At 46.9% G+C, this 288,358-nt stretch overlaps 1 long non-coding RNA gene across 3 annotated transcripts; it reads left to right on the top strand.

The window, feature by feature from the left end:
• Window positions 1-188,452: 188,452 nt before the first annotated feature.
• On the top strand, window positions 188,453-194,593 carry LOC123069828 (uncharacterized). 3 transcript variants are annotated; one of them, XR_006433022.1, is made up of 7 exons: window positions 188,453-188,951; window positions 189,063-189,115; window positions 189,915-189,986; window positions 190,160-190,216; window positions 190,522-190,794; window positions 191,137-191,233; window positions 193,241-193,369. It is a non-coding gene; the product is annotated as an uncharacterized lncRNA (long non-coding RNA). The 3 variants fall into 3 exon arrangements; XR_006433023.1 differs by lacking the exon at window positions 193,241-193,369 and adding an exon at window positions 194,521-194,593 and having other exon boundaries at window positions 188,454-188,951; XR_006433021.1 differs by lacking the exon at window positions 193,241-193,369 and having other exon boundaries at window positions 188,455-188,951; window positions 191,137-191,417.
• Window positions 194,594-288,358: the final 93,765 nt, after the last annotated feature.

Below are 288,358 nucleotides of genomic sequence, written 5' to 3'. Positions count from 1 at the left end.
ATCGAAGAATATGCTTCACAGCCTTATGGTGTGATTCCTTCGGTGTATCTTGAAATCGGGCACACATGCAAACACTAAGCATTATATCTGGCCTAGATGCACATAAGTACAATAACGAGCCAATCATGGAGCGGTATACCTTGTGATCAAAGTCAATACCATTTTCATCAGTGCATAAATGGCCATTTGTGGGCATAGGAATTTTGACGCCTTTGCAGTCTTGCATGCCGAATTTCCTCAGAACTTCCTTGAGGTATTTCTCCTGAGATATGAATATACCATTGTGCCGTTGACGAATTTGAAGACCTAAAAAGAATTTCAACTCTCCCATCATAGACATTTGATATTCTTCACTCATCATATAGGCAAATTCATCACTATAACGTTGGTCAGCACAGCCAAAGATAATATCATCAAAGTATATTTGGCACACAAACAGTTCACCATCATAAGATTTAGTATAGAGAGTAGGGTCGAGTGAACCGGGTTTGAAGCCATTCTTCATGAAGAATTCCTTCAAAGTGTCATACCACGCCCGAGGGGCCTGCTTGAGGCCATACAGGGCCTTGTTGAGTCTGAAGACTTTGTCAGGATTCTTTGGATCTTCAAAACCTGGGGGTTGAGCAACATATACTTCTTCCTCAAGCTTACCATTGAGGAATGCACTTTTCACATCCATTTGTTGTAAGATAATATTATGATGGTTAGCATAAGCAAGTAATATGCGAATAGTCTCAAGTCTAGCAACAGGTGAAAAAGTTTCATCAAAATCAATTACTTCAACCTGTGTGTAGCCTTAAGCTACAAGTCGTGCCTTATTCCTCACCACAAGGCCATTTTCATATTGCTTGTTGCGGTAGATCCACTTTGTGTCGATGATATTATGCTTGCGAGGATCTGGACGTTTGACCAGTTCCTACATTGTTGTGCTCGAACTGATGTAATTCTTCTTGCATGGCCTGAATCCACTCAGGCTCCAGAAATGCTTCATATACCTTAGTGGGCTCTGTAATAGAGACAAAAGCATAGTGCCCACAAAAGTTAGATAAATGTGAAGCTTTTGAGCATGTGAGAGGACCTGGCGCTCGAATGTCATCGATGATCTTTTCAACTTGCACTTCTTTTGCAATGCGAGGATGAGCTGGTTGTCGTTGAGGAATTTGATCAGCATTTTCTTCAGCACCATTTTCTTCAACATTTTCATCAGGTGCACCAGCTCGATTTTCTTCACGTTCTGGAATGAATTCTTCAAAAGATTCTTCGGTAGGGATAACATCCTCAGTAGCCTTGAACTTGATAAAATCCTCAGGTTCTGGTTCGTCTATCACAGAAGGTAGGTGCTCTCTTTGCGAGCCATTAGTTTCATCGAACCGCACATCTACAGTTTCAACAACCTTGTGAAGAACATTGTTGAAGACTCTGTAGGTGTGCGAGTCCTTTCCGTAACCAAGCATAAAACCTTCATGTGCTTTCGGTGCAAATTTAGCAATTGTGATGAGGATCTCTAATCCAACATTTTGCACCGAAGACTTTGAAATAACTCACATTGGGTTTCTTGTCAGTGAGGAGTTCATAGGCAGTCTTCTTGAAGAATTTGTGAAGATATACCCGATTGATGATGTGGCACGCAGTATCAATTGCATCAATCCAAAAACGACAAGGCATTTTGTATTCATCAAGCATAGTGTGAGCCATTTCAGCGAGGGTTCTGTTCTTGCGCTCCACGACGCCATTCTGCTGAGGAGTATAAGGAGCATATAACTCAAGAGTAATACCAAGTTCATCAAGATAGCCATCAAGACCAGAATTCTTGAACTCAGTCCCATTGTCAGTTCTGATGTGCTTGATCTTCACACCAAAGTTGGTTGAAGCCCTCGAGGAAAATCGTTTGAAGATTTCCTGCACTTCATGTTTGTAAGTGACAATGTGTACCCATGTGTAACGAGAATAGTCATCAACAATAACAAAGCCATATAGAGATGCATCATTCGAAACAGCAGAATAATGATTAGGACCAAAGAGATCCATGCGAAGCAATTCAAATAGACGAGTAGTGGTCATGATAGTCTTCGCTGGATGCTTGGCCTTTGTCATCTTTCCAGCTTCACAAGCTCCGCATAAGTGTTCCTCGAGGAATTTGACATTCTCAATGCCAATGACATGCTTCTTCTTCGCAAGCGTGTTCAGATTCCTCATGCCAGTGTGACCAAGTCGTCGATGCCATAGCCAGCCTTCTGAAGCTTTTGCAAGTAAGCACACGGCTGGTTGTGGTCCTGTAGAGAAATCAACAATATACAGATCTCCTCTCCTAAAGCCTTTGAAGACTTTGGAATGGTCAGCTTCCATGATCATAACACAATGATATCTTCCAAAGACAACAACCATATCGAGATCACAAAGCATTGAGACAGACATGAGGTTGTATCCTAAGGACTCGACAAGCATGACTTTGTCCATGTGTCGATCCTTTGAGATCGCAACCTTACCTAGACCCAATACCTGAATTTTGCCTTTGTCAGCGAAGATGATGTGCTTCAGATGTGACGGTGTTAAGGGAGCATCCATCAATAGACTCTTGTCACCCGTCATGTGATTTGTACATCCACTATTTAGACCCACTCGTTGGCTTTGGGCTGATCATCCTGCAGATGAATTAGTGCAACTTACGATCTCATATACTTCATCAGTGAAGAATATGATATCATGTTCATCAGATGAATTTCATCAAACAGTAAAACAGATATTTCAGTATGAGGACGTGTGAAATGAAAGTTCATTTCATCATGATTCGCCTGCGTCCTTTCAGGCATTTTTGTCAGGCCTCTAGCAAATTCTTCAGACGTTTAAAGCACGTCTGGAGACCTGACCCTGCATAAAGGATTAGTTCTTTTTCTTCACCACCCACATCTGAAGGGGTGGCAAAGAGTTCATCACTCTGCGAGCACCATATGAGAAAGGTGGCATAGAGGCCAATCCATTTCGTTTCACATAAGAGGGTTTAGGGTAAGCATATGAATAAGCAGAGAAATTCTTTGAGGACTTATGAACATAATGATTTGAAGAATAATGCGCATATTCATAGCCCTTAGCTCTACCCTGCGAAACAGAGGGGTTAGCACGATGATGATCATATGAGGACTTTGACCCGTTTGAGGAATTTGATCCATGTGAAGAATTAGGTCCATATGAAGAATTTGATCCGGGGTTCCTGTTCTTCACAGATGGTGTCATGAGGACATTCACCTGAAGACTTTCAACATAACTTTTGGGAACCCAGATTTTCTTCATAGGGGAACCGTTCCTGCAGTTAGTGCCAACATATCTAGCAAATACTTCACCATTCTGATTTTTGAACAGTTTATAGTTGGAGTCAAATGACTCATCAAAAGAATGAGAAGATTCACATGTAAAGCCAGATAAGTTAGATGGATCAACTGGAGGTCCCTTTGCAGCAACCCATGAGGTTTTGGGGTACTGCTCAGGCTTCCAATATGTTCCATCAGCATTGAGTTTCCTCTCAAAGGCAATACCCTCTTTCCTAGGGTTTCTGTTGAGGATCTGCTTTTTGAGCACATCACAAAGAATCTGATGCCCTTTGAGGCTTCTGTACATGCCTGTCGTGTACAATTCCTTCAGCCCTACATCGTTAGTGATACTAGCAATGTCCTCAGTGAGGAATTAGTGATAGCAGAGGCAGGTGAAGAATTTGTAACAGTTGAAGCATTTGAACATTCAGGTGAAGAATTAGCAGATTCACGTTCAATGCACTTTAAGCATGGAGGAACAAATTCTTCTTGAGTAGCACTGATTTGTTGAGCAAGTAATGAATCGCGATCCTTCTGAAGATCTTCATAACTCACTCTTAGCTTCTCAAGATCTTGCTTTCTTTGAAGAAGTTCAAGAGAAAGTTTCTCGTGATCAGATAAGAGAGCGTTATGATGACCTTGAAGATCGTCAAACTTGGAACGGAGTCCCTGAAGACTTTCAGCCAAGGCTTTTGACTGATCCATTTCTTCACCCAACATATCATCGCTCTTATTTCGCATGTAATGAACTTTTTCCAAAGCTCTTTGTTGTTTAGTGGCAAGGGAAGCAAGTTTATCATAGCTAGGTCCAAATTCATCGTCAGATTCATCATCACTGGACCCGAATAGGTAGCATTCGTTTACCTTAGCACTTTTTGCCATAAGGCAGGGGTTGGACGATGATGATTCTGGTTCGAATGTCATCTCTTTGAGAGATTCCTTGTAATCATCAAGCCAAGGATCATGACGATTTAGATGTCCATCATAGACCTCAGAGAGATGGTCCAAGATTAGCTTCGCGTGATTGAGATGCATGACGTTCCTGAATTGATTTCGAGACAGACTTGTGCAGATGACATCCTTCGCTGTGTGGTCGAGGAGAGCGTACTTGCGAATGTCATCAACTTCAGCCATCTTGCATAAATCGGTAAGACCGATCTCGGTGACGGTCCATAGTTTGCTGTCCATAGCCATGAGTCGCTTCTTCATCATGGCCTTCCACAGAGGATACTCATGACCGTCAAAGATGGGGCAGGAAACGTTCCTCAATCCTACAGTCAACATAACTAGAACTCCAGGTGGTTAAACCAAAATCACAAATAACAAGGGAGTACCTTGCTCTGATACCAATTGAAAGTGCGTTATATCGACTAGAGGGGGGGTGAATAGGCGATTTTTATAAATTCTTCACTAAGGAATTTGCCGGTGAGGAAATTCCTTAGCGAAGAACTACTAGCAGCGGAATAAGTACTCAGAAGTAAGCATACCAGGATACAGACATAGTCATCATGATGAAATGAAGACAAGCACAGAGTACAGAAAGCGTAAACACAGGATAATACAAGATGAAGACAAAAGAGTGAAGAAATTGAACTGAGGAAATTGAGAAAGTCTTCAGTCAAAGTCTTCAAACACAGATATGAACAATCACTCAACACAGTAATGAGGAAATGAAAGAGTTGAGGAAATAGAACCAGTAAGGTTGGTGAAGACAATGATTTGTTAGACCAGTTCCAACTGCTGTCTCAGTTGTACGTCTGGTTGGAGCGGCTGAGTATTTAAACTCGAGGACACACAGTCCCGGACACCCAGTCGCTGAGCACGCAGCTCAGGACACCATGTCCTCACCGTATTATCCTTGTACTAAGGTCACATAGACCTCGTCCAATCACTCGTGGTAAGTCTTCAGGCGACTTCCAAACCTTCACAGACTCGGTCACTCGGCGATCCACAATTCCTCTTGGATGCTCTAGACCATGACGGTTAACCGTCTGGAAGAAGCACAGTCTTCAAAGGTAACAAGCATCGGATCCACGCAGGATCAATCTCTTCAGTGATGCTCAATCACTTTGGGTTTTTAGGTGTTTGGGTTTGGGGTTTTTCCTCACTCGATGATTTTTGCTCAAAGTCCTCGGAGGATGGCTTGCTCTCAAATGACAAGTGTCAGTTTCTCTCGGATCAGCCAACCAACTAGTGATTGTAGGGGGGCGGCTATTTATAGCCTAGGGAGCAGCCCGACATGATAAGACATAAATGCCCTTGTCTGATATGACCGTTAGGTGGATAAGATATTTTGGGACACCTGGCGCGTAGCACAGCAACGGTCGGAAATTTGACTATCAAATTCCTTAGGGCTATCATGATCCTCACTGTGTAGGCAATCCGCACTGGCGAATTACGAACTCCTCAGTCAGAACAAATTCCTCAGCGACCAGAAGAACTTTGTCTCTGTCACTGAAGAAATTGACAGAACTGTATGAGATATCCAAAGGCTTCACTCGAAGGGTTTGGTAGGTGTAGGATTTTGAGTTGAGCATCACTTGGAAATTTTTCCTTAGTATTTCCTCGACCCCCTTTAACAGTACGGTGTTTCCTATGACTCAAGAAAGAGAAAAACAAAACTATGAAAACAAAAGTCTTCAAGCTTCATATTCCTCACATGAATATCAAGTCTTCACGGTAACACCAATTTCTTCTCTTTCAAAGTCTTCATGAAAGTCTTCAGAAATACCAAAATCTTCAGTCGAAGATATTCATTTTTAGGGGTCGACTTTCCCTGTAAATATCAAACTCCTCATAGACATATAGACCTGTGTACACTCACAAACACATTAGTCCCTTAACCTATAAGTCTTCAATACACCAAAATCACTAAGGGGCACTAGATGCACTTACACCAATATTCTGCCAGCATTCTAAGAGAAGAAACAAGCAGACACATAACAGGTTTAGCATGTACTAGTATATGAAACTCATTTCGGTGAACCAGTTCATTAGTAAGGTGAACATGATTAAACTACCAAGTCTTCTATTGCCAAGTACTAGTACATAATAAAAGCATCAAACAAACATATATCTATGTCCTATGGTCACTACATTGTCTTGCCAAATCAAAATAGAGACACGGTTCAAATCATATCAGTTCAAGACAAAGCAGCAGTGAAAGAACACAAAGCGTGGGAAACTACACGACACAACAAGATTTCAGATGGGTACCTCGGGTCTACATGTACAACAACACAATTGGCTCTGTTGTGATGCTAGTAATTTGCATGATATGAGAAGTCAACTGTATACACAATTAAAATTCAAATCAACAAAGCTATTGATAAGAGCAAACCTGTTAAAGAAACATGCATGAACATACCTGCTATGCCATTGGATATTCGATTGGATCCTTCAATTTAAAAATAAGTTTGTATGAGTAAATACAGTGATACAAGAGCAAAGCAGTATGCACGATAGCAATCATAGTTAAAAAAAGGCGCGCCTAAGAGAGCGCTTAAGCGCGCCTAGCCTCTAGGCATTGGCAAAACGCATTGCGCATAACTACGCTTAATATGTGCATAACTGCGCATAAGCATGCGCTTTGGTCAGTAAAGCACAAGGAGGTGGCAAAACGCACAATTAACGCCTAGTGCTTTTTTGAACTATGATAGCAATGCAATCTTAAATTAGAACAGTTGTTCTTCAGGTTTAGGCACTTGTTCTACATTAATAGAGTACAGTAAGACGCAAAAATATAGTACATAAAAATAGAAAATGAGCTCATAGACCTTACCACATTCTTGGTTTGGGACCAGTATAGAACAAGGCGTTCTCAGTCATCGTCTAGTAAATGTGTCTCAGGAGAACGTAAGGGAATTTGATGAATTTCTTTATCGGTGAAGTACATTTTCTTCAGGTAATTCCGATACTGCCACCAAGCATTCTTGAAGACAGCAGAGGTATTAGCACAGGTTACCTCATCCCGAGTTTCCAAATTGGTCCTTCTATATAGAGAAAAATGGGAAAAAAATTGTATTATAACCATCATGGAGGTAGGATGTATGGGACGAAGCAAAGTGATTGCCATGAATAACATTACTTACACATCACTCTTGGACAAACACCTGCAACTGGCATTTTCCTTCATCTGCGGTATAATATTTCCAAGATGGGAAGATACGCACATACGATTTAACAACATCGAATGCGATAGATGCTAAACTACGACTAGCTCGTTGTGCTTCCTCCACAGGAATAGGCATACTAACTGGTGGAGTTGGGGTTCGCCATGGTAGTACTGGCCCTTTGGGCACTGGAGCTACCTTACTAACTGCTCTTCTTTGGGAGCTCTGTGGTGGGGATGGTGTTGTGTCAATAGGAACTCGGTTACTATATGCTGGGGTTGGGGTTAGATTGGAGGAAGCTGGTTCTCAGTCCATCGCAATAGGGGTACAATCTGCGAGAGTTTGGGTAATGTGTGGTACGGTTGGCTCTTGTGCATGTACAACCGGGGTGCTATCTCCACCAAGAGGTAGCACTATTTTATTTGAAGACTATGTTTTTAGTCCGCTGGATACTGGCATCACCCGCTCCAATTCAAATGGCTAATAAACATGAAACATAGTTGAATGTACAAACATTATATGAGAGACAGATACAATAGATAGTGTGGAAAAAAGAGGGCATGAAATAGTTGACATGTATATTGTGTAACTAAAATGGATAGCATGACATAATTTCACATATATGATGTCTATCTAAACTGGATATCATAGCATAACATAATTCAACGATATGATGAATAACTAAATAGGATCGCATGACATAATTCACCTACATGTTATCTAAGTAATCGGGATTGCATCATTTAATTCACATATGTGATTTATATGCTAAACAGAGGGCATTCGATATGATGTCTGGACTAAGAAAAATGGTGTTGAATATTGTGTATATGATGTCTAAACTATGCAATGGAAGACACCATATGCATGATATGAGCAGTATAACTATGCCAAGTTAGAGCATACACCTCGGTGGGGGAATAGGACTAGTCATCTGTATCTGAATCCATCTCTGAGGAGCTATCGGGACCCAACAAGAGATCTGCTTCGACGGGTAGCACTGTCTGCTCTGAAGGCCTTGTTTTCACTCCAGATTTTTCCATCTCCCACCCAAATGGCTGATTCATGGGAACAGTAGTTTAATGTACAAACATTGTCGACAAATGGAAATGTAATGAAGAAAAGGATGGGCAAGATATAATTCAAATATATGATGTCTGGTGAAACAGGATGGCATTGCACATTTCACATATATTATGGCTGGCTAAAAGACATGAGACTACATAATTCCCATATATGATATAGAAACTAAATAGGTGGCATTACAGAACATGTCTAAACTAAGCAGATGACATATATGATGTCAAAAGTAGGCACTGCAAGGCAACATATGCATGATATGACTAACATCATCATGCCAAGGTAGAGCAAACACCTTGGGGGGTAAATAGGAGTGGTCAGCAGTGTCTGAATCCGCCTCAGAACAAATATCTTCCTTTGGATTACAATCTGGAGAAGGGTGGGGAGGGTTTGCCATTGAACCCACCATGGAGCAATGTCTGCACGAGATTGTATTGCCACACAAAACTCTTCTCTTTTTCTCTACATGTTTAGCATGACTGTGTATAATATCTGACATGCATACAAAAAATATATGGTGAGATTATGTAAGAAGAGCATGCAGAAATTTAGAGTGATGGTAACAACTAGTGGATGGATCCAAAAATAATGATTGCAGATTGATGATTGCTTTAATTTAATAAAAAGACAGATGATGATTGCTTTACTATTTGTTTCCCACCCAAGATGAAGAACATAGACATACCCTAGGTGAACCAGATATTAGACAGACATACTATTCATTGCTGCCTCGATATGTGCCCCACAACTAATTTAGAACTCAAGTTTGAACATTAATTTGGACCTGACTTGGAGTCCAAGAGGTGAACAGGAAGATAAAGTAGTAGGTAATTTTAAGCAATGCATAACATAAGCAAAAATAAAAGAGTGCGACCTCTCTTGTGGACCCGTGTACTCCTCAGGTTCATCTGCTGAGTCGATGATGTTGATGTTGTTGTGGTGGGTGCTGGCAGCAGGGAAGGAGATCTGAGGCGGCAAAAGACGGTCAGGAGTCGTGATGTCTACTTTGGTGGATGCTTCTGTCGATGGAGCAACTCAGGTGAGGTGGACGACGTCGCGGCAGGAGTAGGACAAACCACACAAAGTTCCCTTCGACACCTACCTGTAACTGAAGTAATTCTATAAAGGCTCATTTGGCTTGCATGATTCTAAAAAGGCAGGGATAGGAAAACTACCGCAATAGGATAGGAATGCACATGGTAAACACAGCATTTGTAAACGGATTTTTGTCAACTTGGGTGTTTGGTTTACCGGAATTGGGAGAGCAGAGGAATGCAAAGAAACAATGCCAAAATAAAGTGAAACCATATGAAAGCGTGTATAGATAGAATGTTATTCTACCACTAATGCACTTGTTCTTGTTTTCATGCATAGGATTTTGAAAAGTAGGTCCAGGTGGATGTTTTGCTTCATTCCTTTCAACAAAATGCATGAATAATTGAATAGTAGAGTGCCATTGGAAAAATTCCCTATTGCTATGTTTTCCCGTTAAACAAAAGTAGCCCTAATGGATCGACACGAATATATAGTAATAAGTGATGCAACAAGTGTACAACCTCTTTGCCGTAGCCGTGTCGACCTCAACATCATTGGGTTGGTCGCTGAAGTAGTTGAGGCAGAGGTGGCTGTCGGAGGTGTGGAGCAAGATCTGACGAATCTATAGACGTCGTCCAGGGCACTGCTCTATTGTGATGGATCATTCTGTCGTTGGAACAGCTCCGGTGAGCCGTAAGACGTCAAGGCTGAAGCAGCACAAGACAAACATCATCAATCTCAAATGGGATTCTAATAGCATCTCCAATAAATGATGTAAAATATATGTAAAATTTACATCACCAAAAACCACCTGACTACAATAGATGAGGTAAAAACTGTTGACTCTGAACTTAACTGTCAAAACTGAAATTTACTGTGGAATCTGAATGTTACTATCTAAATTGAACGCAATGGTAGCAGAGAGGCACTTGACATGTAGTTTAGGGAGGGCCTGCAGTTCATCTTCAACATGCACCCCCCTGAGCCGCAAGCCACCACCGGCCGAACCGCCGGCCCCAGCGCCACCTCGCCGCCCCGAAACAACTCCCCACCGCCGGTCCGCCATCGCCCCGCCGCCCCGGCTAGCCCTCTAGGCCCCCCGCCGCCTACCCTGAACCCTAAGATAGATAGTGGGGTACCTCTCCGGCGAGCCCCCGTCCCCGCTGCGGGTGGTTCTTCCTTAACTCCAACGAGCCCCCCCCCCCACCCCCTTAAAATCGACTAACCCAAAAGTCGATTCAGTCGACTGAAGTGTAGCTAAATCAGAGCAGAGCAGCAACACGAGCAAGGGGGAGAGTAGCAGCAGTAGCGCGAGCGAGCAAGCGAGAGACGGAGCAGCAGCAGCTGGGCGAGCGAGCGATCGAGCGAGAGCCAGAGCAGCAGCAGCAGCGCGAGCGAGCGAGCGAGGTCCGGAGCAGCAGCAGCAGATCCAGCTGGTATGGATGCCGCCGTCGAAGGGGCCTCGCACTGAGGGAGAGCCGCCGTGGAGATGTCGCCCGCGGCGCCAGCTTCAAGGTAGCCACTCCATGGTGGTGTGAGATGGAGCACCGTCGGCGCCGGGAGGTCTAGTTAAGGAGAAGGTGCGGTGCAATGAGTGTACAACCTCTTTGGTGGCGCCGAGTAGGCCTCGACTTCGTTCGAGGAGTCGGTGAGGATGATGCGGTTCCGGTGGAGTAGGTTAAGGCGGTGCTATGGGCACGGATCAGCCGTGATAGACGAGGCGATCGTCGGAGCAACTCCTTGGAGGTGGAGGACAGGGTGGCTGAACCGGCGGGACGACGAGATGGATGACGGATCCTCATCCGGGGAGGTGGATGAGGGACATCGAGCTATTGCGGTGGACGACATCGTCGAGGAAGAGGCTCCGGCTGGGCAGCGGTGAGGTGGAGGACGGAGGTGGGTGGGGTTTCGCGGCTGGAGCAGAGAGGTTATGGCGTCCTGGGATTTCGAATGGTGAAAAGGGGGCGATGGGTGGGGGTGAACCATGACTTAGGGATGCGCTTCTCCAAAATGTAGGGTGTGTTACAAAAGTACCCGCCCACTGATTTGAACTAGTGTCCCTTTCGGGTCAGGGTTAGAAGGGGGATTTCGCGTGTCGGGATTTGGCAGCTGGAGGGAGTTTTCGCGCGCGTTGTAGTTTCGGGATAGCAAGGCACGGGTTGTAATTTTCGGGATATAACAAGGCGCGGGTTGAATTTTAGGGACAAGCCTAACGTGTAATATTGTACTTGTACGTACCAAATCAATTCGCACTTCCCTCAACCAAAAAGAAAACGGAAAAAATAAAACTATTCACACCACACAAAGAGAGAGTCTTGCCCCATTTTACTATACAAATGCTATTCAAAGCTACTCCCTCCTTCCATCTATAGAGGGCCTAATGCATTTTTTGATGCTAACTTTGACCAAATATTAGAGCAATAATATATGACATGCAACTTACACAAAGCACACTATTAAATTCATGTGTGAAAGAGCTTTCAATGATATAATTTTCACATTGTGCATGTCATGTACTATTAATCTTGTCAATAGTCAAAGGCGTTCTTAAAAAACGCATTACGCCGTATATAGATGGAAGGAGGGAGTATGAAACCATGTTATGTCCAATTAAATTTGTTTCCTTGCTGTATAAGGCATGTAACCTACTCATACCAACATTTTAGTGCATTCCAAATGTCTATACTACCACTGCAAATTCGAACTGAATTTGAATTTGTTTCTCTATTTCAATAAGAATCTACAATCATGATTGTTGCCAACTTCAACCATCATTCGTGTATTACATTAATAACACACCACATGATTACTATAGAGATAGATATGAACTATGTGTACTACATGAACTCGAATTCTATTTTTTGAATACACTTGATGTTGATTCCAAATAATAGTACATTTGATGTACTAAGTATATATTCATAATCTAAACCATGTTCCATATGTACACGTGTTTATCACACAAAGTGTAGTGCCCCACCCCCTACATTATGACAAGTATTTAGACCTGAGCTGCAAAAGCTACACATTACCCCAAATTATAATCAATGTTCTACATTATGATATCTTCTTCAATTATCGGTATCCGCTTTTTTATAAAGGATTATGATCTTTGTTCGTCTTTTACACCTTCACGATCCTTTTCTATTTGTAGCTAGCTAGTGCTAACTTTCTATCGTGCATGCACACACCCGCCCCCCTCTCACCCACCCTAAGCGTCCCCTCCATTGCGCATGTTCGTTATTTCTCTTTAGGTCTGATGTCTAGTACACAACCTTCTTCTTGTAGGCATTGTTGGGCCTCCAAGTGCAGAGGTTTGTAGGACAGTAGCAAATTTCACTCAAGTGGATGACCTAAGGTTTATCAATCCGTGGGAGGCGTAGGATGAAGAGGGTCTCTCTCAAGAAACCCTGCAACCAAATAACAGAGTCTCTTGTGTCCCCAACACACCCAATACAATGGTAAATTGTATCGGTGCACTAGTTCTGCGAAGAGATGGTGATACAAGTGCAATATGGATGGTAGATATAGGTTTTTGTAATCTGAAAATATAAAAATAGCAAGGTAACTAATGATAAAAGTGAGCGTAAACGGTATGACAATGCTAGGAAACATGGCCTAGGGTTCATACTTTCACTAGTGCCAGTTCTCTCAACAATAATAACATAATTGGATCATATAACTATCCCTCAACATGCAACAAAGAGTCACTCCAAAGTCACTAATAGCGGAGAACAAACGAAGAGATTATTGTAGGGTACGAAACCACCTCAAAGTTATCCTATCTGATCGATCTATTCAAGAGTCCATAGTAAAATAACAGAAAGCTATTCTTTCCGTTCGATCTATCATAGAGTTCGTACTAGAATAACACCTTAAGACACAAATCAACCAAAACCCTAATGTCACCTAGCTACTCCAATGTCACCTCAAGTATCCGTGGGTATGATTATACGATATGCATCACACAATCTCAGATTCATCTATTCAACCAACACAAAGAACTTCAAAGAGTGCCCCAAAATTTCTATCGGGGAGTCAAGACGAAAACGTGTGCCAACCCCTATGCATAAGTTCACAAGGTCACTGAACCTGCAAGTTGATCACCAAAACATACATCAAGTAGATCACGTGATATCCCATTGTCACCACAGATAAGCACATGCAAGACATACATCAAGTGTTCTCAAATCCTCAAAAGACTCAATCCGATAAGATAACTTCAAAGGGAAAACTCAATCCATTACAAGAGAGTAGAGGGGGAGAAACATCATAAGATCCAACTATAATAGCAAAGCTCACGATACATCCAGATCGTGCCATATCAAGAACACGAGAGAGAGAGAGAGAGAGAGAGAGAGAGAGCGAGAGAGAGAGAGAGAGATCAAACACATAGCTGTTGGTACATACCCTCAGCTCCGAGGGTGAACTACCCCCTCCTCGTCATGGAGAGCACCGGGATGATGAAGATGGCCACCGGGGTGGGATCCCCCCTCCGACAGGGTGCCGGAGCGGGGCCCCGATTGGTTTCTGGTGGCTACAGAGGCTTGCGGCGGTGGAGCTCTCGATCTAGGTTATTTTCTGGAGGTTTTTGTATTTATAGGAATTTTTGGCATAGGTCTCACGTCAGGGGTGTCTCTGAGTCATCCACGAGATAGGGGCCCATGCCGAGGGGGATACGGCGCGCCCCGACCCTCGTGGACAGCTCGGGATTCTTCTGGCCCAACTCTTTTACTTCTGGGGCTTCTTTTGGTCCATAAAAAATCATCAAAAATTGGCACGTCAATTGGACTCCATTTGGTATTCCTTTTCTGTAAAACTCAAAAACAAGGAAAAAACAGAAACTGGCACTAGGCTCTAGGTTAATAGGTTGGTCCCGAAAATCATATAAAACAGCATATAAATGCATATAAAACATCTAAGATGGATAATATAATAGCATGGAACAATAAAAAATTATAGATACGTTGGAGACGTATCAAGCATCCCCAAGCTTAATTCCTGCTCGTCGTCGAGTAGGTAAATGATAAAAACAGAATTTTTGATGTGGAATGCTACCTAACATAATTATCAATGTAATTTTCTTTAGTGCGTCATGAATGTTCGGATCTGATAGATTCAAGAAAAAAGTTTAATATTGACTTAAAAATAATAATACTTCAAGCATACTAACAAAGTAATTATGTCTTCTCAAAATAACATTACCAAAGAAAGTTATCCCTACAAAATCATATAGTCTGGCTATGCTCTATCTTCATCACAAAAAATATTTAAATCATGCACAACCCCGGTTTTGGCCTAGCAATTGTTTCATACTTTAGTATTCTCAAACTTTTTCAACTTTCATACAATAGATGAGCGTGAGCCATGGACATAGCACTATAGGTGGAATAGAATATGGTGGTTGTGTAGAAGACAAAAAGGAGGAAGATAGTCTCACATCAACTAGGCGTATCAACGGGCTATGGAGATGCCGATCAATAGATACCAATGTGAGTGAGTAGGGATTGACATGCAACAGATGCACTAGAGCTATAAGTGTATGAAAGCTCAAAAGGAAACGAAGTGGGTGTGCATCCAACTCGCTTGCTCACGAAGACCTAGGGAAATTTGAGGAAGCCCATCATTGGCATATACAAGCCAAGTTCTATAATGAAAAATTCCCACTAGTATATGAAAGTGACAACATAGGAGACTCTCTATCATGAAGATCATGGTGCTACTTTGAAGCACAAGTGTGCTAAAGGATAGTAGCATTGCCCCTTCTCTATTTTTCTTTTTTTTGTTTTGGTCTTTTCTCTTTTTTATGGCCTCTTTTTTTCTCTTTTTTTCGTTTGGAGTCTCATCCCGACTTGTGGGGGAATCATAGTCTCCATCATCCTTTCCTCACTGGGACAATGCTCTAATAATGAACATCATCACACTTTTATTTACTTACAACTCAAAAATTACAACTCAATACTTAGAACAAAATATGACTCTATGTGAATGCCTCCGGCGGTGTACTAGGATGTGCAATGAATCAAGAGTGACATGTATGAAAGAATTATGAAAGGTGGCTTTGCCACAAATACAAGGTCAACTACATGATCATGCAAGGCAATATGACAATGATAAAACGTGTCATAATAAATGGAACGGTGGAAAGTTGCATGGCAATATATCTTGGAATGGCTATGGAAATGCCATAATAGGTAGGTATGGTGGCTGTTTTGAGTAAGGTATATGGTGGGTTTATGGTACCGGCGAGAGTTGTGCGGCACAAGAGAGGCTAGCAATGGTGGAAGGGTGAGAGTGCGTATAATCCATGGACTCAACATTAGTCATAAAGAACTCACATACTTATTGCAAAAATCTACAAGTCATCAAAACAATGTACTACACGCATGCTCCTAGGGGAAGCTCGGTAGGAGTTAACCATCGCGCGGTACCGACCTCCACCCATAAGGAAGACAATCAATAAATAAATAATGCTCCAACTTCATCACATAACGGTTCACCATACGTGCATGCTACGGGAATCACAAACTTTACCACAAGTATCTCTCAAATTCACAACTACTCACTAGCATGACTCTAATATCACCATCTTCATATCTCAAAACAATCATAAGGAATCAAACTTCTCTTAGTATTCAATGCACTTTATATGAAAGTTTTTATTATACCCAACTTGGATACCCATCATATTAGGATTAAGTTTATAACCAAAGGAAATTACCATTGTGACACCCGGATAACCAAGCTACAGTAATCCCACGTTAATGTTGCCACGTCACCACGGTTACTGTTGTTAATCTCGCGTTAGTTCAAAACCGATTCTAATTCAAATCCAAAAGCAAGCGAACAATAAAAGTTTTCAAATATTAAAACTAAAATGTTCGGAGTGAACCAAATATTGTATAGGTAATTATGGTGGAGAAGCCACACCTTTATAAAATGTTTAAATACTATAAGATGAATAAAACAACAGCAAAAGCAATTATTTAAATACCTCTTGTAATAAATAAAATGTCAAACTAATTTATTTGAGGACTAGACTTCTTGTGACTATGGACTAAGTTGAAATACTAATTTAGATACTAAGTGTATATTTTACTAAAACTAAAATAATAGGAAACAAAACTAAAACAGAAAAGGTAAAGTAAATAAAAAGTAAAAAACAAAACAAAACAAAATAGAAGAAAGAGAACCCCCCCCCCCCCCCCTGGGCCAACCGGCCCAACAAGCCCAATCCACCCCCAGCCCAACTCTCCCCGTCTCCTTCCCTGTTCATCACAAATGCCGTGGACGCAGGCGCCTCGTCCATTGCTTCGATTGCCAGATGTCGGCCATCCCACGATCCTCCCCGAGGATAAGAGCATCCCCCCTCGAAACCCTAGCGTCATTCCCCCCTTTCCCCTATGCCACTTTCTTCCACCTTGCCTGCAGTCGAACCACGTCGCCATGGTCGAACTCATCCTCGTGGCCACTGCCCTCCCGCCGCCTGAGACTACGCCGAGAGCACCGCCTCTATCGTCTTCGTCGACTACATGGACGCATTCGAGCTCCGGACCCCTGCCTCGCGCGGATCGACGCCCTCGGCCATCGTGGATCGCTGCTGCCATCCATCTGCTCCAAGCCTTCCCCGAGCCCACTTAGCACCTCTACAGGATCATTGTGAGCCCCTCTGTCGATCCCTCGCCTTTCCCCGTCATTTTCGTCACCGCAAGTTGTCACCCCACTGCCATGCTCGGAGCTCCGCGTCCGCGAACCCCTGGCCACGTCCCAGCCTCGCCTGGCCGCCTGTGCGCACCTCGTCCGCCCGTGCCCCTAGTCATGCCTTGGCCGCACGCCCCTTGCGTCGCCCAAGCTTTGGCCGCCTACCGTGCCTCTGGTCGCATCGCCGCCCACTGCCGCTGCTGCCTTCTCCTTTCCGCTGCTCTGCTACTCTGCTTCTGGCGCCGCTTTTGCTCCTCCACCACTGCTCTGTACTGTTGCCGCTGCTTGCTGTAATGCTGCTGCTACAGTAACATTCAGTTACTGTAGTAGTTGCTAGCTTTTCTAAAACTGCAATGGTTAGCCCCCTAAACGGCCTCAAAACAGGAACTAAACAAAGCTCAACATAGCTAAAATAAATATGTGCGGTTAGTACACTTGTCAAGGTTGAATTCTTTCCATTGGACCAAATCCAAAAGTTGCCTGGATTAATTCCTATGAAAATGACAAAAGTCTATGTTCTGTTAACTAGCAGAACTAAAAAACAGATATACTGCCATAGCAACTTTGGAGCTAAAAATAAACAAGTTACAGGGATCTAACAATTTGTCTATGAAAGTTGCTCAGAACGACGAGACAAATCTGAATACGCAGCCCATTCGTCTGCCACGCGTCCCTAGCATAATGAACTTGCAACACTTCACATCCGGTTCATCTGTCCGAACACGCGAAACACCGGGGATACTTTCCCGGATGTTTCCCCCTTTCGTCGGTATCACCTACTACCGTGTTAGGGCACACCTAACACCGCTCATTGTCATGTCTTGCTTCGTCATGCTTATGTTTGCATTATATTTATTGTTTCTTCCCCCTCTTCTCTCCGGTAGACTACGAGACCGACGCTGCTGCTGCCCCGTTCGACTACGGAGTTGACGACCCCCTCCTTCTTGCCAGAGCAACCAGGCAAGCCCCCCCCCCTTGATCACCAGATATCGCCTATTCTCCTCTATACTACTTGCATTAGAGTAGTGTAGCATGTTACTGCTTTCCATTAATCCTATTCTATTGCATAGCATGTCATTGTTGCTACAGTCATTGATACCATACCCGCAATCCTAAATGCTTAGTATAGGATGCTAGTTTATCATCATTGGCCCTACATTCTTGTCAGTCTGCCTTGCTATACTATTGGGCCGTGATCACTCGGGAGGTGATCACGGGTATATACTATACATATATACATACTATAGCTGGTGACTAAAGTCGGGTCGGCTCGAGGAGTACCCGCGAGTGATTCACGGATTGGGGGCTGAAAGGACCTTTGTCCCGACGGCCCTCTGTGTGGATCTTTGTGGCGGAGCGACAGGGCGGGTTGAGACCACCTGGGAGACAGGTGGGCCTGGCCCTGGTCGGCGTCCACGGTTATTTCATAATAACACGCTTAACGAGATCTTGGTATTTGATCTGAGTCTGGCCACTGGCCTATACGCACTAACCAACTACGCGGGAAAGATATGGGCACTCGACGTCGTGGTATCAGCCGAAGCCTTCGTGACATCAGCGACTGAGCGGCGTGCGCCAGATTGGACCGCGTAACGTGACTTCCTTTGTAATGGAGTTTGCTAGGTATGCTTCCGGCCGCCCTCGCAACGTGCAGGTGTGCAATGGGCGATGGGCCCAGATCCCTGCGTGTATAGGATTTAGACCGGCGTGCTGACCTCTCTGTTGTGCCTAGGTGGGGCTGGGACGTGTTGATCTTCCGAGGCCGAGCATGACCCAGGAAAGCGTGTCCGGTCAAATGGGATCGAGCGTGTTGGGTTATGTGGTGCACCCTTGCAGGGAAGTTTATCTATTCGAATAGCCGTGTCCCTCGGTAAAAGGACGACCCGGAGTTGTACCTTGACCTTATGACAACTAGAACCGGATACTTAATAAAACACACCCACACAAGTTCCACAGACAACACGGTGATCGCTTTTCCACAGGGCGACGAGGGGAGGATCGCCGGGTAGGATTATGCTATGCGATGCTACTTGGAGGACTTCAATCTACTCTCTTCTACATGCTGCAAGACGGAGGCTACCAGAAGCGTAGTCTTCCACAGGATTAGCTATCCCCCTCTTATTCTGGCATTCTATAGTTCAGTCCACCGATATGGCCCTTTACACATATACCCATGCATATGTAGTGTAGCTCCTTGCTTGTGAGTACTTTGGATGAGTACTCACGATTGCTTTCTCCCCCTTTTTCCCCTTTCCCTTCTACCTGGTTGTCGCAACCAGACGTTGGAGCCCAGGAGCCAGACGCCACCGTCGACGACGACTACTACACTGGAGGTGCCTACTACTACGTGCAGGCTGCTGACGACGACCAGGAGTAGTTAGGAGGATCCCAGGCAGGAGGCCTGCGCCTCTTTCGATCTATATCCCAGGTTGTGCTAGCCTTCTTAAGGAAAACTTGTTTACTTATGTCTGTACTCAGATATTGTTGCTTCCGCTAACTCGTCTATGATCGAGCACTTGTATTCGAGCCCTCGAGGCCCCTGGCTTGTATTATGATGCCTGTATGACTTATTTATGTTTTAGAGTTGTGTTGTGATATCTTCCCGTGAGTCCCTGATCTTGATCGTACACGTTTGCATGCATGATTAGTGTACGATTGAATCGGGGGCATCACTAGTTGGTATCCGAGCCGACTGCCTGTAGGAATCCCCCTTTCCAACCCTTTGGCCGAAGTTGAGTCTAGTCGATGAAAATCGTTTTACTAACTTGGCTGTGCGGCCCATGGGCCCACGTCGCCAATTGGGTGGTGTTAGGATCTTTTATTCCTCATCTATACTCCGGGATTCTGATCTCTCTCCTATTCGGGTTAAATGATTTTACCAACGCTAACTCTAGGTTCTCGTAATTACTTCCTCCCGGAGAGCCCCTCACTCCAGATGATTGCTTGGTGCACCGAAGGATTCCAAAGATACTCTTCGATGTTCTCTCAAGACTTTATGCTCACCGCTTGTTGCTATTCCCTACCATGGTTATATTATTATGGATAACTACATGCACTTTTCCTTTCAATTCCGTTGATCTTGCTATTACAAGATACCCTGAAATTCTCTTTATTGTTCCGAGAATACTTTCTGCCTACTGCCTTGCAGTTCTTGCCACATGAATACCCCCTACGGATAATTCCTCGCACTTACCGAGTATCTGCTCAACCCCACTGATCAAGTGTTTTGCAAAAGACTTCGAAATACCATTCGATCTTTCAAAAATCCTGAGCAGCGTATTGCTCTTGAAATTAGTGAGTTGCTTCTATAATCCAATGCCATCGCATTGTTTCTTCCTCTACTTGAGTACCAATACAACATCAGCTCCGTTGTGGATCGCCCGATCCATTGTTGGATTTCATCCGACATCGTCCTTCATATTCAATAACCTTATGAGCCTTTCCACGGGTATATATTGCCTTTGGTAAATTATATCCTCTACTTGGCCAACCATGCTCTGCTTTCGATCTCGTGCATTTACTTTTGAAACTTGTGGTATATGTTTCTAAGATGCCCCGATGGGTAGAACACATACCTTCCTTAATTTGTGTGAACCCAAAAGTCTTCATGGGTCGTAACCTTCTTGTGTTCCGCCAGTTAAACTTTCAAACTCTAAACATTCTTAACCGAGAGCAGTAAATGAGAAGTTGTGCATTGGAGAAGTGGGAGTCGACCTTGAACCTTTGTGTTCATGCCAATGGATACGATGTAGATCCTATCATGGAAGCTTCTTGCAATGATAACTATTTCCTTGAAAATATCATTTGGATCTGTGAATTGATCCTTTGGAATCGTGGTTCCGTCCATAATTTCTTCCTTTCATTCCATTTCTCAGACAAGTAAAAGCGCTTGTCTTCTATAGATCAATACACCCCACTTCAACCTTTAGTTTGATATGCCTTCGAGTATTATCTCCCTGGTATCTCGAGGATATCATGCCATTGCACTACATCTTATGATTTGTGCCACAGTAATACCTTTCCCTATCATAGTCACTCCATAAGTTTTGGGTTGTCGTCAACCGAGAACACCGAATAGTGAATCGAGTCTGCACTACTATTCGACAACTCATAGTAATCTTCATTGCTTACGAGTTTAATACTCCATCATGTCATTCCTAGCATTATCGGCTACATCATTATCGTGCTAAATTTAACTGTGCTATCTGGTTCTTCCCGGAGCACAAATTTGGACGGTGAGCTAATCTTACGTCGATCTTCCTCGTCATATCATTTCTCCTTGAACAACAAACTTGATTTCGAGTTTGTGTCGTACCCATGGTTCCAATAACCTTTCGCTTCATCATTCCTTCAACTTGATGTCATCGCCGATCGATTACATCTTCATGAGATCTCTCGACAAATGTGTCGTGATCATCAACAGCATTCCGAGCTCTTCTAGGATATCAATTGAATTCATGATGATAAATACCATCCTTGCCCTTGATGATTTGTTTTATCACCGACCACTTTATTGCTTTCCATTCAACACAAACTTGTCCATGTTTTGTGTTATACCTTGAGACCCTTGCTATCCAGCATTTGTTCTCGTTTACCTTGGAGTATTACCATCTTTTATATTAAAGATGTTGTGAGAATTTCACCACCTCTTAAGAATTCTTGATACATGTGATCCTTCTTACCATATCTATTCATTCCTTGGTCCCCGTGTTGTTTCTAACCGGAGAACCGACATTTGAACTGTGATGTGCGACTTCAAAACTTCTAGCAACCCTATTGCTTTGAAGTTAATGGTCGATATTTCATTCTTAGACCATTGGTTATTGGATCATCATTCTAACATTGATCGTACTACCTAATCCCATGTTTCGGGTGCACTTTTCAGCCATATTATGTATGTTTTCCTCGAGCATACATCATTATATCATTTGATCCGACAAATGTTATCTCCTTTTTCACATAACTATGGAAATCCACCTTTTGGAAATCTCGAGGATTGTCGCAGACTCCATCAGCTACCCCCTCACCCTTTTCCTTGGTTTAATGATGAACCCTTGTTTCAGAACTCGCTTCCATAATTCATTTCCCCAGAATCTTACAATGTCATCTCATCAATTTGTGTTGCACCTTTCCTTATCAGGCATCCCGAGTCTGAGGTACCCTAACACCGATCAGATCTGAATCTCGGTCAAATATGATGGTTGGAACATTTTTCCAACAGTTATAACACTAGTGTTTTATGACCCGGTAAGGTGATGTCATGCCTAGCCCACCTGGCTGGAGGACCCGCTATTATGGTTTCCTTTTTAACAAGGTTAACCATTCTTCCATGAGCAAATTGTAAGACTTATTCTATAAGTTGTTCCCGATGAATCCTTTGTCTATCCAAGTCCGACCTTTGCTTGAAGACCATGTCAATGCTATCTCGAAGCATGTCCATGGTACTCCGATTTTCAACAAAAACATTTGAAGCCCAATGCTAAATGTTTCTTGCTCGATTATCCAAACACCGCTGTATGGATAATGTCATGAAAATTCTCTCCCCTACCTAAAGAGTTTTCTACATTATGTCCTCTCATGGATATCATGCTCTTCTTGTCCTTGGGAAGGATATACCCTTGATATATGTATTTAAACACATTTTCCTTTCCATTGTTCTGTTTAATCTGATAATTGTATTTTCCTTCCCATTGGTTGGTTTAACGTTTCTTGTGATCTTTATGATCTAAGCAATAATATTCTCCTACTTATGTAAACACCTCAGTGTACAACTCTATTAGTAAGACCGTGTTACTATTGTTGATGACATTCTGGTAACCATCGATGGACGAGAACTTTGCCTATTGGTCCGCCTCGTCCTAACGAGCAGGAAAATGGTTCTCTTTGTCCCTCGCCCTTGGTACCGATGTTATTGCCGACATAATCGACAGGCTACCCTCTGACATGCCTTGCTTGCATGATCACGCAAGATGTCTCCGCCCTTCCTACTTTTAACCCACATGGTGGGCCCATAACCCACAGTTCCACATGATCGAAACCTGACTCTCCTATACCCCCCTGTTTCCAAACTTACTCCTCGCGCTTGACTTCGTATCTAATTCACATGCCACCTTCCTAGTGCTCTATTCTGGTATCAAACTCAATACTTACTCTCGCTGCTCTGAACCCCTTTCTCACTCTGGTTCAGACTTTGAGCAACTATCTATCCGCTTGGAACCTCTTATTGTACCTTCGTACCTTACTCTCGTTGTATTTTAAATGTTCAACTCGAGAGATAATCTTATGCTCATTCATGGGTTAACCCCAGATTGTTTCCCTCATAAGCATTATGTTGTAGCCGAGCTATCCCTTACCTATTCGTAAGTACGTTGGAGTTCCTGAAGAAAATGATGACTTCATCATGATGACCTGAAGCAGAGAAATGAAGACATCAATGTAATGGATTGACCTCTTCGAGAAGAGCAACCAAGACCGAGAAGATCTGTTAGATTTTCCGTAACCCAATCCCTTCCCCCCCTTACTCCCCTCTTAAATCTCGGGACGACATTTCTTGTAGTGGAGGAGAATTGTGACGCCCGGATAATCAAGCTACAGTAATCCCACGTTAATGTTGTCACGTCACCACGGTTACTGTTGTTAATCTCGCGTTAGTTCAGAACCGATTCTAATTCAAATCCAAAATCAAGCGAACAATAAAAGTTTTCAAATATTAAAACTAAAATGTTCGGAGTGAACCAAATATTGTATAGGTAATTATGGTGGAGAAGCCACACCTTTATAAAATGTTTAAATACTATAAGATGAATAAAACAACAGCAAAAGCAATTATTTAAATACCTCTTGTAATAAATAAAATGTCAAACTAATTTATTTGAGGACTAGACTTCTTGTGACTATGGACTAAGTTGAAATACTAATTTAGATACCAAGTGTATATTTTACTAAAACTAAAATAATAGGAAACAAAACTAAAACAGAAAAGGTAAAGTAAATAAAAAGTAAAAACAAAACAAAACAAAACAGAAGAAAGAGAACCCCCCCCCCTAGGCCAACCGGCCCAACAAGCCCAATCCACCCCCAGCCCAACTCTCCATGTCTCCTTCCCTGTTCATCACAAACGCCGTGGACGCAGGCGCCTCATCCATGGCTTCGATTTCCAGGTGCTGGCCATCCCGCGACCCTCCCCGAGGATAAGAGCATCCCCCCTCGAAACCATAGCGTCATTCCCCCCTTTCCCCTACGCCACTTTCTTCCACCTCGCCTGCAGTCGAACCACGTCGCCATGGTCGACCTCATCCTTGTGGCCACTGCCCTCCCGCCGCCTGAGACTGCGCCAAGAGCACCACCTGTGTCGTCTTCGTCGACTACGTGGATGCATTCAAGCTCCGGACCCCTGCCTGATCGACGCCCTCGGCCCCCGTGGATCGTTGTTGCCATCCATCTGCTCCAAGCCTTCCCCGAGCCCACTTAGCACCTCTACAGGATTGTTGTGAGCCCCTCTGTCGATCCCTCTCCTTTCCCCGTCATTTTCTTCACCGCAAGTCGTCACCCCACTGCCATGCTCGGAGCTCCGCGTCCGCGAACCCCTGGCCACGTCCCAGCCTCGCCTAGCCGCCTGTGCGCGCCTCGTCCGCCCGCGCCCCCTGGTCATGCCTTGGCTGCGCGCCCCCTGCTTCGCCCAAGCTTTGGCCGCTCGCCGTGCCTCCGGTCGCATCACCGCCCACTGCCGCTGCTGCTTCTACTAGTGCAGCGCTGCTATAGTAACATTCAGTTACTGTAGCATTTGCTAGCTTTTCTAAAACTGCAATGGTTAGCCCCCTAAACGGCCTCAAAACAGGAACTAAGCAAAGCTCAACATAGCTAAAATAAATATGTGCGGTTAGTACACTTGTCAAGGTTCAATTCTTTCCAATGGACCAAATCCAAAAGTTGCCTGGATTAATTCCTATGAAAATGACAAAAGTCTATGTTCTGTTAACTGGCAGAACTAAAAAACAGATATACTTCCATAGCAACTTTGGAGCTGAAAATGAACAAGTTACAGGGATCTAACAATGATGCAATTGCTACCATCTTGTAGACCAAATGAAAGTGATCAATATTGTTATAAGGCACCAATTCATAGGATGAATAGAACACTAGTTATAGCCTCTAGAAAACAGCTAAATGATGTTTAAAACTGAGGACTTAGCAAAATTTCAGTAATTCTAGAAAATGAATTAAAACTTTAAAAATTAATAAAAAATAATCCATAGCTCGGATGAAAATAATTTGTATATGAAAGTTGCTCAGAACGACGAGACGAATCTGAATACGCAGCCCATTCGTCCGCCACGCGTCCCTAGCATAATGAACTTGAAACATTTCACATCCGGTTCATCTGTCCGAACTCGCGAAACACCGGGGATACTTTCCCGGATGTTTCCCCCTTTCATCGGTATCACCTACTACCGCGTTAGGGCACACCTAACACCGCTCATTGTCATGTCTTGCTTCGTCATGCTTATGTTTGCATTATATTTATTGTTTCTTCCCCCTCTTCTCTCTGGTAGACTACGAGACCGACGCTGCTGCTGCCCCGTTCGACTACGGAGTTGACGACCCCCTCCTTCTTGCCAGAGCAACCAGGCAAGCCCCCCCCCTTGATCACCAGATATCGCCTATTCTCCTCTATACTACTTGCATTAGAGTAGTGTAGCATGTTACTGCTTTCCGTTAATCCTATTCTGTTGCATAGCCTGTCATTATTGCTACAGTCATTGATACCATACCCGCAATCCTAAATGCTTAGTATAGGATGCTAGTTTATCATCATTGGCCCTACATTCTTGTCAGTCTGCCTTGCTATACTATTGGGCCGTGATCACTCGGGACGTGATCACGGGCATATACTATACATATATACATACTATAGATGGTGACTAAAGTCGGGTCGGCTCGAGGAGTACCCGCGAGTGATTCACGGATTGGGGGCTGAAAGGACCTTTGTCCCGACGGCCCTCTGTGTGGATCTTTGTGGCAGAGCGACAGGGCGGGTTGAGACCACCTGGGAGACAGGTGGGCCTGGACCTGGTCGGCGTCCGCGGTTATTTCATAATAACACGCTTAACGAGATCTTGGTATTTGATCCGAGTCTGGCCACTGGCCTATATGCACTAACCAACTACGCGGGAAAGATATGGGCACTCGACGTCGTGGTATCAGCCGAAGCCTTTGTGACATCAGCGACTAAGCGGCGCGCGCCAGATTGGACCGCGTAACATGACTTCCTTTGTAATGGAGGTTGCTAGGTCTGCTTCCGGCCGCCCTCGCAACGTGCAGGTGTGCAATGGGCGATGGGCCCAGACCCCAGCGCGTATAGGATTTAGACCGGCGTGCTGACCTCTCTATTGTGCCTAGGTGGGGCTGCGACGTGTTGATCTTCCGAGGCCGGGCATGACCCAGGAAAGTGTGTCCGGCCAAATGGGATCGAGCGCGTTGGGTTATGTGGTGCACCCCTACAGGGAAGTTTGTCTATTCGAATAGCCGTGTCCCTCGGTAAAAGGATGACCCAGAGTTGTACCTTGACCTTATGACAACTAGAACCGGATACTTAATAAAACACACCCAGACAAGTTCCACAGACAACCCGGTGATCGCTTTTCCACAGGACGACGAGGGGAGGATCGTCGGGTAGGATTATGCTATGCGATGCTACTTGGAGGACTTCAATCTACTCTCTTCTACATGCTGCAAGACGGAGGCTGCCAGAAGCGTAGTCTTCGACAGGATTAGCTATCCCCCTCTTATTCTGGCATTCTGCAGTTCAGTCCACCGATATGGCCCTTTACACATATACCCATGCATATGTAGTGTAGCTCCTTGCTTGCGAGTACTTTGGATGAGTACTCACGGTTGCTTTCTCCCCCTTTCTCCCCCTTTCCCTTCTACCTGGTTACCGCAACCAGACGTTGGAGCCCAGGAGCCAGACGCCACCGTCGATGATGACTACTACACTGGAGGTGCCTACTACTACGTGCAGGCTGCTGACGACGACCAGGAGTAGTTAGGAGGATCCCAGTCAGGAGGCCTGCGCCTCTTTCGATTTGTATCCCAGTTTGTGCTAGCCTTCTTAAGGCAAACTTGTTTACTTATGTCTGTACTCAGATATTGTTGCTTCCGCTGACTTGTCTATGATCGAGCACTTGTATTCGAGCCCTCGAGGCCCCTGGCTTATATTATGATGCTTGTATGACTTATTTATGTTTTAGAGTTGTGTTGCGATATCTTCCCGTGAGTCCCTGATCTTGATCGTACACGTTTGCGTGCATCATTAGTGTACGATTGAATCGGGGGCGTCACAACCATGTTGTTTAAGACTCTCAAAATAATATAAGTGAAGCATGAGAGTTCATATATTTCTTCAAAATAAAATCACCACCGTGCTCTAAAAAGATATAAGTGAAGCACTAGAGCAAATGACAAACTACTCCAAAAGATATAAGTGAAGATCAATGAGTAGTCGAATAATTATGCAACTATGTGAAGACTCTATAACATTTAATAATTTCTGATCTTGGGATATTATTCAAGAATCAAGCAAAACAAAATAAAACAAAATGACGCTCCAAGCAAAACACATATCATGTGGTGAAAAAAAATGTAGCTCCAAGTAATGTTACCGATGAATGAAGACGAAAGAGGGGATGCCATCCGGGGCATCCCCAAGCTTAGGCTCATGTTTGTCCTCGAATATTACCTTTGGGTGCCTTGGGCATCCCCAAGCTTAGGCTCTTGCCACTCCTTATTCCATAGTCCCTCGAATCTTTACCCAAAACTTGAAAACTTCACAACACAAAACTCAACAGAAAACCCGTAAGCTCCGTTAGTATAAGAAAATAAACCACCACTTAGGTACTGTTGTGAACTCATTCTAAATTCATATTGGTGTAATATCTACTGTATTACAACTTCTCTATGGTTCATACCCTCCGATACTACTCATAGATTCATCAAAATAAGCAAACAACACATAGAAAATAGAATCTATCAAAAACAGAATAGTCTGTAGTAATCTGTAGCTCTCAAAAACTTCTGTAACTCAAACAATTGTACAAAATTAGGAAAACCTGAGACATTTGTGTACCAATCCATAGCAAAAAGAACAAGATCAAAAGAATGTTTCTGTGAATTATAAAAACTAATTTATTGGGTGCAAAAGTTTCTGATTTTCTGCAGGATCAGCACAACTATCACCGTAAGCTAACCTAAAGGTCTTACTTGGCACTTTATTGAAACAAAAGCTATAAAACATGATTACTACAGTATCATAATCATGTGAACACACAAAAACAGTAAAGGTAAATATTGGGTTGTCTCCCGACAAGCGCTTTTCTTTAATGCCTTTTAGCTAGGCATGATGATTTCAATGATGCTCGCATAAAAGATAAGAATTGAAACATAGCGAGAGCATCATGAAGAATATGACTAGCACATTTAAGTCTAACCCACTTCCTATGCATAGGGATTTTGTTAGAAAACAACTTATGGGAACAATAATCAACTAGCATAGGAAGGCAAAACAAGCATAACTTCAAGATTTTCAACACATAGAGAGGAAACTTGATATTATTGCAATTCCTACAAGCATATATTCCTCCCTCATAATAATTTTCAGTAGTTCCATGAATGAATTCAACAATATAACCATCACATAAAGCATTCTTTTCATGATCTACAAGCATAGAAATTTTATTACTCTCCACATAAGCAAAATTCTTCTCATTCGGAATAGTGGGAGTATCATAAGAGACTCGAATACTATAAATTGTTTCCACATTAAAAGAGTAATGCTCAGAAAAAGGGTAATCATAATCATGACAAGTTTTATAAATATAATCATCACTACTTTTTATAGCATAAGTGTTATCACAATAATCATCATAAATAGGAGGCATGCTATCATCATAATAAATTTGCTCATCAAAACTTGGGAGGCTAAAAATATCATCTCCATTAAACATAGGATCCCCAAGCCTGGGACAACATTAGTTGCAGCAAATAAATTCTCAAACATGTCATTCTCATCAAACATAGCATCCCCAAGCTTGGGTCTTTTCATATCATAAGCATAATCACTCTCATCATTAATAGTATGGATAGCACCAATAGTATAGCGATTATCATCATCACAATGAGTAATAGCAGCAACATCATTTGGGAGGGGTACCTTTTTACCTTTGCTTCTATGTCTTTCCTTTTTCTTCTTCGCATCATGTGTGGGGTTAACCCTCTTTTTGGAGCTCCTTATTAATGAGATTGGTTGGATATAAGGCTCCTCCTCGTTACATGATTCATCATAATAAAGAATAGGAGGATATTGGGAAATCTCTCCCCTTTCATTAGTATTCTCTTCATCTTCTATTGTTTTCTTGATTTTATGTAATTGGCAATGTAAGGATTTTCAATGCAATTCACCGCACATTACATATAAATTTTCTCTGGATCAAAATCAAGAACTTTATCAAGGACAAACTCTGGAAGATTCGTAGTTAAACGTTTCATTTCTTCATAACCCATAAGCAAACTAAGTTCATTATGATGTGCAAGGGAAATCAAGTCATCACAACTTTTGGACACGATTTGATCATGAAACAATTTACATTGGGTATTTAAATGATCACGTTCATTGCAAAGTTCACAAGGATGGCAAAGAAATTTTAAATTTTCAGCACAAACTTCTAGCCTCTCTTGCAACCATTTAGTTTCTAAATACTTATGCCTCTTGCAAAATCTATCTTCCCTATTTGGTGTGTGATACGTCTCCAACGTATCTATAATTTTTGATTGTTACATGCTATTATATTACCCGTTTTGGATGTTTATGGGCTTTACTTTACACTTTTATATCATGTTTGGGACTAACCTACTAACCGGAGGCCCAGCCCGTATTGCTTTTTTTTTCCTATTTCAGTGTTTTGAAGAAAAGGAATATCAAACGGAGTCCAAATGGAATGAAACCTTCGGGAGAGATCTTTTTGGAACAAACGTGATCCAAAGGACTTGGAGTGCAAGTCAAGAAACAATCGAGGAGGCCACGAGGGTGGAGGGCGCGCCCCCACTCTATTGGGCGCGCCCCCTATCTCGTGGGCCCCTCGGGCCTCCACCGACCTACTTCTTCCTCCTATATATACCCATATACCCCGAGAACATCAGAGGCGACCACGAAAAACTATTTCCACTACCGTAACCTTCTGTATCCGCGAGATCCCATCTTGGAGCCTTCGCCGGCGCTCCGCCGGAGGGGGAATCAAACATGGAGGGCCTCTACATCAACACCATAGCATCTCCAATGAGTTGTGAGTGGTTTACCACAAACCTTTGGGTCCATAGTTATTAGCAGATGGCTTCTTCTCTCTCTTTGAATCTCAATACCATGTTCTCCTTGATCTTCTTGGAGATCTATTCAATGTAACTCTTTTTGCGGTGGATTTGTCAAGATCCGATGAATTGTGGGTTTAAGATCAAGTTTATCTATGAGAAATATTTGAATCTCCTATGAATTCTTTTATGTGTGATTAAGTTATCTTTGCAACTCTATTCGAATTATCAGTTTGGTTTGGCCTACTAGATTTATCTTTCTTGCAATGGGAGAAGCGCTTAGCTTTGGGTTCAATCTTGTGGTCTCCTTTCCAAGTGACAGCAGGGGCAGCAAGGCACATATTGTATTTTTCCATCGAGGATAAAAATATGGGGTTTATATCATATTGCATGAGTTTATCCCTCTACATCATGTCAACTTTCTTAATGTGTTACTCTGTTCTTTATGAACTTAATACTCTAGATGCATGTTGGATAGCGGTCGATGTGTGGAGTAATAGTAGTAGATGCAGGCAGGAGTCGGTCTACTTGTCACGGACGTGATGCCTATATACATGATCATGCCTAGATAATCTCATAATTATTCTCTTTTCTATCAATTGCTCGACAGTAATTTGTTCACCCACCGTAATGCTTATGCTATCTTGAGAGAAGCCACTAGTGAAACCTATGGCCGCCGGGTCTATCTTTTATCATATAAGCTTTCAATCTACTTTTACTTGCATCTTTACTTTTCCAATCTATATTATAAAATACCAAAAATATATTTATCTTATCATATTATCTCTATCAGATCTCACTTTCGCAAGTGGCCGTGAACGGATTGACAACCCCTTTATTGCGTTGGTTGCGAGTTCTTGTTTGTTTGTGTAGGTGCATGGGACTTTTGAGGAGCCTCCTACTGGATTGATACCTTGGTTCTCAAAAACTGAGGGAAATACTTACGCTACTATTGCTGCATCACCCTTTCCTCTTCAAGGAAGACCAACGCAAGCTCAAGACGTAGCAAGAAGGATTTCTGGCGTCGTTGCCGGGGAGGTCTTCGCTCAAGTCAAGACATACCAAGTACCCATCACAAACTCATCTCCCTCGCTTTTACATTATTTGTCATTTGCCTCTCGTTTTCCTCTCCCCCACCTGACCCTTGCCGTTTTATTCGCCCTCTCTTTCCCAATCTCCTCTCTCTTTCATCTGCCTTTTTGATTGCTTGGTGTGTTGGATTAATTGTCGCGATGGCACAAGATAATACCAAATTGTGTGATTTCTCCAATACGAATAATAATGATTTCCTTAGCACTCCGATTGCTCCTCTTAATGATGTTGAGTCTTGTGAAATCAATATTGCTTTGTTGAATCTTGTTATGAAAGATCAATTCTCCGGCCTTCCTATTGAAGATGTCCCTACCCATCTAAACAACTTTGTTGATTTGTGTGAGATGCAAAAGAAGTATGATATGGATAATGATATTGTTAAATTGAAGTTATTTCCGTTTTCACTTAGAGATCGTGCTAAAGTTTGGTTTTCGTCTTTGCCTAAGAATAGTATTGATTCATGGAACAAGTGCAAAGATGCTTTTATCTCTAAGTATTTTTTCTCCCGCTAAGATCATCACTCTTAGGAACAATATTATGAATTTTAACAACAGATCATGAGCATGTTATCCAATCTTGGGAAAGGATGAAATTGATGATTCGCAATTTCCCTACTCATGGTTTGAATTTATGGATGATCATACAAAATAATTTATGCCTGATTGTATTTTGCTTCTAGAAACCTTTTAGATTCGGCCGCGGGAGGCACGTTTATGGAAATCACCTTAGGAGAAGCTACAAAACTCCTTGATAATATTATGGCTAATTATTCTCAATGGCACACCAAAAGATCAACTAGTAAAAAAGTGCATGCTATAGAAGAAATTAATGTTTTCAGTGGAACGATGAATGAACTTATGAAATTGTTTGCTACTAAGAGTGCTCCTATTGATCCCAATGATATACCTTTGTCTACTTTGATTGAGAATAATAATGAATCTATGGATGTGATTTTGTTGGTAGGAATAACTTTGGAAACAATGCTTATAGAGGAAACTTTAATCCTAGACCATTCCCTAGTAATTCCTCTAATAATTATGGAAATTCCTACAATAATTCTTATGGTAATTTTAATAAGACGCCCTCTGATTTTGAGAATAGTTTTAAAGAATTTATGATCTCTCAAAAGAATTTTAATGCCTTGCTCGAAGAAAAATTGCTCAAAGTTGATGATTTGGCTAGGAACGTTGACAGACTCTCGCTTGATGTCGATTCTTTGAAACTTAGATCTACTCCTCCTAAGCATGATATAAATGAGTCTCTCAAAGCTATGAGAATTTCCATTGATGAGTGCAAAGAAAGAACCGCTAGATTGCGTGCTAAGAAAGATTGCTTTATAAAGGCGTGTTCTTCTAGTTTCCATGAAAGTAATGATGAAGATCTTAAAGTTATTGATGTGTCCCCTATTATATCTTTGTTTTGCAATATGAATCTTAATAATGATGGGACTGGAGAAGAGTCAACTTTAGTTAAAAGTCGTCCCAATGATTCGGAGTTTTTAGATCTTGATGCTAAATTTGGTAAAAGTGGGATTGGAGAGGTCAAGACTTTAAATAGCATTGAACCCACTATCTTGGATTTCAAGGAATGTAATTATGATAATTGTTCTTTAGAAGATTGTATTTCCTTGTTGCAATCCGTTGTGAATTCTCCACATGCTTATAGTCAAAATAAAGCTTTTACCAAACATATTGTTGTGCCTTGATGCAATCTTTTGATGAAAATTTTAATTTGGAAGTTTCTATACCTAGAAAACTTTATGATGAGTGGGAACCTACTATAAAGATTAAAATTAAAGATCATGAGTGTTATGCTTTATGTGATTTGGGTGCTAGTGTTTCCACGATTCCGAAAACTTTATGTGATATTCTAGGTTTCCATGATCTTGATGATTTCTCTTTAATTTTGCACCTTGCGGATTCCACCATTAAAAAGCCATTGGGAAGGATCAATGATGTTCTCATTGTTGCAAATAGGAATTTGGTGCCCGTAGATTTTATCGTTCTTGATATAGATTGCAGTCTTTCTTGTGCTATTATTCTTGGTAGACCTTTCCTTAGAATGATTGGTGCGATTATTGATATGAAGGAAGGGAATATTAGATTACAATTTCCATTAAGGAAACGCATGGAGCACTTTCCAAGAAAGAAAGTTAAATTACCTTATGAATCTATCATGCGAGCTACTTATGAATTGAGTGCCAAAGATGACACTACTTAGATCTATCCTTGCTTTTATGCCTAGTTAGGGGCCTTAAACGATAGCGCTAGTTGGGAGGCAACCCAATTTTATTTGTGTTTTTTGTTTTTGTTTCTGTTTAGTTATAAATTCTGCATCTACCTTCTGTTTAGATGTGTTTTCATGTTTTATTTAGTGTTTGTGACAAGTAGAACCTATAGGATAACCTATGGTGATAGTTAATTTGATTCTGCTGAAAAACAAAAACTTTGCACGCATGAAAATAATTTTAGTATTTCACAAAAACGTGCTTTTGCATTGATTCTTTTTGATATATATCAATAGGAAAATTTCCCAGGACTTCCTATTTTGGCAGGATTTTTAGAGTTCCAGAAGTATTCGAGAGTTACAGATTGCTACAGATTGTTCTATTTTTGACAGGTTCTGTTTTTCGTGTGTTGTTTTCTTATTTTGATGCATCCATGGCTAGTATGTAAGGATATGAATCATAGAAAAGTTGAAATACAGTAGGTTTAACACCAATATAAATAAAGAATGAGTTCATTACAGTACCTTATGTGGTGGTTTTTCTTTCTTTCACTAATGGAGCTTATGAGATTTCCTGTTGAGTTTTGTGTTGTGAAGTTTTCAAGTTTTGGGTAAAGATTTGATGGACTATGGAATAAGGAGTGGCAAGAGCATAAGCTTGGGGATGCCCATGGCACCGCAAGATATTCAAGAATAGCCAAAAGCCTAAGCTTGGGGATGCCCCGGAAGGCATCCCCTCTTCGTCTTCGTTTATCGGTAACTTTACTTGGGGCTATATTTTTATTCGCCACATGATATGTGTTTTTCTTGGAGCGTCTTGTATGATATTAGTCTTTGCTTTTTAGTTTTCCACAATCATCCTTTCTGTACACACCTTTTGGGAGAAGCCCACTTGATTATATTTATTAGAATACTCCATGTGCTTCACTTATATCTTTTGAGCTAGATAGTATTTGCTCTAGTACTTCACTTATATCTTTTAGAACACGGCGGTGGCTTAATTTTGAAGAAATTTTTGATCTCTCATGCTTCACTTATATTATTTTGAGAGCCTTTTAGAACAGCATGGTATTTGCTATGGTTATAAATTTGGTCCTAGAATGATGGAGCATCCAAGTTTGGTATAATAAAAACTATCATAGAAAGTGCATTAAGCACTAGGATCAATTTGATGATTGATAATTGTTTTGAGATATAAATGTGGTAATGTTAGAGTCATGCTAGTGGGTAATTATGAAATTGAGAAATACTTGTGTTGAAGTTGGCAAGTCCCGTAGCATGCACGTATGATAAAAGTTGTGTGACAAATTTGTTGCATGAGGTGCTCTTTTGATTGTCTTCCTTATGAGTGGCAGTCGGGGATGAGCAATGGTCTTTTCCTACCAATCTATCCCTCTAGGGGCATGCGTAGTAGTACTTTGCTTCGAGGGCGAAGTAGACTTTTTCTATAAGTATATGAGTTCTTTATGACTAATGTGAGTCCATCGATATACGCACACTCACCCTTCCACTTTGCTAGCCTCTATTGTGCCACGCAACTTTCGCCGGTATCATGCATCCATTATTTACCTTCCTCAAAACAGCCACCATACCTACCTATTATGGCATTTTCATAGCCATTCCGAGATATATTGACATGAAACTTTCCACTGTTCCGTTATTATGACACGCTCCATCATTGTCATATTTCTCTTTGAATGATCATGTAGTTGACATCGTATTTGTGGCAAGGCCACCCTCATAATTTTCATACATGTCACTCTTGATTCATTGCATATCCCGGTATACCACCGTTTATTATGACACGCTCCATCATTGTCATATTGCCTTGCATGATCATGTAGTTGACCTTGTATTTGTGGCAAAGCCACCTTTCATAATTCTTTCATACATGTCACTCTTGATTCATTGCACATCCCAGTACACCGCCGGAGGCATTCACATAGAGTCATATTTTGTTCTAAGTGTTGAGTTGTAATTCTTGAGTTATAAATTAATAAAAGTGTGATGATCTTCATTATTAGAGCATTGTCCCAAGTGAGGAAAGGATGATGAAGACTATGATTCCCCCACAAGTCGGGATGAGACTTCGGACTTTAAAAAAAAGAGGCCAAAGAGCCCACTAAATAAAAAGAGGAAAGGCCAAATAAAAAAAGGAGAGAGGCCAAATAAAAAATAAAAATAAAAAATGAGAGAAAAAGAGAGAAGGGACAATGCTACTATCTCTTTTCCACACTTGTGCTTCGAAATAGCACCATGATCTTCATGATAGAGAGTCTCTTGTGTTGTCACTTTCATATACTAGTGGGAACTTTTCATTATAGAACTTGGCTTGTATATTCCAGTGATGGGCTTCCTCAAAATGCCCTAGGTCTTCGTGAGCAAGCCAGTTGGATGCACACCCACTTAGTTTCTTTTGTTGAGCTTTCATACATTTATAGCTCTAATGCATCCGTTGCATGGCAATCCCTACTCACTCACATTGATATCTATCGATGGGCATCTCCATAGCCCGTTGATACGCCTAGTTGATGTGAGACTATCTTCTCCCTTTTTGTCCTCACAACCACCACCATATATCACCATGGTGATATGTCCATGGCTTGCGCTGATGTATTGCGTAAGAGTTGAAAACCTGAAGCGCGTTAAAAAGTATGAACCAATTGCTCGGCTCGTCATCGGGGTTGTGCATGATGGGAGTATTTTGTGTAATGAAAATGAACCATGGCCAAACTATATGATTTTGTAGGGACAAGCTTTCTTTGGCTATGCTATTTTGATAGGACCTGATTATTTGTTAGTATGCTTCGAATATTACTATTGTTATGTTTTACAAGCTTTTATCTTCAATCATTTGGATCTGAACAATCATGCCACAATTAAGAAAATTACATTGAGAATTATGGTAGGTAGAATTCCACATCAAAAATTCTGTTTTTATCATTTACCTACTCGAGGACGAGCAGGAATTAAGCTTGGGGATGCTTGATATGTCTCCAATGTATCTATAATTTTTGATTGTTCCATGCTATTATATTACCCGTTTTGGATGTTTACGGGCTTTACTTTACACTTTTATATCATTTTTGGGACTAACCTACTAACCGGAGGCCCAGCCCATATTGCTGTTATTTTTTGCCTATTTCAGTGTTTCGAAGAAAAGGAATATCAAACGGAGTCCAAACGGGATGAAACCTTTGGGAGCGATCTTTTTGGAACAAACGTGATCCAGAGGACTTGGAGTGCAAGTCAAGAAACAATCGAGGATGCCACGAGGGTGGAGGGCGCCCCCCCTACTGGTTGCACCCCCTATCTCGTGGGCCCCTCGGGCGTCCACCAACCTACTTCTTCCTCCTATATATACCCACGTACCCAAAGAAAATCAGAGCCGACCACGAAAAACTATTTCCACCACTGTAACCTTCTGTATCTGCGAGATCCCATCTTGGAACCCTCGCCGGCGCTCCTCCGGAGGGGGAATCAACCACGGAGGGCCTCTACATCAACACCATAGCCTCTCCAATGAGTTGTGAGTAGTTTACCACAGACCTTGGGGTCCGTAGTATTAGCTAGATGACTTCTTCTCTCTCTTTGAATCTCAATACCATCTTCCCCTTGATCTTCCTGGAGATCTATTCGATGTAACTCTTTTTGCGGTGTGTTTGTCGAGATCCGATGAATTGCAGGTTTATGATCAAGTTTATCTATGAGAAATATTTGAATCTCCTCTGAATTCTTTTATGTGTGATTAAGTTATCTTTGCAAGTCTCTTTGAATTATAAGTTTGGTTTGGCCTACTAGATTGATCTTTCTTGCAATGGGAGAAGTGCTTAGCTTTAGGTTCAATCTTGAGGTGTCCTTTCCAAGTGACAGCAGGGGCAGCAAGGCACGTATTGTATTGTTGCCATCGAGGATTAAAAGATGGGGTTTATATCATATTGCATGAGTTTATCCCTCTACATCATGTCATCTTTCTTAATGCGTTACTCTGTTCTTTATGAACTTAATACTCTAGATGCATGCTGGATAGCGGTCGATGTGTGGAGTAATAGTAGTAGATGCAGGCATGAGTCGGTCTACTTTTCACGGACGTGATGCCTATATACATGATCATGCCTAGATAATCTCATAATTATTCTCTTTTCTATCAATTGCTCAACAGTAATTTGTTCACCCACCGTAATGCTTATGCTATCTTGAGAGAAGCCACTAGTGAAACCTATGGCCCCCGGGTCTATCTTTTATCATATATGCTTTCAATCTACTTTTTTTTGCATCTTTACTTTTCCAATATATATTATAAAATACCAAAAATATATTTATCTTATCATATTATCTCTATCAGATCTCACTTTCGCAAGTGGCCGTGAAGGGATTGACAACCCCTTTATTGCGTTGGTTGCGTGTTCTAGTTTGTTTCTTTAGGTGTGTGGGACTTTTGAGGAGCCTCCTACTGGATTCATACCTTGGTTCTCAAAAACTGAGGGAAATACTTATGCTACTATTGCTGCATGACCCTTTCCTCTTCAAGGAAAACCAATGCAAGCTCAAGACGTAGCAGTGTGCACTTGCAAATTCTATGCACTCCACAAAAGTTGACATGCTTATAAGAGACATTTTCATCATGATTGTGCAATCATCATTAGTACTATGGATATTCAAAGAGTTCATACTAACAACATTGCAATCATGCTCATCATTCAAAGATTTAGTGCCAAACATTCTAATGCATTCTTCCTTTAACACTTTGGCACAATTATCGGAGTCCTTATTTTCATGAAAGATATTAAAAAGATGAAGCATATGAGGCACCCTCAATTCCATTTTTTCGTAGTTTTCTTTTATAAACTAAATTCGTGATAAAACAAGAAACTAAAAGATTTGATTGCAAGATCTAAAGATATACCTTCAAGCACTCACCTCCCAGGCAACAGCGCCAGAAAAGAGCTTGATGTCTACTACACAACCTTATTCTTGTAGACGTTGTTGGGCCTCCAAGTGCAGAGGTTTGTAGGACATTAGCAAATTTCCCTCAAGTGGATGACCTAAGGTTTATCAATCCGTGGGAGGCATAGGATGAAGATGATCTCTCTCAAGCAACCCTGCAACCAAATAACAAAGAGTCTCTTGTGTCCCCAACACACCCAATACAATGGTAAATTGTATAGGTGCACCAGTTCGGCAAAGAGATGGTGATAGAAGTGCAATATGGATGGTAGATATAGGTTTTTGTAATATGAAAATATAAAAATAGCAAGGTAACTAATGATAGAAGTGAGCGTAAATGGTATTACAATGCTAGGAAACAAGGCCTAGGGTTCATACTTTCACTAGTGCAAGCTCTCTTAACAATAATAACATAATTGGATCATATAACTATCCCTCAACATGCAACAAAGAGTCACTCCAAAGTCACTAATAGCGGAGAACAAACGAAGAGATTATTGTAGGGTACGAAACCACCTCAAACTTATCCTTTCTGATCGATCTGTTCAAGAGTCCGTAGTAAAATAACACGAAGCTATTCTTTCCGTTCGATCTATCATAGAGTTTGTACTAGAATAACACCTTAAGACACAAATCAACCAAAACCCTAATGTCACCTAGATATTCCAATGTCACCTCAAGTATCCGTGGGTATGATTATACGATATGCATCACAATCTCGGATTTATCTGTTCAACCAACACAAAGAACTTCAAAGAGTGCCCCAAAATTTCTACCAAAGAGTCAAGATGAAAACGTGTGCCAACCCCTATGCATAAGTTCACAAGGTCGCTGAACCCGCAAGTTAATCACCACAACATACATCAAGTAGATCACGTGATATCCCATTGTCACCACAGATAAGCACATGCAAGACATACATCAGGTGTTCTCAAATCCTTAAAGACTCAATCCGATAAGATAACATCAAAGGGAAAACTCAATCCATTCCAAGAGAGTAGAGGGGGAGAAACATCATAAGATCCAACTATAATAGCAAAGCTCACGATACATCAAGATCATGCCATATCAAGAACACGGGAGAGAGAGAGAGAGAGAGATCAAACACATAGCTACTGGTACATACTGATACGTCTCCAACATATCTATTTTTTCAAACACTTTTGCCCTTGTTTTGGACTCTAACTTGCATGATTTGAATGAAACTAACCCGGACTGACGCTACTCTCAGCAGAACTGCCATGGTGTTGTTTATTGTGCAGAAAACAAAAGTTCTCAGAATGACCTGAAAATTCACGGAGATAACTTTTGGAAAATATAAAAAATACTGGCAAAAGAATCAAGGCCAGGGGGCCCACACCCTGTCTCGTGGGCCCCCTGCTGCTCCACCGACCTCAACTCTAACTCATATATTCTATTTCACGGAGAAAAAAATTAGAGAGAAAGTTTCATCGTGTTTTACGATACGGAGCCACCGCCAAGCCCTAATCTCTCTCGGGACGGCTGATCTGGAGTCTGTTCGGGGCTCCGGAGAGGGGGATTCATCGCCATCATCATCATCAACCATCCTCCATCACCAATTTCATGATGCTCACCACCGTGCGTGAGTAATTCCATCGTAGGCTTGCTGGATGGTGATGGGTTGGATGAGATTTACCATGTAATCGAGTTAGTTTTGTTAGGGTTTGATCCCTAGTATCCACTATGTTCTGAGATTGATGTTGCTATGACTTTGCTATGCTTAATACTTGTCACTAGGGCCCGAGTGCCATGATTTCAGATCTCAACCTATTATGTTTTCATGAATATATGTGAGTTCTTGATCCTATCTTGCAGGTCTATAGTCACCTATTATGTGTTATGATCCGACAACCCCGAAGTGACAATAATCGGGATACTTCTCGGTGATGACCGTAGTTTGAGGAGTTCATGTATTCACTATGTGTTAATGCTTTGGTCTGGTGCTCTATTAAAAGGAGGCCTTAATATCCCTTAGTTTCCAGTAGTACCCCTCTGCCATGGGAGGGTAGGACAAAAGATGTCATGCAAGTTCTTTTCCAAAAGCACGTATGACTATATTAGAAATACATGCCTACATTACATTGATGAACTGGAGCTAGTTCTGTGTCACCCTATGTTATAGCTATTACATGAGGAATCGCATCCAACATAATTATCCATCACTGATCCAATGCCTACGAGGTTTTCACATATTGTGCTTTGCTTATTTACTTTTCCGTTGCTACTGTTACAATCACTACAAAACTGCTATCGTTACTTTTGCCACTGTTACCATTACTATCATAGCACTTTGCTACTAAATACTTTGCTGCAGATACTAAGTTATCCAGGTGTGGTTGAATTGACAACTCAACTGCTAATACTTGAGAATATTATTTGGCTCCCCTTATGTCAAATCAATAAATTTGGGTTGAACACTCTACCCTCGAAAACTGTTGCGATCCCCTATACTTGTGGGTTATCAAGACTAATTTCTTGCGCCGTTGCCGGGGAGCATAGCTCTATTCTTTGAGTCACTTGGGATTTATATTTGTTGATCACTATGAAGAACTTGAAAGACGCAAGAACTAAGATTTTTCCCTCAACTACGAGGGGAGATAAGGAACTGCCATCTAGCTCTGCACTAGATTCTACTTCTGTTATGAGTAAGCTTGTGACACCTAAACCTGTTACTGCTATGAATTCTGATATGTCGCATGTTATTGATGATGCCACTACTACTATGCATGATACTTATGATGAAACTACTTCTATGCTTGATACTACTGTGCCATTAGGTGAATATCTTGATGAACAACTTGCTACGGTTAGAGAGAATGAAATTATTGAAGATGAAACTATTGATGATAGTGATGATGAAGGTTCTCCCCCTAATTATGCCTGTTGTTCCCGAGGGTTGTGTTATAGATGAAGAAACTGCTAGAGATCTTTTTGCTTGCAATGATAGATCTGATCTTAAGAAGTTACTAGCTAAACTTAAACAGAAAACTCTGAATGCTAGAATTGATTATGACCCTGCTTTTGCTACTTCACCTATTTTTGTTACTGATAAGGATTATGAATTCTCTGTTGATCCTGAGACAATTACTTTGGTTGAATCTGATCCTGTTTATGCCTATGAATCTGAAACTGTTGTGGCACATCTTACCAAGTTAAATGATATAGCCACCCTGTTTCCTAATGATGAGAAGTCTCGTTATTATTATATCCTTAAGATATTTCCGTTCTCATAAAGGGTGATGCTAAAACTTGGTTTATTTCTCTTGATCCTAGTTGTGTGCATAGTCCCCAGGATATGATTTATTACTTCTCTGCTAAATATTTCCCTGCTCATAAGAAACATGCTGCCTTGAGGTAAATATATAATTTTGTGCAAATCGAAGAAGAGAGTCTCCCACAAGTTTGGGGGAGTCTTCTTCGATATAATGCTTTGCTTGATCATCCTCTTAAGAAAAATGAAATACTTGATATCTTTTATAATGGACTAACCGATGCTTCCAAGGACCATTTGTATAGTTGTGCTGGTTGTGTTTTCAGGGAAAGAACAATCGACCAAGCTGAATTGCTATTGAATAATATGTTGACTAATGAAAATAATTGGACTCTTCCTAAGCCAACTGAGCCAATTCCTGAGCCAACTGAGCCAACTCCTGAACCTATTCCTAAACCAACTTCGAAGAAGAGGGGTGTTCTATTTCTCAGTCCCGAAGATATGCAAGAGGCAAAGAAATCTATGAAAGAAAAAGGTATTAAAGCTGAAGATGTTAAGAATTTACCTCCTATTGAAGAAATACATGGTCTTAATTTACCGCCTGTCAAAGAAACACACTGTCTTGATAACCCGACACAGGTAGTAAAGGTAAATTCTCTCTATAGATATGATAAAGTTGAAATCCCGTCTACCAAATTTCATAGCCTATGTTTAGATGAATTTGATGACTTTATGGCTATACAAGAAAGTTTTAATGCTTATGTTGGTAGAGAATTGAAGAATAATGCTTTCGAGATTGGACGCTTGAGTGACTATATGGCTATAGTTAAAGGTGAACTTAAACTCATTAGCAAATATGCTTCTAATGTTACCACTCAAGCAGAGCAAGTACTTAAAGCTCAAGGTGATTTGCTTGATGAATTAAATAATAAACATGACTTTGCTGTTAGAGTGGCTACTAGAACTGGTAGAATGACTCAGGAACCTTTGTATCCTAAAGGCCAGCCTAAGAGAATTGAGCAGAATTTTTAGAGAAATAATTTAGATGCACCTAGTCCTTCTAAAAAGAAGAAAAAGAAAAACGATAGGACTTTGCATGCTTCTAGTGAACCTATTGTAGACACACCTGAGAATCCCAATGATATTTCTATTTCTGATGCTGAAACACAATCAGGTGATGAACATGAACCTAGTGATAATGTTAATGATAATGTTCATGGTGATGCTCAACCTAGCAATAATATTGATGTAGAGATTGAACCTGCTGTTGATCTTGATAACCCACAATCAAGGAATCAACGTTATGATTAGAGAGATTTTGTTGCTAGGAAGCACGGTAAAGAAAGAGAACCATGGGTTCAGAAACCCATGCCTTTTCCTCCTAAACCATCCAAGACAAAGGATGATGAGGATTTTGAGCCCTTTGCTGAAATTATTAGGCCTATTTTCTTACGTATGCGCTTAACTGATATGCTTCAATTAAATCTTTATGCTAAATATATGAAGGATATCATTACAAATAAAAGAAAGATACCGGAAGCTGAAATTTCCACCATGCTTGCTAATTATACTTTTAAGGGTGGTATACCAAAGAAACTTGGAGATCCAGGGGTACCAACTGTACCATGCTCCATTAAAAGAAATTATGTTAAAACTACTTTATGTGATCCTGGAGCCAGTGTTAGTGTTATGCCTCTCTCTTTATATCGTAGTCTTGAATTGAATAAGTTGACACCTACTGAAATATCTTTGCAAATGGCTGATAAATCAACTGCCATATCTGTCGGTATTTGTGAGGATGTGCCTGTTGTGGTTGCAAATGTCACTATCTTAATGGACTTTGTTATTCTTGATATTCCCGAGGATGATAGTATGTCGATTATCCTTGGTAGACCCTTTTTGAATACTGCGGCAGCTGTTATTGATTGCAACAAAGGCAATGCCACTTTTCATGTTAATGGTAATGAGCATACGATACACTTTCCGAGGAAACAACCTCAAGTTCATAGCATCAATTCTATTGGAAAAGTTGCAACTATTATTATTGGAGGTTTTGAATTTCCTCTTCCTACTGTCAAGAAAAAGTATGATATTCTTATTGTTGGGGATGTTCATATCCCCGTTGAGGTAACCTAGTGTTATTTGAAATTTCTCTGGTTCCGTGTTATTCAGATTGAGTTTGTTAACAAGACTTGATCAACCTTGTAAGTGGATTCATTTTGATGATCATGATATGGATGAAACTAGAAGGCACAACCTTCTGTACCCTCTTTTTACTTTCTATTATTTAGAATAAATAAAGAAAATAGTATTATCTATCTGTTTTCTGAATTATCCGTGCAATAAAAAATGTCCCGAAAATAAAAGTGCTTCAAATGCCCTACAAATTTAGTATGATTTTTTATGGAATATTTGAGGATTTTAGGCACTGAGAACACAAGAGGGGGTGCAAGCACCTGGCCAAGAGGGTGGGGGGCATGCCCACACCACCTGGGCGCGCCCCCCTGTCTCGTTGGCCAACGGTGGCCCCCCTCCACTTATTCCTGCACCCACACACTCCATCTTCCTCCCAAAAAAATCCCCACCCAGCTCAAGCACGAGTTCTAGCTCATTTTGCTGCGATTTTCAATCTCCTTGCTCAAAGCTCCATTCACAAAACTGCTTTGGGAGATTGTTGCTTGGTATGTGACTCCTCCATTGGTCCAATTAGTTTTTATTCTAGTGCTTTATTCATTGCAAATTTTTGCTACATAGGTGACCCTGTTCTTGAGCTTGCATGTCAAATTTATGAGGTCCCAAGTAATTCTAATGCATGATATAGGCTCTAGGCACTTGTGGGAGTAGTTTCTACCAATCTTATTTAGTTTGATTCACTTTTATTTTGAAATTACTAAAAATTTCAGAAATTTTCAGAAAATGATAAGGAGATTATTGAGGGGCTCTTCTAGTCAAATCTCCAAGTATAAACAAGCTAAGGAGAAAGAAAAGGCCAAGTATAATCTTCCTCGCGTAGCGGAAGTAAGGCCTTGTGAGTGGCCATGTGATAATTTCTTGAGAGCAGCCGGGATTTATGAAGACTTTAATTCTTTGGCTGAAAATGCGGGCCTCACAAACTTCCTCCATGACCGGATCGATCAGTATCTCTTACTCACCAATACTTTCGTGCCAAACTTTTATTATTATCCTAAGAATTCACCTCCTTCAGTATCTTTTCATTTATATGATGAGACTAAGGAAATGTTATTACATAATTTTTGCGCGGTTTGTAGAATACCCTTTGAGGACAGCTTAGATGAACCACATCGTAAAGATGTGGATGCTTTTGTTAACACTATTACTGTAGGGGATTCGAAAAAGGGTTCTAATGCGAGAATCACTAGCATACATTTTCCTGTTTTATGCTACTTTGCCATATTTGCTAGTCGATGCTTAATTGGTCGTGGAAATATTGGAAACTTCAGTGTTCCTGATATTATTATTCTGTTCATTGCCTTGTTTGGTGACAACACTTTCAGTATGGGTGTTGTTATTGCTAAACGATTAAGCCTGAACCGTACAAAGGTCCCCATCTTTGGAGGTATCTATGCTGCACGCCTTGCTGAACATTTTGAGATACCTATTAAGCATTATGAGAAAGAGGAGACACTGCTGCCTCTTTCCTTTTTAGATTACAGGAGCATGGTAGCGCATGAGTTTATTGTTCACAACGAAGATAATATGCTTCTGTATAACCTGAGATTTAATAAGAAACACAATGAGATTATTACCCTGCATGCGCCTTTGTTGTTTTATTTAACTACAGACAATTACCTTGTCTTGTTGGAAGCGGTGTACGCTCATCGAGGCCAGACATCTGCTCGAGAGCCTGAGCCGGAACCTCCACTAGACCCTTATCGTCCATCGCCTTATCAGTGGGATCCGGAGGAGATCGCTAGCCAGTGGTATCCTGATGACACTCCTCAGTACACCGGGGAGAGTAGCCACGATCCTTGGCATTAGACCAACTAATGCCAAAAGCCTAAGCTTGGGGGAGTACGTATTTCTCACTGACTTTACTTTCATGTTCACACACAATTCTAGTTGTCGGTGCTCATACTCTTTCATTGTACTATCCATGCTAGTTTAATTTATTTTTTTAGCTTTCTTCTTGTGTGTGTGATTAACCTTAAGAAAACCAAAAAAAATAGTTAGTTTAATTTCCATGCTTGTAGTAGTAATTAAAAAGAAAACCCAAAAATATTTCTCGTTCTTCTTTTACTTGTTGGGAGCTTTCCCGTGTAAATAGTTTTGTTTTATTTTCTTTCCTTTGGGGGTCAAGAGTAGAAGACCATATTGAAAATGTTTAGCAGCTCTCATATGCATGATTGCTGATTTAATTTAGATCCCATATTACTTTATCTTCTCTCTTGAATTGAATGCTTGCAGATTCCAGCTTGGTCTAAGGCACGTGCACTATTATTATTATACACACCGTTCGGTCGTGCAAGTGAAAGGCAATAATGACGATATATGATGGACTGATTGAGATAAGAGAAGCTGGTATGAACTCGACCTCTTTTGTTTTTGTAAATATGATCAGTTCATCGTTCCTGATTCAGCCTATTATGAGTAAACATGTTTGCAATGACATTTAGAGATTATAGTTGCTTATGCCATGCTTAATTAGCTAGGAGCTTATAATGGTTTACCTTGCGTGCCAACATGTTATTAAAATGATTGTGATGTGGTATGATGGGATGGTATCCTCTTTTTAAAGATTCGAGTACTTGACTTGGCACATGTTCACGCATGTAGTTGAAACAAAATCAACATAGCCTTCATGATATTTATATTCATGGTAGATTATATCCTACTCATGCTTGCACTCGGTGTTGATTAATTTTAATGCATGTTCATGACTGTTGTCGCTCTCTCAGTTGGTTGCTTCCCAGTCTTTTGCTAGCCTTCACCTGTACTAAGCGGGAATACTACTTGTGCATCCAAACTCCATAAACCCCAAAGTTATTCCATATGAGTCCACCATACCTTCCTATATGCGGTATTTACCTACCGTTCCAAGTAAATTTGTATGTGCCAAACTCCAAACCTTCAAATGAAATTATGTTTTGTATACTCGAGTAGCTCATGTTTCAACTAGGGCTGTCTGTATCTTCCATGCTAGGTGGGTTGTTCTTAAGGGGAGTGGACTCCGCTCCTCATTCACGAGAAAATGGCTGGTAACCGGGATGCCCAGTCCCATGATCAAAAAGATCAAATCAAATCAAAATAATTAAAACAAAACTTCCCCTGGACTATTGTTGGTATGGACGGTACCCCGTTGTTTCGGATGGCCATGGAGTGTGCTTGTCGGTGGTGGGGGAGTATAAACTTTTACCATTCTGTTTGGGAACCGCCTATAATGTGTGTCGCATGGAAGATATCGCCATCTCATAGTTTTTGCATTGACAGTGAAAGTATACCGCTCAAAATGTTATTCATCTCTATTTTAAAAGCGAGCTCTGGCACCTCTACAAATCCCTGCTTCCCTCTGCGAAGGGCCTATCTATTTACTTTTAAGTTGAGTCATCACGCTCTTATTAAAAAGCACCCGCTGGAGAGCATGCTATCAATTTGCATGCATTACTATTAGTTTATATTGGGTATGACTTGACTGGATCTCTTTTACCGTGAATTACAATGTTTAGTCAGTCCTTGATCTTTAGAGGTGCTCTACATTTATTTTTTGCGGTCTCAGAAAGGGCTAGCGAGATACCATCTTGTTATATCATATTATGATTGTTTTGAGAAAGTGTTGTCATCCGAGATTTATTATTATTGCTCGCTAGTTGATTATGCCATTGATATGAGTACACGTGAGACCTAGGTGTTATTGTGAATATGGTTAGTTCATAATATCGGCTGAAAACTTGAATGCTGGCTTTACATATTTGCAACAACAAGAGGAAACAGAGTTTGTAAAAGTTTTTCCTTATCACTTTCAGTTTATCAACTGAATTGCTTGAGGACAAGCAAAGGTTTAAGCTTGGGGGAGTTGATACGTCTCCAATGTATCTATTTTTCCAAACACTTTTGCCCTTGTTTTGGGCTCTAACTTGCATGATTTGAATGAAACTAACCCGGACTGATGTTGTTTTAGTAGAACTGCCATGGTGTTGTTTATTATGCAGAAAAAGTTCTCGGAATGACCTGAAAATCCACGGAGATAACTTTTGGAAAACATAAAAAATACTAGCGAAAGAATCAAGGCCAAGGGCCCACACCCTGTCTCGTGGCCCCCCTGCTGCTCCACCGGCCTCAACTACAATTCTATATAATCCGTTTCACGGAGAAAAAAATCAGAGAGAAAGTTTCATTGCGTTTTACAATACGGAGCCGCCGCCAAGCCCTAATCTCTCTCGGGAGGGCTGATCTGGAGTCCGTTCGGGGCTCCGGAGAGGGGGATTCGTCGTCGTCGTCATCATCCACCATCCTCCATCACCAATTTCATGATGCTCACCGTCGTGCGTGAGTAATTCCATCGTAGGCTTGTTGGACGGTGATGGGTTGGATGAGATTTACCATGTAATCAAGTTAGTTTTGTTAGGGTTTGATCCCTAGTATCCACTATGTTCTGAGATTGATGTTGCTATGACTTTGCTATGCTTAATGCTTGTCACTAGGGCCCGAGTGCCATGATTTCAGATCTCAACCTATTATGTTTTAATGAATATATGTGAGTTCTTGATCCTATCTTGCAAGTCTATAGTCACCTATTATGTGTTATGATCCGACAACCCCGAAGTGACAATAATCGGGATACTTCTCGGTGATGACCGTAGTTTGAGGAGTTCATGTATTCACTATGTCTTAATGCTTTGGTCTGGTACTCTATTAAAAGGAGGCCTTAATATCCCTTAGTTTCCAGTAGGACCCCGCTGCCACGGGAGGGTAGGACAAAAGATGTCATGCAAGTTCTTTTCCATAAGCACGTATGACTATATTCGGAATACATGCCTACATTACATTGATGAACTCGAGCTAGTTCTGTGTCACCCTATGTCATAGCTTTTACATGAGGAATCGCATCCGACATAATTATCCATCACTGGTCCAATGCCTACGAGCTTTTCACATATTGTGCTTTGCTTATTTACTTTTCCGTTGCTACTGTTACAATCACTACAAAACTGCTATCGTTACTTTTGCCACTGTTACCATTACTATGATACCACTTTGCTACTAAATACATTGCTGCAGATACTAAGTTATCCAGGTGTGGTTGAATTGACAACTCAACTGCTAATACTTGAGAATATTCTTTTGCTCCCCTTGTGTCGAATCAATAAATTTGGGTTGAATACTCTACCCTCGAAAACTATTGCGATCCCCTATACTTGTGGGTTATCACATACCCTCATCCCCGAGGGTGAACTACTCCCTCCTCATCATGGAGAGCGTCGGGATGATGAAGATGGCCACCGGTGAGGAATCCCCCCTCTGGCAGGGTGCCGGAACAGGGTCCCGATTGGTTTTTGGTGGCTATAGAGGCTTGCGGCGGCGGAACTCCCGATCTAGGTTATTTTCTGGAGGTTTCTGTATTTATATGAATTTTTGGCATAGGTCTCACGTCAGGGGGGTCTCCGATTCGTCCACGAGATAGGGGCCCATGCCCAGGGGATAGGGCGCCCCCCATCCTTGTGGACAGCTCGGGACTCTTCTGGCCCAACTCTTTTACTTCGGGGGCTTCTTTTGGTCCATAAAAAATAATCAAAAATTGGCGCGCCAATTGGACTCTGTTTGGTATTCCTTTTCATTAAAACTCAAAAACAAGGAAAAAATAGAAACTGGCACTGGGCTCTAGGTTAATAGGTTAGTCCCAAAAATCACATAAAACAACATATAAATGCATATAAAACATCTAAGATGGATAATATAATAGCATGGAACAATCAAAAATTATAGATACGTTGGAGACGTATCAAGTTCGTCCACCCACGGTGTGTGTAGGCCCCGGCTTCTTCTTTCCGGCACACACCGGTCGATATACCTCTCTAGCCAAGTGTGCCTACCACAAATACATATATACTTCCCCTCTTCTCTTCTCACCGTCCATGCCCCCTATGTCCAATACGGTTCTACGCAGGTGCACACTCCCGCCCCTCTTTTCATTGATCTCATACTCACACTCTCCTCCCCCTCGACATGGTAGGCCTCTTGCACCACCTCCTAGCCGCACCCCTCTCCCCCTGTCTGTCTCTCCGAACCTTATTTGCTTCTAGCACATGCAGGCATGTATACGTACTGATCTCCCTACATATAGCCAGGTTGACTATAATTCGTTTTCCCCACGCACCGATACACTTACCTCGCTAGTTATGTCTCTTCCTTTCCCGGACACACGACGATTGATCTTCCTATGTACTTACGTATGCTTACCACAACCATATCGTCTCCCCTCATCATCCTTGCATAGACAGACAGACATCCCCCGCCCTCTCTTATCGATATTGCACTCATACCCTCCATTTGTCTAGCAGGCCTCTCCCACCATTTGTGAGACGCTAGTCCACCACCAACCTTCCAACGCTCTACCTTTGTCTTTCTCCCAACCTTATTCCTCTGCTACACATATCCATGGATGTCGATCGATCTCCCTCGATACATAGCTAGGTCTCTCTCCTTCCCCACACATATACTAGTCGATCGGTCTCTTCCCCCTGCCCCCCCCCCTTACACACACACCAATAGTCGAACGTTGTAGGTAGGTATCCATGCCACGGAGAAAAACTTCACCTCTGCCCTCTCAAATTCTAGTAGGCCAGCCACCTTGTATCTTTGACATGGGCAAACACAAATTCGATGGAACTCTCTATCGATCGTGGAGCCACACACTTCATCCCTGTTTTCAATTCTATCAATATCTCATGTCCATGACTCCGTTTCACACACATTACATATGTTACTTTTTTGTGTTTGAGATATCATCAACACATTGCCTCTGTTTTGCACAAACCATATCTCTCTCACACCCACCCACATATGTACCTGCACCTAAAGAAGAGGTGCACGTAGGACGCACGTACTCACGTCTCGTTCCCAGCCACACCCGCGCGGGTACACGGTGGAGTTCATTTCTGTACGAAAAGGCAGCCCACGTGATAATCTGACGCGTGTAGCGGTTGTTTAGTCGAAGGAGGGTCGGGTACCACGCTTAGACGGAACAAAGTTCGACATGACGCATTAGTATAAAATAAAGTAATATATTCCTCAATCGCACATACAAAATATAAAATGATTGCCGTGGGGAAAATGGAAAATTGGGTTTGTCTCTTGTCACACCATCTCACACAAGGCGACAGTGGCCTCTCTCTCTCAGCGTTGGTCAGTGATCCAGCCGCATCCCGTCCATCGGTGGAAAGGGAGGATGTGCATCGTCTCTCTGTTCGATGGCTTTGAGGCAGCACGTCCCGATCTACGGTACCCACCGTGCTCTATGACCAAGCTCTGGTGCGGTAGGGCCTTCGCCACTTGCTCGCTGCCGCAGTATGGGCAGATCTTGGCCGCCGGTGCCCTCCTAGTAACTTCCCGACGACCCTCAGGTACATCTTCCTCTGGCCTTTCTCCACTGCCCATCTTCCCACGTTGATGCATGTGGATCTTCTTTAGTTGTTTGCTTAAATCATTGTCGGCCGGCGTACTTTCCATCTTGCAATCTCATCCTCAAACCATTTTTGATAAACCACCATGTGCTATATTTCCCTTATTACATGGAATATGCTTCTTTTTTGTCGGTGTATGTGTCCTCAACTCGTGTTATTCGGCAATAATTGTTTCCTTTCTACCTCCTTTTGCAAACAGGGCTATGCATTTTCACCTCGTTGCTATTGCGACCTTTTGGTGAACTGCACAACTCACTTTTTTCTTAATAGTGTTTTGTGCAGTTCCGCCAAAATGTCACACGGGCAACGTTTTTACATTTCTATGGGACTGCAGAAAGGGAGAATGCGTTTGCTATCCTCCTCATCCAACTCCGTGCCTAATCTTCTCCAACAAGAAGTTAGTCCTAAAGAGAGATCGTAGAGGTGATCGACTTCTATTTGTGTGTGTTATGTTTCTTCGTCTAGTTCCACTATTATTGTAATCACACTGACTGGATATCTTTGCAAAGAGGGATGATCCGCTCAATTTTAGTGAGCTGCACAAACTGATCTGATCGTGGTGTCCTCCATACACCTCTTTTTTGGCTATAGAGCTGGGTGAAACTAGCTTCCAAGCAATGAACATTGTCCCAAGGAAATGGAGCCATGCCTACGAACAACATCGATCAATTATATATTTTTCTTTATTTGTGCACCTTCTCACAACTTTGTCTTCAGTTGTGATGTGAATATTGGCGCTGATTTGCGAACCATTGAGATGCATTAGCCATGGTAGCCATGGTAGTTTCATTTGTATTTTATGGAATGTTGTAACGAGATAATCTTGAGCCAAGACACATGAATCCTAAGTTGAAACCTTTTTTTCCTGTAGGAACCAAAGTTGAAACCTTCATAGCATCACAGTACAATTTCATTAAAATTATGCGTATATATAAACAAACCCTGAAGGATTGATAGCAATGCCAGAAACAATTCAACTTCGTTTCACCGACATGTTGGACATCCTTCATCCGGCTCCACCTGCCATGAAGCAATATTGTGTGCACAACACAACTGGAGGGAAAGATTCACCCCGGTCTTTGTGCCGCGGTAGTAATGACTAGTGAGCAGTCAAATCACAGAGCCCCACCTTCGCCATAGTAAGTTGCCTGGACGAAACAACCATCATTTCTCTGTTCCTTGAATCCGATGGTACTCCCATTTTCCCACAGTAATAAGTTGCTTGGGCGAATCAACCATCACTTCACCTTTCCCATAGTAAGTACTAGTACCTCCTTTTTTTTACTCTAGAAACAACCACACGCGAATATTGGACGGTAGCAGCACAACAACTGAATCAAAAATTCTATAGTATAAGAATAACTTTGAATGTAATCCATTGATTCACTCTATCCAATGGTCATAGTTGGAAAATCCAAACAAAACCAAGCATTGGATCAACTCTTTTAGCACTCAGATTGTTGCCGCCAGCTCAACCGCCTGCCCACCTAGCCCACCTATATATCCGCTCATGTGTGATGACCACAGGAGCTATCCATTCAGATTGTATGTTAAAAAAATAAATGTCAATAACTAATGCGGCACCTCGGGCCAACGCGGCCAGATCGCATTTTGCACGAGAAATTGCACACCATGTTACGTTGACATGTGGTCTCGTTCCAACATGTTAGTGAGACGACGGCGAGTCCTGTTCTACTAGTATTTCCGAACATACGTGTAGGCCGGGGCGCCTCTTCGTGTACCGTGGCAAACTGGCAACCGTCCATCGACTCTTCGCCTTTCCCTCTCGATTTGGAACTGTTATCGCATGCTCTTTGTCGGTGTCAAAACCGGCGGATCTCGGGTAGGGGGTCCCGAACTGTGCGTCTAGGCGGATGGTAACAGGAGACAAGGGACACGATATTTTTACCCAGGTTCGGGCCCTCTCGATGGAGGTAAAACCCTACTCCTACTTGATTAATATTGATGATATGGGTAGTACAAGAGTAGATCTACCACGAGATCAGAGAGGCTAAACCCTAGAAGCTAGCCCATGGTATGATTGTTGTTCGTCCTACGGACTAAAACCCTCCGGTTTATATACGCACCAAAGAGGGTTAGGGTTACACAGAGTCAGTTACCATGGTAGGAGATCTACATATCCGTATCGCCAAGCTTGCCTTCCACGCTAAGGAAAGTCCCATCCGGACACGGGACGAAGTCTTCAATCTTGTATCTTCATAGTCCAGGAGTCCGGCCAAAGGTGATAGTTCTGCTATCCGGACACCCCCTAATCCGGGACTCCCTCACTCTTCCTCCCTCCTCCATTTGCCTTCACCCTTCCTTCTTCCATTGTTCGATCGTCTTCTCCATGGAGTGAACAGGCTGGAAACGACCCTGTTATTCTTGCCCCGATCTGAAAGATGACGTGGTGGAGGAACTCATTGATCGTTGCGTAGATTGTCTTCGGCATTGCAAGGCGGGTTCTTCTCCAAATCCTGTGCACCTGTTGGATAGCGTCCAGCTTCTCGTAAATATTGCGCTCCTTGGCTTCCACGCCCAATAATGGTCATCTTCCACGTGTCGAACGAATGCGAAAATCTAGGGTATTTTTACATTTACCCCCCTAGCTGCGCAAATGAGCTGCCTATAAAGGAGACGAGGATCTAGATCCAAATCACACCATCCTCCCTTCACGAGCATTCATCGGAGCGCATCTGACAGAAATCCATTCCATCATGGACAGTCGACGCGGCTCCTCCTCTCGCCTTCCCAGCCCTTAGCCTGGAGATTGGGAGAGATGCTCCGTCCCACACAGCGAGCTAGTGACGCTCCAAACCAAGGGATTTCTTCCCCCAACTTTCATGGTTCCGGTTCGAGCCGGACTCGCCACCTATAAGGGAGGAAAGCAAGCGGAGAGCGTCCCTAGTCCCTCCAAAGGAGAGTAGGTATGCCTTGTCCCTTATTTGATAAGAGGGCTCGGATTTCCAATTGATCCGTTTCTCCGGGGGCTCCTGGAGTTCTACGGCCTCCAATTGCACAACCTTATGCCTGCCTCCATCTTGCATATTGCGGGCTTCGTGGCCCTTTGCAAGCTGTTTTTGGGCATCGAGGCTCATTTTGCATTGTGGAAGAAGTTGTTCTGCCTTGTGCCCCATTATCAAGAGGGGTCAATATATCAAGTGGGCGGAGCCGAACTATGGCGCATCGCCGGAACCGTATATCTATCCGGAACCCCAAAGAAGGTGTCCGAAGACTGGCCTTCGGAATGGTTTTATATAGAAGATGTCCCCCTGCCGGACCCTGTTCGGATCGGCCTCCCTGAGTTCAATAACGCTCCTTTGAAGAAACGCCTAAGCTGGCGTCCACGGAGCCCTCAGAAGGAAAATGACAAGGACGTCCTTTAGCTGATGAGCCGAATTAGGTTGTTAGCTCATTCCGGACTGACCATGATTGGGGTCATGGCCACATGCATTATGCGGGGGGTGCAGCTGCTCCAGTATAGTGGCCACCCCATGTGGGATTTCAACGGGGAGGATGATGCCACCCGCCACGGCCGTAAGGGGCCGGGATCGGTCGTCGATCTGATGAAGATCCTATCCGTATTGTACAAGGGAGAAGAGGAGGAATTTCTCTGCGTCAATCCACAGGACGGATTTTCTATGTACAATCCTCCAAGCTGGGTAAGCGGATATTTATTTTTGCCTATCCGATCCATACTCCCATGGTCAAGTATCTCATTTTGTGATTTCGGCGCAGGAACTGCGCCGGGCCGTGAAGGATATAAACAACCTGCCTCCACAACCCGAGGATCCGGAACTGTTCCTCGATCCAACCTCCCAAGAGGATCCGGACATATCGGTGGAGCTGATCGATGGGGTATTTCACCAACTGAGCATCGATAATGCCTTGGTCGCCATTACGGCCGATTACCCTAGAATACTTCCAGCCTCGCAGGTAACTGAGTCTGAAGTCCCAATACTTTGAAAATGACCCATCCGTGCTTGTTTTTGATCACCGTATACCAATGGTGTTTCGCAGGGGAAGTCCTTGAGGCGGAAGGCCGAGCCTACGACGGCTAGTCAACAAGGGACAGCAAGGCCCAACAGGCTGAAAAAAAGTGCAGTCCAGATTGAAATGCCAGTGCAACGGTATGGCGTGTCATCTTACTCCCAGGTTTTATTCCCGGGAGGCATACTAACGCTCGTGCTTTTTCAGGAAGAAGAGCGCTCGCCGGACTGTATCCGGAGAGGTTGCCAATCAATCCTCCGCTCGCCAGGCTCCAAAGTGAGGTCCAGAAGCAGAGGCGAACACGAGGTGTGCGTCGGATGCTCCTCCGACAGAGGATGCCGACAGGTTATCTACCACCAATTCCAAGGTGGAGAGTGCCATGAATCACAGGCGTCGCCAGACAGTTCTTCGTGACGCATGTTTCTCCCCAGAGGCATTGGATGCCTTCAATTCGGGAGATGCGCACCTCCGTGCCGCTCAAAATGGTCTAGCCAGAGCCACGGAGCAGTATGTAAAAGACATATGGGTGAGAAAATTTGACAGTTATATATGCCAGTAGTCCCCGAGACTTGAAATAGTTAGAATAACTGATTTAAGGATCATTTATTGTGCAGGATCTTACAGAAAAGAATACCCAACTGTCCTAGGAGCAGGAGGAGTGCAAGGCCCAACTTGAGGCTGCACTAGCCACAACGGGGGAAGCCAAAGAGACCCCCTCTGGTAATATATGCTTCAAAAGATATGTAATTTGTGAAGTGCGGCGTGTGTATAAGTCTGACAATAATATTGCAGATGGCGCCGGGATAGATCCGGACAAGCAACAGCTCATGCGCCAGTTAAAGGCCGGCGAGAATGTGCTTACAAGGGTGAGGCAAGAGAAAAATAATCTCCAAGATGCCAACACCCAGCTGGGTGAGGAACTAAAGGATGTTCGTGCCCAGCTGTCTGACTCCGTTAAGGAGAATCGGCGGCTTCGACGCGCCATTTTTAGTAAGTGCTTGAACGAACTTTGAAAAATAGTTCGGCGAGGAAGTCGACTAACAGAGGTATGTCTGTAGGTATGCTCACAGGCCGTCCTATAGAGGAAATGCCCGGTTCTACGAGTGACCTTCTTCCCAAGCTCTTGTCACTGCACGAACAAGTTCGGCAGGTGATGAAAGGCGTCGCCCAGGCCTTGTGGCCATCTGTCTCCCTGCCCGAAGGCCTTGGAGAGCTTGCAGAGAGGCTTCAGGGAGCGCGGCGGCGCTTCCGATTATGGAAGATATCGGCCTGCCGTCAAGGCACCGGGGAGGCCTGGGCCATGGTGAAGACGCGGTACACGAAGGCTGACCCAAACCACATGGCCGAGGTCGGGCCTGTGGGGCCCGATGGGAAGGAGATCCCTGTGAGCTTAGTGTACGGCCAAGTAGAGTTGGCCGCAAAGTATTCCCAGCAGGACTGTAAACTAGACAGCCTATTAGATGGCATTGAAGAGGAATACAATTAGTCGAATTGACTATGTAATATAAGATGACATGTAAAATGCCTTCTAGCCACATTGTAGATCGTTTGTCAAAGCGGACCTTTTCGCTTCAACCTCGGGACCCAATAGTCCGGAGTGTGTCCGAATACCGTCGCGGTTATATAAGAACCGGGGCATGCGTGGAGACCAGGCGTAGGGGTCATTAGTGCTTTATCAAACAAGTGCCCAACTAGTTATGTTATATTACATGGTTAGTAAGAAACATCTTCCAAGGAGAATAGTTCCGTTAGGGGTTCCTTTCCCTGGGAGGCATGCCCCAAAGTGCATGTCCGGACTGCGAAAAATGCAGAAAAACATGTGGGGCAGATAAATAAATAGGTAAGAAATCGTCTTTTAGTTCACCGACCGAATATTCCCTTAAGAACGCTAGCTTTCGGCTTCACCCAGTCTGAGGTACACATCCGGCTAACCCGGCAGTAACAATCGCAGAGGTGCTCCCTTTACCACCTAGCCGAACAATCGGGATTGTAGGGGTAAGCATAGGAGCCAGGCAACCCAGCTGGCCAAAACTTAAGTCATATCGATGCATATAATGGTGAATAAAAGGTACATGCGGAAGTGTGACACATGTGTTGGGCATGAAGCCCGTATAAACAAGCTTCTGTTAAAGAAGCCCCCAGGTATAATGAACGCGGATAGCACGTCATGTGTGTGCGAACAAAGCACGAATGAGCCTTCAAAGGCTGTAAGAGAAAAGGGGGGGAGAAGGGGAGAAATATAAGACAACTACTGTATAAAATATAGACGGAGGAAGGAGACGAACTCAGAATCCGACGCTAGGCGTAGAATCTTCGGAGACGGGCTGCATTCCCTGGGTTCGGCTCGAGTCGGTTATCTGATGCATTTCGCAAACGGTACGCTCCGCCGGTCAGGACTTGGTCGATGATGAAGGGACCTTCCCATTTGGGCTTGAGTTTGTCCTTTTTCCTGTCCGGCAGGCGTAGAACTAACTCGCCAACATTGTAAGTTTTGGCCCGTACTTGTCTGCTTTGATATCTTCGATCCTGCTGTTGATAGAATGCGGAATGGGCTTTTGCCACGTCACGCTCCTCCTCCAAGGCGTACAAACTGTCCTGCCAATCAAGCTCGGCTTCTCTTTCTTCGTACATGTGAACACGAGGTGAGTCATGAATTACGCAGGGAAAAACTGCCTCTGCACCGTATACCATAAAGAATGGTGTGAATCTGGTAGTGTGATTCGGCGTGGTCCGCAGCCCCCAAACTACGGAGTCGAGCTCCTCTACCCAGTGCGTGTTAGATTCCTTGAGGGACCGCACTAGTCTGGGCTTGATGCCGCTCATGATTAGACCATTTGCTCGCTCGACTTGACCGTTAGTTTGAGGGTGATAGACTGAAGCATAGTCGAGCTTGATGCCCATGTTTTTGAACCAGAGTTTGACCTCGTTGGCCGTGAAGTTCGTGACGTTATCAGTGATGATGTTGTGGGGGACGCTGTAACGGTGTACGACCCTTGATATGAAGTCTATCACTGGTCCGGATTCGGTCGTCTTAACAGGTTTGGCCTCTATCCATTTGGTGAATTTATCCACCATGACCAGTAGGTATTTTTGCTTGTGGGTTCCTCCTTTAAGGGTTCCAACCATGTCAAGCCCCCAGACCACGAAGGGCCATGTGATGGGTATAGTTTTGAGGGCGGTGGATGGCATGTGGCTTTGATTAGCGAAGAGCTGGCAACTGACGCATCGTTGGACTAAGTCCTGAGCGTCTGCCCGGGCCGTCGGCCAATAGAATCCTGTACGGAAGGCCTTGCCTACAAGGGCACGGGCTGCGGCGTGGTGCCCGCCGAGTCCGGCATGAATTTCGTCCAGAAGATTCCGCCCTCCCTCTATGGAGATACACCTTTGAAGGACTCCTGTTGTGCTTTTCTTATAAAGCTCTCCCTCATGGACCTTGTAGGCTTTAGATCGCCGTACTATGCAGCAGGCCTCATTTTGGTCCTCGGGAAGTTCCTGCCTGGTTAGGTAGGCTAGGAATGGTTCCATCCACGGGGCGATGACTGCCATTATTACGTGGGCTGAGGGTGTTACTTCGTTGGCAGAACCACCAATTGTGTCAGAATGTTCGGTGTCGGGCAGTGCAGTTGGGTCCGGGTTGTTATTTCCGGACTCCCCCTCCCATAGTACGGATGGCTTAAATAGCCTCTCTAGGAAGATGTTGGGAGGGACGGCATCGCGCTTTGTGCCAATGTGTGCCAATGCATCTGCTGCCTGGTTGTTATCCCGGGCTATATGGTGAAATTCGAGCCCCTCGAACCGAGCTGACATTTTTAGGACGACGTTGCGATAGGCTACCATTTTGGATCCTTGGCACCGAAGTCTCCCTTTATTTGGGATATCGCGAGGTTCGAATCCCCGCGCACCTCTAGGCGTTGAATGCCCATGGAGACTGCCATCCGTAGACCATGTAGAAGGGCCTCGTATTCGGCTACGTTGTTGGAGTCCGTATACATTATCTGGAGTACATATTGAACTGTATCTCCGGTTGGGGACGTCAGAACGACGCCAGCCCCCAGACGAGCCAACAATTTGGACCCGTCGAAGTGCATGATCCAGTTGGAATATGCGCCGTACTATTTAGGGAGTTCGGCTTCAGTCCATTCGGCGACGAAGTCAGCCAAAACTTGCGACTTAATAGCTCGCCGTGGCTTATAGGTTATGTCGAACGGGAGGAGCTCAATGGCCCATTTGGCAATCAGGCCCGTCGCGTCGCGGTTGTTTATAATGTCGTTAAGAGGTACTTCAGAGGCTACTGTTATCGAACACTCTTGAAAGTAGTGCCGCAGCTTCCGGGATGCCATAAACACCGCATACGCTATCTTTTGATAATGCGGGTACCGTGACTTGCATGGAGTTAGGACAGTGGACACGTGGTAAATTGGTTTTTGAAGGGGGAACTTGTGTCCGTCCGTTTCTCGTTCGACAACGAGTACCGCGCTTACAACTTGATGAGTTGCCGCGATATATAATAGCATTGGTTCGCCCATATTGGGCGTGGCCAAGACCGGGTTTGTTGCCAATATGGCTTTTATTTCTTCGAGTCTGGCCGTGGCGGCATCCGTCCACTCAAAGTGTTCGGTTCATCGGAGGAGGCAATAAAGGGGTAATGCCTTTTCTCCAAAACGGGAGATAAAGTGGCTTAGAGCCGCCACGCATCCAGTCAATTTTTGTATTTGTTTGAGGTCCTTTGGGATATCCAATTGTGACAGAGCTCGGATCTTGGCTGGGTTTGCTTCAATTCCTCTGCCGGATACAATGAAGCCCAAGAGCTTTCCGGCTGGTATGCCGAAAACGCATTTTTCCGGGTTGAGCTTGATGTCATATGTTCGGAGATTATCGAATGTGAGCCTCAAGTCGTCTACTAGAGTTTCGACATGCTTGGTTTTAACGACCACATCGTCTACATATGCCTCTACTATTTTGCTGATCTGGTTTACCAGACATGTCTGAATCATGCGCTGATATGTTGCGCTGGCGTTTTTGAGCCCGAAGGGCATTGTGTTGAAGCAGAATGGGCCGTATGGGGTGATGAATGCCGTTGCGGCTTGGTCGGGCTCTGCCATCTTAATTTAGTGGTAGCCGGAGTATGCGTCGAGGAAGCACAATGAATCATGTCCTGCGGTAGTGTCGATAATTTGATCAATGCGGGGGAGGGGGAAGGGATCCTTTGGGCAAGCCTTGTTAAGGTCCTTGAAATCGACGCATAGGCGCCAGGATTTGTCCTTCTTTGGTACCATCACCAGGTTTGCTAGCCAGTCCGGATGTTTTATATCTCTGATGAATCCGGCCTCCAATAGTTTGGCTAGCTCCTCTTCCATGGCATGTCTCTTGGGTTTGGAGAAACGCCGAAGAGCTTGTTTGACTGGCTTGAATCCTTTTAGGATGTTTAGGCTGTGCTCGGACAGCCGGCGTGGGATTGGGATTCCTGGCATGTCTGAAGGGTGCCAGGCAAAAATGTCCCAATTTTCGTGTAGGAATTCTCGTAGTGCGGCGTCTAGATCAGGGTTTAATTGTGCCCCGATGGAGGCCGTTTTTGTAGGGTCCGTTGGATGGACTTGGAATTTGACTATTTCGTCCGCCGGTTTAAAGGAGGTGGACTTGGATCTCTTATCGAGTATCACATCATCCCTGTTCACCGTGGAGCGCAGCGCAGTGAGTTCTTGGGCCGCTAGGGCTTTGGATAGTGCCTCAACGGCCAGTGTGGCTGTCTTGTTTTCGGCGCGGAGTGCTATGTCCGGGTCACTAGCAAGAGTGATGATTCCGTTGGGCCCGGGCATTTTGAGCTTCATGTACCCGTAATGGGGTATAGCTTGAAAAATTGTGAATGCCTCTCGCCCTAATAGAGCGTGATATCCGCTGCTGAATGGGGCCACTTGGAACGTGACCTCCTCGGACCTGTAATTATCCGGCGTGCCGAACACCACATCCAGTGTGATTTTTCCTGTACAGCATGCTTCCCGACTGGGGATTATTCCTCTAAAGGTTGTGCTGCTTCGCTCAATGCGGCTCCAGTCTATTTCCATTTTTCGGAGGGTTTCCTCGTAAATGAGGTTCAATCCGCTGCCACCGTCCATGAGTACCTTGGTAAGGCGAAAGCCGTCCACTATTGGACTGAGGACCAATGCGGCTGGTGCTCAGGCTATTCAGAATTTAGGTTCGTCACTAGTATTAAAGGTAATAGCCGTGTCACTCCATGGGTTTATTGTTGCTACTTGGTAGACTTTGGCAAGGCTGCGGAGTGTTCGTTTCCGCATATTATTTGATGCGAAAGTCTCAAAGACTGTTAATACCGTACTGGTATCCCTGGGCTGGTGCTCTGGAATTAGAAGCTCTTCGCCAGTTTTGGCCACCTGCCATAGTATCCAACATGCTCTAAGGCTATGAGTTGGAGTGGCGCCCTCTGTACTATGATTTTTGCAGGGTCCATTGAGCCATCCCTCCAGTACGGTTCCATGCCCTATAGAGGGTTTTTGCTTTTTGGTATTTAACCCAGGTGCCTAGCGATGATGCACCCTTTTATTTCGGACTAGGGTTGTATTCAGGGCCGGATTGTCCCAAAAATTAATTTCGGTTTTCCAGGCGCTTTCCATCGCATAGTACTTTCATACTATGGACGCCAAGTCAGCGAAGCGTGTAATTTCACGATGACTTACGGCGTTGAGGATTCACTTGTCCGTGTAATTATTGCAGAAGAATGAAATTGCGTCCTCCTCGCGGCAATCCTTTATCCTGTTGATGACCAGGAGGAATCTGGCCCAGTAACGGTGTACTGTTTTGCGGGCTCTTGTCGGATTTGGGATAGATTGCTTATGTTTGGGTGGGCAGGTGGAATTAAATTCAGAACCCCATCCAATCTAAGACTTAGGGGCCAAGAAGTTTCCGAACTTGGAAGCTTGGGTTCTTGGATGTTGTCCAATGAATCTAGCCCGCTGCCTGACTTTAGGTTCAGGGATTGAGTGACGTCCTCCCCTCCGCGGGAATCCGGCATGGAGGGGTCAGGAATCCGGACATAACTAGTCCTTAAAATAGAGGAAGGGTCGCCGTATTGTTCCTCAACCACAGCAACGTGGTGGGTAACCTGGGGAGAGTTGATCTCTCTCACATCGGGTTTAGGCCCAATCTGATCGTAGTCTCTAGCGACTCCTAGGGTGGCGATGCGATCCAAGAGCTCGTTTAAGGAAGAGAGCTCCATCGGATCTAACTGATCGGCGGGTTCCGAGTTAACGTGAAGATTGCTTTCGATGACCCGAGAAGTCATCGTCGGAGCGGTGGCCGAACAGGCGGTCATAAGAAAACCGCCTAGCTGGAGAGTTTGGCCGATGGCCAAAGCTCCTTTAGCGAAAGTGCCATCTTTAAAGATGGGATGAGGCATCCTTCCTGATGGCGATGGCACAGAGGAACTCTCAATGAAAGCACCAATGTCGGTGTCAAAACCGGCGGATCTCGGGTAGGGGGTCCCGAACTGTGCGTCTAGGCGGATGGTAACAGAAGACAAGGGACACGATGTTTTTACCCAGGTTCGGGCCCTCTCGATGGAGGTAAAACCCTACTCCCGCTTGATTAATATTGATGATATGGGTAGTACAAGAGTAGATCTACCACGAGATCAGAGAGGCTAAACCCTAGAAGCTAGCCTATGGTATGATTGTTGTTCGTCCTACGGACTAAAACCCTCCGGTTCATATAGGCACCAAAGAGGGTTAGGGTTACAAAGAGTCGGTTACCATGGTAGGAGATCTACATATTCGTATTGCCAAGCTTGCCTTCCACGCCAAGGAAAGTCCCATCCGGACATGGGACGAAGTCTTGAATCTTGTATCTTCATAGTCCAGGAGTCCGGCCAAAGGTGATAGTTCGGCTATCCGGACACCCCCTAATAGTGGACTCCCTCACTCTTCCTCCCTCCTCCATTTGCCGTCACCCTTCCTTCTTCCATTATTCGATCGTCTTCTCCACTGAGGGAACAGGCTGGAAACGACCCTGTTATTCTTGCCCCGATCTGAAAGATGACGTGGTGGAGGAACTCATTGATCGGTGCGACGTCATCACGTCGGCTAGCATGGCAGGTTCGTTCAAGACCATTCTCGACTCAACTAATAACATCATTACAAGGAACCGAAGGGTCCAGGAGCAGTTTGATCTCCCCTCTCTTATTCGCCATGACCCTGATGACTGGCGCGGAGACGACGTAGGCCTCGCCTTGTGCAAGTTGATGACGCTTGATAATGATATGTATGATGTTAAGATGCCATCGCTTGAGGGCAAGGATTGGGCAGGCGCAAATGGAGATTGGGTTGTTTATATTGGGTACAACTGCGAGTGGGGACTTGTGAATGTGTACACTAGTCACCAGGTTCCACTTCGAAAAATCTCAGCAGACTGCCCAGAGGTTGAGCACAGAGGTATTCTACGCACGTTCAAATACGATCATGGTGACTGTCTGCTATGGAAGATAGCAATTTGTCAAGTTCCCAACCGCTCTTGGAATTACAAGAACTATGAAGTTGTTGCTATCTTCGACAAGCTTGTTGCCGTCCTTCGTGGTTCGACTCGATGGACATTGCTCAAAAATCAGTTTCTATACATGGATGTGTACTATGATGCAATTCAATGAGGGTCTTGTGTTTGCTTCCACCACTCATGGCACTGTTTTTGCATGGGATCCTCGTAGTTTCGGTACGTTTGTCTTCCACCGTAATTATAATTCTTTCATCCACATGCTTGCAGGTTAGCAAGTTTCCCTTCACTAATTAACCTTCTTCTTGTGTTTGCAAGGTCCTGTGAACATTCCACCACCTATACTTGAAAAATTTTATAACCAAGGGGGAGATGTCGATGGTGATGATCACGAGCATGAGGACGAGAAGAACCTATATACTCAGTGGCACCTGGCAACTAATTCCGATGGATCACCTCTTCTTGTTTGTATACAACGCACTGAGTTTGTTACTACTAAGGGAGCATGTGTTGTCTCCCATGGTCGCACTCTCCGGACCTATTCCAACACTTCTTGCATGATATTCGGGATGGATACTAGTGTGCTAGCACCAACACCTTCTCCCTGGTACAGTATTGATAGTCTTGGAGAAAACTCGCGCTTCCTTGGACAAAACTATCCGATGAGGGTGACAGGAGATCCAACTACTGTTGACACAATGTTACTACCATTTATGAGAAGCAACTATATCTATACCTTGGACATTTGGGTGGTTCCCTACCCTAGTACTAATATAGTAGGCCGCTTCAGCCTAGATGATTAGTCATGCATTGGTCTCGAGATTGACAATAGATGGCCCGTCCCAGAGAATCACTTGTGGTTCAAAGTAGGCATTTCCAACGCCGAGGATTGGTTGATTTGAAGTTCATTTCATTACTTGTTATTTGTTGTGTTATGATAACTTTAGTATTTATAATGTATCCTCGTTGTCGTTGTGGGTTAATGACCTGTTGTATGTAACAAAATGATATGCCTGTGATAAAATTACTAAATTTATGAATAGCTTTCGAGTCGTTTCTCTGAGTGAGTGCTACGACGAGGCAAAAAAATATTTTCTGAATACATAATTGTACACGCATTGCAACAGGTTATCGGATGAGGCCAATCAAAAATAGTAGTACACTATTTGTACTAGCTTCACATGCTTCGCGCATCGGGCGGGTGTTTTTACTGTAGCTGCGAATCCCATCATCCTATGTCTCGGATGAGTCCAGTAGAAATTGCATTATCTCTACGTCTACGTATACGTAATACAACAAGTTTTAAACTTGAGACTAGCCACCCACCCTCACAAAGAACACTTTTTAACCTAGCACATACTCCAGGAAATTTGGCCACAGTGTGAGGTGGGCCATATGTTAATGTGTTCACTGAACATAACCAGCACCTCGAATCCTCGATACTACTACTATAAGTAGTAGGAGTAGTAGGGTGGCATGGGCCAGAACAAGCATTCATGTCCAGGAGTAAGGCACACACCACTAACATGACTTCCATCTGACACCATATTTCATGGAGACCATGCTACAGCAATCTCTTCAACCTCGTCATTTCTCTAACTCAGCCATCGCGTGGCGGGCGAGGTGGGGGTTTGCCGATAGTCAGTTTTGTCAACTGCGGTCCCACTTGTAAGGCCAACTCCGACACACGACCCCAAATGGACCTCCGTTTTGCCCGGATTCTGTCCGTTTGGGTAGGGCAATGGGGTCATGTCCGGGCCATTTCTCGGATGAAGTGTCCGTGCACCGAACGCGCGGACGCATCCAGGTCGCGTACATTTTTCTTTGCAAACACATATCTTTTTTTCATCATTGATTTTTTGGTACATGGAAATACATCACCAAAATTTGACTAGAAAAGCAAGACCAAAGAAAACAAGAACCACAAGAATACATTTTAGAAGATATCCAACTTCCATAACTGCTCCTGTAAGTTGGATTAGTGCCTTCTCGATGCATTCATTGTTGATCTGCGGAGGCTCGATCTTGAGTGCTTCTTTCTTCTTCGAGTGTAAAGAATTAGACGTTGCTTCCTCGCATCTAGTCTCATGTATAGCCTCTATTCTATCAACAAGTGCACTAGTCTCATCTCTAGCCTCTATGCTAGCTAAAAGTGCTAGAACATCTACTAAATTGCACTCTATCAATAGATCGATGTACTCTTCTTCCCAATACCAAAACTTGCATCCATTCTACACAATAAAATTTTAAGTTAGCACAACTAGTCTAATCCGAGAGCACAACCGAAGATTTGGTCGGGTTCTTCGTCCATTTGCCGACACGTGGGACATCCAGCATCCAGGTCGTGTCATGCAAGAAAATAGAGTGGTAGTTGAAGCCACGTGATGTGCATCTTGGGTTAAACTATAAATAGAATCTTACTACTCTTGAGTAACTCCAAAAGCGGCCACCGAGGATCTTTATTGGATTTGTTTTTCATCACCAACACGTCGAGGTGAAAGATGTGCAGGTTCAGTGGGTCCTCTTGCGTTTTCACTGACATGTGGGACCGCATATGAGCAAACAGATGATGGGCTCCGTGCATCTGCTAGCTGGCTGAGAAGAGAGATAGAGCAGGGCTGAGCACAGACTCCAGGAAATTTGTTCTATGTAACCAACACCTCGATATTCGTGAGTGTTTGTTTCTAGAATTAAAAAAAGGAGGTACCCCTACTTATGTTACTCCCACTAGCCTAGCCTAAGGTTAGTAGGTGACCTTGTGCTTGGCTCTTCACCTCTTCCAGAATTCGATGGTTCTACAGTAGTACTTCTGGCAATCTGACACCAAATGAACTACTGCACGTCCACCGCTTGTAAGAAAAAGTTTCTCCTCGTGCTGCGAGCTACCGCGCACGCATTGGTGAGGGAGACGGTGTAATCAAGCTTCTCTTCATTCTGCGAGTTGACGGGACACATCAAAGTTATTTAGTACGTACTCTCTCCAAAAAAGGGCTGACCATGTCATGGCTACCATCCCGTGCTCCGTCGTTGAGTACGTGCAGTATTCACGTGCCATCGAGGAGAAAAAATATTGCGTAGTAGGTGCCATCGAAGTGCCCGACTCACTTACGCACAACTTAAGTGATAATCTCCATTTCTTGCATGACACATGCACCTTGATGCTAGATGTCTCGCGTGTTGGGAAAAGGATGAACAAAGCTCATGTAAAAGAAAAGAGTTGAAGAACATAGATTCCCGACGACCGAGAAGGAGCAAGGAACCTCGCGGTGGAGAGTCTGCAAGGAACCTTGCGTGTTTTCCCCTATTTTTGCCGCCTGCCCACCTATAAACAAATAAAAGAACATGAACTCTTCGCTAACCACTAGAAACGATACATCAGGATGCTAAGTTGAAGATGTTTTATAGTTTATATTGATAACCACGCAACAAGTCATACATGTACAGGACGCATGCAGCAACGCATGTACACACGCCAACACACTAACTCCATCCGATCCAACTCATGCAGATACGCGCACAGCATGGAGCACACAACGCACGTACACAACACATGCATGCACACACACTCGGCCGCAGAATGCACGTGAATAACACATGCATGCACACACACTCGACTGCATGGAGGCATGCTCCATCTGCGACGACGTCTGGTTCGTCGTGCTACGGTGAAGCTCGCACACTACAGCGCCTACACATCTCTTGCAGCACCTCTTTGCCGTCGTTGCTCAACCACTAGTTGGAGACGAAGACGACCATACCCTCGGCCTTAGATCTAGCACCAACGGAAAAACACGCACGCTACACGCACATGAGCACGTATGGAGTGCCCACGATGTGGTGCATCCCCAGTCGCCTCTACTCCTTCTGTGCACGTTGTCTATCAGGGCGGCTTGCATGCCTAATGATGTTGTGGGTGAGATCTTCTAGGACTCAAATGATGACGAGGAAAATTATGAGACACAAGGTGACGTGCACCGTCAAGGTCCACGGTCAAGGGGGTGCTAAGTGCTAAGTGCTTAGATGTGCTTAGATGAGGTGCTAAGTGCACTTAATGTCTTAGTAACTCAAGTATTCAATGCATAGGTGCTTAGTTTATTGTTGCTAAGCTTGCTTCATTTAATTAGCTATAGACTCAAAACTGTCTTTCCACTGTTTCTTCCTGCGATCACCAAACTAGTCTCTCTCTTCCTAATTAACTTGCCACATCATATTTTATGCCTACGTGGCAGGCTTAGCAGCTATACATGGTGGAGCACTGGGAGAGGCCAAGGCTGGTCATAGTGGGGAGTAACTTATACTATAACATATTACTATGTTACTCTAAACATCTCTATAAACCAGAAAGGAGGGAGTAGTAACATAGACTAGTGTCATATGCAGAGTATGGGAGCACATGATATTTCCCCGTCCGGACCGGTCCCATGTTGTCTTCTCACCTTCTTGGCCCAACAAATACCCCTCCCCCCTCCGCTCGCGCTTCCCACCTGGCACCAGTTGAGCCAGCCGCTCCACATTGATGGAAAGTTAGGACGACCCGACCTCTCACTACTTCCGCCTTTGAAGCGGCGCACCGACCGAGGGCACCACCCACTACATGCCTGGCATGTTAGACTACACAGTGGAGAGTAACTTTTGAGCAAGTACTACAATTAGATGACATAAGCGGGCTATAAGGATTTAAATATAGTATTTGTGCTTAGTAGAAGGAGAAAGGAGAGGAGAGAGAAGAGAAGCGGATTGTAAACTTGCAGCCGGTTGTAGCAGGAGCCCCAACATACTTTGTGAGACAAAAGGTGGGGCCATTATTAACGATATAGTATTTATACTAAAGGGACTAACGGACCCCTTAATTACTCTATTTTTTTGAGACAAACCTAGGTGGGGCTATTATTGACTTGGACGTGGGGTTTGGGGGCCAAAGGCCTACTATTACACTTGGTCTTACTCGCACGACCGACCTGACATGCTCTACCCTAGTCACCGCTGTATCATATGGTTTCGCACCGTTCCAGATCTTAGCGCCGCCACACAATTCTTCTCTAGCCCTCCTTCCAGCGTGCACCGCGAGAAGGGACAACAGTCCTCCGAACCCCGCCTTTTGTGATCATGTACGGGAGAGGGGCGATCAGGTTTTTGGGGATCATACTCTTGTGACTGCTGCCAGCGACGACTTCCCCAACGACAACCTTCTTCCCCGACCTCGGTAACCTCTTCATCAACGACATGAGTGACAACATCAACCACAGCAGTTCTGCTCCCGCTATACAGTATGCGATTCTTTCCTCCTGGTTTAGTCCGCATCATTACTTTGATGTTTGCAATTGTCGTCATGATCTATTTACTGCTGATTTGGATTAAATCTTATAGTAAATTGCTCATATATTCAACAATCCAATCCAAAAACCTGATTATAGGCAATTTACTCCGAGTTGTTTTGCTGCGCTTTTGAAGCCGCCTACTTTTAAGGGGGTGCAATATAAAAGGTGGCGCACAAGAGCAGTATATTGGTTTCAAATCATGTACTACTATGATGCCACTAAGGGTAAGCCTAAGGGCGATCTTAATCCTACACAGCAGGAAGCTTTTGAGAACATGGATACCCTCTTCAAAGCCGCCCTGCTGAGTGTTCTTGACGATTCCATTGTGGATTCATATATGTCGTTTGATAGCGGCAAAGACATGTGGGATGCGCTCGAGGCCACGTTTGGGCCCTCGGACGCTGGCAACGAGTTGTACGTCATGGAACAATTCTGTGACTACAAGATGACTGATGAGCGCTCTGTTGTTCAGCAGACTCATGAGATACAATCACTCTATATGGAACTTGAGTACTTTAAGTGTGTGTTGCCGAACAAATTTGTTGCTGGGACCATCATTGTCAAGCTTCCACCTTCGTGAAACGATTTTGCTACTTCCTTGAAAAACAAGAGACATGAGTTTTCTGTTTTGGATCTCATTAGCTCTCTTGATTTTGAGGAGAAGGCGAGAGCAAAAGACACACATGCTCGGGTCGCTAAGGGAGCTTCTAGTGCCCACATGGTACACGAGAAGAACTTTCAGCCCAACCAGCCCGAAAACAACAAGAACAAATCTCAGGGGAAAGGCAAGTTTGATGCAAAGAACAAGCCGTCACATTCTACCAACTTCAAGAAGAATTATCATATTGGGAAGGGATACAAACCTCAATTTTGGTAGCACTACACAAAATTTATATGACTGCATCTACCTGCTGTCAGCCAACCTCATGGTGCTCCAGGTAATCCTACATTCATAACTAGGTACAATGACAACTGCAAGATGAAATTACCTTATTCGTACGTTGACTTGCTGAATGCAGCGCCGAACGATCATGTCATGTGTGGAGGAGCAAACAAGCAGTGCAGCCGAAGCTGGAAATCAACCAAGGACTTATGAAATTAAATATAATCTTCCTCAGGAAGGTCAGTATCCCCTTCGTCCAGATGATCGTGTTTTGTCATGCCGAGCTATTGATATGTGCTATTGTTTTGCAACACCGTTTAAGTATAGCTACTGTTTTCCTATCTTTTCATATTCAGGACAATGAAGATGATTTCAGGGGAACTACACAATACGGACTCATGTTGAGTCATCTCTATTGCCTCATGTGTTTGTTGCAAATGTGTCAGCATGAATTGCAAGATGAGGCAGCTAGCTAGCTGTGGAGTTGCCAACATGCTCAACGTGCTCGCAACATTGAGAAGAAACAAGCATGCCCAGGAAATTAATACGTGCGCAGGTAGGCCCTTTGCTCAGAGAAGCATCGACCAATTTTCTTTATTTCCACACCTTCTCACAGCTTTGTATTGGTTATAGTATGGTGTATCATTGAGATGCACAAACATGCTGAAATTTTGTTCTTCTGAACGTTAGTATGCATACCGTATCGTGTGAAGCTTAGTTTAATGTGAGTGTCTGCATCTAGTACCGCATCCTCTAATTTGGTGGATGCCAAGTTGAAAAAGGTTATAGATGAGTAGCCATAAGCTGGAGGCGTCTCTTTCTTTCTTTTGAATGGGCAATAAGCTGTAGAGTGTCTCAGTCTACCTCTAGCACAAGGCCCTCCAATAGGAAAACGGGCAGCCGACTGGGCCGATACAAAAGCCTATCCATCTTAAAGCCAATTTGTTTTTGTTTTTTGCAAGGAGAAGCCCATATTTCTTGAAGAGGGAGCGATCCCAGAAAAACCCTCCTTCCTCCTCGCTTCCACACAAATTCGCTCAAAAAAGTAAAAAAAAAAGAAGATGCACACTGATCCGCTAAAAAAAGGAAAAAAAGAAGATGCACACAGAGAAAATAAATATCCTTAATTTACTCCATAACCACTCTATTAAATAGGCCTAGTAACAAACCAGGCACATGCAGTGGCCGGCGGGCACATGCATCCTGCATGCATGGCCAGTCAGCCAAGTCCATGCGCCAGCTCCAATGCAGCAACGCAAAAGAAGAGAGCGGTTCTTGGGAAAAAGCGAGTAGTTAGTGCAGGAGGCCTTATAAACATGAACAGCTCGCTCTCCCGCTTCCGTCTCCCCCCAATTCCCCCCGCTCCCCAATCTTCCTCACTCGTCCAGAAAACCCCCGCTCACCTTCTTCCTCACTCGTACAGAAAACACATGCTCCTCTTCTTCTACTCCTGCAGAAATCTCCAGCCCTCCCTCTTCCCCACTCGCACTACCACCAGGCTCGTCTCTGGCTACTCTGCTCAAACCCGTGAGCTAGGCATGACGCCCACAAGGAAAATGCAGTCGGTTTGCCCCAGCGCCAAGAAGATGAGGCTCTCGCCAGCGGCGACGCCGGTTGTAGATCTCGCACCCGATAGCGCGGGGAGAAGTGGCGAGCCACCCCACCCCCCACCCGGATCTGAGGAACCGGTAGAATCTCCGGTGGACCGCATCAGCGATCTCCTGGACGTCATCCTTGAGGAGATCATCTCGCTTCTCCCCACCAAGGATTGCTGCCGCACACAGGTCCTTTCAACTCGGTGGCGCCCTCTATGGCGCACCACGCACCTCAATCTCGACTATCGTCAGATATCTGTCCTTCCTGAATTTGATCTCCTCAGAGCCATCGTCTCTTCTCACCAGCAGGGCCCCGTCCAATGCCTCTACATCCCAACACACTACCTGCTGTCCATACCCGGCACAATGGACGCTAGGCTGACATCCCTGAATTCGGAAAACTACGGCAGTTTGAGTTGTACCATTACCACAAAAGTTTCATACCACGAACACACCAAGAATTCGTGCAAACACCCGCTGTCCATATCACAGTTTTCCTCCTATCTCCACACCGCCACCTTCGGCCGGTGCCATCTACCAGACGATCTGGTACAAATGCTTCGACTCCGAGTTCTAAAAAAACTTTCGCTTGTGGTGGTTTATCTGTCGGAGGCCTCACTGCACAACATCATCCACTCCAGTTGCCCTGCCTTGGAGCGCTTGCTGATTTTTTTGGGAATAGAAATCCGTATCAGTTATCTCCAAATAAAGTCCCCTCACCTTAAAAGCATTGGAATTTGTTTTGAAGGACAACAGCTCATCATCAAAGATGCCCCTTCACTTAAAAGGTTGCTCCTTGATAATTGTTATACACTTTCACAAATAACTGTCATCTCTGCGCCCAAACTAGAGACCTTGGGTGTAATTCGTGACCCGTTTAATGATCACAAGGACTTGGTGTTTGGCTCCTCACTTTTTCAGGTATCGTATATTATCATCTACACATTTGTAATCATAAAGCTGCATTTCTCATTTGTGTGCATAAGTTTTATATCATCTTGGAGTACACTTTGGGTACTAATATTATGTTATATGCTCAATGAAGAGTTCCTCCATTGGTAGCCTATCAATGCTACTGGATTCTGTCAAGATCATATATGTCAGAATGTTTAATTTTGATCTAGACATAATTATTGGCTTGATGCGATGCTTTCGATCTCTGGAGAATTTATATATAGAGGTGATGATTTCATGCACATTGAAAGCCTGTATATATTGTACTAGAATTATCTATTCAGGTGTCGTTCTTTTGACATATTCTTTTTTCATATGTTAACTGTTTTCAATCTTCATGTCTACTTAGGCTGAACCACATGGAGCAAAACATATAACCAATCGGTGGCGTAATAAGAATTAGGATTTTCTCCGTTCTCATGACATTCGTTTGAGGACAATAACGATAGAACGATATGCATTCAACCAGGCAAACAGAAGCTTTGTCACATTCTTCCTGTTGAATGCGAGGTTACTATTGTCCATGAGGCTTAATTTTTACTGCAAGAGATTTCTCACAGATGGACATGTTGAACAGCAAAAAAAGAAGTTTTAGGTGGACAAATGGGCTTCTAAACATGCTCGGCTTTTATTTACAACAAGTTGTAGTCATCCTGAACTAAATTTTTTTGCACAGGATGTTGATTTTATGGATCAGATCGATCCATTTGTTTGTGACTGCAAAAAAGAGTGGTTGGGTTATATGTTACTGTCATGTTCAATCTGCGTTTTGTCTAAAAATTTGATGAACAATTAATCCTTGGGGTTTTGGTACCATTTGTATGCTTGAGTTGCATGTTGTTGCCCTCGTACTCCCCTCCACCTGCCACTACACTGCCGCATCTTCCATAGCTGCTGTTCATTCCCGTTCGAGGCCTCGCCGTCATTCTCCGTCTGGCATTGTCAACATGGTCAACAACCAAGAGGAATCAGGAGATGACTGTACGTGGAGAGGCTGACAGTAGGGACCCACCAGGGTCATTGCATTTCGCAAGCAGGTGCCTCGTTATTACAAGCCAGAAAAATACTTCCTCCTAATTGTTTGACAACTAGGTCCCACGCCATTGTCAATGTAGTCAATAAAGGAGAAAATTACACAATGAGCGGATAACACCAGGGACCCAGCAGCTTGCCCAATTGTTTTTTTAGTTTCAGAGACGGAGCTCAACTGCGCACTGTGAGGGGTTTGTGGCCCGTCTAGCCCACGCTTACGCTTTTATTAAGCACATGACGAGCCCAGTTGATACATTTTTTCTTTCTGAAAATGGCTAGCCTAGTTCTTTTTTTGGAGAATACCAAAGCTGAGGCCTACTTGCTTTTCTCAGCCCTGCTTGGCTGCAAATCATTCAAGACGAGGAGGGATGTAAGTAGTAAGAAATGGGCTTCCCCAGAAAATGGGCTATAAGTTTTAAGAAATCGGCTGTAAATTTTTAAACCAAAGCCAACCGGCAATTGCATTAAAATACCATTTTTCAGTATTTCTCTACTCTCTACTCTTATAAAAACCACAGCCAACTGGCAATTACATTAAAATATGATATTTTCTCCCACAAGATAAACTACTCATACAAATGCATCCTCATGTTCCGTGCAACGAAGGGTCATCTTGCTAGTTAAGATTCTAAATTTCATTCATTTTTTTATGGAGAATTGTTTTCTGAATTTTATTTTGATATAATTTTTTGAAAATTATTTTTAACGTGAATTGAAATTTCGTGATTAAAAGAGTTCAGACCCCACCAAAATATGCAAAATTTCGTTGAATTTTTCAGAAGTGCCCATAATATATGGTCTGTAATGCTAATAAAAAGAATATGTGCTTCAAATATCCTTAAGAATTAGAAAATGGGCTGTAAATTATTGAAAATAATGGCTAATGGGCTGTATGCTGTTTTCCATAGATTTGGAGGCTGACTTCTGGGCCTACTAGGTTGACGATGACGCTGTCCTAATTTTTTTTGACGCGTATGCAAGGCTTTGTCAACTTAGTCAACACACAGCAGTGACTGTTGGATGTCCATCCAACGGCCGCCGTGCTTCTTCAATCTCTGATCTTCCTGCTCCAGCCGCCCAAACCAGCGCCGGCGGGACTGCCTGCTCCCTCCTCCCGTGGCTGGCTGTGCTGCCGCCAGGCCATCCCTCTAACCACCCACACATCCTGTTATTTTCCGGCGACGTCAGCCTCACCCCGCAGCCGACCAGTCAGCGCTCGTACTCCCCTCAGCGTGGGCATCCGCTGCGGTGGCTTCGCCGGCTCCGGGTGGTTCCCTTCCTGGGCCTCGCCCTCGTCCACCGCGTTTGTGCTCTCGGCGCGGCGAGGTCAACATGGTCAACAAACAACAGCCATCGGAAGAGGCTGACAGTAGGGGCCCACACAGGGAAATGCCTCCTTATTACGCGCAAAATAATGATTCCTCCACCTGATAGCTGGGACCCACCGGAAGGGCCTCTGTATTTCGCGAAAAAAACGTTCCCCCCGCTGTCAGCTCGGACCCACCGGAAGTGCCTCCTTATTACGCACAAAAAAATGAATACTCCCCCTGCTAGCTGGGACTCACCTTGGTGGGAGGCTGACTTGTGGGCCTACTAAGTTGAAGGGGATGGAGGGCTTTGTCAACTTAGTCAATATGAACGATTCTAGCTCCAGTGACCGTACGATGTCCATCCAACGGCCGTAGTGCTTCTTCAACCTCTGGTCTTCGTGCTCTAGCCGCCCAAAGCAGCGCCGGTCGTGCGCATGCTCCTGCCTCCCGTGGCCGGCTGTGCTGCCGCGGAGGCCTCACCGCCCCTACTATTCCCACCGCTGGCCAGGCCCTGCAGCGACGGCAGCCTCACACCGCAGCCGAACCAGTGAACCTTCGTACTCCTCTCCGCGCGGGCTTCCACTGCCGCGTCTTCCCCGGCTCCGCGTCGTCCCCTTCCTAGGCCTCGCCGTCGTCCACCGCCTGGTGCTCTCGGCGCGGCGTGGTCAATGTGGTCGAGGAAACTTCCATCGGAAGAGTACTGCGTGGAGAGGCTGACAGCTGGGTCCACGCGGCCGCAAGGAAGTGCCTCCTTATTACGCGCAAAATAATTATTCCTCCACCTGACAGCGGGGACCCACCGGACGGGCCACCGTATTTCGAAAAAAACGTTTCCCCCTGACTGCTGGGACCCACCAGCTACATCTTCGCACGCAAGGAAGTGCGTCCGGGCAAAAAAAAACGATTCGCCCCCTGACTGCTGGGACCCACCAGCTACATCTTCGCACGCAAGGAAGTGCCTGACAGTCGGGACCACCTGGTCGAAGTGTACGTAGCGTTTGTCATTCTGGTCGCGAACGTGTATACATACTGGTCGATGTAGAGGCGCGCACATGTCATAGTAGAGGCGCACGTGTCGTAGTAGAGGCACGCACGTAGCATGTACACGTACGTACAGGCCAGGGTGCAAGAAAGTAAATACGGCCACGTACGTACATACGGGCGGGGTCTCGAACGCCTACTCGCGCATACGTAGGCCAGGGCTCGTGTACATGGCTGGGTCGGAACGGAGAAACTGCGTCGTCGTCGTGTTCATGGGGAGCCAACGGCTGGGTCGGAACGGAATGCGTCGTCGTGTTCATCGGGAGGGCTTGGACGGAACAGCCGATGGAAACGAGGCCTGGCGTACCGCACAACGAGGAAACAGCCTTGTGTTCGACCGGCCACGTTCGAAATGGGATCCTGTTCATCGGGAGGGGTCTGGCGTACCGCAAAACGGAGGAAACGGACTTGTGTTGGACCTCCTACGGTCGAAACGGGGTCCTGTTGATCGGGAGGGGTGTGGCATACCGCAAAACGGAGGAAACAGACTTGTGTTGGAGCGCTACAGTCGAAACGGGGGTCCTGTTCATCGGGAGGGGTGTGGCGTACCGCAAAACGGGACTCCACGGGATACTGTTCAGCTCCACCGTCGACCTCCTCCAGCCTCCACGGGCTACTATTCATCCACCGTCGACCTCCTCCAGCCTCCACCTGCGATTGTTCATCCACGGGCTCCTGTTCATCCAGCCTCCACCGCGCGCTACTACACCGGCTACTGTTCAACCAGCCCTCTCAACGGGCTCTGTTCATCCATCCCTCCAAGGTCTACTGTTCATCCAGCTCTCCACGGGGTCATCCTGTTCACCCAGCCCTCCACGGGGTCCTGTTCATCCAGCCCCAACTGTCTCGATCGATCAGGGTCCTATTCATCCAGAGGCAACAACACGGGGTCCTGTTCACCCACCCCTATCGGGAACTATTCATCCAAACACCCCCAGCAGTGCTAATTGTTCATCCAACCCCCCCCCCCCAGCAAACGCTCACTGTTCATCCAGAGGCAGCATCGATCCGCTTCAGTTAGCAGCAGTAGCGAAGGAATCACTCGGGTTTAGTAACATAGCTAGTGCAATCGCTCGGGTTCAGTTAGAGCCCAACGCCTTGCACACACGCGTGTACGTGTATGAGAGAAATTTTCCTCGCCCTCGCTTCTACCACGGTTGCACTTTGCCCCCGACCACCCACCGTAACAGGGAACTCCCCAAAATTTTCCTCGCCCTCGCTTCTACCACGGTTTTGTCCATCATGGATGGCCCAAAAATGTCATGCAGCTACGTCTCCGGCCCGCCCAGGATGAAAAACCCATTTTCTGTCATGATTTTTTGTCATAGAAGTAGGATCCCACCACATCTATGATGATACCGGGTTTTGTCACAATTATCGTCATAGAAGTGTCATAAGTATGACAGAAAAAAAAATTCTTTCGGCCCAAAATGTCACGGATGTGTCTTTTTTTTGTAGTGAAATGTATCATCGATTCGCTTGTTAGTGGGTCTTCAACAATCCCTCAACGGTGTTTTCTCTTCAGTGGGCCCTAACCCATAGGTTTATTCCCATGTTCTTACCTGACTCTTCTAATTATTCCGAAGCTATTCCCAATTCTTTTCAAAGTGTGACGTAAGAATGGATTCCACCAGTCACATGCCTTCTCCAAGATCGCTTTCAAATTCTTTCAACTTTGGTTTAACCCTTCCTCTTTCTCTTCCTTCTCCAAGATGTTCTATTAGTGGAGGAGAGTTGTAACGCCTCAACACCGATGCGCCAGATGTCTTCCAGTTATTTGCCTTCATTGCCATGTCATTTGCTTGCGTGTTGCACTTTGCCATGTCATCATCTGCGTTTCATCTGCATGTTTTTCAAAACTTGCATCCGTTCGGGTCCTCCTAGTTCTCTCTGTTGTCTGTTCTGAGCCCTTACACACTCGCACGCGCCCACGGCACCTCTGAAATATTATTTTATAAGTGGCAAAAAAATGTTCTCGGAATGTGGTGAAAGTTGGCGTGCGGTCTTATTATAGTGTAGGTAGAGCGCCTGTCAAGTATCTTCGCATTCGGAACTCGTTTGATAGCCCAACAGTTAAACATGTAGCGGTACCGTTGGCGGTACATTCATCAAACGTTTCGGTCTCCGAAACAGTCGTTGAGCCTATCTTCTCTTCTCTCATCTCAGTCCAACCACTCTACACAGCCCACCTAGGCCCAACATACCCCCCTCGTGTCCGGAGCCGTTGGATCGTGATCCGAGGGTCCCGAAACCCCCTCAAACACCCTAACCCTAGCCTTTTTCCCTATATATACACCCCTCCCTTCCAAAATGGGAAACCCTAGCCTTCCCCTACCCCTAGACCCCCTCTTCCTCGAGGTCCCCATAGCCACGAGCCACCTCCTCTTTGTTTTTCGGCGCCGTCCACCCCTTCGTTGCCACTTGGCAGCCCACCATTGGCTAGCCGTCCCGCTCCAAATCTACCTCTGCCACGTGTCCCCCTACTCCTCCCAGCCACCGAGGCCCGCCGCTACCCGTATCGGGAGCCGCCCTGGGACAATCTAGGCCCAGAGGGAGCCCGCGCGCCGCCGCCTTCCTGCGCCCGCACCCCTGGCTCGCCTGTGCCAACCCGACGGTCCCCGACCCCATCGCATAGCGCCCGCGCCGCCCGATGCCCCACCGCTGAGCCATCCGAGCGCCGCCCCGCCTCGTCATTGCCACCGCCAATGACCAGCCAGGGCAGCGCCCCCGCCAGGAGCTCCGTCGCGCCATCCCATAGCCACCGCCGGTGTCGCTCCGCCCGTCGTCAGTGGCCCTCGCCGTCGCCGGGAATGGAACCCCCAGGGCCGGATCCGGCCAGATCCGCCCCCCTCACCTGCCTCCCCTTCGCCGGAGGGCCACCCCACCGCCGTCGCGGGTGCGTGTCGCGCCGGGTGCCGGCGCCACTCACTAGTTCATCGGGAGGAGCCCGATCTGGTTGCCCCCATGTTGACCCGCCCATGTGGGCCCGCGCGTCAGCCGCCCTGGACCGCCCCGACCCAGCCGAGCCAGTGGACTGGCCGGTTCATTCGAACCGGTCCAGACTGCATGGAACCCACCTGGACCGCCCGAGGTTGTTTTTTTCCCTTCCAAGTCCCTGAAAATTCATATCATCTATGCACTTTGTGATGATGATAACCTTGTGCATGTTTACCCTATGAGGACGTATGATATATCAAAATGTTCATCTCCGAGTGCTCTTCATGGTGGTCTAGTTTGCATTCATGTTACTGTTCATATTGATGCCTCAATATTCATTGCAAAACTGCTAAGTGATATAAACTGCTGGAATCTGCTGATTGTTAACATCATGTATGCATCTTGTGGGTGCTATAACTTTGTCCCTGTTGATCCTATGATGATGATCTTGACATGCACATCTTCTTCTCTTCATGTTCTACATGTTAGTGTGCTTTCAGTTTATGCTAGGGTGCATCTATGTATCTTACTCCCTATTGCAAAAGTGCACTTTGTTGTTAACTGCTGAAAACTGTTATAAATTGCCTATTTGTCATTTTTATATCTTTTTTTGTGATTTTCTTTTGATCATGATGTCTACATGTTTTAGGAGTATAATCATGCCATATTTACAGGGGTGCAATCCATGTATTTTGATATGCCCTGTAGTGAGTGCATCAAGCTCGTGAAGTGGGCTACTTGCTGTTAATGTTCTGTCAAGTCTGAATCTGTTATATCATGTTGCTATGTTTACTTGATGGTACCAATTAATCCATGCATAATATGGAGATGCTTAGTTAACATGTTTTGTTTTCCTTGTTATGTTCTATCGTGCCATCCCTTTGTATGCCCTATATATGTTATGTAGCATATTTTGTCATTGCCATGAACATGCCTATATGTTGTTCCACATTTCTGTTAACTTCATGATGCTATGTTGTGAGCTTGATATGAGTTAATCTATGTCTCTTTTGGAGATTCTCCAATTACATGTTTTGAAGTATGCTATGATTACTCTGTTAACATGCCATGTTTGATAAAAAAATTTATCATATGACTCTGTTACATGCTTGTAAACATGCTATCATAATGTTGCTATTTTGCACTTGCTGAAACTGTTTCAACATTCAATCTTGTCATGTTGGTTCCCACTAATCCATGAGCCATATGTATAATATGCCCTAATGTTATTTACTCTTTGTTATATTTAATTTGATTCCATGCCCTTGGTTTCTATGTTTACTTGATGTAGCTTGTCTCTTTCTTGCTCTCAACTTGCCATCATATTAAGTTTGCTCATGTATATGTCCTTGTGTTATAAAGTTGCATATTGCTTTGATCATATTGGTTCCATATTGATGCCTATGAACCTGAACCTTAATAGTATTTGAACCATGTTATATGTACATGAAGTGCATGTCAAGTTTGTACTCATATGATTCCTGTAGCATGTTGTTTTGATGTTTGCAAAGTGCCTACTTGCTGTTTTGGGCAGATTGTTGTTATATCTTGTTTGGAGTGTATGTGTTGCACCATTGCTCCGTTTTGAGCATGCTCTATGTGAAACTTGCTTGATTTTGCATGAAGTTTCATCTTATCACGTGGCATCCATGTTTTTAGAGTGTTTGCTTGATGTTTGAATGCATTTTGCATCAATGCCATTTTTAGCTTGTTTTGCTCATATCTTCTAGGTCGTAGCTCCAAATCAAATGAACTCTATATGTAACTTGACTAGAATTTCGTGTAGATCATCATGGTGTATTTTAACTTGATGTTTAACTACTTGAATATAATGTTTATTCAGATCTGGACCAATTTCGAAATTTGCATATGGGGACTTACCGAAATTGTTATATGTTGTTTCCGGCCTCATTAAACTTGCTTTGATGTGTTGTTCTTATGTGCATCATATATTGCCATGAGTAGCATCACATAGTATTTTCATGATCATGCTTGGTTGTGCATGATGTCATGTTTATGTGTTGTGTGTTTACCATGTTGCTTGCTTCTTTCCGGTTGTGCTCCTTCTCGATAGTTCCTGTTTTGTTGCGATTGTGAGGATTCGATCGTCTACGCTTGGTTCGTATTCGCCTGTTTGTCTTCTCCATGGACTCGTTCTTCTTCCTAGCAAGACAGGCAAGATGACCGTTACCCTGGATCTCACTACTATTATTGCTATGCTAGTTGTCTTGATGCTATCGCTATGTCACGCATCCTACCACTTGTTTACCAAACCTCCCAAATTGCCATGTCAGCCTCTAACCTTTTTTATCTTCCTAGCAAACCATTGTTTTGCTAGGCTACTGCTTTTGCTCAGCCCCTCTTATAGCATTGTTAGTTGCAGGTGCAGTTGAAGATTGCTCCATGTTGGAACATGATTATGTTGGGATGTCACAATATCTCTTATTCTAATTAATGCATCTATATATACTTGGTAAAGGTTGGAAGGCTCGGCCTTATGGATGGTGGTTTGTTCCACTCTTGCAGCCTTAGTTTCCATCATACCGGTGTTATGTTCCTTGATTTTGCATTCCTCACGCGGTCGAGTGTATGGGAACCCCTTGACAGTTCGCTTTGAATAAAACTCCTCCAGCAAGGCCCAACATTGGTTTTACCATTTGCATAATAACAACTAAAACTTAAATAGGGGGTTTTCTCTGGACCCCTAGTATTTTTAATCAACCCCCGGGCCAGTGCTCCTCTGAGTGTTGGTCCAAACTAGAGCACTGTGCGGGGCCTCCCCGGGGCAACCTGGGTTATTTTGGCACTTGTACGCATAGCTCATCCGTGGTGCCCTGAGAACAAGATACGTGCGGCTCCTATAGGGATTTGTCGGCACACTGGGAGGTCTTACTGGTCTTGTTTTACCATTGCCTAAATGTCTTGTAACCGGGATTCTGAGTCTGATCGGGTCTTTCCAGGAGAAGGAATATCCTTTGTTGATCGTGAGAGCTTGTGATGGGCTAAGTTGGGACACCCCTGCAGGGTTTAAACTTTTGAGAGTCGTGCCCGTGGTTATGTGGCAGATGGGAATTTGTTAGTATCCGGTTGTAGAGAACTTGAAACTTGACTTAAATAAAACGCATCAACCGCATGTGTAGCCGTGATGGTCTCTTCTCGGCGGAGTCCGGGAAGTGAACACGGCTTGGGTTATGTTTGGACGTAAGTAGTTTCAGGATCACTTCTTGATCATTACTAGTTTGCGACCATTTGCGTAGCTTCTCATCTTATTCTTGTATTCATAAGTTAGCCACCATATCATACTTAGTCGCTGCTGCAACCTCACCACTTATCCATTCCATACCCTTTTAAGCTTTGCTATTCTTGATACCCATGGTAATGGGATGGATGAGTCCTCATGGCTCACAGATTACTACAACAACAGTTGCAGGTGCAGGTAATGCGATGATCATGACGCGAGAGTGATGTTTACTTGTTTCGGAGTTCTTCTTCTGCTTCTTCTTCACTCAAGGGATAGGTTCCTGGTCAGCAGCCTGGGCTAGCAGGGTGGATGTCGTTTGAGTTTCTGTTTGTGTTTCATCCGTAGTCAGATGTTGCTCTTGGGTATGATTTTGTTCTATTCATGCGGCATTGTATGCCTTTTTATGTATCCCCAACTATTATGTAATGGTATGATGTAATGATATCCACCTTGCAAGAGCGTCTCCAATATGCGCTTCTATCCTTGGTGGGACCTTCGAATTCCTTTAGGATAGGGTCGCATATTGGGCGTGACAAATGGCCACTCCCATGGGGGTGCCAGTTTGTGAGGCCTCTGCTGATCCACTCAGAGGACCAGATCTCCCTCCTGAAAGGCCCGTCCTCTGACGTGTGTGTCATGGTAGTGGCGCAGGTCTTGTTGGTATAATGTCGACCTTATGAGCGCCAACTCACGCTCCTCCTCCAAGAGGTTGAGGCGGTCTTGTCTTGCTTCTTCAGCTTCGTCTTTCGAGTAAAGATCCACTCGGCGGGAGTTATGAAGTACATCACTCGGCAAGACTGCTTCTGAGCAGTACACCAGGAAGAATGGGGTGTGATTGGTGGACCAGTTCAAGGTCGTCCGCAAGCCCCAAAGGACTGATGGAAGCTCGATGACCCAAGCTCCTACCGCGTCTTCAGATCATGCATAAGGCGAGGTTTCAATCCTTGGAGTATCAATCCATTCACTCACTTTGTCTGTCCATTGGGCTGCAGGTGCGCCACAGAGGCATAATCGACCCGAGTGCCTTGAGAATAACAGAACTCGCGGGATTCATCCGAGTCGAAGTTAGACCCGTTGTCGGTGATGATGTTGTGGGGGACTCCGAATCTAAAGACTATTTCCTTGATGAACCGAATGGCGGTTGGCAAGTCTAGCTTCTTTATAGTCTTCACTTCAATCCACTTGGTGAACTTGTCGACTGCCACCAACAGGTGCGTGAAACCACTCTCCCCGGTTCAGAGAGGGCCAACTATGTCGAGTCCCCAGATGGCAAACAACCAAGTGAGGGGGATTGTCTTCAAAGCGGACGCCGGCTTGTGCGACTGGTTCACGTAGATTTGGCACTCGACCCATTGATCTACTATGTCTCAATCGACCTTATTAGCACGGGGCCAACAGAGCCCAGCCCTGAACGCCTTGGCCACCAATGTCCGAGAGGACGTGTGGTGCCCACAAGTTCCCGAATGAATCTCTTGTAGGATCGGTTACCCTTCTTCAGGTGATATGCAGCGCTGAGCTCTAGTGGCGCTTTTCTTATAGAGCTTTTCTACAATGACGGTGAAGGCTTTAGATTGATGGATGATATGAACAGCCTCAGCCTCATCCTCTGGAAGTTCTTTCCTAAGCAAGTAAGCTAGAAATGGTTCACTCCACTCGGGAGTGATCACAAGGATTTCCTGGACTAGATCGATCACTGCAGGAATGTCCAGCTCAGTCGTATCTGATGGACCGACTGGTCGCAGGGGCTCCCCAACAAAATTGTCTTCTTTGATCATGGGCGAGTGTAGGTGTTCTAGGAACACATTCTTAGGTAGCACCTTCTGAGTGGAACCTATCTTGGCCAGATCATCAATTGCTTGGTTCTTGAGTCGTGATAGAGGATGGAGCTCCAGTCCCTCAAAGTGCTTCTCTAGCGTTTTGGCGGCATTGCAATAGCCTGTCATTACTGGAGTACAGATATCAGATTCCTTCATGACTTGGTTTACCACTAGGTCTGAGTCACGGTAGACAATCAGTCAACAAATCCCAGACAAAATGCCATCCGTAGCCCATACAAGAGAGCTTCACACTCGGCTTCATTGTTAGAGGTCGAAGTGAATCTGAAGCACATAGCTGATCCAGTCGCCTTTGGGAGACACCAAGACCACTCCAGCTCTAGAGCCGTGGAGCATCTTGGAGCCATCGAAGAACATCTCTAGTGCTCAGAGAGACTCGGGACAAGCTGCTCCTATTCCATCCACTCGATAAGGAAATATAGTAGGGCTTGCGACTTGATGGCTTTCTTAGCTTCAAACTTGATATCCAATAGAAGGAGCTCGATGGCTCACTTCGCCACTCGGCCTGTAGCATCTTTGTTGCTCATAATCTCAGATAAAGGGGCATCACTTATCACTAGGATCGAGTGCTCTTGGAAGTAATATGCCACCTCTTCCTTTAAGCCAAATAGATCACGTACACTAACTTTTGGTAATGTGGGTACCTTTGCTAGGAAGGGTCAAAACTTCGGAGATGTAGTAGACTGGTCGCTGGAGCTTGAAGGCCTTGCCTTGTTCTTCCCACTCCATAGCGAGCACAGTGCTAACAACTTGCCTCGTGGTCATGATGGATAAGAGCAAGGGAGCTTTGCTACTCAAAGCAGCTAGCATCGGCTGGGTGGAAAGCAGGGCATTGAGTTCTTGGAATGCAGCCTGCGCTTCGAGAGTCCACTTGAACCTGTCAGACTTCTACATCAATCGGTAAAGCAGCCGGGCTTTTTCAATGAGTCTTGAGATGAACCTACTCAGGGCTGCCAGAAAGCCCGTGAGGTGTTGTACGTTATAGAGACGCTCTGGTTGTTTCATTTGGACAATAGCTCCGATCTTCTTGGGGTTTGCATCAACCACATGTTCAAAAACGAGGAAACTGAGTAACTTGCTGAAAGGGACCACGAAGGTACACTTAGTCGGATTGAGTATTATTCCAAAAAGGTGCAAGTTCGCGAAGGTCTCGGTGAGGTTGGTCAGGAGGTCAGAACCTTTCCTAGACTTGAACATGATGCGTCCATATAGGCCTCCACATTCTGACTGATCTACGTTTGAAAGCACTTCTGAATCATTCGCTGGAATGTAGCCCCATCGTTTTTCAATCCAAGTGGCATAGTGATATAGCATAAACACCTGAATGGGGTGAGGAAAGTTGTTTTTATTTCATCGGAACCATACATTCGGATCTGGTGGTACCCGGAGTCTACTATCTGATTTATGCGAGGGAGAGGGCAATGATCCTTGGGGTAGGCCTGATTGATGTGCATAAAGTTGATGCACATTTTGAGAGAGTTGTTCTTCTTCGACATAATGACGATGTTGGCGAGCCAGTCGGAGTGGTACACCTCTCGAATAAACTCGGCGGCTAAGAGCCGCGCGATCTCCTCGCCAATCGCCTTGCTCTTCTCTGTGGAAGATCATCGAAGGTGCTCTTTGACAGGCTTCATCTTTGGGTTGACACGGAGTCTATGCTCAGCCAGTCCCCTAGGTACACCCGGCATGTCAGAAGGCTTCCATGCGAAGATGTCCCGGTTCTCATGAAGGAACTGGATGAGCACGCCTTCCTATGTGCTATTAAGGGTGGTGGAGATGTTGGTTGGGGTGGCATTCGGATCCTCTGGGTGAATGTTCACTGGTTTTGTCCCTCCGGCCGATTGGAAAGCAGATTCCATAGTCAGCTTCTGCGACTTCAGCAAGTCACTTGAATCCACCGCTTTCTTGTGCTCATCCAATTCGTCCATCGCCATTTACTCATCAGCGATCTAGGAGCCCTTCTGGAGATACTCTTCGGCTAACTTTCGATGCATGTGATAGTGATCACACCACTCTGCCCTGGCATCTTTAGTTTAAGATACTCGTAACACAGATGGGCCATGAAATGGGTGTAGACTGGCCTACCCAAGATGGCGTGGTAAGCACTCCAGGAGTCCACCACTTCAAAAGTTAGCCTCTCCTTTATGAAGTTCCACTTTTCACTGAATATGACATCAAGGGCAATTTTCCTGATTGACATAGCCTTCTTCCCGGGGATTACCCCATGGAACTGCATGTTGCTCTTGCTGAGTCGGGACATCGGGATGCCCATCGCTTCTAGAGTGTCAGCGTAAATGATGTTGAGCCCGCTGCTGTCGTCCATTAGGACTTTGTGTAGTCGGACCCCTCCAACGGCTGGGTCAACCACCAAAGCCTGCCGCCCGGGTCAGTATATGGGTTGGGTGCTCCGACTATCATAGGTCACACGCGTGTTGGCCCAGTAGAGGTATTTAGTGATAGCCGGAACCGCCATGTTGACCTCCCGGTTTATAACCTTGAGGTGACTCTTGCTTTTGACGTCGACAAAGATCATCAAAACTTTTTCGAGGTTGGAGTACCTGGAAGCACCCTTGCCTCTATCGACGTCGTCATCTTCAACCTTGTCCCTAGAGGAATCATGCCGCATCTCTTTCCCTCCTCATCTCTCTTCGTATGGATCTGGCAGGGTTGATCAAGGATGCCATTCTTCGGGGTGACTTGCTTCTTCCCTTTTCAGTATTTCTTCTGCTTCTGGGAGCCTTTTCTTTTGCCTTGGCCGGCCAGGCTGCAGCCTCAGCACTCCCACCTGCCTCAGCTTTCCGCTTGTGCTTCTTGCCCTTGTTGTTGTTCGACTGATGAGTGTCGCTCGCTCGGCTCCTGCCGCTTCTCAGTGAATCTTCCTCTTCACCGTTGGCATACCGATTGGCTATCACCATAGCCCGACTGAGAGTCGGGTCTTAGTTCGGCCACTTGATGTTCAGCTCTTGGTACCTGACTCCAGCCTTGAAGGCGCAGATCGCCTAGTGCTCGATGACATTCTCCACCGTGTTGTGCAGGGTGGTGGCCCATTGAATGTACTCTCTCAGAGTCTTGTTTTGTTTGTGCACACAATTTTAAAAATCATCCAAACCACCCGGTCGCTTGTAATTTCCCTCAAAGGTCTTAACGAACACTCTCGCTAAATCATCCTACCTGTATGTGCTACCTGGCAGGAGCTCTGTGACCTAGGCCAGGTGTAATGACCTAAGACCGACGCTCTAGACGCCTTCCATTTATTTACTTTGTCGACGTGTGTTTTATTTATTTGTTGCATTTCATCATGGCATCAAGAGCATTGCATCCACATGTTTTTCATAAAACTTGCATCTGCTCGTAGTTGCCACTTCTTCCTTGTCTCTGTTGAACTTCTCTCATATCAACCAACCCGCTCTCTTCTCTCTCTTCTCTAAACCCATTAACCCCCCCCCCCTTGCCTCCATGGCCTTTTGTCAAACCCCTCGTGCGCGTCCGAAAATTGTACCGAACCTGAGCTGAGTAGTAGTGACCAATGAATCCGGATCAATCCTAAAATACCTCAAACATCTTCGGTTCTTTGTTTAGACTAGCCGGAGTCATCTGATCTAAATCGAAGAGCTCCCAAACCCTCTCATTTCCCTATATATATATAGGCTACCACATTCCAAATGGGGACAAACCCTAGATCCTAGCCCTCTTGTCTCGTCGCCCCTGCCACTGTCTTCTCCCACCTCGGGATCATCCCGATCCATATCCACCCGCTCCAACCACTAGCCGCCACCGACTCTCCCTCGTTTTACCCAAAGAGCCAACCACTTCACCTGTAGACACGTCCCTCCTCGAGCCCGAGGCCATGCCTCCTCTGCTGGATCTCCACCGTCGTCACCCGTCCGGCGCATCCCGACGACCCACAGGACCAGGACCTCGTCGCGCCTTGTTCCTCCTCACCTCCCCTGCATCTCCTTTTGTGTTTGGTCTCTCTGCTCATCTTCCTCGTGTTCTTCATAGGAACAACCATGGAGCAGCCCCGCGCCCGAGTGTGCCTGCTCGCTGCCTTCTCGTCCCTACCAGATCCTCCCCAGCCGGCGCTCTATCCAGTTTGGGATCGAGGGCAAAACCTCGCTGCGCCCGAGGGAAGGAGCTCCTTGTTGGAATTTGCACTACAACAAAATACACTTCTGTGATGATACATGTTTGTCACAGTAGGTCACGTTTTCTGTCATGCATGTACATCCATGACCATTTTATGATAGTATCAAGATAGTCATACCTGTGCTGTCATAGAAGTGTTCCATGACATTACCAAAATTATCATCATGGAACTGTCCACTTCCATGACGATAAACCGCACGTCATAGAAGTGCTTTCGTCAAGGGTGGCCGACATGTGGCATCCACCGTAACGGAACGCCGTTAAGCTATTGGGTCCGGTTTTGGATCCGATAACCCGTTAATATCCCGGACCAATGGGGATTTTCCACGTGTAAAATCATCATCGGCTGGAGGAAACACGTGTCAGCTCCGCGTTGGCACAGGTGTCACTCATCCAATGGGCGAGATGCGCCTATGATATGTTGACACGTGGACCGGCCCAAAAGTTGCCCATAAAGTTTAAATTGGCCGCCCAAACTAAAGGGCCACTAGATTTTCTGGTCCATAATGGGTCGGCCCAGCTAAAGGCCCATGAGATTTTGCGGACCATAATGGGCCGACCCAACTAAAGGCCCACAAGATTTTGCAAGCCATAATGGGCCGGCCCAGCTAAGGGCCCACGAGATTTTGCGGACCATAATGGGCCGGCCCAGCTAAAGGCCCATAAGATTTTGCCGACCATAATGGGATGGCCCAGCTAAAGGCCCATGAGATTTCACCGACCATAATGGGCCGGCCCAGCTGAAGGCCCACAAGATTTTGAGGACACTAGTAGGCCGGCCCATTAACAGGCTGCCATGTTTTGGGCCAAATGTCGGCCCATATTTGATCCGGTCCATTAACAGCCTGCCACGTTCCGGGCCTAATAAAGGCCCATATGAGATCCGGCCCATTAAAATCCTACCACTTACTAGGCCAAATTACGACCCAGATCAGGTCCGGCCCTTTAAGAGGCTTTGGGCTAAATTATGGCCCATATCAGATTCGTCCCGTCAACTGGACGCTATGCTTTTGGGCCCACTTGCTAAATGCCCATTTAATGATTCGGCATGATATTAGTTTAGGCCTATTTAACATTTTGGCACTCTATTTATTACGGCCTATTAAAAACCCGTCATATAGTTGGGCCTAACTACGGTCCGGTTTGCATCCGGCCTGCTCACAGCCGATAATCTGATTGGGACAAATAAGTACCGAGAAATTTTTGGCCTGTTAAAAGCCTGTGATTTGATTGGCACAATAATCGGCCAGGGTCTATTTCTGCCTGCTAGCCGCCGTGAGCTGTTAGGCACGTTTCAGGCCCAACCTACTTTTCAGCCTCCTAAAAGCCCATTGAGTTTTCTTGTGAAAATAGGGCCGGTGGTTTACTCGGCCTATTAAAGGCCCGAATCTACTAGTGGGCAAGTTTACATTTAGGCATGTTAATGGACCAAGATGACGGGGCCCATGATGCAGATCATACATAGTGATTTGCATGACGGCACGATTATGTATCGTAATTTTACGGTTCGGTCGGTTTACTGCGAAGACAGGATATATATACAGTAAAATAATTGCAGCATCGTGAATAATAAAAAACCTCGACTATACAATAAAGAAATTTACAACATATTACATCTACTGGGCATCAAAGTTTGCCACTATGATAATAAAGCACAAGTAGATAGCAGATTACATACACTGGGCATCAAAGATCGCCACCAGTGCAAATAAACACGCTGACAAAATAATATACAAAACCGACAGCACTTCAATAAAGTTCAAGAAAGGTTAGCCCTGCTCGGGAGCTGCAGCGCAAGCAGCCGAGCAAGCTGATGAGACTGCGCTTGTTTGACACTTATATCCTCCTCACTCTGAAAGATAAACAAGCAGACAGATGACAGGTTTTGCACATATAAGTATCAGTGCTGACAATTCATTACATTTCTTACTGACAAATAAAGTGACACAGTTTAAAACATCATTAACACAATATGGTATTGTTCAGGTCAAGACATGGCAGGAAATGACATTGTGAAGGAGTTGGCAGCTTCACGACACCACTGGATTACAGATCAAGAACTCATAAGTATCAATGGTTAGTGTGCTATCAATTTACCCCGTTTCAAATTGGCAAATAAAGAGATGGTTTAAATAATAGTAGAATGATATGACATTGTTCATAGTTAAGACATTGCAGAATATGACATTGTGCTGTAGTGGGTAGGTTCACCACACCACTGGATTACGGATCAAGAACAGAAGCATACATGCAGTGCAAAAGAAGATCACTTGCTCTGTATAGTTTAATTACATGGTATGAAGAAGGAACTTGGTTGTACAACTAAAAAGTTAAATTGAGAAGGACAAACTTTTGTTTATGAACTACATAATAAACTTTAAACATGTAATTTTATGCAAACACCAAAAATAAACAGCTGTTGCAGTCATGCCTAACCAAATATACACAACAAAGTTTGAACACTTGAGAAGGACAAACTTACATTATTGGTGAATATAGGCTCTATAAAGCCCTTGTCCATGCTGATGGGGGGGGTGCAATTCAAGAAGTTTACCACAGAATCTTCTTCATAAGCATTGCCTTTATTCTACATTTTGTTAAGAGTAAATATAGATGTGATATTATAAGAAAAAATGGAGAATATTTAAGATAAGATGAAGAGTGATGCTACATAAAAAAGTAGCTATAAATGTAAGTATAGCGATACAGGCAAAAGGTACAGCCAAGAGGAATGCAGAGCTAAACTTCTTCAATACCATCGGTGTTATCCAACCTTATGGTAAGAGTAAATAGAAACCTGATGTGTAGAAAATGGAGGCCAAAGGAATATAAGGTGCAGAGTGATGGTACATGAACAACTAGTTGTCAATATAAGTACACTGATAAAGGACATCATGTACTTACAAGAACAATCCAGAGCTAAAAAATTTCATTGGCATTGGATATATTCTACACTAATGTAACCATTCATACAGATCAGGTAATTTGGAGCGAACAATTGATAAGCAAGCTATCATGCATACTGCCGTCACATAATGAACCAGGTATGTATGCAAGTCTAGTGATACATGACAATAGGTACTAACAAGAGCAAAGCAGCGGGCAGCATATTTGCGACATCCTGTCGTTCTTTTAAACCGGCATTCTTCTTCGAGCAGATTTCCTGCAAAAAAGATCCGTAAGGCACATGCAGAAAAGTAGAAGTTCAAATTGTCATGTGATATCGTAGACAGTACCTCATCCTGGGAATGAGACCAGTGCAGAACAAGGTTTTTCCAATCAATGTCTTCTAAATTTAGCACAGGAGACTTCACCGGAAATTCATTTATAGACTTGCCATCAAAGTGTGATTTCCTCAAGTAACACCGATACTGCTGCAATGCTTCTTTGAAAAGCGCAAGCAAGCTTTGCTCGTCATGACTATCCAGATTGACCCTCACCTACTGACAACAATGTAATGTAAATCATTGATGTGTTCAATCAGAAGATAAACAGGAAAATAATCACCATGAATAATAGCACTTACATGTAAGTGGGACAGGAAGATGTGAAAATGGTGTTTGTCTTCACTATAATCTTCCCATGATGGGAATATATGCGTGTAGTCCCTGACAACATTGAAAGCATTGTCCTTTAAACTTGGAATAACTGGAATGGGGTTCCAATATGCAGGAATTGGTCGTCTTTGTAGTTGGGATAGGTCTTTGGCCGATGGACTTGCTATACTTTTTGTTGGAGTCAGATTTTTCTGTGGTAAGGCTGGTGCTATGGCAACTGAAATCGGCATACCTTTTGTTGGAGTGCAGGTCCTGTGTGGTGGGGCGAGTGGTGTGTCTAGTGAAGTATGGGTACAGTCTGCTGGAGTCGGTCCTATGTTTTGTATCATTGGTTGTACAGCCAATATAAGTGGGGTGCTGTCGAATTTCTCCGGCACAACCACGTTTTTCAAGGAGTTTGCTGGTGCTCCTTCAGGTTTGGCAATCACCCTCTTCCTTTTTGATGTATGACGCACAAGAACAGCATTTGAGTGGAAAAACATGGTATGATGACAGATGGAATATGTATTGATAATGGATGGGCATGGAATCTCGACATATATGATGAGTAAACTAAGCAGACGGTGGTGCAACAAATTAGAAGAAATGCAAGACAACATATGCAAGATACGCGCAATCAATAAAACCTTGCCAAATTAGAACAGGCACCTTGATGGGTGAACAACACAGGCCATCTTCCTTTGACTTCTCGAGGTTAGAATATTCATTAGGATCATATTCTTAACAAGAATCTACAGGTGGGGAGCGTATGAGTTTCATTGCATCCAGAATGGCACTCAATGCCTTGGTGCCAATTTTGTAAGTCATTGAAGTGTTCCACAATATTCTTCTGATGATCGGATTGTGATATTCACTATAATTATGTATAATATCTGAGAACCATGAAAACATAAATAGTAGTGAGATTATCTTTGTAATGCAGAGGATATTCTAATATAGGGGCACCCCTGTAAACACTTGTGTGCTATCACTGGATTCTGATGAGAGAGCTCATGTGTGTTGTAGGTGCGTGCATTAATATAATCCGGCACAAGTACACAATAAAATAGGCTGCAGAAGTAAGGATAGTTGGCAGATGGTAGGTTCATAATATAATGTATAGAGAGTTTATTTCCAAACCATGATAACAAGAGCACACAGCAACTAGGCAGATCATAGTGTACATAAAAGTGGTACACCATAACCACGATATATAAATCGGGAAAGTGGAACTGGCTTGAAAATACGGTGTTGTATTGCCACCAAGGTAGTCAGAGTCGGGATTCGGAGTCGGATCTATTTTCATTAGACAGAATCGAGTCATAGTATCGATTCGTGGTATCGAGGATTCTACTAGATTTTCTCAAATAAGATATTTTGTGTCCACGCCGAAAATTTATATGGGTTCTATAGAATTCTAATAATAAATATAGAGAAAAAACGTACACATCAATGCTAGTTGTATTCCACTTCTTTTCATGGCTATCCTACAATCTAGCTTGCATGTATGGAACACATATGAGAGGGAAATATATAGAACCTTTAAATCTTCCGTGCATGAAATTTACTTAGGAGGTTTTCTAAGAGTTCATGAATAGTTGATCACTTGTATAGCTAATCCGAAGTGTTGAACCTTGACGGATCTTCCTCTCCTTCTCCGATTGATCTTTACGCATCCTCCTTCTACAAGGTTGATCCTCATTTTGACCTAGGGTTTCTGAGAGCCAAATAAAGATGTCAGCGACTGAGCGTTTGGGCTTGGGAGGGGAATAAAGGGCCATGAGCATGTGAAAAAGGGTCCGAATGATGGCATAGTATTCTTCTACAACTAAACAAATGGCTTAGATAATTTAGTAGAATCGGGCATAGTCCATTGCATAGTCGGGATTCCACAGTTTTGTACTGGATTCTATCATTTGGATCGTGCTCAACATGGACTCTACCTGATCCGGATTCATAGTGGGACTTGGATCGACATGCTTTCGTAGGGTCATGAAGTCGTAGGATTCTAGCAGTCGAGTCGGGATTCTGACTACCTTGATTGCCGATAGTAATTGAAAGCCTATTGATCACGTATAGGCCAGCTCTATCAGTTGTTGACTGTAGATGTCCCTGCTCCCCTTCCTGACAAGGAACATACTATACGTACTAAATACAAAATAACAAAAGAGGAACATGTTAAAGAACAGAACAGGAAGCATATTCTTGAGGTTCCGCTTCATTGCATACAATGTTGGTTGCCCACTCATGATGAATCACAGCGCCCAAAGAAATGCAATTCCATCCTGTCTCTCTATATGTGGCAATTTGGAAGAAGAGTCATTAGGATCATATTCTGAACAAGAGTCAACAGGTGGGGAGTGTATGAGTTTCATTGCATCTAGAATGGCACTCAATGCCTTGGTGCCAATTTTATAAGTCATTGCAATGTTTCGCTTCAAGAGTGGACTGCTGCTAGTGCGACACAAAGCAGCTACACAGATCATAGTGTAGATATAATGGGAAAACATTAAGCATCAGAGTAAAATCAGCAAAGTGGAACTTTCTTGAATATATGTGCTAGTATTGTCGGTACGGCTAGAAAGGCTTTGGATACCAACTCTCTTCAACTGAAGGTGCGGTACTGTTAATATCAGTGTAACTTTCAAAGGCGACACAGCTCCCCGCATTTCCTTGCTATTATTATAGGATTAAAGTGGGCAGGCCACTACAAATCCTATTCCTATGTTTACAAAATCCTACGAATCAAAGCGGCCCAAAGTGTCCATCACAACCGACTATATAGACCTCTATACTGCAAATGTCCCTGCTCATCTTCACTACAAGGAACATACTGTACTACTATCATACTCCCTCCATTCCAAAATATAAATCTTGGTAGAGATTTCCACTATGGATCACATAGAGATGTATCCAGATACATTTTAGAGTGCAGATTCACTAATTTTGCTCCATATGTAGTCCATGGTGGAATCTATACAAAGACATGTGTTTAGGAATGGAGAGAGTACTTATTAAAGAAGAATGGAAGAGGAACATGCTAAAGAAGAGCAAGCAGATTTTGGATAATAAAATGTTCTTTGCGCAGTGCCCACACATGATGAACCAGAGCGCATTAAGAATGCAACTCCCTGCTGTCACTCGACCATTTCAGGCGGTTGGATGAAGATCCTACATCTCCTAACCCCTCTTCTTCCTTGTTTCTGATTCTTCCCATACAGAACATCGCACGGGCCACCGGTCGGACCACCGGCCCCCACCACCTGTGTTCCTCCGCCACCCCCTCCCCCCACCCCCGCCCCCACCCGCGTTGAGTTTTCTTTGTTCGGCGAGGCCCCACCAACGCCCCCCCAAACCACCGTCCCCACCCGAGCCCCTTCCTTCGCACCGGCGAACTCCGGTGAGCTCTAAAAAATTGACTGACCCAATTTTGAAATTTGTCTACTGTGATTTAACTAGTGTGGAATATAAAAGGGGAAAACCATAAGCATTGGGAGTATAGTGTTGAGCGTGCCATGGCGGATCTGAAGGTGCAAACCGGACAAAGGCAACTTCGCAACCAATGTTTGCTTTCAACTAGCAAGTAAGTGATGGACAAGAAATCAGAGTAAAGCAGTGGCGATCTATTTTCTTGCTGTGATAAGTAAGTTGAGCAGATACGAAAGAGTACCGCCTCTGGTGCGGCCTCGTGTATGCATCTGCTGAGAATTTGACGGTGCTGCGGTAGCAATGGCTGTCGGCAGCATGGAAGTAGATCAAGGAGGGTAGACGGTGGCGGCGGGGCACGGTGGACGAGACGGTCGTAGGAGCGGTGCCGGCAAGGTGGACGACGGTGGGGATGAAGCGAGAGGACGGGATGCAAGGATCACGGTCCGAAGATGTGTATGAGAGAGCTCGATCTCTTGTAATGGACGGCGGCAGCGGGGTATCAGCTCCGGCATGGTGGAGGAGGATGGCGGTGGATGGGGTGGCGGACGGAGGAGGCTGGGGTGGAGAGGGTGTTTTGGTGCCCACGGAGTACGAATGGGGAAATGGAGGTAGAGAGGAAGGGGAGAACCATGTATTCAGGGAGTGCTTGTCTCAAATGCGAGGAATTTACAAACTTAGGCCCCGTTTCCAATTTCCTACATCACAGTAATATTAGTCGGTTGGGGATAGGACGGTAATCTCGCATACACCGAATATTTGCCGATGAGAGTTTGTTTTTGGCTCCATCGTGTATGAATCGGGGAGGGAGTCCATTTCGGCCGAGGAGACACTGCGTTTTGGCTCCCACCGTGTATGAATCCGGGTGAGAGGCGGTTATGTCATGTTTGAGTGAAATTACAAACCTACCCCTATCGAAACCTATAGAAATTGAGCAGATAGGCTTTACATGGCAGGGATAGGCAGTAGTAATCTCCATCTCGCGGATTTTGGTTTCGGGCGGTTACTGCAACTTTCCCCGCTTCGTTCAAATTTTGCAGAGTGCACATTTACCGTGCCAACTCAATTCGAATCCCGTTTGTATTCTTTTTTTTCTGGCAGAATCCATTGTGATCGGAATAAAATTCTATATACATCATTTTTTATATATACTTTCAAAAGCACAACACCCTTTATACATAAATATGGTTTACAAATGGCATGATCTCAGATTCATAAGGTTGTATCCATCAATTTGGATTTTCAAATATTTGAAACCACTTTATGTTGAAATCCAATGTATGCATTCCTCTCTAACTATCTCCAATTAATATGTGTTTTATGCGGGTTTTTTTACTTCTCAAACATATAGTGTAATCCCGTTTAGACATTAATTCTATCTCCCAGGGTCTCATATTTCTCCATCGTTCTCTTGTATGTCGCTCACACACACTCTCTCTCCCTAGATATATCTTGAGTTCCCTCATATGTCTCTCTAGCTATCACTCTCGTTGTGAAATATCTTTCTCTCTCGCAGACACAAAACTCCGTCTCTCGGGATCTCATTTCTCTCTGATATTTTTTTGTATGTGACTCACATGCACCCTCTCTCTATCTCTCTCACACCCACACACATAACTCAGCCTTCTGGTCCACTCGACTCCTACCTCTATTGCACACTAGCTAGCATCTTTATCTTTCTATTTATCTGTTTCTCGATCAGCCTTCTTTCTCGCCCTCACTCTTGCTTCCTATCACGCACACTACATATGTTTCTCTCTACATGCAGTCAAGTGCCCTCTTTTTATCTTTCTCTCACACACACATAACTTCACCCTCTGAACCACTCGGAGGTCATCTCCAACACTCAAACTAGCGGATGTCCCTCTAGCTAGCATCACATCTCTGTATCTATCTGTAGTTTCTCCGTCAACATTTTTTTCTTGCATCCAGTCTTGCTTCCTATCCCCCACACTATATATGTCTTTCCATACATGCATTTATAGGTTGATCTCTTTTGAACAATCGTTCTGTCTCACTCCCTCTGCTCGCCATAGATGCATGCTCCAGCCCACGCCACTATCTCTTAAAGACAAAAACACATGCTCAATTGTCGGGCCTTCTTCCCTGCACTCTCACATGCATGCATATTGTCATACCGATCCGTCTCTCCCATGTCGTTGATCTTATGACTTATGTCTTCTTTCTTTTATCTCAATCATGCGCGCATGCACACACACACGTCCCATGTATACATGTATACCTCTCGCACATGTCTCCATACGTAGTTAATTACCCTCAACCCTAACGCCACATCGAATCGTTCTCTTCTTGTGTGCACATAACTTCTGCCTGGATGGGTAAAACACAGACTCACACTTAACAATTTCCTTCTAGCTACCCCCCCCTCTCACTCTTCCCCTATATCCCCGAAACCAATAAGACCATCCCTTGGTTTAATTCCCGCCTAAATGCACCATCGATATATAGTAGTCTTCTTCGGTGTCTCTCGAACAAACACGTTCTCTCGCACCCAATCATTGGTTGCCTCTGCCATACACATCACCTCTCTATGATGAAGCCACACACACTTAAATTACATCTGCCACCAAGGACCCCGCGACACACACACACACAAACACACACACACATGCACCCACCCACCAACACACACACGCACCCCCCCCCACAGACACACACACAAGGACTCCATCACACACACACAAACACTAAGACTCCATCACACACACACACACACTAAGACTCCAAAACACACACACACACACACTAAGACTCCTTCTCTCTCTCTCTCTCTCACACACACACACACACACACACGCCGTGCACCCACCCACCCACCCCCACCCCCCCCACACACACTAAGACTCCATCTCACACACACATGCTTTAGGCGGAGCATTTGTTCCTACCACCCTTCATCCAACCTTACCCGTATGATAAAAAATCACCTTAACTTACTTGTATAACATGGACAAATTCCACTTTACTTTAGTAGTTAGAAAACTTATCATATCTAGCCTTATAAAAAACTGAGTTGGCGATGATGGTGTGCCTGCCATCCTCTAATATAGACCGTCCGATCTATATCTAACGGATAGAAGGCAAACTATGATAATTTTACAAAAGATACCCGCAACTCTCTCCACATTCTTATCTCCCACAACCTCATTGTTGAGCAATTAAAAAAGGAAGTCTCTGGAACAATCTAGCATGGTGGCCGCTGCCGCCTGCCAGAGTCGTCCATCCCCATGCCTCCGCCAAGTCATACCACCAGTCACCACCACGCTCCACTCCTCCTCACATTATCTCTCATCTTTCATTTTTTTTTGATGACATTCTCGAGATACCGGTTTTCCGATAAAATTCTCGAGATATCATTAGTTTTTACACATGGGATTACTCCTGCATGGGTCAATCACAACAGGTGTTTTGTAAAAAAATGCATATTGATGTTCCGTGCAATGCGCGATCATCTTGCTTGTAATTATATAACACAAATCACAAGCAGGAAGTGACATTTGTTTTACACAACCACGTTAACATGGCCACGTAAATCACTGGCTAAAGTATTATACCATTATACTTATATCCCGATGCAAAAGGTTGCGTACATGTTCGAAGAGTAGAGTTACACACACGCACTCTGTCTCTCAGAATCTCACACACACACCAGTTATGTGACGCCCACTTAAGAAGACACATATGTTACAATTTGTGCACCCGCAAGTACACGTGATGCTGCGCATTTATTTAAGCTGGACAGCGAACCCAAACAGTAGCTGCATTGATTCCCCTCCCGCCGCCTCTTCTCTGGTCGCCGTCGCCCGGTAGCCATGGCCAGGCCAAAGGTAACAACATACGCCATACTCCCGCCGGAGCGGTGCTTTAATCTGGAAATTTTAGTGGTCATGCATGCATCTTTTTTGTGCTAGCACTCCTATATAAGGGTCGACCGGTCGCTTCCCACAGACGTGCGCGGGCGGTGGAAAAGGAAGGAGAAGGGAAGCGGGCTATGGAGTAACGTTTTTTACCACAATTTCTTAGGAAACTAAGTGCAATAATTGAGTAGTTTTGCAAACTACCAGTACTACACCTAAAACGGTTCAAAACCAATACTCCCTTGCCAGCGCGCTCTTCCCGCGTGAAACAGTTAGCATTGCCCTGGAGCGTCAGTGCCACATTAATGCCCGGCCAGAGCGAAGGCGGCCTCTCACTTGCGCTGGCTTTGAAGCAGCGCGACGACCGACAAAGCGCCGCTTCTTGGTGCACGTGACTGCTCCGCGTCGAGGTTGGCCATAGGCCCTGTTTGGATCCATGGGGTTAGAGTTAGTTTGAGCTAGTTGGGGCTCAAATAGCCCTAAATTATCCAAGCATGAGGGTTAAATTGGAGCAAGTTGCACCGAACCCACCAAAAAAACTATCCCACCCAAGAGGTGCTAACTGGAGATAGTTCTCATTGGGCCCACTAAAAAATTACTTTTCTCTCTCCATCAAGTGCATTTATTGTCAATCTAACCCTGTCACCCAAACACCTCTTTGGCTACAGTCAGTTCAGGGTTAGTCATGAGTTAGCCTAACCTCTAGCTAAGTTAGAGCATCCAAACAGGAGCAGTATAGGACATGCAAGTTGCTCAAAGCATACAGTCAAATTCGTACGTGAAATGATCTTTTTTTTCGCAAGCAAAACGTGAAAGGATCTTCGAATGATATAATTTTCAAATTATATAAAATCTTATCAATAGTCAAAGGCATCCTCGAAGAATACATTAGGCCTTATATAAAATGTTATCAATAGTCAAAACTAAGTGTTCTAAACGATTTCAAAACGAGAAACTGGACCCACTCATGGCAGGGCACGCCTGTCTCGTTTTGTTCATTTGTCAAAGCGCTTCCTCTTCTTGGCATAACAATAGAGTATAGTACTATTTTTGTTAGAATGCTCTTGGCATGTTGCTAACGTGCGATGAGTTAACCAACCTCAATAGACGGCAAAAAAGCCAGCCTGCCGCACTTTGAGAGAGACGATGAAAGTGCAACTATCCCTGGATGGTTTTGGTAATGATTAACAACATATAGCTCATTGAACTAATGATATTTCAAGATAAATATTTCAGGAATTCAATGATTGGCATGGCATGGACTAGGAATGTGGACCCCTCAAAATGCTAAGGACAAAGGATTGGCTCAAGATCTAAAGTTCAAGACTCTACATTTTTCTATTTCAGTGATCCAAGATCACATTGAGTCCATAGGAAAGCCAATACTATTAAAAGGGGATGAGGTGTTGCTTAATGGCTTGCTTGCTCAAAGTGCTTAGTGATATGCTCCAAAGCCCTCAACCACTTTCTCATATCCACAGATGTCCCAAACCAAAAGTCAAACTCGGCCCAACCGATTTGATCCATCCGGCGCCACCGAGTTCACATGACATAGCCACTTCCAGAAACCCTAGTCAGTTTGGTCTAGCCGATAGGGATCTAGGTCTCACCGAGATGGGATTGCAAACTCTCTGTTTCCCTTTGTAATGTTTCGGTCTAACCCAGATGAGCAATCGGTCCCACCGAGTCTACAATGCAAACTCCCTGTTTCCTATTTGTAACGCTTCGGTCCCATAGAGACGAGCGAATCGGTCCCACCGAGTTTGCCTGACCAACTCCCTGGTTTGCTTATTACCAAAGTCGGTCCAACCGAGTTTGTGTAATCGGTCAAACCGAGATTACGTTATGCCCTAACCCTAATGATATCGGTCCCACCTAGTTGACGTGTCAGTCCCACCAAAATGCCTAACGGTCACATTATGAACTAAGTAGGTCCGACCAAGTTTTCTGATTCACTCCCACCGAGTTTGGTGAATTGTGTGTAACTGTTAGATTTTGTGTGGTGGCTATATATATACTCCTCCACCCTCTCCTCATTCGTGAGGGAAGCCATTAGAACGTGCCTACACTTCCAGCATTCATTTTCGGAGAGAGAACCACCTACTCAAGTGTTGAGGCCAAGATATTCCAATACAACCATATGAATCTTGATCTCTAGCCTTCCCCAAGTTGCTTTCCACTCAAATCATCTTTCCACCAAATCCAATCCTATGAGAGAGAGTTGAGTGTTGGGAAGACTATCATTTGAAACACAAGAGCAAGGAATTCATCAACAACACATGATCTATTACCTTTTGGAGAGTGGTGTCTCCTAGATTGGTTAGCTGTCACTTGGGAACCTCCGTCAAGATTGTGGAGTTGAACCAAGGAGTTTGTAAGGGCAAGGAGATCGCCTACTTCATGAAGATCTACCCAAGTGAGGCAAGTCCTTCGTGGGCGATGGCCATGGTGGCATAGACAAGGTTGCTTCTTCGTGGACCCTTCGTGGGTGGAGCCTTCCGTGGACTCGCGCAACCGTTACCCTTCATGGGTTGAAGTCTCCCAACGTGGATGTACGATAGCACCACCTATCGGAACCACACCAAAAACATTCATGCCTCCAATTGCGTTTGCACCCTCCAATCCCATCCCTTTACTTTCTTGCAAGTTGCATGCTTTACTTTCTGCTGCTCATGTACTCTTTGCATCCTTGCTTGAATTGTATTTAGATTGCTTGACTTGTGCTAAGTTGCTAAAATCTGCCAAAAACTAAAATTGGGAAAAGGTTAAGTTTTTATTTGGTCAAGTAGTCTAATCACCCCCCTCTAGACATACTTTCGATCCTACAATTGGTATGAGATCTTTGGTCTCCATTTGCCTTGATTTTCATAGATTTTGGTGATCATATAGCCTTGGTTTCACAACCTAGGAGAGTATGGCGTCTAGCCAGGGAAATTACCACCGTAGAGGTCCTTACTTTGATGGTACTAATTTTGCTAGTTGAAAGCATAAGATGAAAATGCATATTCTTGGACATAACCCCGCCGTTTGGGCTATTGTGTGTATTGTCTTGCAAGGTGAATTCTTCAATGGGAGAGAACCAAAGCGTGATGCTACCACGGAAGTGTTGAAGATGCTGCAATACAACGCTCAAGCTTGTGATGTCCTCTTCAACGGATTGTGCCCTGAAGAATTCAACAAAATCAGCCGCCTTGAGAATACAAAGGAAATTTGGGATACTTTGATTGATATGTATGAAGGTACCAACTCCGTGAAGGAATCCAAATTGGATGTGATTCAAAGTCAACTTGACAAGTTCAAAATGAAGGATGGTGAAGGTGTCGCTGAAATGTACTCTAGGCTTGCTCTCATCACAAATGAGATTGCCGACTTAGGAAGTGAAGAGATGACCGATAAATTCATCATCAAGAATGTCCTAAGAGCCTTGGATGGAAAATATGATACCGCGTGCACATTGATCCAAATGATGCCCAACTACAAAGATCTCAAGCCAATGGAAGTCATTGGAAGAATTGTTGCTCATGAGATGTCACTCAAGGATAAGGAAGAGCTTCACAACAAGTCAAGTGGTGCTTACAAAGCCTCATGTGATGCTCCTACATCATCAAGTGAGAAACAAACCTTCAATGAGGAATTGAGCCTAACTGTGAAAAACTTCAACAAGTTCTACAAGAGTAGAAGCAAGGAAAGAAGTTCCAAGTCAAGGTCCTACAATGAAAAAAGATCTGCGAGTCATGAACGAAATTCCTACAATTGTGGAAGGCCGGGACACTACTCCAATGAGTGTACGGCTCCCTACAAAAGAGGAGAAGATTCACCTAAAAGAAGAAGTAGAAGAGAAGAATCACCACCAAGAGAGAGGGGGAGTAGAGATGATCGTTATGAACGAACAACCTCCCAGATAAGCAAGGATTCGAAAAGGAAAGACAAATCATCAAAGAGCTACACAAAGTGAAGACATCAAGATCATGTTGGTGAATGGGTATCCGGCTCCGACTCCGACCATCACTCCGATAGAAGTTATCACTCCGACTCGGAATATACTCAAGATGAAGGTGTTGCTGGTCTAGCACTTGTGTCAACCAACTCCTACGACATATTTGACTCACCAAACGAGGGAATTGGAAGATGCTTCATAGCTAAAGGCCCAAAGGTATCACATCCCGAGTATGTTGATTTCAATAGTGATGAAGATGACTTGTTAGGTGATGATGATTTACTTGTTGACAACTCTAGTGATGAATACTATGATGAAACATCAATTAATCATGCTAATCAAGATAAAACGAATGACAATGATAAGGAGAAGATTGAGTGTCTAACTAAAGAGCTAAACACTCTTAATCTAGCTCATGAAACTACCTTGGAAGATCATCGAGAACCTTTAAAGACTCATGAGAAGTTACGCTTTGAAAAGCTCAACCTTGAGCAAGAGCATGAGTTTTTAAAGGCAATCAATGATGATCTTCGCAAGAAAAGTTCTTCTTACATTGCCAAGCATTTACTCTTATCTACTTACATGCCTCAAGTAAAATCTAGCAACAAGAGTAAGAAAGATTCTTCTTCTAGTAGTAACAATAATCATGCTAAATCCAATGTTGTCACTTCTAGTAGTTCTCTTGATTCCACTAATGATTCTCTTAGCCAAGTTACACTTGAGCAATAAAATAGCTTATTGAAGGGAATTATAGAGAAAGGTGTTTACAAGAGCCTTGCCGGAAGTAAGCAATTTGAGGAAATTGTACGCAAGCAAGGAAGGCACCGGAAGAATCAAGGTGTTGGTTTTGAACGAAAGTTCAATGCCAATGGAGTTGAGTGGGAAGAAGATCAATACCCCAAGATGAAGTTTGTTCCTCAACAAGAGAAGTATGATCCTACTTCTTTCCAAGGGACACAAGCTCAAGATGACCTTCCACCACAAGACCACAAGCAAAAAGACAAGGGACAAGGTAACTTAATGCTTTCATGGACATAATATTGTGTGTGCATCACTCTATGTCTATGGATATCCTTGTTTGTTCCTTGTGGGACTAACCAGTGTACGTATTGGAAGTGCAAATCACTCCAATGGATAGCTCCAAAATATCTACATCAACTTTGAGCATCCACATCTTCAACACCTACATGAAGTCATCATCGACAAAACCCAAGGTTAGTTCATCCCTCTTAGGGGGGATATCACATCTAGGGGGAGCTTTACTCTAAGAATTGAGCTAAAGAAACTCTAATGGTGTGAACACAACAATACTTTATGTAAAACTGGTAACCCCACTTGTGCTTAAGTAATGAGTATGACCTATGATCAAATGTTCTCATTTGACTCCTAAGTCAATATACTCATATATAGATGACCTAGTCACTGCGAATTGCTTGATAGATGCTAAAATGATTGTGCATTCTTTGCCACATATTTCATTTTCCATTTTATTGTGTGAGCATGTTGGTTGCATATTTTACTCATTCGAGGACATCCACTTGTTGTTTTGACTATTTGAATGTTTTTATTTTTCCAAGTGGATGGACAAGAATGCCTAAGAACCTTCTCTAGCTATGTATGATTTTATCATCTCAAAATCTATTCATGCTACATCAGAAAGTTTGATCAAGTCAGATTCAAACCACTCTGTGTGAGGAGCAATCGGAGTCCCTGATTGGTCATAGACTAAAACTTCCAAAACTTCTTTGTGCGTTTCGGTCTGACCGATTCATCCATTTTGGTCACACCGAGTTCACTAAGTCAATCTAGGTTTTCAATCTCGGTGCAACCGATTTGAACACTTCGGTCACACTGAGTTGCAGCAATCGCTTGCGATTCTGCAATCTCGGTGCCACCAAGTTGTTCCACTCGGTCACACTGATAGGGTCGGGATATAAATACCCACAGGCGAGATTTTGGAAAATACTTCAAAACACCTCAGCCCACGCATCTCCTGCTCTGCCTCCTCGTGTCCCCGGATCGCCTCCTTGCCGCCAGCGACCTCCCGCCACTGGTTTCTGCCGCCGTCGACGGAATCTGCTCCGCCGTCGCCGCGGTAGCGAACACCCGCCGAACTAGGGTACGTGTTCAACCCCTTGATCTGTCCTTTTAACTCTGATTCCTAGCACGAGGACAATGCCATGATTCTCGCTACGAATGAGATCGATCTATCCAGCTAAATCTTCCATAGTCCTAGTTTGATTCGAAAATTTTAGTGTTAGCTCTCCGCGGAACTCATCTCGGACCGATCGAATCGTAGAAATTGGACCCACCGATTCGGCTTAGGCCATTGCACATGCGCTTTTCGGTCTGATCGAAAACTGCAAATCGTTGTGACCGAGATCAAAATTCTATGAAACCCCAGCAATCTTGATGCCACCAAAATGTGACTCGGTCTGACCAAGTTCACTAGTTTAGGATCCAAGTGTTGCTTCAGAGTTTGTCAATTCGGTAGCTCCGACATCATTTCTGTAGAGAACTAAAACTAAGTTTTTGACTCATTTGTTTTGCAAAACCTCTGTACTTTGTGATGGTCATCTACTCTACCTCATCCATAATCTATTCACAGGGTTTGCTGTCAGTGGCTTGCCAAGATGTCTGACCAGAGTGACAGCCAAAACAGATCTAAACAGCAAGAGCAGTTAAGTGAGGGCACTAGTCCCTCAAGCAGCTATGATGAGGGCAGCAGGAGCACACCTAGTAACTTGCCCAAGGCAGCCACTAGAGCAAGGAAGAATGGAACTTCAGATTCTAAAGATGAAGACTATATTGCAGCTGAGGATGTGGCCATCTCAAAAATGAAAGAGGTGAAGAAGGAGTTTGGCAATGTTGCATCCACAAAGCCAAGCGTGAACAAGAAGGCACCAGCTAGGAGAATTCCAACCTCCAAGCCAAGAAAGGCTGCCATAGGACAAACTATGATGTTCAAAATTGAATCTGATGAAGGAGAGGCAGCTGGTGATGACCAGAAGAAGAAGAGGGGAAGAACCACTACTGCTAAATTTGTTGGAAAATCAACTATGGTGAGAGACCCATCTTCTGATGAAGAGGAAGAGGATGCTGCTCGAGCACCTATGGCACAAAAGCTAATGGAGATGCAATTAAGTCAAGGGCTGCTCCTAAGCCCAAATCTGCTCCCAAAGCTGCTGCTCCATCCACAAAGTCTACACCCAAGAGGAGCACCAGAAACATCCTTGCTGAGGAGAAGAACAAGGCCCCAGTGCCTGAAGCTGTAGAAGAAGAAGCTGAAGCTCAACTACTAAGGAAGCTCAAGTCAAAGATCCCAGACCACAGTGACACACATCTAGTGGCAGAGGACATGAGCATCAGGAAAGATGCAGGTCTGAGACTTTGGAGGAAAAGTGACCCATATGCTGTGAGAAGGAGAACTGCTATGGATTACAGGTTCCACACTAAGGAACAACAAGACTTTTATGAGACCATTCTGCTTGAGAAGAGGCCAATAGTCTAAGATATGAGATGGGTTGACCGGACATACATCAGAGAGAATGAAGATCACTTCCCAGGTGTCTATGATAGCTTCAAGGCTTGTGGAGTGGACAAGTTTGTTGGACAGAAGCTCACTAAGTGGAATGATGAACTGATCATGCAATTCTACTCCACTGCTCACTTCTATCCTGATGGTAGGATTGGCTGGATGTCAAAAGGTACTAGGTACCAATCCACTATTGATAAATGGGCCAGATTGATAAATGCCCCAACAGCTCATGAGAATGACTTGGATGTGTATGCCAAGAAGAAGAAAGATCACAACTCAATGGCAAGTATGTACAAGGAAATTCCTGATGATGCCAAGTTGGGCTCAGTGAAGTTTCTGTTGTCTGGTTTGCCTACAATCAACACCATCCCGAGGCATACTCTTTTGTCCAAGTCCGGAGATCACAGAATGATAAGAGGATACTCCATCAACTTGCTGCACATTTTTGATGTCCCTCAGAAGTTCAAGGTGATGAGTCTGATTGTGGAAACAATCAAGAGGATAGCTGCAGATCAGAAGAGGTCTTGTGGGTATGCTCCATAGATTCAGGTGCTCATCAACTCGAAGATGGGCACATGCTCTTATTTGTTGGAAAAGGAGCACTTACATCTCAAGCCAGATTTTGAGGATAACACTGTAGTCATAGATGAGAAAGATCCTTCATCGGTGCAAGCACGCGATAAGAGAGAGAACACAAGGGCAGAGAAAGATGCAAAGATGCCAAGTGCTGAAGAGGCATCTCAGGTGTTCCTGAAGAACAAACATGATCAACTTGGATATCTGATCCAATCCACCTTGAGGATTGAGAAGGGCTTGGCCACCCTGACTCAAAATTAGGAGAGTTTGGAGAGAATCATTGAGCAGAAGTTCTATGATCTTGATGTCAAAGTAACTGAGATTCAGTCAGGAGTAGAGAAGCTCCAGGAGAAAGCAGAGGAGAAGAAGGGAAAGACAACAACAGATGTCTTTCAGCGGGTGCATGTGCCAAGAGGTCAGAGGTCTGATGCAGTGCCTGTTCCTGATACTAGAGCAACTACTTCTGCACCAGCAGCCATAGCTTCAGTGCCACCTCCAGCAGCCACTCCACCAACTCTAGCTACATCAACAGAAGCCTTCGTCCTGGGAGTCATCACTACACCACCTCATGGAGACCAAGCCTGAGAGACGCATAGCACTATGTATATTTGAACTTTTTGGTAACTTGTTGCCAAAGGGGGAGAAATATGTATAGATCATAGTCTTCGAGAGAGAGTGTGTTGCTTTTTGTCTCTCTTTGCACTTTATTTGGTTCAACTTTAATGTGTGTGCTTGATACTTTATGTCCTTTTGTGAGATACTTGGATGATCATGTGTTTGATCATATGCTACTTTAATATGTGCTTGAATGATATTATCCCTTATATCCATTTATGATCATTTACTTTGCTTGGTGATAAGTGCATGTTTTCAATTGTTATCATTTTGAGCTCTCCACCAAGATGTATGTGACATGGAAGAGTGACCCATGATCCTAACAGATTGTGCATTTGCAGTCCAAAGCAAATTTTAAATAATGCACAAATTTAGGGGGACCTCTTGCTTATAACATACCTCTCAAAGCGACGATGTATTTCATTCTAATTATCAGTCAAAGTTTTGATCTATATGTTGTCATCAATTACAAAAAGGAGGAGATTGAAAGTGCAACTATCCCTGGGTGGTTCTGGTAATGATTAACAACATATAGCTCATTGAACTAACGATATTTCAAGATAAATATTTCAGGAAAATTCAATGATTGGCATGGCATGGACTAGGAATGTGGACCCCTCAAAATGCTAAGGACAAAGGATTGGCTCAAGCTCTACAGTTCAAGACTCTACAGTTTTCTATTTCAGTGATCCAAGATCACATTGAGTCCATAGGAAAGCCAATACTATTAAAAGGGGATGAGGTGTTGCTTAATGGCTTGCTTGCTCAAAGTGCTTAGTGATATGCTCCGAAGCCCTCAACCACTTTCTCATATCCACATATGTCCCAAACCAAAAGTCAAACTTGGCCCCACCGATTTGATCCATCCGGCGCCACCGAGTACACATGACATAGCCACTGCCACAAACCCTAGTCACTTCGGTCTAGCCGATAGGGATCTCTGTCTCACCGAGATGGTATTGCAAACTCTCAGTTTCCCTTTGTAACGTTTTGGTCTAACCGAGATGAGCGATCGGTCCCACCGAGTCTGCAATGCAAACTCCCTGTTTCCTTTTCGTAACGCTTCGGTCCCATCGAGATGAGCGAATTGGAGCCATCGAATTTGCCGGACCAACTCCCTGGTTTGCTTATTACCAAAGTCGGTCCAACCGAGTTTGTGTAATTGGTAAAACCGAGATTACGTTATGCCCTAACCTAATGATATCGGTCCCACAGAGTTGACGTGTCGGTCCCACCGAAATGCCTAACGGTCGCATTATGAACTAAATTGGTCCGACCGAGTTTTGTGATTCGGTCCCACTGAGTTTGGTGAATTATGTGTAACAGTTAGATTTTGTGTGGAGGCTATATATACCCCTCTACCCTCTCCCCGTTCGTGAGGCTATATATACCCCTCTACCCCTCTACCCACTGAGTTTGGTGAATTATGTGTAACAGTTTGGTGAATTATGCCTACACTTCTAGCATTCATTTTCTAATAGAGAAGCACCTACTCATGTGTTGAGGCCAAGATATTCCAATCCAACCATATGAATCTTGATCTCTAGCCTTCCCCAAGTTGTTTTCCACTCAAATCATCTTTCCACCAAATCCAATCCTATGAGAGAGAGTTGAGTGTTGGGGAGACTGTCATTTGAAGCACAAGAGCAAGGAGTACATCAACAACACACCATCTATTACCTTTTGGAGAGTGGTGTCTCCTAGATTGGTTAGGTGTCACTTGGGAGCCTCTGACAAGATTGTGGAGTGAACCAAGGAGTTTGTAAGGGCAAGGAGATCGCCTACTTCGTGAAGATCTACCCTAGTGAGGCAAGCCCTTCGTGGGAGATGGCCATGGTGGGATAGACAAATTTGCTTCTTCATGGACCCTTCGTGGGTGGAGCCCTCCATGGACTCGCGCAACCGTTATCCTTTGTGGGTTGAAGTCTCCATCAATGTGGATATACGATAGCACCACATATCAGAACCAGGCCAAAAACATCTGTGTCTCCAATTGAGTTTGCACACTGCAAGCCCATCCCTTTACTTTCTTGCAAGTTGCATGCTTTACTTTCCGCTGCTCATACACTCTTTGCATGCTTGCTTGAATTGTATTTAGATTGCTTGACTTGTGCTAAGTTGCAAAAATCTGCCAAGAACTAAAATTGGGAAAAGGTTAAATTTTTATTTGGTCAAGTAGTCTAATGACCCCCCCCCTCTAGACATACTTTCGATCCTATAGACGAGGAGCGAGAAGCGATACGGGCTGCTGGATTACTAGAGCTGGGTGTCACACGGAAGCCATGAAATATGGTGATAGCGTGGGTTAGCCATGTACTAGTATGATGTAACTACACTGGGCTGCCGTGTTTCGTACTCTTCCAGTCCACTGTGGAGATGATTGGTTGATTTTATATCGCTGAATAATATAAAATATTATGAGTGCAGACGCTCCACCACAAGGTTCCTTGCTCCTTCTCGGTCGCCGGGAATCTATGTTCTTCCACTCTTTTTTTACGTGAGCTTTGTTCATCCTTTTGCCTACATCAAGCTGCAGGTGTCATGCAAGGATCGTTCCATCTATATGAACAACACATGGGACTGGAACTACGAGACGGACATGTACCCAGGAGTGGACATACGAACCTGAGTAATGTAGCCCAGTAAGTGAAGTCGAAAGGCACAACATGCGTGGCATATAGGCATTTGTCTCTTACTACGTACCACTAAATGTTGTACGTGCAACGCACGCTAATGTTATGGAGTACGTGCCTAAGTACTCTACTATTACTATATTGATTGGAGGCATATATTAGCTTTTATATTTGTTTACGTGTATGCCCTGAGACCTTCCAACTAGACGTGTCTTTCTCTCCGGGTCACACTTTTTATCGTTCATACCACTAGTACTACTACGTGTGCTCTCCAACCCAGAAGTGGAAGAAGTGGAGACGCTCTACCACGCTGTTCTTTTTTTTTTGCCCTGGGCTCTACCACGATGTCCATGTCCCACTCCTTTCACTGACGTGTGGGACATCTAGCACGTGATGTGTTTGGCACTCTTCGTCGTTAGAGTTGAAACGCTAGCATTCAGCAGAAATAAAAAAGAAATATAAATCAGCAGTGATACTATACCACGCGGTTTCCTTGCTCCTCGATATCGGAAAGAATACTTCCGTTCACCAACATGTGGGACGTCGACCATCCTGGTCCACTTGCCATGCACGCAGAACTCCAAGGGAGAGTCACCCCAGTCGTCGCACCACAGTAATATTAACTAATGAGCCATCAAATCACAGGCCCAACCTTTCCCACTTTGAAATTGCTCGGACGAAGGAACCATCATGACTTCGTTGAATTCCGCTTCTTGAACAAAACTACTGTACAAGCAGTATTGCTAGCTACAGTAGTTACTCAAACAGAGGCCTCCTTTCATTCATAGGATAGGAATTTTAGAGGAATATGAAAATCATAGGAAGTGAGATGACATGCATCTCAATTCCTATAGAGAAAGAGATGCCGTGCATAGGATAGGAATTTTTCCATTGAGTCTAGGCTAATGTACTTGTAGTTTGCTCTAAAAACTACAGTAGTAACTAGTAGTACTGGTACATGCTCGTACTCAGACACACACACATACACACACACACTAACTACTAGTACTACTACTTCTCACATGCTAGCCAGACGATGTCGTTCTCCTTCCCGGCTTTGTCAGCGACACCCCACCATGCTTGGATCTCCGCCGACCTCTCCACTGCAGCGCGTGCGTCCTCTTATTTCTTGTGACAGCGGGCCTCTCTTTTCTTGAGTACTTTCTGACTTTTCTGCTCCATCTGTGCGGCTTTGGCCGCCTCTTGCTCTACCACCCATTCGGCCTTGGCAGCTTCAAATTCTGCCCAGATAGGTGTGAGGTCGTGAGCGGTGATGAACTCGGAACGGCGGGATGCCATCGCTTCCCTACCATTTTGTGTGCGGTCATGGGCGGCGAGTAACTCGGCGCGGCGGGATTCCATCGCTTCCTTACCGGCTAGTGTGCGGTGTGGTGGCATGAACGACGCTTGGTGAGAGCTCTAGGGTGGAGTGGCCGGACAACTTTATAGTCCATTGGTTTGTCAAGAGCTCAAGGACATAAGACAATGGAAATTTGGATTCCCCTTCAATCTTGGCAATTTATTACCGAGTTAAATGCATTGGCAATCATCAAACTTGTATACGAGATATGGTGATTATACGGTCACTAGCTTAGCGTATAGATCCGTATTTGTCTGGTTGACCAGTCAAACAATCCGCATGCGCCTCATCAGCTCGTGTTCTTTATCTATCTATGCGGGCCTACCTGTTAGTGGAGAAAGAAATAAAAAACCAAAATTATGCGGCTGTGGGGAATCAAACCACAGACTCGTCGCTGCAACGCACACTCGTCAGCCAAATGAAAATGAAATACTTTGCATCAGGCACTCACGCTCACATTGTCAAACCATGCTAATGCATGCACATCGCCCTCTCAATAAAAGTCCTGCTCATGGCACAACACAAATAGCGAGCCCATCACGTGCGCGCCCCGGCGGTGCCTAACATTACTGCTTAGATGTTTGATGGAGGCCTACGCGAACGCCGAGCATGTATTCACCTGGCTCAACACCAACGGTCATACTCGAGAGCGCCTTGCTCATGTATATCGTCCATCACAACGACAATCTATAAAAGAACCTAGCAATAGAGGGTACTATAGTACGGAGTATGTACTATCGTGAGTGACCGATCATAGTGCCACTTCACACGAGTGTGTGTCTGATCGATTCGTCCATTATTTGTAAGTTATGCATGGTTGTGTGGTGTCTAATGGTGGTCGTCGAAGGCTAGGTGGCAACAAGAGCGGTTGCATGGACGCCTAGTTGTTAATACGTGCCGCATATGCTTCAAAGGCTCGTCATCCATGAGTTCACATTTTACCACCACGCCAGCGTCTGACCTCCCTGGCATATCGAAACCCCTTCCATCGCTAGCGCGCGCTTCCCACCTAAAACGGTCACCGTCTCTCCAGAACGTTAGTGTCGTATTCATCGGACTTAACTGCAGGTGTAGTTGGTGTGTCACTGAAAAGCTGGCCAGATGTCCGTTGGGCCCACATGTCAGTAACACAATGCACCTGCAGTTAAGTCTCTGAAGCAGTGTCTGCATTCACGCCCGATGAACCTACTCCGGCGCCAGCCGTCCATCTTTCTGTCGCGGCTCATTGCCATTCACCGGCTATATTAACTTGAGCCCCAGCTCCCAGCCATAGCCAAAGACCCACACTCATTCTCCTTCGGTCCCTTCCGTCTATCGGCACCACTCCAACCATGGCCTCCTCGGGCTCCAAAGCTCTCTTGAACGTACTGTCGCAGGAGCAGCGGAAGGACATCGGTGGCTGCACTCCGGGCCTGCTCCAAAGCTCTCTTCGATGTACTGTCGCAGGAGCAAACAAAGGAGCTCGCCGGCACCCCCCCCCCCCCGGCTGCCATCCGCCGCCACGACCACGAAGCCAGCACGCGTGCGCGAGCGCAGCCGGCAGCGAGGAAGAGTAGTACATGGTAGGTCGCCGCCGCTCTAGTCCCAGGAAGGCCACCGCTACTCCACTCAGTCGACACCAAGCTTGGTGGAGTAAACATCGGCAGCCGATTAGCCGCTTGACGTCGATGTGGAGGCAGAAATCTTCAGAACCTTGTGCTCCGGAGGAGGAGGTTATCAAGGTGGATGTTGAGGAGGCAAAGACAGTGCTCGGCTTTCTCGGGTTCATGGCCGGACATGGTGGTCGGGCGCCGGTGATCGTTTAGATTAGGTTTACAGTAGGGTTACTATGGTTTGTGCAAAATATGTAATGAATTTTGTCCAGTTTGCAGCAAAAGTTTTCGAAATGTAATGAATTTCATCTGGTTAATTTGAAATTTTCTTTGTTTGCGTGAATTTCGTCCGGTTATTTCGTATAGTTGTCGAAAGGTATGCGGGCAGCATCGGATGGCATCCATCAGTGTCCTCGGACAGATGCCGGTGTAAATTTGTGGGCCAGCGCTGGCCCTAACTATCATGCTATAATCGCTAATAGTGCTCCATTATTTGGCAGGGAACATTTATCCCTCGATCAAAATTAGATTCGCCATGTTTCGCACTCCTCCCACGTAAGAGTGTAGAGTGTAAATTCTTGCTTACATAAAAATGGAGCAAGTGGATGGCACTGTAGCACGCCATATCACTCAAACTAGTCCTCCTAACACGCGGGAAAGCACCGCCCTCGTCATTTTGTTCTGCATTTCTATCGAACGATCGCACGGAAATGTTAGCTTTGCAAGTTCTAAAGGAAAGGCGGCACACTTACGACTCGTACGCGTCGCACCCCTGACAGTCCGGCTCGCACGCCGCTCACCAGAGGGGACACTCATTGACTTGCAATTTCACTAACATGTGGGACTGCAATTGAATAAACCGTCGATAGCCGAAATCTAATCGCTCGGTGGGCGTCGGCTGAGAAGAGAGAGACGGGGGAGGGAGAAGAGATCGCCCGCCCGCCGTGCATGGACTCCAAGAAATATATCGTGATAATGTGAGGTGGGCCATGCGGGAGTCCGAACCGCTTCCAAGCCCACTTCTGACCGCCCTAGCCCACCAGAGCCCCCCAACCTCCACGTGCGTGCTCCCCCCTCAGACGCCAGCTGCCCACCGCATGCATGCATAGCAAGTAGTACCAGTAAAATACTGGGCTATAAGCCCGCTTATGTGGAGGAGAGAGAGGCATTGACAAAGTCAAGGAGTGGGCTCTGCAAGAGCCCGTGTCTACACGTGCTCCTAGGTATAAAAAACTAATTCTAAAAAAAGAGGCATAAAAAAACAATTGTGTCTAAAAAAAGAAAGGTAAAAAACATTTGAGAGGAAAAAGATAGAGAGAAAGTGAGAAAAAGTTGTAACCTTATAGCCAACCTTATAGTCAACAGTATGGTCGTATTACGTGAGGAAGGAGGGAGTGGTGCACACGCCAAGTTCACTGGGCTTCCGTGTTTCACACTCCTCCGTCATAACAGTGGAGACAATAACTTTCATCAAAAATAAACAATGAATACTCGTTGCTCATCCTCTATATCGGAAAGAATACTTCCATTCGCCGACATGTGGGACGTTGACCATCCTGGTCCACCTACCATGCACAAAATTATCCTGGGCGTATCGCAGGCCCAACCTTTCCCACTGTAAGTTGGTCGGACGAAGGAACCATCATGACTTCGTTGAATCCCTCTTCTTCAAGAAAACTTACTGTACCCGCAATACTGCTACCACACGTGAAGACTGGACAGCACTGTACCACGCCATATCACTGAAACCCACTAGGCCAAAGTAGCCCGCCTAGGTCATCTATTTTGGAATGGAGGGAGTATGTTTCTGTATAGCTACGATTTTGTGTTGTATGTCTTTGTACTTTTGCTACAATTTTCCTACCCTATGAACCAAATGAGGCCTGAATGTATCCGTGTTGACTAAGCCTACAATTTTAGGAGCTTGGGCTATTGGCTGTTCAACGACGGATAAGTATAAGCGTACCACGAGCTCATCAGCCCCAACGTTTCTCTTTGGTTAGTGTTTTGCAAGTACTATAACTCGCACAGTAGCTAGCCTACTAACACCAAGAATCATCAAACAAGCCTTGCTGATATGATAAACAGTTCAAACATACATCTAAGCATGCCATATATTACATCAAAGCTGGTGAGGATACATCTGTTTCCATAACTCGAAAAGGGTTCGCATGATTCACTATCAAACAAAAGTAGCAAGTACAGCCCACACAAGACAGTGCACTAGCCCTAAGATGGTTTGATAACACGCATCGTTTTGGTAATTAAACACAGGGAAATGCAAACTACCCTGAAGGATTAGCGGGACCAACTATTTCTTGTCATCGATCTGTCGGGCAATGACCACAGCACGGACAGCGGCATGGGAATCGATCTCTAGGGCGATGTCCACAGGACTGACCGCGACATCGGAATCGATCTCTGGGGTGATGTCCACAGGATGGACAGCGGCATCGGAATCGATCTCTGGGGCGATGCCAACAGGATGGACCGTGACATCAAAAACGATCTCTTGGGCATTGTCCACAGGATGGGCCGCGACATTGGAATCATCAAGGACATCCAGCGACACCTGCATAATGCTAACATATTAGCAAGCACATTGCAAATAATCAAAAACCACAACTATGGTAAGGCATTATTTTTTACCTTATGCAGCTCACCGGGGGATCCCATCCCTCCTGGAGCCATCTACTCGTCCTTGATGGGGTCCATCACCTTGCCAGGGGAATACTCGTTCTCAACGGCGACTATCTCCTCAAACTCGGCCTTGAGCCTCGCATAGGTGGCCATTAGAGTTTCTGGGGTAGGCATGGTAGGGCCCTTGCTGTTCTTCCAACTTTCTTTGAGGAGTTCATCTGCCACCATCGTCAACTCTTTGGCCAGTGCTTGTTTTTTGGAGTTCTTCGTCTCCACGGGTTGGCCCGCCAACATGGTCAACTCGTTGGTCGGTGCTCGCTTCCTGGAGACCGCTGTCTCTAGTGGGTTGTCCGCTGGCAACTCTTTGCCTAGTGCACCAGGATCCATCAATGAACTGACAAACAAAAAGCAATCGAAAGGAAACCACAATCACAATGAAAATGGGAAAAGAATTGAAAGCACAAGTGCTCCCTGGGTGATTTTGGTAATTAATGTCAACATATCTCTTGTTGGACTAACACTTTTAACTAGTATGTTTCAGAAAAGTTCAACAATGGAGTGGCATGAACTAGAGGATGTGGAACCCCTTCAAGATGCTAAGGACAAAGGATTGGCTCAAGCTCCAAGATCAAGACTCTACATTTTCTATTTTAGTGATCCAAGATCACATTGAGTCTATAGGAAAAGCCAATACTATCAAGAGGGGATGAGGTGTTGCTTAATGGCTTGCTTGCTCAAAGTGCTTAGTGATATGCTCCAAAGCCCTCAACTACTTTCCCACATCCACATATGTCCTAAACCAAAAGTCTAACTCGAACCTACTGATTCTTTCTATCCGGCGCCACCGAGTTCAGATGTCTTAGCCTCTGCCACAAACCCTAGGCAAATCGATCTCACCGGTAGGGATCTCGGTCTCACCAAGATGGGATTGTAATCTCTCCGTGTATGTCCATTACCAAAATCGGTCTCACCGAGTTTGAGTAATCGGTACTACTGAGATTACAATGCAAACTCTCTAGTTAGCTTATTACCAGAATTGGTCCAACCGAGTTTGAGTAATCGGTCCAACCGAGTTTGCCTGACCAACTCTCTGGTTAGCTTGTTACCAAAATCGGTCCCACCGAGTTTGTGTAATCGGTCTCACCGAGATTACGTTATGCCCTAACCCTAACCATATCGGTCCTACCGAATTGCATGTCGGTCCCACCGAAAATCCTAACGGTCACTAGATTTGCTGAATCGGTCCGACCGAGTTTACTAATTCGGTCCCATAGAGTTTGGCAAATTGTGTGTAACGGTTAGAGTTTGTGTGGAGGCTATATATACCCCTCCACCTCCTCTTCATTCGTGGAGAGAGCCATCAGAATGAACCTACACTTCCAACTTGCTATTTCTGAGAGAGAACCACCTACTCATGTGTTGAGGCCAAGATATTCCATTCCTACCATATGAATCTTGATCTCTAGCCTTCCCCAAGTTGCTTTCCACTCAAATCTTCTTTCCACCAAATCCAAATCCTGTGAGAGAGAGTTGAGTGTTGGGGAGACTATCATTTGAAGCACAAGAGCAAGGAGTTCATCATCAACACACCATTTGTTACTTCTTGGAGAGTGGTGTTTCCTAGATTGGCTAGGTGTCACTTGGGAGCCTCCAACAAGATTGTGGAGTTGAACCAAGGAGTTTGTAAGGGCAAGGAGATCGCCTACTTCGTGAAGATCTACCGCTAGTGAGGCAAGTCCTTCGTGGGCGACGGCCATGGTGGGATAGACAAGGTTGCTTCTTCGTGGACCCTTCATGGGTGGAGCCCTCCGTGGACTCGCGCAACCGTTACCCTTCGTGGGTTGAAGTCTCCATCAACGTGGATGTACGATAGCACCACCTATCGGAACCACGACAAAAACATCCGTGTCTCCAATTGCGTTTGAATCCTCCAAACCCTTCCCTTTACATTCTTGCAAGTTGCATGCTTTACTTTCCGCTGCTCATATACTCTTTGCATGCTTGCTTGATATGTATTGTGAGTGTTAAACTTGTGCCTAAACTCCACTCCAACTTAAAGAAGTTAAAAACTGCAACTTTTGGTACTTAGTGTCTAATCACCCCCCCCTCTAGACACCTCTTCTCGATCCTTTCAATTGGTATCAGAGCTTTGGTCTCCATTGCTTTGGTTTAAACACCATTGGAGGAAGATGGATGAGTCTACAATTGGGAGTCTTAGACATAGAGTGCCTATACTTGATGGAGAGTACTTTCATGAGTGGAAAAATGAGATGCTTGTGATTTTCAATCAATATCATTTGAACAAGTACATTGCTAGCCCTTGTGCACCTCATGTTGATCCTATGCATCCTACTCTTGATGAGTCAATTGACATGATTCGCAATCTTAGAACTGTTGAACTTATCACTAGAGGCTTGCCTAGAAACTTGATTGGATGTTTGCCTACTCTTAAGTGTGCCTACACCATATGGAAATTTCTTGAGGAACACTTTCCAAATTATTCCTTGAAAAATCTAGATGAAATTCTCCATAAGTCTATTGCCTTGAGTAAGATGAATTCCAGTGATCCTATGTTTGGTGATTGTCTATTTGAGCTTACAAACCTTATGCGTGCCAAAGGAGATGTTGGAATTATTAGTGATATTATTTCCGAAGCTATAAAATTCATAAACAAGATCATTGTCAAACTCACTCTAACGAATCACCCTCTCTAGGATTTGATCCACCACATGACGATGTTGAACATGGATACTATGATGAGGATGATGATAGTGACTTCGATCTTGATGATGCAATGAGACACTTTGGTCTTATGGCAAATCTTCGGGGATATATGGCAGGAGGAAAGGAATGGGTTCTTGATAGTGGATGTACCGATCACATGACCGGAGATAAAGACATGTTTCGTGAGCTTGCTGAAAACGATGGTCCTCGAAAGTATGTCACTTTCGGTGACAACTCAAAGGGTAAGGTGGTTGGCCTCGGTAAGGTGGCCATATCACATGATAGCTCCATACAAAATGTCATGCTCGTTGAATCTCTTGGCTACAACTTACTTTCAGTATCTAGACTTGCTGATTTCGGTTTCAATGTCCTATTTACTGAAGTAGATTGCCAAGTGTTTCGTAGAGATAATCATAAAATGGTCTTTACCGGTGTACGTAGAGGTGATCTATACATTGTTGATTTCACTAAAAAGGCTCAACCTAGAACTTGCTTTATTGCTAAATCCTCTAAAGGTTGGTTATGGCATAGACGATTAGCTCATGTTGGCATGCGAAACCTTGACAAGCTTATTAAAGGAAATCATAGCCTTGGTGTTAACGATGTCATATTTGATAAGGATAGACTTTGCAGCGCTTGTCAAGCAGGTAAACAGGTTGGAGGAAGGCATCCCGTGAAGAACATCATGACCACAAGGAGGCCACTCGAGCTACTTCACATGGATCTTTTTGGTCCCAACGCCTACAAAAGTCTCGGTGGAAATTCTTTTGGTCTAGTTATAGTTGATGATTTTTCAAGATTTACGTGGGTGTTCTTTCTCGATGATAAATCGCAGGTCCAAAAGATCTTCAAAAACTTTGCTAGGAAGGCCCAAAATCAATTTGAAGTGAAGATCAAGAAGGTTCGCAGCGACAACGGAACGGAGTTCAAGAACGCAAATGTGGACACCTTTCTTGACGAAGAAGGGATTTCACATGAGTTCTCGGCTACGTACACACCTCAACAAAATGGAGTTGTTGAGAGGAAGAACCGGACGCTCATCGAAATGGCAAGAACGATGCTTGATGAGTACAAGACGCCGAAGCACTTTTGGGCGGAAGCGGTTGAGACAGCTTGTCATGCAACAAATCGCTTGTATCTTCACAAGCTACTCGGCAAGACGGCATACGAGCTCCTCACCGGTAACAAACCCCAAGTTGGATACTTTCGAGTATTCGGCTCAAAGTGCTACATTCTTGATAAGCATCGTCGTTCTAAATTTGCTCCTAAGTCTCATGAAGGTTTCCTACTTGGTTATGGCTCAAACTCTCACACATACCGTGTCTACAACAATTTCACCCGAAAGGTTGAAGAAACGGTAGATGTGAAGTTTGATGAATCTAACGGCTCGCAAGTAGAGCAATTGCCAATTGATGTAGGAGACAAAGATCCCTCGGAAGCAATCCAAGACTTGTCTATTGGCAAGATTCGTCCAACGGAGGTGAAGGAGAGTACCTCGTCCGTCCAAGTGGAAGCTTCTACCTCACGACAAGGTGAACCAAGAGTTGATACGGAAGCTTCCACAAGTGGGACACACCAAGATGAAGAAAACGAGGAAGTGCACCAAGACGAATGTCAATGACCTCCTTCTCCACCATGACAAGAGAACGACAACGCCAACAATGAAGAAGGCCAAGAAGAAGAACAAGATGAATAAGATGTTCAACCAAGACCCAAGCAAAAGCTTTCACGAGTTTGAGCAAGAATTGCTAAAGATCATCCCGTCGAGCAAATTTACAATGATATCCAAACCGGGAGAATCACTCGCTCTAAAACTCGTTTAGCTAACTTTTGTGAACACTATTTATTCATCTCTACCATTGAACCTATGAAGGTTGAAGAAGCATTGGAAGATCCGGATTGGATAAACGCCATGCATGAAGAGCTACACAACTTTGAGAGAAATCAAGTTTGGACATTGGTTGAGAAGCCCGACAACAACCACAACATCATCGGTACCAAATGGGTGTTTCGCAACACGCAAGATGAAGATGGACAAGTAGTTCGCAACAAAGCATGTCTCATCGCCCAAGGCTACACACAAGTCGAAGGTATGGACTATGGTGAGACTTATGCTCTCGTTGCTAGACTTGAATCCATTCGCATCTTACTTGCCTATGCTAATCACCATGATATCACCTTGTACCAAATGGACATTAAAAGTTCTTTTCTAAATGGTGAAATAGAGGAGGAAGTTTATGTTAAGCAACCTCTCGGCTTTGTTAATCCTAAGAAACCTGATTATGTTTACAAACTGCACAAAGCTCTTTTTGGTCTTAAACAAGCTCCTAGAGCATGGTATAAATGCTTGACCAAGTTCCTTATTGAAAAAGGCTTTGAAATTGGGAAAATAGATTCTACTCTTTTTACTAAAAGGGTCAATGGAGAACTATTTGTATGCCAAATCTATGTTGATGATATTATATTTGGTTCTACTAACCCTCATTTTAGTGAAAAGTTTGAGATGTCTATGATGAGTGAACTCAGATTCTTTGTTGGTTTGCAAATCAAGCAAACTAAGGAAGGTACCTTTGTCTCTCAAACGAAGTCCACCAAGGACTTATTCAAGAAGTTCAATATGCAAGAATGCAAAGGTATGACTACACCCATGCCTACTGGTGGACATCTTGATTTGATCAAAGATGGTGAACCGGTTGATCAAAAGGTTTATCGCTCCATGATTAGTTCATTGTTATATCTATGTGCTTCACGTCCCGATATCATGCTAAGTGTGTGCATGTGTGCATGATATCAAGCTGCTCCTAAAGAATGTCATCTTAAGGCCGTGAAAAGGATAGTGAGATACTTAATCCATACACCAATTTTTGGCATTTGGTATCCTAAGAGGGCCTCTTTCGATCTTGTTGGCTACTCCGACTTGGACTATGCCGGTGACAAGGTTGATAGAAAGTCCACTTCGGGTACTTGTCAATTTCTTGGTAGATCTCTTGTGTCTTGGTCTTCCAAGAAACAAAACTCGGTATCCTTATCCACCGCCGAAGCGGAATACATTGCCGCTGGTTCATGTTGTGCTCAATTACTTTGGATGACCCAAACTCTTAAAGATTATGGGATATATGTGAAACATGTTCCATTACTTTGTGACAATGAGAGTGCTATCAAGATTGCTCATAATCCCGTGCAACACTCTCGAACTAAGCATATTGAAGTTCGTCATCATTTCATTCAAGATCATGTTGCTAAGGGTGACATTAATCTTAAGCATGTTCGCACCGAAAAGCAATTAGCGGATATATTCACTAAACCACTTGATGAGAAAGTGTTTTGCAGGTTAAGAGGTGAATTGAACATCATTGATGCTTCAAACTTGGAGTAGGAACTCCATTGGATACATGCAAGACATGAGCTTATGACTAATCCTTGATATTTCTCTTATGATGATAATCTTATGTCTTGGATATATTTGCATCTTGCATGTTATCTAACCCATGTAGGTACTTGGATGAATCTAATTCCATGAGATTGTAACCTACTCACATCTTGAGCAATCTCTACATCACCAAGTCTCTACACAATGGTGGTTGAAGACAAGGAAGCACGGAACCATTCAAACATATCCTTTGACAAATTCTATGTTAAGCTTCATGATTGTCATTTTGGATACACAAGTGCTCTTCCTTGCAAAAACTAACCCATGTAGGTAGATGAACTCAAATTCCAAGTGGTGCTCCCAACTCTTGATGAGCTACATCAACCTTGAGCAACCCACACAAGTTCAACTACATGATCACGATCAACACCACCACCCAAGGTATGTTATTCCATCTTAGAGAAGCTTTACTCCAAGTCATGAGTCAAAGCAACTTGACAAGATGTGAATACATCAAGATGCTTAAACGAAAAATGGTAACCCCATTTTGAGCTTAAATGATGAGTATGACCTATGATCAAGTGATCTCACTTGACTCCTAAGTCAATATACTCTAACATGGGTGACCTTGTCGCCGAATAATTCTAGATGAAGTTTTCTTGCGTTATTTTTGTGCTCTTGCATTTGTCTCATGCATATTTGTTTCCCCTTTCAAAAAAAACTTCGTCTATATTTCTTTTCTTTTCTATTTGTTCAGCATTCCCTGCATCCAATTCATTGCAAATCTTTTAGTTAATTCCTTGCAAATCCTTGTGAGATTTTACTTGTCTAGTGAGCTGAGGTGACAAGTGTTTTCTCTGCGATGAACTTGGTCTCACCGGTTTGATGATTTCGGTCCAACCGAATCCTTTGGGTGCAACTGAAGCATACCACTCGGTGCCACCGATTTCACTACAGGAAAAACATTTTGCCATTTATTCCTGCATTACTCTTGATCCAACTCCACTCAATGAATCTTGTCCTCTACAAGCATCACATTTTTATCAGTGATTTGTGTTGTGACTCAAGGACCAACCCATTCACGACAAATTCCAGAAGACCTTTCTTGGAAATTGATGTCAAAGGGGGAGAGAGAGATCACATCAAAGCTTAATCACTCCAACAGGGGGAGAGAATACTCAATAAGAGAGTAATCTTCAAGGATCCTAGATGCTCGTTGTTCAAGAGGAGAGACGCCACATGTCTTCTTGGGGGGGGGGAATACATGTTCATATGTGCCTATTTGCCTTAGCTCTGTTCATTTGCTTCTTTGAGCTCTGATTTTGCATTTTGCTCTGATTTTCTGTTCCCTATCTTCTCCGAGTATCCCATGCTAGATTTAGGGGGAGCAAGACATCTAAGGGAAATAAATTCTTTAAATTCATTGCACATCTTTACCTTTGGGGACATGTCTATATTCAGTGTAGTACTTAGTACTCACTCTCTACATGTCATCCCAGTCTTGGTACTCTTGTGATTTCTTTTGTTTGCCCTGGCTAGTAAGTGTATCTGTGTTATCTAACCTTATTTTCACAGGTTCATTCCATCCTAAGCCAACTCAAGACCACAAGGTAAGTATATGCATCACAATCATGCGTGTGAGGAATTCTTGCTGATGTACATACTGTTTGCAAGAAGGACTCATGAGCATGAAGGTACATTTCTCATATTCATATCATTTGCTCTGATGCATATAGCCAAGATACATGTAACACATTGCCTACTCTGTCATGGTTATACTCTCACATGCCTCTATATTCCATATTCACATGATTACATACATGTAGGGGAAGCCTATGCTTGTTACATGTCTTTCCAAAGCTTTACTTGCTATTCTATATATCTTTATCTAAAGCTTTGATGTATGTTGTCATCAATTACCAAAAAGGGGGAGATTGAAAGCACAAGTGCTCCCTAGGTGATTTTGGTAATTAATGTCAGCATATCTCTTGTTGGACTAACACTTTTACCTAGTATGTTTCAGACAAGTTCAACAATGGAGTGGCATGGACTAGAGGATGTGGAACCCCTTCAAGATGATAAGGACAAAGGATTGGCTCAAGATCCAATATCAAGACTCTACATTTTCTATTTTAGTGATCGAAGATCACATTGAGTCTATTGGAAAAGCCAATACTATCAAGAGGGGATGAGGTGTTGCTTAATGGCTTGCTTGCTCAAAGTGCTTAGTGATATGCTGCAAAGCCCTCAACTACTTTCCCACATCCACATATGTCCTAAACCAACAGTCTAACTCGACCCTACCGATTCTTTCTATCCGGCGCCACCGAGATCAGATGTCTTAGCCACTGCCACAAACCCTAGGCAAATCGGTCTCACCGGTAGGGATCTCGGTCTCACCGAGATGGGATTGTAATCTCTCTGTGTATGTCCATTACCAAAATCGGTCTCACCGAGTTTGAGTAATCGGTACTACCGAGATTACAATGCAAACTCTCTGGTTCACTTATTACCAGAATCAGTCCCACCGAGTTTGAGTAATCGGTCCAACCGAGTTTGCCTGACCAAATCTCTAGTTAGCTTGTTACCAAAATCGGTCCCACCGAGTTTGTGTAATCGGTCTCACCGAGATTACGTTATGCCCTAACCCTAACCATATCGGTCCTACCGAGTTGCATGTCGGTCCCACCAAAAATCCTAACAGTCACTAGATTTGCTGAATCGGTCCGACTAAGTTTACCAATTCGGTCCCACCGAGTTTGGCAAGTTGTGTGTAACGGTTAGATTTTGTGTGGAGTCTATATATACCCCTCCACCTCCTCTTCATTCGTGGAGAGAGCCATCAGAACGAACCTACACTTGCAACTTGCTATTTCTGAGAGAGAACCACCTACTCATGTGTTGAGGCCAAGATATTCCATTCCTACCATATGAATCTTGATCTCTAGCCTTCTCAAAGTTGCTTTCCACTCAAATCTTATTTCCACCAAATCCAAATCCTGTGAGAGAGAGTTGACTGTTGGGGAGACTACCATTTGAAGCACAAGAGAAAGGAGTTCATCATCAACACACCATTTGTTACTTCTTGGAGAGTGGTGTCTCCTAGATTGGCTAGGTGTCACTTGGGAGCCTCCCACAAGATTGTGGAGTTGAAGCAAGGAGTTTGTAAGGGCAAGGAGATCGCCTACTTCGTGAAGCTCTACCGCTAGTGAGGCAAGTCCTTCATGGGCAACGGCCATGGTGGGATAGACAAGGTTGCTTCTTCGTGGACCCTTCGTGGGTGGAGCCCTCCATGGACTAGCGCAACTGTTACCCTTCGTGGGTTGAAGTCTCCATAAACGTGGATGTACGATAGCACCACCTATCGGAACCACGACAAAAACATCCGTGTCTCCAATTGCGCTTGAATCCTCCGCACCCCTCCCTTTACATTCTTGCTAGTTGCATGCTTTACTTTCCGCTGCTCATATACTCTTTGCATGCTTTCATGATATGTGTTGTGAGTATTAAATTTGTGCCTAAACTCCACTCCAACTTAAAGAAATTAAAAACTGCTACTTTTGGTACTTAGTGTCTAATCACCCCCCCCTCTAGACACCTCTTCTCGATCCTTTCAAGAATATTCTGTGAGAATCGGTCGGTGCTTTGCAAAAAGAAGGTTCTTCGAATGAAAATATAGCAATATAATGTGATTCGCCCACATTTCCTTAGTGGGTACAGAAGAAAAATGGCAGAAGTGAGTACCCTGGAGTGAGGTTTTCTTCAAGAAAGAGGAGAAAGGGCTTCAACGAGCGCTCCAATGAAATGATGGTTTCTTCATCCAGTCCAACTTCGAGGCCACTTTACCACTGCCGGCAAAGGTGTGGGTTTTGTGATACGACGGGTCATGACGGCCACACCGGGGTGACCGGTGAGTCTCGACTGTAGCACCTCGTTGTGATTTGGTGGATGGCACGCAGGCCCGGATGCTTTGATATCCCACATGTAGATAGAGTGGCTAGTCATATAGGAGTGCTCGATATTGTGCACCGCGACCAAGGCGGAGAGGAAAACGAGAGAACTACGTAATTAATACATCAGTTTAATTAGGGTAGTTCTGTAAAGTACGAGATACATTCCTCCAATCAGAAAATGCCTTGGTTGATGAAATTTAAGATTTGAGCCCTATAAATCGGAAGGGAAGGAGTACTACACGCGGTGTAGTCTAGTCACTTGTTAAAATCTCTAGAAAGGCAAATACTCCTTTCCGGTTTATAGGGCTATACTAGCAAGTACTAGTACTACAATAGTGGGCTCAAATAGCAATTTTGTCTCATGCAAGATCCTTGCTATATGCGTGCTCCAAGGCACCGCACCACGCCCCACCCCTACACAAAGACTGCCACGCGAGCATTCGCAACTGCCACGTTTGGGTTGCGCTTGGCTCTTCGCCTCTTTGAGAAGACGAACAATGATGTTACTACTACTTCTACAGTATTGAATCCACTACTGCATGACCATCCGCCTCGTGCGGGAGGGATAGTGTGTAGTGAAAGCTTAGTCCTGCCAGCCACCACACTCATGCAGGAGGGAGGGACGCAACTTCATTGACTTACTCCTCCTGACTTTGCATCTATGGCAGGCGGGCCCAACAGGTGGGCTGCCCACCTGTCATGCAGCCAAAGGCAGGTGCAGTTAAGGCACCGGAGCTCAGTCCACGAGGGAGAGGGTGTTGTAGTAATCAAACTTCTCGGTCTTGTATGAGTTTACGTGACACATCAAAGCACTGCACTCGATATATTTCAATAATTTGCGTTTATCGATGCATTAATTATGCAACACATCATAGCACTACACTCGATATAAGTCTTTTTAGACATTTCAAATGGACTACAACATAAGGATGTATGTAGACATATTTTAGGGTGTAGATTCACTCATTTTGCTTCGTATGTAGTCACTTGTTGCAATATCTAAAAAGACTTATATTTGGAAATGGAGGGAGTACAATGCATGCATGCATGCCATGACTTTCCTTTTGATACTTGCATGTGTTGATTTGATGCACGTTGCCAAATTTTGACTATAAATTTAACTAACCAAATGTTCATGCATGTCACAAAAAATTACGGGGCTGTTTGGATTATGACTATGTTTGTCTTATGTTGCCACATTATTTTTCTCACACTTGCCACACTTGCCTAACTTGAGTTGCTCAAATTGTTAGACACACTTTGGCTTTCCTAAGGGAATCTTGCCACACTTTTTTTGTCTATGACATGTGGGGTTCACTGCTAATAAAAAAATTCTTGTCTTAGGTGTTGCTAATAAAAAGACTTGTATTTAGGAACAGAGGGAGTAGAAAATATAAATAATAATGCATGTTGGGCTTGTTCACAATTTTTACGAGGGGGTGGTTGTTCATTTAATGGAGGGACTTATACCAGACTTGAACGATATAAAGTGCGACCTGGCACACCGTAACACCACTTGGAATAAGCATGTAGCTATCTCAAAAAACAATCAACAACTAAAAAAACGATTGTTTTGATGGGGTGAAAAAGGAAAACTACCCCACTACATATATATAGGTCGGAGCCTCCGCGCTTGCTTGCTAGGGTTGCTCTATTCACACACTCTCATCCCCTCCAGATCTAAACAAGATAGCGGTGGTAACACTATCTTTCTCCCTTCAAAAAATACTGTCTTTCTATCCTCACCGCTGGTTACAGATCTGGACGTATCCCCCTCCGCCGGTGAAGGGGAGGAGGGGCAGTGTTTAGGCTGTTGTCGATAGCGAGGGAGGAGACCCACTGCCGGCCGCACCGTTATCTCTGGCCGAGCACCGGCGCGGGAGGTCCTCCGATCCCTTCGTCGTTGCCCTAGTGTGGGCAGATCCGGCCTCCCGCCGCCCACCTATCCACATCCCGATGACCTTCAGGTATATCTTCCTTCGAAACCTCCTTAGCTCTACTTCCCTAGCTCGCTACGTTGTTGCATGTGCATCATTTTCCACCTATTTTTTTCTTTTATTGTTATAGGTAAAGCTACTTCATGGAGTCGAATCTTGTACGTGGTTCAAACAAGAAATAAAGTGGGGGTGGGGGAATTTAGTATGTACATCGGACTTGGTACAAAACGGGAAGGAAAGGGGGTGAAAGTAGTATAGACTAGTCATCCAACCAGTATCTTGGTCGAAAAGGGAAATATAGGGGTAACGCTGTACACAGTGGTATGGCTAGGACTAGATTTTCTATCCACACATAGGAGTAGGTGGCTAGAGTGAACAAAAATGGGACCAACCCAGATATGTTTCTTGGATGTTTGTTTCTCGGGGCAACAAACAATGAATCACCACTTTATGCCCCTATTTAGGTACATGCTGCTGGAATGCTGGTGCACCCACTGTCCCATGCCCTTATATAAAATATTTAGCTGTTCTTAGGGGATGTTTGGTTTGTGACTAACTTTGCCAAAGATTGTCACACCTAAGGTTAGGCAAGTTTGACCAACTTAGGCAAGTGTTTGGTTCCAGCCACACCTTTGGCAAGTCCCATTTGGGTCCCACATGGCATACACACAAAAAGTGTGGCAAGATTCCCTTAGGCTTGCCAACTTGTGGCTTTTATTTTGATGAACTAACCTTAGGCAAGCTTGGCAAAAATGTGTGGCAAAGTATGGCAATGCTAGGCCTAGAACCAAACAGCCCCTTAATCTAATGCCCCTGGTAAAATGAAGACATGGCACTGTTATAAGCCATGACAAGTTTAGCCAAATATTTTTGCTTGTAATTGTTTGAAACTCTGATTGTTTCCTCTGTAGCTTTTTCTGCAAATAGGGATATCCGTTTCACCTGGTTGCTGTTGTGACCTTTCGGTGCACTGCACAAAACACTTCTTAAAAGAAGTGACTTTTGTGTTGTTTAACTGGAATGTCAGAATGGAACAGTTGGTTCATTTCGGTGGAACTGAACAAAGGGAGATCTGTGTTCCAATCATCATCATCCGTATTGGCACCATAACCTTCCTTTAGGTAAGAACGATATTTAATGCATGTGTTCATCTCTATTTTGCGACTGACATGAGAAAATAATGCTATTTTTTACTAGTACACTTGTACTCCCTCACTGACAAAACCAATTCTAAAATAGAAGGCCAATCATGTACTTGGTTTTACCAACTGGTGAGGAGAAAGAGAAACAGAGGATGAAGAGGAAGAAGAAGAAGAATAAATAGTGCCAAGGTGATCTTGTTGAAGCTAGAGGCCTGAGTCGAGGCCATTCAAGGGCTCCGGCAATGACTACCTTACATGTGAGACGATCCTCCAGGGAGCCATTCCACTTCTGCTGTCTCACTTAATTAATTAGGAGTACTTAAGTACCACTAATTTATTGTTGCCTAATTTTCCTAGTGGAGTTAAACAAATCTTTAGTAGCACCATATGCTGAATCATGTACGTGTGTATGTTTGTCTATGGAGGTGAATCATGTGGTGGAGCAGGGAGGGAATATTATTAGTGTCATGACATAATAGTGCTATTGTTTTGCATGTCAATTTATGGCCATTGGTTCAATGAGGGAATGTTTTGTGTATTTTCCATCAAGAATTTGATGCTACTATCAGAGTAATATGCTAATGTCTTTCTATCCTTTCTCACTAAGCTAATGAAGATTTTATCTTGTTCCTACTTGTGCAAACAGGGATCATGTTGTGCCAATCACACATTTTAGTGGAACTAGACAAGACAATACAATGAACTGTATCCCAGCCAGTGCTTTAACTCTGCTGGAAGTTCTTGATAATCTTTCGATATAATCTCAGCACTGGTAAACAAGAGTGATTTCAACCATACATTTGAAGTGCACAAAAATATATACTATTGATTGATTCCAGTGAGTGCTTTATCATCTCTTATGGGACTACATGAATAAGCTTTTTTCCTCAGGTTGGTACGGGCCTAAGGCCTTGATCCATATTATTTTGTTGTCATCTCTATTTGTATCGTGCTACTGTCATGAGAAACTCCTTTATCTTTGCATGTTAAAGTTTTGCAACCTATGATACATGGAAATGCTTTGAGTGTTGAGATAATTGGCACTGATTAAATAAACTAATACCTCTCTTTAAGCAAGACTACTACGTTGATAACTTTACCCATTAAGATAATGAGGGTGCTTCTATTTGTTAGTGTATGTTTCATCAACTGGTCCCACTATTAGAGTAATCTCACTCTCTTAATATATGTGCCAATAGGGATGCTCGATTTTGGTGGAACTGCACAAAAACTTTGGGTGCTTCATTGCCTCGATAGCTTCCGTCCTTTCCTGCCAGTCACTAATCTGGGCCTGCTTTCTTCCTTTGCTGTCAGTCGCTTCGCTTATCTCGACTTCCAGTCAAAGGAAATAGTAATTGATATGCTACCTCACACAGGTTGGTACTGGTCTTTATCCTGATTATTGTGCTTGTCATGTATTGGTAATTTGGTATTGTTCTACTATTTGCCGATTTTATAAAGGAGTAACTTGGAGCCTGAACTCGCAGGCAAATCATTACATTGGGTGATTTCAGTAGAACTGCACAAAAAGATCAGATGGACAGATATTTATGATGTTGTTATGTACTCCAAAGTTCACTCAAACAAGCATCGATGTTGACAAGAAGTGCCTATATTCATTCGAGTATCAACCGGTGTTCCATTTGTCAAACTCCAATTATTAGGAGAGTGAACGCCAAAAATATTGCTTGGCGCATAGCCTAGAAAAACACAGTCCAGTCTTTGGTCCCAACTTGTGCCTTTCGGTTATCGGCAGATATGGTAGCGAACTGTATGGCATGGAGTCTAAAGATTCCAGACAAGTTGATTTATGCGTATATTCATCTGGCACTTAATCAGTCTGCACGCCAGGGATGCTCCATTTCAGTTGAACTGCACAAAAAAATTGGCTGGTTCATTTTCTCAACCGCCTCCTTTCTTGTCTGCAATGTAGAATTTTGGCGAGCTACAGGACCAAGATGAGCCAGTAAACTAGTTGGATGAAAGTAGTGGACAAGTTTCTCAAACCTCCCTCGGCACGAGGTCACAATTTGAGGATAAACCTATAAACAAAGTTCAGATTGTCTGTGCTGCCTCTTATGTACTCGAAAGTTTACTCGTACAAGCATTAATTTTAGCAAGAAGTACCTCCGACTGAACACCATTTACCAGTCTGTACCCTAGGTAATTAAAGTTCATCCATGGATCATATTGGTTGTGATCTCAATCATTTGGATGCATAAACATACTGAACATGTGTAAATCTGAATCTTGTTGTGAATTATCTATGAATATTGTCGTGTGATCTATCAATCATTTGGATGAATAGACATGCTGAACTTGTGTATATATGAATCTTTTGAGTTGTTGATTGTGAATGTCGGCTATGAATATGAACATGTCCCGTGAACCTGAGTTTGATACGAATGTTTACCTTTTCTGTTGTACTTGTGTGTGAACTTGTTAGTATGCCTACTTTGGGATATGTGACGTGTGGGTGTCAACGGCACACCTTCTTCCCGAGAAGAATTGCACCTGCTTTGTTAGGGTAGCAATGGCGCATCAACTCTTTTTAATCTTTTTGCTCTGTCTTCCCCCCTCCCCCGCTCAACCCCTGCCATAATGTTTTTGGCCTCAAAACAAACATAGTATTGCGTTGTTTTTAGGGCTTAATGAAAAATCGAGTGTTGGTTTCTGTAGGTTGGCCCGCCCAGCAAATGGACTACTGGTCCACCACTGACTGGTAGGCTAAAAATACAAGTTGTATGGTGCAGAGGCAAGTAAAAAAATGCCACCGAGAGCCATCCACTAAAGAAAAAAATTGTTCCTGATGTGCTCCTTCAGTCGTGCCGCCGGCCCCCTCTTTAATCCAGTTTGCCCGGGGATCTAGCTGGTATCATTTTTTTCCAGTGGGCGAACAAGTATCATCTAGGCCTAGGTTTTATATTTTAACATGCGTAGCCCACGACATACAGAGACAGTTGTTTCAACTTATTTTTTGAGGTCCATACCAGCCTATGGGCTTTTTCTTAAAGATCGGCAGCCCAATGTATTTTTTTAATAAAACGCAAGGAAAATTCAGCGGATGCAGCAAGCGTTCGCGCGATGACAGGAAAGCTAAGTCATGCATAAATTCTGAGTAATCCCATTTTATATAAGGTTATCCTCCTCGGAGATCTTTCCTTTGTATAAGAAACCTGCACGTAGTGGGGCCCTTCCATTATTGGCAACGCCCTTGGTCTGTTTCGAGTCCGCTTGACAGTTCGAGCAGCCGCGCTGAGAACGGCAAGGTGGTTCGCACGGCACCAAGCACACCCTGTCGGCCGCTAAAGGATCCGTCCTTCAAAGCCCTGCGGTTTGTGTTCACGTGCCGGCAAGCCTTCCCAATTTGTGTAGGGTGGATATACAAGGAGGGATTGAATAGGGAAATAACATGCATCGATTTAAAACACTGCAGAGTTATATTACATCAATTGTTGTTGCGGTTCTAACTAAAGATATAAATTGTCTTGGTCGTGAACCTGCAGCAGCAATAAGAAATGGGGTGCCTAATCCCGGCGCTGGCCCTCTACCCTTTGAATTCCGCCAACGCAGCTGATGATGGGCTCGATGCGCTCCTCGAGCACCATGAGGTCTGCGTCCCCTAGCAAGCTATCCAGCGCGGCATCGAAGTCAAGGTCAGGGTCCAGTATGCCAGCTTGGTGAGGACCTTGGAAATGGTGCCCCGGCAAAGTGTCCAGGCTTCGCTGGCCAGGGAGCTTGCCCGGTTGGAGTCGAATCGCTCCTAGGCCCCAAGAACACCCTCGGAGAACAAGTTCAGCTTTGCGTTGGGGCACACATTCGGGTCCGAGGCGTACCTCAACTCCGGCATCTCCATGTCGGCCAACTGCTTGGTGATCCTGTTGGCGACGTCAGCGAGGCGGCTGATCCAGAGGTCCCCGCCCTTCATGAAATCCGCGTGGTTGGCGATGTCGTTCTTCCGCAGCTGCCTCTCCTCCGCTTGGATCTTGGTCAGGGCTCCATCCTGGGCCTTGGCCTGCGTAAGCGTATTCTGAAGACCCTCCAGCTTCAGATTTAGGTCCTTGATGGAGTCATTGGCGCGGGCGAGCTGCTCGGCCTTGGCAAGGATGTCGTCCTGCGCCACCGTCAGGGCGCAGCTGGCCGTGTCCCTCTCCTTCGTCAGCTGATCGGACCTGGCCTTCAGGATGTCCCGCTCTGCCTCCAGCTCCTTCAGCTTATTGTCGTGGGCCAGATCTTGGGCATCAAGCGCTTCCTTGTGATTATGCTCCAACTCATGGGTCCGTGCTGTAGCAAGCTTCTCGACCTCCTCGTCCTTGCCGCGGAGTGTAGTGGCAAGCGTCGCCTCATGGGCGACGAGGTCCTCTTCCTGAGAGTCCGGCTCAACTTGGCGCTAGGACCGGGCGGCCTCGTCCTTGGAGGCCTCTTCCTTCTCCGCCTCCTGGGCTTTCTTGATGTCGGCCTGCTTCAAGACAAGCTCCAGCTTGCGCTCCTCCAGCTGGCCTTGTGCGGCCTTCATCTCCTCGTGGGCCTGGTGGAACTAGGCCTGCGCCTCGGTGATGCGCTTCTCGAAGTCTGCCTCCGCCTTGGCCGCCACCGCTTCCCTGGACTTGGCCTTGTCCAGGCGGGCGCGATGGAGCGCCTACAGCTTCCAGAAGTTGGCGCCCATGGCCCGAAGAAGCTGCTCCTCCTGGGTGCCACTACCACTGGCGCTCCATTCCTCAACGACCTCGAGCCCGGTGGCGGCGAGCACTTCGTCATCGAACAACTCTCCCTCGCCCGGCACCCTGGTGCTCGCCGTCCCTGGGAGGTGGACGAATAAGTCATCGCTCACCTTCAGATATTTGCCGGAGCCGAAGGCAGCGGACAAGGAGGGTTGGTCATCAACCACCTCCTCCTTAGTGGCGGCCTTGCTGGCCTCCCTGGCAGCGGCCTTGTCGGCATCCTCGGCAGCGCCCTTGCCAGCCTCCTCAGCGGCAGCCTCGCCGGTGTCTCCGGCAAACCCCTTGGCAGCGTCCTCGGCTGCGGTCTCAGTGGCCTCCTTGGCGGCGACCTTGTCAGCCTCGACCACGACATCCGCGGCGACATCCGGGATGATGGCGCCGGTGTCCTCCTGGTCCGCCGGGGGGATCTGGATGCCGAAAGAGAGAATGAGGCAGGGCTAAGATCAAGATTCAAAAGAAAAAGAGAAAAGAAGAAGAGTAAGGGAAATCAGATGACTCACCCGTGTCGGGCCGAGAAGAAGTGGCCCCCTCCCCGCCAACATCTGTTGCCGGGACGGGGCCACCAGTGCTCGCGTGTACCTCCTCCTCCTTCATGCACATGGGCTCGGTGTCTGGTGCACTTGCCGGGGACGGCCCTCGGGGCGGTGTGGTCGATGTGGGCGGCATGGTGGGGGTGGCCCTTGGATGCACCTCCTCCTGTTGCTCTCCTCTTGCAGCCACGGCAAGGTCAGTACCAAAAAGCCACACCCCGGCACACGTTGACGGGGAGCAGGTGGTGAATGCACGCTGGGGGCAGAGCCAGGGGCTGCGCTGCGGGCTGCTGCGCGGGCTGCTCTCTACCACCAGTGGCGCCTTTGAGGTACTTGTGGGGGGCTGGCTGCCCGTCGAGGCCTTGTCCCTCTTCGCTGCCTGCTGGGCTAGTATCTCCATTTCCCTACAAAGACAAAAACAAATCAAGGGAGGAGCCCGATTGGAGAGGACGGAAACGGCAAGGGGCATAATGCTTACTCGTCTTCCACCTCCTCTTTTGCTGCCTTCCTCTTCCTCCTCGGGCTGAGGGACGAAAAGTCGAAGGCGACCTCCGTGCCGACGCTTGCGGGAGGAGGGGAAGGTGATGGAGTCCGGTAGCGTTTGGGTGAAGAAGAGGCGGTCGCTTTCTTATTCGCCACCGCGGCCTTCTTCTTCGCCGCCGCAGCCCTCGTCACGCGCGCGGTCTCCCCCTGACCCCCTTGCCGTGGCTTGGCCCTGCCGGACCGGACCGGCTCGCCAGAGCTGGCCCGACGCAGGATGCGTCTTTTCTTCATAGTCGAGGGGTCGCCGGCCTTGGCCTCCTCCTCGGACGATTCTTCGCCCGCGCCCCCGACAGGGGGGGCCTCGGTGCTAACACCGCCAGCCTCCATGGCGGCCTCGTTCTCCATGTCGTTGGTGTCGCTGGCCGCTCTGGAGGCGATGTAGTCCGGCTCCTCCTGGGTGGTGTCTTGGATGAGCAGCGGCTCGTCATGATCAAGTTCTTCGACTAAGTTGTCGAAGAACTCCTCCACCTCGTGTGCTGGGGACTCGACCCAGGCTAGGTCAAGACTGTGCGCGTTGAAGACCGGCATCATAGCAAGGATATCGGCCTGCCGGGTGTTGTTGCTCAGCGGGACCACTCCCGGTGGCAGCCCGAACAAGGGCCCCTTGATGGCCTTGCCGGACTTCGCGGCCTTCCCGGTCCTCTCCACCTTGCCGTCGGCGAACACGTTGAGCTGGAAAAGCCTCTGGCAATACCAGGAGTGCCCCATCACCGTGAGATTGTGCTTCAGGCCGGTGCGGAGCCTCATGATGCCGGTCGCGTTCCTGAAATCCCAGGCCAGCCTCCCCTTATTGTGCAGCGGAGCGATTCGGCGACGGACGAGATCCGCGGCAATCATCTCGAGGGTAAGCCCGGCCTCGTTGAGGCGGCAAATCTTGGTGGTGGCGATCAAAAACTTCTTGTCATTGGGGTCAAGGTCGCTCCAGTCCACGCCACGGAGCAGCGACTCCCCACAAACACCCCGGCAGAACTCCGGCGGCTTCTCCTCCACGATCCAGCACCACCGGCACCGCCACCCCTCCTACCTCTCCTTCGTGGCACCCTCTGGGTATGTGCCTTTCCCCTGGGCCCTCGAGATCCAGGCGACGGTTCCAGAAAGGGCGCCCCCGGGTTCGACGCGGGGGGAGAAGTAGTGGCGGAAAAGCGTCGTGCTAGGAAACACCCCGGTGAAGCCCTCACAGAGGTGGGCAAAGAACGCCAAGCATGCCACAACATTCGGCGTAAGGTCCAACAGATGGAAGCCAAAATTGTGCATGACGTCGTTGAAGAAGTCGGAAAAAGGGGGGCAGAGCTCGCAGAAGAAGAAATCAACGAAGAATGGGTACCGTTTTGAGCCGCCCTTGTTGCAATCCGCGGGGAGGGCGCGCGTGGTAGGGTGCGCCGTCGTCACCGCCCCCTATAAAGGCTTGAAGTAGTCCTTGAGCTCGAAAACATCGACTGACAACGGGGTGAAATAGGAGAACGGCACCCGCCGTGCCGTCGCCTCACTCTCCGACGTCTCCTTCTCCTTTGTATCCTTGGCTACGCCCTTGCCCTTGCCAGATTTAGGCGCCATGGCGGCTGGGAGGAGGGCGAGGGATCGAAGGCAGTGGGGGCGCAGCAGCTGTGAGCAGGAGCTTGAGGAGGAAGAAGATGAGGACGACAATGTTGAGATTGGGGAAAGTGCTACGTCTTGAGCTTGCGTTGGTTTTCCTTGAAGACGAAAGGGTGATTCAGTAATAGTAGCATAAGTATTTCCCTCAGTTTTTGAGAACCAAGGTATCAATCCAGTAGGAGGCTCCTCAAAAGTCCCACGCACCTACACAAACAAAACAAGAACTCACAACCAACGCAATAAAGGGGTTGTCAATCCTTTCAAGGCCACTTGTGAAAGTGAGATCTGATAGAGATAGTATGATAAGATAAATATATTATTGGTATTTTATAATATAGATTGTAAAAGTAAAGATGCAAATAAAAGTAGATTGAAAGCTTATATGATAAAAGATAGACCTGGGGGCCATAGGTTTCACTAGTGGCTTCTCTCAAGATAGCATAAGTATTACGGTGGGTGAACAAATTACTGTCGAGCAATTGATAGAAAAGCGAATAATTATGAGATTATCTAGGCATGATCATGTATATAGGCATCACGTCCGTGACAAGTAGACCGACTCCTGCCTGCATCTACTACTATTACTCCACACATCGACCGCTATCCAGCATGCATCTAGAGTATTAAGTTCATAAAGAACAGAGTAACGCATTAAGAAAGATGACATGATGTAGAGGGATAAACTCATGCAATATGATATAAACCCCATCTTTTTATCCACAATGGCAACAATACAATACGTGCCTTGCTGCCCCTATTGTCACTGGGAAAGGACACCGCAAGATAGAACCCAAAGCTAAGCACTTCTCCCATTGCAAGAAACATCAATCTAGTAGGCCAAATCAAACTGATAATTCGAAGAGACTTGCAACGATAACTTAATCATACATAAAAGAATTAAGAGGAGATTCAAATATTTCTCATAGATAAACTTGATCATAAACCCACAATTCATCGGATCTCGACAAACACACCGCAAAAAGAGTTACATCGAATAGATCTCCAAGAAGGTCGAGGAGAACATGGTATTGAGATCCAAAAAGAGAGAAGAAGCCATCTAGCTAATAAGTATGGACCCGAAGGACTGTGGCAAACTACTCACAACTCATCGGAGGGGCTATGATGTTGATGTAGAAGCCCTCTGTGGTCGATTCCCCCTCCGGCGGAGCGCCGGCGAAGGCTCCAACATGGGATCTCGCAGATTCAGAAGGTTACGGTGGTGGAAATAGTTTTTCGTGGTCGCCTTTGATGTTCTCAGGGTACGTGGGTATTTATAGGAGGAGGAAGTAGGTCGGTGGACGCCCGAGGGGCCCACGAGATAGGGGGGCGCGCCTAGTAGGGGGGGCACCCTCCACCCTCGTGGCCGCCTCGATTGCTTCTTGACTTGCACTCCAAGTCCTCTGGATCACGTTCGTTCCAAAAATCACGCTCCCGAAGGTTTCATTCCATTTGGACTCCGTTTGATATTCCTTTTCTTCGAAATACTGAAATAGGCAAAAAAACAGCAATACGGGCTGGGCCTCCGGTTAGTAGGTTAGTCCCAAAAATGATATAAATGTGTAAAGTAAAGCCCATAAACATCCAAAACGGGTAATATAATAGCATGGAACAATAAAAATTATAGATATGTTGGAGACGTATCAAGCATCCCCAAGCTTAATTCCTGCTCGTCCTCGAGTAGGTAAATGATAAAAACAGAATTTTCGATGTGGAATGCTACCTAGCATAATTCTCAATGTAATTTTATTTATTGTGGCATGAATGTTCAGATCCAAATGATTCAAAATAAAAGTTCATATTGACATAAGAAATAGTAATACTTCAAGCATACTAATCAAAGCAATCATGTCTTCTCAAAACAAGATGGCTAAAGAAAGTTTATCCCTACAAAATCATATAGTTAGGCTATGCTCACAAAAATGCTCCCATCTTATACACCCCCAATGACATGCCAAGCAATTGTTTCATACTTAAATAATCTCAAACTTTTTCAACTTTCACACAATACATGAGCGTGAGCCATGGATATAGCACTGTGGATGGAATAGAATATGATGATGGGAATTGTGTGGAGAAGACAAAAAAGGAGAGAGTCTCACATTGACGAGGAGAATCAACGGGCTATGGAGATGCCCATCAATTGATGTCACATGAGGAGTAGGGATTGCCATCAGCGGATGCACTAGAGCTATAAATGTATGAAAGCTCAACAAAAGAAACTAGTGGGTGTGCATCCAACTTGCTTGCTCATGAAGACCTAGGGCATTTTGAGGAAGCCCATCGTAGGAATATACAAGGCAAGTTCTATAATGAAAAAATCCCACTAGTATATGAAAGTGACAACATATGAGACTCTCTATATGAAGAACATGGTGCTACTTTGAAGCACAAGTGTGGAAAAGAGATAGTAACATTGCCCCCTTTTTATTTTTATTTTCTTTTTCTTCTTTTTTTCTTTTTTTTCTTTGGGCCTTCTTTTTTTCTTTTGGTTTTTTTTCTTCGGCCTTTCTTTTTTTTCTTTTTGGCCTTTCTCTTTTTTTTCCTTTGGGGATAATGCTCTAATAATGATGATCGTCGCACTTTTATTGATTTACAACTCATGAATTACAACTCAAAACTAAAACAAGATATGACTCTATATAAATGCCTCCGGTGGTATACCGGGATGGGCAATGAATCAAGAGTGACATGTATGAAAAATTATGCATGGTGGCTTTGCCACAAATACGATGTCAACTACATGATCATGCAAGGCAATATGACAATGATAATGTGTGTCATGATGATAAACGGAACGGTGCAAAGTTGCATGGCAATATATCTCGGAATGGCTATGGAAATGCCATAATAGGTAGGTACGGTGGCTGTTTTGAGGAAGATATAAGGAGGTTTATGTGTGATATAGCGTATCATATCACGGGGTTTGGATGCACCGGCGAAGTTTGCACCAACTCTCAAGGTGAGAAAGGGCAGTGCACGGTACCGAAGAGGCTAGCAATGATGGAAGGGTGAGAGTGCGTATAATCCATGGACTCAACATTAGTCAAAAGAACTCATATACTTATTGCAAAAATCTACAAGTCATAAAAAACCAAGCACTACGCGCAATCTTTTAGGGGGATAGATTGGTAGGAAAATACCATCGCTCGTCCCCGACCGCCACTCATAAGGATGCACAATCTAAGAACACCTCATGTTTCAAATTTGTTACACAACTTTAACCATACGTGCATGCTACGGGATTTGCTAACTTCAACACAAGCATTCTTTAAATTCATAATCACCCAACTAGCATGACTCTAATATCACTACCTCCATATCTTAAAACAATTATCAAGTATCAAATTGATCATAGCATCCAATTCACTTCCTATGATAGTTTTTATTATACCCAACTTGGACGCCCACCATTCTAGACCAATTTTATAATCATAGAAAATACCATGTTGTTCTAAGAGACTCTCAAAATAATATAAGTGAAGCATGAGAGACTAACAATTTCTACAAAATTAAACCACCGCCCTGCTCTAAAAGATATAAGTGAAGCACTAGAGCAAAAATTATCTAGCTCAAAAGATATAAGTGAAGCACATAGAGTATTCTAATAAATTCCAATCAAGTGGGATTCTCCCAAAAGGTGTGTACATAAAGGATGACTGTGGAAAACTAAAAATCAAACACTAATATCATACAAGACGCTCGAAGCAAAACACATATCATGTGGCGAATAAAAATATAGCTCCAAGTAAAGTTACCGATAAACAAAGACGAAAGAGGGGATGCCTTTAGGGGGCATCCCCAAGCTTAGGATTTTGGATATTCTTGAATATATTGGGGTGCCATTGGCATCCCCAATCTTAGGCTTTTTCCACTCCTTATTCCATAGTCCATCAAATCTTTACCCAAAACTTGAAAACTTCACAACACAAAACTCAACAGGAAATCTCATAAGCTCCGTTAGTGAAAGAAGGAAAAAGCACCACATAAGGTACTGTAATGAACTCATTATTTATTTATATTGGTGTTAAACCTACTGTATTCCAAGTTCTCTATGGTTCATACCACTTAATACTAGCCATAGATGCATCAAAATAAGCAAACAACACACGAAAAACAGAATCTGTCAAAAACAGAACAGTCTGTAGCAATCTGTAACTCTCGAATACTTACGGAACTCTAAAAATCCTACCAACATAGTAAGTCCTGGGAAATTTTACTATTGATCTACAGCAAAAAGAATCAACGCAAAAGCACGTTTCTGTGAATTACTAAAATTATTTTCGTGCGTGCAAAGTTTCTGTTTTTCAGCAGAATCAAATTAACTATCACCATAGGTTATCCTATAGGTTCTACTTGGCACAAACACTAATTAAAACATAAAAAAACATATGAACATAAGGTAGATGCAAAATTTATTAATAAACATAAGCAAAATCAAGAAAACTAAAATAAAATTGGGTTGCCTCCCAACTAGCGCTATCGTTTAACGCCCCTAGCTAAGCATAAAAACGAGGATAGAACTAAGTAGTGCCATCTTTGGCACTCAATTCATAAGTAGCTCGCATGATAGATTCATAAGGTAATTTGACTTTCTTTCTTGGAAAGTGTTCCATGCCTTTCCTTAATGGAAATTATAATCTAATATTCCCTTCCTTCATATGAATAATCGCACCAATCGTTCTAAGGAAAGGTCTACCAAGAATAATAGGACAAGAAAGATTGCAATCTATGTCAAGAACGATAAAATCTACGGGCACATAGTTCCCATTTGCGACAATAAGAACATCATTGATCCTTCCCATAGGCTTTTTAATGGTGGAATCCACAAGGTGCAAATTTAAAGAGCAATCATCAAGATCATGGAAACCTAAAATATAACATAAAGTTGTCGGAATCGTGGAAACACTAGCACCCAAATCACACAAAGCATAACACTCATGATCTTTAATTTTAATATTTATAGTAGGTTCCCACTCATCATTAAGTTTTCTAGGTATAGAAACTTCCTAATTAAGTTTTTCATCAAAAGATTGCATCAAGGCATCAACAATATGTTTGGTAAAAGCTTCATTTTGACTATAAGCATGAGGAGAATTCACAACGGATTGCAACAAGGAAATACAACTTTCTAAAGAACAATTATCATAATTAAATTCCTTGAAATCCAAGATAGTGAGTTCAATGCTATTTAAAGTCTTAACCTCTCCAATCCCACTTTTACCAAATTTAGCATCAAGATCTAAAAACTCCGAATCATTGGGACGCCTTTTAACTAAAGTTGAACTTCTCCAGTCCCATCATTATTAAGATTCATATTGCAAAACAAAGACATAATAGGGGACACATAAATAACTTTAAGATCTTCATCATTATTTTCACCTAACTTTTCTGGTTTGGCAGCCATCTTATTGACTAAGGTAGCTTGCTTATCAGAAGGCTATAGAATTTTCAAGCCGAGTAATTTGAGAGTTCAAACCATAAAATTCTTTAGACATATCATCAAGCTCTTTATTCATAAACCTCAAAAAACTTTTTTGTTCTTTAAGCTCTTTTCTGATGGAACTATTATGCTCAAATTTTAAAGTCATAAAACTTCTAATGTTTGATTCAATCTCTTCCAACCTCCTAAGATGAAGGTCGGTGTTCTTACGCAAAGCGATAAGGGCAAATAGGCACACAAAAAGACAAGCGAAAGAGAGAGGAGATTTGTAAAGAGAGGGTGAATAAAATGGCAAGGGTGAAGTGGGGGAGAGGAAAACGAGAGGCAAATGGAAAATAATGTAAATGCGAGGGAGATGAGTTTGCGATGGGTACTTGGTATGTCTTGACTTGAGCGAAGACCTCCCCGGTAACGGTGCCAGAAATCGTTCTTGCTACGTCTTGAGCTTGCGTTGGTTTTCCTTGAAGAGGAAAGGGTGATGCAGCAATAGTAGCGTAAGTATTTCCCTCAGTTTTTGACAACCAAGGTATCAATCCAGTAGGAGGCTCCTCAAAAGTCCCACGCACCTACACACAAAAAACAAGAACTCGCAACCAACGCAATAAAGGGGTTGTCAATCCCTTCAAGGCCACTTGCGAAAGTGAGATCTGATAGAGATAGTATGATAAGATAAATAATTTTTTGGTATTTTATAATATAGATTGGAAAAGTAAAGATGCAAATAAAAGTAGATTGAAAGCTTATATGATAAAAGATAGACCCGGGGGCCATAGGTTTCACTAGTGGCTTCTCTCAAGATAGCATAAGTATTACGGTGGGTGAACAAATTTGTCGAGCAATTGATACAAAAGCGAATAATTATGAGATTATCTAGGCATGATCATGTATATAGGCATCACGTCCGTGACAAGTAGATCGACTCCTGCCTGCATCTACTACTATCAGAAATCACAGAGTGTAAATGAGCCGCGCGCCCGCGGTTATTCCTTTTTATGGGGAAGACGCGGGCCGCCTCTTTCTCATTTATTACGATATGATGCATGCCTGCAACAACCTCCCCACGCATGCCCCCCACATCACGCACGACACCCAAATTGCGCATTCAATGCAGGTCGTGGAAGCATAGCGGACAAAAATGTTACTGCGGTAAAAACGGCCCTGCCTGCCCACGCACCGTTTTGGGCCTAGCCCAACAACGTGTTGCGCTTATGTGTGGCCCAGGCCCGGGGGCTCCTGTCGGTGTACTAAAGTAGGGGCGCTCCTTTGTACCCCTTACTTGTGCATGGGGAGTCAGAGCCACGCCCACGACCATGCTTAGCAGGGAAGAGGGAGGAGCCAAAACCGCAAGGTGGCCAAAGCAATGCACAGACAAAGACACAAAGATCAAGAAGGCAAGGTGGTCTCCCCCGGCAAGACCCTTGACAGGGTGACCTCCACGACCCCGGCAAGGACCTTGCCGGGGCGGCTTACCCAACGCCAGCAGGGCGCGCCACCCTTGAGCCCCAGGTTTTCCAACACCACCAACCACGTTGGGACCAAGGCTCGGGAGGCGCCTCCGTGATGGCATGCAGATCTTTGTGAAGACAAGAAGCACTCGAAATCAGATGAGGATTAGAAGTCGACGAACCTCGGCGAGATCCTTGCCGGGGAAACCCACAAGACCTCCGGCAAGATCCTTGCCGGGGACGACCACGACACCACGGCAAGACCCTTGCCGGGGCCCCGGCAAGGTCCTTGCCGAGCACATCCGCGGGGCCACAACCAGGCCCACACCCACCATTTTACACTGCCGCTCCCATGCAGCTGCCAGCCCACTAGCTAGGCAGGCACCTGCAAGTCGACGTGAGGCTTCCTAGCCAACTCAGCGCATGCCTACATGGTGGCATGCAAATCTTCGCGAAGGCCCTACCATCGCGCCACCTTAGCAGCCTACCAGCCTACATGGCGCTGACCGCCTCGCTAGCCCGGGCACGTGTCAAAGCAGGGCGAGGCGGCGGTAAAGTGAGAGGGACACCTAAGGGGTGCATTAAATGCGTCTTGTCCTGTAATGGCAAGCGATAAGCTTAGCCACTGTACAAAGATGCCACCTCCTATGTGCAACTATGGCAATCCCCTTGACTATAAAAGGAGGCCCAAGGCATGCATGAGAAGGATTCGGACCCTTGGACAAGTTACGCTCATTGTAGCTAGCTCAAGAACTCCAAGAACACAGATATACATACCAAAGCAGGACTTGGGTGTTACGCACCCTCGCGGCCCGAACATGGGTAAACGACCCGTGTGCTTGTGCTGACTGCTGATCCCGCTCTTCTCACGACCTCGTGCCTCGCAACCGTAGTAGGGATTCTTGTGATCCCATAGGTGTCGTTTCCACCGACAACCGGCTATTGTTCAACCAGCCCTCCACGGGGTCCTGTTCATCCAGAGGCAACACCACGGGGTCCTATTCATCCACCCCCACTGAGAACTATTCATACAAACCGCCCCAGCAACGCTTACTGTTCATCCAACCCCCCCCCCCCAGCAACGCTCACTGTTCATCTAGAGGCAGCATCGATCGGCTTCAGTTAGCGGGAGTAGCAAAGGAATCGCTCGATCGCTTGGGTTCAGTAACGCGTAGCCTGAAGTGCAATCGCTTGGATTCAGTTAGGCGACGCCTCCCTCGGGTTCAGTTAGATCCCAACGCCTCTCACCCACACGCGTATGGTACGAGAGAAATGCGCATCGCTCGCCCTCGACCACCCATCATAATCGGGAACTCCCCGAAATTTTCCTCGCCCTCGCTTCCACCATGGTTTTTTCCGTCATGGACGGCCTGAAGAATGTCATGCAGCTGCATCTCCAGCCCGCCTAGGATGAAGAGCCCATTTTTTGTCATGATTTTTAACATAGGAGTAGGAGCCCACCACATCTATGATGATATCGGGTTCTGTCACAATTATTGTCATAGAACTGTCATAAGTATGACAGAAAAAATTTCGTTTGGCCCAAAATGTCACGGATGTGTCTTTTTATGTAGTGTTGCTAGTGGACCTTTGGTCCAAAGCCCAACTAAAATTCTGAAATTTTCTTGGCCCATTCATGCACACCTGTGAGTGGAGTGAGTGAAACTAAAGTTTGGTCCCACCATGGAAGTTGAGTGAGACTTGCACCTATTTATAAGGTGAGCTCTACTGCCACTTGTATCAGCATGATAAGAGGAGGCCTACACGCGCGCTCCTCCTCCTCGCTCGCCTCGTCACGCCACGCCTCGTCACGACGCGCCGCGAGTTGCGGGATTGAGCTGAGCTAAGGACAGAGCTATGCATGTTGTCTATATTTTTGCTTCTCGGGAAAATTAATGAGTAATTAATTAATAATTAATGGATGCGTCAATTATGGAACCATTTCTGATTCTTTTGGATAGCGACTCGGATATTTGGTTTACTACCACGAACTACCTGGCCCGCATTACATAGTCAGGCAGACGTCTACCCTAGCCGCCACCGTATCATATGGTTTCGCACCACCGTTCCAGATCATTGTGCCGCCAAGCAAGTCTTCTCCATCCCTCCTTTCGGCGTGCACCGAAAGAAGGGACAGAAGGCCTCTGGAACCCCGCCTCTCGTGATCCTGTATGGGAGAGGGCGATCAGGTTTTTGGGGAGCGCGCTCGCGCGACTGCTGGCAGCGATGACTTCGCCAGCGACGACTTCTTCCCCGACCTCGAATACCTCATCCTCGATGACATGGGTGACAACATAAACACCGGCGGTGCTTCTCCCACTGCACCTTATGTGATTCGATCCTTCTTGTTCGACATCGTGGTAGAATTCATGTTTCTAGTATGTGCCCTAGATGTGATCTGTTCATCTACTATGCTAGTTCGCATGATTAGTTTAATATGTGCTAGTGATGTCATTATTTATCTTCTGTTTATTCGGATTAAATCTCGTAGTAATTTGCTCATATTTTCAACAATCCAAAAACCTGATTATAGGCAATTTACTCCGAGTAGTTTTGCTACGCATTTGAAGCCGCCTGCCTTTCAGGGGGTGCAATATAAGAGGTTGTGCACGAGAGCAGTCTACTGGTTTTAGACCATGTGCTGCTATGATGCCACAAAGGGCAAGCCTGAGGGCGATCTTAAACGAGCACTAGAAGCTTTTCAGAAGATCTATACTCTCTTTAAAGGCACTCTTCTTAGTGCTCTTGATGATTCCGTTGTGGATTCGTATATGTCGTTTGAAAACGGCAAGGACATGTGGGCTGTGCTTGAGGCCAAGTTTGGTGCCTCGGACGCCGGCAGCGAGTTGTACGTCACGGAGCAATTCTATGACTACAAGATGACTGATGAGCGCTCTATTGTACAGCAGGCTCATGAGATGCAGTCACTCACTAAGGAACTTGAGTACTTTAAGTGTGTGTTGCCGGAAAAATTTGTTGTCGGGGGCATCATTGCCAAGCTTCCACCTTCATGGAACAATTTTGCTACTTCCCTAAACCACAAGAGACAGGAGTTTTCCGTTGCGGATCTCATTGGTACTCTTCATGTTGAAGAGAAGGCGAGAGCAAAGGACACACGTGCTCAAGTTGCTGAGGGGCCTTCTAGTGCCCACATGGTACAGAAGAAGAACTTCCGGCCTAACAAGTTCAAAATGACAAGAACAAAAATCATGGTTGAAAGTGCTAGTTATCGATTAGAGGGGGGTTGAATAGGCGATTTTTATGAGAGTCTTGGAAACACGGTGGCTTTGAAGACAAAAAGTAAACTAAACATATATAGTAAGCAGTGGAATGAAAACTACACTAGGAAAGCATTAGTCAAGCATACAATACAGTGGAAGCATGAAGACTAACTCCAGCTAGGTAGACAGGATCAGGATGGAAGGCAGTATGAAGCCAAACAGATAAAAGTCTTCACACAGTGAAGTCAAATGAATTAGGCAGGCAAGCAATGACTTCATGAAGACAAGCTGAAGAGTAATGAGAGTAGGGGATAGAACCAGTTGCTTGGTGAAGAAAAGGATTTGGTAAACCAGTTCTAGTTGTTGTGAAAACTGTATGTTTGGTTAGGGAGCCTGAGATTGAACTTAGAAGACCATGTCTTCACCTTATTCCCCTTGAGCTAAGGACACCCAGTCCTTGCCCAATCACTCTAGGAAGTCTTCAAGGTAGACTTCCAAACCTTCACAAGCTTCGTTCACCGGCAATCCACAATGACTCTTGGATGCTCAGAACGCGACGCCTAACCGGCTGGAGGGTTCACAGTCCTCAAGTGTAACAAGTCTTCAGATCATGCAGATAGAAAGACTTTAGTGATTCCTAATACTCTTTGGCTCTGGGTGTTTTGGGCTTAGTCCTCGCAAGGATCTCTCTCTCAAATGCTTCAGAGGAGGGTTGCTCTCAAACGACAAAAGTCGTGCACTAACTCTGAGCAGCCACCAATTTATGGTGTAGTGGGTAGGCTATTTATAGCCAAGTGGCAACCTATCCTAATATGTCCGAAATGACCCTGGGTCACTAAGAACCGACACGTGTCTAACTGTCGAATTTCAAACACACGCGACAGCTTGGCTTGGGCTACAAGCAAAGCTGACTCATCCAGCTCTGGATAAGGCCTGCTCTCATTATCTTCGCTCAAATACATAGGATTTGGTTGAGCATCACATCAGTCACTCTGACTTTGTTCACTTGGACCCCACTTAACAGTACGGTGGTTCCTATGACTCAATAAAGAAGAAAGGAATCTACAAAACAGCTATGTCTACGCACTCCATAGTATTCATGTGAATATCTTCACATGTCATAATCTTCATCGTGAATGTCTTCACGAACCACCATTGTCTTCAATGTCTTCACACATGTCAGTGTACTAGAATAGGGGTACCCTAGTACCCCGAACTTGTGCATGGGCAGTTGCAGCACCCCGCGGCAAGGCTTGCCGGACGACCGCCAAGGTCCTCCGTGGCTCCCTTGGAGCCATTCAAGAAACAAAGTATTCAAGCCAAGGAGACGAGCCCCCGGCAAGAGGAGCTTGTCGGGAAGGCCAACCAAGGCATCCTAAGGAACTTGCCGCGACGTGCTACGCGTCCCGGCAAGGCAACAAGGCCCCGGCAAGAGGAGCTTGCCGGGAAGACCGACCAGGGCATCTCGAGGCCTGGTGGGCGACAAGCTTCCAGGCGCGACAAGACGACGGCCGCGGCAAGGCGCTTGCCGCAGCAGGCGGCCACTCCGTACCCACGCTCCAGCACATCCACCAACGTGTCGCTCTGGGGGCCTTTCCAGGCGCGCGTGGCGGGAGGCTGTGCAGCCAGCGGTGCGCGATGGCATGCGAAGCTGACAAGACTGCCATCGTGGCGAGCGGTGGCGTCCCTGACGGTACCTTTCTGCACTGTTTGGGCGACACAGACGGGCATTTAATGCCCTTGTCCCCTGCCATCAGGGTTAGGTAGGATACACTGTACAGGTAACTGTACCAACCACCTCTCTTTTTACATTTGTACCCTTGTCAATGTTGCCACCTGTCGGTGACCCCTTTAGCATATAAAAGGAGGCCCACGGGCAACGTAGGGGGGGTTCGACTCATTCGGAAGCCAGGAGAACACTTAGCTCTCTCGAGCAAGAACAGAATACAATCAGACAAGCAGCAGTAGGAGTATTATCTCTCTGGAGAGCTCCGAAGCTGGGTAAACTGCTCGTATGCTTCGCCTCGATCCGCTCTTCGTGCGACCTCCGCCCCCCACCGAACCGAAAGGGGCCACGGTCCACCGGCCCCATAGGTGCTCGTGGATCAGTTTCCCCGACATCTTTGGCGCGCCAGGTAGGGGGCGTCGAGATTGCGTGAAGCCGATCCGGCGTTCACACGAGCTAGATCTTCATTTTCTTCATCGACATGCCACCGAAGAAGAAGACTTCGGCGGCAGCCGCTCCGTCCACGTCACTTCCACCACCGCCGGAGCAAACGGGTGGTGGAGTAGGCGCCGGCGGAAGAACGGACGTCGACGAGGAAGCTCACGATGCTGCCAGGTCCAAGGACAAGGCCGCGCAGACCTCAGCGTCCGTGCATGTACCACGCCCATCTCAGGAGGCGCAGGACCGACAGCGTCGTGGTACTCGCAGTACCATACGTTTGTTGGGCCAAGATCAAGCTGGTGGATCCCGGGGCGCTCAAGACCAGCATGCACGCCAACGTGCCAGCACGAGCGAGACACGGTCGCCCGGACGGGATAATGCTCCTTCTAACATAGTTAGAAGTCCGAGCATATCCCGCTCCTCGCGCCGTCCGCCACTGCGACCCACCACTCCAGCAGAAGCTTTGGCGCGAGCTCAACTGCTCCTGGATTACCCTCCAACATCGGACAAGATCGACGAATGGAGGGCCACCATTCAGAGTCTCATCGGCTACGCCAACGGCGACACTCCGCGGCAGCCGAGCACGTCGCTGCCGCGGCAAGTTTGCCAAGCGCGGGCCGGTGGCAACGAAACTGGTGGGGGAGCAACCACCATGCAATCACCACCCCGAAGGCCAAGATCACCGACTCGTCGGATCCACCTCGACAGTGACTCCACTGCGTCATCGGATCCACGAGCTCGTCGCGATCGGCGCTAAGTTCTTCACGATCGACAGCAAGAAGACGCTCGTACTCGCATCGAGCGCCGAAGAGAAGCGTGACGTCAATCCGACGAGCGCGCTGGGCCCTCTGTTGACAAGCATGCGCCAGGGGAACCAGGCGACTTGCCGTACGCGGTAGGTTTCCCTGCGTTCACTCGTGAGCTGCGGCAAGTCCAGTGGCCTAGCACGAAGAACTTCAAGCCAGATGTACCAGAGAAGTACGACGGCAAGACGCATCCATCGGAGTTCCTCAGCATCAACACCATTGCGGTGCAGGCTGCCGGGGGACGGGATGACAAGATCCTTGCCAACTACTTCCCGCTGGTGCTCAAGCCCAACGTCAGATCCTGGCTCATGCACTTGCCGGACAACTCCATATCCTCTTGGGCCGATCTATGCCATTAGTTTGTCAGCGCCTTCACAGGCGGCCACAAGCCTCATGGCCAAGAGAGTGACCTTCACCTGCTCGCCCAGAAGGAAGGAGAGCCCCTGCGCAAGTACATTCAGAGATTCAGCAGCGTACAACACAACATCCCAGACGTCCACCCTGCCGCGATGATCAGTGTGTTCCATCAGAACGTGCGAAACCGCAGGATGCGGGAGGAGATGGCGATGTGCAAGATCAGAGACGTCAGTGAGCTATATGCCCTGGCCGACAAATGTGCGCGTGCTGAGGAAGGGAGGAGACTCCCCGGAGAGAACATAGGAGCAGGAGGATCTGACAGTGATGATGCTGCCCCGGCAAAGAAAAACCGGCGGCGGAACAACAGGAAGAAGAAAGGAAAAGAGGTGCTAGTCGTCGAGCAGTCCGACAACTGTGGTGGCGCCAAGAAAGCCAAAGCTGGTGACTCCGGCAAGGAGATTACCGCAGAGGCTGTGGCGGTCGCTGATAAGCAGGACAGCACCAACAAGCAATACTGCAAGATCCATCGCACCAAGGGCCATGACCTCCAGAGCTGCAAGAAAGTCGAGCAGCTTGTTGAGCAACAGAAAGCTGAATATGAGCGGCGCGACAAGGAGAAAGCCCAGGAAGGTGCTGGAGGATCCGGCAAGAAACGTCCCGGCCGAGGAGGGCGCCGCGGCAAGGCCAAGCAGCGGCAAGGAGACAGACCTCCTCGCGGCCGCGACAAGGATGAAGATGACGACGACGATGAAGACATGGATGATGAGGAGACTGATGAGCAGGAGTTCCAGAAAGCCACAGAGGTCCTGTGCGTTGATGGCGGTGCTTCTCTGCATACTTCGCACCGTCAGCTCAAGCAGTGGGTGCGGGAAGTTAATGCAGCAGAACCACCCGTCGAGTCACGCAAGCCTCTGAAATGGTCCAGCACGCCTATCATCTTTGATATTGAGGACCACCCTGATCGCGTAACTGCGGTCGGGTGCTTACCGATGTTGGTCTCACCAACTATCCGCAACCTCAAGGTCACTAAGATGTTAGTTGACGGCGGGGCCGGCTTGAGGCTGATCTCCTCCGCGGTGCTCCAGAAACTCCAGATCCCTGACAGCGAGCTCAAAGAAACCGGTACGTTCCAAGGAATCAATCCGGGAAGGAGCAGACCAAAGGGAAAGATCACGTTGCCGGTAACATTTGGCAGCGAGTTGAACTTGAGGACTGAGAGGGTTACTTTCGACGTTGCTGACTTTCCATTGCCATACAATGGGATACTCGGCCGTCCAGCACTCGCCAAGTTCATGGCAGCCTCTCATTATGCATACAACATGCTGAAGATGCCAGGCCCTATAAGTGTCATCTCTGTCCTGGGCGACAAGAAGGATGCTCTTATCTGCGCCGATAGGATCTACCGGGAAGCAACAGCCGCAACAGATCGCAAGTCACTTGCCGCTGAAGCTCCCGGGGCGAAGAAGAAGACCAAGTCCAGCAAGAGCTCTGATGCCCACTCCGGCAAGCGCACCTCTTCGGAGTGCTGCGCTACCGTCGAGGATGCACCATCGAGCTCCACCGGCAAGTGTAAAAAGGCAATGGCTACTCCACCTAAGACCAAGAAGGTGTCCGCCAAGGAAGACGGCACTGGTGGTACCTTCACCATCAGTGCCACTCTCGACCCCAAATAGGAAAGCGCGCTTGTTGCTTTCCTGCGGGCGAACGTCGACGTGTTTGCATGGCAACCGTCTGACATCCCCGGTGTTCCCAGGAAAGTAATTGAGCACCACCTTGTCGTTTGTCCTCATGCGCGGCCCGTCAAGCAAAAAGTCAGGAAACAGGCAGTGGAGCGCCAAGAATTCATTGCGGAGGAAATCAAGAAGTTGGAAGAAGCAGGCCTTGTCAGAGGAGTGCTCCATCCTACGTGGTTGGCCAATCATGTAGTCGTGCGCAAGGCTAATGGGAAATGGAGGCTTTGTATCGACTTTACCGATGTTAATAAAGCTTGTCCCAAAGACCCATTTCCCTTGCCGCGCATCGATCAGATTGTTGACTCCACGGCCGGATGTGACTTGCTTTCATTTCTTGATGCATACTCAGGATATCATCAGATCTTCATGGCAGAAGGGGATGAGGAGAAAACCGCATTCATCACCCCGTGTGGCACGTACTGTTTCGTACGGATGCCTTTCGGTTTGAAGAATGCTGGTTCAACATTTGCAAGGGTAGTCCACCACGCTTTTGAGCCACAAATGCACAGAAATGTGGAGGCATATGTGGCCACCACATTGGCGCAAGAGCACTTGCCGGCAAAGCGTTCCGGCAAGGTTTCTTTTGGCCGACAGCCCTCCAGGATGCAACTGCACAAGTAACCAAGTGTGAAGCGTGCCAGTTCCATTCCAAGCAGATACACCAGCCAGCTCAAGCTCTCCAGACGATCCCTTTATCCTGGCCATTTTCGGTCTGGGGGCTCGACATCCTCGGCCCCTTCCCCCGAGCTGTCGGGGGCTTTGAGTACTTGTACGTCGCAATCGACAAGTTCACAAAGTGGCCGGAAGTGGAAGCAGTGAGGAAGGTGACAGCACAGTCAGCAGTCAAGTTCTTCAGGTCAATTGTTTGCCGTTTAGGGATCCCTAACAGGATCATCACCGACAACGGCACGCAATTCACGAGCCGCACCTTCATGCAGTACGTCCAAGATCTTGGCGCCAAGGTCTGCTTCGCTTCTGTTGCTCATCCGAGGAGCAACGGTCAAGCAGAGAGGGCAAATGCTGAAGTGTTGCGCGGGCTCAAGACCAGGACTTTTGACAGGCTGCGCAGGTGCGGAAGGAACTGGATCGAGGAGCTGCCAGTGGTTCTTTGGTCGATCAGGACGACGCCAAATCGAGCCACTGGCCAGACACCTTTAGCTCTAGTCTATGGAGCAGAGGAAGTTCTCCCCACGGAACTCGCATACGGATCACCTCGAGTGCTCTCTTATGATGAGCTTGAGCAAGAGCAGCTGCGACAAGATGACGCGCTGCTCCTTGAGGAGGATCGTCTTCAGGCTGCTGTACGAGCTGCTCGATACCAGCAAGCTTTGCGCCGCTACCATAGCCACAAAGTTAATGCCAGAAGCTTCGAGGAAGGCGGCCTTGTTCTTCGGCGCGTTCAGTCCGCCAAGAATTCCAACAAGTTGACGCCAAAGTGGGAAGGCCCTTACCGGGTGAAACGAGTCACCAGGCCCGGCGCTGTCCGCCTTGAGACCGAAGATGGCATTTCGGTGAGCAACTCCTAGAACGTTGAGCATCTTCGTAAATTTTACCCGTAGGGCGCGGTTGCCGGAACCCGTTCCGGCAACCACCTTTTGTACAAGTCTTGCCGATGTTGCATGTAATCCTTTGTACAAAGCCGGGCGCAGATCCCGTGCATAAGTAAAGCTCATGTGCTCCGCACATCTTGTCAATTTCATGCATTATATAATTTCTTGCATGCGTTATCTGACACTTTGTGCAGCACATACCTCCGGTAAGCAATAATGAGCCGAAAGGCTCCATATCTTTATTTTCTCTTCTTTCTTTTTCTCAACAAAGGAAAGGAAGGTTCCCTCGCACACAAGTTTGCTGGGGGGAAAGGAGAAGATTATGATGTGGACCAGGCATCGTTCAAGCAAATTTCGCCTTGCCGGGAAGCGAACGACAGAAAAGCTAAGTTGCCAAAGTTTGAGCAATTAGTTTTAATTTTTAAGTTATTTTCCTCGAACGACCGTGCTTTGTATGGAAAACCTGTGCACGGAGGAACCAACTCGTAGCTAGTTGCGCCCTTACTTTGTTTCGAATCCGCTCAACAACTTAAGTGTGCTGCAGCTAGTCGCGACAAGGTTTCTTGTCGGAAGCGGCACCGCCAGCAGGCTGCTGACGTCCCGCACTCAGCGCTCGCGGCTCGGGTGCCTGCGCCGACAAGTTCCCTAAAAGCGTAGGGTAAAAACATACAAAAGAAGGAATCTAGTAAAGGAAATAACGTAGCGATCGATACCAGCAATAGAGTTATATTAAAAATAACTTGTCGCAGCTCTAATGGATTGATCTTATAATATGGCTAGCAGCGACAAGGAGAAAGAAAAAATGGGCGGCTTAATCTACGCGATCGCCCTCAACGCTCTTGATCTCGCTCACCTTGTCCACAATGGGTGCGACAAGGGCCTTGAGCGCATCCAGATCGGCGTCCGGCGGCAAGGATTTGAGGACGTTGGTGAGGTTGAGGCCTGGGTTGCGGAAGGCCGCCTTCACCAGCACCTTCTGAAGAACCCCCGCGCAGATCCTGCGCGACTCGTCGGCCAGCTGCTTTGGGATCTTCTCCCGGAGTCGCTGGAGTGCCGTCGCCATGCCCTTGAAGAACAGGCTGAGCTTGGCGCTGGGTTGGAGATGCTCGTCGGAGGGATACCCAAAGTCCTCCATCCCCAGCTACGCCAGCTCCCCGTCGATGGCAGCGGCAGCATCCACAAGACCTTCAGTCCAATGCTCCACTATCTCCCTGAAGGCGTCGTGGGCGGTAGCAGCACTTGCCAGCAGCGCCTCGTCGGCCTTGACCTTCTCCGACAAGGTCACCTCTCGCTCCCTGGCGGCGTCCAGCGTCCGAGTCAGCGTAGCCAGCTTCAACTCGAGATCCGCATTGGAGTCCTTGGCGGCGCTGAGCTCCTTGCTCCTCTCAGCGAGAAGACCCTGCAGCTCACCATGGGCGGCAGCATCCTTCTCGCGCTCACGCTTGAGCGCGACAAGCTCCTCGCCGCTCTTCTTGATATTGGCCTCCAGCTGCGCCACCTTCGCCTCCAGCTCTTTCTTGGCAGCCTCAGCAGCTGCGGCAGCGTCCCTTGCTTCCTGGAGGGCCCCGCCTATTGCTTGCTCGCGCTCGGCAAGCTCCTCTTCGTGGCTGTCAAGGTTGACCTTGCGCTGCGCCAACTCTCCCTCCTGCACAGATAGCCTCTCGGCAGCAAGCCGCTGCTGCTCTTCAACCTCAGCCTTCGCGAGGAGGAAGGCTTTCCTCTCCTCGGTGACTTGCTCCCGCTCCTCTGCCAAGCTCCGGAGAGTTTCCTGCCTAAGATCCCGGAGCTCCTCCGCGCGCTTCTCGATATCGACCCCCGCCCTCGCGACGAGTGCTTCTCGGGATGCCAGCTTGGTTTGTCGGGCACGGTAGAGCGACAGCAGCTTCCGCAGCAGCCGCTCCTCCTCAGACTCGCCGCTGCTGCTTGGCGCATTGACCAACGCCAGCCCAGCGGAGGCGAGCACCTCCTCGTCAAAAGCTTCTCCTTCGACCGGCGCCCTGGAGCTTGACGCCCAGGGAAGCTTGATGAAGATACCATCGCCGGCCTTCAAGTAGGCGCCGGGCTGGGGCTCTTCGGAGCCTGGCTCCGCGGCAGCGGTGGAGGGATCAGCGGTCGGCGCAGCGCCTGGCGCTCCTGCGGCCTCAGGGCCGTCAGTGCGATCGCCCGACCCCTCGCCAGCTTCTACGGCGGCAGCCTTGGCGGCCTCTTCGCCGGCGGGCTCATCAGCACCGGCCTCTTCTTTAGTGGCGGCTGCATCGTCGTTGTTGCCGTGCACGCCCTCCTGGCCGGCGTCCTCGGCTTCCATTGGCTCCGCAGCAGATGGATCTGAAGAACGAAAAAGAAAAAGGAAGAAAAGTCAAGCAAAAATCCAAGAAAGGGAATTCAAAAGAAGAAGAACCCAAGGGAAGATTTCAGGCAAGAAGATTACCTATACTAGGATCTGCGGTCGCGGTCTCAACCGCCGGAGGATCACTGGTACCGTCCCTTGCCGGAGAACTGTCCCTTGCCGGGGAGTTCTCCCTTGCCGGAGAGCGCTCCCTTGCCGGGGACTCCTCCCTTGGCGGCATAGTCGAAGCAGATGGCACTTCGGGAGCGGCTTCCGTGCCCTCCTGGTGAGGCTGTTCTGCTCCTACACAATCCAACAGTCAAGATATCAGCAAAGAAAAGAGCAATCATGAGCGCCTGTCAGCGAGAAGTAAACCATGTACTTACGCTGGGGCCTGCTTTGGGGAGTAGCTGCCGGGTCCGTCAAGGTGGTCTCAGACACACCACCTGCTGACACGGTGGGGTCATCTTCGATGACAATCACCGAGGCCTTGGCTCTCTTCGCCGCTCTCTGGGCTAGCGTCCTGAAAAGGAATGGGTTCAGATCGAAGCAAGTCAAATACAAGACAAGATAGCAATAATTGAAGAACAACGAGGACAGCAAGGGGATCTTACTCTTCTTCTTCGTCGTCGGAGCTGAGCGCGGAAAGATCGAAGTCCGGCTCGCCTCCGGTGCGGCAAGTAGGCTCCCTCGCCCGCTTGGCAGGGGCGGTGGCGGTGGACCGGGAGGATCCCGCTCCAGTTGCCGCAGCAGCATGAGGCGCTCCCGCGGCAACATTGCTTGCCGCGGTAGAGAGTGTCGCGCGGCTTGGCGGCTGTTGGCTCGTTTGCCGCCCCGCTACGTCCCCGGCCCTGCGGAGACGCCTTCTAGGCGGGGCCGGGGGCTCCGCCTGCGGCAAGCTGTCTGAAGGCTCGGGCTCTTCCTCGCCGGGCTCGCTCGGCTCAGCTTCAGGGCCGGCAAGATCTTCCTCGCTGGCAAACTCCTCGCGCTCGGCAAGGCTTGCCGCCTCTGCTGCCTCCGCCTCCTCCACGGTGAACCCAAACTCGCCCGCAGCAGCTGCTGCCGCAGCCTCTTCCGTCCTAGTGGCGATGCGCTGCAGCTCCGCGTCGGTAGTGTCACGGGTGAGGCTCTTCTGTTCATCAGCGCGGCCGGCACTTCTACCAAGTCGTCGAAGAACTCCCACACGACATCATCCGCAGGTTCTTGCCAAGTTGGGGCGATTCCGTGCGAATCGCACAACGGCATCATCGCATGGATGCGGTCAAGTGAAGAATTGTTGCACAGCGGAACGACATTCCGCGGCAACATAAAAGGGTGCTGAGGGTCGCGCTTGAACAGCTCCAGAAGCATCGCGTCCAATTCCAAGACCGTGAAATTGAAGTCGAGGCCCGGGCGCAGCCTCATGATATCCGTCGAGTTCTTGAACTCCCAGGCGGGTCTCCTCCTCTCCTGCAGGGGGCGATGCAGCGATGAAGGAAGTCTGCGCCAACTGCGCCTACAGTAGGCCCGGCAAGCCTAAGGCGAAGGATCCGGGTGACAGCAATCTTCAACCTGTCGTCCTCCGGGGCCACATTGCTCCAATCATTGCCGCGCACTACTGGGGTTTGGCGCAGGGCGGTGAAAGGCTGCGGGTTCTCCTCAACGATCCAGCACCATTCTGCCCTCCACTCTTCCCATTTGCTGCGGAGCTCGCCCTCCAGATATGCTTCCTTCTTGCCAGTTCTCGAGATCCAAGCGATTCCTCCGGCAAGGGGCTCTCCTCTCTCGACCCGGGGCATGAAGAAGTGGCGGAAGAGGGCTACATTTGGGTGGACTCCGACAAAGTTTTCGCACAAATGTGCGAGAACTGCCATGGTCAGAACGGCATTGGGGGTGAAGTCAAGAAGGCGGAACCCGTAGGTGTTCATAATGTCACAGAAGAAATGAGAAAAAGGCGGGCAGAGCCCGCAGTAGAAGAACAGCGGGAAGAAGGGGTACCCGCTTGGAGCCAGTTCCGAAGCTGCGGCCGGGAGCACCCTCGTGCGCGGATGTGCTCGCGTCTCCGTCGACCAGAAGAGGTAGTAGTACTCCCTCAGCTCCTGCGCACCGAGCTAAGGGGGGAAGAGGGCCCGCTCCTTCCGCAGCGCCGTGAGCCGCTGCGCCTCGGCCGACTTCACGCCTTTCCCCTTGTCGGCTTTTGGAGCCATGGCGGAGGTGGTGGGGGAGATCGGCGGCGTTGGTGATGCTGGTGGCAATGGGGGGCGGAGCGCTGCTCTCTTTTTGCTTCGAGGAGGAGGGGGGAGCGGCGGAGATTTCTGGAGTTGGAGCAACAAACAGCGAGATGGGCGAACTGCCCCTGTTTCCCCTGCTTATAAAGAGGAAGGGGGCAGACATTTCGCCCTTCCGAATAAAGAAGCCACCCACGATCTCTCCCACGATGCCGCATTCTACGCATGCCGTTAGGGAGGGCGCGGTGGATACGGAGTCAGATACGGTGTAACCCAGGCCGCGTGTGCCCATGCCCTGTTTTGGGCCTGGCCCAACAGCGCTCGGCACCGTGTATGGCCCAGGCCCGGGGGCTCTTGTCGGTGTACTAGAATAGGGGTACCCTAGTACCCCGAACTTGTGCACGGGCAGTTGCAGCACCCCGCGGCAAGGCTTGCCGGATGACCGCCAAGGTCCTCCGTGGCTCCCTTGGAGCCATTCAAGAAACAAAGTATTCAAGCCAAGGAGACGAGCCCCCGGCAAGAGGAGCTTGTCGGGAAGGCCAACCAAGGCATCCTAAGGAACTTGTCGCGAAGCGCTACGCGTCCCGGCAAGGCAACAAGGCCCCGGCAAGAGGAGCTTGCCGGGAAGACCGACCAGGGCATCTCGAGGCCTGGTGGGTGACAAGCTTCCAGGCGCGACAAGACGACAGCCGCGGCAAGGCGCTTGCCGCGGCAGGCGGCCACTCCGTACCCACGCTCCAGCACATCCACCAACGTGTCGCTCTGGGGGCCTTTCCAGGCGCGCGTGGCGGGAGGCTGTGCAGCCAGCGGTGCGCGGTGGCATGCGAAGCTGACAAGACTGCCATCCTGGCGAGTGGTGGCGTCCCTGATGGTACCTTTCTGCACAGCTTGGGCGACACAGACGGGCATTTAATGCCCTTGTCCCCTGCCGTCAGGGTTAGGTAGGATACACTGTACAGGTAACTGTACCAACCACCTCTCTTTTTACATTTGTACCCTTGTCAACGTTGCCACCTATCGGTGACCCCTTTAGCATATAAAAGGAGGCCCACGCGCAACGTAGGGGGGGTTCGACTCATTCGGAAGCCAGGAGAACACTTAGCTCTCTCGAGCAAGAACAGAATACAATCAGACAAGCAGCAGTAGGAGTATTATCTCTCCGGAGAGCTCCGAAGCTGGGTAAACTGCCCGTGTGCTTCGCCTCGATCCGCTCTTCATGCGACCTCCGCCCCCCGCCGAACCGAAAGGGGCCACGGTCCGCCGGCCCCATAGGTGCTCGTGGATCAGTTTCCCTGACAACACATTTTTAGGGGTCATCTCTGGTAGGTAAATCGAATCAATGAGGGACTACTACCTGTGTTATCCTGCAATTCTCACAAACACATTAGTCCCTCAACCACGTGTGTCATCAATACTCTAAAACCAACTAGGGGTGGCACTAGATGCACTTACAATCTCCCCCTTTTTGGTGATTGATGACAAACTGGTTGATGTTTTCAACAGGGATAAAAGTATGTGAAAGTTCAGTTTTGTGTGCATTGTCTTCATAGATCAAAAGAGGGTCCCCCTGAAGATGTGCATATAAGTAGTTTGCTTTCGAATGCAAATGCGCATGGCAGGTTTTGCTTTGTGGAGGCCATCTTCAATGTATGAAGACAATTCATCATGCATATATGAAAGTAATGAAGATAATGATATGCATAATGAAAAATGGACGTCTGCAGAAGGACTTCATGCAGAATTTCTCATCGCATCACAAGTAGTAGCAGAAGTAGTAGATGACCATCAAGTTTAAGTGTTACAACTCAAGAGCCAAATAGTTTCAAAAAGTACAGTTGCAAGCACTTAGCAAAAATTAAGGCAACCAACCCATATGGACCCGCTTGAAGACTACCAACCTCATATGCTTCTCCCCCTTTTGTTAGTAAGGACCAAAAAGGTTTGAAGACAGATTTTTTACACGTTACCAGGTGGAGATGAAGTAGGAGCAGCAGGGTCAATGTTTGAGTTAGGTGGTGGAGAGGGTCCTGGGGCAGCATCTTGATGTAGTGAAGCTAATCTGGTGAAGTGACGTCGTCTTCTTCATCGATGACTCTTGCAACAACAGTTGCAGCCGAAGATGAGTACTCAGAATCTTCAATTGAAGGTGTTGGATGCAAACTTGTAGATTGTGGTGGCCTGGAGTCAAACTTCAATTTCTCAGTGAAGCCATCTTCGCGAAGATCATATTCAGAGCATAGCAACATAAGGCTCTTCTAGGACCGCCGACAGGCTTCATGAGCAATGAAAGAATTTTTTGGTGGCCAGGTTGCGAATGTGATTGACATCCACCAGAAGACTCTGCATTTGGCATTTCAGCCATTCATGATGCTTATCCTCCTTCTGATGCAAAGATACCAGAAACTCACGGTCATTGAGGACACGTGAGCGCTTTTGAGGCCTTTGAGTAGTTGTATTGGTAGTAGCTTCAGTATTGGCGTGATGCGGCATACGCAAGTTGCCAGCCAGGAGATAGTCAGGAGTAGCAGAGTTTGGTGCGTGAATGCCTTCAATAGATTGGGTGAAGCTTTGATATTCAGCATTCTGCAGATGGAGTGTCTTCTTTGCTTGATCAGATTAGATGGCTTCATAGGACGTGTCAACATCAGACAGGAATACGACATGATTGCACGCTGAAGGTTGATAGTCAACTGTGGAATGAAGCTTGATTAGACGCATGATCCAGGGGGAATAGAACTTCAGGCCAAATAGATCAATTCCAGAATCAAACAGCTAACAAATGAAGAAATACCGAGTGTTGAATCTTTTGCCATTCACAATATAGAAGACCAATATCTTCATGGTGCCTTCGAGTTTAGCTCCAGAAGAGTTTCCTTTGATTGGCCACAGTGTACGCCTCAGAATGTGATATACTATGCGGGGCAAGTACTCGAGGTCTTCGACAAAGAACTCTTTAGGGTATTCAGCGTCTTAGGGCAATGGCTTCATCATGCTCAGCATCTGACTCATATTTGGCTCGGGCTTCTGAAAGATGCTCTGCAGTTCATCTTGATAGAGCTGACAACCGGGTTCATATAACTCACCAGGAGTGGGCCGAGAAGTAAGCCCAATGATATCCTGAGCTTTGGCTTCATGATGAACATCTCCTGTCATCCACTCAAGGACCCATGTCTTCAGATCCCTGTTATAACCTCAAATGTGCAAAGTTGCATAGAACTGCAATAGAAGCTCTTCGTTCCAGTGCTCCTTGTCAGTCACAAAAGACAGCATCACAACATCTCTGAAACAATCAAGTGCCTCTTCAAGGCATGGCAGCCCAGCAACATCATCACAATCCGGATGCTTATGAGGAAAAATCAGGTCTTGGTTGTATAGGTTGTATGAGTAATAACTTCATTGATGTCGTCTCCAAAACCTGTTAGAGGAGATCTTGGGCTTCATGTATGGGTTCTTGGCGCTATCAAAGAATGTGTTGTGCTCTCTGAAGCTGAGCACACAAGACGAGTCGTGTGTTGTTGCAGCAGTAGAAAGCCTTGGCAGTCTTGGCTTTGGCTTCAAAGTCTAAGGCCTCTGACCCACGTGATAATCATATTGTGGCCCGAGAGTAGTGGGTGGAACCATTATAGGCCACCTGACAGTTACCAACTCACCTTGATAGAATGTGCGTTCCATGGTATGACGCCTTGGTGGAGGAACGACATCATCGGTAGTGGTTGGATGTTCAATGTTGTCGGTTGTTGCATTGGCTTTGGGCTCCAATTGTCTTGAGCCATGACAGTGTCAATGGCTTCAGTATTGTTGTTGGTGGCAGCCACATTGGCTTCAACCTCCATCTCTTTAACGACTGAAGGGTCTGCCACAAGCACATTCTCGGCTTGTATGACTAGATCACTGGCAGGGGGAGTGGCTTCTCTTTCTTCTTCTCTTTCTTCATCAGTTGATGCAGCCGGAATGTCTTCAACAACTTTTGCTTCAGACTCTTGAGCAGTCGCAGAGGGAATGGTATCAGGGAACACTTGACGTGCTACTGAGCCAGTTGGTTGCACATCCTCCTTTGGTATGCTTGACATGGATGCCTGAGACATGGGACCTCTGCGAAGCCTCCTGAAGGAAGGCGACGCCTATGGTGAGGGGATAGTTAAATCAAAGTCGTCAGGACTTTCTTGCAGAGTCTCAAGCACCGGAGTGGTGACTTGAGCTGGAGGAGTGCTTGGAATAGCTTCATCATCCATTGGCATATCCTGAGTGATTGGTGTCATGGGACGAGGAGTCAGAGGACAACCAATACTGATCAATTCGCTACTCGTCGGAGCAGGCGATGATACCATGGGTGTCGGTTCAAGCTGAGGAAGGACTTCATCATCATTCACATTGTCTTCATGAGCAATGTCTTCAGCAGAGTTGGGGTCAGCAACTGGAACTTCTTCGTTTTCTGGAGCCTCTGTGGAAGCAGGCTCATGGACTACAAGGCGGCGGTCGCGGTTGGCAGAGGCAGGTAAGGCAATAGAGATGGGTTCGACAATGAGGGGCTCTGGGGCAGCAGCATGCTCTTTTCTTGAAGACTTAGAGCCCTTTGTCTTCAACTTCTTCTTGGAGGGAGCATCATCAGATGTATCTTTGAGCTTCCTCTTCCTCGCTTCGGCTTCAGCTTTCCTCGTCTTCTTAAGTTCAGAAGTGGTAGAGGGGACCTTTGGCTTCGGGGCATTCATGTTGGCAGGGAAGACAATGCTTGGTTGTCCCTGCCTTGGAGCATTGGGGTTAGCATCTACATGCTTCTTGCTTTTCTTGGAAGCCATCCTAGGTTCGATGCCAGGACAACCAAGAGCCTTTCTCTTTTTAGCTTCATTGTGTGCTTGCACACATTTCTCTGCATAATACTTCATGCAATCGCGTGAGCCTTTGGCTTCTTCATGCTTCTTGTTGAATTCTGCCTTATGGTCGTGCATCATCTTCTTGAAGATTCGCACATCAGCCATGATGAGCTTGTGCATGTGCTTCTTGAAGTGTGCCTTCTCATGGTCAATCTTGTTCTTGAGCTCGACGATTTTTTGAGCCAAGGCAAGTTCATTTGCAATGGCTCCACGAAAGGCAACACTGATGTCCACTAGCAGCTGCAGATCATCAAGGTTGATGCGTTGGTCCTCAAACCATTCATCAATGAAGTTGTTCAGAATGTCAGCATCAAATAGAGGCAGATCCTGGAAGATCTCAGCCACCTGTTTGCTCTTGATCAGCCATTCCAGAGCATCATCTGCAAGATCTTCATCACTTGACAGATCAATAGTGTTTTCCTCATTGCGCAGGACGGCAGCTGGAGTGAGAGCCTGCCCAAAAACCTTCTTGGACTTTGGCTTCTTGGTCCTCTTGGACACGCGGGACAGATCTTCTGATTGCACATTGGCTTCAGGAGGTACATTTTCCAATGGCTTCTTCGTCGAAGCTTTTGGAGCAGTAGCAGCAGAGGGCTTTGAAGCTATGGACTTTTTCTTCTGCTTCGGTGGTGAAGGAGCATCATCACAGTCTGCATCTTCAGCAGATTGTTCCACTGTGGCCCTCTGGGCAGCAATGTGAGCCAGAAGCCCATCGAAGTTGGTGAAGGGGACAATTCTGTTTTCATTGGCTTCACGTGTACCATCTGACCTTGGTGCAGACGGACCAGGGTTAAAATCGAGTCCAAACTCCTTGTTCTGCTTGGCAGAATGCTTAGCAAACTGGAAGTTGCACTTGAAGAGATCATCATCACGACACCATTGAAGGGATGATGGGTCGACATTTTCTGGCTGAGGTCCTTGGACAATGCATGGATAGAAGTTCTGAGCAATAGCTTCAAGTTTTGTCTTTGGTGCTAAGTTCTTGTAAAGAATATCGCCCCACGGGCGCTTCATCGCATTCTTCTCAGCATATTCAGGTGTCATGAAGTTGTACTTGAACCACTGCTCAACCCAATATCTTCTGATCCATTGGATTATGTTCTTGCATTGTGTATAGCTCTCTTCAGGATCAGATTTGTAGAGCTCATACAAATCTGGGGGCAGGTCCAGTGCAGTATTGCCATGGCGTTTCCTGCCGCCTTTCCTTGCAGATTTTTCAGTGGCCATTGGATCCAGACGGATTGGCTTCAGAATAGTGAAAGGCTTCCGTCGACTTGTCAAACAAGAACTGGCTTCAAGAGATTCAATATGACGCTATAAGAATTCTGCAAATGAATGCAGACTATGAGAACCAAGGAATTTCTCCCACGGACATGTACCTGTAAAAGCATTAGAGATGTGAGGGAAGGGGAAGAGGTCATATGCATTCTCTGAAGATTTTGAAGATAAATCAGTTAGAAGACATTGACCTCACAATGCAGAGACATTCAATTATTTGAAGGAAGTTGGTTCCAGATTTGTACGAATCCAAGAATAAGTACAAGTGTGGAATCTAACTAGTTGTGAAGCATAAGTGAACATACTTTGCAAGATATGAGATGTGGAAAAGGAAAGATCCAGATTTGGATGTTTAGAAACCACTTTTGGGTGAAGTTGACAGATTTTACGGATCCAAAAGACGGTAAAAAGCGTGTTTTATTTACCATAGAGGAACTGCTAGACAAGGCAGAACGGATGCTGAGCAGTCCAATCTCCCGTGCCCTAACTTGGCGACGGAAGACACCTACGGCAGTGGCGGAGAAGACGAGGTCCACAGCCGGCGTGAGGACGGCGTCGGAGAAGTCGCGATAGCTAAGCGCTTCGTCTTCAGCGTCGACACGAGCTAGCGGTGGTGCTAGGGTTTGAGCGAGATGGCAAGGTGGAAGAGGAGATAATGACCACGTGGGCGAGTATTTATAAGGAGGAGGGCGGCACTATGCAATTACGCAAGTGCCCCTGGCGATTCACATCTGAAGGAGACGTGGCATGCATGCAACTTATCAGGAGTTGAACCATGTTCCCACGCACGCCTAGATTGTCGGGTGGTCATTTCGGCCTCTCCAGTTTTCAGGCAAAGGATAAGGCATTAAAAACAGTTTTAAATGTGTGTCTCTGTATCTTCAGCTGACAAGGACACAGTGAAGATATTTGACAGGTGTCAACAGAATGCATATGACTAGACAGAAAGAATTTGAGGGAGTAGCACAGATGGGATTAGGATCCGATAACATTCCTTTAGGTCAGAAAAAAGCAACTTGGAGACATAGCGATAAGTGAATGATGTAGAGGACATAACACATATATAGTATTGAAGATAAATCAACATTGCGAAGATATAGATTTTGAAGACAAATCAATGTTGAAGACAATCCAAATGTGAAGATAATGCAATCATGACGCCAAATGAAAATCTTCAAGAAAGTGACATGTGCCTGATGTAGACTTGCGATCAACTTTGTCACCAGCACAATTAGCATCTGAGTATCCAACTAGATCAAACGATGAGCCCTTTGGATATCATAATCCTAGTGTTGGGGTATGAGCCAAATATCAAAGAATTCGCTTCACAGCAAGGTGATGCAAGTCCTTTGGTGTCGCTTGGAATCAGGCACACATGCAAATGCTAAGCATACTATAAGGCCTAGATGCACATAAGTATAGTAAAGAACTAATAATGAAGCGGTATACCTTTTGATCGAACTCTTTACAATTGTCATCGGGGCCAAGATGACTTTTGGTTGGCATTGGCGTCGTGTACCCTTTGCAGTCTTGCATTCCAAACTTTTTCAGGCAATCTTTGAGGTATTTTTCTTGTGATATGAAGATGCCATTGCACTATTGATGGATTTGAAGACCAAGGAAGAACTTTAGCTCTCCCATCATGGACATATGATATTGCTCTTGCATCATGTATCCAAACTCATCACTGTATCTCTTATCAGTGCAGCGAAAGATGATGTCATCCACATATATTTGACACACAAATAGTTCACCATCATATGTCTTCGTGAAGAGAGTGGGATCTAGAGAACCAGGTTTGAAGCCTTTGCTCTTTAGGAATACTTTGAGTGTGTCATACCAAGCGTGAGGTGCTTGTTTGAGGCCATATAGTGCCTTGTTGAGCTCGTACACCATATCAGGATGCTTTGGATCTTCAAAACTAGGCGGTTGTGCGACATGCACTTCTTCTTTGTTTTTGTCGTTGAGAAAGGCAGTCTTCACATCCATTTGGTACAGAAGAATGTTGTGATGGTTAGCATAGGCCAGCAGTATGGGAATGGCTTCAAGCCTAGCCACATGAGCAAATGTTTCATCGAAGTCGGTTCCTTCCACTTGTGTGTAACCTTGAGCAACGAGGCGAGCTTTATTTCTGACAACTTGTCCAAGTTCATCTTGCTTGGATAGATCCATTTCGTGCCAATGATATTGTGCTTGCGAGGATCAGGATGTTTGACAAGCTCCCAGACATTATTGAGCTCAAATTGTTGAAGCTCTTCTTACATAGCTTGAATCCATTCAGGTTCCATGAAGGCTTCTTCAACTTTCTTGGGTTCAGACACAGAGACAAAATAAAAAAGTGACCACAAAAGTGTTCCAGTTGTGTAGCTCTTGATCGAGTGCGAGGACCAGGTTCATTGATGTTATCTATAATCTTCTCAATCTGGACTTCATTTGCGACCCGGGGATGAGCTAGACGAAGATTATGATCAGACTGACTATTGTCTTCATCTTCAGCATTGGCTTCAGACTGAGTATTGTCTTCATTTTGATTAGGTGCAGAAATGAGGATCTCATCCTCAACCTGTTCCTCGGTGGGTATGATCTCTCCAGTACCCATCAGCCTGATAGCTTCCTTTGTGGAGCTTCATCTAGCACATTTGGCAGGAGCTCTCTTTGTGAGCCGTTAGTTTCATCAAACCGCACATCTACAGTTTCAACCACTTTGTAGTGAAAGAGGTTGAAGACTATGTAGGTGTGCGAGTCCTTTCCGTAACCAAGCATAAAACCTTCATGTGCTTTTAGTGCGAATTTAGACATGTGATGTGGATCCTTGATCCAGCACCTAGCACCAAAGACTTTGAAGTAACTGAAGTTTGGCTTCTTACCAGTTAGAAGTTCATAAGATGTTTTCTTAAAGAACTTACGAAGATAGACTCTGTTGATGATGTGGCATGCAGTATCAATGGCTTCGGGCCAGAATTTTCTTGGAGGCTGGTATTCATCGAGCATCGTGCGTGCCATCTTAATGAGCGTTTTGTTCTTGCGCTCCACTATGCCATTCTACTGAGGTGTGTAAGGAGCAGAGAACTCATGTGTGATGCCCAAGGTATCAAGATAAGTGGCAAGGCCAGCGTTCTTGAACTTAGTGCCATTTTCACTCCGGATGTGCTTGATCTTAATGCCATAATTCGTCATGGCCTGATTTGTAAAGCGTTTGAAGACATCCTGCACTTCACTCTTATAGAGGATTATGTGTAATCAGGTGTATCTCGAATAATCATCAATAACAAAGCCATAGAGATGTGCAGTGGTAGTAAGGGTAGAGTGGTGAGTAGGGCCAAATAAGTCCATGTGAAGCAGCTCGAAGTGACGTGAGGTAGTCATGATTGTCTTTGAGGGATGCTTGGCTCTAGTCATCTTCCCAGCTTCACAAGCACCACATAGATGATCCTTCTTGAACTTGACGCCCTTGATGCCAATGATGTGCATATTCTTCGCGAGAGTGCACAGGTTCCTCATGCCCGCATGTCCTAGCCGTCGATGCCATAGCCAACATTCTGAAGCCTTTGCTAGAAGATATACGACAAGTTGTGGTCCTACTGAGAAATCTACCATATACAGATTGCCTCTTCGATAGCCTTCGAAGACTAGAGATTTGTCAGATTCCATTAGCACAAGACAACGATATTTTCCAAATATCACAATCTTGTTTAGATCACAGAGCATTGACACGGACATTAAGTTGTATCCAAGGGATTTAACAAGCATCACTTTGTCCATGAGCTGATCCTTTGAGATAGCAACTCTACCAAGACGCAATACCTTGCTTTTACCAGTGTCAGCAAATGTGATGTGGCTCTTAGTAGATGGACGTAGGGTTGAATCCATAAGAAGACTTCGATCACCAGTCATGTGGTTGGTGCAGTCACTGTCCATGATCCATTCAGTGGCTTTCGGAGTTGTACCCTACACTGCAGTTAGTGGGATAGGCTTCACCAAGAGTATTGTTAAGCAGAAACATGTAGCGAACAAGCATATTATCAAAGTTTAGATTCTGGTTAGGCATGATAGGATGCTCGTCAAGGAACCCTCGGACGAAATACATGGTAAGACCATTGGGGCATTTTATCTTGCATCCCACAAGATGTTTTAGGTCTCCAGCATTGGCGTCAGAAGTCTTTGATTTCCAGCTAGAGACCTTTCCCTGCATGAGAAGTTAATTCTTCTTAACCACCCACATCTTCAGGGGGGGCTTAGAAGCAATGAGTCTAAGTGCAGCATCTGAGAACTTTGTCTTGGGAGCCCTAGCAAATAGCTTCGCAGGAGGAGAATAGTACTCATATGAATATGTAGAAAAGTTCTTAGTTTTGTGCACATAGCGATTAGAGGAAACATGCTCATATTCATGAGTCTCATAATGGTTCTCCTGGAAAACATTGGCATTAGGGTGACCATGAGTGGTCCTCTATCTGTATGAAGCTTTTGGGCCATGTGATGCCTTTGGTCCGGGGTTTGTCTTCTTCCCAGGTGGTGTCATGACGACATTCACGGGAAGCTTCTCAAGACAACTTTTGGGCACCCAGATCTTCTTCTAGGGTGGCCCGTTTCTGCAGTTAGTACCAATGTACCTTGCAAACACTTCACCATACTGATTCTTAAACAGTTTAAAATTGGCATCAAAGGATTCATCAATGACAATTGGGTTAGCACATGTGAAGCCAGATAAAGTGGATGGGTCCACTAAAGGATCCTTTGCAGCAACCCAGCTGGGTTTGGGGTACTGCTCAGGCATCCAGTATGAACCATCAATGTTCATTTTCCTCTCGAACCCAACACCCTCTTTCCTAGGGTATCGGTTTAGAATCTGTTTCTTGAGGACATCGCACAAAGTCTGATGCCCTTTGAGGCTTTTCTACATGCCATTCTCAAGAAATGTCTTCAACCTAGCATTCTCATGTAACGCCCACGATGCAGCTATATCTCTCACGTGTCGAGGCACGACTTAGAGGCATAACCGCATTGTAGGTTTTGTCGCGAGAAGGGTCATCTTCACACAAACCCATGTAATGAACAAGAATGGGATAAAGAGAGTTGGTTACAATCGCCCCTTCACACAATACATAAGTAAATTCATACATCAATCCAAATACACTCGTAGACCAAGTACGGTCAAATCTAAAAGAAAAGAAGATAACCCCAAATGCTAGATCCCCGATCGTCCCAACAGGGCTCCACTACTGATCATCAGGAAACAAAACATAGTAACGACCCAGGTCCTCGTCAAACTCCCACTTGAGCTCGATTGTGCCACTTGCACTGGTATCCTCGGCACCTGCATCTGTTTTGGTGGAATCTGTGAGTCACGAGGACTTAGCAATCTCACACCCGCGAGATCAAGACTATTTAAGCTCAATGGTAGGAAAGGGGCAAGGTGGTGGAGCTGCAGCGAGCACTAAGCATATATGGTGGCTAACATACGCAAGTGAGAGAGAGAAGAGAAGCAACACATCGGTCGAGAAGCTAGAAATTATAAAGAAGTGATCCTGAAAATACTTACGTTCATACATAACCCAAACCGTGTTCACTTCCCGGACTCCGCCGAAAAGAGACCATCACGGCTACACACACAGTTGATGCATTTTAATTAAGTCAAGTGTCAAGTTCTCTACAACCGGACATTAACAAATTCCCGTCTGCCACATAACCGCGGGCACGGCTTTCAAAAGATAATACCCTGCAGGTGTGTCCCAACGTAGCCCATCACAAGCTCTCACGGTCAACGAAGGATATTCCTTCTCCCAGGAAGACCCGATCAGTCTCGGAATCCTGGTTTACAAGACATTTCGACAATTGTAAAACAAGACCAGCAAGACCACCCGACTGTGCCGACAAATCCCGATAGGAGCTGCACATATCTCGTTCTCAGGGCACACCGGATGAGATAGGCTACGAGTCAAACCAGACTTCGAGTTTCCCCGAGGTGGCCCCGCAGGCGGCTCAGTTCGGACCAACGCTCGGAGGAGCACTAGCCCGGGGGGGGGGGGGCTAAAATAAAGATGACCCTCGGGCTCGCAAAAACCCAAGGGAAAGGTATAGGTGGTAGGTAGTCAAATGGTAAAACCAAGGTTGGGCCTTGCTGGAGGAGTTTTATACAAAGCAAACTGTCAAGGGGGTCCCATAAATCACCCAACCGCGTAAGGAACGCAAAATCAAGGAACATAACACCGGTATGACAGAAACTAGGGTGGCAAGAGTGGAACAAAACACCAGGCATAAGGACGAGCCTTCCACCCTTTACCAAGTATATAGGTCCATTAATTAAACAAGAGATATTGTGATATCCCAAAATATCCATGTTCCAACAAGGAATAAACTTCATCTTCACCTGCAACTAGCAACGCTATAAGAGGGGCTGAGCAAAAGCGGTGACATAGCCAAACAATGGTTTGCTAGGACAGGATGGTTAGAGGCTTGACGTGGCAATATGGGAGGCATAATAAACAAGTGGTAGGTATAGCAAACATAGCGATAGAGCGAGCAACTAGCAAAGCAAAGATAGAAATGATATCAAGGGTATGGTCATCTTGCCTGCAAAGTTCTCAGAGTTGTCGAAAGTTTGATCCTCGTTAGCGTACTCAACAGGTTCCTCGTTAACGTACTCATCTCCTGGCTCTACCCAAAGAAAGAACACAAGCAATGGAACAACAATCAAACACGGTACAATGCACAAGCAACATGATGCAATACATGGCATGATGTGCAAGATATGATATGCAATGCATAAGCGTGCTCCGGAAGGGAAAGAATGATCAAGACATCTACTTGGCAAACCAAGTATGCCGCTGGAAAGATGAGGTGATTTCGGTTGAAATCGATATAAAGATCACCGGAATCGGATGCACGGTTTGCAAATGGCAATCAAAACAAGAATGACATAATTCTGCGATTAACAGCACGATGCTACATAGCATGCAACAAGAAACTATGCTACATCACCCCAACATAGAAACAAAGCATATGCCAGTGATCTACAAGAGATGCTTGACAAAAGATGAACACTTAGCTACGGCTAAATCACAGAATAACAGGTTAAAACAGGCATGGCAAAAGTGCAAAAGATAACAACATCACAGACTTGGTGAAAATACCGAACATGGCAGAAACAGCATCAGGAAGCAATGTTTAGGGCAAGCAAACATCATGCTAAAGAACATATCATATAAACTTAAGGCATGGCAAGATACTACTAGATGCATAGAACAAAAGTTACTTAATGACCATGAGCCAAAAAGGATAAGAAGATATGATGGCACCCATGTAAACATAGCAAGTTTCGTTAACAGATTCAGAAAACAGAGCATGGCATTAACAGAATTATGAAGGCATCTTTGCGAGCTCGATTCACTCACCAAAAGTTATTGCATGATAAGATAAGTATAGAATCAGCAAGAAGACATGTTTATGAAACTAACCATGGCAAGAACAAGCTCATATAATGCAAGGATCAACTACAACAACCTTGGCAAAATTTAATAACATGTAAACAATCTGCCAGGAAACATTTTATAGCAAACGTAGAGCAAGAAAATGACATACTAGAATACTCCATAATTTCAAACAGGGGCATGGCTGGATAGAGCATAACCATATGTTCAAAACATCCTTAATGAAGTATCTCAAAATAAGCATGGATCTCTCTGTAGCATCAACTTTACATGGCATCAAAATAACAGCAGAACGGGGACTAAAATCAGCAACATCACGAAGCCTAGTTTGGATGCTTGTTCTAGTCACCACATAAATCAAAAAAATACATGGCAAGCACCTCTGTAAATAAGGCATGGCATAGTTCAAATCACTTGCAGAGCTCATGCTCATAAGATGCACACATCAAATGCAACAAAAATGACAAAACATCAATTTCTGTTAACAGACAGCAGTTAACATCATATAGCACTCTTGCAATGATGATTGGGGAATCAAGATGAGCTCAAAAATACATGGCACAATGTAATCAAATGAAGAGCATCTCATGGTGAACATTTTGATATATTATATGCATGAAACGGAGCTACGATCATGGAGTTCTGATGCAATGAACAGGGCCTTAAAATGTTACAAAGACAAGGACTTGGAGGAAATTTGGACCTCCAGATCTAGGGTTCTTCGTGTGTGGACTTCGAGGCAGGCCGGAGCCTCACCGGACTTGGTGGGGACGGTGGCCGGAGTCGAGGGAGAGGCGCCGGCGAGGGCGGGGACGACCGGATCTGGCCGGCGCGGTCCCCGGAGGCGCCGAGCGGCGACCGGGGCGGCGGGAGCGCGCGGGGCGGCGCGGCGCCAACAACGCGGCGGCGGCCGGCGGTTGAACGGCGGAGGGGCGCGGAGGACGAGCGCGGTGGCGAAGGGCAGCGGGGCGCGGCGCCGGCGGACAGGAGCGGCGGTGCGGAGCGGAGCAGGCCGTGGGGGCCGGAGGCGGTCCCGGCGGGCTTTGGCGGGGAAGTGGGCGCGGCTCCATGTGGCGCGCCCCGATTCGCCACGGGCGGCAGCGGGCTCCTGTCCGGCGCGGACCGGACGTGTCCGGCGGCGGAGGGCGGGATTTCTAGGGTTTCACCCGTGATTTTGGAGGGGGAGATGCATTTATATAGGTAGAGGGAGTTTGGAGGCTCCAAATGAGGTGTAGTTTTCGCCCACACGATCGTGATTCGACGACGGAGAGCATGGAAGTGACTTAAATGGGTTATTGGGCTGTTTTAGAGGGTGTTGGGCTGCAACACACAAGAGGCCTTCACGGTTCCTCGGCTATCCGTTGGAGTACCAAGCGGGCTCCAAATGACACAAAACTTGACAGGTGATCTACCGGTGGTGTACCAAGGCCACTTGGCAAGCCTCAATCCATTCCGAGAACGTTTAACACCCACTCATGAAAAGAGACAAGAGGGGTGCGCCGGTGCATGTGGGAGTGTCGGATTGCAAAACGGACAATGGGGAAAATGCTCGGATGCATGAGACGAACACATACGCAAATGAGATGCACATGATGACATGATATGAGATGCATGACATGAAAAAAGGGCAAAACGAAAGGCAAAACCCAACCACGGAGGGAATATCATAACACATAGCCGAAAATGGCAAGAGTTGGAGTTACAAATATGGAAAGATACATCCGGGGTGTTACAACAGTCCACCACTGGAAGAGGATCTCGTCCTAAGATCTGGGACTGAAAGAACTCTATATATTTGGAACGGAGGTGATCCTCGCGCTCCCAGGTGGCTTCTCGGTCAGAATGGTGTGACCACTTCACTTTCAGGAATTTGATTGACTTGTTGCGAGTCTTGCGCTCGGTTTATTCAAGAATAGCAACGGGGTGCTCATGATAAGAGAGATCTTCTTAGAGGACAATCTCTTCGAAGTTGATGGTGCGCTCAGGAGTCTTGAAGCACTTGCGAAGCTGTGACACGTGAAAGACATCGTGCACGGTCGTGAAGTTGGACGGAAGCTCAAGTTGATAGGCGAGGTCGCCTCTTTTGCCAATGATCTTGAAAGGACACACGTATCTAGGGGCAAGCTTCCCTTTGATACCGAAGCGATGAGTGCCTTTCATTGGAGAGACGTGGAGGTAGACATGGTCTCCGATTTCAAAAGCCACATCACGGTGCTTGTCATCGTAATAGCTCTTCTAGCGCGATTGTGCGGCCTTGAGATTCTCGCGAATGACTTTGCACATTTCTTCGGCTTCTGTGCTCAAGTCGTTGCCAAGAAGTTGGCGTTCACTTGTCTCGGACCAATTGAGAGGAGTACGACACTTTCTGCCATAGAGAATTTCGAATGGGGCCTTGCCCGAACTCGCTTGGAAGCTGTTGTTGTAGGAGAAATCGGCATATGGAAGACAATCTTCCCACTTCATACCAAAGGAAATGACACAAGCCATGAGCATATCTTCCAGGATTTGATTGACTCGCTCGACTTGGCCACTTGTTTGAGGATGGAAAGTTGTGCTGAAGTGAATGTTGGTGCCCATGGCCTTCTGAAAGGAGTCCCAGAACTTAGAGGTGAAAATGCTTCCACGATCTGAAGAAATCAATTGTGGAATGCCGTGCTAGGAGACAGTCCTAGAGGTGTATAGCTCTGCCAGCTGAGCTGCTGTGATAGATTCTTTGATAGGAAGGAAATGAGCCACTTTAGTAAGCTTGTCGATGACAATGAAAATAGCATCATTCCCACGCTTGGACTTTGGAAAACCAGCCACGAAGTCCATCTTGATATGATCAAACTTCCATTCTGGAATAGCAAGAGGTTGGAGGAGACCAGCTGGTCGTTGGTGTTCTGCTTTCACCCTTCTGCAGACGTCACATTCATTCACGAATTGAGCAATTTCTCGCTTCATTCGAGTCCACCAATACGACTGCTTGAGGTCATGGTACATCTTCGTACTTCTAGGATGAATTGATAGAAGGGAATTGTGTGCCTCGTTCATAATGACTTTTCTTAGATCGCCTTTGGGAATCACAATTTGGTCCTTGAAGAAAAGAGTATCTTTGTCATCAATGTGGAAGCACTTGTATTTGGAAATGCCCTTGTCGATACCAAGTTTCACCTTTTTCAACATGGTATCCAGGAGTTGTGCCTCACGAATTTGATCTTCCAAAGTAGGAGAGACTATGAGGTTGGCAAGAAAGCCTTGAGGAACAACTTGAAGATTCAGTTTGCGGAAAGCTTCACAGAGATCCGGTTGAAATGGCTTGAGGATTAAGCTGTTGCAATGAGCCTTTGTGCTCAAAGCATTTGCAATCACATCCGCCTTTCTAGGAGTATATTCAATACTTGGATTGTACTCTTGAATCATTTTGAACCATCGAGTTTGCCTGAGGTTGAGGTTGGGTTGAGTGAAGATATACTTGAGGCTCTTGTGATCCGTGAATATGTCCACTTTCCTTCCCAACAAGAGATGTCTCCATGTTATTAATGCGTGGACAAGTGCCACCAACTCAAGATCGTGAGTGGGGTAGTTCTTTTCGTTGGGCTGCAACTGACGAGAGGTATAGGCCACAACTTTCTTCTCTTGCATTAACACAGCACCGAGACCTTGAAGAGAAGCATCACAGAAAACTTCGAATGGCTTGGATTCGTCAGGAGGAGTCAAGACAGGAGCTGAGACTAGCTTCTCTTTGAGGGTGTGGAAAGCAACGTCACACTCAGGCGTCCAAACATACTTGACATGCTTCTGGAGTAAGTTGGAAAGAGGCTTTGCAATCTTAGAGAAATTCTCAATGAATCTTCGGCAATAGCTTGCAAGACCAAGAAAACTGCGGAGCTGCTTGACATTCTGAGGAGGTTCCCAATTCACAATTGCAGACACCTTCTCGGGATTAACAGCAATGCCCTTGGCGGAGATGATGTGACCAAGGTAAAGAACTTCATCAAGCCAGAACTCACATTTGGAAAACTTTGCATAGAATTGATGCTCTCTGAGCTTGTCGAGCACCAATCGCAAATGTTTGGCATGATCCTTCTTATTCTTGGAGAAGACCAAGATATCATCGAGATACACCAAGACGAATTCATTGGTGTAGGGGTTGAAGATGAAGTTCATCATTCTAGAGAACGTTGGAGGAGCATTGACAAGGCCGAAAGACATGACAGTATATTCATAAGAACCATAACTTGTTCTGAATGTTGTCTTGGGAATATCTTGTTCACGAATGCGAATCTGATGATAACCCATACAAAGGTCAAGCTTGGAGAATACTTTAGCACCTTTGAGTTGCTCGAATAGCTCATTGATGTTGGGAAGTGGATATTTGTTCTTGATTGTCTTCTTGTTCAATGGACGGTAATCGACGCACAGTCGGTCCATGCCATCCTTCTTCTGGACAAAAAGAACTCCACAACCCCATGGAGATGAACTCGGTCTGATCAAACCCAGACGCTCTTGTTCATCGAGGTGTTTCTTCAATTCCTTCAGCTCTTTAGGTCCAAGCTTGTATGGACGCTTGCAAACGGGTTCAGTGCCAGGCTCAAGATCGATAACGAACTCGACTGGCCGGTGCAGAGGCATACCCGGAAGCTCTTGTGGAAAGACATCTTGGTACTCACAAACGACTGGAATCTGAGAGATTGCGTCTAGCTCGCCCTTCTCATTGAGAGAAAACAACCAAATGGTTTCATGACGAGCGGCATAGATGATAACATTCTCACAAGAGTGTGTCAAATGAATTTCCCTGGCAGCACAATCAAGCTGAGACTTGTGCTTAGAAAGCCAGTCCATCCAAAGAATTAGATCGATATCAGAGTCACCAAGAACAATAGGTTTAGCCAGAAATTTATAGTTGCCCATCTTGATACCGACATTCGGAACCAATAAGGTAGATCTCAAACGCTTAGCCGGAGAAATAACTTGCATTGCTCTAGGTAATTCCTCTGTGTCAAAATTGTGCTTCGATGCAAAAGGATATGACATGAAAGAATGCGATGCACCGGTATCAAATAAGACTTTTGTAGGAATATTATTAACTAGAAGATTACCCATTATCACGTCAGTAGATTCCTCCGCTTGCGCTGCATTCATCATGTTCACCTTTGCAGACTTGGGATTATGCTTGACCACTTTATTGCTTGAAGATCTCACAGGAGGAGGAGGCGGAAGGCGCCTTTGGTTGAAGCACTTGTTCGCGTAGTGACCTTTCTGCTGGCACTTGTTGCAAGTCACCTCTGAGAGCGGACGATGATAAGGAGCATTTGACCTTGGAGCTTGAGAATTTGACTTGTTCTGATAGCCTGGGTTGGGTGGGTGGGAAGATCCACGACCACCTGAGTTCTTCTGCTGGTAAGGCTGACGAAACGGAGGAGGAGGAAGGTAGAACTTCTGCTGCTTAGCTGCCACTTGTGAGGAAGAAGAAGACTGAACTGCATCCCTGATTCTCTTCTTAGAAGCCTCACACTTGAGCTGAGCACCTTCTTGCTTGAGGGCCATATTGTAGAATTGATCAAACTGAGTAGGCTCAACAAGAACGAGAGCTAACTGCAGATCCTCTCTAAGGCCACCTCTGAATTGATAGATCATACTCTTCTCATCAGGAACGTCTTGTTTAGCGAAGCGAGCAAGTTTCTGAAACTGCTTGTTGTATTCGTACACAGACATGCTGCCTTGCTTGAGATTGCGGAACTCCTCACGCTTGCTCTCAACAACACTGGTAGGAATGTGGTGAGCTTTAAAGTCCCGATAGAAGTCAGTCCAAGTAATCACTCGACCTCCTCTAGAATCCTTGTATTGCTGGAACCAATCAGCTACTTGGTCCTTGAGCTGAAAAGAAGCAAACTTGACGTAGTCCTCAGGCCTGACATTGCTACATTGAAAATGCTTGTTGATATCCACGAGCCAATCATCGGCGTCTGTGGCCTCGGCACAGTAGTTGAAAGACTTCGGCTGATTTGCAAGGAACTGGTTGAGGGTAGGAAACTGAGGCTGATGATTGAACTGCCCTTGACCTTGATTCCCTTGGTTGCCTTGGCCTTGGTTGCGCTCCTGCATGAGCTGAATCATCATCTGAGCGTTGGTGTTTGTGGCTGCCATCAAAGCTTGCCATGCCTCCGGAGGCGGAGGTGGAGGTGGAGGGTTCGCCTGACTCCCATCATTGCTTTCCGGATTCTGACGCGTTGGCAGAGCCATCCTAAAGAGGGTGACATCCGTTAGCATCTTGATAGACAGATAGACAAGTTGAATCAACAGATAGAAATTGCAACATATAGTCTTCACAATAAACATTCGAACAAGGATGAACGAATGAATTCCAAAGCTAACATCACACATCCATCAAGGTGAGAAGCCACTTGATAAGAGATTGATGAAAGAAAAACCAAGGTACGAATGGAACAAATAAGTGGTAAGGATTACCCAATCACAAACCAAATATCTGCGGGAAGAAATGCTAGAGCTACTTGAATCCCACCTATAAACTCCCGAAACTTTCTGGTTATGCAATCAGGTGTTGGGGATACAGGGGAAGCAATATATCTCACCCAAACTAACAATCCCTACATCCAGCTGTATCCATCCGTCAACACATAACCAAGAAACCTTCGGAAATCGTGTACCTCAACCTTCGAAAAGCATCCATTATACAAGTTATGGCAATACTCTCGAACTCCCTAGTACTGGGTGACGTCGAGGTTATCTCACCAACAACTGCATAAAAGAGATTTTCGATGTCGGCAAAACTCAGGTATTCCAGAACTGCAACGATAAAATTGTGACGACAACACCTCGGAGCTCAACTCCCCGGGACACTGCCACAACCCCTAAATGTCAGGAGGCACCAAGAACAATGTTCTCGTCACAAACCATCGGAACGATTCCAAGATACCCGCGTGATCCTAAAAATTTTTAGTGAAATTTGAGGAGAGGAAAGTCAAAACATGTACATCACGAGACCTCACCAGAGCGACGAAGGGACTGAGGAGTAAAAAGAATCCTACTCTCCGATATATATAATCCTAAGACTCAAAACATTTTTGTTCTAGACTCAACAGCGCCAGCAGTTCGATCAAGCAGGGGGCTCCTAAGTCGGGGATGGCTCTGATTACCAACTTCTAACACCCACGATGCGGCTATATCTCTCACGTGTCGAGGCACGACTTAGAGGCATAACCGCATTGTAGGTTTTGTCGCAAGAAGGGTCATCTTCACACAATCCCATGTAATGAACAAGAATGGGATAAAGAGAGTTGGCTTACAATCGCCACTTCACACAATACATAAATAAATTCATACATCATCCAAAATACACTCATAGACCGACTACGGTCAAATCCAAATGAAAAGAAGATAACCCCAAATGCTAGATCCCCGATCGTCCCAACTGGGCTCCACTACTGATCATCAGGAAACGAAACATAGTAACGACCAAGGTCCTCGTCAAACTCCCACTTGAGCTCGGTTGCGCCACTTGCACTGGTATCCTCGGCACCTGCATCTGTTTTGGTAGAATCTGTGAGTCACGAGGACTCAGCAATCTCACACCCGCGAGATCAAGACTATTTAAGCTCATGGGTAGGAAAGGGGTAAGGTGGTGGAGCTGCAGCAAGCACTAAGCATATATGGTGGCTAACATACGCAAGTGAGAGCGAGAAGAGAAGCAACGCATCGGTCGAGAAGCTAGAAGTGATCAAGAAGTGATCCTGAAACTACTTACATTCATACATAACCCAAACCGTGTTCACTTTCCGGACTCCGCCGAAAAGAGACCATCACGGCTACACACACAGTTGATGCATTTTAATTAAGTCAAGTGTCAAGTTCTCTACAACCGGACATTAATAAATTCCCGTCTGCTACATAACCGCGGGCACGGATTTCGAAAGATAATACCCTACAGGGGTGTCCCAACTTAGCCCATCACAACCTCTCACGGTCAACAAAGGATCATTCTTCTCCAAGGAAGACCCGATCAGTCTCAGAATCCCGGTTTACAAGACATTTCAACAATGGTAAAACAAGACTAGCAAGACCACCCGACTGTGCCAACAAATCCCGATAGGAGCTGCACTTATCTCGTTCTCAGGGCACACCGGATGAGACAGGCTACGAGTAAAACCAGACTTCGAGTTTCCCCGAGGTGGCCTCGCAGGCGGCTCGGTTCGGTCCAACGCCCGGAGGAGCACTGGCCCGGGGGGTCTAAAGTAAAGATGACCCTCGGGCTCGCAAAAACCCAACGGAAAGGTATAGGTGGTAGGTAGTCAAATGGTAAAACCAAGGTTGGGCCGTGCTGGAGGAGTTTTATTCAAAGCGAACTGTCAAGGGGGTCCCATAAATCACCCAACCGCGTAAGGAACGCAAAATCAAGGAACATAACACCGGTATGACGGAAACTAGGGCGGCAAGAGTGGAACAAAACACCAGGCATAAGGCCGAGCCTTCCACCCTTTACCAAGTATATAGGTGCATTAATTAAACAAGAGATATTGTGATATCCCAAAATATCCATGTTCCAACAAGGAACAAACTTCATCTTCACCTGCAACTAGCAACGCTATAAGAGGGGCTGAGCAAAAGCGGTGACATAGCCAAACAACGGTTTGCTAGGACAGGATGGTTAGAGGCTTGACATGGCAATATGGGAGGCATGATAAACAAGTGGTAGGTAGAGCAAACATAGCGATAGAGCGAACAACTAGCAAAGCAAAGATAGAAGTGATATCGAGGGTATGGTCATCTTGCCTGCAAAGTTCTCAGAGTTGTCGAAAGCTTGATCCTCGTTAGCGTACTCAACAGGTTCCTCGTTCACGTACTCGTCTCTCGGCTCCACCCAAGGCAAGAACACAAGCAATGGAACAACAATCAAACATGGTGCAATGCACAAGCAACATGATGCAATACATGGCATGATATGCAAGATATGACATGCAATGCATAAGCATGCTCTGGAAGGGAAAGAATGATCAAGGCATCTACTTGGCAAACCAAGTATGCCTCTGGAAAGATGAGGTGATTTCGGTTGAAATCGATATAAAGATCACCGGAATTGGATGCACGGTTTGAAAATAGCAAGCAAAACAAGAATGACACAATTCTGCGATTAACAGCACGATACTACCTAGCATGCAACAAGAAACTATGCTACAGCACCCCAACATAGCAACAAAGTGTATTGCAGTGATCTACAAGAGATGCTTGACAAAAGATGAACACTGAGCTACGGCTAAATCACATAATGACAGGTTAAAACAGGCATGGCAAAAGTGCAAAAGATAACAACATCACAGACTTAGTGAAAATACTAAACATGGCAGAAACAGCATCAGGAAGCAATGTTTAGGGCCAACAAACATCATGCTACATGAACATATCATTGAAACTTAAGGCATGGGATGATACTACTAAACTCATAGAACAAAAGTACCTTACTGACCATGAGCCAAAAAGGACAAGAAGATATTATGGCACCCATGTAAACATAGCAAGTTGCATTAACAGATTCAGAAAACAGAGCATGGCATTAACAGAATTATGAAGGCATCTTTACAAGCTCGATTCACTCACCACAAGTCATTGCATGACAAGATAAGCATAGAACAGCAAAAAGAACTGTTTATTAAACTTAAAAATGGCAAGAACAAGCTCATATCATGCAAGGATAAACTACAACAACCTTGGCAAAATTGAATAACATGTAAACAATCTGCCAGGAAACATTTTATAGCAAAAGTAGAGCACGAAAATGACATGCGAAACTACTCCATAATTGCAAACAGGGGCATGTATGTATAGAGCATAATCATATGTTCAAGAACATCATTACTGAAGTATCTCAAAATAAGCATGGATCTCTCTGTAGCATCAACTTTACATGGCATCAAAATAACAGCAGAACAGGGACTGAAATCAGCAACATCACGAAGCCTAGTTTGCATGCTTGTTCTATTCACCACATAAATCACAAAAATACATGGCAAGCACCATTATAAAGAAGGCATGACATAGTTCAAAATATATGTAGAGCTAATGCTCATAAGATGCACACATCAAATGCAACAAAAATGACAAAACATCAAGTTCTGTTAACAGACAACAGTTAACATCATATAGCACTCCTGTAATGATGATTTAGGAATCAAGAGGAGCTCAAATGGACATGGCACAATGGAACAAAATGAAGAGCATCTCATGGTGAAGATTTTGATATATTATATGCATGAAACGGAGCAACGTTCATGGAGTTATGATGCAATGAACAGGGCGTGAAAATGTTACAGAGACGAGAGGAAATTTCGACATCCAGGTCTAGGGTTCTTCGGGCGCGGACTTCGAGGCAGGCCGGAGCCTCGCCGGAGTTGGTGGGGACGATGGCCGGATTCGAGGGAGAGGCGCCGGCGAGGGCGGGGCCGACCGGATCTGGCCGCGCGGTCCCGGAGGCGCGAGCAGGCGACGGGGGCGGCGGGAGCGCACGGGCAGGCGCGGCGCGACGGCACGGCGGCGGCCGGCGGCGGGGCGTGGAGGACGGGCGCGACGGCGGAGGCAGCGGGCGCGACGCCGAAGGACGGCGCGGCGGCGCGGGGCAGAGCGGGCCGCGGGTCGGAGGCGGGCCTAGCGGGCTTCGGCGTGGAAGTGGGGCGGCTCCACGTGGCGCGCCCCGATTGGCCGCAGGGGGTGGCGGGCTCCTGTCTGGCGTGGACTGGATGTGTCCGGCGGCGGAGGGGGGATTTCTATTGTTTCACCCGTGATTTTAGAGGGGGGATGGATTAATATAGGTAGAGGGAGTTTGGAGGCTCCAAATGAGGTGTAGTTTTCGCCCACACGATCGTGATCCGACGATAGAGAGCATGGAAGTGACTTAGATGGGTTATTGGGCTGTTTTGGAGGGTGTTGGGCTGCAACACACAAGAGGCCTTCACGGTTCCTCGATTATCCGTTAGAGTACCAAACGGGCTCCAAATGACACGAAACTTGACAGGTCGTCTACCGGTGGTGTACCAAGGCCACTTGGCAAGCCTCGGTCCATTCTGAGAACATTTAACACCCGCTCACCAAAAGAGACAAGAGGGGTGCGCCGGTGCATGTGGGAGTGTCGGATTGCAAAACGGACAAAGGGGAAAATGCTCGGATGCATGAGACAAACACGTATGCAAATGAGATGCACATGATGACATGATATGAGATGCATGACATGAACAAAATGCAAAACAAAAGACAAAACCCAACCACGGACGGAATATCATAACACATAGCCGAAAATGGCAAGAGTTGGAGTTACAAATATGGAAAGATACATCCGGGGTGTTACATCTCATCAGCAATAGTAGTGGCATCCTTGGTAGAGGGGTTAGTTAACACATCGGCAGTTGAAGATATTGCAACATCAAAAGTAGTAGAACATCCAGCAACAGAGACAACATTATCACGCTCAAGACATTTTAAACATGGTGGAACAAATTCTACCTGGGCGGAACTAGTCTGTTGGGCGAGTAGTGAATCGTTTTTTTTTTGAAGATCTTCATGAGACACTCTCAGTTTCTCAAGGTCTTGCTTCCTTTGAAGATAATCGTAGGAAAGCTTCTCATGAGAGGCTGAGAGAGTTTCATGGCGACTTTCAAGTTTTTCATACTTAACACGAAGACCTTTATTATCTTCGATTAAGGGCCGAGTTCAATTCATTTCCGCATCCAACGGGTCATTGCTTTTGTCTAGTAGCTTTTGAATATGTTCCATAGCAGTTTGTTGCTCAGTTGCAATTTCAGCAAGTGTCTTATAGCTAGGTTTGAATTCACATTTAGAGTCATCTTCACTAGAGGTTTGGAAATAGGCATCGCTTGAGGTTACCTTGGCACCATGTGCCATGAAGCAGTAGGTTGGAGTAGAATGGTCCTCATCATCAGCTTTGGCTTCAACATCGTGACCATTGTCTTCGGTGTTGAAGATTGACTTGGCGACGAAAGCTGACGCCAGAGCCAGGCTTGCCACGCCTGAATCAAACTCCTCCTGGGACTCCACCTCCGCCTCCTCAGAAGCTGACTCCTCCTCTGAATCCATCTCCTTGCCAATAAATGCACGAGCCTTGCTTGATGAGGTCTTCTTGTGAGATAAAGACTTTGACGAAGACTTTGAAGAAGATTTTGTCATCAGAATCATGTTCCTTGCTCTTCTTCTTATTCTTTGATTCCTTATCCCACTGAGGACACTCGGGGATGTAGTGTCCTGTCTTCTTGTATTTGTGGCAAGTTCTCTTCTTGTAGTCACGTGATGAATCCTCATCGTTCTTTGAGCTAGATCTCGAAGACTTTCTGAACTGATTCTTCTTTGAGAACTTTTGGAACTTCCTCACAAGTATTTCAATCTCTTTGCCAAGTTCTTCGGGATCACCAGAACTATAGTCAGATTCTTCTTCAGATGAGGAAACCGACTTTGCCTTCAGGGCATGGGTTCGTCCATAGTTGGGACCATATATATCACGCTTCTCAGATAGTTGGAACTCATGTGTGTTGAGCATCTCAAGTATATCAGACGGATCTTTGAAGTCAGGAGGTTCTTGTATCATCAGGGCTAAGGTGTCAAACAATCTGTCAAGTGATCTAAGAAGCTTCTTCATGATCTCATGCTTGGTTATCTCAGTGGCGCCAAGAGCACCAAGCTCATTGGTGATATTAGTCAGGCGATCGAACATGAGCTGGACATTCTCATTGTCATTTCTCTTGAAGCGATTGAAGAGATTGCGAAGAACATCAATCCTTGAGTCTCTCTGAGTTGAGGCGCCTTCGTTGACCTTGGAGAGCCTATCCCAGACCAGCTTTGCAGTTTCCAATGCACTCCCACGGCCATACTGCCCTTTGGTCAGATGACTACAGATGATGTTCTTGGCGGTTGAGTCCAATTGCACAAATCTCTTGACATCGACGGCGAAGAAACCTTCACTGACTTTAGGAATGCCAGTCTTGACAACATACCAGAGATCAACATCAATGGCTTCAAGATGCATGCGCAGAAGGGGCACGCGGCGGAGACCTTGATTATCCATGCAGTCGACATAGCTAAAACACTAGGTGGTTAAACCGAATCACACAGAACAATGAAGTACCTTTCTCTGATACCAATTGAAAGTGCTAGTTATCGACTAGAGGGGGGTGAATAGGCGATTTTCATGAGAGTCTTCAAAACATGGTGGCTTTAAAGACAAACAAGTAAAGTGAACCTATATAGTAAGCAGCAGAATGAAAACTGCACTAGGCAAGCATTAGTCAAGCATACAATACAGTGGAAGCACGAAGAGTAATGCTACCTCTTGAGCTTGTGTTGGTTTTCCCTTGAAGAGGAAAGGGTGATGCAGCAAAGTAGCGCAAGTATTTTCCTCAGTTTTGAGAACCAAGGTATCAATCCAGTAGGATACGACACACAAATCACCGAATACCTGCACAAACAATCAACAAGCTGCACCCAACACGATAAATGGGTTGTCAATCCCTTCACGGTCACTTGCAAAAGTGAGATCTGACAGAGATAGATAAACAGTAAAGTAAATATTTTTGGTATTTTTGGTTTATAGATCAGAAAGTAAAAGATTGCAAAATAGTAGATCGAAAGCTAGCAAGATGTAAACGAGATTTAATATAATGGAAAAGAGACCCGGGGGCCATAGGTTTCACTAGTGGCTTCTCTCAAGATGGCAAATATTACGGGGGGTGAACAAATTACTGTCGAGCAATTGATAGAAAAACGCATAGTTATGACGATATCAAAGGCAATGATCATGAATATAGGCATCGCGTCTGTGTCAAGTAGACTGACTCCTGCCTGGATCTACTACTATTACTCCACACATTGAGCGCTATCCAGCATGCATCTAGAATATTAAGTTCGTAAAGAATGGAGTAACGCATTAAGCAAGATGACATGATCTATAGGAATTAACTCAAGCAATATGATGAATACCCCGTCTTTTTATCCTCGATGGCAACAATACAATACGTGCCTTGCTACCCCTACTGTCATTGGGAAAAGGACATCGCAAGATTGAACCCAAAGGTAAGCACTTCTCCCATTGCAAGAAAGATCAACCTATTAGGCCAAACTAAAACGATAATTCAAAGAGACTTGCAAAGATATCAAATCATGCATATAAGAATTAAAAGAGGAACCAAATAATATGCATAGATAATCTTGATCATAAATCCACAATTCATCGAATCTCGGAAAACACACCGCAAAAGAATATTACATCAAATAGATCTCCAAGAACATCGAGGAGAACATGGTCTTGAGAATCAAAGAGAGAGAAGAAGCCACCTAGCTAATAACTATGGACCCAAAGGTCTATGGTAAACTACTCACGCTTCATCGGAGAGGTAATGGTGTTGATGTAGAAGTCCTCCGTGATTGGATCCCCCTCCGGAAGGACGCCGAAAAAGGTCCCTATATGGGATCTCATGGTTACAGAAGGTTGTGGAGGTGGAAAAGTGGTTTCGTGGCTCTATTGGATGTTTTCAGGGTATAAAAGTATATATAGGCAAAGGAACTAGGTCAGGGGAGCCACGAGGGGCCCACCTGGGTGGGGGCGTGCCCTACCCCCTAGGCCCGCCCTCCTGCCTCATGTCTTCCTCGTTGCGTCTCCGACTTCATCTCCAAGTCTTCTGGTTTGCTTTCAGTCCAAGAAAGATCATCGTGAAGGTTTCATTCCGTTTGGACTCGTTTGGTATTCCTTTTCTGCAAAACTCTAAAATAGGCAAAAAAAACAGAAATTGGCACTGGGCCCTCGGTTAGTAGGTTAGTCCCAAAAATAATACAAAATTGCACATAAATGTCTATTAAACATCCAAAACAGTTAATATAATAGCATGGAACAATAAAAAATTATAGATATGCTGGACACATATCAATCATCCCCAAGCTTAATTCCTGCTCGTCATCGAGTATAGTAAATGATAAAAACAGAATTTTTGATGTGGAATGCTACCTAACATATTTATCCATGTAATTTTCTTTACTGTGGCACGAATGTGCAGATTCGAAAGATTCAAGACAAAAGTTTAATATTGACATAAAAACAATAATACTTCGAGCATACTAACAAAGCAATCATGTCTTCTCAAAATAACATGGCCGAAGAAAGCTATCCCTACAAAATCATATAGTCTGGCTATGCTCTATCTTCATGACATAAAATATTTAAATCATGCACAACCCCGGTTTCAGCCAAGCAATTGTTTCATACCTTAGTATTTTCAAACTTTTTTAATCTTCACGCAATGCATAAGCGTGAGCCATGGACATAGCACTATAGGTGGAATAAAATGGTGGTTGTGGAGAAGACAAAAAGGAGAAGATAGGCTCACATCAACTAGGCGTACCAACGGACTATGGAGATGTCCATCAATAAATATCAATGTGAGTGGGTAGGGATTGCCATGCAAAGGATGCACTAGAGCTATAAGTGTATGAAAGCTAAAAAGAAACTAAGTGGGTGTGCATCCAACTTGCTTGCTCATGAACGCCTAGTGCACTTTTAGGAAGCCCATCATTGGAATATACAAGCCAAGTTCTATAATGAAAATTCCCACTAGTATATGAAAGTGACAACATAGGAGACTCTATATCATGAAGATCATGGTGCTACTTTGAATCACGAGTGTGGAAAAAGGATAGTAACATTGCCCCTTCTCTCTTTTTCTCTCATTCTTTTTTTTATTTGGGTCTTCTCTTTTTTTATGGCCTCTTTTTTTTTGTCCGGAGTCTCATCCCTACTTGTGGAGGAATCATAGTCTCCATCATCCTTTCCTCACATGGGACAATGCTCTAATAATGAAGATCATCATACTTTTATTTACTTACAACTCAATACTTAGAACAAAATATGACTCTATGTGAATGCCTCTGGTGGTGTACCAGGATGTGCAATGCTTCAAGAGTGACATGTATGAAAATTTTATGAACGGTGACTTTGCCACAAATACAATGTCAACTACATGATCATGCAAAGCAATATGACAATGATGAAGTGTGTCATAATAAACGGAATGGTGGAAAGTTGCATGGCAATATATCTCAGAATGGCTATGGAAATGCCATAATAGGTGGTATGGTGGCTGTTTAGAGGAAGGTAATGGTGGGTGTTATGGTACCGGTGAAAGTTGCGCGGCACAAGAGAGGCTAGCAATGGTGGAAGGGTGAGAGTGCGTATAATCCATGGACTCAAGATTAGTCATAAAGAACTCACATACTTATTGCAAAAATCTATAGGTCATTAAAACAAAGTACTACACGCATGCTCCTAGGGTAAGGGTTGGTAGGAGTTAACCATCGTGCGAACCCGACCTCCACTCATAAGGAAGACAATTAATAAATAAATCATGCTACAACTTCATCACATAATGGTTCACCGTACGTGCATGCTACAGGAATCACAAACTTTAACACAAGTATCTCTACAATTCATACTTACTCCACTAGCATGATTCTAATATCACCATCTTCATATCTCAAAACAATCATAAAGAACCAAACTTCTCATAGTATTCAATGCATTTTATATGAAAGTTTTTATTATATCCATCTTGGATGCCCATTATATTAGGATTAATTTAAACCATTAAAGAGGCTAGCCAACTCGCATGGAGAAGGATCCCCCGATCGCTTCCTTCGATGGCCGTTCGATCGTGTTCGAACTGGTCTTTGACTTTGTTTCGACCGTTAGATGCTCGCTGCTCTCGCTGCTGGTTTTTACCGTGTGGTAAGTTTGCATGGCTAATGACCGGTGGGCTCTTGTTCCATGCCTATTGGCTGGGTAAGCCGTTTCGAGGTGCGAGTGCGCCCTCTCCCCGCACACCGCGTGCACGTCGCACCATTTGCGGGGGCGTGGCCCAATCCAATCGCCCACACTCCGCAACCCTCCCTCCCTCCTCAATCTCTCTCCCTCAGCCGCCACAAACCCTAGGTCCTCCCCTTCTGCCCTGCTCTCCACTGCGCCGCCTCCTCCTCCCCTTCACCATTCCCTCCAGCGGCAGGCACAGGGAGACAACGGCGGCGCTTGATTTCATCCGCCCTGCTCCCCTCCCTCTCCATTGCGCCTCGGCCTCGGCCACCCCGTGCTCTGCCGGCGCCCGTCGGCCTCGATCCAGCCTCAGCAGGAGGAGCTCGTCGTCGAGACACGAGGAGGGGAGCAGCAGGATACAGGAGCATGGCCTTCTTCTCGCGCTGCAGCCGCCGGCCTTGTCGTGCTCGAGGAGGAGGAGCAGCAGGAGGGGTGCACCCAGCCACCAAGGTAGCCGTCGTCGAGGGCTTCTTACACCTGAACCTCGACCTCCACGGCGCTGGCGTCCAGCCACTCGAGTTCAAGGTGCCCCCCTCCCCTCTCCCCCCTCTCTGTTTGGTTCTTTAATTTCGGCAGCTGTGGATGTGGTTTCCCCCTCACGCCTCCCTGTTTGCTCTGTTTTGTTGGTGGATGCAGGGAAGGAGAGGAGGATGACGCCCAGACATGGAGAGGAACAGCAGTAGCTCAAGGTCTTTTCTCCTCCACGCCTCCCTATGCCCCTTTCTCGTTTCTATGTGCTATTTTGTTCAAGGTTTGCTATTTTGTTTGCTCGTACGGATTCTAATGTGGCTGCCATATCTGTGCCAAGCAGTGCCTGCTTGTATGACTTGTTGTATTCATCCTTGTTATAACGTTGATCAAGATTAATAAGGCTTAGGAGCATTATATTTGAGTGTCATGAAGGGTACTTGGTGCTTTTACTATGTTATACGGACTTGATGCCAACTGAAGATTTAAGACTCGTGAATATGCTCAAGGGTAGAAAACTTTGATACAAAGAAATGATGTGGGTTGGTGCGCCATCTAGAAAATGGAAACAGAAACATATTATGTGCTTTTTGTATACCAATCTGCCTCTAAACCAGCTAGGCACACCACTATAGAGAATCTGCGCATAGCACAATTCCTTCTAGTGTATCATCCTATATGACTGTAATAAGACTATATAGAGCATAATTTACATAAAAGGGCCTAGAGACATCCTTTGCTTGTTGACAAAAAAATGTTCCAACACAGTTTCTCCCACCCAAAAATGAACGAACCTAATTCCATTATAGGGGATTACGTGCTTTGCTGCATGAGCTGCAGCTGCTTATCCTCCGCTCGCTGTGTTGGATAATATTAGAGAGTAAATCATGCCGTAACTCATGACTCAGGACCAATACAGGTAGATTGGTACAGTTTTGATGTTTTCTTACTGTTGTTTATGCTCTACACAATCTGCTACAACTTCATAATAACATGTCGTTTGGTGTCTTGTTTCTGCAGAAAAATGAAGCATGACAAGCTGGAGAAGCTCGCATGGACATCCAATTTCATGTACCACTCAACTGAACCGAGGTAATGTTTTATTTCCACAAATCTTCTAGAGTAACACATCTTTTGTTTCCCCTTCGCTTCCCACTCCTTTCCAATCTAGGCTGCCCACCTACGTCCGCATCTTTTTTCTCTCAGTTTTTACTGCTTGATTAGCTGGTTCTCTGATAATCTTATTTTGATTCTTCAACTTTTAGTTACTTGTGGAGACTATAAGAAGAATTTATAGGAAGAGATTGATCAAGAAGAGCAAGGTGAATTATATCTCTCTTGAACACAGTCACACCTGTTCCTGCATTTTCGGATTTTTCTGTTTAGTGGAGCACATGCCATGATTTTGTACTCCTCTTACCCACTGAGCAAAGCTACATTTGTAAATGAAGGTCTTAGAAGTTTTTTGTTTTTACCTTTTGGTCTGATAGATCAGTATATGGTATTGGTCATGTGAACAGAGGCTGTCCATTCTCCTTCTGATAGATCAGTACATGGAATTATTATGTACAGATGACCTTCCAAGATGAATATTTGAGTGCTCTTGTTTGAAATTTTTTGTTCACAGGAGCAGGCTGACACCCGTAGTTGTTTGGCATCAAATTCAGAAGATACACATCATAAGATTGAAGCAATGCTACCTGAACCAAAGGGTTGTACGCCCACCATTATTAATATTCCATACTATTCGTGTTCTTCAGATCCCAATAATTTATTTGGTCTTGCTTTTGACACAAAACACAAGTATAGGCAAAGAGAAGACGAGGTCGAACTCCAACACCGGAAGGTATCTTGGCACCAAACCATCATGAGGAGAAGGGGATGTGTTGCTGTACATGAGGTGTTAATAAAGTTTCACATTCTTTGTTCTGGTAGATTTGGTGTGTTGGGTTGCCATGTTTGCTGTATTTATTTTCCTTAGATTGCTCCGGTGTTTTTGGTGCAAATTGACCAGGGAGGGCCTAGGATTTTGTCAAGTTTTTGTCAGTTTATTCTATGTATAGGACTGCGCTTCTATGTGTCGTTTCCTTCAAACTGTCATTGCAACAAAAGATGAAGGGTGTCTTCGTGATCAGTAGACTAGTGTGTGATACCGCCTGTTGTAGTTCTATTTCTATGCATACATGGGCAATAAAAGTAATATAGTTTTGATGATGTCTGAGTGTATCTTGTGTATGTGCAGATAAGCAGCCCAGTTCAGAAGTGCTTTATAGAGGTCCTGTAAGCTTTCTAGACATACATGTTGTTTCCAGTCTCTCTCGGCTTCCCCAATCCTAGAGGTAATAATATGATTTCTTTATGTTGTTTGCCCAAATTAAGAAGTGAACTTTTGCTGCATATTTGCTCGATGTGTGTCTTGTAAACTCTAAGCTTTCTAGGCGTACATGTGCACATGTATTTGTCAGTTACTAATATGAATTCTGGATGTTGTTTGCCGAAATTCAGAATTGAACTTTTGCTGAATATTTGCTCGCTGCATGTCCTATAAACTCTAAGCTTTCTAGGCGTGCATGTACACGTGTATTTATTAAGTAATAATATGATTTCTTTATGTTGTTTGCCAAAATTCAGAACTAAACTTTTGCTGTATATTTGCTCGCTGTATGTGCTGTAAAATGTAAGATTGTAAGCATACATGTATACATGTATTTGTTAAACTAACAACCTTATGACTGCAAATACCATTTAAACAAACAGTAGCCCCTTGTTCTATGGAACACCTATTTTTATTGCCAAGCAAGCCCCATTTTTTTTTGCGGTTGCAGCCACCTGATCACTAACCTGGATGAGTAGACATTATTTACGGACTTGCCTCCTTTCACGTCTCCACGGATGCAAATTATTTTCAAGCAGCCCTAAGGTAGCTTTTAAGAGTGTTCGAAAAAACGGGTACTATTTTAGATTAAAGGCGGCCAAGGCCAGGGAGGACGAGGTCAGGGAGTATAAGAGTGATGTGCTGAACCGACCGCCTGGAGTTGGCTGAGGACGCCACGCACGTCCCTGAGCCACACCCTCTCACTCTCACCCCCGTTCCCTGCCTCCTCCCCTCTCTCTCTCGCTAGACAGAACGCGCCCGTCGCCGCCGCTCGCTGTTGTCGCTCCCACCTCCGTGGCCTCGCCTCTCCGACAAGTCCAACAGCTCCGCGCCATCGTCCTCGTCCTCTTCATCAAGCCACACATTGCCGGACGCCCCGTGGAGCCGTCACCGCCATCGTCTTCATCATCGGCCGCCGGAGATCGCCACCGAAATCCCGTCACCTCCAAGCCATCCCCGAGCGCGTTGAGATCACCGACGGCCTCGCTATGAGCCCCTCTACCGAACCCCTCTTCTCCCCCCTCGCTTTTGCACGCTCCATCTCTGTTCCCCGCCATGGACGTAGCTCCTCTCCGCCGATCATGTCACCGCCGTGGCCAGAGCCACCGCAGCTTGCTCCCGAGCAGCTCACCGTCTTCCTTGCAACTCGAGGAGGCCACAGAGCCCCTCAGCTCGCTCTGCCGTGCCCCGTAGCCTGCGCCCGCTCGGAGCTGTGCTCCGGCCGCCGCCACGAGCTCCGCTCCGGCGAGCTCCGTCCTCCCCAGCTCCTCCCACCTGCCCCACTAGATGCGGGAGAGCACGGGCTACGCCCCGGTGCTTTGAGACGCCGCCCCCGTGCCCTGCAGCATGGACTCTGCCGCGACCAGAGGTCGCCGGCGACAACCTCACCGGCCTGACGTGCGGGCCCGGCCTGCCAGGTGATTAGCTTAAGGCTAATCACCATTTAACTAAACCCTGACACTGACAGTGGGCCCGTGTGCCCTAATCTTTTAATTAGATTAGTAAAAAACCTGTTTAACACTGTGTCACTGACGTGTGGACCCCACACGTCAGGTTTGACACTGGTCAGCCCTGTTGACTCGCTGACGTAGTGATGACGTCATGCTAACGCAATTAATCATTTTCTGGATTATTTCTATTTCGGAAATTCCAGAAAATTAGCAAAACTTCTAAAATTCATATAAATTCAACCGTGGCTCAGATTGAAATAATCTATATATATAAAGCATTATCAGGAAAATTCAATGTATCCATCTATACCAGTTTCATGCATGTCAAACCAACTTATACATGTTGTACAAGTGAAAAGACATAAATGGCATTTCAAATGCTTAAGTTTGGAGTTGCATTTGAATCCTTGATTCAAATGAGCTCCATTGAACTTGTTGCTGGTTTCATTAGCACAAACCACTTCACATCATTTTGTTGCATATTCTTGTGAATTGATTGCCAGCACCGTTCTTCTCGATAGGTCCTGCTCCGGAGAGTGTTCGAGAGTACCTGTCTGAAGAGCAGTGCTCTACTATTGATTTATCAGGCAAGCAAACCCCCTTGTTCATTCCGATACAATCCCACTCTCTCGCTCCTCCTCTCTTTTATTGCATTAGGACAACAACGATTCAACTGATACTTTATGTTGCGGTAGCTGAACCCATTCCTCTACACGACCTGTCATTGCCACAATAAATAATTGAAACCCACTAGCATGTGTAGGAGTTGATTGAGCAATGTTGTGTTCCTACCATGCCATGCCTGCTATTGCTTAGATTTGTGTCAGGTCTGATTCATTGGGAATGAATTGGAGTGTTACGATATGTTCTGGTGCTGAGAGTTAAGTGTGTGAACATGATTTGGTAAAGGTAGCGGTGAGAGGCCATGTAGGAGTACATGGTGGGTTGTCTCACTGGAACCGTCCTTAAGCACCAAGTTCTGTGTATGTTGTCCAATGACTAGCTACTACCATGCATTAGAATGCTTAAGTGCCCCTCTCGACTTATTAACCAACTTGATCTCGGTCCAGGAGTTGCAAATAGTTTCTCGTGTTTGTAGGTAGTTTTAATAGTCTACCAAGTGGAACCCGGCCAGGTGGGCTTGGGACAGACTAGGCACCAGTGGCATGGTGTACCAAGCATAGATCCATCCGGCGAGGTGGGATTGGGAACCCTGCACACATCGTTTGGGCCGTGTGTGAAACCCCGGCCGGATCTCCTGACAGATGGAACCTGAATAGGCGATGAACCTGGACTAGAGTCTTGTGTGGTTAGTCAGGTTGTGGATGACACCCTCGCCAGGCTTCCGCTTGAAGGTTGCCGAGATACATGACACGTACATGGCGGTAAGTGGCGAGAGCATGTGTGAAGAAGTACACTCTTGCAGGGTTAACATGATCTATTCGAATAGCCGGGTCCGCGGTTATGGACTTCTTGGAGGCTTACGTGGTACATAGACAACTTGAAGTGGTTACTATAAAATGCTCAAGATAAGTGTGAGTACTATGGATGGTCTTCTCGTAGGGAGACGGGAATGAATCCATAGTGGTGTATTGATGTGGTGATTAGTGGACTCGTGTGCGCTTTCTTACCTCAAAGAAGTTACTCGTAGTCGTAGAATAGGTTAGCCACTGAGTCAAAGCTGGCTTGCTGCAACTGAACCCCACATTGCCTCCTTGATACTAATGCATGTATGATAGGATCTGATGTAAGTCTTGTTGAGTACCTTTGTACTCACGTTGCTTAATTTATGTTTTTGCAGATGAGACTTCTGTCTCAATAGTAGTTCTGCATGGACTTCGATGACTAGCTTGTTACCTCAGCTACGATCTTGTACCCTTGCGAGGGTCTTGTAGATAGTCAGGCTTCTCAGCCTTTTCCTTTTATAGTTGTTTGTACTCAGACATGTAATGCTTCCATTGCTTGTATGCTCTGAATGATGGGTCATGAGACCCATGTTTGTATTAAATGCTATGTGGCTCTTCTGGGCCTTTATCCATATGAGTTTGAGTTTGTTGTGATGTCATGTTGTACAACACATACTTGCATGTTATGCGTGCGTGTGACGTGTATTGCTATGTGTGGGATCCGACAACCTAGTTGTCTATCCTTAGTAGTCTTTCTTATGGGGAAATGTAGTCTAGTGCTTCCACTGAGCCATGGTAGTCTGCTACAGCCCGGATTACCGGAGTCCTGTTAGCCTAGTTTCTACTGCTCCGGAACACTTAGACTGCCCAGCATGTGTCCTTCTTCATTCTTACGTCCGTCCCTTTGGGGAAATGTCACACGGTGTCTACTGGAGTCATGCTAGCCTGCTACAACCCGGGTTCCCGGAGTCCTGTTAGCCCAGTTGCTACAGCCGGGATTCACTCGCTGATGACCGACATGTTCGTTGCTGGGTCATGTATGCATGTCCCTGTAAGTTAGTGCCACTTTGGGTTTACGACTAGTCATGTCGGCCCGGGTTCTCTGTCATATGGATGCTAGCGACACTATCATATACATGAGCCAAAAGGCGCAAACGGTCCCGGGCCAAGTAAGGTGGCACCCGTGGGAATACCGTGCGTGAGGCCGCAAAGTGATATGATGTGTTACATGCTAGATCGGTGTGACTTAGGATCGGGGCCCCGACAGCTTAGCTTACGGAATTCCTCATGAAGAAGTGGTTGGCACTACTGCATCATAAGATTGTTGCAATAGGACTTACGACTTAGTGCATCAGCCATGACATTTCCCTTGCCTGGGGTGTAGGTAATCCCTAAGTCGCAATCTGAGATCAACTCCAAACAACGTCTTTGCCTAAGGTTCAAATCTGGTTGGGTGAAGATATACCTGAGACTCTGGTGATCGGTGTAAATCTTGCAACATTTACCAAGAAGGTAATGTCGCCAAGTCTTAAGTGCAAAGACTACGGCTGCAAGCTCTAGATCATGTGTAGGATAATTATCCTCATGTGGATGCAACTGTCGAGATGCATAGGCAATCACATGACAATCCTGCATAAGAATGCAACCTAGTCCTTGTTGTGAGGCGTTGCACTAGATAACAAAGTCTTTAGTGAAATCCGGTGGCACAAGTATGGGAGTAGAAGTCAGGAGCCTTTTCAGTTCCTGAAAACTATACTCACACTGTGGGGACCACTCAAACTTTTTATCTTTCTTGAGAAGTTCCGTGAGGGGTTTGGCCACTTTAGAGAAGTTTTCAACAAAGCGCGACAATAACTGGCTAGACCAAGGAAACTCCTAACTTGTTTAACTGTTTCAGGTGGAGTCCAATCAAGGACGGCCTGAACTCTCTCAGGATTGACAGCAATGCCCTTATCAGATATCACATGGCCCAGATAGGTCACTTCTAGCAACCAAAATTCACACTTGGAGAACTTGGCATAAAGGCGGTGCTCCCTAAGTTTTTCTAGCACAAGTCTAAGATGTTCGGCATGCTCTTCCTCGTTCTTCGAGTAAATAAGGATATCATCGAGGTTAACCACGATGAACTTATCTAAGAACTCCATGAAGATCGAGTTCATCAAGCGGGAGAATGTGGCTAGAGCATTGGTTAGACCAAAGGACATGACGGTGTACTCGTACTGTCCATAACAAGTGACAACAGCCGTTTTAGGAAAGTCCCCGTTTCTGATCTTGATTTGGTGGTAGCCTAACCTCAAATACATCTTGGAAAAGACTGAGGATCCAGAGAGCTGATCATACAGGTCGTTGATCCTGGGGAGCGGATACTTGTTCTTTATCTGACCAAATTAACGGGACGATAATCTACAACCATCCGGTCCGTACCATCCTTCTTCTTGACGAAGAGGACGGGGCAAGCCCAAGGAGAAGAACTAGGACGGATGAAACCCTTTTGAAAGGACTCATCAAGTTGTTTCTTAAGCTCGTCTAGTTCTAAGGGTGCCATCTTGTAAGGTTTCCTAGAAATTCGAGCGGTTCCTGGGATAAGATCTATGACAAACTCTAGATCTCTGTCAGGTGGAAAGCCTGGCAGTTCCTCTGGAAAGACATCCGGAAAGTCACGGACTATCGGGATATCTTCAAGGTCTGGAAGAGGGCTAGCATTAAGAGAATAGAGTTGGCGCTTTGCAACTCTAGTGGAGACAGTGACTATCTTGCCAGATGGGTCTGTAAGCTGAACAGACCTGGTGAAACAATCAATCTTGGCATGATGAGCTGTCATCCAGTCCATACCCAAGATGATGTTAATATCCCAAGACTTGAGAGATATCAAGGAAGCAAGGAATACAAGTCTGTCAACATGGATTTCATTGCCATAACTTATCCTAGAAGTTTGCCATTTGGATCCAGGAGTTTGAATGAGTAGTGGGGATGGCATATCACAAAATGACATGTCGTGCAAGCAGCCATAGCTTTTGGAAATGAAGGAATGAGACGCTCCAGTATCGAATAGAACCGATGTTGGATGACAGTTGACAAGGAGTGTACCAAGAACGACATCTATGTCATCATGAGCATCTTTAGCTAAGACGTGATGCACACGTCCACATTTAGTGGGATCTGATTTGGCACTAATCATCTTATGTGATGGCTTACCATAGCCAACAGACTTCTTGGGCTGGGGTGGAGCAACACTGGTCTGAGTGCAAATACGGGCAATGTAGCCTGGCTCTCTGCACTTGTAACAAATCTTGGAGGTAGGACGTGGACCCGCATCTGCAGGCGGTCCACCAATAGCCCTGGGTGGAGCATAAAACGGAATCGGGTGAGGCGCCACATAAGATGGCCTCGGTGTTAAACCGGGTGGAAGAGCAGAGTTCGAAATCCAAATCCGGCGATTCTGAGAACTAGAACCGGAGGAAGAACCCATATCACGGGTGTGCTTACAAGACTCCTCGTAAGTGAACTGAGCTGTCTCTGCATTAATGGCCTTGTTCACAAGTGCCTGGAAAGTATCACAATGATGCAGGTGGAGATCATGACGCAACTTGGGATTGAGACCCTTCCGGAACCTAGCCTGCTTCTTGGCGTTCATGGACACCTCCTCCATAGCATAGCAGGCGAGGTTCTCAAACTCTCTACTATAAGCATCAAGAGCCATCTTACTCTAGGTGAGACTACAGAACTCTTCTCTCTTGCGATCGTTGAGGGCTTGAGGAATGTGATGCTCACGAAAGGCCTCAGTGAAATCTCTCCAGGTAGGAATCTGACCAGCTGGAAGCATAGCCTCATAGTTCTGCCACCAAAGACTAGCAGGACCCTCTAGGTGATATGTAGCATAGGTCACCTTGTCACCTTCAGCTATGCTCATGGAGCGCAGCTTGTGTGTGATACTACGGAGCCAGTCATCGGAATCGAGTGGCTCAATGGAATGATGGAAGGTGGGTGGGTTCAAACCAATGAAGTCGGTAATGGAAACCAACTCATTACGCCGATGTGAGGTCTTCTGCTCAATCTGTTCCAACAAACGATTGATCTCATGCTTGTTCATCTCAACCTCTAACATGAACTTTGCCAACGAAGACTGATCAGGGGGATCCTCATCCCTACCATCTCTGTGGTTCAGGCTATGAGCAACAGAACTCCGGGTAACTGACGACATCCTGGGAAATGAAACCAAGGACGGGATCATCAACTATAGAATGGACAATGTAGCACAAGGGAATTAGTATCTCTCGAACTCCTAGGACAATTCTGGCAGCATAACGGCAGTAAAATGCTCAAAATGAGACATCCTGCAAACAATGGGGTAGTACCATACTCAACATCATCACTCAAGGTTCTGAGATAGTACTAATTAACTACACCGGAGGTACTCAAAAACTGGAGTATGACTCTGATGAACCAATCCTATGAGACTACGGAATAGTAACACATGATCCTGATAGACAGAAGAGAAAACCTAGTTCCTTAACCCCGTAGGAAAAATAGGATGACTCAGATGAGGAGGGCATGAGGTATAAGGAGTAAAAAGATCCATACGTTCCCTTCCACAATCAATTCCCCCTACATAACTAAAGAATTTCTAGACTCAACTTCGACCTGTTTGGCTTAGTAATCCTACAGGCAGTCAGGCTCTGGTACCAAAGCTGTCGGGACCCCGATCCTAAGTCACACCGATCTAGCATGTAACACATCATATCACTTTGCGGCCTCTCACACGGTATTCCCACGGGTGCCACCTTACCTGGCCAGGGACCATTTGCGCCTTTTGGCTCACGTATATGATAATGTCGCTAGCATCCATATGACAGTGAACCCGGGCCGACATGACTAGTCGTAAACCCAAAGTGGCACTAACTTACAGGGACAGGCATACATGACCCAGCAACGAACGTGACGGTCATCAGCGAGTGAATCTGGGCTGTTTCAACTGGGCTAACAGGACTCCGGGAACCCAGGCTATAGCAGGCTAGCAGGACTCCGGTAGACACCGTGTGACATTTCCCCGAAGGGACAGACACATGAACAAAGAAGGAAACATGCCGGCCAGTCTAAGTGTTCCGGAGCAGTAGCAACTGGGCTAACATGACTCCAGTAATCCGGGCTGTAGCATACTACCATGGCTCAGTGGAAGCACTAGACTACAAGCAACGGAAGCATTACATGTATGAGTACAGACAACTATAGAAGGAAAAGGCTGAGAAGCCTAACTATCTACAAGACCCTCCAAGGGTACAAGATTGTAGCTGAGGTAACAAGCTAGTCGTCGAAGTCCATGCAGAACTACTACTGAGACAGAAGTCTCATCTGCAAAAACATAAATTAAGCAACGTGAGTACAAAGGTACTCAGCAAGACTTACATCAGATCCTATCATACATGCATTAGTATCAAGGAGGCAATGTGGGGTTTAGTTGCAGCAAGCCAGCTTTGACTCAGTGACTAACCTATTCTACGACTATGAGTAACTTCTTTGAGGTAAGAAAGCGCACACGAGTCCACTAATCACCACATCAATACACCACTATTGTCGGCGTTCTGGGAACGGGGGTCCCCAGACTTGCCTGCCTACGGCCTACGGCGTGGCTCGAGTGGTGGCCCAGAACGGCCCATCCTCATCAGCGCAAAACTCAAGACCCTCGCGAGGGGCCAAGCCTTGCGGGGCGGATGACACGAGGCTTCCTCAGGAGCGGCCTCGCCAGGCAAGCTCGCGAGGAGGCGGAGAGATCAAGGCAGGGGTACCTAGCGAGGTGCTCATGACGCAAGCCGTGACGATCGAGACCAGGCGGGCACCAGGCGGGTGCTGGCCTGTGCAGTGTTCTTGTTTCCTCTTTGGTGCAAAGGGGTCAAGCGCAGGCGTGGAGTACCGAGGCATCAGGCAAAGGTTGCCATTTCAGTGTAACGAGACCAAGACCTGCAGAGCGGCAGGATGGAGGTCACCGTGGATCCCAAGACGGTGTCACCGCTAGTGCCTTTGGCAGCCGAAGACCAACTTTAGTCAGGATAACTTGTACTAGATGTTCCCCTTCAAAATGGCCGTTGTTTGCGCCCTTCCCGCTCAATATTTGGGAAGAGGACCAGGGCCTCTATAAATAGGACTAGCCACCACAAAAGAGGGGGCATCTCATCGAGTCCTCATCAGATCCATAGGTGATCGAGCTCATCCAAGTAGTTCATCGCACTAGCTCAAGAACACCTCACGCGAGGCTGTTCATCCCTTGTACTGTTCATCATCTGCCCCTGAGGCAATCCACCACACCACACACTGGAGTAGGGTATTACACCACAACGGTGGCCCGAACCAGTATAAATCTTGTGTCCCTCGTGTGGTTCATCGTTTAGCTTAGATTCTTGCGAGGCGATCAGACGCGGATAGGTACGGGGAAGATCTTCGGCGCCACCCCAGAGTTGAACCTTAAGGGTCTCCGGAACCCAGCATCCGACATTTCGCACGCCAGGTAGGGGTGTGCTGAATCTTCCTTCTTTCGTCCTGCGTTCCGGCGCTTCACCGCCTCCATGTCCGGCGACCCGACGGCCAACTCCGACCACTGGGCGGCATGGCCTACCCATGTCGTGCCGCCTGCCCATGGTGACCTCAACCCCGCACCTCAGGCAGCCCGCGCCCCGCAGAGCGTTGCGGGATGCAGGCGACGCGGTCAGGCGTCGCTTGCCCTCACTCCACGGCAAGTACGATCGGCAGCGAGGGCCTCAAGCCATGTTGCGTCCACGGCACCGCACACTCGACGGGAGCAGGCGAACATGAAGGCCGCGCTCACAGTGGCGCGAGAGCTGCTGCGGTGCAGATTGCAAGAAAGCGGCCTCGATGTGCTGCTGGAACGCGTCGCTGAGCTCCTGGATGCCGCTGCTTCAGGGGCACCACCATTCTGCGTCCAGCTTCCAGCCCAGGCTCTGGGCGGGTCACGAGGCAGGCCAATCCGTGCCCATGCGCCCCCAGGCGCACCTCAAGGCTTCATCAACACCGGCATGGCCATCAGCGCCGGGCGACAAGCTACGCCGGCACCACCCCCGTTAAGCGAGGGCATGTGCATCACTGCCTACGGCCCTAGTGGGCCACCTCCCTACCGTCCCCAAGATGGAGCTTCAAGCCGAACTGCATGGCGCACGGAGCACTGCAGCGAGGCCTTTGGGGTGGTGACCCCGGAGGCCTATGTGTCCCACATGGTGGATTGAGAGTATGCACTGGAAGAAGACCACGGCTCGTTCCTCGGGCCAGGCTGGGAGGAAGAGGCACCAGAAGCCAAGCTCTTTCAGGAGCCTCACGGAAGCCTTGGCAACCATGTCGGCGGCAGCAACTACCGGGTACCGCTAATTCCTCAGGAGCAAGCTCACGCTAACCATGGGTCATAGGAGGTTCAGGTCGCTGCAGTGGATGGTTGCCCCAGTGCGGCAACCACCCTCCCCTCAGGAGGAGGGCACTAGCGGCAGCAGGAGAGGGGCCGGGAGCCAGGCTCCTCCCCACGACATGCGGAGCAAGGCGTTCTTCGGAGGTAGGCCCTCTACCGGGCAGGTGTCCCAGGGCCTACCCCCGGTAGAGGACCCGTGGTAGTCAGGGGAACCGCTGGCGTCCCCTTTTCCCCATTGGTGTTGTCCTAGTTTCCGGTCGCCGTTGATGGTGGTCAAGGGTGGCGCAAGGCGGTGCCCTCATCTGGCGATATGAAGCAAGGCCCAGTGCCTGTGAAGCTCGCCGCCCGTAACACTCTCACGTAATAATGAGTTGGGGTTGTACACGCCCCGGAGTATCCGGAGAGCCGCCCTCGGGCCTCATGGGCTCCCTCCCACGCCCAATGGCAGCACTTAGCTCCGCGCTGGTGAGAAGACATCGAAGACTAGACTAGGTGCCGGACGCGGCCTTTTGCTTTTTGCTCCCTTTTGTGCGAACATGCTTTCTCGTTTCGGATCTAAGTTGAAGTCGAATTTGTGTTTGCGTATGCGGGGAGGGGTGTCGTGTCTTATTCGTGTGCTTTCTCGTGCTCCTATTTCTGTTCAAATTGGAATTCACACTAGCTGCCTCCCTCTCGTGAGCCCCTCGCGAGTAGGGCACAGCCCAGCATGTGCGCCCGCTGTCCCGCGGCCGGCGTACGCTCCAGCCTGGCTCTCGCCGCATGGACAAACGGGACCCTCATGAAGCCCTTGGATGGACATTGCAAGCCTACTCGAGGCTCGCCAAGACAAAGGTAAAACCACAACAACCTACTCATCGCGAAAATCATGGCATCGTGCAGGCACCCATCCGGCGCCGATCTTGACAACACATAGGCAACAATCTTTTTACATGAGGGGCTTCCCCTCCCAAAATGCTCTCACAGCCTTTAGGGCCACGTCCAAATCTCTTCCTGTGTAGGACGAACAGCAGGGGGAAGCACGGGATCAATCGGACATGTCGCTCACTGCAACCCCCAAGGCGTCCCCGGAGGTGTCGCTGGCACCGCCGTCGTCGCCGCCAGCCTCTCCATCGCCATTGTTGGCACCGTCTTCACCATCGTTCACCATGTAGCCTTCGTGAGCATCAATGATCACCCCGTCATCATCAGAAGTGAAGGCCCGAACGAGTGCATCTACATTGTCCTCCACCCATCGCGCTAGGTCGCATCGGACGGCCTCAGGCACCGGGGCGATGGCAGCATCGAAATCGAAGAGGGGGTCGATGTTTTGGAGATAGCTGAAGACGCGGGAGAATGCCCGCGCGAGCAGGCCGCAGCTCCGTTCCTCCACCAGCTGGCGAGACCTCTCAGAGCGGTTCTCTAGATGCGTCACCATGTCAGTGAAGAACTGGAGATTGCCGGCGTAGTTGGTCACATGCGGTTCCTTAGCGGCTGCCTCGCAGATTTTGCCCAAAGCCGCGTTGGCCCTTTCCCTGAGTGTCCGGAGCATGGGGCCATGCATGTGTTCCAGTGTCTGCCGCTGGCGGATCTCATCTGCATTCTGCTGCGCAACGGCCTCGGCATCAACCCGCTATTGAAGAAGAAGCAGTTCAGCACGGGAGGAGGCCAGCTTAGCCTGCGCAAAGCTTAGTACGACAGGGGTGGCCTCAGCTCGCTATGTGGCTTCAGTCAGCCTAGTCCTGAGAGCAGCAGTCCTGCCTGTGGCTTCAGCCTTGATCAGTTCCAGCCGCTCTCCGTACTCGCGCTCAAGACCAGCGCGAGCCTCCGCCATGCGGAGGTCGATCTCCTCCTGGATCCGGGCCTCCCGCACGCTGACGTCGTCCTCCGCCTGGGTGACCTGACGCTCCCTCGTCTCCAACCGCTCAAGATCAAGGTTGCGCTCGGCAGCCTCCAATGTCAGCGCTTCCTCGCGCTTCCGGAGCTCCTCCTCTTCAGCGGACCCCCTTTCAGCGACGCAAGGGCGGCTCGGCGCAACTCCACCTGCTGCTCCAGGGAATTGCACCAGTCCTAAAGCTCCCACGCGCGCTCCTCCGCAGCTTCACGTCGCCTATCTGCCTCCCGAGCCTCTTCAATGGCCCGGGAGCAGGCCTCCCGAGAGGCCATCAGGGATGCCTCGGCCTTGGCATTGTCGAGGTCATGCTGATGGCGCGCGAGACCAAAAACCGCCTTCAGCTTGCGCCGCTCCTCGACCAGCCGCAGGCCTTCAGCTTCAAGACGCGCGTCTTCGCCCGCAAGCTCTACTCCAAGCTGACTCACCGCGTATGTCGCCTTCTGGAGGAACTCCTGGCGGACGACACTGCGCTCCCGTGCACGATGGAGCACGTCATCAACGTCGTCCTCCGCCATCAACGCCGGCGGAGGACCCTGGAATGGTTTGCCCCCTCTCGGCAGGGGGCTGGGGGCTGGCGCCCCCACGATCGTCGGGCGGGCCCCGCAAGGGACCCAGCCAGGTGCCGACCCACCTCCTGATGAGGAACCAATGATTGACTCCAACCACTCGCCGCCTATGATCAGCGGAGGAGCCCGGGGCAAGCTGGTTGTGCCCAGGGAGAGCTCACGAAGGAGGAGCGGCGCGCCAATAGGTTCAAGGCGCACCGCAGGCCGGCCTATCACTCCAGCCGAGCTCGCACCGAGGGTGGCGCACGTACTTGGGGCGATCAAGGTCGGTGGTGGAGGAGAGGCCTGAGGAAGCGGCTCCTCGGCTGGCTCTGTGGGCTCATTAGGAGGGATCCTGAAAGGCCACGGTCAGCAAAGGAAGCGGTAAAAAGGAACTACAAGAAGGAGGGACTTACTCATCCATGGCGAAGTACTTCCTGTGCTTCAATGGGCGGTACGGGCGATCATCACCACCGGAAGTCTCCTTCCTCTTGCGAAGGGCCTCGAAATCTATGCGGAACCGGCCCAAGCTCACGACGTGAGGGCCGGCGCGCGGCATAGCAACCGAAGCATCAGGATGGCCTACATCAAGGGCATCAGCCTGAGAGGAGCGATCAGGTGCCACCTCTTGGTGGCCTGTCGAGGCCTCAGGGGCTTCGGCCTCGGGAGCCGCTAGTCGCGCCCCCTCATCAGCCACCACCTCATGAGGGGCTCCGTAAGCTCTAGAGGATGACGCCTCGGGAGCCCCACGCGACATCAGCACCTTGACATCAGGCCCCCAGCTCCTGCCAATGCTTGCCTCCCTGCAACGACTCCTGAGGCAAGGCCGGCGGGGGCGGCTGGGGGAAGGACCGCAGCAACCGGGTTCTCGCGTGGCCCCGCGAGGCCAGTCGGGCGCAGCCCCCATTCGTCAAAGCGGGGCATCTGCCTCAAGAACTCGACCCTCTTTGTGCAAAGATACAATAAGGAGCCACCATGACGGACGCTGCCAGGGGAGGGGTTGCCAGTCAGAACCTTCAGCACCTTCTTCAGCATCTCAGGCACAAGATCCTCTTCCTGGAGCCTCATACGATCCTGACGCCTGGAGTAGGTCCACATCGGGCGGGAATGGCGCTGGAGAGGAGCGATGCGATGCTGGAGGAACTCCTTCACCATGCAGGGCGCCGTCACCCCGAGCTTCCTCAGTCTGTCGAAGCGATGCCAGGCGAAAGCAAGCTGGGGGCTTGTAAGCTCCTTGTGACCCCAACCAAGATTGGGAATAGCAGACAATGTTAGGTGCGCGAGTAGGGGGCTGGGCACCCCAACGTCCACATACAACCATCACTCCCGGAACCCGCTCACAAAAGATGGGAGGCCGAAATTGTTGGATTTCGGGTTCCGGCAGACCCTCTAGATTCAAACACTGGGGTGCGCGCAGAGATTTCACCCCCTGCCTACCTGCACCTCACCGCCGCGCTATGATCTAAGCAATCAAAGGGACAACACAAGAGACACAGGGTTTATACTGGTTCATGCCACCATTGTGGTGTAATACCCTACTCCAGTGTGTGGTGCGGTGGATTGCCTCTTGGGCTGATGGTGAACAATACAAGGAAGAACAACCTCACGAGGGTCTGTTCTTGGCCGGTGCAATGAACTACTAGGGGGAGTTCAGTCGCTCTCTGGATCGATGCCTCTACCCTGGGAGTGGCTAGTCCTATTTATAGGCAAAGGCCCTAGGCCTCTTCCCAAATATTGAGCGGGAAGGGCGCCAACAATTGGCCATTTTGAAGGGGAACATCCAGTACACTTATCCTGACTAAAGTTGGTCCTCGCCTGCCAAAGGCTCTGGTGGTGACGCCGGCTTGGGCTCCACGATGACCTCCATCCTGCCGTCCTGCTGGTCTTGGTCTTGTTGCACCGAAATGGACACCTTTACTTGATGCTCTCGCCTGCGCTTGCTCCCTTTGCACCAAAGAGGAAAGGAAGGACACTGCGTGGCCTGGCGCCCGCCTGGCGCCCTTGGTCGTCATTTCTTGCGTCTTCGGTACCTCGTGAGGTACCCCACCTTGATCTCCCTGCCTCCTCATGAGCCAGCCTGACGAGGCCGTGGTTGAGGAGACCTCCTATCATCCGCCCCGCGAGGCTTGGCCCCTCACGAGGGTCTTGAGCTCGTGCTGATGAAGATGGGCCATGCTGGGCCGCCCCTTGAGCCACGCCGCAGGCCGCAGGCAGGCAAGTCTGGGGACCCCCGTTCCCAGAACACCGACAATAGCCCCCGGGCCCAAGGCCCACCCGGACTTGGCTGAGCAGAGAGGCGAAGGGGCAAGTGCGAAGCGCCGCGGGCCCTAATAGCCTGCGGCCTCGGGCGCTGCGTGGCGGTTGATTGGACGTGGGCGGCTCCGCTCCCCCACGACGCCTCGGCAAATGCGCGAACTGACAAGTCCCTGCATGCAAAAACGGGTCATGATTACCTGCGATTGTGGAAGCCGACGGTCGGCCTCCTCCGGCTATAAGTATGGAACGGCGCGAGCCATTCCAGTTCATGTTCCTCTGCTACTCCTTCTCTTCTTCATCTTCGCCATTGCTCCGCCTTGCCACAATGGCTCCGATACGCCGGTTCTCCACAGAAGAGAAGGGAAAGGCCCCCCGAGAGGGTCCTGACCCGCTTCCGCCGAAGAAGCGGTTGGTCCTCTGCCGACGAGATGAGGGCGCGCGGCAGGAGGTGTCGAGGCCTTGGTGCGAGCAGCCGCCGCCAGGGTTTCTGCTGCCCTTGTACGCCCACCTTGAGGGCCCTGCAGGAGTTGATGTTGAGCGCCACAGACGCTGCCGCCATCGGCGCCGGCGCGTCACGGCGGTGCGCGTTGTCCCTCCTGGAGTTCATGCCGAGCGCTCCTCCCGAGAGTTTGTGCTCCACGCCGCCATGCCCCCTCGATCTTGGATTCAACTTCCTCCCTCCTTTGCCTTCGAGATTCCGCCGAGGGGGCCTTTCAGGCTATGGCTGCAGCACGCCGATTGCCGGACTCCCGCGACCGATGCGGATGTCGAGGTCGTCTCTCCAGGTAAGGTCTTCATGACCCATGGCTGGGGCGAGATCGCCCGGGTTTGCGGGACGAGGGGTGCCCTCGTGATCCACCTGGAGTTCGATGGCGCTTCCATGATGCTCTTCAAGGTCTTCGACGAAGATGGGCGTCGGCTGGAGTGATGTCCCAGAGGCAGCGGCAGAAGCTCTGGAGCGGCAGGGGTCGGGCCTGCCGTTGCAAGTTCTTCCAGCAGCTCTTCAAGCGGCAGGGGCGCCGGAGGATCCAGCGACTCCGCCGAGCTCTTCGCGATTCCGGAGACGAGCGACGACAGCTACGAGCTCCCGAGCCTGCGCCGCTCTCGGAGCAGGACGGGCTCATTAGGCCGTCGCCGTCTCGGATCTGGATGAGGTTGGCGTCGGTGCCTGACGGCCCACTGTTGATGATGGCGTCTGCCGTGACGGTTCCTATAGTTAGGACTCCTTAGGATACACGTCTTTTGTCCCTGCGAGGAGCCAAGAACACACCCCGTGGGGGCTTGTAAGGTGTCTGTAGCTCCGTTTGTCAATATGATCCTTATCGTGGAGTGGTGCGAGATGCTTATTCCGTTTTAGCTTAGTTTCTTCCTTTCAAACCTCGCGAGGTCTTGGTGCTCTACGCCGACAGGTCCCGGTCCAAAGGCGGCTTCAGCCGTCGCTGGTATGCCAGGTCGCGATGCCGTGGTCATGGCCAGGAGGTGACCGGCCCGGGGTCTAGTAAGAGCCCCTGAGTCGCGATGCTCAGGAGGTCCCCTTTAGCGCTCAAGCAGCCATCGTTCGGTGAGAAAGGAACGCGATGTTGCTAGCACATAATTGCATTGGATGCGGTGACGGTGCTGCGATAGCTAGTGTTTCCGGAGGGTGACTTATCTCGGGAGTCAGGAAACGCTTCCTGGTGCGGCGCTAGGTCCGTGCATTGGCCGGCGAGGGGTTTCCTGGCGAGGTCCCCGCGCGCCTCTTCTCTCTCGCCCTTGCTCCCCTTTTTGCTCTACGTCCTCGGGTCCCGGCCCTCGAGCGGGTCGCAGCCGTCGCTGGTTTGCCAGGTCGCGATGCCGTGGGCAAAGCCAGAGGGTGAGTGCTGGAGAGCCAGTAGGGGCCCTGAGTCGCGATGCTCAGGTAACCCCCCCTTTAATGTGAAAGCGGTTCGCTCGGACGAGAGTGAAGGGGACGCCATGAGGGCCTCGCCTGGCGCTGCTCCTTGAAGGGATCCTGCAGGCCCACCACAAAAAGAGCAAAAGTCCGCTATGGCAAGCGGCAGTTAGCCGTTAGTTGCTTTGGAGAGGCGACGAGGCACTAAAGGCTTGACGAGGTGTATCTGGGCACCCGTGAGCCAGTGGGGGCTCACGGGGCCCTACCTCAAGGCGGGTTGTGCCTGGCACTGGGCCTTAACTTGTGATGTGTTCCTGCAAATTTGTCTAGATGCCGATGCTCTACGTCCTCGGGTCCCGGCCCCCGAGCAAGTCTCAGTCGTCGCTGGTTTGCTAGGGCACGATGCCGTGGACAAAGCCAGAGGGTGAGGGATGGAGAGCCAGTAGGAGCCCTGAGTCGCGATGCTCAGGTACCCCCCCTTTAACGTGCAAGATTGGTTAGATGTCGATGCTCTACGTCCTCGGGTCCCAGCCCTCGAGCGATTCTCAGCCGTCGCTGGTTTGCCAGGGCACGATGCCATGGACAAAGCCAGAGGGTGAGGGCTGGAGAGCCAGTAGGATCCCTGAGTCGCGATGCTCAGGTACCCCCCCTTTAACGCGCAAGCGGCCGACATGAAGGAAGAAGAGGTGCCACGGACAGGCACCAAATAACAAGCATGATGGGTCGAATGCATGGCACGAAAATAAACGCAAGAGGGGTCCACGCCGCTGGGTCTTACTCGAGCGACTTGGGGATGATGCAGCCCGAGGGGTGCCCCCAACAAGGTAAGCTAAAAACATGAGCAAAAGGGATACACACCGCAGGGACGGACCCACGCGGCCTGGGAATGATGCAGCCCTGAGGGCGCTCCCAGTTGGAAACGAAACTTGAAACAAGTCACCTAATAGTGTTGACAGCGAAGGGGTGTTGAAGTAGCAGACGTAGCGGGCTGCGGGAGCCGATCTTCATGAGCCCCCAGGCCCAAGAGCCTCGGGAGGCTCCAGAGGCGCTAGTGGCTCCTCGCGAATCATCTCCACCTCTGCCAGGACTGCGGAACGCCGGGCCTCCTGAGCCTCCAGGATGCTCCTCATGAGGCGCTGGCGCACCGCAGCGGCGTTTGGCAAGCCGTAGGGCATGCGAACGTAGCTGTGGGGTGTGCCTTCACAGCGCCCCACGCGTGAGGGCCAGAAGCGCTCCTGAGAGGCGACTCGGTTGAGCCCTGGGATGTCGATGCAGACGTGCAGCCCGCCATCCTCACCTGGATGGGGAGCTGCGGCGGGTAAGCGGCGGCTGCCACTCATGACTCTTGACTCCTGCAACTCCTGCGTGATCTGACTGACGAACTCCTGAGGGTTTGGCCCTCCTTGCTTTGCTCCTTCCTGAGGGAAACGTGTTCTGAAAAACGCCTCCAAGTGGTGCCCAAGCGCCTCCCTCGTGACCTTAGCAAGGTCGGTGGCCCTCCAGGCCGAAGCCCCCGAGCCTTGCTTGAGGAGGGCGCCGGGCGCGCCTCCCTATGCGACAGAAGGAGGTGCCCCCTGAGCAGGCGCAGACCCAGAGGGGCCTGCGTCCTGAGGGATCGGGCCTAGCGATGTCTTCTTCTTCTTGGGGGCAGTCTCAGGGAGCCTCCCGCTCCCGCGATCTGGGTCTTCAAGTGATGCGGCCTGAAAAGCTCGTTCCAGGGAGCACACTGCGTCCCTTTCTTCACAGGGCACCGTGATGACTCCGCCACTTCCTGGCATCTTGAGGACGTTGTAGCCGTGATGAGTCACGGCCATGAACTTGGCGAGAGCTGGGTACCCGAGGATGGCGTTGTATGGCAGGCGAATGTGGGTGACGTCGAAGTCGATGAGCTCGGTGCAGTAGTTGTTGCGTGCCCCGAAGGTGACAGGGAGGCGGACCTGCGCAATGGGAACTGTGGAGCCGTCGGTGACTCCGGAGAAAGGCTTGGTTGGCTGAAGCTGATCGTAAGGCACTTGGAGATTGTTGAACGTCTCTACGGACAGTATGTTGAGCCCTGCCCCGCCATTGATGAGGGTCCTGGTGACTTGCATGTTGCTGATGACTGGGGAGCAAAGCATTGGGAGGACTCCGACTGTGGCCGCGCACTTGAGCTAATCCGCTGAGCTGAACGTGATGGCGCACGCCGACCACCTGAGGGGGCGCGTGGCTTCAAGCTTGGGGAGGACTGCATTCACTTCGCGGGCAAACTGCTTGAAGATGCATTGAGAGGCTGGGGCTTGAGCTCCGCCCAGGATGCAGGCGATTGCGCGCGGCTCCTGGAAGCACCCAGCCCCTCGTCCTGATGATGGTCCTCGTTTCTCCTTGGCTGTAGAGGTAGTGGAGGGAGACCTGCGTTTCCTTGCGGATGATCCTCGTGAGGCTAATCCCTCCAGTCTCCCTCACGAGGCTGATCCTGCCAACGATCCTCACAAGGTCGGTCGCGCCACCCTTGGCGAGGGCCGCGGTCTTCCCAGTGTCCTGTGTTCCTTCCTCCTCCTCGGCCATAGCCACGATCGTTGCGGTCGGGGCGTCGGCCGGCCCTTCCTTCTCGCACGGCTCGGAGCTCTTGGCATTCGTTGGTGTTGTGGGTATGGAGGTCGTGGTACACACAGTACCGGCTGCCCTTGAAAGACTCGGGCTGATCTCTGCCTCGCTTGGTGTCTGGTTCTGCCGCGAGCACGGCAGCCCACTTGCGCTTCACGTCCTTGGCCTTGGATTTCTTCTCTTCTGGGTCTACGACTGGCAGCTCGAGGAGGGAAAGGCGCCCTTCCTCAGCCCTGGCGCACTTGGTTGCCAAGTTGAACAGCTCCAAGGAAGTGCACAGATCTTCATGCATCGCCAGCTCCTCCTTCATCTTGACGTCACGCACACCGTCAGAGAAGGCTGAGATGATGGCCTCCTCGGTCACCTTGGGAATCTTGAGGCGTGCATTGTTGAAGTGCTGGATGTACTTCTGCAGGGTCTCCCCTGGTTGCTGCTTGATGCGGCGCATGTCGCTCACGGCAGGTGGCCGGTCGCGACTACCTTGGAAGTTGGCGATGAAACGGGTGCGCATCTCGTCCCAAGAGGAGCTCGTGCCTGGAGCCAGGTTCAGGAGCCAGGTGTGGGCCCCATCCATGAGCGCCATGGGAAACCAATTCGCCATGACCTTCTCATCCATGTTTGTGGCTTCAATTCCCAGCTCGTAGAGCTGGAGGAACTCCGCAGGGTTGGCCGTGCCGTCGTAGTGAGGAGGCAGGTCTGGCTTGAACTTGCAGGGCCACGCGACGCTGCGCAGCTCGGTGGTGAAGGCGCGGCATCCTGCCGTGGCCACGGGAGGCCTCTGGTGACAAGGAGCTTGGTCTTGCGGGCCCCCATGTGCTGCAGCTGGGAGCAGCACGGGGTCTTGGCGTGCTGGAACAGGAGCGTGGTCGCGAGAATCGGAGCAGGGAGCACTCGGGCAGCTTCTTAGGGCGAGGAACCTCTTGGCAGCTCCGCTCTTGCTGCGCTGGCGCCGGACGGGGTGGGTTCCGTCCAGGGGCCACGCGCCTTGGGGCCAGGGCGCCTTCTTGAGGGGGAGGCGGCCGAGGCGCCCCTAGAGCTTCACTGGCCGCGCAGAGCGGGGTGCGGTGTAGCGAGAAGGACGGCGCGGGGGAGCCCCCTGCGGCGCGGACAAGCTCGGCGACGCGGTCGAGCCACTCTTCGTAGACGTCGTCGACTGGGCGGTAGCGCAGGAGCTCGTTTGCCGCGATGAGCGCAGCTCGAGCCTCCATGGCCGCACGGGGCACGCGGGATGAAGAACCAGCCGGGGCGAGCGAGGGAGTAGCAGTGCGCCCGTCTCGCCTCATGGATGGATGCTGGGACGATGCTTGCTTCTTGTTCCCCGCCGGGCCGGTGGTGGCATTGACGGCATGCGACGGGGAACGGTGGGGGTGGCCGCCGACGGGGGCCGTCTGGGTGACGCGGGAAGCAAGAGCGGCTCGGTGCTCGGCGCGGGCCCGATGAGCGTCTGACGTGGACGCGATGGTCGGTGAAGAACAGGGCGGCGGAAGACGAATTCCGGCGCACCCCTACCTGGCATGCCAAATGTCGGATTTCGGGTTCCGGCAGACCCTCTAGATTCGAACACCGGGGTGCGCATGGAGATTTCGCCCCCTGCCTACCTGCACCTCACCGCCGCGCTATGATCTAAGCAATCAAAGGGACAACACAAGAGACACAGGGTTTATACTGGTTCAGGCCACCATTGTGGTGTAATACCCTACTCCAGTGTGTGGTGCGGTGGATTGCCTCTTGGGCTGATGATGAACAATACAAGGAAGAACAGCCTCGCGAGGGTCTGTTCTTGGCCGGTGCGATGAACTACTAGGGGGAGTTCAGTCGCTCTCTGGATCGATGCATCTACCCTGGGAGTGGCTAGTCCTATTTATAGGCAAAGGCCCTAGGCCTCTTCCCAAATATTGAGCGGGAAGGGCGCCAACAATTGGCCATTTTGAAGGGGAACATCTAGTACATTTATCCTGACTAAAGTTGGTCCTCGCCTGCCAAAGGCTCTGGTGGTGACGCCGGCTTGGGCTCCACGATGACCTCCATCCTGCCGTCATGCTGGTCTTGGTCTTGTTGCACCAAAATGGACACCTTTGCTTGATGTTCTCGCCTGCGTTTGCTCCCTTTGCACCAAAGAGGAAAGGGAGGACACTGTGCGGCCTGGCGCCCGCCTGGCGCCCTTGGTCGTCATGGCTTGCGTCATGGGTACCTCGTGAGGTACCCCGCCTTGATCTCTCCGCCTCCTCGCGAGCTAGCCTGAAGAGGCCGTGCCTGAGGAGGCCTCCTGTCGTCCGCCCCGCGAGGCTTGGCCCCTCGCGAGGGTCTTGAGCTCGTGCTGATGAAGATGGGCCATGCTGGGCCGCCCTTTGAGCCACACCGCAGGCCGTAGGCAGGCAAGTCTGGGGACCCCGTTCCTAGAATGCTGTCAGAAATCAATCCCTGAGGTGGCCGTCTCCGGCACAGCTTGGAAGCTCACGCATCCCGAACACTGGGAAGGATCAGACAGGCGCGGGGAGAAGAAGTGGCGTAGAAGGGCAACAGAAGGAGGAATCTCCACCATGGCCTCGCAGACGAAGGCAAAGACAGCAAGCAGAGTAATAGATTGGGGGCAAAGATGCATCAAGTGGATCTAATAATGGGACAGCACCGCATTGAAGAAATCGGAAAAGGGGGGAACCAGGCCCGCCCACAAGGCATCAGCAAAGAATCGGACCTCCGTGACGATCCTGTCGAAGAAGGCATGGGACGCGGGCCAAATCGTTGTCCTCCCGCACTCATTGAAGATGGAGGTGAGCGCAGAGCAGACCTTCTCCAAGGCTTCCAGATTGAGTATGAGTGACTTGTCGATGGCGGGAGTAGCCGCCGGAGGCGCGCTGGACGAAGGCGCAGGTTTCTTCCCTTCTTCTTTTTCGTTGGCGCCATGGCAATGGAAAGGGGGAAGAACTCAAGACGGATTGGAGGCGGAAGCAGAGGCTCGACGAGGAAAAGAGAACAAGGAGCATGCAGGCAACAAAGGGAGAATAACTATGTACAATCCTCGTGGCTGCCTAGCCAGGCGCATAATGGGGGAGCATGTGTAGGACCTTGAGAAGAGGTGTCTAGAGGGGGTGATTAGACACTAAGTGCCAAAGTTGCAGTTTTTAGCAAATTTAAGTTTAAGTGGAGTTTAGGCACAAGTTTAACATTCACAACACATAGCAAGCATGCATGCAAAGAGTATATGAGCAGCGGAAAATAAAGCATGCAACTTGCAAGAATGTAAAGGGAAGGGTTTTGGAGGATTCAAACACAATTGGAGACACGGATGTTTTTGGCGTGGTTCCGATAGGTGGTGCTATCATACATCCACGTTGATGGAGACTTCAACCCACGAAGGGTAATGGCTGTGCGAGTCCACGGAGGGCTCCACCCAAGAAGGGTCCACGAAGAAGCAACCTTGTCTATCCCACCATGGCCTGCACCCACGAAGGACTTGCCTCACTAGCGATAGATCTTCACGAAGTAGGCGATCTCCTTGCCCTTACAAACTCCTTGGTTCAACTCCACAATCTTTGTAGCAGGCTCCCAAGTGACACCTAGCCAATCTAGGAGACACCACTCTCCCAGAAGTAACAAATGGTGCGTTGATGATGAACTCCTTGCTCTTGTGCTTGAAATCATAGTCTCCCCAACATTCAACTCTCTCTCATAGGATTTGGATCTGGTGGAAAGAAGATTTGAGTGGAAAGCAACTTGGGGAAGGCTAGAGATCAAGATTCATATGGTAGGAATGGAATATCTTGGCCTCAACACATGAGTAGGTAGTTCTCTCTCAGAACTGGTAAGTTGGAAGTGTAGGTTTGTTCTGGTGGCTCTCTCCACGAATGAAGAGGAGGTGGAGGGGTATATATAGCCTCCACACAAAATCTAACCGTTACACACATATTACCAATCTCGGTGGGACCGAATCAACAAACTCGGTCAGACTGATTTAGTAAACCTAGTGACCGTTAGGATTTTTGGTGGGACCGAAATACAACTCGGTAGGACCGATATGGTTAGGGTTAGGGCATAACGTAATCTCGATGAGACCGATTACACAAACTCGGTGGGACCGATTTTGGTAATTAGCTAACCAGAGAGTTGGTCAGGCAAACTCGGTGGGACCGATTACTCAAACTCGGTGAGACCGATTTTGGTAATAAGTTAACCAGATAGTTTGCATTGTAATCTCGGTAGGACCGATTGCTCAAACTCGGTAAGACCGATTTTGATAATGGACATACATAGAGAGATTACAATCCCATCTCGGTGAGACCGAGATCCCTATCGGTGAGACTGATTTGCCTAGGGTTTGTGGCAGTGGCTATGACATTTGAACTCGGTGGCGCCGGATAGAAAGAATCGGTGTGACCGATTTGGGCTTTAGGTTTAGGTCATATGTGGATGTGAGAAAGTAGTTGAGGGTTTTGGAGCATATCACTAAGCACATGAAGCAAGAGGCTCATTAAGCAACACCTCATCCCTCCTTGATAGTATTGGCTTTTCCAATAGACTCAATGTGATCTTGGATCACTGAGATGTAAAATGAAGAGTCTTGAGCTTGAAGCTTTAGCCAATCCCTTGTCCTTAGCATCTTGAAGGAGTTCCACATCCTTTAGTCCATGCCACTTCATTGTTGAACTTGTCTGAAATATACTAGATAAAAGTGTTAGTCCAACAAGAGATATGTTGACATTAATTACCAAAACCACCTAGGGAGCACTTGTGCTTTCAATCTCCCCCTTTTTGGTAATTGATGACAACATACATCAAAGCTTTAGAAAAGGATATAAAGAATAGCAAGTAAAGCTTTGGAAAGACATGTAACAAGCATAGGCTCCCCCTACATGTATGCAATCATGTGAAATATAGAATATAGAAGCATGTGAGAGCATAACCATGGCAGAGTAAGCAATGTGTTACATGTATCTTGGCCATATGCATCAGAGCAAAGAATATTAAAGAAAATACCTTCATGCTCATGTGTCCTTCTTGCAAACAGTATGTACATCAGCAAGAATTCCTCATACACATGATTGTGATGCATATACTTACCTTGTAGTCTTGAGTTGGCTTAGGATGGAATGAACCTGCACAAACAAGGTTAGATAACACAGGTACATCCACTAACCAGGGCAAACATAAGAAACCACAAGAATACCAAGACTGGGATGACATGAAGAGAGTGAGTACTAAGTACCACATTGGATTAGACATGTCCCCAAGAGTAAAGATATGCAATGAATTTAAATGATTTCTTTCCCTTAGATGTCTTGCTCCCCCTAAATCTAGCATGGGATACTGGGAGAAGATAGGGAACAGAAAATCAGAGCTGAAAGATATGAATGAACAGAGCTAGTGCAAACTAATACAGATAAGCACATATGAACATGTCTTTCCCCTCAATAAGACATGTGGTATCTCTCCTATTGAACACCAAGCATCTGGGATCCTTGCGAAATACTTTCTACTTGAGTATCTTCTCCCCCTGGAGATCTCTCTCTCCCCCTGTGGAAGTGATATTCTCTGATGTGATCTCTCTCTAAATGATAAGCTTTGATGTGATCTCTCTCTCCCCCTTTGACATCAGTTTCCAAGAAGGGCTTCTGGAATTTGTCGTGAATGGGTTTGATCCTTGAGTCACAGCACAAAGCATTTATAAAAATGTGATGCTTGTAAAGGACAAGATTCATTGAGTGGAGCTGGAACAGATGAAACACAGAATAAGTGGCAAACTGTTTGTCCTGTGGTGAAATCGGTGGCACCGAGTTGTATGCTTCGGTTGTACCGAAAGAATTTGGTTGGACCGAAAATAACTAATCGGTGGAACCGAGTTCATCGCAGAGAGAACACTTGTCACCTCAGCTCACTAGACTAATAGGATCTCACAAAGATTTGCAAGGAATTAACTAAATGATATGCAATGAATTGGATGCATAAAATGCAGAGCAAACAAAAAGAAAGAAATCTAGATGAAGTTTTTTTAAAGGGGAAACAAATATGCATGGAACAAATGCAAAAACACAGAGACGAACACAAGAGAACTTAATCTAGAGATGGTCGGCGACAAAGTCACCTATGTTAGAGTATATTGACTTAGGAGTCAAGTGAGATCACTTGATCATTGGTCATACTCATCGTTTAAGCTCAAAATGGGGTTACCATTTTTCATTCAAGCATCTTGATGTATTCACATCTTGTCGAGTTGCTTTAGCTCATGTCTTGGAGTAAAGCTTATCTAAGATGGAATAACATACCTTGGTTGGTGATGTTGATCATGTAGTTGAACTTATGTGGGTTGCTCAAGGTTGATGTAGCTCATCAAGAGTTGGGAGCTCCACTTGGAATTTGAGTCCATCTACCTACATGGGTTAGTTCTTGCAAGGAAGAGCACTTGTATATCCAAAAATGACAATCATGAAACTCAACATAGAATTTGATTAGGTTACAATCTCATGGAATTTGATTCAACCAAGTACCTACATGGGTTAGATAACATGCAAGATGCAAATATATCCAAGACATAAGATTTTCAGCATAAGATAAATATCAAGGATTAGTCATAAGCTCATGTCTTGCATGTACCCAATGGAGTTTCTACTCCAAGTTTGAAGCATCAATGATGTTCAATTGTCCTCACAACCTGCAAAACACTTTCTCATCAAGAGGTTTAATGAATATATCTGCTAATTGCTTTTCAGTGCGAACATGCTTAAGATCAATGTCACCCTTAGCAACATGATCTCGAATGAAATGATGACGAACTTCAATATGCTTAGTTCGAGAATGTTGCACAGGATTATGACCAATTTTGATAGCACTTTCATTGTCACAAAGCAATGGAACTTGTTTCACATATATCCCATAATCTTTAAGAGTTTGGGTCATCCAAAGTAATTGAGCACAACATGAACCAGCGGCAATGTACTCCACTTCGGCGGTAGATAAGGATACCGAGTTTTGTTTCTTGGAGGACCAAGACACAAGAGATCTACCAAGAAATTGACAATTACCCGAAGTGGACTTTCTATCAACCTTGTCTCCGGCATAGTCTGAGTCAGAGTAGCCAACAAGATCGAAAGAGGCCCTCTTAGGATACCAAATGCCAAAATTTGGTGTATGTATTAAGTATCTCACTATCCTTTTCACAGCCTTTAGGAGCAGCTTGATATCTTGCACACATGCACACACTTAGCATAATATCGGGACGTGAAGCACATAGGTATAACAATGAACCAATCATAGAGCGATAAACCTTTTGATAAACTGGTTCACCATCTTTGGTCAAATCAAGATGTCCACTAGTAGGCATGGGTGTAGACATACCTTTGCATTCTTGCATATTGAACTTCTTGAATAAGTCCTTAGTGTACTTCATTTGAGAGACAAAAGTACCTTCCTTAGCTTGCTTTATTTGCAACCCAAGAAAGAATTTGAGTTCACTCATCATTGACATCTCAAACTTCTCCGACATTAGCTTTCCAAACTTCTCGCTAAAATGAGGGTTAGTTGATCCAAATATGATATCATCAACATAAATTTGGCTTACAAATAATTCTCCATTAACCCTTTTAGTAAAAAGAGTAGAATCAATTTTCCCAATTTCAAATCCCTTTCCAAGAAGAAACTTCGTTAAGCATTTGTACCAAGCTCTAGGAGCTTGTTTAAGACCATAAAGAGCTTTCCAAAGTTTATAGACATGATTGGGTTTCTTAGGATTGACAAAGCCGGGTGGTTGTTTAACATAAAATTCCTCCTCTATTTCACCATTTAGAAAAGCACTTTTAATGTCCATTTGGTACAATGTGATATCATGGTGATTAGCATAGGCAAGTAAGATGCGAATGGACTCAAGTCTAGCAACGGGAGCATAAGTCTCACCATAGTCCATACCTTCGACTTGTGTGTAGCCTTGGGCAACGAGACATGCTTTGTTGTGAACTACTTGTCCATCTTCATCTTGCTTGTTACGAGATACCCATTTGGTATAGATGATGTTGTGGTTGTTGTCGGGCTTCTGAACCAATGTCCAAACTTGGTTTCTCTCAAAGTTGTGTAGCTCTTCATGCATAACGTTTATCCAATCCGGATCTTCCAATGCTTCTTCGACCTTCATAGGTTCAATGCTAGAGATGAAAGAATAGTTTTCACAAAAGTTAGCTAAATGAGTTTTAGAGCGAGTGATTCTCCCGGTTTGAATATCATTGTATATTTGCTCGACGGGATGGTCTTTAGCAATTCTTGCTCGAACTCGTGAAAGCTTTTGCTTGGGTCTTGGTTGAACATCTTCTTCATCTTCTTCTTCTTCTTCTTGATCTTCTTCATTGTTGGTGTTGTCGTTCTCTTGTCATGGTGGAGAAGGAGGTTGTTGACGTTCTTGATGCACTTCCTCATTTTCTTCATCTTGGTGTGTCCCACTTGTGGATGCTTCCGTATCAACTCTTGGTTCAGCTTGTCGTGAAGTAGAAGCTTCCACTTGGACGGACGAGGTACTCTCCTTCACCTCCGTTGGACGAACCTTGCCAATAGACAAGTATTGGATTGCTTCCGAAGGATCTTTGTCTCCTACATCAATTGGCAATTGCTCTACTTGCGAGCCGTTAGATTCATCAAACTTCACATCTACCGTCAATTCAACCTTTCGGGTGAAATTGTTGTAGACACAGTATGTGTGAGAGTTTGAGCCATAACCTAGTAGGAAACCATCGTGAGACTTAGAAGCAAATTTAGAACGATGATGCTTATCAAGAATGTAGGACTTTGAGCCGAATACTCAAAAGTATCCAACTTGGGGTTTGTTACCGGTGAGGAGCTCGTATGCCGTCTTGCCGAGTAGCTTGTGAAGATACAAGCGATTTGTTGCATGACAAGCTGTCTCAACCGCTTCCGCCCAAAAGTGCTTCGGCGTCTTGTACTCATCAAGCATCGTTCTCGCCATTTTGATGAGCGTCCGGTTCTTCCTCTCAACAACTCCATTTTGTTGAGGTGTGTACGTAGCCGAGAACTCGTGTGAAATCCCTTCTTCGTCAAGAAAGGTGTCCACATTTGCGTTCTTGAACTCCGTTCCGTTGTCGCTGCGAACCTTCTTGATCTTCACTTCAAATTGATTTTGGGCCTTCCTAGCGAAGTTTTTGAAGATCTTTTGGACCTGCGATTTATCATCGAGAAAGAACACCCACGTAAATCTTGAAAAATCATCAACTCTAACTAGACCAAAAGAATTTCCACCGAGACTCTTGTAAGAGTTGGGACCAAAAAGATCCATGTGAAGTAGCTCAAGTGGCCTCCTTGTGGCCATGATGTTCTACACGGGATGCCTTCCTCCAACCTGTTTACCTGCTTGACAAGCACTGCAAAGTCTATCCTTATCAAATATGACATCGTTAACACCAAGGATATGATTCCCTTTAATAAGCTTGTCAAGGTTTCTCATGCCAACGTGACCTAGTCGTCTATGCCATAACCAACCTTTTGAGGATTTATCAATGAAGCAAGTTTTAGGTTGAGCCTTTTTTAGTGAAATCAACAATGTATAGATCACCTCTACGTATGCTGGTAAAGACCATTTTATGATTGTCTCGATGAAACATTGGCAATCTACTTCAGTAAATAGGACATTGAAACCGAAATCAGCAAGTCTAGATACTGAAAGTAAGTTGTAGCCAAGAGATTCAACGAGCATAACATTCTGAATGGAGCTGTCATGTGATATGGCCACCTTACCGAGGCCAACCACCTTACCCTTTGAGTTGTCACCGAAAGTGACATACTTTCGAGGACTATCATTTTCAGCAAGCTCATGAAACATGTCTTTATTTCTGGTCATGTGATCGGTACATCCACTGTCAAGGACCCATTCCTTTCCTCCTGCCATATATCCCCGAAGGTTTTCCATAAGACCAAAATGTCTCATTGCATCATCAAGATCAAAGTCATCCTCATCATCCTCATCATAGTGTCCATGTTCAACATCGTCATGTGGTGGATCAATTCCTATGGAGAGTGATTCATTAGTATGAGTTTGACAATAATCTTGCTTATGAATTCTAGTAGCTTCGGAAATAATATCGCTAATAATTCCAACATTTCCTTTGGCACGCATAAGATTTGTTGGTTCAAATAGACGATCACCAAACATAGGATCATTGGAATTCATCTTAGTCAAGGCAATAGACTTATGAAGAATTTCATCTAGATTTTTCAAAGAATAATCAGGAAATCGTTCCTCAAGAAATTTCCATATAGTGTAAGCACACTCAAGAGTAGGCAGTTTTATAATCAAGTTTCTAGGCAAGCCTCTAGTGATAAGATTAACAGTTCTAACATTCCTAATCATGTCAATAGACTCATCAAGGGTAGGATGCATAGGATCAACATAATGTGCACAAGGACTATCAATGTACTTGTTCAAATTATATTGATTGAAAATTACAAGCATCTCATTTTTCCACTCATGAAAGTACTCTCTATCAAGAATAGGCACTCTATGTCTACGACTCCCCAAAGTAGACTCATCCATCTTCCTCCAATGGTGACTAAACCAAAGCAATGGAGACCAATGCTCTGATACCACTTGTAGGACCTTGAGAAGAGGTGTCTAGAGGGGGGTGATTAGACACTAAGTGCCAAAGTTGTAGTTTTTAGAAAATTTAAGTTTAGTGGAGTTTAGGCACAAGTTTACGTTCACAACACATAGCAAGCAAGCATGCAAAGAGTATCTGAGCAGCGGAAAATAAAGCATGCAACTTGCAAGAATGTAAAGGGAAGGGTTTTGGAGGATTCAAACGCAATTGGAGACACGAATGTTTTTGGCGTGGTTCTGATAGGTGGTGCTATCATACATCCATGTTGATGGAGACTTCAACCCACGAAGGGTAATGGCTGTGCGAGTCCACGGAGGGCTCCACCCAAGAAGGGTCCACGAAGAAGCAACCTTGTCTATCCCACCATGGCCGTCACCCACGAAGGACTTGCCTCACTAGCGATAGATCTTCACGAAGTAGGCGATCTCCTTGCCCTTACAAACTCCTTGGTTCAACTCCACAATCTTTGTAGCAGGCTCCCAAGTGACACCTAGCCAATCTAGGAAACACCACTCTCCAAGAAGTAACAAATGGTGCGTTGATGATGAACTCCTTGCTCTTGTGCTTCAAATGATAGTCTGCCCAACACTCAACTCTCTCCCATAGGATTTGGATCTGGTGGAAAGAAGATTTGAGTGGAAAGCAACTTGGGGAAGGCTAGAGATCAAGATTCATATGGTAGGAATGGAATATCTTGGCCTCAACACATGAGTAGGTAGTTCTCTCTCAGAACTGGTAAGTTGGAAGTGTAGGTTTGTTATGATGGCTCTCTCCACGAATGAAGAGGAGGTGGAGGGGTATATATAGCCTCCACACAAAATTTTACCGTTACACACAGTTTACCAATCTCGGTGGGACCGAATCAACAAACTCGGTCAGACCAATTTAGTAAACCTAGTGACCGTTAGGATTTTCGGTGGGACCGAAATGCAACTCGGTAGGACCGATATGGTTAGGGTTAGGGCATAACGTAATCTCAGTGAGACCGATTACACAAACTCGATGGGACCGATTTTGGTAATTAGCTAACCAGAGAGTTGGTCAGGCAAACTCGGTGGGACCGATTACTCAAACTCGGTGAGACCGATTTTGGTAATAAGTTAACCAGAGAGTTTGCATTGTAATCTCAGTAGGACCGATTGCTCAAACTCGGTAAGACCAATTTTGATAATGGACATACACAGAGAGATTACAATCCCATCTCGGTGAGACCGAGATCCCTATCGGTGAGACCGATTTTCCTAGGGTTTGTGGCAGTGGCTATGGCATTTGAACTCGGTGGCGCCAGATAGAAAGAATCGGTGTGACCGATTTGGGCGTTAGGTTTCGGTCATATGTGGATGTGAGAAAGTAGTTGAGGGTTTTGGAGCATATCACTAAGCACAGTAAGCAAGAGGCTCATTAAGCAAAACCTCATCCCTCATTGATAGTATTGGCTTTTCCTATAGACTCAATGTGATCTTGGATCACTGAAATGTAAAATGAAGAGTCTTGAGCTTGAAGCTTTAGCCAATCCCTTGTCCTTAGCATCTTGAAGGAGTTCCACATCCTTTAGTCCATGCCACTTCATTGTTGAACTTGTCTGAAATATACTAGATAAAAGTGTTAGTCCAACAAGAGATATGTTGACATTAATTACCAAAACCACCTAGGGAGCACTTGTGCTTTCAGCATGGGGAAGCGGAGACGCCCACGTCCAATCAACCGCCACGCGACACCCATGGCCGCAGGCTGATGGGGCCCGCGGCGCTCTGCAGTTGCCCCTTCGCTTCTCTGCTAAGCCAAGTTCGAGCGCGCCTTGGGCCCGGGGGCTACTGTCGGCTTTCTGGGAACGGGGGTCCCCAGACTTGCCTACCTGCGGCCTGCAGCGTGGCTCGAGTGGTGGCCCAGTACGGCCCATCCTCATCAGCACAAGACTCAAGACCCTCGCGAGGGGCCAAGCCTCACGGGGCAGACGACACGATGCTTCCTCAGGAGCGGCCTCGCCAGGAAGGCTCGCGAGGAGGCGGAGAGATCAAGGCAGGGGTACCTCGTGAGGTGCTCGTGACGCAAGCCGTGACGATCGAGACCAGGTCGGCACCAGGCGGGCGCCGGCCTGCGAAGTGTCCTTGTTTCCTCTATGGTGCAAAGGGGGCAAGCGCAGGCGTGGAGTACCGAGGCATCATGCAAAGGTTGCCATTTCAGTGCAACGAGACCAAGACCAGCAGAGCTGCAGGATGGAGGTCACCGTGGAGCCCAAGACGGCGTCATCGCCAGTGCCTTTGGCAGCCGAAGACCAACTTTAGTCAGGATAACTTGTACTAGATGTTCCCCTTCAAAATGGCTGTTGTTGGCGCCCTTCCCGCTCAATATTTGGGAAGAGGACCAGGGCCTCTATAAATAGGACTAGCCACCATAGAAGAGGGGGCATCTCAACGAGTCCTCATCAGATCCATAGGCGATCGAGCTCATCCAAGTAGTTCATCGCACCAGCTCAAGAACACCTCGCGCGAGGCTGTTCATCCCTTGTACTGTTCATCATCTGCCCCTGAGGCAATCCACCACACCACACACTGGAGTAGGGTATTACACCACAACGGTGGCCTGAACCAGTATAAATCTTGTGTCCCTCGCATGGTTCATCGTTTAGCTTAGATTCTCGCGAGGCGATCGAACGTGGATCAGTAGGGGGAAGATCTTCGCGCGCACCCCAGAGTTTGAACCTTAAGGGTCTGCCGAAACCGAACATCCGACAACTATGGATTCATTCCCGTCTCCCTACGAGAAGGCCATCCATAGTACTCACACTTGTCTTGAGCATTTTAGAGTAACCACTTCAAGTTGTCTATGTACCACGTAAGCATCCAAGAAGTCCATAACCGCGGACCCAACTATTCGAATAGATCATGTTAACCCTACAGGGGTGTACTTTTTCACACATGCTCTCGCCACTTACCACAATGTACACGTCATGTATCTCGGCAACCTTCAAGCGGAAGCCTGACGAGGGTGTCGGCCACGACCTAACTAACCACACAAGACTCTAGTCCAGGTTCATCGCCTGTTCGGGTTCCATCCGTAAGGAGATCCGGCCGGGGTTTCACTCACGGCCCCAAACGATGTGTGCAGGGTTCCCAAGCCCACGTCGCCGGATGGATCTACACTTGGTACACCGTGCCACTTGTGCCTAGTCTGTCCCAAGCCCACCTGGCCGGGTGCCACTTGGTAGACTACTAACACTACCTACAAACACCAGAAACTATTTGCAACTCCTGGACCGAGATCAAGTTGGTTAATAAGTCGAGAGGGTCACTTCAGCATTCCAATGTGTGGTAGTAGCTAGTCATTGGACAACATACACAGAACTCGGTGCTTAAGGACGGTTCCAGTGAGACAACCCACCATGTACTCGTACATGGCCTCTCACCGCTACCTTTACCAAGTCGTGTTCACACACTTAACTGTCAACACCAGAACATATCGTAACACTCCAATTCATTCCCAATGAATCAGACCTGACACAACTCTAAGCAATAGCAGGCATGGCATGGTAGGAACACAACATGGCTCAATCAACTCCTACACATGCTAGTGGGTTTCAACGATTTACTGTGGCAATGACAGGTCATGCAGAGGAATGGGTTCAACTACCGCAACATAAAGTAGCAGTTGAATCATTATTGTCCTAATGCAATAAAAGAGAGCAGGAGTGAGAGAGTGGGATTGTATCGGAATGAACAAGGGGGTTTGCTTGCCTGATAAATCGATAGTAGAGCACTGCTCTTCAGACAGGTACTCTCGAACACTCTCCAGAGCAGGACCTATCAATTCACAAGCATATGCAACAAAATGATGCATGATCATGGTAGGTAGATGTGAAGTGGTTTGTGCTAATGTAACCAGCAGCAAGTTCAATGGAGCTCATTTGAATCAAGGATTCAAATGCAACTCCAAACTTAAGCATTTGAAATGCCCTTTATGTCTTTTCACTTATACAACATGTATAAGTTTCTTTGACATGCATGGAACTGGTACAGATGGATAGACTGAATTTTCTTGACAATTTTTATATATATATATTATTTCAATCTGAGCCACGGTTGAATTTATATGAATTTTAGAAGTTTTGCTAATTTTCTGGAATTTCCGAAATAGAAATAATCCAGAAAATGATTAATTGCGTTAGCATGACGTCATCACTACGTCAGCGAGTCAACAGGGCTGACGAGAGTCAAACCTGACGTGTGGGGTCCACACGTCGGTGACACAGTGTTAAACATGGTTTTTTACTAATCTAATGAAAAGATTAGGACGCAGGGGCCCACTGTCAGTGTCAAGGTTTAGTTAAATGGTGATTAGCCTTAAGCTAATCACCTGGCAGGCCGGGCCCGCACATCAGGCCGGCGAGGTCGTCGCCGGTGACCTCTGGTCGCGACGGAGTCCGTGCTGCAGGGCACGGGGGTGGCGGCTGAGAGCACCGTGGCGTAGCCCGTGCTCTCCCGCATCTCGTGGGGCAGGTGGGAGGAGGTGAGGAGGCCGGAGCTCGCCGGAGCGGAGCTCGTGGCGGCGGCCGGAGCACATCTCTGAGCGGGCGCAGGCTATGGGGCACGGTAGAGCGAGCTGAGGGGCTCTGCAGCCTCCTCGAGTTGCAAGGAAGACGTTGAGCTGCTCGGCAGCGAGCTCTGATGGCTCTGGGCACGGCGGCGACATGATCTACGGCGCAGAGCTACGGCCATGGCGGGGAACGGAGGTGGAGCGCCCAAAAACAAGGGGGGAGAAGATGGGTTCGGTAGAGGGTCTCACGGCGAGGCCGTTGGTGATCTCATTGGATTAGTGGCCCAGGTACGTCTCTCTCTCCCTTTTTTGTTTTCTTTTCTATTTCTGACATTTGTTTTTGATTTAGTAAAATACTAAACCAATTTATTTTCTTCTGAAAATTATTGTAGGAACTAATTGGATTATTCCAAAGCCCCACAGTAAAAATCAGAATTATTGGACATATATAATAAATATAACATAAATATATATCCTATGCAAATATTTACTGGATTAATTCAAATGGCCAAAAATGATACTTCTAAGCTCCCAAAAATATTGGTTGGAATTTTACCTCTGGCCAATATTTTTAGAGGAAAACAGGAACATTTCCTTGGGCCAAATTGAAGCAATTTTTACCTTGATCATTTTCAAAAGGATTTCTGAGGCTTTCACAAATCCCCATTTCAAATTTAAATGAAATTTAAACATGATGCACACATGACTAGCTAGTCTAGGTCATACCAGAACTAGGGATGTGACATCAGGTCACACCCGGCCGTGGATTCGACAATATGGTCGATGCGCGGTAACGGGAAAGGATCCTTTGGACATGCTTTATTGATATCCTGTAATCAATACACAGCCTCCACTTCCCATTTGCCTTGCGCACCACTACCGGCGCCGGATGGAGCACTCCCCTTACCAGGCTTGCCGCCTCTAGCTTCCCGATCTCCTCCATGATGAACTCCTGCCTCTCCAGAGCTTGCTTCCTGACCTTTTGCTTGACGGGCCGTGCATGAGGACAGACAGCAAGATGATGCTCAGTCACTTACCTAGGAACGCCGGGGATGTCGGATGCTTGCCATGCAAACACATCGACATTCGCCCACAGGAAAGTGACGAGCTCACTTTCCTATTTGTCGTCGAAGTTGGAGCTTATGGTAAAAGCTCCTCCCGAGCCGTCCTCCCTGACGGACACCTTCTTGGTCTCTGGTGGTGTAGCTCGGGACTTCTTGCTCTTTCCGGTGAAGCTCTCTGGTACATCCTCGACGGGAGCACAACACCCCGAAGAGGTGCGCTTGCCGGAGTGGGTGCGAGGAGTCTCGTCGGTCTTCTTTCCTCCTGGGTCTTCAACGACAGGAGCAGGTGCCTTAGCGGCAGCTGCCGCAACCACTTCCTGGTAGAGTTGATCAGCGCAAATCAATGCATCTTTCTTGTCGGAGGGGACGGTGATGATGTTCATCGGCCCTGGCATCTTCAGCGTGTTGTAGGCGTAGTGAGAGGCCGCCATAAACTTGGCCAGCGTCGGGCCGCCGAGAATCCCATTGTAAGGCAAGCGGATCTCGGGTACATCGAAGAGAATCCTCTCCGTCCTATAGTTCAACTCGCCCCCAAACGTCACGGGCAGCGTGACCTTTCCCTTTGGCTGGCTCCTCCCTGGGTTGACCCCTTGAAACGTGCCCGTATTTTCGAGGTCCCCATCAGGGATCGACAGCCTCTTGATCACAACAGGCAAGATCAAGTTCAGACTGGCCCCACCGTCAACTAGCATCTTCGTCACCTTGAGGTTGCGTATCGTTGGTGAAACCAACAACGGCAAGCACCCGACCGTAGTAGTGCGGTCGGGGTGGTCCTCAGTGTCAAAGATGATAGGCGTGCTGGATCACTTCAGCGGCTTCCATGCGTCGAGTGACGGCTCCACCTCTACGATCTCATGCGCCCACTACTTGAGCTGGCGGTGGGATGTATGCAGCGAGGCGCCACCATCGACGCACATGGCCTCTGTAGCTTTCTGGAACTCGTGGTCATCGGACTCATCATGCTCGTCATGATCATCGTCTTCTTGCTTCTTGTCGCGGCCCCGGGCGGGCCTCTCCTGTTGATTATCCTTGCCGCGGCGGCCTCCCTGGCCGTCACGCTTCTTGTTGGATCCTTCGGTACCCTGTTGGCCCTTCTCCTTGTCCCGCCGCTCATACTTAACTTTCTGCTCCTCAGCGAGCAACTCAACTTGCCAGCAATTCTGGAGGTCGTGGCCCTTGGTGCGGTGGATCTTGCAATACTCCTTGTCGGAGCCCCCTGGTTTGTCGGCAGCCGCCAAGGCCCGGCAAGCGGCACACCCGACAACCTCCTTGCCAGGGTCGCTTGCCTTGACCTTCTTGGCGGTGCCGGTGTCATCGGACCCCTCGACGGCAAGCAAGGTCTTGCCCTTGCACTTTCTGTTACAGCGCCGTCCCTTCTTTGCCGGGGCAGTGGCGTCATCCGTGGAGTCAGTTTCCGCACCGGCATCCTCACCGGGGTACTTCCTCCCCTCTTCATCTCGAGCGCACCGATCGGCCAGAACATAAAGTTCGGCCACATCCCTGACTTTGTTCATCGCCAGCTCCTCACGCATCTTGCGGTTGCGCACATTATGATGGAATGCACTGATCACGGTGGCAGGATGAACGTCTGGAATGTTGTGTTGCACTCGGATGAACCTCTAGATGTACTTGCGCAAGTTTTATCCTTTCTTCTGGGGGATGATATGCAAGTCGCTCGCCTGGCCATGAGCTTGGTGGCCTCCGGTAAAGGTGCGAAAAAAGTCATGACACAGATCCGACTAGGAAGAAATGGAGTCGACTCGCAAGTGCATCAACCATGACATAACATTAGGCTTGAGTGCCAACGGGAAGTAGTTGGCAATCACCTTATCGTCGTGGGTCCCGGCACCTTGCATCGCGATGGTATAGATGCTAAGGAACTCCCATGGGTGAGTCTTGCTGTTGTACTTCTCACCAACATCGGGTTTGAACATGCGGTGGGAGGGCCACTAGAACTGTCGCCGCTCACGGGTGAACACCAGACAACCATCCTCGTAGGGTAGGCCGCTGTAGCCTCCCGGTGCTGGGTGGTCCATAGTAGGCCCTGCCCGCCTGTCCGACTGGTGGCGCGCATCACGCTGGCGCTCGATGGTGGTTCGAGTGTCTTCATGGGCTCGCTCCCGAAGAACTTGACGTTGGTCGCGGTGGGTCCGCGGATCGGATGACACTATGGAGATATCATCGCCAGCGTCGTCGCGACGGGTCGGCACCCGTGGTGGCCGGTGCGGAGGAGGAGAGTGCACTTTGGTTGCATCGCCCCCGGCTCGTCCACCGCTGGCACACAGCGGCTCGGCGGAGCGACGTCCCACGGGCCCCGCTGGTCGTGGCTTGTCCTTGTTGGCGATGCCGACGAGGCTCCGGACAGTGGCTCTCCATTCGTCGAGCTTCTCCGCAGCAGGAGGAAAGTCGAGAAGTAGCTGCGCGCGCACCAGAGCTTCTGCTGGTGTGGGTGGCGGCGAATGATGCGTGGACCATGATGCGCTTCGACTTCCAACTATGTTAGAAGGAGCCCTATCACGTCCGTGTGGCTGTCCGCCGTTTCCGCCAGCACCTCGGCGCGCATGCTGGCCCTCCTCGTCATGTGAAGGACACGCAGGACTCTTCCCAGGGCGGCGCCTGGGGTCACCAGCCGAGCGGTGCTACGTCTTGAGCTTGCGTTGGTTTTCCTTGAAGAGGAAAGGGTGATGCAGCAATAGTAGCGTAAGTATTTCCCTTAGTTTTTGAGAACGAAAGTATCAATCCAGTAGGAGGCTCCTCAAAAGTCCCACGCACCTACACAAACAAACAAGAACTCGCAACCAACGCAATAAAGAGGTTGTCAATCCCTTCACGTCCACTTGCAAAAGTGAGATCTGATGGAGATAATATGATAAGATAAATATTTTTGGTATTTTTATGATATAGATAAAAAATTAAAGATGCAAATAAAAGTAGATTGAAAGCTTATATGATAAGAGATAGACCCGGGGTCCATAGGTTTCACTAGTGGCTTCTCTCTAGATAGCATAAGTATTACGGTGGGCGTGAACAAATTATTGTCGAGCAATTGATAGAAAGGGGAATATATATGAGATTATCTAGGCATGATCATGTATATAGGCATCACGTCCGTGACAAGTAGACCGACTCCTGCCTGCATCTACTACTATTACTCCATACATAGACCGCTATCCAGCATGCATCTAGAGTATTAAGTTCATAAAGAACAGAGTAACGCATTAAGAAAGATGCCATGATGTAGAGGGATAAACTCATGCAATATGATATAAACCCCATATTTTTATCCTCGATGGCAACAATACAATACGTGCCTTGCTGCCATTGCTGTCACTAGGAAAGGACACCGCAAGATTGAACCCAAACTTAAGCACTTCTCCCATTGCAAGAAAGATCAATCTAGTAGGCCAAACCAAACTGATAATTCGACGAGACTTGCAAAGATAACTTAATCACGCATAAAAGAACTCAGAGGAGATTCAAATATTTCTCATAGATAAACTTGATCATAAACCCACAATTCATCGGATCTCGACAAACACACCACAAAAAGTGTTACATCGAATAGATCTCCAAGAAGACCAAGGAGAACTTTGTATTGAGATTCAAAGAGAGAGAAGAAGCCATCTAGCTAATGACTATGGACACGAAGGTCTGTGCTAAACTACTAACAACTCATCGGAGAGGCCTTGGAGATGATGTAGAGGCCCTCCATGATCGATTCCCCCTCCGGCGGAGCGCCGGCGAAGGCCCCAAGATGGGATCTCACGGATACAGAAGGTTACGGCAGTGGAAATAGTTTTTCGTGGTCGCCTCTGATGTTTTCGGGGTACATTGGTATATATAGGAGGAAGAAGTAGGTCGGTGGATGCTCGAGGGGCCCACAAGGGTGGGGGACGCGCCCAGCCCTAGGGGGCGCACCGGGCACCCTCGTGGCCGCCTCGCTTGTTTCTTAACTTCCATTCCAAGTCCTCTGGATCACGTTTGTTCCAAAAAGATCGCTCCTGAAGGTTTCATTCCGTTTGGACTCCGTTTGATATTCCTTTTCTTCAAAACACTGAAATAGGCAAAAAAACAACAATTCGGGCTGGGCCTCCGGTTAGTAGGTTAGTCCCAAAAATGATATAAAAGTGTAAAGTAAAGCCCATAAACATCCAAAACGGGTAACATAATAGCATGGAACAATCAAAAATTATAGATACGTTGGAGACGTATCAAGCATCCCCAAGCTTAATTCCTGCTCATCCTCGAGTAGGTAATGATAAAAATAGAATTTTTTATGTGGAATGCTACCTAGCATAATTCTCAATGTAATTTTCTTTATTGTGGCATGAATTTTCAGATCCAAATGATTCAAAATAAAAGTTCATATTGACATAAGAAATAGTAATACTTCAAGCATACTAATCAAAGCAATCATGTCTTCTCAAAATAACATGGCTAAAGAAAGTTCATCCCTACAAAATCATATACTTAGGTCATGCTTCATTTTCGTCACACAAAAATGCTCCCATCTTGCACACCCCCGATGAAAAGCCAAGAAATTGTTTCATACTTAAATAATCTCAAACTTTTTCAACTTTCACGCAATACATGAGCGTGAGCCATGGATATAGCACTATGGGTGGAACAGAATATGATGAGGGAGATTGTGTGGAGAAGACAAAAAAGGACAAAGTCTCACATTGACGAGGATAATCAACGGGCTATGGAGATGCCCATCAATTGATGTCAACATGAGGAGTAGGGATTGCCATGCAACGGATGCACTAGAGCTATAAATGTATGAAAGCTCAACAAAAGAAACTAGTGGGTGTGCATCCAACTTGCTTTCTCATGAAGACCTAGGGCATTTTGAGGAAGCCCCTCGTAGGAATATACAAGCCAAATTCTATAATGAAAAATTCCCATTAGTATATGAAAGTGACAACATATGCGACTCTCTATATGAAGAACATGGTGCTACTTTGAAGCACAAGTGTGGAAAAAACATAGTAACAGTGCCCGCTTTTTATTTTTAATTTTTTTGGGCCTTTATTTTTTTGGCCTTTCCTTCTTTTTTTATTTGGCCTTTCTTTTTTTGGCCTTTCTTTGGGGGGGGGGCAATGCTGTAATAATGATGATCATCACACTTCTATTTATTTACAACTCATGAATTACAACTCAAAACTAGAACAAGATATGACTCTATATGAATGCCTCCGGCGGTGTACCGGGATGGGCAATGAATCAAGAGTGACATGTATGAAAAATTATGCATGTTGGCTTTGCCACAAATACGATGTCAACTACATGATCATGCAAGGCAATATGACAGTGATGATGTGTGTCATGATGATGAACGGAACGGTGGAAAGTTGCATGGCAATATATCTCGGAATGGCTATGGAAATGCCATAATAGGTAGGTATGGTGGCTGTTTTGAGGAAGATATAAGGAGGTTTATGTGTGATAGAGCGTATCGTATCACGGGGTTTGGATGCACCGGCGAAGTTTGCACCAACTCTCAAGGTGAGAAAGGGCAATGCACGGTACCGAAGAGGCTAGCAATGATGGAAGGGTGAGAGTGCGTATAACCCATGGACTCAACATTAGTCAAAAAGAACTCATATACTTATGGCAAAAATCTACAAGTAATCAAAAACCAAGCACTACACGCATGCTCCTAGGGGGATAGATTGGTACGAAAAGACCATTGCTCGTCCCCGACCGCCACTCATAAGGATGCACAATCTAAGAACACCTCATCTTTCAAATTTGTTACACAACTTTTACCATATGTGCATGCTACGGGACTTGCCAACTTCAACACAAGCATTCTTTAAATTCATAATCACCCAACTAGCATGACTCTAATATCACTACCTCCATATCTCGAAACAATTATCAAGTATCAAATTGATCATAGCATCCAATTCACTTCCTATGATATTTTTTATTATACCCAACTTGGATGCCCATCATTCTAGGACAAATTTTATAGCCATAGCAAATACCATGCTGTTCTAAGAGACTCTCAAAATAATATAAGTGAAGCATGAGAGATTAAGAATTTCTACAAAATTAAGCCACCGCCGTGCTCTAAAAGATATAAGTGAAGCACTAGAGCAAAAACTATCTAGCACAAAAGATATAAGTGACGCACATAGAGTATTCTAATAAATTCTAATCAAGTGGGTTTCTACCAAAAGGTGTGTACAGCAAGGATGATTGTGTTAAACTAAAAATCAAAGACTAATATCATACAAGACGCTCCAAGCAAAACACATATCATGTGGCGAAATATAGCTCCAAGTAAAGTTACCGATAGACGAAGACGAAAGAGGGTATGCCTTCCGGGGCATACCCAAGCTTAGGCTTTTGGTTATCCTTGAATGTCTTGGGGTGCCATGGGCATCCCCAAGCTTAGGCTCTTGCCACTCCTTATTCCATAATCCATCAAACCTTTACCCAAAACTTGAAAACTTCACAACACAAAACTCAACAGGAAATCTCATAAGCTCCGTCAGTGCAAGAAAGAAAAACCACCACATAAGGTACTGTAATGAACTCATTCTTTATTTATATTGGTGTTAAACCTACTGTATTCCAACTTCTCCATGGTTCATACCCTTACATACTAGCCATAGATGCATCAAAATAAGCAAACAACACACGAAAAACAGAATCTGTCAAAAACAGAACAGTCTGTAGCACTATGTAACTCTCGAATACTTCTGGAACTCTAAAACTCCTACCAAAATAGTTAGTCCTGCGAAATTTGTCTATTTATCTACAGCAAAAAGAATCAACGCAAAAGCACATTTTCGTGAATTACTAAAATAATTTTCGTGCGTGCAAAGTTTCTGTTTTTCAGCAAAATCAAATTAACTATCACCATAGGTTATCCTATAGGTTCTACTTGGCACAAACACTAATTAAAACATAAAAACACATCTAAACAGAAGGTAGATGCGAAATTTATTACTAAACAGAAGCAAAATCAAGAAAACTAAAATAAAATTGGGTTGCCTCCCAACTAGCGCTATCGTTTAACGCCCCTAGCTAGGCATAAACACGAGAATAGATCTAAGTAGTGCCATCTTTGGCACTCAATTCATAAGTAGCTCGCATGATAGATTCATAAGGTAATTTGACTTTCTTTCTTGGAAAGTGTTCCATGCGTTTCCTTAATGGAAATTGGAATCTAATATTCCCTTTGTCGGTGTACTAGAGTAGGGGTACCCTAGTATCCCGAACTTGTGCACGGGCAGTTGCAGCACCCCGCGGCAAGGCTTGCCGGGCGACCGCCAAGGTCCTCCGTGGTTCCCTTGGAGCCATTCAAGAACAAAGTATTCAAGCCAAGGAACTTGCCGCGACACGCCACGCGTCCCGGCAAGGCAACAAGGCCCCGGCAAGAGGAGCTTGCCGGGAAGACCAACCAAGGCATCTCGAGGCCTGGTGAGCGACAAGCTTCCGGGCGCCACAAGACGACGACCGCGGAAAGGTGCTTGCCGTGGCAAGGCGCTTGCCGCGGCAAGTAACCACTCTGTACCCACGCTCCAGCACATCCGCCAACGTGTCGCTCTGGGGGCCTTTCCAGGCGCGCGTGGCGTGAGGCTGTGCAGCCAGCGGTGCGCGGTGGCATGCGACGCTGACAAGATCGCCATCGTGGCGAACGGTGGCGTCCCTGACAGTCCCTTTCTGCATTGTTTGGGCGACACAGACGGGCATTTAATGCCTTTGTCCCCTGCCGTCAGGGTTAGGTAGGATACACTATGCAAGTAGGTGTACCAACCGCAACACTTTTTACGCTTTTACCCTTCTCCGCGTTGCCACCTGTCGGTGACCCCTTGAGCATATAAAAGGAGGCCCATGCGCAACGTAGAGGGGGTTCGGCTCATTCGGAAGCAAAAAAACACTTAGCTCTCTCGATCAAGAACACAATACAATCAGACAGGCAGCAGTAGGAGTATTATCTCTCTGGAGAGCTCCGAAGCTGGGTAAACTGCTCGTGTGCCTCGCCTCGATCCGCTCTTCGTGCGACCTCCGCCCCCCGCCGAACCGAAAGGGGCTCGGTACGCCGGCCCCATAGGTGTTCGTGGATCAGTTTCCCCGACATCTTTGGCGCGCCAGGTAGGGGGCGTCGAGATTGCGTGAACCTGATCCGGCGTTCACACGAGCGAGATCTTCATTTTCTTCATCGACATGCCACCGAAGAAGAAGACTTCGGCGGCAGCTACTTCGTCCACGTCACTTCCACCACCACTGGAGAAAGCGGGGGGTGGAGTGGACGCCGGCGGAAGAACGGACGTCGACGAGGGAGCTCACGATGCTGCCAGGTCCAAGGACAAGGCTGCACAGACCTCGGCGTCCGTACATGTACCGCGCCCATCTCAGGAGGCGCAGGACCGACAGCGTCATGGTATTCGCAGTACCATACGTTCGTTGGGACAAGATCGAGCTGGTGGATCTCGGGGTGCTCAAGACCAGCATGCACGCCAACGTGCTGGCACGAGCGAGACACGGTCGCCTGGACGGGATACTGCTCCTTCTAACATAGTTAGAAGTTCGAGCATATCCCGCTCCTCGCACCGTTCGCCACTGCCGCCCACCACTCCAGCAGAAGCTTTGGCGCGAGCTCAGCTGCTCCTGGATTACCCTCCAGCGGAAGACAAGATCGACCAATGGAGGGCCACCATTCAGAGTCTCATTGGCTTTGCCAACGGCGACACTCCGCGGCAGCCAAGTGCATCGCGGCCGCGGCAGGACTGCCAGGCACGAGCCGGTGGCGACGAAACCGGTGGGGGTGCAACCACCATGCACTCTCCACCCGAAGGCCAAGATCGCCGACTCGTCGGATCCACCTCGACAGCGACTCCACTGCGTCATCGGATCCACGAGCTCGTCGCGATCAGCGCCAAGTTCTTCACGAACGACAGCAAGAAGACGCTCGTACTCGCATCGAGCGCCGAAGAGAAGCGCGACGTCAATCCGACAAGCGCGCTGGGCCCTCTGTTGACATGCATGCGCCAGGGGAACCAGGCGACTTGCCGTACGCGGTAGGTTGCCCTGCGTTCACTCGTGAGCTGCGGCAAGTCCAGTGGCCCAGCACGAAGAATTTCAAGCCAGATGTACCAGAGAAGTACGACGGCAAGACGCATCCGTCGGAGTTCCTCAGCATCTACACCATCGCGGTGCATGCTGCTGGGGGGCGGGACGACAAGATCCTTGCCAACTACTTCCCGCTGGTGCTCAAGCCCAATGTCAGATCCTGGCTCATGCACTTGCCGGACAACTCCATATCCTCCTGGGCTGATCTGTGCCATCAGTTTGTCGGCGCCTTTACAGGCGGCCACAAGCCTCATGGCCAAGAGAGCGATCTTCATCTGCTCGCCCAGAAGGAAGGAGAGCCCCTGCGCAAGTACATTCAAAGATTCAGCCGCGTACAGCACAACATCCCAGATGTCCACCCTGCCGCGGTAATCAGCGCGTTCCATCAGAACATGCGGAACCGCAGGATGCGGGAGGAGATGGCGATGTGCAAGATCAGAGATGTCAGTGAGCTATATGCCCTGGCCGACAAGTGTGCACGTGCTGAGGAAGGGAGGAAACTCCCCGGAGAGAACACAGGAGCAGGAGGATCTGATAGTGAGGACACTGCCCCGGCAAGAAAGAACCGGCGGCGGAACAACAGGAAGAAGAAAGGCAAAGATGTGCTAGTTGTTGAGCAGTCCGGCAAGAAAGCCGAAGCTGGTAGCTCCGGCAAGGAGGTTGCCGCAGCTGTGGCGGTCGCCGACAAGCAGGACAGCACCAACAAGCAATACTGCAAGATCCACCGCACCAAGGGCCATGACCTCCAGAGCTGCAAGAAGGTCGAGCAGCTTGTTGAGCAGCAAAAGGCTGAATACGAGCGGCGCGACAAGGAGAAAGCCCAGGAAGGTGCTGGAGGAGCCAGCAAGAAACGTCCCGGCCGAGGAGGACGCCGCGGCAAGGCCAAGCAGCGGCAAGGAGACAGACCTCCCCGCGGCCGCGACAAGGATGAAGATGACGACGACGATGAAGATATGGATGAAGATGAGACCGATGAGCAGGAGTTCCAGAAAGCCACAGAGGTCCTGTGCGTTGACGGTGGTGCTTCTCTGCATACTTCACACCGCCAGCTCAAGCAGTGGGTGCGGGAAGTCAATGCGGCAGAACCACCCGTCGAGTCACGCAAGCCTCTGAAATGGTCCAGCACGCCTATCATCTTTGATATTGAGGACCACCCAGATCGCATAACTGCGGTCGGGTGCTTGCCGATGTTGGTTTCACCAACTATCCGCAACCTCAAGGTCACTAAGATGCTAGTTGACGGCGGGGCCGGCTTGAACCTGATCTCCTCCGCGGTACTCCAGAAACTTCAGATCCCTGATGGCGAGCTCGAAGAGACCGGCACGTTCCAAGGAATCAATCCGGGAAGGAGCAAGCCGAAGGGAAAGATCACGTTGCCGGTAACATTTGGCAGCGAGTTGAACTTCAGGACTGAGAGGGTCACTTTTGACGTTGCTGACTTTCCATTGCCTTACAATGGGATACTTGGCCGTCCAGCACTCGCCAAGTTCATGGCAGCCTCTCACTATGCATACAACGTACTGAAGATGCCAGGCCCGATAAGTGTCATCTCTGTCCCTGGCGACAAGAAGGATGCTCTTATCTGCGCCGACAAGATCTACCGGGAAGCAGCAGCCGCAACAGATCGCAAGTCACTTGCCGCTGAAGCTCCCGGGGGGAAGAAGAAGACCAAGTCCGGCAAGAGCTCTGATGCCCACTCCGGCAAGCGCACCTCTTCGGAGTGCTGCGCTACCGTCGAGGACGCACCATCGAGCTCCACCGGCAAGTGTAAGAAGACAATGGCAGCTCCACCAGAGACCAAGAAGGTGTCCGCCAAGGAGGACGGCACTGGTGGTACCTTCACCATCAGTGCCACTCTCGACCCTAAATAGGAAAGCGCGCTCGTTGCTTTCCTGCGGGCGAACGTCGACGTGTTTGCATGGCAACCGTCTGACATCCCCGGTGTTCCCAGGAAAGTAATCGAGCACCATCTTGCCGTCTGTCCTCATGCGCGGCCCGTCAAGCAGAAAGTCAGGAAACAGGCATTGGAGCGCCAAGAATTCATTGCAGAAGAGATCAAGAAATTGGAAGCAGCAGGCCTTGTCAGAGGAGTGCTCCATCCTACGTGGTTGGCCAATCCTGTAGTCGTGCGCAAGGCAAACGGGAAATGGAGGCTGTGTATTGACTTTACCGATGTTAATAAAGCTTGCCCCAAAGACCCATTTCCCTTGCCGCGCATCGACCAGATTGTTGACTCCACGGCCGGATGTGACTTGCTTTCATTTCTTGATGCATACTCAGGATATCATCAGATCTTCATGGCAGAAGAGGATGAGGAGAAGACCGCATTCATTACCCCATGTGGCACATACTGTTTCGTACGGATGCCTTTCGGTTTGAAGAATGCTGGTTCAACATTTGCAAGGGTAGTCCATGACGCTTTTGAACCGCAAATGCACAGAAATGTGGAAGCCTACATGGATGACATAGTGGTCAAGAGCAAGGACAAGCGACCCTGATTCAAGATTTAGACGAAACCTTTGCAAATCTGCGCAAGATCAACCTCAAGCTTAACCCCGAGAAGTGCGTGTTTGGAGTCCCCTCCGGCAAGCTTCTCGGGTTCTTTGTGTCTCAGCGGGAATTGAAGCCAATCCCGACAAGATCAAGGCCATTGAGCAGATTGAAGCACCAAAGCGCGTCAAGGATGTACGAAGACTTGCCGGTTGCGTAGCTGCTCTCAGCAGGTTTATCTCTAGGTCTGCTGAGCGCGCCCTGCCATTTTTCAAAATATTGAAAAAGGCAGGTCCAATGAAATGGACTCCGGAAGCGGAGGCTGCGCTGCAGGACTTGAAGAGATACCTGTCCTCCACTCCAACACTTGTCGCACCTAAGCCACAAGAGAAGTTGCTGTTATATATAGCGGCAACCAATCAAGTGGTTAGTGCTGCGTTAGTAGCGGAGAGGGAGGCGGATGATGAGCCAGCAACCACGGCAGATACATCCAGCGACAAGCAGGGACTTCACCGGCAAGCTCTGGTCCCGACAAGGATGGATCTGCGCAGGAGCATGAGAAGATGCAGAAGAGAATGGTGCAGCGCCCAGTTTACTTTGTCAGTTCCCTTCTGCAGGGGGCTAGGTCAAGGTACTCTGGTGTGCAGAAATTGCTTTTCGGCCTCCTCATGGCCTCGAGAAAGCTGTGCCATTACTTCCAAGCACATGAGATCACAGTCGTCACTCGCTTTCCGCTGAAGAGGATACTACAAAATCCAGAAGCGACAGGCAGGATTGTCGAGTGGGCACTAGAACTGTCAAGCTTTGGCCTCAAGTTTGAGAGCACTTCAACTATCCAAAGCAGAGCATTGGCAGAGTTCATAGCAGAGTGGACGCCAACACAAGATGAAGAAATTCCAGAAACGAGCATCCCCGTCAAGGAAGCAAGCAAAGAGTGGCTGATGTACTTTGATGGTGCCTTCTCGCTGCAAGGCGCCGGTGCTGGCGTGCTACTTGTTGCACCCACCGGAGAGCACCTCAAGTACGTAGTCCAGATGCACTTTCCCAAGGAGCAAGCAATGAACAATACTGCAGAGTATGAAGGATTGCTTGCCGGTCTCAGGATCGCAGCAGACCTTGGGATCAAGAAGCTCATTGTCAGGGGTGACTCACAGCTTGTCGTCCGCCAAGTGAACAAGAATTATCAGAGTCCGTTGATGGAAGCTTATGTTGATGAAGTGAGGAAGCTAGAAGAGCACTTTGACGGCCTGCAGATGGAACATGTTCCAAGAGCTCAGAACGACATTGCCGATGGCCTGTCAAAGTGCGCCGCACTAAGTTACCTGTGGAACCAGGGATCTTTGTGCTCAAGCTGACTCAACCATCCGTAACGCCATCAACTGGACAGAGCAAGAAGAGGAAGTTGATTTCTGGTGACTACTTTCCGGCAGAGCTCCCGGAAGCCGCCGCCAAGAAGGTCCCCAAAATCAGCACCAAGGATGCTGAGGAGCAGTCTGCTCCGACAAGCCTTAGGGTTTGTTCCGTTGAAGCAGACGCTCCCGACAAGTTTTGCTCCGGCAAGCTTGCCGGGGAACATCAAGCTCCGGCGGAGCCACAGGTTCTTGCCGTAGAAGCGGATGTTCCCGCAGCAGCAGATGTGCCTTTAGTCCTTGTTGTCGAGCCGCAAGCTCCAGCATGGGCACAACAGATTGTCCATTTCCTTTAGACAGGAGAACTTCCCGAAGAGCAAGAAGAAGCGGAAAGAGTAGCCCGGCAGTCAAGTATGTACCAGTTCGTCGACAACACACTGTACAGAAGAAGACTCAACGGTGTGAAATTGAAGTGTATTCACCGGGAAGACGGACAAAAGCTGTTGGCAGAGATACATGGAGGCATATGTGGTCACCACATTGGCGCAAGAGCACTTGCCGGCAAAGCTTCCGGCAAGGTTTCTTTTGGCCGACAGCCCTCCAGGATGCAACTGCACAAGTAACCAAGTGTGAAGCGTGCCAGTTCCATTCCAAGCAGATACACCAGCCAGCTCAAGCTCTCCAGACGATCCCTTTATCCTGGCCATTTTCGGTCTGGGGGCTCGATATCCTCGGCCCCTTCCCCGAGCTGTCGGGGGCTTTGAGTACTTGTACGTTGCAATCGACAAGTTCACAAAGTGGCCAGAAGTGGAACCAGTGAGGAAGGTGACAGCACAGTCAGCAGTCAAGTTCTTCAGGTCGATTGTTTGCCGTTTCGGGATCCCTAACAGGATCATCACCGACAACGGCACGCAATTTACGAGCCGCACCTTCATGCAGTACGTCCAAGATCTTGGCGCCAAGGTCTGCTTCGCTTCTGTTGCTCATCCGAGAAGCAACGGTCAAGCGGAGAGGGCAAATGCTGAAGTGCTGCGCGGGCTCAAGACCAGAACTTTCGACAGGCTGCGCAAGTGCGGAAGAAACTGGATTGAGGAGCTGCCGGTGGTTCTTTGGTCGATCAGGACGACGCCAAATCGAGCCACTGGCCAGACACCTTTCGCTCTAGTCTATGGAGCAGAGGCAGTTCTCCCCACGGAACTCGTATACGGGTCGCCTCGAGTGCTCGCTTATGATGAGCTTGAGCAAGAGCAGCTGCGACAAGATGACGCGCTGCTCCTTGAGGAGGACCGTCTTCAGGCTGCTGTACGAGCTGCTCGATACCAGCAAGCTTTGCGCCGCTACCATAGCCGCAAAGTTAAAGCCAGAAGCTTCGAGGAAGGCGACCTTGTTCTTCGGCGCGTTCAGTCCGCCAAGAATTCCAACAAGTTGACGCCGAAGTGGGAAGGCCCTTATCGGGTGAAACGAGTCACTAGGCCTGGCGCTGTCCGCCTTGAGACCGAAGATGGCACTCCGGTGAGCAACTCCTGGAACATTGAGCATCTTCGTAAGTTTTACCCGTAGGGCGCGGTTGCCGGAACCCGTTCCGGCAACCACCTTTTGTACAAGTCTTGCCGATGTTGCATGTAATCCTTTGTACAAAGCCGGGCGCAGATCCCGTGCATAAGTAAAGCTCATGTGCTCCGCACATCTTGTCAATTTCATGCTTTTACTTTATATTTGCATGCGTTATCTGACACTTTGTGCAGCACCTAACCCCGGTAAGCAATAACGAGCCGAAAGGCTCCATGCTTTATTTTCTCTTCTTTCTTTTTCTCAAAAAGGAAAGGAAGGTTCCCTCGCACACAAGTTTCCGGGGGGGAAGGAGAAGATAATGATGTGGACCAGGCGTCGTTCAAGCAAGTTTCGCCTTGCCGGAAAACAAACGACAGAAAAGCTAAGTTGCCAAAGTTTGAGCAATCAGTTTTAAATTTTTAAGTTATCTTCCTTGAACGACCGTGCTTTGTATGGAAAACCTGTGCGCGGAGGAACCAACTCGTAGCTAGTTGCGCCCTTACTTTGTTTCGAGTCCGCTCAACAACTTAAGTGAGCTGCGACTAGTTGCGACAAGGTTTCTTGTCGGAAGCGGCACCGCCAGCAGGCTGCTGATGTCCCGCACTCAGCGCTCGCGGCAAAGGTGCCTGCGCCGTCAAGTTCCCTAAAAGCGTAGGGTAAAAACATACAAAGGAAGGGAGCAAGTAAAGGAAATAACATAGCAATCTCTACCCAAAATAGAGTTATATTACAAGATAGCTTGTCGCAGCTCTAATAGATTGTTCTCATGACATAACCAGCAGCGACAAAGAGAAAAAGAAACGGGCGGCCTAATCTACGCGATCGCCCTCAACCCTCTTGATCTCGCTCACCTTGTCCACAATGGGTGCGACAAGGGCCTTGAGCGCATCCAGATCAGCATCCGGCGGCAAGGATTTGAGGACGTTGGTGAGGTTGAGGCCTGGATTGCGGAAGGCCACCTTCACCAGCACCTTCTGAAGAACCCCCGCGCAGATCCTGCGCGACTCGTCGGCCAGCTGCTTTGGGATCTTCTCCCGGAGTCGCTGGAGGGCCGTCGCCACGCCCTTGAAGAACAGGCTGAGCTTGGCACTGGGTTGGAGGTGCTCGTCGGAGGAGTACCCGAGCTCCTCCATCCCCAGCTGCGCCAGCTCCCCGTCGATGGCGGCGGCAATATTCACCAGACCCTCAGTCCAGTGCTCCACAGTCTCCCTGAAGGCGTCGTGGGCGGCAGCAGCATTTGCCAGCAGTGCCTCGTCGGCCTTGATCTTCTCCGACAAGGCCACCTCCCGCTCCCTGGCGCCATCCAGCGTCTGAGTCAAAGTGGCCAGCTTCAACTCGAGGTCCGCGTTGGAGTCCTTGGCGGCGCTGAGCTCCTTGCCCCTCTCTGCGAGAAGGCCTTGCAGCTCACCATGAGCGGCAGCATCCTTCTCGCGCTCACGCTTGAGAGCGGCAAGCTCCTCGCCACTCGCCCTGAGATCAGCCTCCAGCTGCGCTACCTTTGTCTCCAGCTCCTTCTTGGCGGCCTCGGCAGCTTCGGCAGCATCCCTCGCTTCCTTGACAGCCCCGCCAATTGCTTGCTCCCGCGCGGCAAGTTCCTCCTCGTGGCTGTCAAGGTTCACCTTGCGCTGCGCCAACTCTCCTTCCTGCGCGAATAAGTTTTCGGCGACAAGCCGTTGCTTCTCTTCAGCTTCAGCCTTCTCGAGGAGGAAGGCTTTCCGCTCCTCGAGAAGTTGCTCCCGCTCCTCCGCCAAGGACCGGAGAGCTTCCTGCCTGAGGCCTCGGAGCTCCTCCGCGCGCTTCTCAATATCAACCCCCGCCTTCGCGACAAGCGCCTCTCGGGACGCCAGTTTGGCTTGGCGGGCGCGGTAAAGCGACGTCAGCTTCCGCAGCAGCCGCTCCTCCTCAGGCTCGTCGCTGCTGCTGCTTGGCGTGTCGACCACCGTCAGCCCAGCAGAGGCGAGCACCTCTCCGTCCAGGATTTCTCCCTCGACCGGCGCCCTGGAGCTTGACGCACAGGGGAGCTTGATGAAGATACCGTCGCCGGCCTTCAAGTAGGCGCCGGGCTGGGGCTCTTCGGAGCCTGGCGCTGCAGCGTCGGCGGAGGGATCGGCGGTCGGCGCAGCGCCTGGCGCTCCTGCGGCCTCGGGGCCGTCAGTGCGATCGCCGGATCCCTCGCCCGCTTCTGCGGCGGCAGCCTTGGCGGCCTCTTCGCCGGCGGGATCATCAGCACCGGCCTCTTCTTCGGTGGCGGCGGCGTCGTCATTGTTGCCGCGCGCGTCCTCCTCGCCGGCGGCCTCTGTCTCCATCGGATCCGTGGCGGGTGGATCTGACGACCGAAGAGGGGAGAAAGGTCAAGTAAATGTTCAAGAAGAAAATCAGAAGAAGAAGAACCCAAGGGGAGTTTTTCAGGCAAAAGGGTTACCTGTGCTTGGATCTGCAGTCGTGGTCTCAACCACCGGAGGATCGCTGGCGCTGTCCCTTGCCGGAGAACTGCCCCTTGCCGGAGAGTTCTCCCTTGCCGGAGAGCGCTCCCTTGCCGGGGACTCCTCCCTTGGCGGCGTAGTCGAAGCAGATGGCACTTCGGGAGCAGCTTCCGGGCATTCCTGATGAGGCTGTTCTGCTCCTACACAAATCCAACAGACAAGATATCAGTAGAGAAAAGAGGACCCATGCGCACCTGACAGCAGGAAGTAAACTATAAACTTACGCTGGGGGCTGCGCTGGGGAGTAGTTGCCGGGTCCGTCAAGGTGGTCTCAGACACACCCCCTGCTGACACTGAGATCATCTTCGATGACAATCACCGGGGCCTTGGCTCTCTTCGCCGCTCTCTGGGCCAGCGTCCTGAAAAGGAATGGATTCAGATCGAAGCAAGTCAGATACAAGACGAAAGCAACAAGATAGCAAGAATTGAAGAACTACGAGGACAGCAAGGGGATCTTACTCTTCTTCTTCATCGTCGGAGCTGAGCGCGGAGAGATCGAAGTCCGGCTCGCCTCCGGTGCGGCGAGGCGGAGGAGTAGGCTCCCTCGCCTGCTTGGCAGGAGCAGTGGTGGCGGACCGGGAAGACCCCGCTCCAGTTGCCGCAGCGGCGTGAGGCGCTCCCGCGGCAACGGTGCTTGCCGCGGTAGAGCGTGTCGCGCGGCTCGGCGGCTGTTGACCCGTCTGCCGCCCCGCTACGTCCGCGGCCTTGCGGAGACGCCTTCCTTGGCGGAGCCGGGGGCTCCGCCTGCGGCAAGCTGTCTGAAGGTTCGGGCTCTTCCTCGCCGGGCTCGCTCGGCTCAGCTTCAGGGCCGGCAAGATCTTCCTCGCCGGCAAACTCCTCGCGCTCGGCAAGGCTTGCCGCCTCTGCTGCCTCTGCCTCCTCCACGGTGAACCCGAACACGCCCGCGGCAGCAGCTGCTGCCGCCTCTTCCAGCCTGGTGGCGATGCGCTGCATCTCCGCATCGGTGGTGTCGCGGGTGAGGCTCTTCTGCTCATCAGCGCGGACCGGCACTTCTACCAAGTCGTTGAAGAACGCCCGCACGACGTCATCCGCAGGTTCTTGCCAAGTTGGGGCGATTCCGTGAGAGTCACACAACGGCATCATCGCGCGGATGCGGTCAAGTGAAGAATTGTTGCACAGCGGAACGACATTCCGCGACAACATAAATGGGTGCTGAGGGTCGCGCTTGAACAGCTCTAGAAGCATCGCGTCCAATTCCAAGACCGTGAAGTTGAAATTGAGGCCCGGGCGCAGCCTCATGATATCCGCCGAGTTCTTGAACTCCCAGGCGGGTCTCCCCCTCTCCTGCAGGGGGGCGATACGGCGGCGAAGGAAATCTGCGCCTACAGCGCCTACAGTGAGCCCGGCAAGCCTGAGGCGAAGGATGCGGGTGACGGCAATCTTCAGCCTGTCATCTTCCGGGGCCACGTTGCTCCAATCATTGCCGCGTACTATTGGGGCTTGGTGCACGGCAGTGAATGGCTGCGGGTTCTCCTCGACGATCCAGCACCACTCTGCTCTCCACTCCTCCCACTTGCTGCGGAGCTCACCCTCCAGATATGCTTCCTTCTTGCCGACTCTCGAGATCCAAGCGATCCCGCCGGCAAGAGGCTCTCCTCTCTCAACCCGAGGCATGAAGAAGTGGCGGAAAAGGGCTACGTTTGGGTGGACTCCGACAAAGTTTTCGCACAGATGTGCGAAAACTGCCATGGTCAGAACGGCGTTGGGGGTGAAGTCAAGGAGGCGGAACCCGTAGGTGTTCATGATGTCGCAAAAGAATTCAGAGAAAGGCGGGCAGAGCCCGCAGTAGAAGAACAACGCGAAAAAGGGGTACCCGTTCGGAGCCAGTCTCGAAGCGGTGGCCGGGAGTACCCTCGTGCGCGGATGCGCTCGCGTCTCCGTCGACCAGAAGAGGTAGTAGTACTCCCTCAGCTCCTTCGCACCGAGCTGAGGGGAGAAGAGGGCCCGCTCCTTCCGCAGCGCCGCGAGCCGCTGCGCCTCGGCCGACTTCACGCCCTTCCCCTTGTCGGCTTTTGGAGCCATGGCGGAGGTGGTGGGGGAGATCGGCGGCGTTGGTGATGCTGGTGGCAATGGGGGGCGGAGCGCTGCTCTCCTTCGGCTTCGGGAAGAAGGGGGGAGCGGCGGAGATTTTCGAGAATGGAGTAGCAACCGGCGAAGTGGGCGAACTGCCCCTGTTTCCCCTGCTTATAAAGAGGGAGGGGGCGGACGTTTCGCCCTTCCGAATAAAGAAACCACCCACGATCTCTCCCACGATGCCGCATTCAACGCGTGCCGTTCGGGGAGGGCGCGGTGGATACGGAGCAAGATTCGGCGTACCCAGGCCGCGTGTGCCCGTGCCCTGTTTTGGGCCTGGCCCAACAGCGCTCGGCACCGTGTGTGGCCCAGGCCCGGGGGCTCCTGTCGGTGTACTAGAGTAGGGGTACCCTAGTATCCCGAACTTGTGCACGGGCAGTTGCAGCACCCCGCGGCAAGGCTTGCCGGGCGACCGCCAAGGTCCTCCGTGGTTCCCTTGGAGCCATTCAAGAACAAAGTATTCAAGCCAAGGAGACAAGGCCCCGGCAAGAAGCTTGCCGGGAAGGCCAACCAAGGCATCAAGGAACTTGCCGCGACGCGCCCGCGTCCCGGCAAGGCCCGGTGAGCGACAAGCTTCCGGGCGCGACAAGACAACGACCGCGGCAAGGCGCTTGCCGCGGCAAGTACCACTCTGTACCCACGCTCCAGCACATCCACCAACGTGTCGCCCTGGGGCCTTTCCAGGCGCGCGTGGCGGGCTGTGCAGCCAGCGGTGCGCGTGGCATGCGACGCTGACAAGATCGCCATCGTGGCGAACGGTGGCGTCCCTGACGGTCCTTTTCTGCACTGTTTGGGCGACACAGACGGGCATTTAATGCCTTTGTCCCCTGCCGTCAGGGTTAGGTAGGATACACTGTGCAGGTAGGTACCAACGCAACCCTTTTTCCATTTTTACCCTTCTGCGTTGCCACCTGTCGGTGACCCCTTGAGCATATAAAAGGAGGCCCATGCGCAACGTAGAGGGGGTTCGGCTCATTCGGAAGCCAGAAAAACACTTAGCTCTCTCGAGCAAGAACACAATACAATCAGACAAGCAGCAGTAGGAGTATTATCTCTCTGGAGAGCTCCAAAGCTGGGTAAACTGCTCGTGTGCTTCACCTCAATCCGCTCTTCGTGCGATCTCCGCCCCCCCCCCCCGCCGAACCGAAAGGGGCCACGGTCCGCCGGCCCCATAGGTGTTCGTGGATCAGTTTCCCCGACAATTCCCTTCCTTCATATCAATGATCGCACCAATCGTTCTAAGGAAAGGTCTACCAAGAATAATAGGGCAAGAAAGATTGCAATCTATATCAAGAATGATAAAATCTATGGGCACCAAATTTCTGTTTGCAACAATGAGAACATCATTGATCCTTCCCATTGGATTTTCAATGTTGGAATCCGCAAGGTGCAAATTTAAAGAGCAATCATCAAGATCATGGAGACCTAGAATATCACATAAAGTTTTCAGAATCGTGGAAACACTAGCACCCAAATCACACAAAGCATAACACTCATGATCTTTAATTCGAATCCTTATAGTAGGTTCCCACTCATCATTAAGTTTTCTAGGTATAGAAACTTCCAAATTAAGTTTTTCATCATAAGATTGCATCAAGGCATCAACAATATGTTTGGTAAAAGCTTTATTTTGACTATAATCATGAGGAGAATTCAAAACGGATTGCAACAAGGAAATACAATCTACTAAAGAACAATTATCATAATTAAATTCCATGAAATCCAAGATAGTGGGTTCAATGCTATTTAAAGTCTTGACCTCTCCAATCCCATTTTACCAAATTTAGCATCAAGATCTAAAAACTCTGAATCATTGGGACGCCTTTTAACTAAAGTTGACTCATCTCTAGTCCCATGATTATTAAGATTCATATTGCAAAACAAAGATCTAATAGGGGACACATCAATAACTTTTTGATCTTCATCATTATTTTCATGGAAACTAGAAGAACACGCCTTTACAAAGCAATCTTTCTTAGCACGCAATCTAGCAGTTCTTTCTTTGCACTCATCAATGGACACTCTCATTTATATCATGCTTAGGAGAAGTAGATCTAAGTTTCAAAGAATCAACATCTAGCGAGAGTCTATCAACATTCCTAGCCAAATCATCAACTTTGAGCAATTTTTCTTCAAGCAAGGCATTAAAATTCTTTTGAGAGATCATAAATTCTTTCACACTATTCTCAAAATCAGAGGGCATCTTATTAAAATTGCCATAAGAATTATTGTAGGAATTTCCATAATAATTAGAGGAATTACTAGGGAACGTTCTAGGTTTAAAGTTTCCTCTATAAGCATTGTTTCCGAAACTATTCCTACCAAAAAAATTCACATCCATAGATTCATTATTATTCTCAATCAAATTAGACAAAGGCATATCATTGGGATCAAGAGTAGCACTCTTAGTAGCAAACATTTTCATAAGTTCATCCATCTTTGCACTCAAAACATAATTAGCCATAATATTGGGAATAATTAGCCATTGGGAATAATTATCCATAATATTATCAAGGAGTTTTGTAGCATCACCTAAAGTTATTTCCATAAACGTGCCTCCCGCGGCCGAATCTAATAGATTTCTAGAAGCAAAATTCAATCCAGCATAAAAAAATTGTATGATCATCCATAAATTCAAACCATGAGTGGGGCAATTGCAAATCATCAATTTCATTCTTTCCCAAGGTTGGGCAATATGCTCATGATCAAGTTGTTTAAAATTCATAATATCGTTCCTAAGAGTGATGGTCTTAGCGGGAGGAAAATACTTAGAGATAAAAGCATCTTTGCACTTGTTCCAAGAATCAATACTATTTTTAGGCAAAGATGAAAACCAAACTTTAGCACGATCTCTAAGGGAAACAGAAATAACTTCAATATAACAATATCATTGTCTGTATCTTTCTTCTTTTGCATATCACACAAATCAACAAAGTTGTTTAGATGGGTAGCAGCATCTTCACTAGGAAGGCCGGCGAATTGATCTTTCATAACAAGATTCAGCAAATCAGCATTGATTTCACAAGACTCAACATCATTAAGAGGAGAAATCAGAGTACTAAGGAAATCATTATTATTGGTATTGGAGAAATCACACAATTTGGTATTATCTTGCGCCATGGCGACAGGTAATCCGCACACAAGCAAAGAGAAAAAGGCAAGCGAAAGAGAGGAGGAGATTGGGAAAGAGAGGGCGAGTAAAACGGCAAGGGTGAAGTGGGGGAGAGGAAAACGAGAGGCAAATGGCAAATAATGTAAATGCGAGGGGATGAGTTTGTGATGGGTACTTGGTTTGTCCTGACTTGAGCGAAGACCTCCCCGGCAACGGTGCCAGAAATCCTTCTTGCTACGTCTTGAGCTTGCGTTGGTTTTCCTTGAAGAGGAAAGGGTGATGCAGCATAGTAGCGTAAGTATTGCCCTCAGTTTTTAGAACCAAGGTATCAATCCAGTAGGAGGCTCCTCAAAAAGTCCCACGCACCTACACAAACAAACAAGAACTCGCAACCAACGCAATGAAGGGGTTGTCAATCCCTTCACGGCCACTTGCAAAAGTGAGATCTGATAGAGATAATATGATAAGATAAATATTTTTGGTATTTTTATGATATAGATAGAAAAAGTAAAGATGCAAATAAAAGTAGATTGAAAGCTTATATGATAAGAGATAGACCCGATGGCCATAGGTTTCACTAGTGGCTTCTCTCTAGATAGCATAAGTATTACGGTGGGTGAACAAATTACTATCAAGCAATTGATAGAAAAGTGAATAATTATGAGATTATCTAGGCATGATCATGTATATAGGCATCACGTCCGTGACAAGTAGACCGACTCCTACCTGCATCTACTACTATTACTCCACACATCGACCACTATTCAGCTTGCATCTAGAGTATTAAGTTCATAAAGAACAGAGTAACGCATTAAGAAAGATGACATGATGTAGAGGGATAAACTCGTGCAATATGATATAAACCCCATCTTTTTATCCTCGATGGCAACAATACAATACGTGCCTTGTTGCCCCTGCTGTCACTGGGAAAGGACACCGCAAGATTGAACCCAAAGCTAAGCACTTCTCCCATTGCAAGAAAGATCAATCTAGTAGGCCAAACCAAATTGATAATTCGAAGAGACTTGCAAAGATAACTTAATCACGCATAAAAGAATTCAGAGAAGAGACTTGCAAAGTTGATGTGATCATGGTCGGCACGCTACCTCTACATCTACCTTCGGGATTAGTTTTAGACCTGAGTAATTGTTATTTGGTGCCAGTGTTGAGCATGGACATTATATCTGGATCTTGTTTGATTTATTCATTTAAATCTGAGAATAATGGTTGTTCTATTTATATGAGTAATATCTTTTATGGTCATGCACCCTCGAAGAGTGGTCTATTTTTATTGAATCTCGATAGTAGTGATACACATATTCATAATATTGAAGGCAAAAGATGCAGAGTTGATAATGATAGTGCAACCTATTTGTGGCACTGCCGAATGGGTCATATTGGTGTAAAGCGCATGAAGAAACTCCATTCTGATGGAATTTTGGAATCACTTGATTATGAATCACTTCGTACTTGCGAACCATGCCTCATGGGCAAGATGACTAAAACTCTGTTCTCCGGAAAAATGGAGCGAGCAACAGATTTGTTGGAAATCATACATACTGATGTATGTGGTCCAATGAATATTGAGGCTCGCGGCGGGTATCGTTATTTTCTCACCTTCACAAATGATTTGAGCAGATATGGGTATATCTACTTAATGAAACATAAGTATGAAACATTTGAAAAGTTCAAAGAATTTCAGAGTGAAGTGGGAAATCATCGTAATAAGAAAATAAAGTTTCTACGATCTGATTGTGGAGGAGAATATTTGAGTTACGAGTTTGGTTTTCATTTGAAACAATGCGGAATAGTTTCGCAACTCACACCACCCGGAACACCACAGCGTAATGGTGTGTCCGAACATCGTAACCGCACTTTATTAGATATTGTGTGATCTATGATGTCTCTTACTAATTTACCGCTATCGTTTTGGGGTTATGCTTTAGAGACGGCTGCATTCACGTTAAATAGGGCACCATCTAAATTCGTTGAGACGACGCCTTATGAACTGTGGTTTGACACGAAACCAAAGTTGTCATTTCTTAAAGTTTGGGGCTATGATGCTTATGTGAAAAAGCTTCAACCTGATAAGCTCGAACCCAAATCCGAGAAATGTACCTTCATAGGATACCCAAAGGAGATTGTTGGGTACACCGTCTATCACAGATCCGAAGGCAAGACATTCATTGCTAAGAATGGATCCTTTCTAGAGAAGGAGTTTCTCTCGAAAGAAGTGAGTGGGAGGAAAGTAGAACTTGATGAGGTAACTATACCTGCTCCCTTATTAGAAAGTAGTTCATCACAGAAATCAGTTCATGTGATCCCTACACCAATTAGTGAGGAAGCTGATGATAATGATCATGACACTTCAGATCAATTTACTACCGAACCTCGTAGGTCAACCAAAATAAGATCCGCACCAGAGTGGTACAGTAATCCTGTTCTGGAGGTCATGTTACTTGACCATGGTGAACCTACGAACTATGAGGAAGCGATGATGAGCCCAGATTCCGCGAAATGGCTTGAGGCCATGAAATCTGAGATGGGATCCATGTATGAGTACAAAGTGTGGACTTTGGTTGACTTGCCTGATGATTGGCAAGCCATCGAGAATAAATGGATCTTCAAGAAGAAGACTGACGCTGACGGTAATGTTATTGTCTACAAAGCTCGACTTGTTGCGAAAGGTTTTCGACAAGTTTAAGGAGTTGACTACGATGAGACCTTCTCACCCGTATCGATGCTTAAGTCCGTCTGAATCATGTTAGCAATTGCCACATTTTATGATTATGAAATTTGGCAAATGGATATAAAGACTGCATTCCTGAATGGATTTCTGGAAGAAGAGTTGTATATGATGCAACCTAAAGGTTTTATCGATCCAAAGGATGCTAACAAAGTGTGTAAGCTCCAGCGATCCATCTATGGACTGGTGCAAGCATCTCAGAGTTGGAATAAACGTTTTGATAGTGTGATCAAAGCATATGGTTTTGTATAGACTTTTGGAGAAAACTGTATTTACAAGAAAGTGAGTGGGAGCTCTATAGCATTTCTAATATTATATGTGGATGACATATTGTTAATTGGAAATGATATAGAATTTCTGGATAGCATAAAAGGATACTTGAATAAGAGTTTTTCAATGAAGGACCTCAGTGAAGCTGCTTATATATTGGGCATCAAGATCTATAGAGATAGATCAAGACGCTTAATTGGATTTTCACAAAGCACATACATTGATAAAGTTTTGAAAAGGTTCAAAATGGATCAAGCAAAGAAAGGGTTCTTGCCTGTGTTACAAGGTGTGAAGTTGAGTCAGACTCAATGCCCGACCACTTCAGAAGATAGAGAGAAAATGAAAGGTGTTCCCTATGCTTCAGCCATAGGCTCTATCATGTATGCAATGCTGTGTACCAGACCTGATGTGTGCCTTGCTATTAGTTTAGCAGGGAGGTACCAAGGTAATCTAGGAGTGGATCACTGGACAGCGGTCAAGAACATCCTGAAATACCTGAAAAGGACTAAGGATATGTTTCTCGTTTATGGAGGTGACAAAGAGCTCCTCGTAAATGGCTACGTCGATGCAAGCTTTGACACTGATCCGGATGACTCTAAGTCACAAACCGGATACGTGTTTATATTGAACGGTGCAGCTGTCAGTTGGTGCAGTTCTAAATAAGCGTCATGGCGGGATCTAAGTGTGAAGCGGAGTACATAGCTACTTCGGAAGCAGCAAATGAAGGAGTCTGGATGAAGGACTTCATATCTGATCTAGGTGTCATACCTAGTGCATCGGGTCCAATGAAAATATTTTGTGACAATACTGGTGCAATTGCCTTGGCAAAGGAATCCAGATTTCACAAGAGAACCAAGCACATCAAAAGACGCTTCAATTCCATCCATGATCAAGTCAAGGAGGGAGACATAGAGATTTGCAAGATACATACGGATCTGAATGTTGCAGACCCATTGACTAAGCCTCTCTCACGATCAAAACATGATCAGCACCAAGACTCCATGGGTGTTAGAATCATTTCTGTGTAATCTAGATTATTGACTCTAGTGCAAGTGGGAGACTGAAGGAAATATGCCCTAGAGGCAATAATAAAGTTGTTATTTATACTTCCTTATATCATGATAAATGTTTATTATTCATGCTAGAATTGTATTAACTAGAAACTTAGTACATGTGTGAATACATAGACAAACATAATGTCACTAGTATGCCTCTACTTGACTAGCTCGTTGAATCAAATATGGTTGTGTTTCCTAACCATAGACATGAGTTGTCATTTGATTAATGGGATCACATCATTAGAGAATGATGTGATTGACTTGACCCATTCCGTTAGCCTAGCACTTGATCATTTAGTTTGTTGTTATTGCTTTCTTCATGACTTATACATGTTCCTATGACTATGGGATTATGCAACTCCCGAATACCGGAGGAACACTTTGTGTGCTACCAAACATCACAATGTAACTGGGTGATTACAAAGGTGCTCTACAGGTGTCTCTGATGGTACTTGTTGAGTTGGCATAGATCAAGATTAGGATTTGTCACTCCGATTGTCAGAGAGGTATCTCTGGGACCTCTCTGTAATGCACATCACTATAAACCTTGCAAGCAATGTGAATAATGAGTTAGTTGTGGGATGATGCATTACGGAACGAGTAAAGAGACTTTCCGGTAATGAGATTGAACTAAGTATTGAGATACCGATGATCAAATCTCGGGCAAGTAACATACCGATAACAAAGGGAACAATGTATGTTGTTATGTGGTTTGACCGATAAAGATCTTCGTAGAATATGTAGGAGCCAATATGAGCATCTAGGTGCCGCTATTGGTTATTGACCGGAGACATGTCTCGTTCATGTCTACATAGTTCTCGAACCCGTAGGGTCCGCACGCTTAACGTTCGGTGACGATTGGTATTATGATTTTATGTGTTTTGATGTACCGAAGGTTGTTTGGAGTCCCGGATGAGATCACAGACATGACGAGGAGTCTCGAAATGGTCGAGATATAACTATTGATATATTGGAAGGTTATATTCGGACACCGGAAGGGTTCCGGGGGTCACCGGATAAATACCGGAGTACCGGGAGGTTACAGGAACACCCCGGGGAGTATATGGGCCTTAATGCGTTTTAGGGGAGAGAGAGAGGGGCTGGCTGGGGCTGCCCCCCCAGCCTAGTCCGAATTGGACTAGGGGGAGGGGTGGCGCCCCCTCCTTCCTTCTCCTGCTCTCCTTCCCTTTCCCCTTCTCCTACTGCTACTAGGAAAGGGGAGTCCTACTCCTAGTGGGAGTAGGACTCCCCCCTTGGTGCGCACTCCTCATAGGCCGGCCGCCTCCCCCTTGCTCTTTATATACGGGGGCAGGGAGCACCCCAAGACACACAAGTTGATCATTGATCTTTTAGCCGTGTGTGGTGCCCCCCTCCACAATAATCCACCTCGGTCATATCGTTGTGGTACTTAGGTGAAGCTCTGCGTCAGTAGCTTCATCAACACCGTCATCACGCCGTCGTGCTGATAGAACTCTCACTCGAAGCTCTACTGGATCATGAGTTCATGGGACATCACCAAGCTGAACGTGTGCAGATCGCGGAGGTGACACACGTTCCGTAATAGGATTGGTCGATCGTGAAGACGTACGACTACATCAACCGCGTTGTCATAGCACTTCCGCTTACGGTCTACGAGGGTACGTGGATGACACTCTCCCCTCTCGTTGCTATGCATGACCATGATCTTGCGTGTGCATAGGAATTTGTTTGAAATTACTATGTTCCCCAACATTAGACACATCGGGTCTCTCCAAGGAATGGTGGGGGGAGGTGCTAATGACTGTGTGTCATGTCCTAAACCAAGTTCCCACATAGCATAAGACCATGACTCCATTTTAGGAATGGGAAAGGAAAAGGTTGAAACTCTCTTACCTCTGTACTTGGGGTTGTTTGACGAAAGTTAATATACCAATTCCCAAGAAGCACAAGCTTGGACCAAAAATTGTGGATTGTGTTCTTCTGGGCGATGCTTTTCATAGCATTGGCTTTAGATTTTTGATAATAAAATCTGAGGTATCCTACATGCATGTTGGTACGATTATCGAGTCGAATGATGCAACTTTCTTTGAGGACATATTTCCTATTAAGGATATGTCCAGTTCATCAAATCAGGAGATACCTACTCTATCTAGTGAGGAATTCGCCGTAATTCCTGAACCCACCATTGCGATGGAATAGGTTGAGAATCCTGTTGAGAGTGACAATGGAACTCTGTGAGTAGTAAGAGACAGAGGACTACAAAGTCCTTTGGTGATGATTTCATTGTGTACCTTGTGGATGACACACCCAGGAGTATTTCAGAAGCATATGCATCTCCTGATGCCGACTACTGGAAGGAACCTGTTCGTAGCGAGATGGATTCCATCTTAGCTAACGGAACCTGGGAGATCACTGACAGTCCTTATGGGTGCAAACCTGTAGGATGTAAGTGGGTGTTTAAGAAGAAGCTTAGACCTTATGGTATGATTGAAAAGTACAAGGCACGGCTTGTGGCTAAGGGTTATACCCAAAAAGAAGGTGAAGACTTCTTCGATACTTACTCACTCGTGGCTAGACTGACCACAATTCGAGTGCTACTGTCACTGGCTGCCTCACATGGTCTTCTCGTTCATCAAATGGATGGTAAGACGAGTTTTCTCAATAGAGAGTTGAAGGAGGAAATTTACATGGTTTAGCTAGATGGTTCTGTAGTACCTGATTAGGAAGGAAAGGTGTGCAAGTTATTAAAGTCTTTGTATGGCCTTAAACAAGCTCCTAAGGAGTGTCATGAGAAGTTCGAAAGAACATTAATTATTGCCGGCTTTGTAGTAAACGATGGTGACAAGTGTGTGTACTATCGCCATGGTGGGGGCGAAGGAGTTATTCTTTGTTTTTATGTTGATGACATACTGATCTTTGGAACCAAACTTGATTTAATCAAGGAGGTTAAGGATTTCTTATCTCATTGTTTTGAGATGAAGGATCCAGGAGTAGCTGATGTTATCTTAAACATCAAGTTGTTGAGAGATGAGAATGGTCGGATCATACTTCTTCAGTCTCACTATGTGGAAAAGATCTTGAGTCGTTTTGGTTATAGCGACTGGACGCCTTCTCCAACTCCATATGATGCTAGTGTGTTGCTTCGAAAGAATCGACGAATTCCTAGAGATCAACTAAGGTATTCTCAGATTATTGGCTCGCTTATGTATTTGGCGAGTGCCACGAGGCCTGACATCTCTTTTGCTGTGAGCAAGCTGAGTCGGTTTGTGTCAAAACCAGGAGATGATCATTGGCATGCGCTTGAGAGAGGTATGCACTACTTGAAGGGCACTGCAAGCTATGGGATTCACTACACCGGGTATCCAAGGGTACTGGAGGGTTATAGTGACTTGAACTGGATATCTGATGCTGATGAGATTAAGGCCACAAGTGGTTATGTTTTTACACTTGGTGGCGCTGCTGTTTCCTAGAAGTCTTGTAAGCAGACCATCTTAATGAGATCAACTATGGAAGCAGAACTCACAACATTAGACACTACCACTATTGAGGCAGAGTAGCTTCATGAGCTATTGATGGATTTGACTATGGTTGAAAAACCAATCGCCCCTATCCTGATGAACTGTGATAATAAAACTATGATCGTCAAGATAAATAGTTCTAAGGACAATATGAAGTCCTCAAGGCATGTGAAGAGGAGACTAAAATCTATCAGAAAACTGAGAAACTCCGGAGTTATTACGTTGTATTATAGCCAAACGTCAAAAAACTTGGCAAATCCCATCACAAAGGGTCTATCACGTAATGTGATAGATAATGCATCGATGGAGATGTGTTTGAGACCCACCGCATGAGTTGTCCATAGTGGTAACCCACTCTATGTGATCGGAGATCCTGTGAAGTAGAAGTGGGAGACAAGCTGTTGGTCAGTTGAGAGGAGAGTATCCCTATTTTAATTATCCCAATCCGTGAAGATGCAATACTCCTGATTTGCATGGCAGGTTGATATTTATCTTAATGTGTTCCAAGTGGCTTATTTGACTAAGTAGAGATGTTGTCCTGCAGAGCATCTCCTGAGGAACACACCTATATGAATTTGACAGTTAACATTGCAGTCCGTGAGAATTAGGTGTTCTCTAATAAATTCATGAAAGGCCATGGAGTATGACGTATATGCTCCACCCGCGGGGAAGCCTTGCGGCAGCCCAGTATCAGTCAAGAATTTGTGTGTAACTAGTCTCGCAGAAAATGTGTTGTTCAAGGCATAGTCCACTATTCAAGTTGTGATCTAGTGTAGCATAAAACTCTAAGTGGAAGTTCAACTTCACAGTCTCCACTAAGCACCGGTATATAAACATTGTTTTGGAACTAAATGATGAGATGTGTCGATGAGACTTTTTTGGGAATTGTTGGAACTTTCTAGTGGACCTTTGACCCAAAGCCCAATTAAAATTCTGAAATTCTCTTGGCCCATTCATGCACACATGTGAGTGGAGTGAGTGAGACTAAAGTTTAGTCCCACCACAGAAGTTGAGTGAGACTTGCACCTCTTTATAAGGTGAGCTCTTCTACTACTTGTATGAGCATGAGAAGAGGATACCTATATGTGCGCTCCTCCTCCTCGCTCGCCTCACCACGCCACGCCTCATCACAATGCGTTGGGGGTGCGGGATTAAGCCGAGCCGAGGACAGAGCTATGCATGTTGTCTATATTTTTGCTGCTTGGGAAAATTAATGAGTCATTAATTAACAATTAACAGACGTGTTAATTACTGAACTGTTTCCGATTCTTCTGGATCGCGATTCAGACGTGGGGTTTACTCCCATGACCTACCAGGGCCGCATTATATAGTCAGGCAGACATCTACCCTAGTCACTGATGTATCCTATGGTTTCGCACCATTGTTCCAAATCATTGCGCTGCCAAGCAAGTCTTCTCCATCCGTCCTTTCAGCATGCACCGCAAGAAGGTATTGCATGCCTCTAGAACCCCGCCTCTAGTGATCCTGTATGGGAGAGGGGCGATCGGGTTTTTGGAGAGTGTGCTCGCACGACTGCTGGCAGCGATGACTTCGCCAATGGCGACTTCTTCCCCGACCTCGGCAACCTCATCCTCGATGACATGGGCGACAATGTCAACATAGGCGGTGCTGCTCCCACTGCACCATATGTGATTATATCCTTCTTGTTTGAGATCGTAGTAGAATTAATGTTTCTAGTATGTGCCCTAGATGTGATATGTTCATCTACTATGCTAGTTCGCATGATTAGTTTAATCTCTGCTAGTGATGTCTTGACTTATCTTCTGTTTATTTGGATTAAATCTCGTAGTAATTTGCTCATATTTTCAACCCTCCTCGCGCCTGCTCCTTCCATATGCCTCCTCACCGACGCGTGCATTGCAGACACTATAGGTTGCGCCCTCCGGCGACCCCGCCGCCAGCGACCACGACCAGGACCGGCCTCGTCCCGCTCCTCTCCTCCCTTGTCTCTCTCCCTTCCCTAACACTCTCTCACACATATCTCTCCATGTACTTGCCGCAGCAAGAAACCGCCACCTCCAAGTTCTTTTCGGGTGTGCCGCCGCCTGGATCCGCCATCCCCACGCCTTCTGGCCTCCTCCGCGCTCGATTTCTGCCTTTACCGAGTCCCCTGATTCCATGGATGCCAAGCCGACCTGCGTCGAGCTCTGCTTCCTCTGCAACGAGCAACAGCTCGCTCGTCTCGCGCATGCCTCTCTTGTTCCTGCTTAGGTGCGTTGCACGCCACTTAGGCCCAGTGGCCTGCCCGCAGCAGCATCAACTGACCGGGCCTAGGCCCATGGTGAGCACCCCAGCGCCCAGCAGTTTTGGCCCAGTTTCTGGTTTTTTCCTCTGGATGATTTTAGGAATTTTCGAGCGATTTACTGTTTTATAGAAAACACCCTAGAGCTCATGCATTTAATATCTCACAGACGTGCACCGGAATTAAACTAACTATATATGTAAAATGCTTAGAATTTCTTCTAGTTTCATAATTTGCAACATCCGACCATGTTTAAAATGTATAAACTTGTTGTTTGACTAAATTTGCATAAATGACATGCTAAAATGGTTTATTTCAGAACTAAATAACCGTAGCTCCGAATTAAATAAACTTTATATGTAAATGAGGTAGAAAAATGCATAGATTAACATGGTGCCCTTTAATTTTTTGTTTAACAACTCTAAAATATGGTTTAGGGCAGAAAAGTAGCAAATTCGAAATATGCATATGGGGATTTTCCGAAATTGTTGTTTGTTATTTCCGGCCTCATTTAAACTTGCCAACATGGACTTCACCTCTTGCCATGTTAACCAACATTTAATCTTGATGGGTAGCATAAACGAGAGTGAACTAAATATTTGAATGCGGTGTTTTGTCAATATGCAACTTGTTGCATATTGAGCTCCACTTAATCTGTAGTTTTGTTTGTTGCACTTTGCCATGCCATGCCATGCCTCATTAAAATGGACATGCATCATACTTGATTGTGCATTTTTCCATGTTTATGTGATGGTTGATCGCCATGTTGTTTGGTTCTTTCCGGTGTTGCTTCTTCTAGATGGTTCCGTTATGTTGCGATTATGAGGATTTGTTCGACTACACCCTTTCGTCTTCTTCATGGATTCGGTCTTCTTCCTAGCGGGACTTCAGGTAAGATGACCATTACCCTGGATACCACTACTATCTCTACTTTGCTAGTTGCCTTGATGCTATCGCTATGTCGTGCTACCAACCACTTGTTTGTCAAGCCTCCCAAATTGCCATGATAATCCTCTAACCTTTTCCACCATCCCAGCAGACCGTTGTTTGGCTATGCTACCGCTTTGCTCAGCCCCTCTTATATCGTTGCTAGTTGCAAGTTGTTCCATGTTGGGACATGGATATCATGGGATATCACAATATCTCTTATTTAATTAATGCATCTATATATTTGGTAAAGGGTGGAAGGCCTAGCCTTTTGCTTGGTGTTTTGTTCCACTCTTGCCGCCCTAGTTTCCGTCATACTGGTGTTACGTTCCTTGACGAGCGCTCCTAACACATGTGGGTATATGGGAACCCCCTGACCATTCGCTTAGGCTAAAACTCCTCCAGCAAGGCCCAACTTTGGATTTACCATTTGCCTAATAACAACTAAAATTTGCATAGGGACTTTCCCGACCCCGTGGATAATTAATCAATAACCCTGGGCCAGTGGTCCTCATGAGTGTTGGTCCAAACTTGTCAACCGCCGGTGGCCACCAGGGGCAACTCTGTGATTGGCCTATCGGAAGTTTGGACAATTTGATCGTGGCCTGAGACGAGATATGCGCGGCCACTATAAGGGTGTCGGCACGTAGGGAGGTCTTGTTGGTTTAGTTTTTACCTTTGGCGAGAGGCAGGTCCACTGGAATTCCTTATCGTAAGCATCGTCTTCTTCATGGTGTGAGGATGTTCCATCGAATGTGTGTGGACTTTATAATGGAACACTTGGAGCACCCCTGTAGGGTTAAATATTTTCCGAAGCCGTGCCCGCGATTATGTGGCAGATTGGAAATATATAATATCCGGTTGTAGAGAACTTGACACCAGATCTGAATTAAAATACACTAACCACGTGCATAACCGTGACCGTCTCTTTTCGAGTGAGTTCGAGAAGAGAACACGATGGGTTATGATTGACTCATAAGTAGTTCAGGATCACTTTTTGATCATTACTAGAGTGTGATCATTATGCGTAGTTTCTTTTCTTATTCCTGTACTCATAAGTCAGCCACCATACAAATGCTTAGTGTTGCTGCAACCGCACCACTTCTCCATTCCATACCCATTAAGCTTTGCTAGTCTTGATACCCATGGTAATGGGATTGCTGAGTCCTCGTGGCTCACAATTACTACAACCACAGTTGCAGGTAGAGGTAAAGTGATGCTTTGACGTGAGAGCGATATCTGCTTGCTTGCTTTGGAGTTCTTCTCCTGCTTCTTCTTCTTCGATCAAGGGATAGGTTCTGGGTCGAGAGCCTGGGATTAGCAGGGTGGATATCATTCTTCTTTTTCATTTGTTTTCATCCATAGTCGAACCTAGCTCTTTTGTATGATGATTGCCATGCATTGATGTATTGATGTATTCATGATGTAGCTTGTGGCGAGTGTAAGCCTTTATGTTGTATTCTCATCTATTCAGTACATGGTATGTTGTAATGGTATCCACCTGGCTATGCACTCGACATGCAGTGTGCCCCAATCATGAATTCATCACGTGATTGGGATAGAATCGCATCTTGGGCGCTACAAGTTGGTATTTGAGCCTTACCGACCGCGGGAGCCCCCTTGAATGATCGAACCGCTGCCGTTGTCAAGTCTAGAAAAAACTATTTTGAATCTAGCTATATATCGGAGAGTATGAATTCTTTTTACTCCTTATCCCCATCGTCACTCTGGTGAGGAATTGTGACGCAGGTGTTCTGGTTCCACTTCTCTTCCCACTCAAAAAAATAGGATCGCATGGGTATTGTGGAATCGGTCTGATATCATTGTGACGGGAATTCTGTTCTTGGTGCCACTTAACATTTAGGGGTTGTGGCAGTGTCCCGGGGAGTTGAGCTCCAAGGTGTTTTTTTCACAGTGCTTATCATTTCGGTTCCGAAATACTAGAGGACGCCGACATCGAAAACGCTTCTATACTATTTGTGGTGAGAGTAGTTTGGCGCCATCCAGTACTGAGGAGAGCGATCAGATGTATTGCCAGAGCTAGTATAGTTGTTGTCTTTCGAAGGTCTGAGGTACACAATTTCCGAGGTTCCTTCTTATGTGTTGATGGAGGCAGTACATTTGGAGCGTAGAATTATGTTAGGAGTTGTGTGATGATATTTTGCTCCTTGTACTTGTTGTACCGGATTGCATAACCGAGAATTTCGAGAGTTCATAGGTGGGAATTCAAGTAGTTACACAGGAATTGTTTCTGACGGATGTATGATTTGAGGTTGGGGTCCAACGTCTAGTGGTTCATTTTTCAGGGTCGATTTACAGTGGTCGTGAGGCATCTTAAAGAGTCCTTGGCTATGCCGATTCAGGGACGTGTCATTTGTCAGTCGTGATGTCCGTTGTACGTTGTGCCCGTGGGGCGTCACCGCGAACACTTTGGACGAAATCTCTATCATATGTTTGTTTTGGCTTATTCTGTAAGCCAAATCCTTTGTTGTGTTTTGGTTGTGGTATTCGAGTTGCTTCGAAGTCAAGTGTTGAGCCATACCTTCTCTAAGCGGTATTCTCATATTTCTATCAGAGTTCTTATCCTTTTGATCAATCAAAATGATCATGTAAATTCTTCTCAGCCGGCGTGCTTCTCTTCAAGTTAATCCGATCATTTCAACATTTACAAGACCAATTCTCAGTTTTCCCCACTGTGTTCGCTTCATCGGTCCAAAGTTGCCTTCGTTTTGCCACCATCCCACCCTTTTCTTCAAGGACTCAGATTTCTTAATCAAGTATCCATTTTATTGATGTGAAGTCTCTTCATTCTTTTCCTTCATAGTTCTTACCTGATGATTCTCATGCAGATGCTAAGGAAGCTTCGAGCCTATCATTCTTCGTTCTCCTTTCTTCTCCGGTGGACTAAATTCAAGCTTTCGATATTCATCATTTCACCTTCTTCAATTCACATGATTTCCATGTTGGAAGTTCTTATCTAAGCCTCTCTTAATCGTTCACCTCTCTCTATTCATATCCGGAGTGTAGAACATATCTTAGAAGATCCATGTTTCCATTCTTAATCTGGTCAAGCTATTTCGAGGTTGTTATCTCATTTGAGCCCTTTAATTCAACCGGTGCAATCTCACTCTAAAATCATTCAACGATGTTTCTTTGAGTGGGCCCTAACCCACAGGTCTTTTCCCAGGATCTTACCTGACTCTCCTAATTTTTTTCTTTTTCTGGAGTTATTCTCAAAATCTTTTCAAAGTTTGACGTAAGAATGAATTTCATCAGTCAGATGCCTTTCCAAGATCGATTTGAAATTATTTGCATCGTTGGCTCAACCTCTTCGCTTTTGATTCTCCCGGAGCATCTAAACAATTCATGGTGGTGTTTCTTGGCATCATTCTCAGCTTTGAAGGCCGAAGAAAAGTTGCTCTTAAATCTTGGTCCATTCTGTTGAAGATTCATGGTTCTAACTTCATACCATCCTCATAATTATTTTCGATTGTGAGAATTCTTTTCATGACCATCCGAAGCATTTCAGGAGTTCTCATTTCTAGATCATCCAGAGGCCATCTTTTTCAGAAGAATTTATTTATTCTCAGTTTTCACTTATCGTTCTCCAAATCTTACGAGTGCATCGTTCAAATGTCAGCTCATGATCTCTTCATTCTTTTGTATCTAAATTCCATCAAGTATTTTTAGTCGCTTTCAAATTCTTACTAGTGATTCATCCTCTTTTCTTCAATCGTTTGCAATTCTTACGGTGGTTCGTTCAAGATTCCTCTTCCTTTATTATCGTTTAATTCAGTTCTTCTTTCCAATATCCTACCGATGGCCCGTTGAGTTTGCGCTATATCTCTCCTTAATCCTTTTCAAGAAGAATAAGTGCTATGCCAAATCCATTGTTTCTCATCAAATTAAGTTGATGAAGGATAAGCAAAACACAATCCTTATTCTTGCTCCTCAAGGTGATTCAATTCCTTCTTCCAGAGTTCGTTCATGATATCAATTTGTCGGCTCTAAGTTGTTCATCCTTGTTTTCCAGAGTTCAAAGTTTTCTCATTATGTCGTCACGAGGTTCCATCTAAATCATTGCAATCATTCAATTCTTGTTGTTGCAATCTTCGCTTCTTTTCCATCATCTTTTTTGTATCCGGAGTATTCCAAGAGATTCTTCAAGGTGGTCTGCTAAGGATTTAATTCATTCTCGGAGTGTTCTTCAACATTATTATTGAAGCTCAAGTATTCTTCATCTTGCATTCTGAAGTGCCATTCATTCTCCCTTATCTTGAAGTGGTGTTTCTCATCTCTTAGTTATGCTCAACCAAATCAATTGTTTTTCGTTAGTGGCAGAATTTCACCTCAAGTTTGAGATGTTTACATAAGCCCACGGGGATCATGTCTTCTTGTTGTTGATTTCCAACAACTCCATTCTAGCATGTCTCGGAAGCGTACTCTTTCAAGTCTTGGTGGTACACTATGTTGTTCTTTTATCTGTCCATTCCATTCCATTTCTTCTGGAGGCATTGTGTTGTTGCTCTCGTCAATTATGTTTCCATCTTGTCAAGTTCATATTCTATTCCTTCCATTTTCTACTGGACTGCTCTCAACTTCATTCATCTCTGTTGTATTCTTTCTTTCTACTTGTTCAACCTCTAAAGGTTCATGGTTTCGCTCGTCTGTCGTAGAAGCAACTTAGTTGTACCTCTTCTCTTCCTCTTCCGTTTGTCATCCCTAGATCTCGAGGCGTGACCTCTTGTAAGTGGGGAGAGTTGTAATGACCCAAGACCGGCGCTCTAGAAGCCTTCCATTTATTTTCCTTGTCGTCATCTGTTTTATTTGTTTGTTGCATTTCATCATGGCATCACGAGCATTGCATCCACATGTTTTTCATAAAACTTGCATCCGCTCGTAGTTGCCGCTTCGTCATTGTCTCTATTGATCTTCTCTCATATCAACCAGACCGCTCTCTTCTCTCTCTTCCCTGAACCCATCAACCCCCTGCCTCCATGGACTTTTTGTCAAACCCCTCGTGCACATCTGAAAATTGTCCTGAACCTGACCCGAGTAGTCGTGACTGATGGATCCGGATCAATCCTGAAATACCTCAAACATCTTCGGTTTTTTGTTTAAGACCACCTGGAGTCGTCTGATCTAAATCGAAGAGCTCCCAAACCCTCTCCTTTCCCTATATATATAGGCTACCACATTCTGAATGGGGACAAACCCTAGATCCTAGCCCTCTTGTCCCATCAGCGCCGCTGCTGTCTTCTCCCACCTCGGGATCCTGCCGATCAAATCCAGCCGCTCCAATCACCAGCCGCCACCCACTCTCCCTCGATTTCCCCAAAGACCCAACCACTTCACCCGCAGCCTCATCCCTCCTCGAGCCCGAGGCCATGCCTCCTCTGCTTGATCTCCACCGTCGTCGCCCGTCCGGCGCATCCCGACGACCCACAGGAGCAGGACCCCGTCGTGCCTTGTTCCTCCTCATCTCCCCTACATCTCCTTTTCTGTTTGGTCTATCTCGACTCATCTTCCTCCTGTTCTTCACAGGAACAACCATGGAGCAGCCCCGCGCCCAAGCGTCCCTGCTCGCTGCCTTCTTGTCCCTGCCAGATCCTCCCCTGCCGGCGCTCGATCCAGTTTGGGATCGAGGCCACGGCCTCTCTGCGCCCGAGGGAAGGAGCTCCTTGCGCCCGCTCCTTCCATATGACTCCTCACCGACGTGTGCACCTCGCTGACACTGTAGGCCACGCCCTCCGGTGACCCCGCCGTCGGCGGCCATGACCAGGACCGGCCTTGTCCGGCTCCTCTCCTCCCCTGTCTCTCTTCCTTCCCTAATGCTCTCTCTCACATCTCTCTCTCCCTGTACTTGCCGCAGCATGGAACCGCCGCCGCCAGGTTCTTGTCGGGCGCCCTTCCACCTGGATCCACCATCCATGCGCCTCCTGGCCTCCTCGGCGCTCGATTCCGGTCGTTCCTGAGTCCCCTGCTGCCATGGATGCCAAGTCGTCCTGCATCGAGCTCTGCTTCCTCTGCAACGAGCGAGGGCTCGCTCGTCCTGCACATGCCTCCCTTGTTCCCGCTCGCGTGGGAGACACGCCACTCAGGCCCAGTCGGCCTGTGCCCGCAGCTACATCCACCGACCGGGCCTAGGCCCATGGTGAGCGCCCCAGCACCCAGCAGTATTGGTCCAGTTTCTCTTTTTTTTTCTCTGGACGATTTTAGGAATTTTCCAGCGATTTAATATTTTACAGAAAACACCCTAGAGCTCATGCATTTAATATCTCAGACCGTGCATTGGAATTAAACTAACTATATATGTAAAATGCTTAGAATTTCACCAGTTTCATAATTTGCAACTTTCATCCATGTTTAAAATGTTTAAACTTGTTGGTTCCCTAAATTTACATAAATGACATGCTAAAATGGTTTATTTCATAATTAAATAACCGTAGCTCCGAATTAAATAAACTTTATATGTACATGTGGTAGAAAAATGCATAGATTAACATGGTGCCCTTTACTTTGCTGTTAAACAACTCTCAAATATGGTTTAGGGCAGAAAAGTAGCAAATTAGAAATATGCATATGGGGATTTTCCTAAATTGTTGTTTGTTGTTTCCGGCCTCATTTAAACTTGCCTAGATAGGTAGTTTACATGGACTTCACCTCTTGCCATGTTAACCAACATTTAATATTGATGGGTAGCATAAACGAGAGTGAACTAAATATTTGAATGCGGTTTTGTCAATATGCAACTCGTTGCATATTGAGCTCCACTCAATTTGTAGTTTTGTTTGTTGCACTTTGCCATGCCATGCCATGCCTCATTAAAATGGACATGCATCATACTTGATTGTGCATCATGCCATGTTTATGTGATGGTTGTTTGCCATGTTGTTTGCTTCTTTTCGGTGTTGCTTCCTCCCGATAGTCTGGTTATCTTGCGATTACGAGGAATCATTTGACTATGCCCGTTTGTCTTCTTCATCGATTCGATCTTCTTTCTAGAAAGATTTTAGGCAAGATGACCATTACCCTGGATATCACTACTATCTTTGCTTTGCTAGTTGTCTCGATGCTATCGCTATGTCACGCTACCTACTACTTATTTGTCAAACCTCCCAAATTGCCATGATAAGCCTCTAACCGTTTCCACCATCCTAGCAGACCATTGTTTGGCTATGCTACCGCTTTGCTCAGCCCCTCTTATAGCGTTGCTAGTTGCAGGTGCAGTTGCAGGTTGTTCCATATTAGGACATGGATATCATGGGATATAACAATATCATTTATTTAATTAATGCATCTATATATTTGGTAAAGGGTGGAAGGCTTAGCCTTTTGCTTGGTGTTTTGTTCCACTCTTGCTGCCTTTGTTTCTGTCATACCGGTGTTATGTTCCTTGACAAGCACTCCTAATATATGTGGGTGTATGGGAACCCCCTGACCGTTTGCTTAGGCTAAAACTCCTCCAGCAAGGCCGTACTTTGATTTACCATTTGCCTAATAACAATTAAAAATTGCATAGGGACTTTCCGCACCCCGTGGATAATTAATCAACAACCCCGGGCCAGTGCTCCTCATGAGTGTTGGTCCAAACCTGTCAACCATCGGTAGCCGCCAGGGGCAACTCTGTTGATTGGCCTACTGGAAGTTTGAACAATCCGATCGTGGCCCGAGACAAGATAAGCGTGGCTCCTATCAGGTTGTCGGCATGTCGAGAGGTCTTGCTGGTTTAGTTTTTAACTTTGACGAGACAGGTCCATCGGATTTCATTATTAAGCATCATGTTCTTCATGGTGTGAGGATGTTCCGTCGGATGCATGTGGGATTTATAATGGACCACTTGGAGCAGCTCTATAGGGTTAAATCTTTTCGGAAGTCATGCCCGCGGTTATGTGGCAGATTGGAAATTTATAATATCCAATTGTAGAGAACTTGACACCAGATTTGAATTAAAATAAACCAACCACATGCGTAACCGTGGTCGTCTCTTTTCGAATGATTTCGAGAAGAGAACATGGTGGGGCTATGATTGACTCGTAAGTAGTTCAGGATCACTTCTTGATCATCACTAGATTGCGACTGTTATGCATAGTTTCTCTTCTTATTCTTGTAGTCGTAAGTTATCCACCATACAAATGCTTAGTGCTGCTGCAACCTCACCACTTATCCATTCCATACCGTTAAGCTTTGATAGTCTTGATACCCATGGGAATGGGATTGCTGAGTCCTCGTGGCTCACAGATTACTACAACCATAGTTGCAGGTAGGTAAAGCGATGATTTGACATGAGAGCGAAGCTTGCTTGCTTGCTTTAGAGTTCTTCTTCTGCTTCCTCTTCTTCGATCAAGGGATAGGTTTCGGGTCGGGAGCTTGGGATTAGCAGGGTGGGTGTCGTTCTTCTTTTTCGTTTGTTTTCATCCATAGTCGAATCCTGCTCTTCTGTACGCTGATTGCTATGTATTGATGTATTCATGTATTCATATTGTAGCTTGTGGTGAGTGCAAGCATTTTTCTTGTATTCTCGTCTATTTAGTACATGGTATGTTGTAATGGTATCCACCTGGCTATGCGCTCAAAATGCGGTTATGTCCCAATCACGAATTCATCACGTGATTAGGATAGAATCACATCTTGGGCGCTAAACCCGGGCGGAGCCCTCGAGCATCAATGGTAGATGTTTCATGGCCACATTGTCGCTGTCTCCGCCGATCTAGACGGCCACCTGGTAATCTTCTAACCAGATTTCTCTCTTGGACTTCCCAGTGAACTTGCTGATCCCCATGGCCAACCTGAAGTTGCTGGGAATCTCTGTCGCCCATATGAACCGGCTAAAACACTCGGGACACGAGGGTACGAAACCACTTGGCACGTCGGCATCTTGGCCTTCTCACAAAGCCCGACCCCTATCGACCAGGTTCTGAGTGAGAATGGATCTCACATTGAACTGCGGGTCTCGAGTGTCCCTCGTGTGACGATGACTCGGCCTTCGATCATCACTGTGTGTTTGTCTGTTGTCGCAGGGCCGGCGCCTGTACACACCATCTCATGGTGGTGGCATCAGGGCAAGATCGCCATCGTCATGCCGTCGGGGCGGCACGACCCGATTGCGCCTCCGGTCATCATAGCTCTCGAGGAGGATGTGACTCGATGTCTACCGGAGCCGAGTGGGCTGTGAGCCGACTGAATGGTCTCTGCATGCACCGACGCGCCATGGATGCGATCTCTGGACTGGGACACCACCGCATTCTCTGACAGTGCCGTTCTCAAGAGAGCCTGGATCGGCTGAATCCCTCTCTAGCTGCGGAGCTGGAGGGCTGGATGGAATCCCGATCCGAGTACCGGCCACTAGATTTTGCAGCAAAGCACTAAGAACATAATACTTACAAGGCCGGTCACTCGAGAAAAGCCGGCGCTTGCACCGACTGGAGCTGGGTTGGCGGCACCATGATCATCCAGCTCCGCCTGAAGCCGTTCGAGGCAGTCGCGCTCGGCCAGGTTGGCCAAGCAGGATGACTCCATGGCAAGTGCCTCAGGGGTTGTCCCGGTGATGGGGGTGTTCAAGAGCTGCTCGTTCTTACGGTGAAGCTCCTCACGTTTCTCCCGAGTGAGAGCGTGGGGCACGTACAGCTCATGGCCCGCGCTATTGCCGCTAGTGTTGCCGTGTGAAGTACCCGCACGACCGTCCTGGGCATCCGAGTATCCCGGAGGTGCGCGATGCTCAGAGTTGTCCGCCATGAGAAGTTGAGCGGTCAATTCGACGCTTTTGCAATCGAGAGCCGCCACATGCTCCTCCGCGACCTGGATGGCCACAGCATGTTTGATCTAGCACTGCAGCCGCGAGCATCGAAAACACTTGTGGCGGCGTGCAGTGGGAGGGTGAGTGTCCACTCGGTATGGAGCCAAGGGGTGCCGGAGAAGGACTCCATACGAGGATACACGGAAATGTGCTACGTCGCGGACAGGCAATGCCTCCACATCCAGCAAGGCCTCGCAGAGCCATGTTGAGTCAGTGGCAATGAAGGAGAGTGTCTCGAAATGGATTTCACCGCCGACTAACATCATGATGAAAAATTCCACGTACGCCGTGAAACTTTGCTAGACACCTAGCCCAAAGGTGGCCGCCAACTATGGGGTTACGATTCTGACAATGAGTACTAGGTGTACGAATAAGGGGCAGGGCCTAGCTACGGCGCAAGTGTAACACTTGGTGTTTAACGAGTTCAGGCCCCTCTCAGCGGAGGTAACATCCCTATGTCTCATGCCCTGATGCTTGGTCTTGTTTCGATGGGTAGAGTTACAAATATTGCTCGACCCTGGCTCAGGAGGTGGAGTGCAGCTTATATAGAGTGCACTACAGCCCCATGCCCTCCCTGTTGCAAGGGCACATAATGACATTGATTGCATCAGTTACAGGTGTAAAGAGCATCTACTACATGAGTTACAGGTAAATGTACTCTTGACTCTGCCTTTAAGGGTGACTTAGGATTCCTCAACCGTTGTAGCTCCCACACCGTCCCTTCATCTCCATAGTCCGAGTGGTGGTTGTCCAGTCGAGTGACAGCTGGCCGTTCGAGTGCCGTCGAGGTGTCCGAGTGGACTTCCTGATATATGCATCTAAATGCTGGTATGGTCCAGGGACCTACCCATAATGGTGTTGGGCCCGGTGTGGGTCCGATATGATGGGTCATGTAGTACGTGACCTCATTAGTGAGTGCGGCTCCTGCCCCACTTAGTGCGTTGCACTATGCCCGCGTGCACGCACAGCTTTGCCGTGTCCCTCTACTTCCTCACCAAGTTGTGCCCGAGTCCCTCGCCTCCTCACATTGCTGGTAGCTCCACCACGGCGGAGCTTAGAGCTCGGTCATCACCTCTGCCTATAAAAGGACCCCTGTCAGTGTCAAAACCGGCAGATCTCATGTAGGGGGTCCCGAGCTATGGATCTTGGATCGATCAAGAAGAGTAAATGCAGGGACAGTATTTACCCAGGTTCAGGCCCTCTCGAAGAGGTAATACCCTACCTTGAGATCGAGTGAACTAAACCCTAGATGAGTAGGATGATTGTTCTTCTTGCCTCTACGGACTAAACCCTCTAGTGTTTAAACACCAGGGGTACCTAGGGTTACATATGATCAAGTGTTGTCAAGGGATAAACTTGTTATCTTCATCATCTTGACTTGGAGGATACACCAAGGCTTTGGAAGTTTCCTCCTGTAGTATGGCATTATCTGTAGCTCGACTTTGCCTGATAGAATCCAAAGTGGTCCACCAAGCCGGCCCATGAGACATAGTTCGGTAGCCCGAGAACCCCCTAATCCAAGACACCCTGAGTAGCCCCTGAACTAGCCTCCAATGCCGGTGTTCGTAATCGTCAGTAGATTCACGCGTCCAAAGTCTTCGGCTTGAGGTGCGAGTTCCTTTCCCCTTTTTCTATCTGGCTGACAATAGTTCAGCCACCGATGAATTCTGACCTGACAGAGTATCATAAGGCGCACAACATCAACTTTCTTCCCTTGATTTATGTGCATCAAAGGGAGGTAGACGGTCCAATATTATTTTATGGAAATGCCCCTCATGGGGTAAAGAAGAAGCACCTATTAAATAGGCTAGGAGCATGATGAATAACGCATCCCAATATCAAACCATCGAGAGCCCAAAAATCAAGGAACTATGAGATATGGCAAGCATACTAGGCTCCTACTCTTGCCCTCATGGCCCACACCCAGGCAACTGGGCAACCTGTTCAGTCTCCCATCTCCCATTAAGAGATCTCGAGACACAAGGGTGCTTCAGGTCTTGCATCCACTCGCCCCGGATTGACTTCCGCGGATCGTGAAGCTTTCGTGGAGAACTTCCCCTCCCCTCAAAGGGAAGAGAGAGTATGCTTTGTGCCTTTCCTCTTACGAGGCCTCGGCTTTCCCATTCACCATTTCCTTAGGGGTAGACTAGTGTTCTACAAGATCCAACTCCATCATCTCACCCCAGGATCCATTTTACATATTTCGGGCTATGTTACCCTTCACAAGATGTTTCTGGGCTGCAAGGCCCATTTCCAATTATGGATAAAATATTTTTTCCTTGTCCCCGTACCCAGGGAGGGACGATCTTTGAGGTTGGTGGAGCTGAAGTGTGGCGTATTGCCGGCATGGGGTACTCTATTGGGACCCCAAAGAATGATTCTGAGGAATGGACCTCGGAATTGTTTTACATCGAAGACGTCCCCTTATTCAATCCAGCTCGGAGGGTCTGCATGAACACTCCCTTGCTCCTCCGAAGAAAAGATTCAACTGGCAGCCAAAAGCCCTTCCCAAGAGGAAAGTGCCGAAGTAAAGTGTCTAGCTACTCAAGTGAGGTTGTTAGCTCACAAATGGTTGACCATTAATGACGTGATGGCCGCTGCCATTTGTCAGGGTATACAAACAAAGGTGTATGTTTCCCCTTACTTGTGCACGGACAGTAGGCCTCCACCCCGGCAGCCAAAACTCGACAAGGAAGCAAACAACACCAAGCATCCAAGTCAAGACCAAGCTAGAGTAGCAGCTCTTTAAGAAATCAAAGAGAAGATCAAGAAGACCAAGACAAGCCAAGGCAACAAGATTTCACTCTGGAAAGCCTCCCTTGCTGGGCGGGAGAGCCTGGTCAGGTCGAGGCCGCCCAAAAGACAAGTCCAAGGTTTCCCCAATAGGCTTACTGGGGCCATCAAGGGAAAATCTCCCCGCCAAGGCGCCACCGCTCCACGACACCGCGACGCAAGTCACCTATCAATGTGGTGTCGAGCCCTCGAGATGATTAAGTCGCCTCTACTAAGCACGTGGCGGCCCATTAAAAGACAGGTTTATCCAAATGACACCCGTCCAGAGGCGTGTCAAGCAGATAAGCAAAAGATGATTAAGCGGCACGGTAGGCTTGCCGGGCTTCCTCCTTAGCATGACACCTAGCAATGCATTTAATGCACTTTGTCCTAACTGCCAGAGTTAGGTGTGATAGCACTGTTAGCTATCTAATCACTAGATAATGATTGTTTTTCCATTGTGGTTACCCCTTGACCTATACAAGGAGGGCCTGGCAAACTAGAGAGGGATTCGGACCCTAGCACACTTGTACGCGCGTAGTTGCTCTCCCTGAGCCACCCTAGGTGGGCTCGAGCACTATGTGTTGGTTGTGTTCCTCCACTCCATCCACCAAATCATGAGTAGGGTTTTACGCTATCCAGTGGCCCAAACCTGGGTAAAAACAACTAGTGTCACCACCGTCGTGTTGTTTCATGGCTTCTGCTCTTTTTGCAATGTGATTCCTCCTCCCTTGCCGAACCACAAGGGGCTCATGGCCCCAAATGTGATCGTGGTCTCCATGACATCTTTGGCATGCCAGGTAGGGGGGAGAAGCTTGCGCGAATACGATGTTGTGGGAAACGCGTCAGGCTACATCACCATCTCCGTGAATCCCCTCTTCATCATCGGCTACGGAGAGGAAGGACGACGTCGCTTCCTTGCTTGGTCATGTCCAGATTCCGTCGCGCATCACCGCCGCTCAGTTGCCCAGCTAAAGAAGATTGCTGATGAACTTGCTGCCGCATCTACTGCCAAGGCTGATCATGATCAACAGGTGGCCAAGCTGACAGAGGACCTTGTCAGGAGCGCCAAGGAAATGCGGCTCTCAAAGACGAAGCACAGAAAGCAGAAACCCTTCTGAAGGAGGTGCAATCGCAGCTTCCTCCAAGAGCCAGGACCTCGACACTGGCAACGGTACCATTACTGACATGGAACCGTTTGCTATGTCATTCACGTAGTTCGCTGCCCTTATCCCTTAGTTTGTGATCCATGAGGCCGGCAGAGTCACGCTGCTCCTTGATCGCCTGCCACTTCAAGCTGTATCTACTCTGCATATCCTTGATGCCTATTGCCACGGACTCTAGGAAGGATAGGTTCATAGTCACACCAACAATGTCGGATTTCGGGTTCCGGCAGACCCTTGAGGTTCGAACACTAGGGTGCGCGCTGAAATCACACCCTCAGCCTACCTGTGTTTCACCACCTCGCAAGGATCTAAACTACACGAAGGACAATGCAAGGGACACAAGATTTATACTGGTTCACGCCACCATTGTGGTGTAATACCCTACTCCAGTTTGTGGTGTGTGGATTTCCTCTGGGGATGATGAGGAACGATACAAGGGAAGAACAGCCTCGCGAGGGTCTGTTCTTGGGTGGTGCGATGAACTGTTAGGGGAGTTCAGGCACCTCTCTCTCTCTCTCTCTCTCTGGTTGATCTCTAGATGCCTTCTAGATGCCTTCTCGATGTCCCTACCCTATGGGTGGCTAGTTCTATTTATAGGCGAAGGCCCCGGGCCTCTTCCAAAATATGAGCGGGAAGGGCGCCAACAATTGGCCAATTTGAAGGGGAACATCTAGTACACTTATCCTGACTAAACTTGGTCCTCGCCTGCCAAAAGACCCTGACGATGACGCTGGCTTGGGCTCCACGATGACACCCATCCTGCCGTCCTGCTGGTCTTGGTCTTGTTGCACCGAAATGGTTGCCTTTGCTTGATACCCTTTCCTGCGCTTGCCCCCTTTGCACCAAAGGGGAAACAAGGACTCTGGGTAGGCCGGCGCCCGCCTGGCGCCCGCCTGGCGCCCGCATGCGCCTTGGTCGTCATGGCTTGCATCACGGGCACCTCGTGAGGTACCCCGCCTTGGTCTCTCTGCCTCCTCGTGAGCCAGCCTGACGAGGTCGTGCCTGAGGAAGCCTCCTGTCGTCCGCCCCACGAGGCTTGGCCCCTCGCGAGGGTCTTGAGCGTGTGTTGATGTAGATGGGCCGCACTGGGCCACTCCTTGAGCCATGCCGCAGGCCACAGGCAGGCAAGACTGGGTACCCCCGTTCCCAGGACACCGACAGTAGCCCCTAGGCCCAAGGCGCGCTTGGACTTGGCTTAGCAGAGAAGTGAAGGGGCAAGTGCGAAGCGCCGCGGGCCCCAATAGCCTGTGGCCTTGGGCGTCGCGTGGCAGTTGATTGGATGTGGGCGTCCTGGCTCTTCCACAACACCTCGGCAACTGCACAAGCTGATAAGGGAGCGGTACCTGTCCAGGCTTACCTTCTTTGCCTTCTCCTTCACCGCCCAGATCTTCTTTCTTGCTCCTGCCCTTCTTGCTTCCGAAATCTCCAGATCCACTCCAACTCTGCATCCTAGCAAGGCATGGCGCCTCGCCAGACCCCAGCCGGAGCGTGATACTCGCCCGCCTTGGATCCTCCGAATGTGTCAGAGAAGAGTCTTTCTCGGACGCGCCAGATGATGGCGACGCAAGGCCACGACGGGGCGGCCGTGCTCAAGGCCGGCACCGCCCTTCCTGAGAGCAGAGGGAGCACCTTCTACCCGCTCTTCGTGAGCACCATCGCCGCCACTCTGGTGCCCCCTTTTTCCGAGTTCTTCCTTTCCATTCTTAACCATTACAATCTGCAAGCCCTGCATCTCCATCCCAACTCCGTTCTTCTCCTGGCGATCTTCGCCTACTACTGCGAGGCTCATGTCGGGGTGAGGCCTTCGGTGGCCTTGCTGCGCCACTACTTCTACCTCCGGACCTCCCGCGGCTCCATCACCTCGTGCGCGAGCTTTATCGCGCACGACAGCTCTAGTGCCATCTTGAAGCCCGGGAAGAGAATTGAGGGCTTCGGGAGCAAGTGGGTCATGGTGGATGACGGGCGTACCCACGCCCGGCTGATTCTGCCCACGGGGCAGCCCAAGTCCGCTGACGATTGGTCCCGCACGGAGCTCACCGATCCCCGTGCAAGGCCGGTGCTGGAGAAGATAGACGCGGACCTGTGGCCGGACAACATGGCGACGGCGAAACTGACCGAGGCGTCGCTCCTGAGGGAGTCCCTGGAGCATAGGGTGGCCCCGCTCTGGAAATACCCGCTCCCACTGTGGAGGCTTGGGAGGGCCGATGCCGCCCTCCGCTCGAACCCCGAAGCCCTGGCCGACGAGGATCTGGCCGCGGTCCTCCAATCCTTGGTTGGGGGAAACATGGTGAGGTTGGAGAATGCACCCGTGCCCTTGTTCCTTTGGGATGACTGGGAGCAGGTGGTGAACTCCATGTCTGCTTTCAACGAGGGCGGACCTACGCCCGCGGAGGTTCCTGAGGCCCCGGTGGCCCTGGCGACGATGAATGTGTCCTCCAGCGACTCCAGCAGAGAGGAGGAAGAAGATGATGAGGAGGACAAGGAGCTCGATTCGGAGGCGATCGACGGGGAGTTGAGAACGCCCCTTCCTCGGGGTAGGTCCCGCACTCTTCGCCTCATGCCGGATGACGACAATGACGGCGACGAGCAGGGTGGCGAGAGCTCGCCCCTGATCCCGAAGAAGGATAGGACGGGGCTGGTTCCCCGCGGGTCTGCTCCGGCTCCGAGGCGATCTGCTGACGCACCTCCTGCTCCCGAGCCTCTTGAGGTTGATCTCAGCATCTGGCTCTCGGGCTTCAAGTTTGGTCGGAGGTTGCTTGAGTCCGTTGGCGGCGACGAGTAAGTGCTCGATTCTAGTTTTGCTTCCTGCTTGGTTGTTGGGGCTTGATGTCCATACTCCTTGGCTAGGCTGGTTCTTGTGGCGAAGAAGCTGAAGGGGGCTCTTGAGGCTTCGTCCGAGGCAGCACCCCCATCCGCAGGAGAAGGGGGCGACAAGACGCGGGCCTCTCCTACCCGGTCATCCTCGCGAGGCCTGGCGGGGCTAGCTAGAGCGAGCCCAGCCCCCATGGCCCAAGCAACTCCCGGGGCGTCCGTGCCTGACGCCACTGCCGCAGTCATCGGGGCGCAGAAGGTCCTGACTCATGGTGCTGTGGTTACACTGCCGTCTTCGCCTCCTACTCCACCAACCGTTGTCTCTTCGGCTCCTCCTACTGTTCTAGATCGTGCCGCTGCTGAGCTGGCCCGGCTGTGGAAGGATCTTCTGGGCGCCGACCCTCGCTTGGTGGCCGGGCTCCTGGAGTTGGTCTCTGGCTAGGTCCGCTCTGATGCTTCAGTCCGAGCGGCGCTGGCCCAGGCCGTGACAGCCTGCGACGAGGAGAAGCAGGCCGTCCTCGAGGCGAAGGCCCCTCGTGATGCCGCCTTGGGTGAGGTTGCGGATGTCCAGGGCCGCTGCAAGGTGCTGGAGAGCGAGCTGCATGGCCTGTGCGACCAGCTTGTCGAGGAGGCCCGTGTCCGCCAGGAGAAGGAGGAAGGCATAAAGGCTCGCGAGGCTGCCGCCAAGGACCGGGATGCCGAGCTGGACGAACGCCAAGGCCGCCTGGATGTGCTGGAACAGGCGTTGGGGGCGAAGGAGATCGAGCTAGACGGCAAGGCGCGGGTCCTGGCCGAGTACCGCGTGGACTTCGCGAAGATGGAGGTGAAGGCTCGCACTCTGCTGAAGATGCTCTATGACAGCGGGCTAGAAAGCCCACTGGCCGGCGCCGAGGAGGGCCCCGCCAAGCTGCTTCCCTTCCTGGTCCGTGCCCTCGAATATTTCACCCTCGGCCTTCGCCCCACGGCTGAGGCTGAGGCGCGTGCCCTTTCTTCTGCAGCGCTGACGCGCGTCTTCACCCACGTCTACCTCTGCGACCCCAGCGTTGACCTCGACTGCCTGCTGGAGCCCATGAGCGGCGAGCTCGCCGCCGTCACCGCTGAGGCCGTGAAGGGTCGCGCGGAGGCTCTGCTAGTGAAGTTCCGGGCCTCCAGCAACAAGCCGAAGTGAGGCGCTGCCGGTCCTGGGGCTCCACGAGGCTAAGTCGCCCAGCGCAGCTCCGTCACCAGTGATGGCGCCGCCAAAAAGTGACTCTTCGCGGCTCCCGTCCTGGTTTTACTTCCTGCAACATGCATTCTGCCTCATGGAGGCGTTTAAACTTTGTGTTTGGCGTTGTCAAAGTACTCTATGGACTGTAATATTTGCTTTTAAATTTCTTGAGATTTGCACTTTTCCTTCCTACTTGCTTGTGTTCTACGTTAGCAGAGCCCGGCCCTGCGCATACCTCAGCCGCCGTTAGCCCCGACCGGAAACCAGGACGGGACCAAGGAGTGAGTGGCTACATGACAAGTTAGGCTCCTGAGTCGCGATGCTCAGGAGTCCCCCTTGACGCACGAACAACAAGTAGGGAGGTGAAATGTATGGGTGAGATTACCATTCTACGTCGGCAGAGCCCGACCCCGCGCATACCACAACCGCCGTTAGCCTTTCGGAACTAAGGGGTGAGGGGCTACGTGACCAGTTAGGCTCCTGAGTCGCGATGCTCAGGAGTCCCCCTTGACGTTCAAACGGCCCTCGTACCTTGGCTCTGCTCGGGGAGAGGCGTGCGACGAACCAGACCCGAGGGGCCTGGCTGGGTGGCGTGCGCCTGGGCGTGACCCGGGCGCAGCCCCCGTGCCTAGCCCCCTCGCGTGGCACTCCCGAGGGGAGGCGTTACGATGAGGCCGGACAGTGAGCTCTGGGCTCCCTGAGGTTGATGCAGCCGGGGGCCACCCTTAGTTGTTTATCACCAGCGTGGAGCATAGCGCTTCTGTATGTGTACGGGCATAGCCGCTCCTCAGCAGTGTCGTCAGCCAGCACGGAGCATGGTGCTTCCACTGGTGCGTGGGAGGGGGCTCCCCTCCGGGAGGAGCCCCCGGGGCGTATACAACCCCGCCCTGACACGTGGCTGGCACGGTAGGACCTGGCGAGGTGTATCTGGGCACCCATGAGCCAGCGCGGGACTCACGGGGCCCTCCCTCAAGGCGGGTTGCGCCTGGCTCTGGGCCTTTACTTGTGATATGTCCCTGCAGGTTTGGTTAGATGTCGGTGCTCTACGTCCTCGGGTCCCGGCCCTCGAGCGGGGCTCAGCCGTCGCTCGTATGCCAGGTCGCGATGCCGTGGACAAGGCCAGAGGGTGAGAGCTGGAGAGCCAGTAAGAGCCCATGACTCGCGAAGCTCAGGTACCCCCCCCTTTAACGTGCAAGCAGTCGACATGAAGACAGAAGGGTGCCAAGCACCAAACAATGATCACAATGGGTCAAATGCACAACCTGAATAAACGCGAGAGGGATACATGCCACCGGGTCTGGCCCGGGTGGCTTGGGGATAATGCAGCCCGAGGGGCGCCCCCGATAAAGTAAGCTGAAAACATGAACTAAAGGGGATACATGCCGCAGGGACGGACCCACGCGGCTTGGGAATGATGCAGCCCTGGGGGGGCGCTCCCAGCTGAAAATGAAATTCGAAGGATGTCACCTGGTGATGCTGAAGCTGGAGGGATGCTGAAGTAACGGATGGCGTGCACTGTGGGAGACGATCTTCACAAGCCCCCAGGCTCAGGGGCCTCGGGAGGCTCCGGAGGCGCTGGCGGCTCCTTGCGAACCATCTCCATCTCCGCCAGGACTGCGGAATGCCTGACCGTCTGAGCCTCCAGGATGCTCCTCATGAGGCACTGATGCGCCGCAGCCGCGTTCGGTAGGCCGTGAGGCATGCGAACATAGTTGTGAGGTGGGCCATTGCAGCGCCCCACGTGTGAGGGCCAGAGGCGATCCTGAGAGACGGCTCTGTTGAGCCCTAGTATGTCGATGCAGACGCGCAGCCCGCCATCCTCGCCTGGATGGGGAGCTACGGCGGGCAAGCGGCGGCTGCCACTCATGACTCTTGACTCCTGCAACTCTTGAATTATCTCGCATTATGAATTCCTGAGGGTTTGGTCCTCCTTGCCTTGCTTCTTCCTAAGGGAAACGTGCGTTGAAGCATGCCTCCAAGTGGTTCCCGAGCGACTCCCTCGTAATCTTAGAAAAGTCGATGGCCCTGCAAGAGAGAGCCCCCGAGCCTCGTTCGAGGAGGGAGCCGGGCGCACCTCCCAATGCGACAGATGGAGGCCCCCCCTGAACGGGCGCTGACCCTGAGGGGCCAGCCTCCCTAGGGGTCGGGCCAGGCGATGTCTTCTTCTTCTTAGGAGCAGCCTTGGGAGGCCTCCCGTTCCAGTGATCTGGGTCTTCAATTGATGGGGCTTGGAAGGCACGTTCCAAGGAACACACAGCGTCTCTCTCTTCACAAGGCACAGTGATGACTCCGCCACTTCCTGGCATCTTGAGGACATTGTAGCAATGATGGGTCATGGCCATAAACTTGGCCAGGGCTGGGTACCCGAGGATGGCGTTGTACGGAAGGCGGATGCGAGCGACGTCGAAGTCAATGAGCTCCGTGCGGTAGTTGTTGCGGTTCTCGAAGGTGACAGGAAGGCGGACCTTCCATATCGGAACCATGGAACCATCGGTGACTCCTGAGAAAGGCTTGGTTGGCTGCAGCTGATTGTATTTCACTTGGAGATTGTTGAATGTTTCGACGGATAGGAGATTGAGCCCTTGTAGGACCTTGAGAAGAGGTGTCTAGAGGGGGGGGTGATTAGATACTAAGTACAAAAGTTGTTGTTTTTAGCAAATTTAAGTTTAAGTAGAGTTTAGACACAAGTTTAACATTCACGATACATAACAAGCAAGCATGCAAAGAGTATATGAGCAGCGGAAAGTAAAGCATGCAACTTGCAAGAATGTAAAGGGAAGGGTTTTGGAGGATTCAAATGCAATTGGAGACACGGATGTTTTTGGCGTGGTTCCGATAGGTGGTGCTATCATACATCCACGTTGATGGAGACTTCAACTCACGAAGGGTAATGGTTGCGCGAGTCCATGGAGGGCTCCACCCAAGAAAGGTCCATGAAGAAGCAACCTTGTCTATCCCACCATGGTCGTCGCCCATGAAGGACTTGCCTCACTAGCGGTAGATCTTCATGAAGTAGGCGATCTCCTTGCCCTTACAAACTCCTTGGTTCAACTCCACAATCTTGTCGGAGGCTCCCAACTGACACCTAGCCAATCGAGGAGACACCACTCTCCAAGAAGTAACAAATGGTGCGTTGATGATGAACTCCTTGCTCTTGTGCTTCAAATGATAGTCTCCCCAACACTCAACTCTCTCTCATAGGATTTGGATCTGGTGGAAAGAAGATTTGAGTGGAAAGCAACTTGGGAAAGGCTAGAGATCAAGATTCATATGGTAGGAATGGAATATCTTGGCCTCAACACATGAGTAGGTAGTTCTCTCTCAGAAATAGGATGCTGGAAGTGTAGGTTCTGTCTGATGGCTCTCTCCACGAATGAAGAGGAGGTGGAGGGGTATATATAGCCTCCACACAAAATCTAACTGTTACACACAATTTAACAAACTCGGTGGGATCGAATCAACAAACTCAGTCGGACCGATTTAGCAAATTTAGTGACCGTTAGGATTTTCGGTGGGACCGAAATGCAACTCGCTAGGACCGACATGGTTAGGGTTAGGGCATAACGTAATCTCGGTGAGACCGATTACACAAACTCGGTGAGACCGATTTTGGTAATTAGCTAACTAGAGAGTTGGTCAGGAAAACTCGGTGGGACCGATTATCAAACTCGGTGGGACCGATTTTGGTAATAAGTTAACCAGAGAGTTTGCATTGTAATCTCAGTAGTACCGATTGCTCAAACTCGGTAAGACCGATTTTGATAATGGACATACACAGAGAGATTACAATCCCATCTCGGTGAGACCAAGATCCCTATCGGTGAGACCGATTTGCCTAGGGTTTGTGGCAGTGGCTAAGACATCCAAACTCGGTGGCGCCGGATAGAAAGAATCGGTGTGGCCGATTTTGGCTTTGGGTTTAGGACATATGTGTGGAAGTGGGAAAGTAGTTGAGGGTATTTGGAGCATATCACTAAGCACTTGAAGCAAGAGGCTCATTAAGCAACACCTCATCCCTCCTTGATAGTATTGGCTTTTCCTATAGACTCAATGTGATCTTGGATCACTAAAATGTAAAATGAAGAGTCTTGAGCTTGAAGCTTTAGCCAATCCTTTGTCCTTAGCATCTTGAAGGAGTTCCCACATCCTTTAGTCCATGCCACTTCATTGTTGAACTTGTCTAAAATATACTAGATAAAAGTGTTAGTCCAACAAGAGATATGTTGACATTAATTACCAAAACCACCTAGGGAGCACTTGTGCTTTCAATATCCCCCTTTTGGTAATTGATGACAACATACATCAAAGCTTTAGATAAGGATAGAAAGAATAGCAAGTAAAGCTTTGGAAAGACATGTAACAAGCATAGGCTCCCCCTACATGTATGCAATCATGTGAATTTGAAATATAGAAGCATGTGAGAGCATAACCATGATAGAGCAGGCAATGTGTTACATGTATCTTCACCATATGCATCAGAGCAAAAAGTATTAAAGGAAATACCTTCATGCCCATGAGTCCTTCTTGCAAACAGTATGTACATCAGCAAGAATTCCTCATACACATGATTGTGATGCATATACTTACCTTGTAGTCTTGAGTAGGCTTAGGATGGAATGAACCTGTGTAAACAAGGTTAGATAACACAGATAGATCTACTAGCCAGAGCAAACAGAAGAAACCGCAAGAATACCAAGACTGGGATGACATGTAAAGAGTGAGTACTAAGTACCACATTTGATTAGACATGTCCCCAAGAGTAAAGATATGCAACAAATTTGAATGATTTGTTTCCCTTGGATGTCTTGCTCCCCCTGAATCTAGCATGGGATACTGGGAGAAGATAGGGAACAGAAAATCAGAGCTGAAAGATATAAATGAACAGAGCTAATGCAAAATAATGCAAATAAGCACATATGAACATGTCTTTCCCCTCAAGAAGACATGTGGCATCTCTCCTCTTGAACACCAAGCATCTGGGATCCTTGAGAAACACTTTCTACTAGTATTCTCTCCCCCTGGAGATCTCTCTCTCTCTCCCTAAAGGATCTCTCTCCCCCTGAGAAGGTGATACTCTCTCTAAAATGATAAGCTTTGATGTGATCTCTCTCTCCCCCTTTGACGTCAATTTCCAAGAAGGGCTTGATAAAAATGTGATCTCTCTCTCCCCCTCTAGAATTTGTCGTGAATGGGTTTGATCCTTGAGTCACAACATAAAGCACTTGATAAAAATGTGATGCTTGTTAGAGGACAAGATTCATTGAGTGGAGCTGGATCAGAAGAATCACAGAATAAGTGGCAAACTGTTTTTCCTGTTGTGAAATCGGTGGCACCGAGTGGTATGCTTCGGTAGTACCGAAAGTTTTCGGTTGGACCAAAAATAACAAATCGTTGTAACCTAGTTCATCGTAGAGAAAACACTTGTCACCTCAGCTCACTAGACTAGAAGATCTCACAAAGATTTGCAAGGAATTTTCTAAATGACATGTAATGAATTTGATGGATGAAATGCAGAGCAAACAAAAATAAAAGAAAGAAATCTAGATGAAGTTTTTTTTGAAAGGGGAAACAAATATGCATGAGACAAATGTAAAAACACAAAGACGAACACAAGAGAACTTCATCTAGAGATGGTCGGCGACAAAGTCACCTATGTTAGAGTATATTGACTTAGGAGTCAAGTGAGATCACTTGATCATAGGTCATACTCATCGTTTAAGCTCAAAATGGGGTTACCATTTTTCGTTTAAGCATCTTGATGTATTCACATCTTTCGAGGTTCTTTAGCTCATGACTCGGAGTAAAGCTTCTCTAAGATGGAATAACATACCTTGGTTGGTGGTGTTGATCATGTAGTTGAACTTGTGTGGGTTGCTCAAGGTTGATGTAGCTCATCAAGAGTTGGGAGCACCACTTGGAATTTGAGTCCATCTACCTACATGGGTTAGTTCTTGCAAGGAAGAGCACTTGTGTATCCAAAAATGACAATCATGAAGCTCAACATAGAATTTGTCAAAGGATATGTTTGAATGGTTTCGTGCTTCCTTGTCTTCAACCACCTTTGTATAGAGACTTGGTGATGTAGAGATTGCTCAAGATGTGAGTAGGTTACAATCTCATGGAATTTGATTCAAACAAGTACCTACATGGGTTATATAACATGCAAGAAGCAAATATGTCCAAGATATAAGATTTTCATCATAAGAGAAATATCAAGGATTAGTCATAAGCTCATGTCTTGCATGTATCCAATGGAGTTTCTACTCCAAGTTTGAAGCATCTATGATGTTCAATTCTCCTCTCAACCTGCAAAACACTTTCTCATCATGAGGTTTAGTGAATATATCCGCTAATTGCTTTTCAGTGCGAACATGCTTAAGATCAATGTCACCCTTAGGAACATGATCTCGAATGAAATGATGACGAACTTCAATATGCTTAGTTCGAGAATGTTGCACAGGATTATGACCAATTTTGATAGCACTTTCATTGTCACAAAGAAATGGAACATGTTTCACATATATCCCATAATCTTTAAGAGTTTGGGTCATCCAAAGTAATTGAGCACAACACGAACCAGCGGCAATGTACTCCGCTTCGGCGGTAGATAAGGATACCGAGTTTTGTTTCTTGGAGGACCAAGACACAAGAGATCTACCAAGAAATTGACAACTACCCGAAGTGGAATTTCTATCAACCTTGTCTCCGGCGTAGTCTGAGTCAGAGTAGACAACAAGATCGAAAGAGGCCCTCTTAGGATACCAAATGCCAAAATTTGGTGTATGTATTAAGTATCTCACTATCCTTTTCACAGCCTTAAGATGACATTCTTTAGGAGAAGCTTGATATCTTGCACACATGCACACACTTAGCATAATATCGGGACGTGAAGCACATAGGTATAACAATGAACCAATCATAGAGCGATAAACCTTTTGATCAACTGGTTCACCATCTTTGGTCAAATCAAGATATCCACTAGTAGGCATGGGTGTAGTCATACCTTTGCATTCTTGCATATTGAACTTCTTGAATAAGTCCTTAGTTTACTTCGTTTGAGAGACAAAAGTACCTTCCTTAGTTTGCTTGATTTGCAACCCAAGAAAGAATTTGAGTTCACTCATCATTGACATCTCAAACTTCTCCGACATTAGCTTTCCAAACTTCTCACTAAAATGAGGGTTAGTTGATCCAAATATAATATCATCAACATAAATTTGGCAAACAAATAATTCTCCATTAACCCTCTTAGTAAAAAGTGTAGAATCAATTTTCCCAATTTCAAAGCCTTTTTCAATAAGGAACTTGGTCAAGCATTTATTCCATGCTCTAGGAGCTTGTTTAAGACCATAAAGAGCTTTGTGAAGTTTGTAAACATGATTGGGTTTCTTAGGATTGACAAAGCCGTGAGGTTGCTTAACATAAACTTCCTCCTCTATTTCACCATTTAGAAAAGCACTTTTAATGTCCATTTGGTACAATGTGATATCATGGTGATTAGCATAGGCAACTAAGATGCGAATAGACTCAAGTCTAGCAACAGGAGCATAAGTCTCACCATAGTCCATACCTTCGACTTGTGTGTAGCCTTGGGCGACGAGACGTGCTTTGTTGTGAACAACTTGTCCATCTTCATCTTGCTTGTTGAGAAACACCCATTTGGTACCGATGATGTTGTGGTTGTTGTCGGGCTTCTCAACCAATGTCCAACCTTGGTTTCTCTTAAAGTTGTGTAGCTCTTCATGCATAGCGTTTATCCAATCCGGATCTTCCAATGCTTCTTCGACCTTCATAGGTTCAATGCTAGAGATGAACGAATAGTTTTCACAAAAGTTAGCTAAACAAGTTTTAGAGCAAGTGATTCTCCCGGTTTGAATATCATTGTAGATTTGCTCGATGGGATGGTCTTTAGCAATTCTTGCTCGAACTGGTGAAAGCTTTTGCTTGGATCTTGGTTGAACATCTTCTTCATCTTATTCTTCTTCTTCTTCTTCTTGATCTTCTTCATTGTTGGTGTTGTCGTTCTCTTGTCATGCTGGAGAAGGAGGTTGTTGACGTTCATCTTGATGCACTTCCTCGTTTTCTTCATCTTGGTGTGTCCCACTTGTGGATGCTTTCGTATCAACTCTTGGTTCACCTTGTCGTGAAGTAGAAGCTTCCACTTGGACGGACGAGGTACTCTCCTTCACCTCCATTGGACGGACCTTGCCTATAGACAAGTCTTGGATAGCTTCCGAAGGATCTTTGTCTCCTACATCAATTGGCAATTTCTCTACTTGCGAGCCGTTAGATTCATCAAACTTCACATCTACCGTCTCTTCAACCTTTCGGGTGAAATTGTTGTAGACACGGTATGTGTGAGAGTTTGAGCCATAACCTAGTAGGAAACCTTCATGAGACTTAGGAGCAAATTTAGAACGATGATGCTTATCAGGAATGTAGCACTTTGAGCCAAATACTCGAAAGTATCCAACTTGGGGTTTGTTACCGGTGAGGAGCTCGTATGCTGTCTTGCTGAGTAGCTTGTGAAGATACAAGCGATTTGTTGCATGACAAGCTGTCTCAACCGCTTCTGCCCAAAAGTGCTTCGGCGTCTTGTACTCATCAAGCATCGTTCTCGCCATTTCGATGAACGTCCGGTTCTTCCTCTCAACAACTCCATTTTGTTGAGGTGTGTACATAGCCGAGAACTCGTGTGAAATCCTTTCTCCGTCAAGAAAGGTGTCCACATTTGCGTTCTTGAACTCTATTCCATTGTCGTAGCGAACCTTCTTGATCTTCACTTCAAATTGATTTTGGGCCTTCCTAGCGAAGTTCTTGAAGATCTTTTGGACCTGCAATTTATCATCTAGAAAGAACACCCACATAAATCTTGAAAAATCATCAACTATAACTAGACCAAAAGAATTTCCACCGAGACTCTTGTAAGAGTTGGGACCAAAAAGATCCATGTGAAGTAGCTCGAGTGGCCTCCTCGTGGTCATGATGTTCTTCACGGGATGCCTTCCTCCAACCTGTTTACCTGCTTGACAAGCACTGCAAAGTCTAACCTTATCAAAAATGACATTTTTAACACCAAGGATATGATTCGCTTTAATAAGCTTGTCAAGGTTTCTCATGCCAACGTGACCTAGTCGTCTATGCCATAACCAACCTTTTGAGGATTTAGCAATGAAGCAAATTTTAGGTTGAGCCTTTTTAGTGAAATCAACAATGTAAAGATCACCTCTATGTATACCGTTAAAGACCATTTTATGATTGTCTCAACGAAACACTTGGCAATCAACTTTAGTAAATAAGACATTGAAACCAAAGTCAGCAAGTCTAGATACTGAAAGTAAGTTGTATCCAAGAGATTCAACGAGCATTACATTATGTATGGAGCTATCATGTGATATGGCCACCTTACCGAGGCCAACCACCTTACCCTTTGAGTTGTCACCGAAAGTGACATACTTTCAAGGACTATCATTATCAGCAAGCTCACGAAACATGTCTTTATCTCCGGTCATGTGATCGGTACATCCACTATCAAGAACCAATTCCTTTCCTCATGACATATATCCCCGAAGATTTGCCATAAGACCAAAGTGTCTCATTGCATCATCAAGATCGAAATCACTTTCATCATCCTCGTCATAGTATCCATGTTCAACATCGTCATGTGGTGGATCAAATCCTAGAGAGGGTGATTCGTTAGAGTGAGTTTGACAATGATCTTGTCTATGAATTTTATAGCTTCGGAAATAATATCACTAATAATACCAACATTTCCTTTCGCACGCATGAGGTTTGTAAGCTCAAATAGACGATCACCAAACATAGGATCACTAGTATTCATCTTACTCAAACAAATAGACTTATGGAGAATTTCATCAAGATTTTTCAAAGAATAGTCTGGAAATCATTCCTCAAGAAATTTCCATATAGTGTAGGCACACTTGAAAGTAGGCAAACATCCAATCAAGTTTCTAGGCAAGCCTCTAGTGATAAGATTAACAGTTCTAACATTCCTAATCATGTCAATAGACTCATCAAGGGTAGGATGCATAGGATCAACATGAGGTGCACAAGGACTAACAATGTACTTGTTCAAATGATATTGATTGAAAATTACAAGCATCTCATTTTTCCACTCATGAAAATACTCTCCATCAAGAATAGGCACTCTATGTCTAAGACTCCCTAAAGTAGACTCATCCATCTTCCCCCAATGGTGATTAAACCAAGGCAATGGAGACCAATGCTCTGATACCACTTGTAGGACCTTGAGAAAAGGTGTCTAGAGGGGGGGTGATTAGACACTAAGTACCAAAGTAGCTGTTTTTAGCAAATTTAAGTTTAAGTAGAGTTTAGGCACAAGTTTAACATTCACGATACATAACAAGCAAGCATGCAAAGAGTATATGAGCAGCGGAAAGTAAAGCATGCAACTTGCAAGAATGTAAAGGGAAGGGTTTTGGAGGATTCAAACGCAATTGGAGACACGGATGTTTTTCGCGTGGTTCCGATAGGTGGTGCTATCGTACATCCACGTTGATGGAGACTTCAACCCATGAAGGGTAATGGTTGCGCGAGTCCACGGAGGGCTCCACCCAAGAAGGGTCCACAAAGAAGCAACCTTGTCTATCCCACCATGGTCGTCGCTCATGAAGGACTTGCCACACTAGCGGTAGATCTTCACGAAGTAGGCGATCTCCTTGCCCTTACAAACTCCTTGGTTCAACTCCACAATCTTGTCGGAGGCTCCCAAGTGACACCTAGCCAATCTAGGAGACACCACTCTCCAAGAAGTAACAAATGGTGCATTGATGATGAACTCCTTGCTCTTGTGCTTCA

The sequence above is a fragment of the Triticum aestivum genome, chromosome 3B, assembly GCF_018294505.1.
Source record: "Triticum aestivum cultivar Chinese Spring chromosome 3B, IWGSC CS RefSeq v2.1, whole genome shotgun sequence".
NCBI classification, from domain to species: domain Eukaryota; kingdom Viridiplantae; phylum Streptophyta; class Magnoliopsida; order Poales; family Poaceae; genus Triticum; species Triticum aestivum.
The sequence above is the reverse complement of the archived record's forward strand: the minus strand, read 5'-3'. Positions and strand labels throughout refer to the sequence as shown.